The 210,792-nt window shown below is 39.9% G+C and overlaps 1 protein-coding gene across 1 annotated transcript; it reads right to left on the bottom strand.

The window, feature by feature from the left end:
• Nucleotides 1-1,487: 1,487 nt before the first annotated feature.
• ME1 (malic enzyme 1) lies at nt 1,488-203,292 on the bottom strand. Its single transcript, XM_068407936.1, has 14 exons — nt 203,065-203,292; nt 148,937-149,070; nt 135,784-135,933; nt 109,451-109,526; nt 108,109-108,270; nt 84,086-84,189; nt 43,049-43,158; nt 32,077-32,174; nt 30,141-30,254; nt 16,317-16,422; nt 14,286-14,428; nt 11,556-11,729; nt 4,339-4,437; nt 1,488-1,848 (listed from the first exon to the last, which is right to left on the bottom strand). The coding sequence occupies exons 1-14, from the start codon at nt 203,164-203,166 to the stop codon at nt 1,690-1,692; spliced, it is 1,731 nt and encodes a 576-aa protein (XP_068264037.1). The 5' UTR covers nt 203,167-203,292; the 3' UTR covers nt 1,488-1,689.
• Nucleotides 203,293-210,792: the final 7,500 nt, after the last annotated feature.

Here is a 210,792-nt window from a genome sequence, read left to right as displayed (position 1 = left end):
CGCAGATTCCACATGATCATGACTCAAAAGCAATAAAACAATTTGCATTCAGTCCTGTTGGGAAGTTGCCAAATGCTAAACTTCTTCCTTTAAAGTAGCAAAACAAACCACTTCAGAAATAGGCCTTATCCACGCGATTTCAACCAGAAGGAAATGGGAAAGGCAACACTGGCGTAGGTCAGAAAGTCTGTGCAGGAGGATGGTCAAACAACTCGGAGTTAGAGCTGTCTAAAGCTTTATTCTGAGCACAAGCTTTGTTTGTTTTTTTCTAAAGGAGGAAACTGCTGATAGTACAATCCAATCATGTATCCTGCTATGGAAAACCACAGACTCAGGACTTTTATTTCTGGAAATGCTAATTATGAATCCAGAATAATGCAGGTCATGAGCCGTGTCCCTGGATGCTTCCGGTGAGGTTTGCAGAGGGAATCACTTTTTTTTACAGCAGAATAAGGGTCACTCCCAGGTATCAACTGGTTAACAGATGAGAAAGGGTAAAAAAAAAACCAGTAAGAATATATCTTCTTTAGTTGAAAGTAGTGTGTAGATGAACATACTCAGCATGCTGAATTATCAATGAAGTTGTAAAAACTGTTTTAAAGACCATACTGAAGAAACTGAGCTAAACAGATCATTCAAATAGTAGTAAGTGAGATAAATACCCAATAAATATCAAAGAATTAATAAAATGTGTTTGCTCCCCCCATAATGATGGACTTTCTTCCCAATTATAATTATTCTTCTAGTAGACCTCAGCTGGGTGATTTGGGAGTTTGTTACAAAGAATAGTACTTTTATCACATATGATGGGTGTTAAAAATATATTGACCTCAAATAATACAGGAATTCATAGGTTTAATGCACAAAAAACCCTACTACTAGCCAGATGACTGACATTTGTAAGAAAATACTTAGTCAAAAAGAAGCCTATTCGTGACATTTTGATACTCTCTTTTTGTCAAGAACATGGAGCCCAAGCACTTCCACGAACTTTAGGCCAAACAATTGCAGCATTATCAGAACAGCAGTTATCTTGGTGGGGGAAAGAAATCTTCGATCCAGGACTTTAGGTTAGCTAAGTAGTGTTAAAATATTCTAATCACATGGGAACAAAAGGTTCTGCAGGTTCAGTTCTCGTTAGAAAATTTTCATTACTCCACACAGGAGTGACCAATAAAGCTTTTCATTGGAGGAAAATATTCTAAACTTACTGCTCTTTAAAGAGGATTTGGGGTTTTTTTTAATTATTTTTAAATAATAGCTTGACAATTTATGCAAATTACATTGTGACCTGTAAAAGATTAACAGTTGCTGTATGTATTTCTTAATTTTCCATGGTACTATTTCTCTGCTTAAGTTCTCACTGACCTTTGTGCCAGAACTCTGAACTCAAGGTACAACCACTTATTTTGATAACAAAAAGATCTGTCAAACTATAGTAGGATATCTCAAGTAAAATAAAAATAAAAAACCCCGAACAACACAAATGTATTTCTCAGATTGATTTTTATTTTCTTACGTATAATTAATATGATTTCTTGATCTGAGTTTCTAACCAAATATTACCATTTAGAAAAAAGTTTTCTGCATCTTAAAAAATTAGCTCTTCGTAGGATTCTTGGGCAGAAATGTTCGGAATATTTTAATGCTTTTTAACTGCCGCTAGTTTGTTCATTCTTCATTAAATATTTACAGTTTCACTTTCATGGCTTCTTCAGGCCAGCTATAGGAGTCAGCCACAAAGCTGTTATAATCGGTATGGTAAACCTGAGAGCGGATGAAAGCTTCTAGGTCCTTGGGCTGAGGATAGGTGGAGGCATTGTTATTCCTGTAGGCTTCTTCTGCAATCTGGAAAGATGCATTAAAATCCTAATTAGTGCTGATAAACTATTTGAGTACATTTAACAGGATTTAAAAGTAGGCGTTAATTCAAAATCAAGATAAGACTTCATCTTCCCAGGTGGCTGACAGTCACCTATATTCACATGGGATCCGGGCTAGTATACAGCAAGTAAGACTAGGAACAGGATGAGGTTTGCATTTAAGTGAGTCTGTCTCATGCTACTTTTGAACAGGATTACGTGTCTTTGCTGTTACAAATACAGTGCTCCTCCTCGCCCAGTAATATCTTAGCTTTTATTGTGCATCGGTGGATAAAATATTCCACAAACCCCAAGCACTGAGCTCTAATTTCTGCTTTTCCATTAGCAGGATACCCTGGTTTGCCATCTTCTCCAAAGCACTGTAAGAAAAGTGTGGTTTCATCAAAGCCTCCATGCTCCCTGCATATTAGAGAAGTTTATTATTTGCCATAGTTCGATAATATATTTCTTAAAGGTAAACTCACGAGAAAAAAATTAGTCCTACACAGTGCACAGGCTTATTTCTAGAGATGATTGGGGGAAGTATGAATATTTGCTTGCTTTTTCCTCACCCAGACCATACCAAAGTGAATCACAGAATCACAGAATCAACCAGGTTGGAAGAGACCTCTGGGATCATCGAGTCCAACCATTGCCCTGACACCACCATGTCAACTAGACCATGGGACTAAAAGTGCCATGTCCAGTCTTTTCTTAAACACATCCAGAGATAGTGACTCCACCACCTCCCTGGGCAGCCCGTTCCAATGTCTAATGACCCTTTCTGAGAAGAAATGCTTCCTAATGTCCAACCTGAACCTCCCCTGGCGAAGCCTGAGGCTATGTCCTCTTGTCCTATCGCTAGTTGCCTGGGAGAAGAGGCATCACAAGTACAGCTGCAACAAAAACGAAGTTCAGAAGGGGCTTGTGCCCACTCAACACATCAAAGTAGCCTCTCACGTTTGAAGAATACCTATGTGAGAAATGTGTATCTTTAGACTGGACATTCATCTATGAAACAAAAGAAGTTTGGCAGACTGGTTTTATGCAGCAGCACTCTTTAGAAAGATCTGCTTCAAACTGTTATTTTGCAAACAGACAAACGCTCCTACTTTGAATGAAAGGAAGAAGGTCTCCTTCCTGCTGTCCTTAGCTCTCTCTTTAAAACACAAATGTTTTAGCTTAGTGAGAAGCTGAGACCCCAAGTTACCGTATATAGATGTCCTTTCTAGGATTAAGTTGAAGCCCAACCTGATTTGAGTGAGAAGCACTTCGGGTGTTTATGTAAGAGTTCATCCTCAGGTCTCTGCACGTTATTATTATGGTTGAATGAGGTCTGAATTTATACCCCACATTTAGTATTCCAAGAAATTTTGAGAGTATTCCTCCCCTGGAAAAGGCAGAGGCCATCGCTAAACCTCTTAGGATGGATAAGCCAGAACAGGTATTTGCAGGAATAAAGTTTCAACAGAGATCAGGCAGAAAGAATTGTTTGGTAACATTTGCCTTTTTTTTTTTGTATTTTATGTAACACACACAAGTAGAGGAGGAATTTCTATCACTGTGTTTCTGCCAAACATGCAGGCAGTTTGATTTTGCCTGAGGAATCGAGGTAACATTTTGACATCTACAGAACAGAGTTATTACTTGCCTAAGAAGACATGAACTGTGAGGATTTTTTTTTTAAAATATACAGGATGAGTGAAGCTAGGGGAACTGTTTCATGCATGAGGGCTCCTTGCTATTCTTTCAAAAGATGCAATAAATGGAATTATTCACAGTAAGGTGACCAAGCCACAAAACAATAATTGGAGAAAAAAAAAGGTCACAGAAAACCAGCAAAATAACCTTCTAAAATGACGAAACCCCTACCTAAAAAACAGAACGAGGGAGGAACTGGGATAAATACATTATTTGAAAGCTTCCTCTTCTCTCCAGGGCAGCCAAATTTCTTGGGAATCTGTGGGTTTAAGTTAGTGACTGAAAATCCATCTGCATCAGCTCTGTATTTGCCAGTGAAAACCAACCAACCGAACAACCCCTGACCCAAACCTGAGCTATGAACTTTTTGTTCCCCTGCAGTTAGTTATTGTGACAGGCTAGAGTAAGGATGGGAACAAAAGTGCCTGGGAATAGGGTGACATTTACTCTCTTGACAGGCAACTGATAATCATGAAGGGCCAAAAGCCTTCATCTGTGCAGCTCACATGGCTGTAAGCCTGGGGACCTGCTTCTAACCGGTGGACAGTACAGTGTGGGTTCTACAGACATAAACACTTGCTATAGTTGCATATCTTTCCTTCTTGTATTTTGATTACATTTACATTTATTAATTAAATTTTGAAACTGCTACCTGTCCGAGATTGATTGATGTAAAGCAACCTCAACCTGTGTGAAGGTGTGTTAGATGATCAAATGCTCAATTATGTAGAGAGCATGGGAAGAAAAGAAGCCACAAAAGGCTGAAATGACTTACCCGCACAGCAATTTTCAGTGACACCTGCTGAATAGTGACTAATGGAGGGTACAGACGACCTTCCTGTAAGTGCTCCTCTGAAACTTGCTGAGCTATTACCTAGAAGTAAAGTAGACATGTTCAACTTGAAATGCAGGCACAGTTGTAGCTTTATTAGACAGTGATCTAGTCTTAAGCAAAGAAATGGTTCCACTTTGGCAAATCACGCAAATACTGATTAATCCACCTAGGCAGTGTTTTTTACAACCAACCTTATCATTAGAAGTAGCTACACAAGAGCTAGAAATTTAGGGAGTTAACCCTTTTTCTCACTCAGATAGTAAGACTTATTCAAGTCTTGAATAAGTCCGTGACACACATAAACTAGCAAATAGTTCACTGTGAGATATAAATTCCAGCCATCAGTTGTACTTGGGTCAAAGACTTCTAAAATTAAAGAAGCACCTGTTATTCTTCTGACAGTTTTCAAGTTGTCCTGCGCAGAGAACAGAGCTGAAACCCTTAAGTGTAAAATGCTTTGAATAAAATTACTAGTGGCTGGGCAGGCTTGTTGTGTGTCCAGCTCACACATCTAGCCTGTATGAGATCATAAAAGTAAGTATGGTCAACCACAGAACGAAGTAAAATAAAAGTAAGATTATCCAGGGTCCTTTAAAGCCCTGCCAGTCACTGCAGTCGCATTTAGAAATAGAAGGTCTAATGTTAAATTCTGGCTTGCTGGGACAGAAAAAAAAGTGCTGCTAGAAAAAGTCTGTCCACTCCACCTGAAGGCTGTATTGGATCTATCATCTCAACCATACCAAATAACTAAAGAAATTATTTTGCTCTTTGCTTGATTTTTCACCAGCCTGACCAGGGGAAACAAGGAACAATACAGAAGTTCTCATGCACATCTGAGAGGAGCGTCTCCTCTGTGTCCTGAATGTGCTTGCTTGGTCTTCCTAGCAAGACTGGAAATATTTTGCAGTCATCTCCAGCAACGAACAGATCAGGAAAGCATGGCAAGCTGGAGCAGTTGGTTTTTACTGTTTCCTCATTGCCCATATGAAAAACCTTCTATTACCATGAGGTGTGAGGTCATTCTCCACAGAGTGAAGAGAGACACTGCTTGCACTGTCTGCTTATAGGCTTCCTTCATCCACTTCCTCTGTTACTACAACAGATACCTTTTAGGAAGCAAAGGGTCCTGGGGTTGCCTGTGGGTCTAAGGATGTTCCTGCTATCATTAGCTAAAATGTGTTTGTCATTTGGGGATCTGAAATAGAAAACAGCATTTCAGGGTGATCTAGATTGGGATTTGCTGAGCCTGAGAATCAGCTGATGCCAGTTCACTACCCTGTCTTCTACTTCATAATCTCTTCTATGGACTTGAAGGTTTCATTTCTTTAACTGCCCACATTTGCACTGTCTAGGGAGCTGCTAGATAGAACCAAATCTAACTATCTTCCAAGCAAACCAAGCACAAAATTCACATATTAAAAATGGCCTGACTTTATGCAGTTTTTAATAGCTACCTCCACTAACATTCTCTACTACAATTCTCAAAACAAATTATTAAAAAAATTAAGAGAGGTCTGCATCAGCAGAATCCAAATTTCAAATTTCTCTATCTTGATTTGGGACAGAAAGGAAATTACTTGGGGGCGGGGGTGGGGGAGGGCGGATGTCACTTGCCCTTTGAACAGCTGGGAACATGTAAACGTCACAAGAAAAGGAGGTTCTTTATACAGTGCAAGCTCATACTTCTTAAATCTGTTACAGTTTATAAGCAGTTTCCACTGATATTTAGTACATAAAGCTTGCTCCTGGAGTGTATCCTTCCATTGTTTAGTTTCATCCAAAAGGAAACCTGTCCCCCTCTCCTCCCAAGACCATGCTGTACTGTGGACAGAGGTGAAGTATGGTAGGGACACCCGGGAGATGTGCTCAAGACGACCATTCTGATGCAAAATAGAAGAGTAAGGTAGAGGCACCCTTAGTGTTCCCATCAGGAGAAATGATACATTCTTGCGCAATTACAGCTTAGATAACAAAAGGTTAAAACCAAATCACTGACTGGTCCAGGAGTGCGGGGATAATACTGCATGATGTAACCTGCAGGGTCACTCTGTGGATGGAAGGAAAACTCTGCTCTGGATAGCGTCTGGTGGAGCCGTGTATGACCCATCAAGAGGTTCATGGAAACACCAGGGAAGTCCAGGAAACACTGTGAAATTAAACTGATAACATGGCCCAAAGAGAAAGCAAGAAGTGCATTCGAGGAACATACTAGGAAGTTACTTGAAACAGAGCAAAACTTGCTTCCTACAGTTCCTGTTGTATGTGGGAAACAGGACCTTATGTACGTTGCTTGCAAACAACTAGAACTCAGTCAGAAGAGATGCCTGGCTATCATTGATCCATCCTTTCCAGCAGAAGTAGGTAAAAAGTTTGTATTAAAGAGCAAACACAATAGTAACTCCAAGTTCAAAGAGAAACAATGTTCTCTTCTGCAATCTACCCAGCATGCTGGTAGGTGTAGTAAGTTTTTCCACTTGGAGTACAAATGCTAACAAGAGCAACAAGAGATTATACTCTTGTTGAGTATAACGAGTAAAGGAAAATTATTTGTTTACATTTTAATCTGATATTAAGAAATCTAGCCGAGAGAAAAACTCACTAGGGGGAGCTAGGACAACGTAAGATCTAGTTTTTGCTTTCCATAATAGCAACTAGGTTATTTAAAAATGTTATGCAGCCCTTTGATAAAACAAGATGTGCATTTGAATGTGTAAAGAGGAGTTTACATCACGAGAGTTTTGCTGTGAACAGTTCAATGGCGCTCTGCAGGAAAGATCAAATCTGAAGAAATCAACAGCAAGTTGCTGTTAGTGTAATGCATCACTGAAAAAAGGTTCAGGAGTAAAGTACTCTGTTTTGTGATGGGGTTGATACAAAGCAAGCCACAAAACATTTGGGGAGTGCTCAAAGTGGGAGAAGTAGCAAGCTTAACTGTACATTTGGCCATATAGATGCCATGCTATTCCTTCTGATATAATCCTGTAACAGCATTAAAAACTACGCAAAAACACAGAAACAGGCATTTCATGTGGTCTCTGAAAAACTCTCCTTGAGAACATCGGTTCAGTAGCAGGGGAAAAAATTATGAATCAACACTTGGAATTATTAAGAAAACAAGAGGCGACACAGAAAATGTAATGACGCCAACGTATAAATCCTCAGTGTAACACCGCTTTGAACGGTGCACATTTTTGCTCTACCCACTTCAAACAAGAATGGGGTATAATCATGAGGGGTATAAAGAATAACAAGGATGATCAAAAGGTTATTTTTTATATAAGGAGACAAAAAATAATAAAATAGACTTGTGAGAAAGAAAGAGAAGACTGAAAGAAAATACAAAAGGCAGCTGAAAGTGAACATTTCTCATGGCACTATAGGGAACCTAAATCATCAGACAGCAGGAAATCGTAAGAGGAGAGTTTCTTTTTCATAATTAAATTGTGACACTAATTGCCAAAAGATGTTCAAATGTATAAACATATTTAAAAAGCCACTAGGCTCATCTAGGAAAGAGAAATCCACGCAGGGATAAAACTTGCAGTGCAGGAAGGCCAGACAGTACAGGCTGCCAGAAGCTGAGAAGCCATTTCAGCAGAAGGATCATTCTGTATTTTCCCCTTATTTATCCTCTTTTCCTCAGCTTCTGCTACCGATTACCTTCACAGAAAGATACTGGGCTGTTTGGATCTTAGGTCCAACCCAGTATGGCTATTTTTGTATTTTAAATTTTAATTAATTCAAGTTTTTAATAGAGAAATTAGCTAAGCCTTATTGCAGCACCTAAATGACAGGCAGCCACGACAGGACAAATGGCATAAAGCAAGTGGGGGCATCTTAGTTTTTGGAGGACGTATTCTCTATAGCAAAAGGATTTAACGGGATTATTTCTGGAGTAACTTAACTGTAGGTCACACATGCCAAGAATATTTCATTAGTTTGTAATTCTCTGTCCCTTTTGTTGTGTTCACTGGGACTTAGAAGAATAGGTAATGTCCCTTGTCATCACAGAGCAATTGCCTGCAATTAAGAGGTATTACAGCTTGCAGTACCTTAGATTTATCATCCAAAATCAAAGTTACATTCTATTTTACTTGGCAGGAAGAAAAGAACACTGAAAGTAGAATTTGTTGTAGTTACAATAAGCTATTTGTAACTTTTATCAGATTTAATTGGAGAGGTGGCAAAGCAAGAAGACAGGAGGTGCAGGCACGCAGCCTGAGCTGCTTATTTTTCATACTTTCCTGTTTCAGGTGAGCTACCACTACAGTCTGAGAAGGTCCCTCTATCTAAAACGCACGGTTTTGGTGCTTTAAATTTTGCAGCATCTTGGACGCTTCCATTTCAAATGGAGAATACTAACCGCTATTCTAAAATGCATGTGAAACTATTTTGATTTCATCTTTTCATTAAAAAAGGCAAGAAACAAAGAAACAAAAAGCACTTTTGCTTTTGCTTTGTACTGTAATTTCAGCTAAGGGCCTTCGCAGCCCTCCCAGCCTTCACACCCCTGACACCTCTGAGATCCATCAGTTGTTGCCTTGCTCAGTAACCAGCCGTAGCTCACCCAAGCCCCCGTCACACACTGCCTCTCACACCAGTAAGAAGATCAGATGTGAACGCTCTCAACTCCAGCCGTATGGCGAGCCCTATCCATTGATCTTGTTGCCAATAGAGACTTTCTATGCAAGAAAAAAAATTTTACATGTCAAACTTTTCTAGGGATTTTACTAGAGGAAGGCAATTACGTAGCAAAACCTTTACCAAAAAAGAAGAGTCAGGAGAGAACCTCTACTTCAAGAGAGAATTTAAAAGCTTCCTCGCAATTTCTGATACAATTTTACTTCCCCGACTGTTACGTTTCTTTGTTCAGTTAAATTTCTTTGTTCAGAACAGATTTTTTTCTGACTTAGTAGACTGCCACTGTCCAATCCACATATGTGCCACCTTTCATCCATCAGCACTCTATATATAGGAACCATTTCACCCAAACCAAAATGAAGCAACTTCTAGAACAAAGTAAGACAACAGTTTAACACAGCAGTTTAGACCAGCAAGCGAGGATCACCATATCCAACTGAAATTACAGGGGAGGATTTAAAGGCAGGCTATAATTATCCAAAGACTTACGAGATGGATCATTGCCCTCCTAAGATGGTTAAAGCCAGTGGAGACAGTCTGGGCTTTTTACTAATTTTAAAAATGGAAATTGTGAATGTCTGTCTTATAGAGGGCAAGCTGCTGGCAAACATTTTTAAAGATGCCATAGTATGCACCTTAAAAAAAACCTTCCAAAATCCAGCAAGGGCAGCATGCAAGTGCCCGCCCTTTAAGAAAGCTTCATATGACATACTGCCATAGGATCACGTTGCCTATCAGTTGCCTCTGAGTGATAGTAAAGGACCATTTTCTTCCCTTTAAACCATGAAGAGGACACAAGGAGCAAGAATCTGGAATGCAATATCCTTTAGAGAAGCTGCAAGAGTTGAGTCAGGTATTCTCACTTCTGCTAATTAGTACAGCTTTTTTTTTTTCTCTTTTTTTTCTTGATTGTTCCATAATAGTTGCTAATTTCATTGCTTTGAGGCTTCCTCTGTGTGCTACCTACACTACCCATGTATTCCCAAGCGTGCTTACACAGCTTCTTTGAAGATTAGGACGCTGCACTTTCATGAAGTTCTAGGGATTGTAATTGGTACGAACTGGACTGGGTAGAAATTACAACTGAAGTGAATCTATGTCAGTTAGAGTTAATTTGGTAAACTGAGGCTAGCCTTCTTCCTTATTTCCATACCCTTTAAACAAAACCAAAAAGCATCAGGCTTTTAATTACTTTGCATGGACATGGTCAGACCATCGTGCACTGCTTAGGGCTTTCTAATCACTGAACCTGGGCTCTCTCTGAGCAGGATGAGCTTGGGAACATATTCTGGGGAGCTGAGTAGCCAGGAGCTTGAGCAGGGATAACCCCTGTCACTCTGGATAGAAGGAAGCTGTGTCCTGTGAGGGTCATTATGTTGATCTTGGTGCCAGCCAAGATCAGAACCAACAGAGGCAATGGAGAAGACAGGAACTCCAGGACAAAGCAGGAACAGAAGGAGAAGGAAAGGGTAAGAGGCAGGAGTGGCAGGGATGCAATGATGCTGTAGTAGATGAGGAGCAAAGATGCTGGACCCAGAAAAACAGAAAGTTACAATTTTCTTAAGTGAGAAACAGCTATAGGAAGATCGACTTACTGTTTTGGGGGATTTTTTGTAAAAAAAAAAAATTGTGTTGAGCATTTGATTTCATCCACTGCTGGTAATTTATTTTGTTTGAATACAGGATTCTAAAATAATAAAGGCCAGATTCTTCTCCCATATGTGTTGTAGATACAATCCTGTGCACTTATGGTATCATAATGTAAGATAGTGGATGTCAGATTTGTAACAATCACTGGAAGTAGGTGGTGAATGACTCCCAGAACCAAAAGTGTTTACTCTCTCTTCATCTCTTGCCCACTGAGTGGAGATAAAAGAGGAGAGATCACATGTTGGATAATGTCAAAACAAAGATCATATAAAATTGCCTGAAGAAAGAAAAGAACCAATGCAGAAAGGGATAGGAAAGAAAATGGGAAGAATAACATGGCAATTGTGTCAAACTGTGGTGCAAGGAACCACAAGGCAATGGAGCACTTCCACCAGCTGTTGACAAGGGAAGTCCACAAAAAACGATGTGAAGAGCTCTACTCAAAAACAGCAAAAAGCTGAAAGAAATTCAAACAATTTTTGCAAGCAAAACACACACCAAAGTCACCCCAAAGCTACCAACATCAAAATAGAATTCCTTCCAATCCAAAATCAAACCTATGCGCATGTGTATGCAAACTGTACGTATGTGCATTCACCTGTGATAATACAGTACTGAAGTCTTTCTATTTTTTCCTTGCCAACAGAAGGTGAAGTTTATGTCAGATGACCTTTGGACCGAGCATTAACTTTTTAGAAATAACTTCTTCAAATAGAATTTATGAAAACCAACATACTTTGCAAATAAAGACCTTACACAGAAAGCACTATTTTTCCAATTTTAAAGATGTTTAGCTATTTCTGTTTAATTGTTCATTATTATCAAGTTACTAAACTAAGGAATTTAAATAATTTTTAATATGGTACCTCAGCAGTTGTGAGGAACACATCCTCACCAATATGTTTCAGTCCACATGAAGTAACGCCAAGGGCAACTCCTGGGAACACGTAGGAATTGTTACCCTGTCCAGGATAGAGAGTTTGTCCACTTGGAAGAGTGACAGGATCAAAAGGACTTCCACTGGCAAAAACGCCACGTCCCTAAATGGTAACGAGAAAGCCAAAGAAAACACGTTATTTGAGAGGATGCTACTGAAATATTTCACACATCCTTTTAAATATCTACCACTGTGGAAGCTGGGTTGCATCTATTTAGTATCTCTCCCGGGAGGGTGTTAGAGCTATTTGACTGAATATGTTTCAAGAACATCAGGATGCTGATGCTAGAGATCACTGGTGATTCTCTGTGACTATCTGATGTCAGAGAGTAATGGCTGCCTTATGCAGGTATGAGCTATCTGTACAGCTTAGAAGAGGAGAAACTGAAAGCCACCACTTATTCACTTTGTGCATCCATGCCAGAAGAAGGATACATGGGAAGAAGGTATACACCTGGAGCTATAAAACTCAAAGTGGACAATACCGTCACGGTAACAATGGGTGATGCTACTGGACTTTTTCCCAACAGCAGATCATCCACAATAAAGACACTAAGGCCACTATATGTTGCACTTTTAGATGGGGCAATTTCTGAGGAGTTGTGGGCAGGCGGAGCTCTCTGTTCCTCTCAATCTCCCCACTTCAGGCCTCTGTGCCTACTCCATAGCTCAACAGAACAACAGAGGTGCAAGCTCTGTCCCAGGGACGTCATCCCATAGTGTCATCTACAGCACAAGTTGGTGATGGGACCTCCTCTGCCAGGACCTTGTGGTTCCCCTCTTTGTAACATACTGTGCAGGGTGAGGGCACCAACTCAGGCAGTACTGATAAACCACAAGGATGTTTCTCAGCAGATTTTTGGGCAGTGCCAAGTAGCACTGTGGCTGACAGGGCCCAGGCACCATGCCCAGACTGGTGCCAGTAGGCAGTACGGAAGAGCCAGCCTGTTTTGGGGAATTAGAGAATTTAGCTGTATGGACACAAGTTACACCATAACACTTGTCCTGAGGACAGGAGAACTGACTCTAACTCAGTTTATGTTGTAGTTCACGTGGGACTTCTATATCTCTTCCCAGGACCCAAACACAGGTGTAGCTCCACGCTGGCACACAGCACACACCAGGCAGCTGCAGGGAGGGACAGAAGCCTGCAGGGTGGCCCAGATGTGGTGACAGGGCTCATGTTGCTAGTGGCTTAACATTAGCTAAGAGGAATATTAGGCCTGGTGTCATTCAGGAACTTGCACGTTCAGTTGTGATACCATCGGAGTACCAAGAGATGCGCTGTCAGGGAGCTGCAAGTCTGATGGAATCTCACTGTTCCCCTGGGATGAGGAACACCCCGATGGGAGCAGAGGGCGGCACCATCAAGTGCTCTTCTAGAATGGCAGAAGAGGCACCTCAGAGGTGACTCCCCCACAGCACTACTATCCAGGTTCTCCCCAGATCATTCCTGATACACAGGGAGAGAGAAGTAATTTCTACAGCAGGCAATGCAGTTTTGGACTAATGAGGGGAGTGACATTGCACAGGCTCTACATCCGCAGCCCAAAGGCCCCTGGCCTTTGCCTTGCTGGGGAGGGAGCACCCTCGGATTTAAGCAGTAAGTTCAGGTGGGGGAGAAAAGCCAGCCTTTATTTATGCTAGCACTGCTGAAGTGATAAATGTCACTGTTAAATACTTCAGAGGCGCTTTGTATCAGAAATATCTATGCCTATTTTGGAGAACTGGAAACGTGCATTTTAAAATACGCCACTGTTGCTATTCAGCACTTCAGAAGAATATTCTGTTTGGTTTGGTGTCATGCAGTATGATCATGGCCGGCTTATTATACGCTTTGGTGACAGACCAAATACTTCAGGGCGTCTTTTGCTCTGCCTACCAGATGTCATTACCCACTATAACCAACCCTCCGTGCAGGCAGCTTCCCTGGCTGTTGCACTGCACTGTAGTTGTGTACTGTGCAGTGGGGAACGGGCATGCTAAATTTGACTTTTAAACACTCTCAAACTGTCATTCAAACTGCCCTGTATTTGACAAGACATTCAAACACAATCCACTATGAAACACATACAGTCAAGTACTCATTTCAAATTCTAGACTGAATTAGAGGATAATGTGTTTATTAGCACTTCTATAATACAATAAATAAGCAAGCACAGCTCTCTTAATTTTCACCTGTGTTTCCATAATAGAAATCTTTATAAAAGGAGTCAATCACCCCAGTTCTTAATAAAGAATTGTTTAAAAGATTCTATTTCCTGTATTGAAGTATTTTCTTACCCAGAAGAGTATTTATAAAATCTCAAATAAAAAGCATGCCACTGTGTGCATATATCACACAAAGTGGTACAGTTCAAAAACAGGCATAAGGCTTTAATGATTGATGGTTACTGATGCTTCAGTTATAATAAAGGCTATGAGTCTTGCCGGACACCAATAAAAGCTATTAAATGTTTTTATGAGGGTGCAAGCAAGTAGTGACTTCAGTGAAATTGTCTTGATAACATCTGAAAAACCTGTTACTTAGCTCATTTTACTTACACACAGAGACATGATTAGTACTTGCTACTCCACCCTCTGTCTTCCTCCCATTTTAAATTTAATTTCAGATTTACTTTTCACTACGTATACCGGAGAGATGTTCATCTTGGGTTACCTCTGTATATTTGTAGCACTGCTCAGCAGTGCATTCTGCTTTGCTGGTAGGATTGCTGAGAGCAAAAATAATAGGACGCTTGTTTAAAGCAGCCATATCCTGAAGAATTTGTTTAGTAAAAGCACCACCAATTGCAGCAACTCCTAAAGAAGAAAAACACACACATAACAAGCAGACAAATGCAATCAGTTCAAGGTAAGACATGCATATCACTTTTAGAAGAACAGAGCTCCTTTTACTGCATGCCAGCCTCTTTAAAATTGAGTTCAACATTTTGCCTAACATGTAGTTAAAATAAAGTTTTGTATAAAAGATTTCGCAACAGTGAAACTTCGGTATTACCCCTAACATAAGGCAGAACCTATTCACCCCTGTACAGTTTGCTGAACTTCTCACTTCACTTTTCTCAGGCCCTTTATATAAAACAGAAATGTATCACCTAACCTGCAGGTAAGTCCAATAAGGAGTAGAAAGGTACAACTCTGTCTCCTAAAGTCTCATGCAACAGACTGGATAGTTTCTCCCAAAGCCAGTGTGACAGATTTCAATTTTTTCTGACACGACGAGTAAAGTCTCTGCCTTCTACAGCTGATCATTCTGTCATCTCCAGCCTCAGCTGATGAATAATCCCAGTTTTGAGTCTAAGGCTTCCCTGACAGCAACAATTTTTTTTAATACCTCCCTTTCCATCCCACCAGAGATGCTTTTCTATTCTCCATACTGTACTCACAACCAAAATGGGGTGTGTGTGATGTTTTTGAGATGCCAATACACCTGTATTTCTGCCTAACCTACAAGAGCTGGGAATCCAAGGATCAGGTCCTTGCTCTCCTTGCCTTCAGTGAGAAACAGATAAACAGATCTTGGAGTAAACCTAAGGATCTTTATGTCCAGGGAGGCCCCTATCACTTGGCTTGTAGAGAAGGTAGCCTCCTTCTTGCTCAGAGCCCCCAGTGCCTGGCTCCCTGCTCAACTTTCCACAGAGCATCCGAGTTTCAACACCAGGAAAAAAGCTGTTGTTCCCTCTCTTGGGGCAGCAGGAACAGATTCAAACCCGGGCCACTGGAGAGTCTCTCTTGTGTCAGTACTCACTCATGCACAAATGAGCCTCCCAACATTGCCCACTCTAAAATGAATGAGCTTTGTGTCTGCCCAAGGAGAGCACAAGGTACTTGGAGGGAGGTGAAAGGGGTCCTCACCTTGCAGAGCTGGATAGAAGGTCACACACACTCCAGGGCTAACATTTCTTAAAGGTGTCTCAGAGTATTTTCTGACTGCTTCTACATGAAGCATGGTATCATCTTAGAGAGACATCTTCAAGCACAGCCTATGCCCTCAATAGAGAGAGGTGGGCACCCCACTGAAATTCTTGAATTGCTTTAAATTGAGCTTTCACAAGAGGTCTACTGAAAGCCCAAGCACCCTACGACAGGCTCTTTAGGTGCTGTTTAGGTTCTTAATGTGGGCCCAATAATGCCTAAGACCCATTTGGTTTTGCATCTGGCCAAATCTCCTTTGTTCTGATCCCTTAGTAACAAAAGAGGCAACTCCTCAACTGATGCAAATCAGCGACTTCTCTCAAAGTTTAAACATCTCTTGCTCAAACATTTCTGTTACATACTACTATTTTTTGCAAATCTGAGTTCTCTGAACTTCACCTTCTACAAATTTGCACAGCTTTACATGTGCCTAGCTCAGTTTTCTCAGTCTAAGTTCAAGGTTGGTTGTGTTACGCCACCCACATTAAATCAGAAGTAATTTAGGAAGGTGATAAGGTTCTCCGTCAGATGTTTAAACCAACTCGGATTATTCCCCCTGTAAAATGGATGGCTTGGAGTGAAAGCAGTGTTACATGCTTGGATCGTTACTATTTGTTCAGTTGCTTAATAGAGTCCCTTATGCACCTAGTGTTTTCTAAAAACACACAAAGGTAAACTCTGTTCAGGGGAACTTGATCTTGTCTTCAAAGCCACATCCTTATTTTTTTCCAACAAAGAATAAGATCATTGCTTTTAAAGTAAAAGAAATTACCTATTAGCACAGATGGTTTTATATCTCTAACAATATCTTCTAGATTTTTCATTTCACCATGTTCATGGGCAAAACGTTGTTTCTCAGATGTTAATGAGCCACGCCCCTGAGTAAGGAAAAACAGAAAAAGATATTTATTGTAAGTTTAATGGAACCTAATATCCTGGGACAATCAGTTTACAAAGTATCTGGTTTAACATGTCCTATTTTCATTTCTACCTTATTAGACAAAGTTACACTGTTTACAGCTTAGGATAATTTAGGACTAATCTATTTCTCTAAGCAGTAGGTAAATTAAATTCAATATTTTTCCTTTAAATTCATAACAGCTGTAGAACACTACTGTATTAACAATCATACGAAAGCATCATTAATCTCTTCTTTGAAGCATTCTTAAAGCTGTTTTACCTGTTAACATTTGGTCAAATGCTTAAAGTTACTAATGATAAAGCATAAATATATTTATATAGCAAACAGTATGCACGTGCCAGGGCAGTGGGGATTCGTAACTTAGCAAACCAAAAATAGTTTCTCCTAGCTTTTTCAGCTTTGCTCTTGTCTAAAAGTATAGAGACTATATGGGGGGAGTATACAGACTATAGGGGAGCCTGTATTTTGCTCCACATTTTTCATATTTCAAAGTTATTCATTCTTAAGGATGGAATAAAAATAATTCTAACCAGATGTCTGGTGCACCGTTTTTGCATTAACAAAATTGACTCAGCTGTGAAACAACTTTCGCCCTGATCTATATCGGCAATTTCCACCCATCGATGCCCAACAGGGTTTCCAAATGGAATATGATAGATGCAGGAAAAAGGGCTATAGAGTATGATTGACACTGACTGGGCTGCGAACAGGATTTGAGCTCAGTGTAAGTAACGTGGAGTGCAGGGCAAGAAGTAGCCAGAATTTGTGAAAATTATATTAGTTGTCTAAATATGTGGACTTCTCTCTGTACACAGGCATCTGAAAATTTCAGCAGAAGAGTTTAAAATGCATACACCTCCACCCCTCGTTTTATTCTCATGCCTGCAGAAAACATCACTGCAAAGGCACTTTTCAAACACAAATCTAGAAGACTGTGCCAGCCCCTCAAATATCTTACAATTTCAGACAGCAAGAAGCAGATTATGCAGATATATAGGGAAGAACATAAGGAAAATGGAATGCTAAATGTAATTTGACCAAATAGACAGAACAGATATATATCATATCCCCAGCCACATCTTTTCCAACTGATAAGATTAAAGTTTCCTTAATTTTAGCAAGTTAATTAAGACTATACTGAAGTATTGGAACAGAATTCATTCCACTATTCTACCAAAGTCTATGAATTTGACAATTTTGGCTCAATTTAGGGCTGTATACACTATTGGATTCAAATGGGATTATTTTTTTAATGGCATTTTTGCTTAATTTTAACAAAAACAAGAAATCTGATGCTACATTTCAGACCACGATTCTGTGATGTGGCAATACATGGCTGTGCCAGTCCCATCACCGAAGCTACTCTGCTGGTTCTCGGACGGCCACCGCAAGAGCTGGTAGACAGGAGGGAAGGCCATTTTTCATTTCCAGCTGCAAGAAAAGCGTTTCCATCCTGAGGGGACCACAGGAAGCTGCGAAAAGCTGTTATGTGGTCAGGGCTGACTGAGCTGGTCTGCCTCGTAGGATGCCAGCTTCTCTTGGCTCACGGCGGTTACAATGAATTTCCAGAGATTTCTCCTCTTCTACAGGCTCTTTTACATGACTAAAACACAGGGTTTTTAAATTAAGAGTCTGGATGTGCTTATACGGGTCTTAAGTGTTCTCCTAGAGTGATTAGCACAGAAGTACTGCGATAGGGGCACCTGGTTTCCTTTGCGGGTAAAATGTGAAATTCTCAGCCTCGAGAGAATGCCGCAATATTAACAATTGTTTGGCATATTCACGCTTGAATCGTTCCACTGTCAATACACATTTTGAAGTCTGCCACTTCCCAGCACCCCAGCAGATGTCCCCACAGCCTACACACACATTCAGATACATCTCGTTTTAAAGCGGGAATTTTCCTTAACATCTTCCAGGGAAAAACATAAAGTTTTCTTTTTAGTCACCAAAGAAAAAAATGCATTTATGACTTCCAGGCCAAAAGCTTGTTGCTAGGAATAACTCAAAATAATATAATAAAAGCCACTTTTCATTCTAATTGGCTGGTTGATTGAAATTGAAATGCCCATTGAAGCCCAACTTGGAGGCGGGTTTCCCAGGGAGCCAGGAGAGGGTGTCACGGGGGACCATCTGATCCCACGCTGCTTTGTCAGCTGGTTCCTTAATAGCTTATCAGGTTGCTACTGAGGAATCCAGTTTTCTATCTGTTCTTAAAATCCAGCCTCCAGGAGACTGCCCTGGGCTACCAAGAAAAAAGAAATCACCTCTAAGAGCCATGACCAGCTCATTCTTCAGGCTGTGGCAGGCTGGTAGCTCTGAGCGCCTCCAGGATCTGCAGATCTGGGCAGATCTCTCTGGAAAGGTGACCTCCGATTTCTTCCACACTGCGTAACAGCTAAGAGTCCAGGCTGGCATCTTAGTGGAGAAAAATGTTGATATTCTTTCATTTTCACTTTTAATCAAAACAAGTAACCAAAATCCTGCATGAAACAGGATTACTGTTACTTCTTTATACAGTTTTACACCTGATTGGCTTTCCAGGAGGGACTTCAACATTTTGCCCAGGGAGGTGGTAGAGTCACCATCTCTGGATGTGTTTAAGAAAAGACTGGACATGGCACTTAGTGCCATGGTCTAGTTGACAGGGTGGTGTCAGGGCAATGGTTGGACTCGATGATCCCAGAGGTCTCTTCCAACCTGGTTGATTCTGTGATTCTGTGATTTTAAAATTAAGATAATGGCAGAGCTGTTAAAACTCATATTGATACGACACCAAGGATTCAAAGCCCCATTTCCTACTGACACTGACGATCAACTCTCACTTAATTAGCTACAAAGGAGTACTCAAAACAGTAAGCTGGATGTGATCCACTGCAACCCTTTCCAGGCCACTGGCTAGTGGGAGTAGTGCTAGCCACATGGGTCAGCTTAGGTCAGATTCACTTCTGCCCTATCTTAATTTCTATCTGCCCTTAATTTCACACAGGGCATTCTACCATTGTAAAAAAAGAAAACAAAACAAAACCAAAAAAACCTCCCACAAACCAACCCCCAAACAATTTTAAATTTATTTCTTTATTCAGCTTTGGTCTGAATTAGCTTGATCCCATTAGTCAGAATGAATCATATCTGCAAGTAAATATTTTCCTAGTATATTAACTAAGAATGAAACATTAAATTCTGTGGCTTAGCAAAAATAACGACAGCTATGTACATGGAGATTTTTGCTTGGAAAATGCTTATAAAAGAAATTCTATGGTTAAGGGGTTTTTAATATATATTTTTAAATAGATTGTTAGAAATGTATTTTAATTGTTAGTTCAGTGATCCTAAAGGAGCTACATAACGCCTCTCTAAAAACTGTGTCTGAGATTTCAAGACCAGCCAGTTCATCTGGTTACAAAACTCCAATAATTTAGAGGACAGTGCCTTAGATGGTATTTTTTCTGCCAGAATTGTCAAATTCTTAAGTTCTGCTCTCCACAAAGAGAGGCGGCAGCAAGAGCACAGCTAGCTTTCCTAGCACAGAGGAAAGACTCTCATCCAACAACATCCCAACAGGGCAAGCAATGACTTGCAGGAAGGAAGAAACAATTCGGTTTTGTGCATGCTTAACCTCAGACTAAGGGGTTGCCAGTCCGTTTAGTACAAGCTTCCAGACATCCGCCCCCGAATGCCTACCACTGGAATAAGAAATCATGGAGTTTTTGTCAGTCAGCAGAGGGAAGAGGATGGAGCCAAAATGCAGAAGTCCCAATTTTGGATTTGTGTGGTTTGCTGTCTTGTCTCCCTCCTGACACTGGAGAGATGCAAAGCGGATGGACCTATCAGTGCAGAGCTGCTCTGACTAAAAGATCTTGCAGAAGCACAGAGCTTGTCTTCTGACGTTTCCATTTCCAGCCCTGGCTGAGCTAGCTTTTGTACTCTGGCTATCTGCTGCTAGGAAATGAGATGGAGAGGATCAACACAAGGCAGCATAAATCACAAACTGCTCTGGTCTGCTTGCATCTCCATAATCCTAAGATACTAACATGGCACACAGCTCACTGATATTTCCCTTCTTCTTATAATAGAAAAAAGAAAAAATTAAAATATTCCATACTAAGAAAGAATTTGAATGAGCTCTGGGGTTCTCTGTATGAAGTTCTGAGTTTTTTAAGTAGAAACATCATCTTCAGTCACATTCGTATTTGTCTTCTAAGTCCACTGTCTTGCTCTTTTAGCATTATTAAAAATACATTCATTCAATGAAAAGGGCTCAGAAAAATCAGCAATCTAAAGACGTGTCCCTTTCAGTACACCAAGCCTCAATACGGTCTCGCTGTTTCAGTGAAGGACTTCAATGCTTGCCATGCAGGGAAGGAATTTTTCCAGGGGTTCCTACCAAAGGATGTTACTGCACCATTGTTCAAATAGCAGTTTATACACTCACCTAGGCCAGACAGCAGCTGTCTTAAGTTGTAATATATTTTCTATGATGTATAACAAGCATCTTTCCTGCACCAAGTGACACCCCCTAAATCCAAAAAGAAAGTCTTTCACACTGAAATCCACAGATGAACTAACAGACTTGACGTGATACCCGTGCAGCTATTCAGAGGGGAAGACACAAACTCACAAACTCTTTCAATAGAAGGAGGAAGGTAAAGTTAGAAAAAGAGGCTATATATCCTTCTTGCTTTAACTTCCCAAATGTATTCAGCTTCCCAAGAAAGAAATAATAAAAAAACCACCACCAACATTTCATTATATAACTTTTTGCAATGCTATGTATTCTTATATTATTTCCTTATCTTTTGTAGATTAAGTAATTTGCTAGGGGCATTATAATAAGTTTGTTTGAATTAAAAAAAAAAACAAACTACATACTAAAGTACCAGGAAGACAATCATAGCATCTTTAATGCATACTCAGGCTGCCTGAATAAACTATACAGTACACCTTCACCAGAATGCTGAAGGTGAAGAATATTAAAAACACTCAAAAAGATTAATAAACCTTAAGTCCAAAGACTCAGTGAAAATGTCAGAAATTACTTCAGAGGGGAAAAGTATTGCCTCTATCACAGTGCCATTTTGTCCCAAGAAACCTATGGGATATTTTGGATTTGAACAAAAGAGAACAAAGCAACCTGAAAACAGATATGTTGCTATACTAGAAGTCACTGTGGTATCTCAGATGGAAAGTAATATGAGCTAAATTCTTTATTAGCAAATGAGTTACAATGTGGACTGTGTTAAGTCAGCAGATGAAGTACAGAGATAAAGAAACAATAGCAGCATTCTCTGATGGTGACATTATGTATGAAAGATCTTGGCAATCCTAAAATGTCTATAGTCCTTAATGGATGAGAGTCATTTGCATTATATATTATTATTACAAATATTAAAACATAGTCACTTGGACACCAGGACCTTTTAACTCAAGAAGCAAAAGGAAGTAACAGGACTCAGTAGTTAATATTTTAGGAAAAACTGCTTGTATTTTGGATTTGAATTGAAAGCAGTTTTTAGTTTTAGGGAGGGCTCTTAAGTTTTTAGTAGTGGCTGATCAACAGCACAAGAAGCAAAGGAGATACTGGGATCAGGCTTCAAGCAAATGTACATCGCAGTTTCCACAGAAAGTTACTCATATCGTCATATTATAGAACCAAATTGAGGCTCAGATAACAAACAAAAATGACCCATCAATAAAACCCTGTGAAAATTCATGGAAAACAGCTGTAAAAACAGGAGACCAGACTGCACAGCATACATCTATATGGGACATTACAAAACAGGAAGCAAATCTTACAAATACCACCAATGTGAAGTCTAATGCCACAGCCTGTTTGAGCTGGTCCTGCCAGGGCTGCCCCATGAACCGGGGCTGCCCCATGAACTAGGGCTGAAGAGCAGAGCAGCTTTATGTCAGGAGAGCGAGAGAGGCAGGGCTGGAAGCTCTCCAAGATTTGCTCTTTCCATCAGCTAGGAGGCAGCTGAGAATAAGCCAGAGCACCCTGATGACTGCACTGTCCCACATTAGAGGCGGTGCTGGCACACATCCTGTCTCACAACCAGGGAGGCACAAATCTATTTATATAAACACTTGCCTCCATTTGACTGTGTCAACTGCAGCTTATTTAAACAAGAGAACAGAGATCAGTACACAGATAAATTAATAAATTCATCCGAGGTTCTTAAACACTGAAGACATGGGAACCACAAAAGACATGAGAACTGTAGACCAAAAAGCAAAGCAATCCCTCAGTAAGTTGGGTATTTCCAACTTCAAAACGTTTTGGTTTACTTGCATATTTCCTGGGAGTTCTCTAGTGCAGAGTTAGGAGCAAAACAACAACAAAAAAGCAGTTCTTAAAGAATCAAGGAAGAAGGCGAAAAAAAAGGATGTGGTTAAGAGTCATGGGAGAAGGTGGTGAAACATCCCCCTGTTGGGAGATGACCCCTACATGGCTTCTTATCTCTTTCGCCACAAGTAAATCCATGGTCTAAAGGTTGTTGATGAACCATCTGGAGGGATCTAGGCAGGGACTGAGACAGCACTGGGAGCTGAGAGTCCTCTCTGGGGAGTCCCCCAGAAGCATGAAAGTGAAGGGACAGGAGAGGCACAGAGAGAGTGCTAGGAGGGGACCGGCCAGGCTGCCCTCCCTAGCCAGAACTCCAGGAGAGTATCGGTTATGAAGAGTCACAAAATGCCAAAAAAAAAGGTGGAGGTATGGGTATGGGCTCACTGGTCAGGGGTTACTGAAGTCCAAAGGCTTGCAGGTGACAGGCACTCCTGTGCTACCTCATTTAGGAACCAAAAAGCAAAGACATACAAGCCCTCCCAAATCCCCATACCGAGGCCCTAACTATAAAGTGACTGTACCTCCTGATGAGGCCCATCACCTAACACCCAAAGGTGAAGAGAGCAGATTAATACCAGGCGAGGCAACTTGCACACATAATTAATAAACAGTTTGTTGCCAACTGTGTGAAAAACCACAACATTTTGAGGAAATAATGTCACAATTGTTGGCAGTGAAACATATGATTTAGGTAAGAAATGTAATTCTGGTGTTGACTTTAAAACACATTGTTAGAAGATTAGGGCTGTTTACTTAAGTCCTGTAAAATTTATAAAATACCCTTTCCATGTAAATAAACACACATGGTTAACAGGCAGGTCAAAATTTATGAAGACAATTATTTCAAGAAGATAAGATCTGAGAAGCAGAGCAAGTCAGGAACCCACAGAACAACAGAAACATAATGGAGCAAAACAATCATTCATTTCTATAACAGCATGAGCAAAAGAAATCATAAACCATCCAAATTAGGTTGCCATCTCATCAGTATAACATAGAATCACAGAATCACAGAATGTTAGGGATTGGAAGTGACCTCGAAAGATCATCTAGTCCAATTTCCCTGCCGGAGCAGGATTGCCTAGACCATATCACACAGGAACGCGTCCAGGCGGGTTTTGAATGTCTCCAGAGAAGGAGACTCCACAACCTCTCTGGGCAGCCTGTTCCAGTGTTCGGTCACCCTCACCGTAAAGAAGCTTTTCCTCGTATTTATGTGGAACCTCCTGTGTTCCAGCTTGCACCCATTGCCCCTTGTCCTGTCAAGGGATGTCACTGGGAAGAGCCTGGCTCCATCCTCATGACACTTGCCCTTTACATAGTTATAAACATTAATGAGGTCACCCCTCAGTCTCCTCTTCTCTAAGCTAAAGAGACCCATCTCCCTCAGCCTCTCCTCATAAGGGAGATGTTCCACTCCCTTAATCATCTTTGTGGCTCTGCGCTGGACTCTCTCTAGCAGTTCCCTGTCCTTCTTGAACTGAGGGGCCCAGAACTGGACACAATATTCCAGATGCGGCCTCACCAGGGCAGAGTAGAGGGGGAGGAGAACCTCTCTTGACCTACTAACCACACCCCTTCTAATACACCCCAGGATGCCATTGGCCTTCTTGGCCACAAGGGCACACTGCTGGCTCATGGTCATCCTGTTGTCCACTAGGACCCCCAGGTCCCTTTCCCCTACGCTGCTCTCCAACAGGTCTGCCCCCAACTTGTACTGGTACATGGGGTTGTTCTTGCCCAGATGCAGGACTCTACACTTGCCCTTGTTATATTTCATTAAATTTCTCCCCGCCCAACTCTCCAGGTCTCTCTGAATGGCTGCGCAGCCTTCCGGTGTGTCAGCCACTCCTCCCAGTTTTGTGTCATCAGCGAACTTGCTGACAGTGCACTCTATTCCCTCATCCAAGTCATTAATGAATATATTGAATAGTACTGGTCCCAGTACCAACCCTTGAGGGACTCCGCTAGACACAGGCCTCCAACTGGACTCTGTCCCATTGACCACCACTCTCTGGCTTCTTTCCTTCAGCCAGTTCACAATCCACCTCACTACCCGATCATCCAGACCACACTTCCTCAGTTTAGCTGCGAGGATGCTGTGGGAGACCGTGTCAAACGCTTTACTGAAATCGAGATAGACCACATCCACAGCTTTACCATCATCTGTCCACCGGGTTACATCCTCATAAAAGGCTATCAAGTTGGTTAAGCATGACTTCCCCTTGGTGAAGCCATGCTGAGTGCCCCTAATGATCCCCCTATCCTTGATGTGCCTAGAGACAGCACCAAGGACAAGTTGTTCCATCACCTTTCCGGGGATGGAGGTGAGGCTGAGCGGTCTATAGTTACCCGGGTCCTCCTTCTTGCCCTTTTTGAAGACTGGAGTGACATTCGCTTTCCTCCAGTCCTCAGGCACCTCTCCCGTTGCCCACGACTTAGTAAAGATGATGGAGAGTGGCCTAGCAATGACTTCCGCCAGCTCCCCCAGCACCCGCGGGTGCATCCCATCAGGGCCCATGGATTTATGGACGTCCAGATTGCTTAATTGGTCCCTGACCCAGCCCTCATCTACCAAGACAGATTCCTCCTCTATCCTGACTTCTTCTGAGGCCTCAGGGGTCCGGGGCTCCTCAGGACAGCCTCCAGCAGTAGAGACCGAGGCAAAGAAGGCATTCAGTAACTCGGCCTTCTTTTTATCCTCTGTCTCCAGGACCCCCACCTCATTCATCAGTGGGCCTACATTGCCTCTAGTGTTGGCTTTACCTGCAATGTATTTGAAGAAGCCCTTTCTGTTGTCCTTGACCTCTCTTGCAAGGTTTAATTCCAAGGAGGCCTTAGCTTTCCTAGTTGCCTCCCTACATCCTCTGACAACAGACTTATATTCCTCCCAAGTGGCCAGCCCCTCCTTCCATGATCTGTACACCCTCTTCTTCCACTTGAGTTTGCCCAGCAGTTCCCTGTTTAACCATGCAGGTCTCCTGGTACCCTTCCTTGACTTCCTGCCTGCTGGGATGCTCTGATCTTGAGCTCGGAAGAAGCAGTCCTTGAATGCTAACCAACATAATATCCAATGTACATGCTGTCAAAGAGGAAACAGTTACATGCTAACAAATTTAACACCCAAATTGTTGGTGGTGTCTCTTTTAAAGAAAATAAGGTGGGTATTCCTTGAGCACACCCCACCAATCATCCTTTTGCCTTGTCCTCACTTGTTTTCATATATTACTGCTGAGTATGAGTAATGCCATGAGCGTTCAAAGACAAATTAATGTTTCCTTTCTGCAAAACTTATACCTCATATAGAAGAAGATCAATGCAAAATGAAACTGCACAGATAATTCCCCAGACATCAGAATAACTGGCAAAGCAAACAAAGATTGCTTTGTTGGGATACTACACAAGTAAAATAAGGCAGAAACTGCTTTAAGTGATTGTGGCACCTTGGAGATACCCCAGACATTGCAACTCTGCTAAGATGCAAAGCAGTTTTTTGGCTCAAAAAGTTTTTTGACTCTAACAGGAGCGACCACACCTATATGGCACTGAAATTCTGCTATCAGTCCCAAATGTCCCCCTTTCTCTTCCATCATTCTCTAAGCAAAGACTGAACTATGTATGTATTCAGCTTTGACCAACCATGAACTTTAACAGGGTCATATCCACTCGCTGCCAGTTAAATGGTTGTGAGGACCTTTTCCAATTAAGATTGCCAAGGATATTCAAATGGTGGAAGGAGGTGGGAAAATGAAAACATTTTAGAGGATTATCTACAGGATTACCTGGGTATCTCCATTCTAATGTGACAGAACGTGACAATGTGACAGAATTCAGAAATTCAGAACTAAAGATGAGTCCCAACCGCTTATGCATAATCTTCAACTACACAAGAGTGCAAAAGCAACTTTAAAAGTGTCTTTTAATTAAACATTAAAACTTCCATCTGAATGCACTGGGATACTTAAGACAGGCATTTCAAGAGGGGTGATATCTGTTTCAAAGAGTCAAGTCATATAGTTCAAGTGGCAAAATTCCAATGATATTATGATCTGTAAACCTTCCTCATCCATCTCTGGAGAAAAAATAGTTTTGAAAGGTGAAAGCACACTGAACAGATTGAAAAACACCTCAAGAACCCCAAGACAACATGAAGAACATTATAAGGTCTGTAGAATGAAGTACAGAACAAAACTATAGACAGTATAACAAACATAGCCTTCATCACCAGCTCTTTCACCACAACATAGCAGAAAAGTTGGTCATCAGACTTGGTTTAATGAAAAAAAGATGGTTCCCAGGGGAAAAGAATAAAATATTGACAAGGAAAATGAAAACACAGCTGCACTCAAACAATTAAAAAGCCACAAAGGAAAAATCAGCTACAAAAGTCTGATAAGTGACTTCGTGGCAGTTTTTGGGGGCAGGGATGGGGGGGCGTGGGGAGAGAAGAAAAAGGTGGAAACTGTTTGCAGTCAGGTCAACAAAAGTTCCAAGGTTATTTTTCTTTGGTTTGCACTGGTTGAAATACTACAGAAAGTAGATGAAAGAAGAAACAATGTTTAAATCTATAATCATGCATTGAAAAATTAATGATCAGAGGACAGCATAGAATAAAAATGATATAAAAATTAGTTTAGTTAGACAAAGTAATCGCTGAGTCTTCAGAGAGTCTGTTATTTCTCATACTGCTAAAGCAACAGATCAGATTATTTCTAGGTCTCCCTGCTTCAAGTAAAACTCTTTTGATCAGGTAGTTTTTGATGGGGCAAATATTAAGAGACTCGTTGAATAGGTTTTCATTGATACACCTCCTTAGTAGTAAGAAATAAAAGTCAGTTTAGTTTATGCAAAAGCTGGTTATCTGGTGATCTATGCTGTGGCTTGGCAAATCTTACCTTTGCAATAATAAAAGGTTTCTAACAATGGATTCCTTCCCATTATACAGTTTTCTCACAAATCTTCCTCATTTTACTTCTCTTATCTCATTTCTAAGAGTTTGGAAAGTCCTTCCAGTCTTGCAGCACTTTTTGTGCGATCAGCTAAAGCCAAAATAATTTCCTAAGCAGATGTAAAATACAGGATTCTCTCTCAGGCCAGAAAAAGGAACCAGGAATAGCTTAATTATTTACTTGCTGTATATATGACTTACCAGCAGTTAAATCACAACCTTCAAGAGCTTACATTGTATTTTCTTTCTTGGGGGGAGGGAGGGCTTTTTTTTTTTTTTTTTCTTTTTAGGGGGAACATTTAGCTGCAGATGAAAGCCAAGACATGACTTGCAGAGCCCTAGACCAAGGATGAGTTTCCTTATGCCCAGCTCAGGCCTCACGCTGAAGTATCTCCACCTTCTAGGTCCATCAGGCTCTGCACTCAAACATCACAGCAGTAAGCACCCACCCATTCCCAAGCTCCCCCAGCATGGCCAGACAGGGGGAACGGTGCTCCTAGGTCTTCCAGGAACACCAGCAATGACCCAAAATGTGCACCATCAGCTCCCGCTGCTTGCGTCAACATCTGGCCACAAATTCAGCCCTAATCTCTCTCAGACAGCTGTTATGTCTGGCTATCATGAGCAGTTCACAAATATACTCCAGGCAGGACATGAAATTCAGTGGACAGCTTTTTGGACAAAACCCAAATTAAAGCCCCACCAAGAAGAATAAGCAGAAAAAAGAAGTTAGAGGCTGCGTGAGACGCTGATTGGTTTTGGCCACGCTTGAGAACGCTGAACGCTGAAGCTAGAAGGTGGTGAGGAAAGAACATAGTCACCGAGTCACTAAAAATTTAGAAACTGTGAAAGGAATTAGTCGCTGCGTACCAAGAGCAACAACGCAGCTTCTCGGCTGACTAGCAAATTAGCAGTGAGAGGTGTAAAAGAAACAAGCACGAGAGAAGAAAGGCTGGTTAACCACCTTGGCTGGACAGACACGCAGCTGAGAGCTGTTTTACTGCTTTAGGGTTGTAAAGTTTCTATATTTCTGCCCCTGTCAGTTTGTTTCCTTAACACCACCAGGAGGTGATTTTAGTTCAGTTGTATTATTTGATTATTCCAGTCTCCATGGTGGAGGAAATTGTGCAACACACCATTCTTCTTAGGCAACCTCTAGGTTTCAACAGCCACAGAAGATACATAGGCCTTCAGTCATCTGTGTTTGGACACAAAAGCCCTTTAAGTTTATTAGATGAAAACCAAAATGATTAAAAACACTAATTAAAACAAACAAACAAACAAACAAAAGCCTGTATCTTAGATAGTAGCGAATACCAGCATTCATCTCTACCTGATCAGGTTACTTTATACTTTCTGGCAAGGTATGTCCAAGATGACCTTAGTAATATTTTCCCATCTCAGTGTCTATGATCCTACTGTTTTGCCTTTAACAGTATGAGTGAAGGGTGCTGTGATGCTGTTCAATAAACCAACACAGATACTGACTGCAGAATGCATGCTCCTGATGCAAAGGTATGTGAACTATAAAAGCTCCTAAATATTAGACAGATCAAGAACACTGCGCAAGAGTGCAGTACCAACGAAGATGACCATAAACACTGCTAACCAACAGGCAAAGTGAAAAAGCAAAGCCAACTGGCCTCTCATCCATTTCTTTTAAGTAGCTCACAAACTATTAAATACATAACCACCTTTTAAAACATACCAGTTTCTTTATTCTGGCACATGGAATTCATATGTTTCTTTATTTTGGCACACGGAAGGAATGAGGTAAGGGTGACTGATGAAGTCTCTCAGCAGCTTCAAATTCTGACCAGTGTTGATAGCACTGCAGACCACAACATCTGCAACATGAGCTATATCACTGTGCATAGAAGCTATTTGATGCAATATAGCTTAGCTCTTGCAAAAGGATGACATGCTTGCAACACCAGGAAAATATTCTCTTCAAAAATATTTTTGTTCCTTTTAAAAAATCCTTGAATGCTATACTAATAATGTATCTATACATCTTTGTGCAAGATTGTGCTAACAAATAATAGTCGCATTAACATGGGAAATATTAAACCCACAAGTTGAACATTTCTTTCCATACATGCTTTTTAATGAACTGCTGAAAAATTCATTAAAACTCTACTTCATTATGTGCTCATCCCTAATAGAAGTAGAGCAGGAACTCCATGCATAATCATGCCCCCACCAAAGTAACATGGGATCCTGTCATATATCTAATGACAGAAAAAAAAAAAAACAGCTTGCTGTGTCAGGAGAGAGAAACTGTTGCAGCTGCTTTCACAAAGAATACGTTCTTGCCTTTATCTACAGACTGCAAATAACTATCATGATATTTAAAGGAAAAAGAAAATTGTACTACCTTTACTATTAATCCCTTTGAGTCAACCATCCATATCCTTTTGATAGCTGCATCTTTAGATACCCCTTCTTTTTCCATAGCCATAACAATGAGGTTTGCTATCCCCAGTGCAGCCTGAAGGAAAGAGAAGAAAAGTAGTATATGAAACTAGAAATGAAAGAAATCCCCTGCTCACTCGTCTCCTCTACCTACTATTTTAGATCAGTTTCCTAATTTTATTTGACAATAAAACTGAACCTTTGTTGTTTTCATAAAGTAAACACTAATGAACTGTTGCTACCATTTGGTAATTAGAAACCATAATGTAGATAAACAGTATAGACAAATCTTAAATCATATTAGATAAATCATAGTACAGATAAATCTTAAGATGGCATTTACAGCGTGCATAATAAATGTTTAAACTCTAACAAAAAATGCCAAAACTAACATTTATTCCACATAATAGTCTCAGAATACATTAAATATTTTTTCTTTTTGAAAATTTTATTTTGTTCATTAAGACTTTTTTTGTAATTTCAACCAAAGGAAAACACACTCTGCATGCCAGAAAGTAAAATGCCGTTCTAAAAGATATTTTGCTCTTATCTTTTTTAAAAATGTCCATCAAGAAGGTAAGTCTCCTTTTACCTACTATCCATGTATTTTGTAACTCTAGACTTGGCTGTGCTCCCAGTGAAAGCAGGGGCGAGAAAAATTCACTTATCAATATTTTTCTGAAACATGTATCATTCTTACTGGATTTTATAGTATTTCATCCAACAGATCAAATATCATACAGGTACAGATTGAAAAACAGGCAACAAAACGAGCCAACAGACCACTCAGTATTTCTGATTACCAACTCATATACATATTTATGGGGTTGATTCTATTTCTTGTTCTTTATTATTCAGTTTCACTAAGAATCGTGAGATTCCCCTTTTTTGGTTAAGAAACAAGTAGTTTTATTAGGAATGAGCTCCTGCAGCAGGGACGATATCTGCAACAGGCACACTGACAATACCAACGAAAAAAATAAACATTACAGAATCACAGAATCACAGAATGTTAGGGATTGGAAGGGACCTCGAAAGATCATCTAGTCCAACATTAGAACATGGATTCATCTGTCTGTTGAACATGGAGCAAAACCAGGGGAAAGAACTTCAGAGAGATGGACAGTCTTGATGTACAAAGGCATTGACATGGCAGACATGGATGCAAGTAATTCTGAAAACTACAGACCTGATCTCAGTAGCACCAAATATTGAATCAAATTAAAGATATCTGATCTACACAAAGCTGGATTAGTATATGGCACCTATAGGGTGGCTTGGTGACCACGAATAATGTTTTTCAGAAGTCTGCATGGGGTTGTAGACTTCATACAAGAGAAGACAGCTAGCCACACTGTAGATAAGTACAACCTTCACTTGTGTGTCAGTGGCTCCGAAATTTATACTGAAAAATTAGCATCAAAAAATAACGTGCATAAAAATCTTCAGAAATGGATGATCTCAACATGCAGAATACTGAAAAACTATATTTAATGACAGGAAAAATCAAAGGGGCACTGCTTCTTACTAAATAACACTGACTCTGGTAAATGCATTTTATTTCACTTCTCTTTGGTGGCCTGATATATTTCCTCATCTTTCCAAACAGTTTTGTTTGTTTATATTGAGCGCAGTTCAATAATTTACAGCTGAAGAGCTAAAACCTGAAGTTTTAAAAGAGAACAGGTCTCCACAAAATGTCTTATGAAAAATAAGAGGCTTGATCAGATGATCAGAGATTTTTCTGTAAGTTTACATTCGAATTAAGAACAAACTTTCAGCAGGTGTTAGTGATCATTCTACTCATTTAATCTTCTTGTTAACTGGATACATATAACGATTAAATACTGAGAAAAATGTTCATAGTACAATTTTTCCTGATGTATAAAAATACATACCTCTCCAGCTCCCTGGAACAACACTGTGTGATCTGATAACCTGTTCTTGGTGATACGCAGAGCTGCAAGAAGACCTGCAACAGCCACAGATGCAGTTCCTGAAATTAAAAAAATGAATATATTTGGTTATTCTGGAAATAATTACAAAGCACTACATTTTAAATAGTTCCACAGCATCTTTCAGCTAAAAGATACAAGTACCTAGGGTAGTTACAAAAAGTTCAGTGGAATTGGAGTTTGCTCTGCTTTATTCTCATGAAAGTTAAATGTAAGTGGGAATATCTTCAGAGTAACATTAAACAAAATATGACTGATTGATTCTACTGGATGGGCATAATGGCTGAGGCATTCGAACTATTACAAAATATTCTGGTTATGACCTTTTTCTGAAGGAAAGGATGTGAGAGCCCAGCCAGAAGTATTTTGAAGGACTCCAGATACTGAAAATTAAGATACTGATCTCATTCTTCAAACAGATATACTTCAAATACAGTAAAATACAATACTAAAATAAAACTTTATTTCTCATGGGGAGGTTGTCAGAGTAGAAGGGCAAACTGTGAACATTTACAGAAAAGCTAAGCTGTCTGAAAGAGTAAGGCCAGCTTACTTAAGACACAGACTGTCCTACTGCGTCTGAAAGACCTCAGGACTCGTAGTCCACTGTGAAAGGGGTTCCAGATTACTAGCACCTAAAACATTGGCAGTACCTTTTAAATCTGTCTTTGAGTTATGCCACACAGGGAAAAAGGCTAACATTTAGTTTTATGATTTAGCCTGTGGAGGCCTTTCTTCTCCAAATCCTCATCACAAAGAATGAGATACCTGTCTGTCTTTGAATGGAGAGATTTTGGTCCTCATCATGAGAAACATCTATTAATAAAAAGTAGGGCAATAAAGCGATCTCAAGCAGGCATCTAACCCAAACCTATTCACAACGGCAGGATCAACCATACCTCTGATTTCTGACAGATCTTTGTCTAACTTGTTTCTAACATCTTCTTTCAAATACTCCTATGATCTCCTCAGCAGGCTATTCCAGTGCTTCAATATACTTTTTGTTGAAATTCTCAGATCTAAGTGTTTTTTCTTCTATTTTGGCCTCTTGTCTTATCTACCACTGGTAAACCTGTTCCTTTCTCTTTGCAACAAGATGTGTATTATATGTGAAGACTAATGGTGTCCCTGCTTTTCTTACGTGGGGCAATCCCAATTCTTCCACTTCCAAAGTTATGTTTTCTAAAATACTTAGCACTCATTTCTCTCCTCTGGACGGTATCCACTTGTTTCTTATCTTTCTTGAATTGCAGCACCCAAATTTATACACAACACTGCAGATGAATCGTTAGCACTGCTGAGTCTAGCTGTCAGCTTCTGTCATGCCGAAGAAAGTTGTGTTTAGTCACCAGGACCTGATATCTGGCTCTTCTGGTCTAAAGACCAGTTACTCCTTCTCCCCAACAAAGCCTACTGGAGGGGTAAGGCCTTCTTTCCTGGGTTACTGACTTCAGGTAACAAGCTTGTATTTTTCACAAATGATCATTGTCACTAAAGCCCAGGCACAAGGTGGACCAAAAAAAGACAGTCAGACTCCTTATTCCTGCAAAGAACTTGGATCCATTAAATACCGGGAAAAAAACTGAGAACGTGCATCAGTTTTCAACAAGTTCACAGAACCCACAAAGCCATTCTGTGGATGGGGATATGGTAGTGAGGTAGATCATGCCAGCAGAAAAGTTGTGCTCAATGTGTCTTTTTAGAGGAGATTCCGAAGAACTGATAGCAGACAGCATTGATTTCATCAGGACTGAAAAAGCTGTATCAGCCACTAACAATTAGGTATTGAAAGCAGAAAAATGGATTTCAACAGTCTTTGAAGATTTATGATGCCTATCTGATTCAGAGAGAGCTGAACCACAGGGACATGAACATGGGCCCTGAGATGTCCCCCTTGTTCAGTTCTGGGAATAAGAACCAAATTCTTCCTTCTCCAGGCAGCAGCTGCCATTGACTGATCCAAAGAAATCAAAGATGAGGCCATAAATGATTCTGAGAAGCCTGCAAGAACTTAGGAGGAGAACAAGGAGGAGATCTGCTGGTTCCTACAATTCTGTTCCTGATCACCACAGCCCTAATGGCAATTGTCTACAAGCCATCTGGTTGCTTTTGAGGAGAGAATTCACATTGTTACTGATTTTTCCTTCAGAAAAAGTGTGAAATAGGTATAACCAGCCCTCCAAAAGCACTTGGTGCAGAATCTGCACATTGGACATTTGTCCTCAATGAGCATCTCCCCTGAAGGATGTACTTTTGCTATTCACAAGTCTACTTTCTCATAAGCAAGGCGAAGTTTAAAGCTGAGACAGCAGTAATCTCTAAACTCAAGAGGATGCTCAAAACAGGTATTCATATTGCAGGCACACAGACCATTAAGTTTCAAATACACGTAGCTAAGGAACTAAAAGAACAGAAGTAGTAAGAAGCCTGGAACTGGGTAAACCTCTCCTTAAAAGACACCATTTGTGTGTTGAAGGCTGGGTTTGAATTTGTGGTTTATAGGTAGGATCATCTGAGTTTCATGAATGGTTACTTTTTCAAAAATAAAAGGTAACCCTTAGTAAAATTTAAGAACATATTTTAAAGTTAGAAAGTCCCTTAGAAAGTCACTTTTTGAAGTAAATCCACCTGAACAGTTCAAAAACGTGTCTTTAGAATTCAAAAGTTTGTTACGTGCTTTTGATTATGACTGTTCCCTTCAATCATCAGAAATACAGGACAGCTTGTTCTCAGCTCACTTAATGTTTAGACCATACAAATTTGTCATTTTTAGCTATTTAGTCATTTTTATGACTTGTTCTGAGAGCTGAGATAATTTACTCTCTTCTCCCTCATTTCTAAAAAAAAAAAAATCTAAAAAATTGTTCCTGTGAGGCATGGCTTTGTGAACAACTGTCGGGCTGAGACACTTCCACCCCACAGTATCCAAGAGCTAGCTTGTTTCTTTCCCAGATGAAATTAAGTCTTCCTCTGGAGAGTGCCAAATTGGCAAAGACCAAAAATGGCAAAAGAGAGAAGTCAGACTGCACTCTCAGTTTCCCTTGGTACTCTACCAAACAATCCTCATAATTGGCAATAAAAAAATCCCATCCTCTTGTTGGATGCCAAATTCTTTCTTCTATTTTATATTACACAGCCGTGCTTGCAGGGGAGGAGGAAGCCTACATAACATGGCTTATTCCTAAGACCATCGATCTGGTCTCCTGAAAAGGAAAGCTGAGCTGGAACACTGTAAGGTCCTGTTTCCAGGCCTCGAAGACAGAAGTTGTGGCCATCGCAGCACCTTGCCCTCATCAGAGGACTTCTCAGAGAGCCGAGAAAGTTGCTCTTCAAGCTGCTTTCTGGTGACAGAGACAAAATGAAACACTGTAAATTTATAACGAATGGGAATGCTGGGATCCTGCTTATCTTCACGGCTGATGTACTGTTGCTAAGTTTGTGAGCCAGAAAAATGGACTACGATGAAGTATTACCAGTTGGGATACTTTTACAAACTCTACTACAATACCACCTTCTGTTTTAAGGAAAAAGAAAAGAGGTATGAAACATGAATAAAATACTACATTGAACATCAATAACATTTTGCATTGATTATTTACACAGGATGTGAGTTATCATTACCCGTATGTTCATTAAGAGGGTGATTCAGAACAAAGGTTATAATAGCAATATATAAAGGCTTAAATATTGCATTTCTCACAAATCACGATTTGCACAGAAGAGCTGCTCTAAAAATGGTATTTTAAAAGTTCTCCACATCGCTTTTATTCAGTCATTTGACTCTAAAAAGCATAATAACTCCGTTTATTAGATTACTGAACACACTATCACTGCTGCTGGCAGCGGCTGTCATCACTCCTCGTCAGCAGCTTCCCTCACTCCTTCCTATTGAAAGGGGGGCACCGCCAGCGTGAATAGCAGATCTGTTTAACCGGAACTGCTCTGACTAACGGCATGACCTTAAATTTCACCCTGAATACTGACTCGAGTTTTTGAAAAGAATCAAACTGAAATTCACATCCATCTGCCAAAGCCTAACCACTTCTCGCGGACATTACGAAGCAGAAAGAGAATTTCTCTGCTTTTCCGACTGTCATCACTATAGAAAGGAGAGAAATGGCTTCGCCTCCCTCTCCCACAGAGCACAGGTTAAATATCTTGTGTGCAGAATAAGATAGACATTGTTCACAGATATTATTTTGAAAACCGATTCTATTTTCCCCAAATTTCTAGAAGAATAATCACAGCAAGTTTAACAAAGGATATTTTCCTACAGCAGTGTCAGCTGCTGTGACAGCGAAAGCTTCGTTATAGTTTTCTAGGAAGGTGAGTCATATGTTGTAAAAATATGGTAGATGTGAAATTTCGAAGTACACTATCCTTTATCAAGTCTTCGTTTTCTGTCCAAGATTCTTTTGCCTTTCTTGTTACTGTAAACTGAGCATGAAAATGTCAAAGGAAATCCTAGAGACCATGGCCTTTGGGGGATGGCACATTATAAATGCTTTGGAGCACGGAGATTTCTTTCAGCAGATGCAACAACTAAAGAAAAAAAGGGGGAAAAAAGCCCCAAAACATGAGGAACAAGAACTTCATTTTTATTGGATGTAGTTTAATTTAAATTAGCAAGAAATGGCTTATGGCACTGAAGTATTTGTCCATTATTTAAAGTTTCAGAAAACAGACCTTGTAATCAAGTATTACTAGGTCCTTTAAGTCATTTTCCCTACCTCGTCTTAAAAAGCTAGCAAGCAAGAAGAAGGGTGGAATTTCTGCAGCACATCCTAAAATCTGAGCTATTCGTTCTGGACTAAAAGATTAAGAAGTGGTAAAAGTAAAATTGATTATTTCTCAATACACAGCATAATAGAAATCACATGTTAACAGGGACAATCTTCCAAATAACATTGCATAGAGTGCCAGGGAAAAAATAAATCCATTCCCCTCTCGTACACTTACTGGAAAAAAAGGTGAGAGTAAAGATCCTACCTAAAAGGTGCAATCTTAGTTGCAAGTGAGGCAAATGCTACGGCTGTGGGTAGTTCAAAAGGACCCTCTTTTTAAGACATGGGAGCTCCTTCTCCTTGCCATGAACTGGCCTTTCAAAGCTTTGTACATGCACAAATACACGTACAAAGCACAAATACAGGCTAGGTGGAGAATGGACTGAGAGTCGCCCTGAGGAGAAGGACTTGGGGGTGGTGGTTGACAAGAAGCTCAACATGAGCCAGCAATGTGCACTTGCAGCCCAGAAAGCCGACCGCATCCTGGGCTACATCAAAAGCAGCGTGGCCAGCAGACCGAGGGAGGTGATTCTGCCCCTCTACTCTGCTCTCATGAGAACCCACCTGCAGTGCTGCATCCAGCCCTGGGGCCCCCAACATAAGAAGGATGTGGAGATGTTGGAGCGAGTCCAGAGGACGGCCATGAAGATGATCAGAGGGCTGGAGCACCTCTCCTATGAAGAGAGGCTGAGAGAGTTGGGACTGTTCAGCCTGGAGAAGAGAAGGCTCTGGGGAGACCACATAGCAGCCTTCCAGTAGCTGAAGAGGGCCTACAGGAAAGCTGGAGAGGGACTTTTTACAAGGGCAAGTAGTGACAGGACGAGGGGGAATGGTTTTAAACTGGAAAAGGGTAGATTTAGATTAGATATTAGGAAGAAATTCTTTCCTGTGAGGGTAGTGAGACGCTGGCACAGGTTGCCCAGAGAAGCTGTGGATGCCACTTCCCTGGCAGTGTTTAAGGCCAGACTGGACAAAGCTTTGAGCAACCTGGTCTAGTGGAAAGGTGTCCCTGCCTGTGGCAGGCGGGTTGGAACTAGATGATCTTTAAGGTCCCTTCCAACCGAAACCATTCTGTGATTCTATTATTATTCTCTGCACTGCCCTGCTCTGCAGCCAGCAGACAGTGCAAAGAGGGTGAAAGGCTCCAGTGAAGGAGGAATAGAGCCTTTTTAGAAGAGCAAGCATTTGGTACAGTTGAAAAGGTATACAGAGTCCCAGAAGCACAGGGTGGCTGAGGCTGGGAGGTTGTGTGGTGCAACCCCCCTGCTCAAGCAGGACCACCTGGAGCCACCTGGACACAGAAGTATACTTCTACATAGACGTACTTGTATATACACATACTTGCATTTGCACACGGAAAGTATACAAAAAGCTACAGTGAGGGATTTACTTGAGAGCATACTGATTTCAATGTAATCATTGAAACTACTCAGTTACCACTGAGTAACGGAGAGGTGATATCCTGCATATACTGGAAGAAAAATACACTTCACATAACCCTACAGTATATGTCTTAATAGGATTTTTTTTATTATTTTCTTTTAAAAATCCCAATGTCAGTTTCACCTGGAAGCAAATGTCACTTCATATTATGAAAGAGGTTTTCCACAGTTTGCACATAATATCAGAATTTGAGATATATGATACTGACATATGAGCTATTACATGTCATTCAACTTTGCATTTTTCAAATTCTTGGTCAGAGAATGAATTGGAAGCCCCATGCCTATCACAACCACAACAAGAAACCCCAAACCTTCTTTACAATTTGATTTCAAGAACTGGAATTTCCAGGTACCAGATGTATCATTTCTGATGTTAATGTTAAAAAGAATTAAATCTTAAAAAGGAGAACATTTGTGACAGAGAAATTCTAATTTCTGAGAACTGCCATGACTTAATGCTAAATTGGTCGTAACATAACTTCCAGGTACAGTTTTCCTATTTATTGAAATGGCAGTCTGCTGAACATTTAGCATATATTTTAAATCAAACCACACATGTAAGATGGAATAATAATCTTAAATTATATGTGCTCTACATTTTTATTTTAGGTCTGTTTCTTTTCATAAAATTTTGATGCAATTAAACAGCACAGCTGTTAAAGACTAATGACATCTAAGGTCATGATGGATACTGAATTCCACTCCAGTGCAATCTCTCCATGTAAATATTTATGTTGGCATAAAATACAGGCTCTGTGCCCATAATGGGGGAAAGAACTGCAACTGTGGGCACAATGAAATAGAGCTATAACACTAGAATAAAAACAGTATTATACTGCATAGAGAAACACTTACTTTACGTAGATTGGCTTATACTGCAGAAGTTTGTCATTGTCAATTGAGACAATTTTAAAGTACACTGATGGGGAAAAAATTAAAACAATTTAAATAATTGAAATAATTGGCCTGCATAGAGGCAGCAAGACTAGAGAAATTCATGTCACTATTTCAAATTTATCCACGTCAGCAACGACTACAACCAGCTACCACGTGATAAGCACTGAGGGACCCACATAAAAAAAAAGCACGGCTTCTAAGACGCAGAAACTTGCCTTAAGCCACTGACTGTGCTCGAGTAGCAAAAATTCTTTCAACAGATGCCAAAACCAAGAAGGTGTGGAAAGGGAGCACTATGAAACCCTGCTGTGCCACAGCTGGGTTTGACAAGGGGCAGGCAGGTATGGCCCAAGCTGATCCCACTCATGAGTGGGATTCCAGATACTGCAATCCGGGACTTGTACCTAGGATGACTTCTTTAACTGATCTTAAGAGATTCGTTCAACATCCCTGCATCAGGGAAGGTAAAAGGTTAGTTTCTCCAAGGGGATTTTCAACCTCCTAAACCGTGAATCCCAACCCTTCCTCCTTCCAGGGGTGATCAAGCAGAGAACATCTTCCACCCTGATAAACAGCTCTGTTTGGCACCACAAGCCCCAATTCTTCTTCTGGCATTGGTCCATTCCCAGGCAGGGGTTGGAGAAAGAAAAAAAAAAACCACATCTCATATCTTAAAGAAAATTCCACCCTGTCCTTATGACTCCTTCCTCAATATGTTGGAGATGAGCAAAGCTAGCAACATGATCTAATTCAGGTATTCCAAAATGTTGTGAAGCTTGACATTACAATATTAATTAATATTTCTCCTATACAGGAAATTATGATCAAAAACCCCCCAGTTTTCGAAAATGCTCTCTAAGAGTTAGAGAGAACCAGAAAAAATCATTTGTTTTGAACCCAAGGCTTTCACTGATTTTCATTTCCAAAAATCATATTCTATATGTTTCAGAGAGGAAAAAAAAAAAATAAGGAAGCTGATTTGTGGTCAGAATAAAACCAAACAAGAATCCAAGGAAAAAGGTGAATATTTTTGCCCTAAAGCAACATTATTGCTATTTTGTCTGTAAAAAAGTACTTTGAAAATATAAATGTGAAGAAATTATGATAATTGCAGAGGGAAAAATTCACTATCCACCCAAAAACCAAGATGCTTTCTAGAATGATAAAATAAGAGCAATTTTATTATTCCAACACAGATTTATAGAAGTTGGTCAGAATCCTGTTCGCCCTTGTTCCCAATTCCTTGAGTACAGAGAGGGGATGTAGAAAAAGTTACAAAGCTTTTTCCAAAGTAAAGGATGTTACCATGCTGTAGCAGGGGTGGAGACAGAACTATTTACAGAAATTCTTGTATATATCTATAGGTGACCTTTAATGGCCAATCTTTAGTGGTTTTATAAGATCAGTGTTTTGGCAGACACTTTCTTCCAAATGTTCTGCAATGGCGTCAGTTAGGGGCGTGCTGACACCCTGCAAATAGCTGCGAGCTAACAGAAGGCAACTGCATTTCTCCAAGTTACTACTTGCAAATGGGTATGCAGCTTGCCATATTTTCTTTATCTTTTATAGTGTCTGGCTGGAGTCAGGATTGTATATTAATTTTTTAAAATTTGAGATACTTAAAGGTCCTCATTGCATCACTAAGATATACAGGAGTCCTTTCTCTGGATATCCTATGGAAGTGAAAAAAGCCTCAAGCCCTTCCATGAAACATATTAAAAATTTCTTTATATCCTTGAAGTAGCTTTGGCTTGACAAATATTTGGACTAGGAGGAACTATGCTTAAAATATCATAAAAGCACTATCTTCAGAAGATGATGGCAAATCAGATGTAACATTGTGTTTGTTTGCTTTTATTGGCCTGATGCTACTTGTCAGCTTTACTACTCTAGAGGTAGAAAATACAACTTGCATACACAGAAGGCCACTCTTTCAAGCAGCCTGGTAAAAATCATGCCATTTAGAAACTGAAAATCTCTAAGGATTGCTAAAAAAGTTAGCACCATCTATCCTCACTAAAGTTGTCAGGTGAAAGATCCTTAGGGTTTATAAAGCTGGAACAGAAAGAGGGAGAAAAGATCTCTGGATCTATATTTGGGCTGTTATTCCACTTCCACGTTATAGGGGAAGATGACATCCTACAAAAGAAGATACTGAAGGTATTTATGGGGATATGATGACAAACAGCAGAGATCAGAGCAGGCCAAATGCATCTGCTTTCACCTCTTGGAAGCTATACAGGCATTAAGGATGGAGATGACCCAAAAGTCCCAGACATCGTTTATGAAAATATCAAAAGACTCACAAACACAAATTGAAGACTCTCTCAGCTCAATTTGCCCATTTTTGTTACACTTTTGCTGAAAAGCTTCCCTTCCATTTCTTTAAAATTACATTCTAGTTGAGTCTCTTTCTGATTTGGGATGAGGACCTTTGTCCTGCAAGGAGAGAGAATTCCCTGTGGGAGCTGGGTCTCTAAACAACTAGGGAAACTTCTAGATGCTGTTTCGTCTTCTGTATTGGACTGTTGTAGCCATGGCTACATTCAAACCCTGCAGGGTAAGAAGCACCATGCTCCTTACAAAGGGAAATGACATTTTATAATTAGTTTATTTCCCATCTGGGAGTTTGTCCTCCATAATCTGTTTCAGATGCAGGAATAAAACTCAGCCAGGCTTGTAACAGAAACATAGTTCATGTGGCTAGCCAAATCCCTAACATCACAAAGACAAAGGCTATTTGAATCCACCACCATGCAATTTAGTCCCTGAAATAAGACCTAGGTCCCAAGAATGACTCAATAATGACTTCTGGAGAACTCACGCTCCTAATGCTTGGCCTAAATTGTCACTGCAAACTGTTAGAAATGAAGACAAATTCCCATTTTTGATCCTGTCACTGCTGAGGACCTCCACTAACACAAAGAAACATGAGGCGGGTAAGAGGCAGCTGAGTGCCCTGGGCCCTTCTTGGGTACCTCTCTCCAGCAGTTCATCTGATTTCATTCTCCTTGCAAGGGTGGGAGCCAGTGCGCTTACTGCCCTAGAGAAAGTTATTTTCCAGTGCTCTTTTCCCAACAGGAAATAAGGCAATCCGAGGAGCAGCATCTGCCACTTCAGCCCTGCTTGTCTTTCTTCTCGGGAGGGAAGGGACAAGATGCTCATCTAGATTGAGCACTGGGGGAATCCCCCTTACTGACGTTTCCCATCCTAGATATTTTCCTTTTGCCAGCTGCTACGAATGATTCAGATGGGAAAGCAGAGTCAGGGGGATAATTTCCCTCTAAAATTGAAAGCAGCCCTGAGACTGCAAGTAAAATTAGAAGGATATTTAACTGAGTTGTCAGTTTAAGAACTGAAATACAGTTTGACATTTATCAAGCAAGCTCTGTCTCATGGAGGAACAGTGGAGCGGTTGTCACTGCAGTGACAAAAAAAATGAGGCAAGTATAGTCCAGGCTTGAGCTTTGACATTTGCCCAAAGATCTGAAGTTAATAATTTATATGGGAAAGCCATTCACACACTAAACTATTAAAAAAAACCCCTGAAGAGTGAACATCTAAATAAAGCATGAGGCATAAATGAGAGGGGAAAGGTTAAGAGCAAAGACAGCTCACCAGAAACATGCTGAGGAAACTCAAGGCAAAATGTGACCTGTACTGAAAATCTTCAAATGTCACAGGAAAGCTGAAACATTTTCTTCCCTCTGGTACATCAATTAAGACTAATTTTTCTGGCTTGTGAGCATCACAAGAGTGAAGAGAAGAGAAAGAGAAAGAGTCTGTTACCTTGAATGTCATCATTGAAAGTGCAATACTTGTTACGGTACTTATGCAGGAGGCGGAATGCATTAACATTAGCAAAATCCTCAAACTGAATGAGGCAGTTCATGCCATACCTAGAAAAACAAAAAATTGTGCGTTACATTAAAAATAATACATAATTGTGTATTAAAAAGCTATTCACATTATCAGTCAGATTTTGAATACAAGTATAATATGACTTCTACATCTACTAATATGTTTCGGTTATAGTATGTATCTTTACAATCATATAAATTATCTAGAAGGCACAGTTAGACTACTAATATGCTTTACTCAGTTCTAAGTTAGGAATAAAAGATCAGGGGGAAAGGCCTTCATCTCATTGCAGACATCTCAACAGAAGTCTTCACTGAGCAATCAGCTAGGGAGCAAAAAAAATTGGCCCCATAAGGAAGGCAGTAAAAAGGTAACACATTCAGAACATGGATATTATTTTATTGTCATTACGCAGGTCAACAGCATGACATCACTCACAACGCGATGCTTGACCGTTCTTATTATAAAAGAGGTATTGATCATAAACACGGTTAATCTAGACAACTGATAAACATGTGAGAACACTTTAAGGAAGAAAAGTGATAGCTGCAAATTTGAATCGAGTTACACTTGGCTAACATACGTTAAAACTTTGGGTATATGCAGAGATGAGGTGATCTACATTTCTTACATCTACTGTTTCACCAGATTGTCAAAACTGATTTTCTGGTATGAATACTAGATGTTTCTTAAACAGTATGCTAAGAACCAATGTTATCATCCATTTCAATGTTTTCTCATCCTTGTAGCTAATGAAACAATTCAAATTGACATTTCCTATAGTACTTTGAAATCTCTATATACTATATTTTGAAAATACAGTTTGCAGTTGCATCAGATGAACAATTTCTATCATTTAGCTGATATGACTATCTAAGTCAGTTCAACAGCAACAGCATGGGTAAGTAACTTTTGATTAACCTCATGGTAACAGTCTCAAAATTAATGCCAATCACTACATTTCTTGGAAACCATTTACTGTGTTGCCTTGCTGCCTTGGATCCACTATGTACCGAGGCTGCACTACCAACAGGGAGCAAACAGCAGCATATTTCTAGTATAGGTAGGTGCCTATGTTGACTTAAACAGGCATAAGGCATGTCAAATACATCTAAAAATTATCAAAGAGAGGAACACAGGAGGTTTGTTTTTTTTTCAATAAGGAAACTCCAGACTCCCAGCAGTAGACTCATATGCCAATACCTAACAAGTAACAAATTGCCCTGGTGTGCCAATAAGGTTAACTCCTAAAATGAAAGTTAATAATAAATTAATTTAATATTACCAATATGCATCCTCCAGTCCTTAGATGCATTTCGTAATAGTACTGTCTCTGGATTCCTTGCTTAACATTCCCATATGGCATTTTCAAATACTTTCTTAAAACAAAGCCCAAAAATCCCCACAAAACCCCAAAAAACACTGAAGACATTTCTAGACAAAAACTATGTAAAGACTGAATTCAAGCTCACAGCACATTGGCATTAGGAAAAAAAACCCACATAACTTGAATACTGTCAACCTCATATGGGAAAAAAAAGTAAAACATGAAAAGTTTAAAATATAGGGTTAGTACTAAAACTGTCTGTACAAGTTTGGATCTGGAAATATCACATAAACATTATCCCACCCACCCTGGAATAATATTACAAGAAAAGTTCTTAAAAAAAAAGTATTTTAAACTTAAATAAACCCAATGGCAATTTGCACAGAAAAAAACCCCATTTGATTAAAACTTAAAAAATATATTGCCTTAAGGTGTTGCTATGAAATTACTACCACTAGGGTCTAACAGGGCAAGATCTCAACAGCATGTCCTGTTCCAGCTAAAGGAGGTTTTTCCTTATCTGCTAACAGCACAAATCCACAAGAGACACTCAAGCAGTTCCTGCTTCATCCAGAAAAGCAATACATACATATACTGAGCAGTTCAGTATAAATAATCTACTCTAATGTTAATCGAGTTTTTCTTTAAACCATACATGTGTTTGGCAACCACGTTAAGCAAAGCCATCAATATAAAAAAAAGGACAAAAATTCCTGTGACTAAATTAATTTCCATGGAAATCACATATTTACAGCCATATTACAATTAGCCAAAACTACTGGGACTCCACTGGCAGGAATGGTAATCCCTGCTGAAAATAAATACATCTTCAGGTTTTATGGAAAAACCTGGACTTCTTCAGCAGCGTAATGACAGTCAACTTTTTAAAAGAGAAGCTGGCGAGTCAGTAATTCAGTACAGTAAATCACAATTGAGTTAAAATAAGAAACTGGGGCTACTTTTCAATAATTAATTTAAATTTCTAACCTGATTCAGTATCTGACATGGATTTCTGTGATTCCATAAGGGTCCAGGAGCTGACAGTTAGATAATAATATGAAACTAATGAGATTAACACTCTGGAATCCTGGATCTGGGTTAGAAGTGTTTCTTGGATGTCATTAAATCAATGTCTGTTTCTTTATTTTACCATATATAACATTCCATTTTCTCACCAGCATTTGATTTTTCTCCGTTTTCTTACCTCTGTAGACACAGATCAAAACTTCTTGTGAATTATATTAAATCAGTGTCCCTGTAGAAAACATCCTATACTGGGCACGCTATCCATACTAATTCTCTGAGCAAGATATTATGGTTGTTTAATTAAAATGGAAAAAATGCAGGCAGTCTAATTCTGGGCCTCTGAGATTTTGGTATTATACCAGAAAAATTTCTAAGCAGCATTCTTATTCATTGCAAGTGTTATACATGACACTCAGGTAAAAACCCGAATCTTCAGTGCTGCCCATGACCAGCAGTACCTCATAAGATTCAAGAAGTTTGAGGTCTATGTCCTCAAAAATGTCTAATCAAATCCAGTCACGGGGTACCCATGATAGACAGGAAATTGACACTGTTTCTCTGCTTGGAGTATTCCTGTTCTCAAAACCACTAACAGATGAGACATACAGATGAGGTAATACAAAATAGCTAATCTCTGGCATTCCAGAAAATCCCCTTGCTATAATGAATTGGCTACAAAGGTGTCACACGGTTCTGGAAGCTGTGACCATATCAAAGCAGCTATCAATTCTTCTATGACTTCCACATCTTACTATCCCAATCACTTACAGCAGAAAGTTGAGCCAAAACCTACAATGATGTTCACAGCCAACAGTTCAGTTCCACTTTCCTTCCTGTACCACTCCGCAATAACCTTCCACCCCTACTGCAGTCTGATGGATGGTTGTGGTTTCTCCACTATAAAGGGAAACTGAATCAACCCTCATGAAACAGAACGTGTCCTCTCTGTTTGCACCTCATACTCTATCGTCATCGTGAATTTTCGGTTTGGAACTGCACCTCTTCATAGGTGGGTATGGTAGACAAATGACTGCTGGATGAGAAGGGAACCAAGCACTTTATTGCTTGCCCATGTGCAGTCATCAAATCCTGTTGTGCCTTCTAAACCACTCGAATTCCAGCAACTGTGGGCCACTATACTGCTGTATTTCATATTATCTTTCAAACATTATGGAAAGAGAAAACAAAGCGTACAGCCATCCTAAAACATGACAATCTTAACATCATCATCAATACTTTATACAGATACGGCACAGATCGACTTCATTGAGTTTCCTCAGATGACACAGAGTGACTGATCACATATGTCCAGAAGCAAGTGACTGAGATTTGCTACAAACTAAATAATCAGATTTAAAACCACCATTGAATGGTTGTGGTTGACTTTTACAGGGGGCATGTTAAAAGCACAAGGCCTGCAGTTGAGTGCCAGCAGCTCCAGGTAGGACAAGAAGATTAGGAGGGAAAGTTACGAGTAACTGTCATGATAGAAAACACTATGAGAGATATTTATCCATATTTTAAAAGTAGTGGACTACATGACGTTATAGTGTGAAATAAGGGTGTTAACCTGGGTACTGCTTATCTAAGTAGCTAAACTTGATCATCATATAACTTAGAAGAATTTCACATTCCTATCTGAAATTTTAAAGCACACACATTTAAAGTGTAACCTAAAATCCTTTTAATTTGAACGTGTCACAAACAACAGAGTCACAGGAGCAAGCAGACACTGTATGCAGTTACAATGCTGCAAACATTAAGTCACATACAATATGTCACGCCTTATCGCTTGCCCAAAACAGAGATAACATTTCTCCAGATATCACTACTTTTGACCCACGGATACACAGGGGATAACTGGGGAAATGAAGAAACACATAATTAACATGCATGTTTGCATTGAAAAGTGGTACAAATAAACAAAGAGAGAACCTATCCAGTGGGCATCAACTTGAAGAAATGATGGATCTAGTCCTAGGCTACCAAAACTAAGAAAATAAATGAAAATCTGGGAGGTATTCCTCCTCAGTGTGCAACCATAACAAATGCCCTAGTGAATTCTTAACTATTTTCCTGCACTGGAAAACACTTCTCTGATAGCAATAGCTTGGCTTGAGTAGCCTGGCTAGGACTGCTGGATTCTTGCAGGCAAGTGTTTTGTAGCTGTGAATTCCTCTCTTCCGCCTGTTTGGGATTTGTCACTGTGGTAGCTGATTAAACATACATAAATTGTCCCTAGAAAGTGATAATCCAGATCACTGTTCCCTCTCGTAAATCCTGTTTTGTCATCCTCTTCTTTTTGTGTACTTGGATCTTAGTCTCCTGGTCCAAGTCATAGAAGCCGTCTGAATCGGGATCCAACTGGACAGAAGTTCAAAGCCATCTTTCGTTTTTCTGTTACGGACAGAAAATACGGACAAGAGTAGTGGCAAGCATGCAACATCAGATTTGTCATCAAGTATGGGAGGCAAATGCTGGACAATGGATTAAAAAGAACCTTCCCACTGAATAATGTGTGGTTGCCAGAAAACACTGTTTCCAATACTTCTCCCAATTTACAACACATTTTAATGTGACAGTCTTAGCTTAGTTTTCCCCATTTATAAATAAATTTATATTCAATTGTCTGTGACAATAATGTTAATCTTTCAAATCATTCTAATTATATCTTTATGTAACAGGCTGGAGAAAAATGTCCACAGCTCTTTAACCATCCCAAATATACAGTACTAGCATTTTGGCAACCTGACGCTCTTAAGAACCTCAAACAAGGAAAACCCTCAAGAATCCAATGGGAGCTATAAAAGTTTGGGCATCATTTTGAATTCAAACCATATGATCAGTAAAATCCATGCTTACTTCAACAGCTAAGAAATTTTTCTGGAAATATATTTGGATCATTTGTTCTTACTGCCAGCCATTGTTTTGGAAACCATCCTAAAGGAACGAGTGGTTGCTTTTTAGGTTTTTAGAGCTTCCAAAATCCTATTTGACTATTTTCTTTGTTCATATGGGCCTAGAACTGAAAAAGCCTTAGAAACCACCAGAAGTGGTTGCTGACACCCATTCCTAAGAAGGAGCAAAACCAAAATAATAGCAACATTGGCATTCTCTCCCTCGCCTCGTGCGTCACACAGCCACTCTGCCAGCCAGAACCATGCACCAGGACGATGTAGAAATCATCTCCTTCCTCCCCACTCCAAACACTGTAAGCTTGTTCATTTCCATATACCCCACTGCTCAAAACAGGTTTAAAGCATAATGGCTACTGCTATAAAATCCTCTTTGTGCCAGAGCTTTCACAAAAGGATGCCTTCCCACCTCCCCTCCTGACAGCTCTTGTGATCTGGATGCCTTACTTCCTGCTCTCCCCCAAGCTAACTTTAACTTCATTTCATAAAGCAACTATTGGGGGTTGGAACTAGATGATTTTTAAGGTCCTTTACAACCCAAACCATTCTATCATTCTACAAACTGCTGCAATGAGGTCATACATCCATCCCACCACCTCTTCCACTTCAGTTTTAACCTACTCATTAAATTCAACCAAATTTGACTGAGGTGGAATAGTTTTCCACAATAATGGCTACGTATATGTTCTGTGGAAAAAGGTGGCCAAGATGAGAAACCCTCCAGCAAACACTGCAGCCACTCTGCAGCAGACATCGCTGCTCATGCTGCCTAACAGCCTCATGTGCTACAGCTGCACAGGACAGAAATCTGTCCAAGGTGTACTCAGCTCTACTCAGTGCTACAGTGCAAATACCTTCCCAGAAGAGGTATCGTTAAATTACAGATAACTTTCTCTCTCTGTCCTGAATTGGACCAGCAAGTCAGAGACAGGACATTCTTCACAGGAAGAGATTTTCTAGAGAACTTAATTGAAACTGTCAGCATCTCTGCTTTCCACATGAATGGCCCTATTTAAATTTCTTTTTTTTTTCTCTGAAGGTACCTATTGTTTTTGTCTTATCTACAGAAAGCATTTACTTTCTTAGGAGTATTTTTCATAGCCATTTTCTGTTTCCAAACCAATCCTTGCCCCGATGAGCTGAGTACATATCCAAACTAGGCATGGGAGTAGGGGAGATGGCAGCATTTAGCACCCACCCTAGTACCAGCAGCAGGCCCTTGCTTCATTCACTTTCTCCTTAAGGAAATATAATTCCACAAAAGCTTTCCATGTTACTATTCCCTGGCACGACCACAGTGCTCCAGTGTCTGGAGTGCAGCTCTGCTTCATACCAGTGCTTCTAACACTCCTCTGCTTGCGTTTTCCCTCTCCAGAACAGGTTTGGTGTTCATTTCCATGGCCTTTCTGTCCCAGGAGTGGTGAAGAGAATGGGCTGGAGATGGCCCATAATTTCCCTTTGTTTTTCCCCCAGCCAACAGCACTGCTACATGTGTGGACTTTGGAGGCCTTGGGAATGGCAAGGCTTAGGAGCAGAGCAGTGCTGAAGTAGGAAGATCTTGTGGTTGGCAGTCCTAGAAGTTGTTGCTCATAAGCAGAGAAGCAAAACCAGATTCTCTGTCCATGGTCAGGCACTATTTACATAAAGGGCTTCTCTCATGCAAAAAGGTAATTAAAGTAAAAGCTTTTGTAGTATACTAACATAAACAATTCCTACAAGAAATGGACGGTCTGCTTTTTTGACTTGATTTTTCATCAGCTTGGTTGCATCATACTCGGTAGTGAGGACTACTTGCTCTTTAAATTGAAGTCTTAGAAATCCACCCTACTGAAACATTAAGTTGAAAACACTTCTAAACATACCCTGTCTAATTTTTTGTGCATTTTCAAAGTGCTGTTAAAGGATTAACATTGACTGTTACTAGAAAACCTGAACTAGATTTCTTCTACTTAAATAGCTCATTGAATTAACTATTAGATGTCTTAGGGATGTAAAATATAAAGGCCGTGAAATAATTAACCGTAAGTTACCATTGTTGTAAAGATTTATTCCTTCTTGTTGCAAAAATATTCATATTTTATTTTGGATTTAGATACTTGTTGTAAAGTACTTCACACGACCATGTTGCCAGGAACTGGGCTTGATCCTAACTTTGACTTTTTCAGTGCACATGTATAGAGTCTTGTAACAGAAATATGAAGGGTGGTATGAATGGAAATGCATGCACTACTGGAAGCAGTGGAAAAACAAAGGCAAAAACAGTGGCACACATGGATAACAAGGGACAAAACTGACTGCAGGAAAATTAAAAATGTCTCATTTACATCAAGACAAGCAGGCCTGAGCTCTGGTAAGGCCACAGCACAGCCAACTCTTAGACCAGGATCCTGCACCTTAGCAACAGCAGAAGAGCAACAACAGCAATTTGCTATCACAGCACATCACATGTGCCACTCCTTATCCTATGGGCACAGCAAGAAGACGTATTACAGTCCGAAGAAATTCAACATGAGGACACACAGACAAATGGAGAGCAGACTTACCTAAAATTTATGGAGCCTGAAGTAAGCAAAACCCTGAGGCAAGATAACCATGCCAGCACAGCTGTTGGATCCCAAAGGCATAAAAGACCCATATAAAAATCAAGTTTATCACCACTCATCACCAGAAGCCCAGAAAAAGCACTGACGACTTGACAGCCAGGCCCCTTTTGCCTTCAGTGTTGCACATGACCAATCCTGGCCAGACCATGCGAACACATACATCCTGATGCTTTGGGTACGCAGGTGAGAGACTGACTGAGGAAAATCAACTTGTTTAGGGATTTTGTAACATAAAACCACCTCTCTCTTCCATAACATCTTGCACTGAGTGCTGTCAAATTAATTTCCTATGGTGGACTGTGTTGCCTCCTCTCCACTGTGAAACAGTCCCCTCAGCAGGAAGGTGGCTGGATGACACAGTGCTGAGATACAGTATAATGCACGTTATACAAATAAATTACACTTTTGAAATTTCACAAAGTCAGACATGAGCCAAACTCTTACACTCAGTTCTTGACATACACAAACATCAGCCCCAGCAGACTAGATCACTGCCATGAAAAAAACATACCACACAAACTTCCACAAACGCAGAAGTATGCGGGCTTGGCTAATGCTCAGGTTAAATCTGAAGAGGAAGAAAACTATACTGTAAATTTTGGTAGTCTTCCTCCTTAAAAAAAAACAACTTTCCATGGGGATTTGAAGTAAACCGCAAATTGAATTACTGTGACGTTTTCTCATGAATTTGTATTGGTTCACTTGTTCTCCGATCCTGACCCCACCTAAGTCAAAAGTAAAACTCCAGGAGCCTGAAAATGTAATTCTACCTCTCCTAGCTATTCTACTGCTTTTTCCAGTGTTACCGCTTAGCTGCTTTAACTGTGACTTAGACCAAAGAACAATCTCAAATTACCTTTAGTTTTATATTCACTTAAAAGAGATGAGCCCAGATTCGAGATAGATAATCTGAGATTTTTTTTTTTTCAGCCTCTTCAGTTCTTCTTTAGAGACTTGGCACTGTGACACTTTTGGCTAAGGGAGGGAAGGGTACTGACCAGATGGATTGGTCAAGTGTCTGAGCAGGCTAAATCAGAAAAACAGAGAATCAAGAAAGAAATCCATCTCAGATGGAAATAGTGAGTAGCTTTATTCCTCATGGATCTTTAGCTGTAGCTAAAGGTGTGTGTCATGTCTTGCGCTCCCAAAATATAGAGTGGTCCTCAGCAAGCTCTTCAAGCTTACATTTTAATTAAATGGCTTTACACTAAACCAAAAAAGAACTGTCATTATCAAAAAAAGAGCATATAAAATACATTATACTGTATAATAAGACACTCTACAGAGCTTAAACCATTTTAATCTGGTTTCAAATGGGTGTTTCCTGGTCACTTCATGACTGCGATGTTTAAACATTTGTTAAAAAGTCAATGACTATTACTGTCTGGTTTAGATTGTCAGGAATTTTACTTTGCCAAGAAAAGCATCAGAAAGCCACAGTTCTGAGGTTTCCCCCATGTTGGCATGCACCTGCATATTTTACAAATAAGATTTTTAACATTCAAAATTTTGACAAGAGTTATCAAAAGAAATAAGTACATCAGCACTTGAACAGTGGTCAACAATAGCATAGGGCTGTCACAGGGAAGTCCTTTATAGATGAAAGATACTATGTTTTGTATATATATATCACTATTCATAATTACTGTGATTAGTGGAACCATCTATTCCAAGAAGCCTGGATTCCTAAATCTGGACATGAAATGGTTCTCTGGGCAAGTTCCCAGAGCTCTGTATTAAAATGAGAGCTGCACTTGGAAAAGGTAAAGGTTCCCATTTGGCTGCACGTATGAGGTTTGCATTGACTGTGTGTACTTTAAGGTGGCATTTTGCTTATACAAGCTGCATCTTATTTTCTTGAGAATGAACCTTCATATATCCACAGCCTAGACACTAATCTTCCCCACTTTCCAAAAAGGGGAGAGGGTTTGCATTACAGCAACCAAAATAAAGAGATCCTTGGCTGATAATTGTACACCAGGAAGTTTCATAATAATTTTTCAATTGTATTTATTTAACTGTGTCTAATAGCATGTAAAAATACTACTTCAATAAAGGCTAATTTATTAAGGTATTTATTTAAACATATGAGAATTCCAGCTTGGGTCAACAGGATTATTCCTTTGCTTTAACTTAAGTGCATGCTTTGATGCCTTACTGAATCAGGCCTGAGTGATTTACAGCAAATGCAATGCCTTTTTGGAGAAGATACTGTACCTTTTGTCAGATCCTAAAGATTGCTAAGTGGCTTTAGGAGGTTAAAACAAGACGCCTGCATTTGCTCACATATTTGATTATATTTGTATGAGTTTATAGATATTCTCCCTAAAATAAAAGATACAGTTCGATAGCCAAATTAGTACAAAGCCTGGGGCAGCACATCTGCTACTTCAGGTGTAATAAACAGATGGAAATCTTGCTTCCGCCACTGACAGCCTTCACCTTGACTGCTAACAGGCAAAGGAGTAATGACCTTTCAGAAATGTCAAAGGGAGGTTGGTAACAGAAATACTTAAAGTATTTCTGACAGATTAAACACACTGCATAATCTTTGTACTGTTTGATAATTTAAGAAACACACCTCTCCCTCCCCAAATTCTTGATGGTGTTTTTAAAGCATTAAAATACCTTATGCACCTGCAACACAAATTACACTTGAGAAAAGAAGCATATTGGAGGCTAGATCAAAGTAATGGATAACGTAGAAAGAATTTAAGGGAGAAGGAGCTTACTATTGTCAAAGCCTTATTTAGACAGCATGCTGTTTAACTAGAGGAACTGTGGATATTACAAGGGAATATCACAGAATCACAGAATGGTTGAGGCTGGCAGGCACCTCTGGAGATCATCTTGTCCACCCCCCTGCTCAAGCATGGTCAGCTAATGCAGGCTGTGCAGGACCACGTCCAGATGGCCTTTGGGTATATTCAGGGATGGAGACTCCACAACCTCTCTGGGAAACCTGTGCCAATGCTCGGTCACTCTAACAGTAAAAAGTTTTTTTCTTAAGCTTAAACTTCTCTTACCTTTAAGAACAATGTTTGTGTCTGTTTTCTCTTGTCCTGTCACTGGGCACCACTTCTAAACCACCTGGCTCTGTCCTCTTTACACCCTCCCTTCCAATATTCGTACACACTGATGAGATCCCTCTGAGCTGCTGCTTCTCTGGGCTAAACAGCCCCCAGCTCTCAGTCTCTCTTCACAGGAGAGACGCTCTGGTTCATCATCTTAGTGCCCCTTCACTAGTCGCTCTCCAGTATGTCTCTCCTGTACTGGGGAGGCCAGAACTGGATACAGCGCTCCAGTTGAATATGGATAGCACATAATACAAAGATCTATTTCTTCTCCAATTAGGCAAGACAGATTTTGCAGTGTGACAAATAATTTATATGTAAATAATGAGACTTAATGAAAAAGAGGATAAGATAGGGTAGTATTTGGCTAGTTTTTCAGTATCAAACCCACTTCCATTTACATTGATGTCTTTAGAACTAGATCTAGGTGATCCATATTATAATTATGAAGAAAGCCCTCTATTGTACAGAAAAGCAGTAACTCCATTATGCCTAGACTTGATGCTGGTCTTTACTCAACATCAGTAATTGAAGGGGGGGAAAAGGGGTTTCTTCTGTATACATATAAGTCAGAACAGTTACATTTCTAAAGCATTCTTCAGCATTCCCCCCTCTGGATTACAACAACTTCACTGGCTCTCTATGCCACACTAACTGTGAGGGGTTGAGTGCTTTTAAATCTCACTGTTGCCTCGAGTTGGAGGTACCCGACATGTCACAGCGCTGGATCTGAAGAACAGACTTCCTTCTTCCCCAATGGTTCCACAGCAAACATGGCATGCTATACTGCCTTTGCACTGTAATCTCAATTATGTATGAAACCTCAAACTGGAAACCCCTGTACTTCACAATGGAGCTATTATTTCACTATGTAGAAAAGATTTAGCTTCATTACATTTATTCTAGCATCAGCTTCAATGGAGAATTGCCAGGATCAGACAAAATCCTGGGATGTCAGGAAGGATATTTGAGAAGCCATTTGGGACTAGATACTCTCATGGTACTTGACAGTAAAGAAACTGGTTCTTTAAGTCTCTCCTCTTATCTCCCCAAGACTGGGAGAAAGTAGGTTGCAAGAGAATTTTTTGTAGGTTTTACAATTACTGATTTAGTTTCAAGTTTCTACAGTTAAAAACATGAAAAATTACAGTCTACCTTGGACACATTAGAGATTTTTTCCAAAATAGCTCACAGCATTAACGATCACCATTTACCTATGTGAAAATTATTCTACACCCCTAACTGGACAGCATGGTATATTCCTTAAGTCAATCCTTATTTTCTTTAAGCTTTTCTTGGAGGGAAGGGAAGCATAAATTGGAAATTTATCTGAAGCATCCAGGAAGGAGAGCTGAGAGTGCCACAGCAACCACTGAATTCTGTAATATGCCCCACCCCAGCCATAAAAACTGTTTTTAGTATTTCAAAGCTGGGGAAGTAAAAAAAGCTCAAAATTAATTTGGAATCCCTTCAGTCAAACCCAATACTGCTGACTCATTAAAAGAGGCTCAGGCATATGAAATAATTTTCCTAGATGGGTAAATGCATGGGGTGAGATCTAAGTGACATTTCAGTAGGAGAAGATGGACAAGGGTGGAAAGGAAGTGTCACATCTCATCTTAAGCACACTGGGACAGAATTGCATTTTATGCCTGGGGTGTATACCATAGTCTTAGGCACTGTGGAATAAATGCCCTTGCAAACATACACGGGGAGAGAAAATCAGCAGTATCTTCAGATGCTAGGTGTGGTTGTATGGATTTCTGTATTTTGGAGAGAAATATGACAGCCTGGTCTCTTGTGACACACTTTCCTTCCAAAGTCAGTCCAAAGGATGTCTCCTTAACAGAATACCCTCTCAGAGCCTTACAAAGACGAGCAACCTCAGCTTCTAGTCATCACACTTAGAGGAGATGCTGAAGTGCCAAATCTCAGGAAACTGGCAAATCTCCATGTCTGTGGTTTACCAGCTTCCCCAGAATGCCGGTCAGCAGTGTCAAAGACTAGAGCCAGGAACCAATGGGATTCAAGGCTTCATAAGAAAATCAGTAAGTTGTATGTCCTGGAGCACACTGAACTTTCTGATACAAAAGAGGAAGGGAAGATGGCCTATTCCAGGCAACTATTCAGCTCCACTCTGACTCAAAGGAGAAAGAAAGAAGCATGGAACATCTGCTACATTGGTATCAAGACAGTTTATGGATTTTATGCCCAGCACTGCATTAGAAAGTCTGCCCAAAATCTGAACGTATCCTGTGTGATTTTAAAATTCTTCATAATCATGCTGTGATCATTCAGTTTCTGCCACCATCCTGGTCAGAGATTTTTTACATATGAAGAAATAACCTTGACAGTTACAATTGCCTGAAGTCAATCTCACTGTCTTTAGGGATGGCATTACTCCAGAAAACACTAGATTAGTGTTCCACAACTCTTCTCTAGTCTAAATCTCGTGTCAGATACAGGCCAAAAGGGCATCCAACTTCCAATCTCTCTTTTGACTCTTTTCCAGGAACACCATCTACATGGGCTCTAGGATGTTTTTTTGCAACATATCTTAAGCATTTGATCTTTTTTCCATTCCACTCTATTTGCATTCTTAAGATCATTCAGACAATTAAACTATGCAACTAAATCTCTGCTCTCTGTTACATACAACCTAAATACCATGGCAAGACAGGTCCAGGGGCAACTAAATAAAAGGAGAAAGGGAGGAAGAAGGAGAAAGCAGCATTTATCCCGCTGGTGAACACTATAGGAATTAACGCTTAGGCACAATGTTATTCAATATTTATAACAACAAAAACATGGGGAAAAATAAAATCATTACTAATAAAGTTTACACATGACACAAAGATTGAGGTTGTCATAAATTGTGAAATAGGGTGTTCTCTTGTAAGCTGGGCAAAACCAGAAATATATTTATTTTAATGTGGCCAAATGTAAATTTATAAAGCAAGGACCAAAACTGAAGAACTCTATTCTGGAAAGATATATTTCAAAGAAAGCTACAGGTAATGGACATATACCATTGCTCACCAAATATCACAGCCAAACTGGTTAACCTACATAAGGGCTGTACAGATAAGGGATTATCAAATATGGATGGAGTAATCTTACCTTTATATTTAGTATAGTATAACCAGTGCTATAGTACTCTGCCCATTTATGGTGTCTATAATTAAAGAATTAAACATCAAAACCAATTGACTCTAACAAAATGCCCCATTTTATGCAGGTCAGACTAGTTTACAAAAATGTTTTAGCTTTATAAACTTGCAGTACACTGAACATGGCTAGAAGAGTGCTGAAATAATATACATTTGCTTCCAACCATTCAATTATGTTTACACGGTCAACACCCTATGGGATGTTTGAAAGGACTTACAAAAGGTAGGTTTTGAACAGCAATCCGAAGCAACAGAAAGAAGTTGTGTTGCAGACGTAAAGAGGGGAAGGCTTTCCACATTAAAGATTAAAAAAAATTCCTCTTAAGAAAAAAGTGGGAAAAAAAAGATGTGGTGGGTAGCAGACCCGTGTAACTAAAGCAGAGATTTGATAGAGGCAGAAACAAAGCTGTGTAGAGCCATGAAAGAACAAAAATTATTTTGGTGTAGTAAAGCAATGCACAGCCAACGAGGACATTATCTAAAGAGGAAGCGTGCACAAAGCACAGGAGAGGAAGAAGAGTTTGGCAGCAGCATTTGGACTGCCTGGAAGGAAACCAGGTGAGTATCAAGGCCAGAAATTACTGTAATCCACGAGGGAGATTACCCAAGACTGTAAATGTTTTGAAATCTGTTCTAATAAAAGACAAGCATAGACAAGAACTATGCCCAGGGAAAGACATCAGAGTCATCTTACACATCCTAGTGAGATGGAGAACACTGTTACTTCCTTCATAGAAGCTGGATGGATTCTGTTTGATTAGCGTTGCTAGTGCAATTTAATTTTCCAGCTCAATGCTATTCAGCAGAAATTAAACGGCAATAAAAACAGGTAATACTACCAGTGTACCTCATACAGAAGATACGCCAAACCAGAAAACATTATAAAATTGCATGTAAGTATGTGTTCAGCCAAACTCTTCAGCTCCTGGGAAAGGTGACCTGCCTTTTCTCAGACAGCATCCTTCCTTCTTTCTGCCCTTCCCTGGGCAGTTATACAAAACAGTAAGAATCTGGATTACAACTTCCACACTGTGCCTTATTGTAAGCAGATCAGAGATTCTGTAAAGATAAATGCACCAAGCACTTTTGGGTCATGCCAGAAGATTACCATTCTGTATTAATAAAAAGCTTTTCCAATCAGCTCTGCAAGTGAAACAGCAACTCAAGTTAATAAATAATATGCATTTAATCTGCAGCAGTTGGCACCAGCAAGCTAAAGTAAATCATTATCTTTCAGAAAAAAACAGAAATTAATAAAAGTTCAGAAGGGCTCCACAGACTCTACATAGTTGCATTTAAGAAAAATTCTTCTAGACTTGGGACATTTGGTCTAAAACTTGAGCACTTCCCACTCAAATATAGAGCATTTTGCATCTCCCTTAGCACATGTGGCATTCTGACCAATCACACTGACATTACAAAACCAGGTTGCAACTGCTTGGTTGCTCTCCAACTTCACATGTGATGAATGACTCTCTGGTTATTCTGGACCACGAAAGGGAGTTCACAGAAAAAAAACCCCACATTCTTAGATCAATGACCACAGATAATTAGGGCAGAGGCATATCACAAATTTTTAAACAGAACTTTGTACTGATGAGATTCAGTATTACATGTTTAAAGGTAAGAAAGAAAACATAACTGAGAGGATTCTTTTCTGAAGTAGTGAAGGAATGAACTGTTTTGAAACTATTAGCCAGAATTTAAGGGAAATGCACATTTTGTTACTACCAACTATATTAATTTTAACTTTACTACTATGGTTTATATACATCACAATATTCAAAACTCCACACGAACAATAAACCCTCAAAGACTAACAAAAACCCTTTTCATGGCTCTTTGATACTACAAAAGTTGCCACCACTATTAATATTTACATGAAGTCAAGACTTCACGTATTAACTTCAAAAACCTGTAATTGGTTTTATAGTTGGGAAAAATTGGAGGAATGTTTATAAATTTTGCCATAGAAGTGGAATAGTCAAGTTCAATAAAATGGTATATTTGTAAGAGTAATCTTTTTTCCAGAAGTCATCATAAAGAAATAATTGCCACTTTTGCCTTCATTGCAGAAACAGGAGCTTTCTGAAATCCTTAGAGAGAAAGGGAAAGTATGAACAATGTATTTTACATTGAAAAACTGGCAACGCTTTAGGCTGACCTGCACTGGACATACTATTGCAGCCTGTGCTAGTGGCTATGGTTGTGTTTTATCATCATGAATTTAGCTTTCTTTAAAATTGCCTTTGTAGCAAGTTCAAACTTTTCAGTCCAAACTGTCTCACTATATTCAAATATTTATTAACAATGACTGGAAAAAAGGTTAATTGGAGACTTAATTAAGGTCTCAGAAGAGTTCTAACTCTATTTTAACATTTTAAACAGGTGGTTAGAAGTTTTAGATGGCTCCCCCTCATAGTCTCTTCAAATATTCAGGATCTGAGGGATTATGTCAGTGATCTCAAAGGAGTAATGTATAAAATTATAGCTCTTATAATTGGGGACTAGGTGAGAAAAGGAAGTGGCTGCATACTCCTCCAGACTGCTTATAATCCTCTGCTAAGTCCAATGCTATCTATCCTTTTCACAGTGTTATTTAGGCCTTCCTCAGGAAACCTCAAATGTGTACCAAGTAGTGTCCCAATTTCTGGTCCAGACTGAAGTTAAGAAATTGATGCTTAACATGTTATTGTAGATTATAGAGGCGGCACACCAATGGGATGCAGTTTTTTTTCTCTGATTTTATTTCAGGCTGTTTAGAAACTAATGATACATCTACACTAGGATCCTTGGATATGACTGTGGCATATAGACTTTGCAGAATATACATATGCTTCAGATTAGCTGGCTTAGATACCACTCAGTATACTGAGAAAGTAGGATGTACCAAATAGTTAAAAAGAATATTTTTTATGTTCTTTCTAAATTCTATTTCTATCTATATTATTTACCTTTTTGCATATAACTCCACTTTACTTATTCCTTGGATTTCTGAATATTAATCCAACAAAAAAAATTATATGTAAATAATTTACCGACTTGGTAAATCGGTTTTTCAGAGATGAGCTGCTGGAACTCCTACTGGATTCAATCACTGTTGACGATGCACAGTATTTCTGAAACTAGACCCAGGCCCCACCTTTTTGGAAGGACTGAGGGGAATCATGCAGGAAATAAATTTATACTAATTCCAGATTCTCTTATTTTGGTGTTTGAAGAAAAAAATCTTCCTGTTACTTGTAATTTCTGGTAAATTCTGTGACTAATCATTCCAAGTTATTGATACACATGTATTCCGATAACTTCAGAGAATTGCATTGTTTTAATAGGCGTTTTCAGGATATGTGGCTTTAAAAAAATACTTCTCAGTTGCTTCAGTAAGTTCAAGTTCGCTGTTCATGATTTATTGATCAGAGATCCATGTGTCTTTTAAGATTAGTTAATATTCCTTTTCACTAGCCAACAATCTGACTTCTGTTCTTTGTTGTCCTGGTCATCATTAAAATGTTCACAACCATGGTTAGAATTACTTGGTCAACATACAATAATACTTTGGAGTACTCCAGAGTTACATACAGGACAGTGTAGTATCTACCGAGATTGGTCATATTGGAGCAGTTTAAGAATGTCAGTTAATATAACAGTTACTCACTCACAAAACTATAGAATTGGATTCTCCAGTCTCCTAAGGCTACCTTGCATCCCAAAAAGCAGCATCCTAAATCCCAGAAGAAATCAAAGAAAGAATTTTGCTTTCATAGCTGAACTGTCCTGTCACCTCAAGACAGTCAGAAAGTTAACTTCTGGAGTAAGGAAATCATATTTAATAGGTTTTGTAGAAAAAAATATGTGGATGTGGGAAAAATATGGCAAAGTATTCTATTCCTGTGCAGTGCCTGCACCATGTAATCAAGCCCATAATAAGGAAAATAAAAGTAAAACTACTTTTTTCTTCTTGTAGTGCCTTCTTGAGAATAAACAAGTTCAGCCTGAGCTTCCTTAGAATGGCAACAATTATTATTATGCAGCATAAAGCAGAACATCTGAACTGTCTGCGTACTTCTATGTCTGTGAGTTTTCTGAAAGAGGTCTGATAATGTATTCACAGTATTAGACTACATAGCCTAAAAAAGCAACCAAAGTTTAATTACGCTTGTTCTATAATAATAATTTTATCTGTTTCTTTCAACTACCTGTCTGAAAGCTATTTTCCCTGTCACTCACCCAATATACGTGATCTTTTTAAAGGCTATCAACCCCATTACATGTTGGAATGACAGCCAGACCAGAACACCCACAAAAGCACTGTGTGACCCAACAGCCTAATGAGTGCCTGTAACTGAGTAAAGCTGCTCACTCCATCTTCAGCAGTAGCACTGGATAACTCTCTAAACACTTATTTTTGCAAAAATGCAGGGAGGAAGGAGATGGAAGATGCTACAATCATTTTTGTTCCAGTCATGCAGAAGCAAATACACACATGCACATTACCATTCTGGGAAGAAATGTTTAAATGAGAAGTCTTATGAAGAAATGAGTTAACAGAATTAATAATGCTTCCAACTTGCACAGTATCAGGCAGATACTTGAACATTCACATTAAACATTCAGTGTGGCATCTGAGGTGGGCCCCACAATCCACCCCTCACTCTCGGGTTGCAGTTCAATGGACGCATATGATCTGCAACATACTAAATATAATTATGCTATCAAATGCTGTTCCTCTTATGTAAACTGTCACGTACTATCAAAGAAGCTCAACTGGACTCCCTTAACGAAAAATTACTTACTTATCATTTTTTTCTTACACAAGATAGCTTAGAGCTTGACATCTGTGTTTCTCCTTGGTCCCTAAGTCTCCAAATTCCATATCTCTGTGAGTTAAAGACAGAGCTAAAACTTGGTTTGATTAATATTTGTATTTGCCCGTAGGCTTTAGTAGCTAAAAATACAAAAAGGGTCAGAGTGATTACATCATGAGATTTGCACATACTGGCAAGATCATCTGCACATTACAATAAAAAAGTAAATAACAAATGTCTCTACTCACTGTCAATAAACAAAACTGCTTCAGAACCATTTATCATATTCAATCATGCTCAAGCAATGCAGGAGATAATGAAAAGACCATTGATTCTACTTCAAGAAGCTACGAAAGAAGAGACTGGCTAAAAAGAATGCCACAAGAGAGAAGTGTTATGCTTTGAAACTGCGTATTTGCTTACAATTGCAATGTTCCATTTAATAGATCAAAAGGAAAGCTCATATAGGAACAAATGGTCGTGAATCTCAGACTGTCCATGTACCCTACTATTAAAGTACCTTGTAGTTTCATAATTTATTTTTGTGAGCTGTAATAATCAGGCAAAGTTACGATTTATGTGATCTATATTAAGGAAAATGATAAATTGCAAAATGTATTTTTCACAAGCTTTGGGAAAGCTGCCATCTGACTCTAACCACTTAGTGAAAGGACAGCCACCGAACATGGAGACGGCTGTCAGTAGCAGATCACATCGCTATCAAACATCCTCGTTCAGGACTCCGGAGGAAACTCCTCCAGAATTCAGGAAAATTTCCTCTTACACAGAAACCCAGCCAATTTCTTTTTGTTTTAATTTGTCTCAGGGCTCTGACAGGCAATGATAAACTGAACTCAACTTAAAACTAGGATCAGATGGTGAACAGAGATTAGTTCTGTAAACTTCTCACAATTTGACAATGCTAGCACAAGAAAGTCTCCCCTCATTCTATATCTCTCCCCTATATGATTTAGGAAGCTAGATCATCTGGACCAAGCCATTAGCTACTGTAACCAGGGTTTCTTTTTTGTTGAATTTATTCAGTTTCTTATCCAAATGCTCAAAAGACATTGACACTGGGATGGATTTTTGGTCAGGAAACACATATCCATTACACAGCTTCCCTCCCCACACTTCCCTCAAGAAGGCCAGGAAAGATGTACAATAACTGTAGCTGTCTGCAAAGTCTCTTCCCTAGAGATGAGAATAATGAGCTCTTGGAAACGTTTAAAGTCTACTAAATAAGAAAAGCATCTAGCAATGATCTGGTAAAACAGTTTTAATGCCAGATTTAATTCAGTATCTCCAGTACTATTATTTTTAACTGAAAAACTAGGACTGCAGCCAATTTTATATTTCTGGAATTATTATTGTTTTATAAATTTATACATATATACACACGTGTATCTTTTACAATGTCTACATTTCCTGGCATTCAATGTAGACAGCTAGTGCTTCAAATCTTGACAAAATTCAGCTAAATAATCAAGTCCCCACCCATCTCCAAATATTTAAAGTTGTATTCAAAATATTTTCAGTTTCTTTCCCTTTGTTTGAGCTATTAAAAAAAAAAGGCATTAAGATTTTGCAAATTCATAAATATTATATCATTTCTGGGATAACAACTCAGAAGAGTGAGAAGAGACTGTTTCTAGGGACTCCTCCATGAAGTTCCTGGTTGGGAGCACGGATAGTGCTGTGAAAATAGTTACAGCTTTTAAACACAGTGAAGAGAACTCGGCTTATGCCCTCAAAGTCAGTATACAAGGGCTAGCAATTATGAGCTACTGCGTAGCATAAAGACTAACAATGCCCACACAGAGAAACCCTACAAATAACAGTTCTGGATGTCCATTTGTCAACTTCCAGATGTTGTTTCTTATCCTTCAAGCATCAACACAGGCCAGAAGCATCATGAAAGCTAGCACGCACTAGCCGAACATGCCGAGAGTTGGGCTCTTAAGCGTAGCACTCAGCAGCTAAACTTTTTCAACGCTTGGCTCAAGTCTCCAGGAAAAATTCCAGAAGACTTCTGAAGTCATGAGCAATAATGCCATGACCTGAGCTCCAAAGGAATCTCCTCTCAGTGAGGAAGAGTGACACTGGGGCTTTCGCTCTGTCCTACAAAAATCCCCTCATTAGCTCTCCCCTTTCATCTCTAGTCCAAGAAAATCTTTACTGCCCTTTTTGTAGTTTCAAAATACTTTAAAGACTTCTTAATAGATCAGAGCAGTTTTTAGATGCTGGAATCTCATATTTTTCCTGATATTCTTGCAGTGTTTGCTTGATACAAATTTGAACACCGATCCAGTAAGTGTTGCTGTAGGGGACAACCTTATCTTTATGCCAAGAGACAGACAAATTGTTCTCCTAGAAGTACAGCCTATGCCTTAACCAGGACTATCTGGACCATACCTGATGGCAGAAAAAACAACAATTTTTCAAACTGCAACACTACAAACAAACTATACAATCCAGATTTATGTTAACATTGACGACAACTCCTCACCATATGCTCTGCATGTCATTACTTGACCAGAGCAGATCTAACCGGGGGAGACCTAGCAAGCTGTGAGAAAGGGGGCTGCATCCTAGGCATTAACACCAGATGGTTGTGACACTGAAAACAGGTGAGATCTGTCACTGCAAAGGAGCAGCTACACATACAAAAAGAGGAAAAAAGGCATGTGGAGCAAACCTGACTTTCTCAAATACTTTCACTTCTATTTACAGCACAACTCACTGATAATGACCATATGCTTTTGACTATAATGTTATGCTGCAGCATCAATGTTCAAGTAATACTATATATCAACTGTAGAAACGCTCCCCAGGTTTTCACTTTTTACTTTTGTTTAGTAGTAGGGTATGTGACTACAAATATTTTAAAACTAAGTATGACAGATTTGGAATTGTACCAGCAAAATTAATAGTAGTGTAGGAACAGTCCTTGGGACAGTCCTTGGGACGTGGCGAAAGTCCTAAGTCAGTATTCACCACACAACCTTTTTTTGGATATTTTGCAGAGTTTAAATCATAAACAGATGTTTGTGGAAAGAAACTCTGTCTCCTCTTGCTTACATACAATGTATTAATCACTCTAAAACAAGACTATAAAGATAATATCTTGCTGAGTCCTTAGTACATAGCAAGGTTACTAAATACTTCATTAACATCCCATTTGGGACAAAGCTTAAGCAGCAAAATCTGAGATGCTTCAGTGATCTATAGAAACAGTTACAAAAACTATTTAAATATTTATAGTCTCAAGGCTGACAAAAGGAACTGATGCCCCACCATGCTGGATGGTGGCAGAAGACACAATCTCTGCCTTCAAGGGCTACAGGTCCAAACAAAAGAAACCATCCTGCGCCCTTCTTGAGACTGAACATACAAGCAAATTAGTTTGAGAAAGAATGAACACAACTTAGTGGCATTATGACATTCCTTTCTTATTTTTAGTGGGGATAGTGATAGCAAGGAAGTAGTAAATAAGCTGAAAAGCAGTAGTTGTTGCTTATGATCTGTTTATGCCTTATTAAGAGACTGGGAAGGGTGGGATGTGTGCTGTGCTGTGACAGAACTAGCCAAGAAACCAAGGCTGTGGGACATACCACAGCCAGCAAGAGCACGACTGAGACAGCAGAAGTTAGGAGATCATGAAATGAAGTAATTAAATAACAAAACCAGTACTTCTAGAAAACCTCAGACTCAGAATCATGAATCACAATCCAAAAGGATATGAAAGAGGGAACAGCTGACATAGAAGGATTAGAGATAATTATAGGTAAGAACAAAAATGGGTAAGAACACAGGTAGGATTAGGATTGAACAAACCTCTCCAGAGAGAAGTGGGCAACGAAGGAGGAAGCAGAGTTGGAACTTACAAGAGTCAATCAGAAAGAAAAAGCAACAGGATGAGATACCACTGGTAGAAGGCAGCTATAGGAGGTAAGCAAAACCAGAAATATAAACAGGCAAAACATGTGCAATGAGTGAGTCAAGGAAAAGTTGCAGACTGTTATTACACACAAGCAAGCATTTCAGAACCCTTAGGTCTGATTTCCACACCAACTTAAAGCTCAGGCACTGCTCAAACTGCAAAGCTGCACGGTATTTTGTGCTAACCAGCTGCAGTAGATGGTCTGCTGCAAAACAGCACAAGGGTTCATTTTCTCATTTACCGGTGAGGCAGGGTGCTGTCGTGTTAAGCAAAGAATGTCCAAGCCACATCACACCAGACAAGGTTATTGTCTTTAACAGCTTCTGCCCCTCCGGGGAAGGAAAAATTCAAGCAGACTACAAATAATTATGCCATGACATTCAAAATCTAACTAAGGTTTATACCATATTAGAGGAAAAAATATGCAATTGGTCATTCTGCCATCAGCTGCTGGATCAGGAATGCTTAAATCCACAAAATCTGGCAATTTTTTTGGGGGGGATGCCTTCACTATCCTTAATCCCCAGCGCTGCTGTGATAGAAGTTGCAGTCATTTAGTGGTGCTGTAGTTCACTTGCTCACAGTGGTCCCTACAGTCAGGAATCTCAGCTACCGTTTAATAGCACAAAAAGTATAACCCACCACTGCTCCTCTGACACAGCACATGGAAGAGCAAAGCATACAAAAAGAAAACATCAGATTTTGCCCAACGGATTATCATCTTTAGCCCTATCACATCCTCCTTTTGAGGATATAACAGTCATGTCTGCATTCGAGTCTCAAAGTGACACTTCTGAGCAGCACAACGCTGGACTTAATTACCTAGTAGCTAAATGAGAGAGAAAAAAACCCCAAACGTTAAGCTTCTTATAAATGAAGGAACACAGGTTCCTGTAAATGTGATATTTAAATAAAGTCTTCAACCACAGGCACAATCTGAATCCAAGCGTCAGGCACTGTAAATGAAGAGTGTCCCTTGCACGGATGGTAGTTAAGTTTATGACTTCTATAAACTGAATGACATTTCACAATGATAAAAGCAGGCTAAGCCAGGTCTATTTTAGTACCATCAGCACAGCTCAAAACTTCAAAATTAGTATGTAGCGCTGTCTTGCCTTATAGCTGACAAGTGGGTAGCACGATAGCACTTGTTTTCTGCCTCCTACTTCTCCCAAAAGTCAGACCCTTTTCATAACACTGTACTACAAAAAACGCCTAAAATTAAGAGCATTTTCTTTTTTTTTCATTAAAATAATTACAATAAAAATGGAATTGCTTTCCGTTCCAGCCGTTCTTATCCAAAGGAGATACTTACTAATGTTTGTACACACACTGGCAACTCAGCTTCTTTGGGCCTATATTAAACTATACATCCATATTTGACTTCTAAAATTGGATATGGGACTGGAATTTCATGCTTTCTCTAAAACATACTTTTTTCTTCAGGAAGAAGCAAAAGGTAGCCTTGGCCATTAGTCTTAGAAGGATTCAACAGCTCCAAAGTAATTTCTGTAACCCAATAGAAGAAACACAATGGAAAACACCTAAAGCTTGTGCAGTTTAATTATTTTTCATTTTTAAGTTTTATCTTACAGAACCGGACACATGTTTAAAAGTCTCTTCAAATTTTGACTATGTATTTACCACCTTCCTTACTTTCTATCAGCTCAGTTAGATTATATACCTGAAACCACATTAAAACACCTATATGCAAACAACAGTTTCAATGGTACAAATACTAAGGCACAGCACATTACTTAAAACCCCCACCCCCATGAGCTGTATTGTTATGTTTATCAGCCAAAAAAAGAAACGTAGGTGGATTTTCCTTTTTTTTTCCAATCACAGTAGGATTTCTAACAAAGAAAGAAGGTAAGGTGACAAAAAATGAGATAACATTCAGAAACTTTTATATAGTACAGTGTGGCAATACTTACTGAACCTGAAACTAGTTTAGTGGTTTTCTTTGGAGCATTGACTATGTTCTTTGTCAAGAATCTGTTTTGTCCCATGTTCTGTGAAGCAGATATTTGACATTGCCTCTGCTCCTTCAGCTAAACCTGCTGCCAACAAGCCTCAACTGAGAAAACACTATAGCCCCAGTAACCTTTTCAACTGCTTAAGTGCATATTAACTCCTTGTTCTCAACCATCTGACCTCCTGCCCCCAAACAGAGTAGAAAAACCTGTGTTAGCACCTAATTCTAAAACAAAAATATGTTGTGCAGATACTTGAGTCCTATGAAATGCAGCCATTTCCCTGTCTTCTACTCTCAAGTTTTCTCTGTAACATGCTTTTATACCAATAGCTGCAATTACAAACTCCTCTACTCTGGTATTTTGTAATACAACAAAAGCGCAGAGAAGCAGAGTGATGGCTACAACATGTCCTGTGGAAGAAGAGGTTTTCAAGCAATATTTAACATTTGCAGAGGACACCTTGAGTTCATTGATGGCATATGAGGATTGACTCTAAAGAAAGTATGACAAGATTTTTTTACGAAGTCACTGTAACAGGAATACTATTGAATATAATAAAAAGTAATAATAATAATAATAATAAAAGTATGGCAATTTTTCTCTTGTAGAAAAAAAAAGAAGTCTCTTGGAAGCTCCATAAAAGCCAAAATAGGGTTTTCTGGAGACCTGGGGAAACTCAAAATGATTCTAAGCAAACCTCTTTTATATATGCTGCAATGTTGCTATTCTTCATGTACAAAATATAGTATGTCTCCATAATATTTAATATATTTTTTAAAATAAAACAAGTAAGAAATGCTACAGCATATTTTGATATTGATCAAATCTACCTTTTAAAATTTCCCAATTTATCAAAGTTTGTGTTTAATACTAAGGAAAAAAATATGAAGTAATATTTAGCCCTACAAAAACCCTGTGATACTTATTAAACACAAAAATCGCATTCAGATCAAACAAACTTGGCCCCAAGTCTAAATCAAAGGCCTTAAGAACACACTGTTCACTGCAGCCCTGTGTTTGTTTTCTATTAACAGTCCAATCTAGATTTCTTAATGTGTTTGTCAGCACCTCTGCTGAAAAGGCAGGTCTGATTTAAAAAACATGTATCCCACACTCCCAGCGAATTAACAATAACAACAACAAGTAGTCTGCCTCGTCCCACCTCCATCTCAGTTTTCCTTCCTGTGCCAAAGACCAGCATCAAAGCATACCTGCCTATAGAGCTCAAAGGAGAAGGCATCTGGGACAAAAGCAAAGGGTGCCAGTTCTTATGTCCAGAGACCAACACAAAGGAGCCGCCTGCTGAGACGGTGGTGTCTGCTAATGCAATCGAACAGCACAGCTGCAAGTAACTGATTACTTCAGGTAGAAAGCCTGTTGAAAATGCACATGGATGCTATACACCACGATTCCCTCATTAGTTTTATTTTGGATTTTTTGCAAACAAGTCACTCAAATGTCTTTAGGGTAGGGGCCTGCAGCATCTGAAAATGGTGCTGTGATCAGGTGAGGATACTTTGCAACTGAATCTGACATCAAGATCATATCCAGTATTCCTCATGTGTATTATGTCCAAAATGGCCATCGTGCGACAACCAGTATACGCTGGCATTTGAGCTAAGAGCAACAGATGAGCAGCTGGTTCCCATTTTGAAATCTGATTTGGAAAATATACCAAACCAGCTGCACTCAGTTCTCTTATGCTGAAAATGCTGTTCTTTAAAAATACTTTCCATATATAATTTACAGCTTCTATACTTTTCTGGCAAAGAAGAGAAAAAAAACCCTAACACTGTGCAGTCTGGCTTCAGCTGAAAAATTACTTTTTTAATCCAAATTTAGAATCATTAACAAATTTAATAGAGCACTTTTTTTGTAACTGTTATGACATTCTTAAATCAGCTGGTATAAATGTGAAGGATCAATGATTTAACTAGCTTTTTTTCCAGTATAAATTCAGTAGAATCACTGCAGTCCCACAGCTGAAGAAATGCAGTATTCCAGAAGTCAGACACATGCTTAGATCATAATCAATTTTTCAGAAGAAAAGATTAATTAAAGCCTTTTTAATAAAAACTCGATACTGTAAAAAGATCTCTAAATGTCTGGACCATTATGCCCGACCACAGAAATGGATTCCATAGGTTTTCAGATGACTCCAGGGCTGACAAATGCAAAACCTCTAACAAGGCAGGCTTTCTATTCTGCATCTACTGAAAGAAGCTATAAAAGAAAAAATCAAAAAAATCCATTAATTTTAATGGTGCAAAACCAAAGTATATGTAAGCAAGTGCACTTCAATATTATTGCTAAATTTGAAGATTCTCATAGTTCATTAAAGCACGTTAGATATGAGATTACTGTGAGAATTGTAGTGTTTCAGAGACTTGCACCACAAGTGTTTTCTATCCTTAAGTATGGAACCACAAACCCAGATGACATCCAGGTTAAACATTTTCAAAGCTTGTACTGAACCTAAAATTAATACAAGTTTAATTACATATGGCAGCTAATTAGAAGAGCACTATTTTTTCTTGCATTTTTTCTCAATATGCTTTCAGATTTGCAGTCTTCTGATATTAATAATTACCATTATAACATTTCAGTTTATCTAACAGACACAAATAATATTGCTCCTATTCATATGTTTTGTAAAAGAAAAAATAACTCCTGTGCATGTTTTCTAGATCAGAGCTCTATCCCAAGCAAGAATAATGATTCCAAATATCTATTCCATTAAGGTCTTTAAAAAAAGGGAAATAAAGGGAGAGAATTTACTTTTAGCAGTAGGAATTAATCACAAAGCAATTATAATAAAATGAACTTTATAGTATCATTTAACTAAATATTTGCAGAAACAGTATCTTCTATGATTCTAAAAAGAAGGCTTAACTTTTTCTAGCAGTATTTAATTCCATTTTTATTAAAATCTGCGTAGTTCATTTTCAGCAAACCCTGCCAGCAATCTCTTTCCAGTAGCCATTTAGGCTTGCTACAGACAGCAAGAAGATGAATGATTAACTTTGATGGTAAAATCCACCAAATTCTGAAATAAAGTTAGCCAATTAAGTGATACTTCTCACGCTGTTTCCAAAGTATAATGGTTGAAACAGATAACTTTCTGGTTTTGTACTAAGCTAAATCCCATTTTTAGGAGAAATATCAAAGCAACATTGTGCCGGAGATAAAACAGTAAAGAATTTCCTTCTGCAAGAGCCAATGCAGGGACAGCAGCAGAAATTCTTCCCTCTAATTATCAGCAAGATCTAGAAGAGTAAGGGATTAGGTGAAAAGGATCTTTGAATCACTGAAACCCCAGTCTATTTTTCAAAATGTATTCCTTTTTTCTCTCATATACACCCCCAGTTATATAAAGACAACCTATTACATAATTATTATCTGTTTCTGGGGGCACAGTCAGCATCCTTTGGAACTCCAGAAATCCAGTTATCCAAATAAACTCACTTATAAAATCACAAAGCACTTTTATAATTTTGTAATTAAATAAACACATTAGCTAAACAGTTTACATGATTTATTCAGACGTTGTTAGCACTGGCACCACCGTGGGCGTCAATGAAGTGTCAGTTAACTGCGCTTACGTATGGTAGTGGGTCTGAAGTGTCATATTGCATTTTTCAGCCATTTCCAGGCTAATATTTTTTACAGTGGTGTATAAACACTAGTGATTGCTAATGCAGAAATAAGATGTGTATCTGGAATTTCCAAGAAGTGTCAAAAATTCTGCGGATACCAAATACTGTCTCCTTACCTCTAGATTAAATAAAAAGACAATGAATCAGTAAAATAAATCAATTGCACAATCTTGCAATTAAAAGCAGCAGTCTTTAGCTCCCTTCAATTAAGCAAACTCTCAGTATGCCTTATTGGCATGGAAGTGGTACAGAGAGACTGCAGGGTTAGGAGGAGAGAGGCAGTTCTAAGTATTCAAAAATAAGTCAAGTGCAAAATCTGCATGCAACCTCTAATTCCACCAAAACTATATCCATAAGAGAAGTTGGTCAGGGATAGCTGTACAAGTGGAAGACTACCCCAAAGGATATTTAGGGTTCTCCTCTATTTGCTATAGTCTTCCTTGTGCAACACTAGGAAGGTCACACAGAGCCAGTGTTTGAAAACCTTCAAGCACCTAGAGATACAGATAGACAATGGGGCTTGATATAGATGCTGAAACACAGGAACCTAGTGCCATTCAAGACACTCCAGGGTATCCACAGCACCCGCACAGAGCTGGCAGATATGATTGAGGAAGCGTGGGACAACTTAGGTACCTGAACCAGGTACCTCAACAGCTGGAGGCCAGACAGGATATAACACTGGACCCCTATGTTTAGGCAACTGGATTGTGCCCAAGAGGACATCTAAATCCAATTTTGTGATATAATGCTCTAGTTCCCACATATAAAAGAGGAAAAATTTTACTCTGCAACAGCTTTAAGGACTATAAAGAGGCCAGACTGATGGAGAATGCAGTAATAGGCACTGGATATGTTTATTATACTGAAAAGTCTATAAGTAGAATCTTCTTAACATAGAAGATACTTTATTTGAGGTACTCTACATTATTTTTATATGGATCATACTTACTGATACTCATAAGGTATACAGCTCCAGAATTCAGTTCTGACATGCTTTCGAACCTTCGTCCCAAATCTCTGGCAGACAGTTCATATCACAAGGTTTGCAAAGCTGAAAGACTAATATGGCCATGATCTCAGGATACAGTTAAATACTTGCATTTTACAAGTCAGCATTTAAATCCACAGTTAAGCACTGAAAAAAGAAGTATCCTGATTTTCAGAAGTGCCATACGTTCACACTTCAATAGGCTATATTGCTATGTAAGGACATATGGATTATACTGCAGATTCCAGGATGGACAGGGAAGGCACTGAAGTGTCCATTGCAATTTCCTGGGTAGACTGTACAAAAACTTGTTTGTGAGCCCTTGATCCTAGCAAGTGCTCTGTCTCACAACAATCTCAAGGAGCACAGATAATTAAATTCTGGGAATACTGTGGTTTGTCTAATCTGGGATCACAGTTGTTTGTCTAATGTCACTATCAATTTTTAATACAGTGATGACAATGCTTACAAGAAAAAACTTTTGATACTCAGGTATGAAAAGATCTAAAAGAATTTACTTCAGCTCTAGGATATTCACTGAAGATCCATGGCAATGTATCTATTCTCTCATGCTAGATTTTGTTAAAAGAGGGTACAACTACGGTGAAAAACAGTATAAAATTACAGTTATACAGCAAATTCGCAAGTATCTGACATACCAAACAGTGAGCCATAAACAGTAAGGTAACAAATGCAGCTTAGACTGAAATAAATATTTATTATGAGCGTATATGCACTATACATTTGTATATGTAATCAGAGACAAGTGATGATACACAACACCACAGTAGCATCTGAAATCTAAAAGCATACCATATGAAAAACATGACATGTCGATACTATCATCCGTTTTCATGAGCCTCGGGACAGAAACAGGTGAGGGAAAGGCATGTGCTGAGTTGGGGCTGCTCATGTCTTGGGGACAGAATAAGTTCTCCTCACTGTGTCACCTCCTGCTGCAGACACTACCATGGGATGAAGTTCCTCGGGGACATGTCCTTGACACCCAAGGACATTGCCCCCTGCCCCAAATCAGTATAGCTGGGATGCAAGATGTTAGTAAAAAAGGTCCTTGCCTCCAGTTACAGCTCCCTAATCCATGTCAAAAGGTTTAAAAAACAGTGGATAACATAGTGATATCAACACATTTACAGTGTTACAATACTTTATTTCCCCCTTTTGTATCATCTGAATCTTTTAGGGTCACTGATGTTGTCCACCATTAATATTGACAGCAGGTCATTATTATATTTATTTCATCAGCACAGATGCAGGTTTACTCAGTAAATCAGCAAAGGAACCGAGAAGGTATCACAGACTTTCTATTGGGAACAAACTAAGCAAGACAGTCTTTCTGGCAGAGCCTGTGCTGGCCTGTTACTTTTCCAGGTGCAAGTTATAAGGGATCATTTAAAAATACCTAAGAACAAGTCTATTTCTATTCTCTGTGTAAATTCTAAACAAAAAAATAGAAAGTAGGTAATAACCCAGATTATATAAAAATCATATTTTCAAGATTATGCCTGCTGATTTACAGTTTTTCAGTATTTCTGTTCAGAACTGGAGCCAAATGAACAGAGACTCTGAAGATGCAATTCCTTAAAGGATTTAATTTGCCATTCACCTCTAATAACTTCCCTCTACTACACTCACTTGTTCCAAATTCTCTGTCAGGTGTATGAATTATTACATTTTTAGCTTAGTCCAGTCAAATAATTTAACAGAGTGATGTGTTCACAGAATCACAGAATCAACCAGGTTGGAAGAGACCTCAGGGATCATCGAGTCCAACCGCTGCCCTGACACCACCATGTCAAATAGACCATGGCACTAAGTGCCATGTCCAGTCTTTTACTAAACACATCCAGAGATGGTGACTCCACCACCTCCCTGGGCAGCCCGTTCCAATGTCTAATGACCCTTTCTGAAAAGAAATTCCTCCTAATGTCCAACCTGAACATCCCCTGGCGAAGCTTGAGGTTATGTCCTCTTGTCCTATCGCTAGTTGTCTGGGAGAAGAGGCCGACTCCCACTTCACTACAACCTCCCTTCAGGTAGTTGTAGACTGCAATAAGGTCACCTCTGAGCCTCCTCTTCTCCAGGCTAAACAACCCCATCTCCCTCAGCCATTCCTCGTAGGTCAGACCCTCCAGACCCTTCACCAGCTTGGTCGCCCTCCTCTGGACTTGCTCCTACACCTCAACATCTTTCTTGAAGTGCGGGGCCCAGAACTGGACACAGTATTCAAGGTGCGGCCTCACCAGTGCCGAGTACAGAGGGACGATCACTAATCAGCCAGTGGCAAAACAAGTTGGTAACATCCAAATGATGAATAGGTTATGTCAGTGATATTTACTAACGGCTTATTATTTGGAGGCAACTGGGCACCAACAATGTTTATAATCCATAGCAGACACAAAACAAGGTAATTACTCTTATGATACATTACATGACTGCATTACTCCAGACAACAATTGACACTTGGGTGGTGGGGTTTTTTAGGTCCCACCAAACTCATGGGGAAGCTCTTAGACGTTCTAGATCTGGTCAAGTCCTGCGCCCTCCTGAGCAGTGGATCAGTTGTGCTTAACTAAAACGCAGTGGCCCCACCAGCCCCTGGGTCTGCAGCAATGACTCTGCTTAATACCTTCTTAAATATTTTGTGTTCTGTCATTTGCACATTATCTGATAAATGCCATTTCCTTTAAAAGGAGAACTGACCTAGACTCTGACATCAATGTTTCGCGTTACAGAAACTGTACTGCCTGAAACATTTTCTATCACAAAGCACAATGGAGAAAAATATTTGTAGTCTCAGGAGTCTGGGCAGGATCTCCTTCTTACCCCTGTGATACTCACTCTGTGACAGCAGCAAACAGATTTAAATCTAAAAGCTGTAATCAAGCAGATCAGGAAATTCAGACTACCAATTGTTTGATCTATGCCATCTACCCAGGGTGGTCAACAAGCCGTATGTTAAAAACTTCTTGTAACTGGCACATATGCCTCTGAGGGTGCAGGGAAAGGAGAGATCTAAGTCTTTCCTAGGTGGGAGATGACCATGGCCCTCAGTGGGTCCAGGCCCTCTCATGCAGGGCAGGACTGGTTCGGGCAGGGCAGGACATCTAGGTCAGTCCAGGAGGACACCATTGACTCTGGCCTCAGCCGTAACTGTTGCCTTCAGCCCTCCTGCAGCAGGGCTTTATTTTACCAGCAAATCTTGGGCTACCAAGGTCCCGCTGCTGTTGGCGTCCTGCAGCCCCAGCCTGCGAGATGCAGTAGCGGCACCCATGGGCATGGGCTGATCCGCTGCCGCTGATCAGGAATCTCAGGTGGGAGCAGGTGCAGTTCGGGTGGGATACTCTAAGTAAAGCACAGTAGTGTTGTTTTCTGGCAGGGGTAAAGGACCAGGGAAAGTTGAAGAGCTGAGGTACCCAATCCCACTAGCCAGACTGACAAGTGAATTAAAGTTTTCCTGAGAGTTGAAATCTAGATAGAAATAATTCCTGACTTGTAACAGGAGAGAGACAGAAAAGGGATAAGAGGGACAGATATCTTATTACATTCTGATGTGAAATGCGGCCAAAAATTCGGTATTTTACTTTACTAGAGTTTCCAAAGGAAAAAAATAAATTAAGAAACTGCTGTTTTTGACGTCCTGGAAAACCACTATACTTCTGTAACAACAATATAAACCTTGTTAAAATATTACACTCGCACAAATTATTCAAACAAATCAACATTCACACCATTTACAATACAGTTGCACCAGCTAACTTCTGTTGAGAATCCTGCCCGCCATTTGCTGGAGCTATAAAAGAGGAAGGAAAGTAACTGAGATTACCCAGGCCTTTTCCATTCAAAAAATCCCTTCTTAAAATAGTTTGGAGAAGAAAAGCCTGAGAACAGAGTGTTCTTCACTTGTTGGGTTTTTGAATGACTGCAGCAAGTCTGGGACACAGCTGAGCATTATTAGAACATGGATACATCCAATTCTGAGCTCCAAAATCAGTATTGGTACACGAGGCATATTAAAAATACTAAAAATATTCCCCCACTGTCTCTATCTTGTTCTACAAAAACAAAACTATAGTCTTCCCCCTTGGTACTGTGTTTGTGGATCTCATTACTTTTTGTGTTCTTTAAGGGATGAGTAAGGTTTTCTTTCTTCAAGGCTCCTCTGCTGATCTTTGCTAAGAATTCCTCTAAGGTCTCGCATTACAAACAATAATAGGACTCTACAAATAAACTTAATGTGATTAGGGTCTGACTGTCCTGCTATGATTTTGCTTCACTGACAGATTCACTTTTCCTTATGCCACTTACTGTGCCTGAAAAGTTTGTAAAGCATGTATTTGTAACATTTCCAGCAATCAGAGATAATTTAACTTGCCCTGCAGGACTGATTTTTCTTTTTCCTAGATATAACAAGTTTTCAAATGAATCACAAAATGAATACGCAGAAGTCTTCAAAGCCGTCAAATGCTACCAGTCACAAAATCCCCAAAAGATCATACACCAGAGGCACAGCTGCTAGTGTAATTCCAAGTCTACTCCTTCTGCTCTGCCTGTTCTGGAAACTGAGTCAAGCAAGGTTCTAGGCAAAGCCTAGCAAAAGATGATGCCATGAACGAACGCATAGCCCATAAGCAAATAAAACTGGTCTAAAATTTAGATTTTCTGTCTTTTCCATGCTAGATTTTGCAACTCTAATAGTATTCATTACCATAGTTTTATTTTACTTTCAGTTTATTAAAGGTAAAAAAACCCCTTCTCATGCTTGCAACTGCAAATCTCCCTGAGCTTCCACTGCCAAAGGCTTGAAGCTTGGGTATTAGGCAGCACTGTACAGACTTGTATCATCTGAGCAACTAACCAGATCATTTGGCAGCAGAAAATAGCATTATAAGAAATTCGGAAAGACCTTATAATTGCATTATAGAAGATTCAGATCACACATGAAATGAAAAACCCAGTGTGACTTGTCCTTCATTCCCATTTTGCCATAGGGTGAACCTTATGAAACTGAAATTTTCTGTTTCAGAAGGCCTTTTCTGCCTCGAAGTAGGACAGCACATCCTATTTCTGTGTCTTATCTGAAACATTCCCAGCAGTGTCCACTGCTGCTGCTGTTTTGACTGTCACCTAAACTCAGAGGATGGAATATTTATATTTATTAATTACTGCTCTGGCAAGCTGTCAGCATTTTTTGAGTGTATGCAAAAGAAAGGAAATGATGAATCAGAACAGCTTATATCGCTGTGAGAGCTGAGTGTGGTTTCAGATGACAAAGCGTAGGCCCTTCCCTTGCCAAGGACATTGATGGAAGAGGACTCAGAGCTTCTGCACCGAATATTCGCGTTTGGGAAATGACGAGTGCTTCTCCTGTGACAAGAGAGATGGTCCTATTTTTAGGAGACACATGTTGTTATTGGCTACTTATACAATAGAGGCAAACAAAAAATCTTAATCAAGCTGATCTCCGTTGTGTTAAGCTGTAAAAGTGACAGGCCCAGAGACGGAATAGAAACAAAAGCTATTGAGAAGGATGCATAGAAAGCACCCGGCTAGAAGTAAAATATACACATTTTCTTAAGTTAGCTGGGCCAACTTAATTAATCAAGCAACACCTGCCATCTGTTTTCACATTCCAGTTAATGAAAGCACAAATGAACTGCAAGGAAAAATGTGAAGGTAGATAAACTAGTGTCACAAGTTACACGTTTCTGCAGTTCTAAGTCCAGAGAGAAGAAGCAGCACAAAATTTCACAGTTGATTTTGGTGTTAGAGAAAGCAGGACACAAAACTCTGGAAATACAGATTATGGCAAAACAGAGGATGGGTTTAAACTGGGGTTTTAAAAGAAGGAAGCAGAATTCAGATTTCTTGCTGCAGGAGGTCAGAGTGGGCTGGTTTTGTCGAGTCGTGTCAGACAACAATCCAATCCAATTGCCCAGCAATCCAATCTTAAGAACCGTACCACCAAATGAACCAGCAGGAAAGGGAAGAAGAGGGGTACAAGGCACCAAATAACAAAAATAAAGATTGCTTGCCTACTTTCTTCTCTTTTGTCATGTATTGTTTATAAGGATGTTCATACTGGGGGTGAATTAATTAACCTGCTCCCCATTACCTAATGGAATATACAGAAGGCATCTGCATCCTACCTAGTCTTCTTTCCCCCACCTCAGAGTCCCCTGGATTTGGCAAATGAAGGAGCAGCAAATGTGCACACAAACATCTCATCTCAAAAAACATACTACAGCTAAGTTACTTCTCTTTTTCCCCTACACAGGCATACGAGGACAACTTCAAGCAGGGTACCCCACCAAGCACCACAGCCTGAGGAAGGGTTCAGGATTCCTTAACAAAGTTAGTAGAGGTGGCATCACCTGTTGAGAATTTAAATGTTGCAAGTGGTAATAGTTACAAGCCATCATCCTGGTTATTCACAAAAATTGAAGAGTTTCCTCAGACAAACCATCACAGCTGCTTGAAGTAGGTTAAAAAATAAACCTTGATTATCAAACTGTTTTAGTTTTCCTCTTTCACAACACCCACTACTATCCAAAGCATAGTCCCTGTTTCAAAACCACAATGTTTTTGAGTATGAGGGCCTTTTTTAATAGCCAAACAACTTAAGGATCCTCCTGAATAGTTTTACCTTGTCAGTATAAAAGCAAAGTCCACCTGGGAGTCTAGATGGGCAAGGAAGCCTGAGTCCTGGGACCAGCAAGCTTCAGGAAGAAAACAAATCCATCAATGACTGGGAATGAACCTCAGATGTAACCACAGGAAGAAACTGAGGGTGGGTTCAAAGAGCAATTGTTACTCTACTCAAGGCAATGTATGGGCTTCTGCCTAAGGACCCACCTTTCTCCTATCTTTCTGTCCACTGTGACCTTCACTAGGAAGGTAATGTTCACTGAACAGTGGAAGGAACAGGTGGTCATAGACTTGAAAATTTGGGTCAAAGGGCCTAAGTCCCACTGAGGGAAAAAATCTCTAAACAGAAAGATCTTCACCAAGTCTGCCATAGGAGGGAGTTGTTGCAGCAGTATTTCTTCCTGCACGCTTTCTGACAGCCACTTAAACTTGAACAATATGGGAATGTATAGGCATGATACAAGTCTTGCTCTTGCACCACCACAGTGCAGAAGAGGACAGAGGCATCAATGTTCTTGTACTCACAGTCTGTGCCCAAACATACTGTCAGAACCATCGTGTGGTCCAAGCACTTCATTACTGATGCACAACTACAATCACCTTTTATGTTGACTTCTTGCCAGTATATTCTCTTGCCAAAAGTAAGGGCTGTTTGAATTAATTAAGTTATTCACAAATTCCATTATATTCTAATGTAATCTATTAAATGAAAACATCTATTAAAATATGTGTGTATTTTTATTTTGTGGATATATTACTCTTACAGTTGTTCTCAAACTTAGATAAACCATACTTACCATAAAACACTGTTTTAAAGTAACATATGATGTGAAATGAAACCCTGCTACCATCTGTGAATAATGTAATCAGGCAAATGAGGAATAATGACTACACCATGGTAATTTAGGACAGAACATACTGAATTACAATTGTCAGCAGCTTGGTTTATAGTTCACAAACTTCAGAAAAACACAGCATATAAAAAGAGTGGGGAAGGATTTAATTAAAACATTATTACAGAAGAGAACATAAATGACACGATATTACTTTTCAAGGGTCCACCACTATTATTTGCATCTTGAAGTGAAACTGAAAACTCACCATCACACACACACAGAAAGATAATTTCAGTGATACAGGGTTGCTTTTATGCATCATAAACCCATGAATTTAGCTTATAACAGAATAATAATTCTGCTCAGCTCTTTGGGGTGCAAGGAAATAACCTACAGGAATTACACCAGATTCGTTCAATTTTCTAAAAATTTCCTATCTGTTCACAGACCAGAGGTTGAAGTCAGTATTGTCCCTCCTCAGTGCACAGTGGCTTCCATTGGGGATGATCCACAGCAGAAAGCAAGCAGGTAGGCTGCTGTTCTTCCCTACTCTGGCATTTTTTGGAGGGGTTCAAGGTGGAGTTATCTTTACCAGATTTATGAGAATGAACTCTCCTTCAAAACAAGGAAAACATTTCCAGACCCCTTAAATCTACTTTTTGCATCAAACAAGGAAATTCAAGTCGCTGTTGATTAAAAAGGTGCTTTTTTCCTCTCCCCTCATTTCTTGTTCCATCTCCATTCTACGTATTTCCCCTCAAGCGTTTCCATAATCCCTTCACTGTTGGACATGAACACCTCTTGTCCATCAATATATTTCTCTTTGCATCACTGCAGGCAAATAGGGAAGAAATAGGAACTGGAAAAAAAAGATAGTTATTTCCTCTGGTTACACACAAAGCCTTGGTGGATCTATCCCAGCTACCAAAGTCTTGTTTAGAAATCCCTCCTTTCAGAGTTTCCTCTGTAAACACAGATATTTAAGAACAACTTGTCATTTGGAAAAATTTACTTCTCTGTATAAGATGTTTTACGACCCATTTCTCCATAGGGCAGAACATAACAAACATTTCTGAATTCCCATTTCATTCATTCATATCTGTCCATTTTTTCACGTTATAAAACATTCCTTCCATTTAGAATATTCCTGTTCCCCTAAATTACCACACCGACACAAAAGCAAGAAACACCCGGTAATGTCCAGAGAAACTGTAGCACCTGCCCTCAGAGAGGGCAGCTGCTGGCACTGGTAATAAATAAATAAACAGATAAATGTATACATATGTAAATAAATAAAAGCTGTTCACTGGATTTATGTCAACAGAAATCCAGATACTTTCCATATGCTTCTGCCTTCCCACATCTGGGAAAAATCACATTGTACTAGTTTCATTCTGCCATGATAGCACACTGGATACTGTACCAGAATCTTTTAGTAATGGATGGTTTCACTTGTGCGTTTTTTTAAAATCCTAACTCTTTCATAAACAATTTTGTTTCATAAGAAGAACTTTTTGGGGTGAATAGCAGTGGAGGTTGAGAAGAGGAAAGTACTGTAGTTGATGAAACTATACCTATATGACACACTTTTTTATAAAGCATTTTCTTTATTATGCATCACGACATTTACTGTATAAAGGTGATGTTTCAACATGAAACACCATAAATGATGCTGCATCAGCTTACAAAAATCTAGATTTTCAAAAGTTAACAATCAATCAAAATGATATGCACGTCTGTGAAGTTTCCCTGGAAGCCAATGAAAAGCCCGTACAAAGTGCACTGCCCTGTACAGCTGCCTACTCCTGCTTGTTCCCAGGCAGAGCTGCTAAAACCTGGCTCTCACTTCTATTAGCATTTGGCTTCTCTGGAGAATTAAGAAAGTGAAAAGATCTAAAACAGGCATTTAACATAGTTTTCCAACTTGCTGTCTTTTCTCTTGAGAATATTTGTCATCACCTTAAAAGCTTGTCTTTGGATTTGGCTTATTAAAAATAACATGTTAGCCTTGTGCTTTGTGATGTTCATAGTTATGTATATCTTGAAGAGGAATACTCTGTGGTACTGAAAACATGACAACAGATTACCCCAGAACTTCTCCCATTCTCAGAATCGATAAGAAGACCGCTTTTGGAGTACCATGGCAATAACTAACAATAAATATGTCTAACCTAAAATGTTAACAGATCAAACACATCTAAAAGTAGCAAAGCAAATACTCCCTCTGTGAAACAGGCAGCAGAAGGCTAAGAAAAGTGAAAAGAGGAAAAACTTAGGAGAAACTTTCACAAGGAAAAGATAATTAGCATTTAACCAAAGTACACAATTACGTAGATCACCACAACAGCTCGCAAGAGAAAGTAATACACAATAAAGCAAATCATGACCTGCATCTTTAACAGTCAGACCCGCCACACCAGAATCAGCTGCAAGTGTCGAGTCTGCCAGTGGCACACTAAACACAAATTTGAATTTAGGAACATATGAAATTATTGAGCAAATGGAGTTGATTTTGACTTAACTACATTACTTTTCCCTTCACCTTAGCACATGAGTATCGTAATCAATATAGATGTCAAACCACAGCTAAAACAATTCGCAAGTAAGCCATGCGAAGTTTGAATTATAAGTGTTCCACTTTAAACATGAAATAAATTACACCATTGTAGATCACGACAGATTTAGCTGAGAACGAAGTGATCTTTCAGAAGGTCAAGCAAACATAAATTGCTCAAAATTGCTCTAAATTATAGACTTTTAAAGACGTTTAAGTAAAAAGAGCATGTTAACCAGACCTTCAAACATTATTGGCATAATCTTCTGCCTGACTCTGAAGATTTTGTTCAGTATGAAGAACTGTGGTTCATTTGAAAGAAAGGGTGAGTTAGGGAATGCATTAAGTTAGAGATTCTCAAAATGTGGTCCACAGAGCAATTTCTAATGCTCTGAACCTTCTATTAGGAAGGTGAAATAGCACACATTTTATCTGAAAGGGAATACTCAGAAGAGCAGCAAACACATTACAGGGTAGAGCCAAATCAGCAACTTCATAACAAGATTAAGAACAACAGAGTGTCAGTCAACTGGGGGTGATGGGGAAGAGTATAGTAATACATTAAGGAATATGTGTTTCAGGCATGGAAATTAATACAAGTTTCTTTTGCACAGGAACCAGGGCAGGAAGAACAGAGGTTGTGCACATCCAGGTAAGGTCCTAATATCAAAATGCAGATGGGGTACAAGCCACAGCTGAAGAGCTGGAAAGCACTTCCAGGTCCCACAGCTCAGCCCCAGCTTTGGGATGCAGACACAGAAAACACATTCTGCTAAGGATCCTGGCACTTGGGTTATTTTAGGTACACACATTGAATGCAGGGCTAGAACACCAAATATTTTAACAAACAAGGAAAATATGAGCAAACGTGTTATTTGACATATGAGAAGAACTATTTTATGCATCATGTTCTAATAATAAATTTAACTACTTTCTGTATAGTAAAAAAAGAAGCAAGAGAAAGAGCTGACTTGGTATAGGTCCATACCATGACATCTAAAATGGAAACACTGAAAGCTTAGTCCTGTCGTGGTTTTGGTGGGGGCAGTGACGGGGGTTGCCAAGTATGATAGCTTCTTTCAGGCTGCTGACATCTCGCATATGAAATCACAAAGACAGAGAAAATCACGGAGGCATAGCGCATTATTAGGCAAATACTTAACAATCCGAATCTTGAAAAAGAAGTTTGAAAAACTTGTTCACTCATCTCAAGATGAGTTTTACCACTCATGCAGTGAATTCATAAAACTGCAATATTAAAGGCAAGTAGTTCAGGAAGTTATAAAATACTATGCTCAAAATAAAAAAGATCAGGAGCCTAACAACTCTGTCTTCTTTTCATAAGGTACTGACCTTTATTTCTCCCAAGAGGAAGTTCACAGTGGAATTCACCAATGAATAGCACAGATATATCACATACCTTGAAGTCACAGCTTCCATGAATTCATCAAGAAGATCATCGTAGGCTTGACCTCTGATTCTCTTGTGTCTCAGCCCAATATACAAAGGATCTTTCAGCAATGCCTGTTAAAAAAAAATGTTTGAACTATTATATGAGCAAGTTACACTAGTACACTCTTCATAAGAAGGGGCACAACAATACAGTGTTTGAGGATTAACCGAAGCATATGAAGTACATATCCATTTATCCACCTCTATATAAAGACTGACGAAACCAACAAAGAGTTTAAAGAAACACCCTTCTGTATGAAGGACAAGGGATACCCTAGTCTCAAAGGAAGCGTATTGTTTCCAAGTCAAAAAGTAAAAGTTTATTCTAGGAAGTCAGGTTTCAAAAGTATCTTTCAAAGCTTTAGGTAGTGCTTTTCTCTTTTTCCTTTACATCCTGGCAGTGCTCTGACATTTTTAAAAGCTGTTTTCTTTACTTTTATCATCATGTTTCACAAACCTCTCCCAGAGTACATAATTTCAACTGTATTGATGAGCTGATATTCAGAAAACGTGCTGCTTTCTAAAACTGAATATGCCAAAACATAACCAAGCCTTTGACCTTATCCTTCCAAGCTTTTTAAATTAGCAGTTTAGATTCCAGCATTCTCCACTTCAGTTATCCATGTCCATCAGTAGGGTATGATTTCTGAATTTGTCTATGCTTAAAACTTGCACATTTTATTCCTTGAGATTTATGATCGAGACTTTCCATTAGGTCCACAAACACACCAAGTCTGTATTATTCCATGTCTTCCCTTTTGGAAGGTCTTATTTTGGTCTGATTTATTTCTAAATTTTAACTTACAAAATTTCTAAACATGTTCGAAGTGTTTTGCAGTCACTGTTGACAATTCACTCCAGCTACAGCAATTCCCCAGTCTCAATGCTTTCACTGGTTCTCCCAGGAACTCTCATATAAAGACACTCTTTGCTATTATTTTTCACAGGCCTCTGAAAATGTATAAGCTAATTTCTCAGCTGTATCTAGTATGCAATCCTCCCACACATGCCCAAACAGCTTGCAGAATCAGTCAGGAGCTTGACTAAACATTTTTCATCCAAAGCCAATTTGCAAAACCAACATGACTGCAGAAATTTGTAGACCAGCTTCAACTAGGAAACATCATAAAGAAAAATACAGACCACCTCTCCTTCCAAGAGAGAGCCTCCAACATGCAACATGAAGCAACAAGGCTGGAAAGCTTGCTCAGCCTGCTTCAGGCTGGGAAACAGAAATTTGATTTCTGTATTTTAGAGAAGTTCCCTTCACAGCTTTTCTATGTTGTAGAACTGAAAAATCCTTTGGGTCACAAGCCCCAGTCGAAGACTGATTTCAATCATCACGAAACTTAAAACCTTTGGTGGTATTCTGCCTCCCCTGGGAGTATCCTAATACAGACCTACAGACAAAGATGTTTGTCCCTCAATTTTCTCTCCACATCCATAAAAGCCTAAAGATATCAGATTGGAATGTTTAAAAAATAAATAGAAAAATTCAGCATGATTAAAAAGCTGATTTTTCTAAAATTGTTGCTAATTTCAAAACAATTTCTAATACATTACTCTTAGACTTTCAGAAGCTGTTAGTTCAACTGTTTGAATTGGAGAAAGAATAAAGCTCAAAATTAAAATTACTTTGTAAATGAAGGTGAAGTCATTACATTGTAAGAATTTTATTCATTCCCTTCAATAATTCTATGTAGTGTTCATGTTTAAGTAGCATATTCTTTGGCTGAAATAATTTTACCTGTGTAGTTACATTACTCTAGGTATTCTAGCAGCAAAATCAAAATCATAATTATGTACCTATTCCAGATACTGCAGGAAAAACTGGCAAGAGCTTGATGTCAGGTACCTTCCCTTTTGTATGCTCTTCTTTTTTTATATAATCACTTCCAAATTTGTAGTAAAGAATTATTTCTGGAATTATTTTTTCATTTCCATTTTGAGTTTGCCTGGTTATTTAAAATGACCTCAGGAAAATCTGACAAATCAAGGATAATTTTATTTGTCTGAGAGACAGATTCATAGGAATTGCAAATGAACTGTTGAGCAATGTGAAATCTTAAGACAAGTTTGGAAAGTCCGTGGGAGTTGCATCGTGCTTCCCACCAGACTGAGCACACAAGGTTGGAAAGCAGAACTGCCGAGTGGCAGGAGCATCGCGGTAGGACTCAGTAACAACAATCCCATTTCTAAAATCCCACTGCCACACCTTTCCATGCCCGTAGGCTTCTGCTACTCCATGTCCTGTACAAGCACACTGCATGCTCCACAGTCCAATTCAGTGTAACTTACCCCTTTCCAACTCCCATAACATTTATTCCCAAATTGATTTGCTCTTTTAACATACTTCCGCAAGATTTTTATTAAAAAAATAGTCTGTGTTCTCATTTTGTAAAACAATGCTCAAAGTGAAAAAGATAGATATATACATCTTTGGTCCCTTTATTTTTTTAAATTCTGAAGATCTATTTCCAAAACACTTTGCGGCCAGGCTGAGTCATACTGATTCCTTCAAGAAGCCAGCTTATGTTGGGCAGTGATTCTGTGGAAGTTCAAGAGAAATAGATGTTCACAGTTATGCTGTTTAAAAAGTGCTAAACAAGCTACAGGTCTGCCTTGAAACATAGGCTCTTACACTCCTTTTGCCACTTCTGCATCTTTTATGTCTGTGAGCATTTAAATCTGCAGCCAGCGCTAAAACTCAGAACTCTGAAACACCTCCACTTACAAGACCACTATATGAATTAATTCACGCATCTTTGATGCAGAAATTTAATGTGGAATATTTAAAACACAATTAACACAATGTTTCTGGTATATGTTTAAACTTCCAGCCTGGGAAGTCTCGCAAGCAAAGACAATTAATTCAGTGACACATCTCTGATGAAAAGCTTGGCCAGCTATATACCCAGAGTTCAAAATTCCTTTACAGCTCAGTGCATTCTGCTTCACAAACATTGCAGTTCGACAAGAAGTAGCTCTAAAAGTTCCTTTATAGTCCTGTTTGGAACAACCTACGAAGAAACCCGGGGCAGAGACAAAAGAATGAAACATTCAGCAAGTGAAAAGAACAGTGGTCACGTCTGAGCCCTGAGTGGCAAACCATTGTGGGACCGCTCCCTTTCCAAAGGGCACTGAAGAATGAATAAGCTGCTTAAGCACATTATCCCCTTATTCAGGTCAACACCATGCAAACCAGGGCCGCAGTGGTTGTTATTTTTAGATGGTTCACACATCTTGAGAGATTAACATTTGCTATCGACTATTTCATGGCTTTCAAAACAGATTACTGAAAAGAAAGTTCCATCCTACAATCGAATATGTCAAGCTGACATGATGATTAGGTACTTTTCCTCAATGACTTGGGTTTCTTTTGTTTCCCAGCTTGTTGTCAAAGATTAAACTTTGTTTTGTTCTTTTGGAAATCATATCTGCTTCAAAACATAACTCTTCTTTTTTCAGGTTAGTGGGTTTGTTATGCATATTAAATGATACTGAAAAAGCTGATGGTGGTTTACTTTTAGACACATTCTAAGGCTAAAAAAAAAGTTCTAAAACATTCAGGTTTAGCAATGTGGTACATTCAAGCTTTAACAGAAATAAGGTTTTACAAGAATAAAGGGCTTAATTGAGGTTCTGGTACTGGAAATATCATGTAGATCTACATAGAATTAGCTGTGTAAAATAACAGAGTTCTTTGAAGCACCACCTGAGTGTATTAAAACTGTAATGACCTTTGGGGTTTTAAGAAAAAGGCAAGCCCTTTATACCACCTTACTTATGTATGCTTATAGTAAAGAGATCAGCAAACCATCAAAGTTCAAGCAAGACTTGAGCTGTGCACCTGGCTCTAATTTAGCTACAAAAGCCAAACCAGGGAGAAACAGAAAATTGCACACTTATATATTTCATCAGTTGAGAGCAAACATGCTGAAATGTCATTTATTCTCAAACTTGGCACTGAGACGTTTCTTTGGAACAGATACATATTTTAGTGAACAGCTTCATGGAAAACTGGAGGTGAGGAACTGCAAGACACCGAGCCTCTCCACTCACAAAGATGGCAGCAAAGAGTGTCCAGAACCTCTCAGTGCCACCTAGAAAGTGTTCGGTGTACGGTACTGCTTCAGAGCAGCAACTCCCCCATGCCACTAAAATGTCAAAACTCTCCAGAAGTTCTACAATGGGAAATTATTTGCGTTAGAGCCACAGTTATAAATTTGTATGGTACATCAGAAGCTTTGGGACAAAGACATCCCACATGTCAGAAATCAAACACATTTCAGAGTATAATTGGTCTAACAGGGCACGCAGTTACCAAGAAAACCAGGGGAATGCTGCTGCTTTTTCAAGTGCTAATATTTTCTTACGTTAATACACTGTAAATTCTTCCTGTAAACAACTTCTTGTCTCAGTTTTCCCAGGTTGGGGAAGGGCTCGTGAGCACAGGGGAATTTCTGTTCTCCAGGAAAGTCGGATATTTCAAACCTTTTTTTTTGGTTCCACAAGATTTACATTTCACTCGATGTGAAACTTTTTCCAAGAAAAGAGTTAGCCAGTCAGAAACAACATCAACGTTTTGGACTTAACTTCAGCTTCTATCAATACTGATTACTCAGTAATCAATCTGCATTCATTTAAATCTTTGGTTTGCAAGCACTAACATGCTGAATCACAATTTTCTGTCCTGCAAGAACTGCTTACAGCTGCAAAGTGTTTTTTATGGCATTAGGAAGAACGTATAAGATTTCAATTTATATTAGACTAGGAAGTCTTTTTTCTTTGAATAAGCTTATTTTGAAGTCTGAAATACAGGATGATGCCTTTAAAACACGTAACAGATTCTGTTTCCAAATGCTAACTGAATTTTGGATGTGCTGAATGTGGCAAGTAACGCTGACACTAATCGGGTCTGAGGGTGCAGAATACTTTGCAAAAGGAAGTTTCATAATCAGAGCGCTAAAGATTTTTTTTTAAATTTGTTTTCTTCGAGCTACACTGGCCTCATGACATACTTACTAAGAAGAGATCATGGCCCTTCCTATCTAAAGACTAGATCTTTGTCAACATATTTGCAAACTGCAAGGGGCCTCTTGCACAGGAAAAAAGGGGGCCTTATGCTCTGTTTCTCCCCAAAAGAAGGAGATCTCATCTTTGGGAGTCTCAGCTTGCACTGTATCTGGACAACCCCAACAGACAGAGCATACAGAGCATCACCACTCTCTGCACCTCTGTTTCTTCCAGGGGATCCCCCATAGGAGAGAATGTCATAAAAGATCCTAAAATAGGAGGCCAAAAAATGGGTATCATGATGGGTCATTCTAGGTACAAATAAAGGAGGGAAAACCCCACATATTGGATATGAGTTTAAAAAGTTGAGCCTAACTTTGCTAGACTTGCCAAACACAAGCGTCTGTCAGTACTTGAGAGACAAAGATGTTGTGTGTGCAGACAGCAGTTGTATTCTAATTAACATTTTCCCATCTGTAACCCTAAAAACATCACCAAAAACTGTCCATTGTCTGTCCAGACAAAGTTCTAGACCTGCGATAGTAAAGAATCTAAAAGTTAATACATTCATAATGTTCCTTTGACATCAATCTTAAATACAGTGCTTGAAGGGAACAATTTCTGTGGAACAAAATAATAGCAAAGAATATTATGCATTTTTGAGACAGTTATTAGTAGTCTGATGAAGCAATATCCTAATGTAACAGAAAAGAAGCTACAGTATTTCAAATTCTGTTTAAAATAATTTGATTGTACTAAAAAATATAGAGAATATGTTCTCTTCCATACATGTGTAGTGATCCTACAGTTTTGCACAGCTACACCAGACATTTTCAGTTATTTCCCCTTAAACACAGGCTTGACTTATCCAATCCAACTTGTTCTTTCCTTTCATAAGGTTGTTTATCTGTCAGTTTGACCTTTACATCCTTTGCCTGCATTCTTCCCAGGAAGCTTACTAATTTCTTAACCTGAAGAGGAATTACTACTTGTAGCTTTGACTGCGCACTGAACCCCATTGCTTATATTCTAGTTATTTCCCACGCACGCAGACAGCTTTACCCAGCTGAAAAATTGTCAGCTCCAGCGAACTTTAATTTAACAACAAAATAAAAATCACTCTAATGGCTGGAAAGAATGCTTCATGAAGGAATCTTGTAACATGCTATGAAATTACCACAGCCTGTCCCCAAGCGAGAGACTGTACAAAGCCAGGCTGTGCCAAGGACATTCTGTGGGCTGCCTCGGGCACACGCATGTGTCACCGAATAAAGGCCCCAGCGTGTGAGGGCTGTGGGCAGACGGCGGGCTGCGTGCCAAGCGCGCACTGTATCTCCAGCCCTCTTCTGCGGCACACTCCGTCTGCATCCCTCCTTCCCTTGTCATGGGTACCAGAAGGGCTCTCCCAGGAAGTCAAACTCATTCCCTTGCACAAGCATGCAAAGCTAAAGAGCATTCAGCCCCCTCAAGGGAACATTTACAAACATACATAAGATATACAAAATAGCGCAAGCTAGGCGAGCTGTTGTTAGCGAGGGAGCACCAAGTGCAAAATCGAAACGGAAAAAGTTGGTGCAGCAAGAGGCAAGATGCACTTGATTTTTCAAGAGGCTCTTGTGCTGTCTGCTCTTCGAGTCAGGCAGAGATGCATTGATGTTTGTGTCCACGAGTCAGTCTGTGGAATCAAGTGACGGGTGAAAAGCTCAAGAGCTATTGATGATGCAGGGATGGGTAGCAGTGTTGCCTTCTGGTTTGAGTCTGTTAGGTACATCTGAGCCACTCTCCTAGCTTACCTCCAAAATACTGGAAATTATAAAATACTTTTTAGAAATCGAAAGTTTATCTCATGATTTTTAAGTGTAATTCAAGATTTCCGAGCACGTGAAACTCACAATAGCAGTTACAGCCAGCTGCCCACCGATGATGCATATGCCTAAGGAAGTTTCTTTCTAGACTGACTTTTCCATTCCCAACAACCTGGAATTCACAGGGACACCTGAACTTCTCTTCTGGATTGACTCTGAAAATTACAAGTGATACACAGCATAGCTACGCTAACTGTATATTCTGCCATACTTTATACCGAACACAATTACTTTTTTTAAAGTCAATAATACACCAGATATCAGATGAACTGTATCTTTTTCAGAGAAATTAGGCTTTTGTTTCACCTGCTCACCTTTCCAGTACACAGTATAAGTGATTCACTCAAAAATGATAAAGCTTTTCCAGCAAGTTTCCATGGCTATTAAAAAAATTTCTTGCAGTAAAATCAATTGGAGAATCTAGCAAAAACTGCTCTGCGCACCATGTTCTTTATGGCAGTTTCCGATTAGGAAAGACCTGGGAATATAGCTGAGCAGTGAAGCATACCCCAGACTACATCTTTGCTAGCCAACAGATAAAGCAAAAAATAATGGTCTTTCCCTGAAATGTAAATGCCATTGGAAGTTTTTCAGGTAAAACAGCTTACATTGGTGGTTTTCAACCAGCTTAACTACTAAAAACTATTAGAAGAAAATATCATAGAACTGCCATCACTGAATCTGCAGCACAGGCCATGCGCTGCTCATAAGGAGAAAAGCAGGCATTTTCCTCAGGACTGGATTAGATGTTGTTTATGAAAGTACTGTAACTGAAGAACAAAACCCTGCCTTCAAAGCTAGCAAGTTAGTTTGTCAATTTTTGATACTAGAAAATGAAAAATTAAAGAGTTTTTCAATTGTAAAAATACAATTATGCCAACATCTTCTGTTAACTGAAAGTTAGCTTCAGAACTAAAATCATAAAGTCCTTGTTAGGCTGATCTTTATAGCACTAGAGTTCTTTTCCTAGTGCCATGCTTGTGTACGACCATCACATGGATGCATCAGGTCCTTCTTTTAAATCTACATTTAACTTTTACACCAAGTAGTAGCTATGCCAAGGAGGTCATTACTAAGGAACTTGATTACCACGAGGAAGGGGAAACAATTTCTAATCTTGGAATTTCCTTAATTTATACAAAAGAAAAAGTACAGAAAGATCCGTTTTCTGTGTGACTTGTGCCAAACTGAAAATAATGACATGCTTTGTACGAACAGGGCACTGTCACCATGGGTAGAATACAGAGGCAGCGGTATTCCCAGAACGAGAACTAAGTGGAGACAAGCAACCTATCTACAGTAACACACTTCAATGATCATTTCATTTGCTCTTTACTGCAAAACTCTTAAAAAACGCTGAATTTACATCTCCCAGCAGATGCCTGAGAGTTTTGTAGGGACAGTCAGCACAAAACCTCCCTGAAATTTTAATTTTATCCTTATTTATTGTTTGAAGGACCCTAGGTAAACTTAAGTTCACCAGAGGTTTTCTAACTTTTCTTCCTCATCATCATCATCTGACTATAACCTGTCTTTTTCTCCATAGACAGAAATACGCGATTGCACATAAATAGTTACAGGTATTATTTCAATGCATATTTTCTGGTTGTGCTACTAAGCTAAAAAACTCTCCCAGTTCCTCAGCTTGACAATTATCTTTCGAAAAAGCTTTATACATGAAAGAAGAGCAAAATCCCCCCATCTCTCGTGTAACAGGATAAAGTCGAGAGTGGCTGAAGGACGCCCCGAGCTGAGAAAGCCCTTAGGACAAGTCACTAGCCCCCACCAGCCGTGAGAAAACTCCATTTCGGGCAATTCTGACAAGCCCTGAAAAGTGCAGTTTCCCACTAACAGAGCTCAGACAACAGCCTGCTCCTCTTCTTACGAATTTTTCTCTCTTCCTTAAACATAACACATCAGTCCCATTGAATACTGCTTTCTGCCTCTTCCTCAGGAGGTTACAAATGATTCTGCAACAGAAGAGCATCACCACAATGTCTAAGGTGTGGTACCTTAAACAGTGGGACCCTAGAAAATCATTTATAGAATAGAAGCTTCTGTAATTGCTGAAACAAAGCCAAATTACACAAACAGGGTCTTAGACAATGGATAGGGAGGAAAACTACAGTACGGTTAAGGAACCATACCAGCTTAAACAGGTTAAGAAGAAAAGTGAACTGACAAGTGAAGAAACCTAGCATGATACACTGAACGGCGCACGTGCATCACTAAAGTTCACCAAAAGCACACAGAAGCGACCACCACCAGAGGGGCCTGATGACCCCCAAAGACCACCAGGGCACAAGACTATGCATGCACCAGTGGGTGTTAGCTTATGTAAACAGTTCCAACAAATTATTTAAATATGTATGAGATTTCCAAGAAATCTGATGCATACGCATGATTATACGACAATATAAGGAGTGCTTGCTGGAACTGAGGTTGAGCACGATTGGTGGAAGCATCCCCCATGCTCCTGGCGCCACAATAAAGAATGCCTGCTTCCTAAAACTTAAAAATAAGTCTTAGAGAGTTTATTTTCTGACTATTTCAGTATCAGGTGGGACTGCTGCACTAATTCAGGCTAGCACGTATCATACGATCCACTGCCAGAACTGTATCTAGCCGAGTTAGTAAGGAGATCAGAGAGGCCTAATTCATTGTGTATTTTAAGAAAAACAAAATAAACAGCAAGATAAAAACTCTGCATTATGTTTAACAGTCTCAGAGAACTCTCCTGATGTTAACATCTGTCTGCAGGGATAGGGACGATGCCAATTCCACAAACGCCTGTAATTTGAGTCGGAACTTGGAAGACGCTCAGAACCATGGTTTCAGAGCAACATTTCATCAGACACAATTTTAGGATGCATAACTCTCTTATACAGTAAAACTGAAAACAAATGGTTGTCTGCATGCCAGTGGCATTTCTTGAAAAACTTAATCATTTGCCTATTGAGAAAACAATAGTCTTGAAGAATCTGACATTGTTTAGAACTTCAGAAGATTATGCTGCATATAATCATTAATATTTTAACATACAAATAATAATCAGAAAACAAAGAAATCCGAGAAGTCTCTTGTATTTTATTCATATAATTTTCAGACCATCTAACAAGAAATCTCCTACAACTCCTGACATCTACTTTCTATAAAAGCTTCTACTGAATACCAGAAAAGGCTCAGAGTAACCATTAAGCTCTCTACACAACTGACCTTCAACAGCCCCCATACAGTTAACAACTATCATTTCTTCTTCATGAACCCCAGCAGCTACAGGTCTAAAATATCAATCTGCACGTCCTGTCATACATCAAGAAACATTTAACAATACCCTTGATGCTACATTTTGAAATAAGCTGATGGATAATGGGAAGTGAAAGCTATAGAAATAGATTACAACCAAAGTTTCAAAGTTATTGCTCTCAAAAGACATGAGGGAGGACGTGCTGGACCCTACTTGAGGGTCCAGCAGTAAGTGCTTATAATAAATCACAGAAGGTGGACAAACAAAAATATTTAAGGGCCAAAACAGTACCCACGGTAGCCTACAAAGTACCCTAAAAACAAGTCTAGCCTCAGCGAAACTTTTTATAGAAGTTGAAGATATTTTTCTTTTCCTTTTTTCCTGCAAAGTTACCAGGAGTGTAGCTATCTTAATAAATTACCTTCTTCAGTTTAATCAAGAGAGTATGACAAGATATAGCTGCTTGAGGTGGTTCAAACATTTGAATACATCAAACTTCCCTACACTATTTTTGCGAAGCAACACACACACATCACTCCCTTTATTTTCATCCACTTACATTTCCAAATTTTGTTTAGGACAGACAGCTGATATGTCTGAATGCAAGTAGTCATCCAGCTTTTGAAACTAGACCAAAAAAATGAAAAAAATAAAATAAAAAATCAAACAACAAACCACCAACAGCAAAGTGAATCAGAGAAAAGACTTATTCTTTTGAAGACGAGATCAGTAAAGTTTTGCTATTAAGTAATAATATTCAGAAGAATGACATCTTAATAATTTTCCTTCATCTGGTAAATGACAAAGATAACATAAATTAAAAAAAAGTCTTAAAGATCTCATTTTCTTTCATCTTTAATATTCTATTAATAAAAAGGATTTTGCTAATATTGTACCAGCTCACACATTTTGACAGCACACAAAATTTGTCTTGAGTCCATCACAGTTAATTGAACAGAATTTTAACATATCAACAGATACACCATTTACAAAACTGAAAATCTTGTTCTATGTTATCACCACGTCTCATTTCTATATCAAGAGTCTTGATATTTTGTTTCGATTTTTTCTCTTTTTTCATTCACATGTAACTATAAATCTCCATCACTCGTTGCAGCCTCTTCTCTAGTTCTATTAAATGTATGTGTATTTATTTCATTTACTTCCATAAGCTACTCCCATATGGTCCTTCATCAAAATATCTTTGACCCTAACATGCCTGCCTCCCTTGCTGACACTCAGCCATTTTCTTCACTAGAGCCAAATGGGTTGGGCCTCTTCCTACATAAACAAGTCATATAAATAATGTCCCTTTGACTGACTGGCAATTATTAAACAAGTCTGGTGATATTATTTCGGTGCTGGCATCTCAGTTGTTGACTATATATCTGTCCTAGCACCAGAAGAAAAAAAGGGAAAAGTAGTTCTGTGCACAAAGTAGACCTGCTAGTGCAAGGCCAACATTTGTAAGAGCAACTTTACAGTCAACAGGTGACACATTTTGTCCCAGACACTAGGCTGACTTCCATGGAGGCACAAATGATGCATCTTATCCCACATTCTGTTATAACAGCTACAGTTATGGCTCATTCCCTCTCTTGTCTTCTCCATTGCCTGTCAAATTGCTGAGGAGGCAGATAGCTAGCAGTTACTATTTCAGAAATAATGGAAGCCAACCAAAACAAACACTGTTGCTGTCTTCTGAGTATGAAGAGTTGGACATGTCTAACATATCTTGAAATAAAGTCTGCCATCAGTTTGGTCTATGGATATTCACACATGCAATCCAAAATAAGCATTTCCAAATATTAATTTCTGCCCTCTTTTATAGATCCCCTTGTGCTGAAAAGTGAAGTAAGAAGAAATGAAATGGACTGACAGAACTGCTGGTAACATCAGTACACAGCTCATTCTTTCTAATGTCAGCTGAAACTGAGACTTAAAACCAGTGTCACCATTTATGTTCTTTCTGCTAAAGCCCTCCCCTCTTCAACTTCTCAGGTGTTAAAAATCATTGCCGATATTCCATTTGGTAAATGTGAAAATCTGAAGCACCATCTGGCTTCATCACATTTTCCATGGTTTAATGAAATAGAATATTTCACAAAAGAAATATGCATAAATAGCGTATTTCATAAAAATAAATGAACAGTCTCAGAAAAAGAATAGCATATATTCCTAGCCAAAATGGTAAAGTTTAAAGGATGACAATGGATCAAAAGTAACAGACAATTGTTGAGGTCTTCTCATGCGCTAAGCAGTAGAATGGCATTTCTCAAAGATACAGTTTGTTTAATAAGAGGTTGACATAAGTTCAAAAACAAGTTTAAGGCTCTGTAGAAGCCTCCTGAGCCACACAGCAACATGTCAGATGCAGAGAAAGGCAACTGAAGTTCTAACTGAGTATGAATTCTTGTTATCTAACTTAAGAACCTATACTGGATATTTCAATATCTAAGCTAGTCTAAGCCCTTTTTATAGTCAACAGGAAAAAAAAAAAGATAGTTTTACAATACAATTCATCTGACCAATTTGAGACAGCTACTCTACAAGAAGAAGCATCTGCTCCTCTTCATAAAATTAGCCTAGGATGATTAGCTCAGGTTCAGAGGACTCTCAAGCTCTGTGTGTCTGTCATTCTGAGCTTACCTAGTTTGGTGATGGGGCCCCAGGTTCTCAAGACAAGGTTCAAACCCAAGATTATAATTGTCCATTCCATTGAAACTTAAGTGTGGGAAAGATAAAAGAGAACAGGCAAAAATATTGCTGCCTGTGTGGGTATACTAGAAAAGTCTAGATTCAGGTTTAATACACAGGCGACATAGGAAGGCTGGATGGCTACAAGAAGATTGCGAACACTAATCTCCAGTATTTTATGAAACTATAAGAGGACTTTAAGCAGAGGCAACATAGGATGATGGTGGATGTAAATATGGCACTGAAATATATAATATTACTTTATACAGCATGCATATTAAATAGATAATATGAACTTGAAAGTCTCTTTTAATTTAATTGTACTAGAACAATTGGATGAGTTTTAAAAATTGCAGTAACCTTCTGTTGTACAATGACAACAATAAGCCCCTGGTGAAAAAAAAAATGAAGACTTTGCTCTATTGGTTTTTTATTTATTTAAAAAGGACTGTAAGTATTTTTGCTACTGACAGGAAATGTAGATCAAGATATTTTTCATTCCCATATTAGGGTAAAAGGAGATGAGCATTATAGCAGTAGTGAGGTAAACACAGAATGTCTTTCTACTATTATAGTAAAGAACAAAGCCCATTACAAGTGAATTCAGTATTAAACAAAATGCTGATAATGTACATATTATGAAACTGAGAACAATACTTAAAGAAAATAAATGTTTAAAAGCCAAGCCCATTTATATTTGAGTTTTATTGGTAAAACTGCTGGTACCCATAGCTGCTGAGTTATGCCTAAGAAAATATGAGAAAAGCATCCAAATGAAAACAAGGGAGGTGATGTAATACATTCCCCTGGGAACACCATGGTAAAGAATAGCAAATGATCTTCTACATTTGTAAATAAGTCAGAACAGTTAACAGCTCTAAATATGGTGGGAAATGCTGTTCCCCTTTGTACACAATTATGTCCTAAAAGGGGTAGGCAATGTTTTGTATTTCAGCTCTCTTAATACATGACTAGTAGAAGGCATCCCTTAGGAAGCACATTTATACAGAGTCTTCTGTATAAATTAAGGTTTAACACAACCAATGAAATATACAGTAAGGCAGAAGATACAGAAGAAATAGTAATAGGAAAAAAATTGCAGAAGACTATGGACAAAATAGAAGATAAACTCAAAGATTCTTCAAAAGGCAGTCTTTAAAAGACTGAGACACGCTGGAAACCTCAGTATCTTGGGTAAATGTAGACTCTCAAGATTCCCTCCCTGGAACCTCATCTCAACAACATGCTGCAGTCACTTCAGGCAAGGGTTTCAGGCCATAGAGGGTAAAAAACCTTCCTGACTAGAGTCATATGCAGTTTTGAGGATATACTTGAAAGTAAAAATTAGGAAATTTATTATTTTAGTATTCAGTAAAAAATTGACATTTCATTCTTAGATTATTGATTGCAGAAGTGATTTCTGAAATATAGCGGCATCCACTATCAAAACCAATGAAAATAATTGTGTAGAACACACCATCAGCAAATTACTTTCTTATTTCTTGCAAGAAAATCATGATGCAAGAGGTCTTTTTGAATGTTACTGAACGGTATTTTTATGGCTACCTAACAGATAACATAAACTGCCAACATCAGTTTCCTTGGGACTCGCTCAAAGCTGAGGTGGACCTCAGCAGGACTTTGAGCTCTTACTGGCTCAAGAAGAAAAGCCAACAGTGAAGAATGAGCCATTTTCCTTTCCTAAGACTAAAGACAGCAACTGTTTGGCCAGTAAGCTTTTAGGTCCTTTTCTTTTTTTTCTTTCTTGTGGTTATTATCTGTTACTCTCCACGAGCATTGCTTGATGCATCTTGTCAGTGAGCATGCCTGTACACAACATATTGGATATATTTTGGGAAAAAAGAGAGTCTGTGAAAACTGATTATAGCTCTCAGAATAAATCTGGACAGAAGGTGAAGAAACGTATGGAGAAAAGAAAGCACAGACAAAAGTCAGATGCAAGCTACCATGCAGACTGACACATTTAACAAGATTAAAACAGGAAATGTGGTTTCCAGATAAAACACAGTATTCCAAAATATGGAATATTCTGTGCAATAAAGGCCTCTCTATCCAGTAACAATTTACCATTTCTATTGATGAGAGGGTCCTGTGAAAATACAGAATTTTCTAACAGCCCAGATATATTAACTCTATGTATGATGTAATGGACATATCTGTGTGTGCACAAACACTTCCACATAAATGAATGCCAAGTCTGAATATGAACCTATGTATAGACTGAGATGGGAACAACTAGCATTTATTACGAATATTGAAATAAAAATAAATAAATGCAGCAGAATTCTGTATTACTTCATTCCTCCTCTCATCACGTTATAAACAGGAAGTTACTCAAGAAATACTACCTTTGTGCGATGCAATATAATGGGACCAAATATTATAAAGAGTTTGATTGAGGCCTGATTAGAGAGACCTTTGGAGAATCTTATTGTTCTGATTCATTATTCGTAATAATGACAATGTCTGTACTAGAATAAAATAATCATCTCATATATCAAAGTTCAAGTTTAGTTTTTTTCCACAAGATTCAGAAAAGCACATAAAAGATTACAGTTTCTTCCACATCTGTATTGTCGAAATAAAGTGAAAAAAACTTAGTACATGCAAGAAAACACAGAACAAGAATTCTAACATGCTACAGAAGATGACTTTGGGTAAGTATTCACTTAACAACAACTTTCACTACCATTGTGGTAAGAATTTCAATATTAACTAATCCCAACTTCAGCAATAGTCAGCAAAATGGCACACAGCCATTCACTGGAAATGAGGTAACATTTTGAAATTCTGATGAATATTTGCATGTTTGGTTTTTTTTCTTACTTCAGTGGACAACAAATCATGTATTTTGAAATATTAAACTTCCAAATAAAATCTGTGGGAAAACTGTAATTGTTGTTAAACATGCCCACGCCTCTGCTTGCTCACTATAGTAATCTGTGTGTAAGGCTCCATGCCAGTTCACACATCCCAGGTACCTCACAAGCTCAGCAACAAAGGCGGCACAAAGCTTCGTAGGAAACACAATCAGGCGGAAACTCCTGATCCACAGAGAAAAAATACTGAGGCATGAGACATCCAAACTGTGTGTTGGAATCAGCTTAGGCTATGAAAATATTAATGAGACAGAAACAGCAGTGATAACATATGGCTTACAAAGGCCATGAAGAAAATACAAAAATGATGATTTGTATAAAAGCCCAAAGAAGACCTGAGGGACGTTAGCATTCACTAGTGATATGCTTCTGATGTCCAACAGATAAAGCACTAATACCTAGCTAAAACTCCTCTGTAATAATAAAAATACCATTCAATTTGAATACTTAAATATAATACAAGTGTTTTCCTTCAGCTTTCATGAATTACCTTTCCAGTATGTATACTTCATGACTGCATGACTAACTATGTCCTTCACTGAATATGCCACTTAAAAACTATTACTCAGAATCTGGAGCGTTTTTGTCAGCAATTGAACTTTTATATTAAAAAGTAGATGCTCCATGATAAATATGAAATATTTTTTGTCACCATATTACATTAATTTTAAAATAACTGTACGTTCAGCAGCATGTATAAAAACCTGTGCAAACTCTCTTCTCATTCTGATAAAATTTAACAATTTTGATCAATATTTCCTTCTAAGAGTAGGCTAAACTTGCCAAGCTATTGCTTTGGATCTACAATACACCACAAGATCATATACATAAACCTTTACTTTTCAATTTATTTCAAGTTTCCCTTGAAGTAAGCTTATTTAATATAATTTCTTATCTGTTGCCTAAAGCCCGTGATTTCATTTACTCTTCCTCATCTGTTTTACTACTTTCTGTGTGCTCTACTGACAATCCAACCTGGTGAGTTTACAAGACTCAATACCTGAGAAATAGAAAGCTAGGAATTTGCAGAACAGACTAATGAAAAATAATATTTTTGGCCAGAAAAAGCAAGCTACAACTTAGTCAAAAGACTGAGTTCAACACGTGTCAATAACAAATCAATCAGCAGCACATGGCAGAAACATATTCAAATGGTAAATCTAGATTTATTATTACACTTACAAATTCTCAACACACCTGAGTTAAAATACTGAGTCAAAATAACTTTTGAAACTTTCAAGTTGCAAATGTATTACCAGACATATTGTAACTATTCACTAAGAGAACATTAAAGAGCGAGAAAAGCTCTACAAAAAACTACTGAAAAACATCAGCTGTCGGATACTTGTGATTCACTCAAGTACATCACCCAACGGCCCCCGCACTGAGGGGAACTGGTGGCTCTCATAAGTACCATCCCTTCCCCAGCTCATTCTTTAGGTTTGCAAGTGTAATATGGACGTTGGCACAGTTTCATGTGTCCCTCTTGTTTAAATAAAGCATGTTTAGGAGTGATGGGCAATGCCATATTTATTTTAGAAGTGAATTCTTCTGAAACACACTGGAAAAATTACTCTAAACCCTGTCAATTTTAGAAGATGCACCCATAAAAACAGATTGTACTTGTCCATTCCCTCCTTTAACGCATGTTCAGTCCACTCCAAATAACTGAACAGATTTGAAAGGAGACTACCAATTCCCACAAATTAAAAAAATGTGATTTTTTTTCCTTCTACACAATGGGCTAGACAGAATTGTAATTCAGAAATTACTTTACTTTTCAGTACTTCTGAACACTGAAAAGAGAAAAGAAAAAATGACTCATGAGATTGACTCTAAGAAAAGTAATATCCTACCACAATATTTTCTTGGCAACTGGAAGCTGGGAAAGGGGAGGAAAAGGGAATATTCATGTATTTTCTCCTTTGTTCAAGTGCTGGCAGTGTACTACCAGGGAAGGATCTAGCAGCAAGATCCAAGGGGGAAAAAAAAATTCCACTTGTAAAATAGAACTTAATTTGTTAAGAAGAGTGCAGTTATCTACTACCAGAATGGCACAGATAGGGAGTAGCCAAATGATAAAAAAAAAACACAGAAGATTTACTCCATCAATACTATTACAAATTTTCCTGTCTGGAATTCAGCACCATAGGGCCACAGCACTACCTTTGAGCACCTTCCCTGTCCTGTTTTGTGGAACATTGAAAAAAGCCTCTCTTGGTCAACCAGGTTAATTGGTCAGTGACATTTTAACATAGCAAAATAAAAAGCTGCGTATCTAGAAACCTCCTGTTTTTATCACACAGTGTCATTTATATTTCAGAAATACTCAAAACTACTAGGGAATGCACTCGAGAATATAACCTAGAAACAAGAGTCCCATATATGCACCAGATAAAGAAACAGATCTTTTTTATATAGACAGGAGCAATTTCTATTCATAGCGTTCAGGAAATGCTACTACTATTTTACAGTAAAACTATCACTGAAATGCTGTCCCTAGTTTTAACAACCATCATTCAAGAGGAAGGCAAAAGGACCTTTTTAAATTCAGAGAGCATAACCATTCCATAATACATTTACTACACAAACAACTGCGTAGAAGTGCTGCTTATATACATATGAATGCCAATATTGACTGTCTTTTATTCAGAAATCCCTACAGCTGCACACAATTTACATGATTTGTTCAATACGTTTACATCTTTAGATTGGTAAGATATGAAATTGCAGGTTTCCTCTATACTCAGCTTTCTTCTGTCCAGGCTTCTATTCTGGTTGGAATACGAATAATAAAAGCAGGTTTGTTTCTGTTTTCTCAAGAGTTTCCATTTGCACATTCATAGGTAGATATTTTTCAAGAACATGAAACTTGGAAAGCTGGTACCAGTTCTTATGACAATTGGAAGTAATTTGGGGAAATGCAGAAAGCTAACTAGCACAAGTTGAAGAACTGAGCTTGAATTTGCTCCTGTTTTTCTGGATTCAGCCCTCCACCACGGATGCCTGTCATTCCTCCAGAACAGTCAGAACTGTCATGCTCGTTGACCTATTTAGGGCAACTGTGAGAACTGAAACATTCCTGCATTTAAATATTTGTAGTAAGCTAAGGGAAAAAATATTCCAAAGCAAGCACGCAGGAAATAACTTGAAATAGCAGCCCACAAGTCCCTGAAGTGTGGCAGATGAAGGAGGAGTAGCTGCCCTAGCAGCTGTCCTGCATGTATCTCTCTCGTGCACTGTTCAGTACTTAAATGTCTCTATTTGACAGTTATACAAATAAAGAATAGGCATTTGCAAAAAGTGAACTGACCGTCACGATTCACCTGTACATTAACGGAGTATATGTATGACCAGCCAGCTATTTAACTATGTCTACCCAGTGCAAGACAGGGTTTGCACATCCAGCTTCTTTGAAACCATCACGGCTGCAGCTGGAGTGACTTCTGACATGTGAGCAAGCCTGATGGGTGGCATGTGGCCACTGTCCCAGCTCTCAGAGAACTGCCTCTAGGACACCAAGATGCCTTCTGCTAAAAACTGCCTATGTAAAAAGTTCTTCCAATACCAGGTGTCTTGGCTTTTCTGCATTGTATGAAAGCACTGTTTAAAAGAGTTGAATGCTTTCTACCTAAGCTGAAATTTATGGTTAATGTTTTACGTTTAAATGCTAACACACAATTAATCTTCCCAAAGCTCCCATAACTGGCCATTGCCAGTACTGAATTTACACATGCAATCAATCCAGGATTGCTCTGGCAGCCCTGAACTTGTCAGAGCTTCTCTTGTAAGGTACCAAATAAACACAGTTCTCATTCCTGTTAAGCATCCATTATTAGATTAAGATTTTTATGGTCAGAGGAAACCCTTTCACCACTGGTTTGACTTCTATATAACACAAGCCATCAGTCTTCCTAGATTTGATTCCTGCTCTGGCTGGATAATAGTACTTTAACTAAACCATGTCTCATCTATGACCCTTGGACACTAAAAATAGTGCTTCCAAGTCATTGATAAAGATATTAAACATTGCAGAGCTAAAAAAAAAACCTGAAATACCATAAAACCACAAATATTTTATTATTCCTCACAGAAATATATGTTTTAAATTGCATTTTCTCTAGTAACACAGGAGGCCTGCTTTGGTTTTTGTTGGTCCGGTTTCTTAAAAGGAACAGAATGAATTCAAATGTGTTACTGAAGGTAAAAAATAAGAGTTAACCAAAAATCTGTAAATTTACTTTATCATTAGATTAAATTTGTTTTTAATAAGCCCATGCTAATCAGCAATAGTTATTTTATCCTCAATTCTTGATTAGTCAAACTTTTTGATACTACTCAATTCCTTATCTAAGGTTACAGCAATCAGGACCATTGTATTTTAAATAAGAGCCTTAACTTTAATTCAATCTTCCTGAACTTCTCAATTCATCCCAGATATAATGCCCCCTCCCTGGAATTCTTCAAGGCCAGGCTGGTTGGGGCTTTGAGCAACCTGGTCTAGAGGAAAGGTGTCCCTGCCCATGGCAGGGGGTGTGGAACTAGATGATCTTTAAGGTCCCTTCCAACCCAAACCATTCTATGACTCTAGGTTTCTAGGATTCTATAGCAATTTAAAAAACCCACTACTTCCCCCGCCCCAGCTCAGCATGGTCCAGAAAGCTTTTACCAGAGGTTTTTTCTAAAAGAACTGGCCAAAGCATTATTTGAACATTATGATTTAAGGATCTTGACAAATTTTTAAAGCTTTTGTTTAACATATTCATTTGCTGTTAATAAAACAGAAAATAAGACTTCTCACCAAGATAGATAAAACTGACATTTTAAAAATATCTGCCATATTTATACTGACAATCTAATACTTCCACAAGTACCACCATTAAGGTAAAGCATCAGGAACAACAGAGAATCTCTTTCTTACTGTTTGTAATTAATACGGACTAAGTTTCTTTTCTTTGGTGTCTTTTGCTTTTTAAATGCCTATAAACCTAGTTTTTGAACTTGTTTCTATTATTGGGTTTTGCTGTTTGTATTTTTTTTAAATTGCCAGTTTTCACATCCCTGTAAGCCAGGCTGATTTTTAACCAGCAGGCTTGCCTCAACATTGTTTATTTTGTGAGCGTTTAATAACATGTTTTAAGTAGCAAACAATCATCATTCACATTTTAATGTTTAAATGTTTTCCCTTGATTCAGCTTGATTATTTCTATCATCCTTAAACCACCCCACTTGCAGTGCTGAGTACATGCATTTCAGGTAGGTCTCCGTTAATTTGTAGTTGCTTGTACCTTGACAACCATTCATTTTTCTTCTGCAATGTTTCTTTAACCCTTTCAAAGTGATTAACATATACCTCTATAACATTAGATGAATGCCTAGAATCCAGAGATCACATCACCTCAGGTTTTCGAATAACACTTTCACATCAGTACTGAGACTGGTACCTGAGTATTACTTGGATTGAAATCCCACCTGAGAAGCACTATCCTCACACTTGAAAAACATATGGCTACTGAGTTAAGGCACAACTTTTAGTGAGATTGTCATGGTCTGTAGTAAATAAATAACTAACACTCCGAATATTATTTTAAATGCTTTGGATAAAAATGCCTTGTCAGCAACTACTTGCCTCCAATTTGTCAATGACTTATGAAACAGGCATATTATTTTTGGCAGCGGTCAACACCACTTCTTTTGGACGCTCAGTCCCACACTGATTACATGGAGTAATTTACTAGCTTGGTCACGCAAGTCTTTCTACTAGGTCAAGTTTTACTCATAAGTAAGCAGTTTCCATTTCTCTTGCTTATTATCTAGGCAATTGTATAAAATACTTTATTTGCCTCTCTTCTCTTTCCTTGGTTTTATGAGTAGCAGGATAATACCCCAGCTAAAAATACCTCTGCTAAAACTAACAGCAATTAGGCTTTTAATAATCATCAGAAATTGAGTGAGTTGCTCCTCAGGGTTACTGTTTTGGGTCCTGTACACAACAAACAATACAGGATGAGAATTTCTGAAGTTTTTCTTGCAATCTGCTTTAGAGTAAGATTTAATCTTTTTGGAGAATTTGCAGGTTGTGCACAACCGCATAATAGTTGCCAAAAATACATATTTTAAAACTTCCTTTAAAGCACTGAGGCCCTCACAGAAAGGGAAAAGGAACTAATCTAAATGGAAAACATCTGCACATTTCAAAAAACATGTTCAGCATAATTATTATTTATATGCGCTCAAGTTATGAGAGTGATTTCTATTGTGTCTTATTATGGAAAATCCTGGCTAGAGTAAGAAAATATAGCATAAAAATACAGTTATTTATCCAAGAGGTCTAGATTTTAAGATAGGGAATTGCAGTGCAATTCCACAGCAGCTTGACCTAATATAACCAGCTTAGCCAGCAAAACATGATCGCTTTTTGGCCCTTTCAGTTCTCTACCGTGGCTCACCACCTGGTTACACAACCACCAGTGCTAGAAACAGGAATGTGCTGCAAGCGGCGAGGGAGGGTATTAGAGGGAAGAAATTAAGGGAGCTGGTGCCCCAGGATTCCTGACTTTGACTAAAGTAGCCAGGGAACTGCACCCAAGCTCCAATCAACGAACCCCAACAGAAGCAGTCCTGTCCTACACTGCTAACCACCATGCTGGCTGGGGACTGAAACATGCTCGGCCTCTAATTGCACTGTATGTCTAAAACTGAAGCAGTTCATAATATGGTCCTAAAATAAGAAGCCATATTTCAAAGTGAAACAACAAAAGGCATCCTCCTGATCAGAAAGTTAATATTTCAGAGCATCAATAAACCCCAGCTCGCACAATTTTTATGCATCTTGTAATACTTTAGGTTTGACACTCTTTCATACACATTGAACTCATTGTTTAGTCACAAGAACAGTGACATGAAAGTTGAGCTACTGGTATGAGTATGCTTGTTTTGCTATTTATGTGTATATATATATATATATGTTTGGTATCTTTCAAGAAAGTAATACACTATGAAAAATTTAAAATTACAAAGCAACTCAAGCATAAAAGCAAAATGTAAAGCCTACTGCAGAATCAGAAGTAGCTGATGCAGTTAACGGCCTAGAAACATTCAATAATAGATTAGATAATTGGCCAAGTTGCTCAAACCAGGAATAAAAACATTTTATAGCTAATGAGACTTGTATGTGATTTGATATGGCTATGTGCTACAGTGTTCAGATACATCTCACGAGTAAGTCTGTCCACTTTCAGAAGGGTGTTCTTGGGGGACAGAGAGAGGGGGTAGCAGGCTATTTCTCAGTTCAGTAATGCTTTCATGATGTATTCTCTAAATTATCCCAGTGGGGCAGGCGTGGAGGTGTGTGTAAAGCTGAAGACGCACACACCCAACACAACAATCTAGAAGTCCTAGCTAAATTTACTGGTACAGGAATGCTTTATGTAGTTATAGTACACACAAATCTCTGATACATTTATCATGCATAAAGTTTAACACTTGCATTGTTTATAGTATAACATTTGTTTAATTCTGCTGAAGCATAATGATATTTGACATCATCATTCAGAGTCACTAATTCAAATATTCTTTCAGAAAAAAAAAGAAGGAAGAACAGGGGCCAAGTAATTAACTACTAATCCCTGTAGGCCTGGAAATAACAAAGCAAATTTTCAACAACTTTAAATCTCTGCACTTCATGCAAATGGAAAGTCAAGTTTAAGAGAGTAAGGTCCACTTACTTGAAGCACTAAGACCTCATTTTGGGAAATGTCATCGTATTACAGTGCTTTCTATAGCTAAAGTCAATGTACAACTGAAGTATGTAGACATGCATTCCCAGCACAGATCAGGCTATAGCTTCAAGCTGTTCACCAAAACGAGGGGCACAGTCAGAATTTACATCTGAAATCACTGCAGAGGAATTCTCCAGCAGAAGTGGAGAAAGAATGCTGCCTTAAATTGTGTTTTTAACTCTGTCAACCCCCTCTTCTTGAGATCTAATTTCCCATACCACTTTTTAACACGTACAATGTATGCAGCCCATTTTTACAGACAACAGTGTCCTTAATTACTTGAGCCTTACAAAACAGTCTACACTGTGCTTTAGGATGAGTATATCTACACTGTGTATTAGGATGAGACTTTTTCCCGAGAACTTTTTAGTTTGCACATAATCAAAGTCAGTATCATAACAAAGAAAAACAACTTTTCACAATTCAACTTTTATATAGTTCCCTTCAAACAGCTAATACTCACTACACATTAGAAAAGGATTTACCTCATTATCTGTTCCCACATCCAACATCACTGGTAGACACTCGTGAGGTTTTACTCCTCCGCAAGCCGTATAAAGTGCCAGTTTACCAACTGGGATGCCCATTCCATAACAGCCAAGGTCTCCAAGACCAAGAATACGTTCTCCATCTGTCACCACAATAGCCTAGAGGAAGAAATAAAAGCTTCTTTGCTTGTATGTACTAAGTATTCCATTATCTTCCCATTATTTTTTAATTTTCATGTAAAAATTGTAACAGGTACAAACAAATCAATAGTACAACAAAGGCCCATAATTGTTTTATTGTATTTCACTGGTTTTGTTACACTATTTTAAGACTCTTGCTTCACTATAAATGGGACTTTCATATAAAACTTTTAAGAATACACAAGAGAGGTATTTAGTATTACATTACAAGGTAACTGGCATTGTTCCCTCTTAAGCCTTTCTGTCAACAGTATGAAAACAGAACAGGAAGGGAAAGGAAGTTATCCACAAAAAAAAGAAGAACCCCAGACTCCTGGCTTTTGTCATGGCTGTTTTCAGCAGAACCAGAGCCAACCACTCCTGCTGGCCTTTGACAGGGCTGTCTACAGCCACCTGGTTCTTAGCCTTCAAAGATGTATTTTGTCTTCCCTTGAGCAAATAACACACTCCATCATACTTATACACATGAAGAAGTATATGTGTTTTCATTGAAATACAGGAACTCAGTAAACCCCACAAAACTGTCTGTGCTAAAAAGGAAGATTTTTCATAGTAAAGGACAGAAGTGCTCAGTACAGCAAGCAGCTGACAACACTTGTCATACTCTGTGACAAGCCATTTTCCATTAGTTGGAAATTTAATATTTTTTGTGAGAGAGCTCATCAGGTATCATACGAGGAGAACTATTAACCCAAACACTAGAATGGGTTGCCAAGAGATCTTGTTGAGTTTCCACCCTTAGAGATACTCAAAACCCAACTGGACATGGCCCTGAGTAACCTGCCTTGGCTGACATTGCTTGAGCAGGAGGATGGACTAGATGATCTCCAGAGGTGCCTTCCTACCTCAACCATTCTGTGAACCTCAACCACTCCCTGAAATGCAGAAAAAGTATTCAGGGGTTCTTTCAATACATAATATTCCATTTAATTGACCAATTAATCAATAAAGGATGCCTATAGCTAAACAAGGGTTTAGAGACCTCAAAATTTGGCTGTAACAGCATTGTTTCTATTTTAAAAATGAGCTAAGAAACCACTGAAATCGAATTGATAAAAAACTTATAAAACTATCTTAACCAAGTCACCTTGGGTGCAAACCAGTGTCAGCTTTGTCATGCAACTAAAACTGAATTTACCTTGACGATATTTTCTGGCCAGGATTTAAGCATTGTAGCAATGTGTCCCCGGTCATGGATAGTAATGAAAAGACCTCTGCAAATAAAAAAATACTTTTCATTATAAACAGGCAATTAAATACTTCAGTATAAATAAAATAAATAACGAATTAACTCTATGCAAATGTGTTTCCAGCATACATAGATTCAGTTCAATAATAAGTGCTCAATTTTGTATGAATGAGGAAATTACATGTCTGCATTTAGTAGAAGTCAGAGAACACGTAACTCAGTAAAGCTTCACTGAGCAGTGACAATCTGTAAAAGGCATTTCTGAAAATGGCTGTTTGATTTCAAAGCTCACTGAGCACTTGATCCGTTCAAATGTGTTTAATTGTCCCAGACCACAAAAACTGTTCATTGTATGACAGTGATCATTAGTGCCCCAGCAGTCCTAACATTTACATACAAGAATAGGCCAAAGTTTTAATTTATGAACAAAACCTGAAATAAGCCATATATTATCATTACATAAAATAATTCAACTGTTTAGAAAACAGTCTGCCTATTTAATTAGATTGCCCCTTTGACACCTACAAAAGTGGGAAATTATCTTCTCTATGTGAAAATCTCTTTGTTTTGAAAGCATGTAGCACATCCTACAGTGATAAGCATATCAAACTTTTACTTTGAAGAGTATTTGTAAATTGACCTTTAGTTCCACCAGTACAGAAAAGTATAAAATAAAATGACAGAAAAGTGTAGAAGCAAAATCAATATAGTATCTTCTCCTTCTACGACAAGGTGACCAACTTACTGGATGAGGGAAAGGCTGTGGATGCTGTCTGCCTAGACTTCAGTAAAGCCTTTGACAGAGTATCCCACAGCATGCTCCTGGAGAAACTGGCTGCTCATGGCTTGGATGGGCGTACGCTTCACTGGGTAACAAACTGGCTGGATGGCCGAGCCCAAAAAGTTGTGGTGAATGGAGTTAAATCCAGTTGGCGGCCAGTCACAAGTGGTGTTCCCCAGGGCTCAGTACTGGGGCCAGTTCTGTTTGATACCTTAGTCAATGATCTGGATGAGGGGATCGAGTGCACCCTCAGTAAGTTTGCAGATGACACAAAGTTGGGCAGGAGTGTTGATCTGCTGGAGGGTAGGAAGGCTCTGCAGAGGGATCTTGACAAGCTGGATCGATGAGCTGAGGCCAATTATATAAGGTTCAACAAGGCCAAGTGTTGAGTCCTGCACTTGGGTCAAAACAACCCCGTGCACTGCTACAGGCTTGGGGAAGAGTGGCTGGAAAGCTGCCTGGTGGAAAAGGACCTGGGGGTCTTGATTGACGGCTGGCTGAATATGAGCCACCAGTGTGCCCAGGTGGCCAAGAAGGTCAACAGCATCCTGGCTTGTATCAGAAATACTGTGGCCAACAGGACTAGGGAAGCGATCATCCCTCTGTACTCAGCACTGGTGAGGCCACACTTTGAATCCTGTGTTCAGTTTTGGGCCCCTCACTGCAAGAAAGACATCGAGGTGCTGGAGCAAGTCCAGAGAAGGGCAACAAAGCTGGTGAAGGGTCTGCAGAACAAGTCTTATGAGGAGCAGCTGAGGAAACTGGGGTTGTTTAGCCTGGAGAAAAGGAAGCTCAGGGGAGACCTTATCACTCTTTACAACTGTCTGAAAGGAGGTTGTAGCGAGGTGGGTGCTGGTCTCTTCTCCCAAGTAACAAGTGATAGGACAAGAGGAAACGGCCTCAAGTTGTGCCAGGGGAGGTTTAGATTGGATATCAGGAAAAATTTCTTCACTGAAAGGGTTGTCAAACATCGGAACAGGCTGCCCAGGGAAGTGGTTGAGTCGCCATCCCTGGAGGTATTTGAAAGACCTGTAGATGGGGTGCTTAGGGATATGGTTTAGTGGTGGACTTGGCAGTGCTAGGTTAACAGTTGGACTCAATAATCTTAAAGGTTTTTTCCAACCAAAACAATTCTATGATTCTATGATTTTATTCTTCATTTATTTTACTTGATATGCAACTATAAATCCACATCCACTCAGACTTAATTTAATTCCCTTTCTTATGTACTTTTCTCTTGCAAGAGAGTGGAAAAAAATTCTCCCACTAAAGTCAATCTCTCAAAAACCATGAAGAAAACATCAATGAAGAAGTACATCCCAAAGATGCCTTCTTGTAATTAAATTTTACACTAGTAAGTATAAGGAGTTGTTTTCTGGAATTATTCTAAAGCATTTAACTCATCTATTATAAAAATTATAAACTAAAAATTAGAGAAGACTATTGAAAAATAATTTAAATGTAAGTCTACTACAATATCTCCATATTCATAGACGTGGGTACATGGCCATGTGGGTCTAAATAAAACTCATTAGTCAGGGAAATGCTTCTCAGATATGACTGCAAGTATTCCAAGTCAAGCAAAAAAATCTCCTGCAGTGTTAAAAAGTATATTAGTCAAGACACCCAAATGAGTCCAAAAATTATATTTCATTTAATATGTTTTATATTTAATACATATTAGATTATATATATTAAAATATCATGTGATATATATTTTTATATTTCATTTCATATTTAAATGTCATCTCCTTTGATGTCAAAAATATACAATTGCAATTGTTTATTATTTTGGACAAAAGGCAGTGTAAGACACATTGCAATTAACCAAGGCATTTCTTTTCATGTATTTTCTTTTTTAATGATTCAGAAACTGCAACCTCAAGTAGCTAATTAACTAAAAACTGTCATGTTCTAAAAGAAAAAATATATGCACTGTATAAAGGAAAAAAACAATCAGTCATTTCTGGTTAGATATATTTAACTGTTTAAATTTCATGTTATGCATTTCCCCCTAGAACTGGGAATTCTCTGATCCTGGCAGTCTCAATTAATTCCCCTTCTGCTTCCATTTCCCATGGTCAGAACAAAACGCACCAGGCTGGACGATTACATCTGTTGGTGGTTTCTTAATAAGTAACACCTGTCAGCAGATAAATTCTTCTACCCCAGTGGAAGCGACAGTCCTCGGGGGTGGGAGGGTTAATATTTACATCACTTTTCAGAAGTTGTGGTATTTACAGTATACAAGAATTTCTATTTGTGAGCCAGCTACCTGAAAAAAGATGGCCCTACCAGTGAAATGCCGTAAAGCAGCAAAGCAAAATAAACGTGGATGCTTCCTTTCTGATGTGAGCCATTTTATAAAACACTGTGGAAACTGTTAAATCATAAAATACAGCTTATCAAAATTGCTAGCCTAAGAGACAGTCAATCGTGAGAGAGGAGAAAATGAGGAGTGCAGGAGGAAAGCTGTCTAGAGGCATCACCCCTCTCCTTCTCCCCACCCTCCAATTTACACCAACCTAATAGATTCGTGTTAAATGAAGCAAGATCTTGTACTGATTTTCTAAAGAGCCAGAGCCCAGCCCAGTGTGGTTAAATGACCTCTTCCTTGCAAGCTAGGGAGAGAGGTCTCCATGGAATAAATTCCGCCGCAGAGGAAAATAAAGGCAGGGTGGCTGCTCCAGAAGGAATTTTGTTAGAACATTTGTAAGGACCTTTGAATAAGTATTGAGAGCATATTTCAGAAATCTGTTTAAGCAGGATCACATTCAAACAACAATGGAAAATAGAGGCTGAAGTGTAAACAGAGTCATGTTGAAAGCATTTCGCTGCCCTCCTCTCCCCTTCCCTCCATTCTTTCTGTAGATTAGTAAAAGGTTTCTGGACGCATTGTCCTGACTGAGAAGATACCCCTGGATTTAAGGGCACAGAATAAGAGATAAGAATCTTTTATTCTTTTACCTGGATCTGTTTTCCTCATCTTTCATTTCTTTAGTTAAAGCACTTTTCTCCTTTAAAGTGTCCTCTGCAAGTAGTCACACCCAGTTGCAAGAGGAATCCCAGCTTGCAATGGTGTCAGCCACAAGAATATTCAACCTGAGAATATTCACTGAGCTTGCTGGCAATTCTACCTGCAGGCAACCACCAAAATGTAGTACTACACATTTTTTATTTTCCATGGGGTCATGCTATGCCAAGGAAAAGCACCAACTGCACAAGGTTATTACAAGTGGGATAGGGTGACACAAGCTGACAAGATAGCCAACTATTTGGCTACCTAGCAGACATTATAGTTCTTTTTTGGCTGTCACAGCAGAGCCATGAGAAGAATCAAGAAAGGGGCAAGCTACACTACTTAAATTGGATTAAATTATATATGTATTTCAGTACAGAAATAAGACAGAATTATCTATTTGAGTATAATGTTAATAATAAGTACTGTCATGTCAGTGATGCACACCCTGCTCTGCCGGATGCAGAGCAAGAGACAGTCCGTGTGATGTGCATCTGTCTGACACAGCGCTCCAGCAGATGGACACGTAACACATTTCAGCACATAAAGAAGCAAGGTACAGGAAAAAGAAAACAAAACAAAATGCTTAAAGATAAGGTTTTGTAAAAAAAAAGGTGAGGAAAAATATGCTGCTTGTTTTTTAGCGTGCACATATCCACATCTCATGGGGAAGCAGGCTTAAATTCTCCTGTACACACCTTCAGAGCAGCCCAGGTTGGCAAGCTCACTGTAAAAGCAAGCGTAGGTTTTCTGTAGGTCCTTTCTTTTTGAACTGACATCTCGGTTACACATGTTATCTTTTCTTCAAGGCAACAAATTGAGACCTGCTGAGGCTTAAAAGGCCAATCAGCAAAACTGTGACTTAAAACTGACTGGAAGCTTGCAGCAGCAGACTAGTCTTCAAATTAACATGTTCATTTTGAACCTGGCACAATGCAGATCTACATGGAACTTTTCTGAGCACGTATGCAGAAGGGCTCATCTTCCGTCACCCTGGCCCAAATTAGCCTTCAGTTCAACACCACTTTATACCAGCCTAGCCAAAGGGAGCACTTCTACTTATGCCCACTTCAGATATATGAAACTTACAGCAGAGGAATAATTACGCAAATAAGTAACTATGCCTCCTTTCTTCTTGTCACACCACCAGTAAGAGCAGAGCCCTGACGAGTGAGAGGAGAACCCACGCTAGGACATTGGGATCCACCCAACAAAGGATGGATCTATTTTGGCTCACTGAGCTCATTACACTGTAGCGTATTTTACCAGTTATGTGGAGGTCATTCTACATCACATAATCTGTTTTATTAGAATTCTGATCTATGAGAACAAAGTAAACAGAATTAAATGGAATATTTGTTTATTATGCTTCAAGGAAATAATGTTCCACCAGCAATGTATTTGTCTATTTTCTATTAAAGAGCAGTTTAGAAAAATGTGTCATAGTAACAGAATAATCCTTTCTTTCCTCGTTTTATAATAACAGGAGGCAATCTAACATGTCTCAGAAAATGCCAAACATTTTTTAATGAAAAAAAGTTCAAACTTTTCTCACAACCCTACATGTTCAAAACTGAATTATGAACTGTACATAGAACTATAGTAGAGGTGACTTCACTTCCCTAGGCAGCCTAAATCAACAAGCTTGATAATAATAACAATAATGAAAAATCTTCAGGGACCAGCCTCAGTTTATTTCTGAGCCTAGACTTTCCCAAACTCCTGCACTTTGCAAGAAAGAGGTAAACTACTTCCCTAGTCTGTGTTGAAATTCCCTCCTATTTTTGTTAAGATTATAAAAAGCGGTACAATACAAACATTGTACTAGAAACTAAGAGGACCTATATGGCCCCAAAGAACAGTCTTCTCTTTTTTGCACCAAGAAATAATAACATTTTCCATTGTAACTGTTCAATATGGTCTCCCGTCATCATATAAAATGTACACACACTTTTAATTACATCTTACCTTACCAGGTTCCTTTGCATAGTAACATTCGTTCCAAGACCTCTGAGGTCTAATAAATACAACTCATGGGCTGATTTAAGGAATGCAGCTGTTCACAGATTTATTTTTTTACCTTTCCCTCCATACAGGAGTGAACTTCATTACTTTACAATGCACAGGTATTTCTTTCAATAAATAAAATAGTTGATGCTGAAACTGCAGCTGCTAGTGCCCTTCATCCTGAATTCATCAGTATTAAAGAAACCTTGGCTTTACATTTTCTAGACGTTGCATACTCAAAACTTATTTAAACAGAAAAGTTTGTAAGAAGCAAAACAAAGATTAAATCAAAAACCAACATCAAAAATAGGACAGGAGCATTGAGAACAGTACGCACTCTTAACACCTCTGAAAGGCTGGAGCTGTACATGCTAAGATATAGTTCATAAAACAGATAAGTACTAGCAGCATATGAAAGACAGTGGAGAATATTAACCCAGAAAAGACATAGAAGTTTATAAATATTATGTGTTATTTCATGCTTGGCATATGGTTTCTTAAGTGGTTGATTAGAAATAGTTATTTTTTAGAAGAAAGTGACTTCAAGTGTTCTGGAAGACAGATGCTAACAGATGCTAACACCTGCCAACTCCATTTAGCTATACTTAAAAGAATAATAGAATCACAGAATCACAGAATGTTAGGGATTGGAAGGGACCTCGAAAGATCATCTAGTCCAATCCCCCTGCCGGAGCAGGATTGCCTAGACCATATCACACAGGAACGCGTCCAGGCGGGTTTTGAATGTCTCCAGAGAAGGACACTCCACAACCTCTCTGGGCAGCCTGTTCCAGTGTTCAGTCACCCTCACCGTAAAGAAGTTTTTCCTCATATTTATGTGGAACCTCCTGTGTTCCAGCTTGCACCCATTGCCCCTTGTCCTGTCAAGGGATGTCACTGAGAAGAGCCTGGCTCCATCCTCATGACACTTGCCCTTTACATACTTATAAACATTAATGAGGTCACCCCTCAGTCTCCTCTTCTCTAAGCTAAAGAGACCCAGCTCCCTCAGCCTCTCCTCATAAGGGAGATGTTCCACCCCCTTAATCATCTTCGTGGCTCTGCGCTGGACTCTCTCTAGCAGTTCCCTGTCCTTCTTGAACTGAGGGGCCCAGAACTGGACACAATACTCCAGATGCGGCCTCACCAGGGCAGAGTAGAGGGGGAGGAGAACCTCTCTCGACCTGCTAACCACATCCCTTCTAATACACCTCAGGATGCCATTGGCCTTCTTGGCCACAAGGGCACACTGCTGGCTCATGGTCATCCTGTTGTCCACTAGGACCCCCAGGTCCCTTTCCCCTACGCTGGTCTCCAACAGGTCTGCCCCCAACTTGTACTGGTACATGGGGTTGTTCTTGCCCAGATGCAGGACTCTACACTTGCCCTTGTTATATTTCATTAAATTTCTCCCCGCCCAACTCTCCAGCCTGTCCAGGTCTCTCTGAATGGCTGCGCAGCCTTCCGGCGCATCAGCCACTCCTCCCAGTTTGGTGTCATCAGCGAACTTGCTGACAGCGCACTCTAATCCCTCATCCAAGTCATTAATGAATATATTGAATAGAACTGGTCCCAGAACCGACCCTTGAGGGACTCCGCTAGACACAGACCTCCAACTGGACTCTGTCCCACTGACCACTACTCTCTGGCTTCTTTCCTTCAGCCAGTTCACAATCTACCTCACTACCCGATCATCCAGACCACACTTCCCCAGTTTAGCTGCGAGGATGCTGTGGGAGACCGTGTCAAACGCTTTACTGAAATCGAGATAGACCACATCCACAGCTTTACCATCATCTATCCACCGGGTAACATCCTCATAAAAGGCTATCAAGTTGGTTGAGCAAGACTTCCCCTTGGTGAAGCCATGTTGACTACCCCTAATGATCCCCCTATCCTTGATGTGCCTAGAGACAGCACCAAGAACAAGTTGCTCCATCACCTTTCCAGGGATGGAGGTGAGGCTGACCGGTCTATAGTTACCCGGGTCCTCCTTCTTGCCCTTTTTGAAGACTGCAGTGACATTCGCTTTCCTCCAGTCCTCAGGCACCTCTCCCATTGCCCACGACTTAGCAAAGATGATGGAGAGTGGCCTAGCAATGACTTCCGCCAGCTCCCTCAGCACCTGCGGGTGCATCCCATCAGGGCCCATGGATTTATGGACGTCCAGGTTGCTTAATTGGTCCCTGACCCAGCCCTCATCAACCAAGACAGATTCCTCCTCTATCCTGACTTCTTCTGAGGCCTCAGGGGTCCGGGGCTCCTCAGGACAGCCTCCAACAGTATAGACAGAGGCAAAGAAGGCATTCAGTAACTCCGCCTTCTTTTTATCCTCTGTCTCCAGGACCCCCACCTCATTCATCAGTGGGCCTACATTGCCTCTAGTGTTGGCTTTACCTGCAATGTATTTGAAGAAGCCCTTTCTGTTGTCCTTGACCTCTCTTGCAAGGTTTAATTCCAAGGAGGCCTTAGCTTTCCTAGTTGCCTCCCTACATCCTCTGACAACAGACTTATATTCCTCCCAAGTGGCCAGCCCCTCCTTCCACGATCTGTACACCCTCTTCTTCCACTTGAGTTTGCCCAGCAGTTCCCTCTTTAACCATGCAGGTCTCCTGGTACCCTTCCTTGACTTCCTACCTGTTGGGATGCTCTGATCTTGAGCTCGGAAGAAGCAGTCCTTGAATGCTAACCAACTATCTTGGGCCCCTTACCTTCTAGTACCCTGTCCCATGGAATTTCCCCTAGCAATTGCTTGAAAAGGCCAAAGTTGGCCCTCCTGAAGTTCAGGGTTGTGATTCTGCTAGCTATTCTGTTCCTGCCACATGAGATCCTGAACTCTACCATCTCATGGTCACTACAACCAAGGCTGTCCTCAACCTTCACCTCTTCAACCAGACCCTCCTTGTTAGTGAGGATAAGATCCAGCAGCGCTCCTCTCCTAGTTGGCTCATCCACCATTTGCATCAGAAAGTTATCATCAACGCACTGGAGGAACCTCCTGGACTGGGGATGGCTGGCTGAGTAGGCCTCCCAGCAAATATCAGGGTAGTTGAAATCCCCCATGACAACCAGGCCCTGTAATTGCGAGACTGCTCTCAGCTGCCTGTAGAAGGCCTCATCACCCTCCTCATCCTGATCTGGTGGCCTGTAATAGACACCCACAACAGTATCACCCCTGCCAGCCTCATTATAAATTTTTACAGTGACTCAAAAGCCCAATTTGGCATAGGAGTGTAGGGAAATAATTAAAATAGAGAAAAACACAGTGTTTATAATCACTGTAAATGGAAAATGCTGATGTCGAGGGGTCTGAACAGTCAATCTTCAGCTATTGGAGCAAATCAGCATTTAGTCGTATTTCAAGACTCTCTTTTGAAAATGCTGCTTCATGGCACTATTTATCCAGTGTTGGCAGACTGTGTAGCACTCTTTCACGAGCCCAAGTCCACCAAAGCTGCTTATCAATCCCTGTTAGTAAGTGCAGTGCTTTAGCAGTTACTACAGTAAAAATAACCTCTACATAGCAGAGACAAGTAAGTCCAGGGCACTTACACAACAGTACAGTCTACAACATGAATTAGCCTTAAGAGCAGAAAAGTGATGAAACTAACCTGAAGGACAGCAGCTGTAAGCCTGGCATTTGAAAATATGACCTCAGAGGAATGAGGTTTCAGAAAGGAAAGGATACGGTTCAGAGGAGTAAAAGGCACATAACTCTAGTGACACAAAGATTCAGATGCTGTGGGATCTTTTAGTATAGATGTTAAAACATTATTTAAAAATAAATAATCACGATGATGCTAGTAATTAAAAGAAAAAAAAAAGACAACTGGGGTTGGTAGCTACTTAAGATTATAATTTTTCTGGTGCAAGCCTCAGCAAGCGGCCATGCTCCAGATCCTGCACATCCAAGAACGAAGTAAATACAGTATCCGCACTACGCTCAGGTCTGCCCAAGAGCTTCAACTAGAGTCCACGGCTCTGCCTTGTCTCTTTGATGACGGACACTGTGTTCTTCGAAGAGCCTCATCCAGGTAGCACTATAGACAGAAGAGCTGGTTCAAACGACCCCATGGGTTGCAGGAAATTCCAGATGGACTCCCTTTGCCTACACCTTGTGTTTTACTTCCAGCAATTTTAGTTGGCAAAATGTCACAACCCAGTTGGACTGGGTGCATTTTCAAATACAGCCAGGGCTGCCTAGAGACTCAACTTCAGGTCTCAGCACATCTCCTCTTCCATCCCATGTGGGATTAGGGAAGTGAGGAACCAGGGCTGCTGTTCAGTAACTTGCAACACAGCAAGCTGTAACACTCCTGATCCATCTCTGGGCAGGGGACAGATCACACAGACATTGCCCTGTCTGCTCTTCTGCATCTGAAACTGGCTCCAGAGCTTGCATACAGCATGCATTTTATAAATGGTAACACAAGAGAGCAGGTGAGAGTTAAAAAAAGGGAAAAGTTGCCTAAAGCAGTAGAGACTGAAGGCAAATGAAAAAGGAAAAGAAAAACACCAGCACATGGGCTGCTGTTCTATTACTTTCCTCCAACAAGTCTGGACTCTCACAGCCCTCTGAGAGCCTGGTTCTTGCTGCCAAAGTGTGTAATCTCTACATTGCTACTTTGAGTGTATAAAGACTTTTGCAAAAGGAACCTTTTTTGCTTGAAACATCTGGCTTTCACTTCGTCAGAATTCCAATTGGGTAAACTCAGGCTCCAGAATTGGGCAAAGAGTCAGACCTTTGTACAATAAAAAGTAACCCAATGAAGTAATTCCTCAATTGCTCTCATTCAACACAAAAAAAACATTACGTTGTTAAAATAATCTGAGTAAAATATTACAAGCTTTACACAGCAAAACTTTAAAACCAATTTTATGTGGTGCGTAAAGCAATTATAGCTTGTCGCTTCACTGATAATCCAAAAGTCTCTATTTCATTTTGGAAACCATAACGTGCACCTCAAACTACTTCAGATGAAAGTTAAGAATACTTCATAGTAAAAACAGCACCTCACGGACTTTGTCATTGCAGACTTTTTGCATCAATTATATAAAATACTCATTATTGTATATCTAGATAACAGGTTTTTAATTAGTGCTTCACCTCCTTTACTTACAAAAGCAAACAACACAGCACTTCGTGATCTAAATATTCAGACTGTAATGATGCATCCTTTTCATACAGCAACACAGTAGATCAAATTATATCTTCTTTATATTCACTTCTTAAAACATGAGTTTGTTGATTTCACTATATTCCTAAAGTATCATTCATCTAGAAAATCAGCTTTTATGTATTGTTGCTTAAGCACATAACAACAATTAAATGGGATGTGTTTGTTTGAAAAGGAAAAGGCAGACTTTGAGAAATACTGTGTTTTAAGAGCCAGAGCTGTTTTGCTCCAGAAGCTACTTAAACTCTTCTGACAGTTGCTCAATAAATAATTTAATTACTTACATTCTAATAGACACAAATAGAACTATTTGAAGATTGTGAATGAAAGAATGGTTTACCAGAGGCAAACCCATTCATTTTTAAGACAAAAAGTAACCCACTGTTCTTCTTCAATAGCTATCATGTTTGTATGATTTTATGCTAATATTAACTGCGTAAAGAACCACCAACAAACAACATCAACCATGTATCTACTAGGAATCTTGCAATGCTAATGATGTTTTTTTTAAAAACCTTTTAAATATTATTTAAACTGTGAAGAACTCAAACAAGTGAGATCACTATCCTTCTATTTAATTCAACAACTTGTCCTGCCCTGCCTCATTGGAACATGGAAAATTTCCAGTAGTTAGACAATAGTGTCCTTTAAGCCAGTTTGCATTGACCTTTAAATCACCATCATTTGCTCTCAATAACCGTTAACAAGGACAAAAGTGAAGACATTAAAAAGGCTCCTTCTTACAGCATATCCTACTCAACTTCCACTTTAATGAAGAAGTCACTTCTGAAAAGAGACACTATCTTCCATTTGTAAGGCTGACCTTATCTGGTGCAAAGGAGCCAAGGAAACCACTCAGTTTATGTCACAGTGATAGAAGAGCTGCAGTGCTAAGAGGTAACAAGTCAGAAGGCAGGCAGGCTGATGTGAAAGTGTCTGGGTTAAACCTGTCATACAAGATTGCCAGCGAGCATCCGGGCACAGAGCAGAGCTGTTTCACCCAGGCTTGAGCTGTCTGCATATGGTATTCAGTGACAGCTCCGAGACTCGCATCCTCAGGGCGCAGAGATCACAGCATCATCAAGGCTGGCTAGGACCACTGGAGATTGCCTGGTCCAAGCCCCCTTCCCAAGCAGGGTCAGCTAGAGCAGTCATTTTGCCTTGGCTTCCCTTGAGGTAAAAATTTGGTATGGACTATTAATGTTCCATAGTTTTTAGTAAGGAGTGTTACCAGTAAAAAGAAAATAGCTGTTCTAGTGGCATTTGCTGTTCCTAAGATCAAATGCTTTTTGGATGGTGCTCCATGCCAAACATATACAGAAACCTATTCCTGCTTTCAGTGGAAATCGTATCAGCAGATAGAGATTGAAAATGTCTCCTGTATTTTAGCACATAAAGGTGGGCGTAACACTCTGAGAATGTAAAGATCTCTATTTACCAACTGCACTTTTTAAGATAAACCCGAACTATTTAATTTTAGGACAAAAACAAACAAGCTTTTGCATCACAAGCATTACTCTGAGCAAGAGAAGTAACAAGAGACAGGAAAGAAGTTATTGGAGCCATTTTTAAATCCTTACAAAATGGACATTTTCTTCCTCAGAAACTTTTACTTTGAATAGAATTGAATATAGGCATAGCACGAGTACTGTGCCTTACAATTACTAAAATAGTAAAGAGATTAAAAAGAATACAATTTGAGTTGAAAAGCAAGCAAACATTCAGCCTCAGTTATTTCATGGACTATTCTCCTATCATTCACAGAAATTACATTCAAATCATTTTCTACTTAAACTTTAATATTTGACTCAGTTACAGACTTAATATTCAAACAGAAAAAAATGTTGGGCTTGAGTTTATTGCCTGCTAGAGCATATAGCGTCTTCCTCGGGTTCTCACAGTGAATTGGTGATCTCCCAGAGCATCATCTGAGGGAGAAGCATGAAGTCTTGCTAATGCAAAATAATCCATTCTGGATTCTCACTCACCCACACTGGTTTTAATATTCCTGCAAGTTATTTGTTGCAGTGATTAATATGGCTGGCTTACGTGTGCCTCAACTCACCATTATACAGGGTAAGGGCAAGCACAGAGCAGAGACCTGCAGGAAAGGTAACTCCCAAGAGAGCAGCAGGAGGCACAAAGGGTACCCGCACTGGTGTTCAACAACCGCTGGGATCTGAAATCAAGTGTCCAGGAGAAAAGTTAAAACAAACAAAAAAAATACCCCCTAATATAAGAAAGCTGCCATAATATGGTGAAATTCTGCAAATGGAAATGTGCTGCTGTGTCTCTGTAAGCTGCATTAGAGCTACATCTCAGCAACAGTAAGGTGTTCCCTTAGATGGAAACTCCTCCACCAAAAAGTCCAAAACAGTAGTTAATTTCCATATGTTAGAGTAGATGAAAATAAAGTTGTGAGGTCTCCTGAATTTCCTTTTTCCTTAAGACTAAATAGAAATTCAAGTTAAATGTAATTGCTTTGGGAATAAAGAGGCAAAAATGAGAACCGGCTTTTGACCATCTTTGGGCCAAAAGCATAGGTTCTCATTCAGCACAAACTGAAGCTTGCCTTCCCTTTTTTTTAAATTTCTCAGTACACGGTTCCCTGGAATCCATCCCTTATTTCTGCTGATTGATTTATGCCTTCCGCATCAATGTCTACCTCTGGTTAGAAGTCCCTGCTTTTCTTACAAGAATTACTTGCTTTGTTTGGTTTATATGTATTTGATCTATACTCCCAGAACCTCTCATACACCTATAGCTGTTTTCTGAAAAATACTGGCTTTCTTGCATGTGGTTTAATCACTTAATACTCATTAGCAGAAGAAGATCCTTATACAAAGCAGAACTGACTCTCAATGCCACCACTGAACTAAGAGAGCAGTGGTCAGGATGACAGATGCCTCACTAACCTTTCTCCACCCAACTGCAGATTACACTACATTAATGCTACTCTATGACAGATTTGATAAAGTTATCATGACCTGGTCTTTTTATATTTGTTTTAAGTTTATTATAATTCACATTGCCGACACTTTTTAATGAACAGCGCACGTAAGAAAACAGTTGTATAAAGCTATAAAACTTTGCTAAAAAGGACGGACGTGCCATGCAAGAAATAAAAGGGTTCATTTGTATCCCAAAACTTTTGTCTCTTGCCTTATCCAGAAGACGTTTATCAGCAGGGGCATATGGCTGTCTCAAAAGCAGTGTGTAAAAATCTCCCAGACTAAAAGCATCTATCTGTAAATATAGGGAAACACAAGATATATTAAAACACACAATCATCCCATTGTTATGCTCTTAAAAGTTGGAAATCTTTATGCCTTCTCTTCACTTTCAGTTTTCCATTTTAAGGCCTGACTATTTACCCTATCTATTCAGAAAGCTTCTAGACAGAGACAGAAAACGATGTTAGAATATCCAAGCTACTGCAAAGTCAGAGTGATTTTGCTGGGGTTCTTCCTTCCTCTTTTGGACTTCACCAAATACAGTTACAGGAATAACTGATTTTTTTTAAAAAAAAACCTACTATATCTTGTACGTGAAATGCAACAATGAGACAATGTTGGACTGCTGAGTAATGACAGTATTTTGAACAGAGAAGATGCTGAATGTGTAAGCAGGGGATTTGCGTGGTGCTGAAGGACGTGCAACAAATGTACAGAAAACGAGAGCTGGAGCTATTCCAGTGTAAGCACGCCCCTAAAGGAAAACATCCTCTGGACATGGGCTGAGATATATACAGAATGAGCTAATAAAGCATTGTAATGTTTCTAAGTCACTGATGTCTCATCTGAAATACTACTGGTACCTCGTTTTGCAAAATCAGGAGATAGCAATGGGAATTACTGGGGACTTGGAAAAAACTCTCTGCATAGAGGCAGAGCACAGGATTCCTCTAACCCTAAGAAGCCTCAATATAATAAAAAAGCCCACACTAAATGCTTATCAATCACCTGTAATAGTTCACTGCAACTTGCTCATGGTGCCTACGCATACATCCCTACTGATGGTGATACCTATTGCAGTAATACCATTTCTTTTTTAAGCCCTTTCCCTTCCACAGCATAACCCTAGGAAAGGAGAAAAAGGCGTACACTTTTTTCTTAGTACTTCTCAAGCAATGAATTGCAAGTTTAAATAGCACACAGAAGGGTGAGAGGATAGCCTGTGAGTGTACACACTTCACACCTCCAAGAACAGCTAACAGCCACAGAAAAGTAGCTTCTTCCTTTAAGTGCTTCTCCATATGTAAATGCAGCCTACTAAGCAATTCCTGCAGTGCTGGCCCTGGGGGAACGTTACCTCCTCTAGGAAGGTTTCAGAATAGCCACTTTCACAAAAACTGAGGGACTGCCATCCAAAATGCAAAAACAACTCTAACTCCTCAGCAACAGCAAGTTCAACATAAATGTTAAATAGCCATCAGTACTGGTGCCTAGGATAGGAGCACTCAGCAAAGTCGTCACAGCTGCTGCTTAAGTTGAGAACCATCAGCTGACTCCAGTTGTGCAATGAACATTTATTGACAGAAAGCGATGCCATTTTAACTACTCTATAACATCTGTGCAATTGTTGTCCCCCTTCTTTGATAAAAGAGGGTCCCTTGGATGTCTCAGCACACCACAAGATAACATACAAGTCTTCTAAAAGGACCTTTTTTTCTGTCAGTCTAAAAGGCTAAGCATGCCTGACACTGAAGGACTGCACAACAGGCTCAATAAATAAGCCATGGCTTCTCCTCCCTTCCTAACCTCTTTTCACCAAAAACCAGACCATTTATTCTTCACAGATAAAGTAGTTTCTAACTTTATAGTTTCTGGCTGTATTTGTCTGCACTGAAAGATTTACCTCATCTCCTGCCGCAAATCAGCTGCATTGCTCCAGAAAGAAGCCTAGGAGTAAACTAGCATATATGTCATAGACAGAGATGTGGTGGCCAGAGTCCTGGAGCAAAATATGGGGCAACTGAGACTGATGGCAGAAACATATTTATTATTACTAAGTATGTTCCTAAAGATTAAAATTATCTGTTCCTTCCCTGAAAGCCATTTCAAATGATGAGAGTTTGAGACACTTTGGTGAGAAGCTGACATCGATATATTGAAGTTCATTAACAGCAAAAAAGCTCAAGTCTCCAAGACAAGGGATTCAGATCTTAAAACCAAAATTATCACCTGCTTTATGCTGGAGCCACCAGTATCAGTGCTGTGTCTCGCTTTACTTTAAGCACTGTCTTAGAGGATCTGATATTACTAGGATCATCCACAAAGAGATTCACACTCTCTGGATAAGAGAAACTGAAAATTCAAGTTGCTGTTCCAAAGGCTGATGAGACACCTGAAAAAATGTTGTACCATCCTGTTTGTTCATGTGGCACAAGTTGCGAGTTGTCTGTGTTGTCCTAAATGGGTGCTAGGACGGTGCAGAATTCCAGTCCACTGATATGCAAACTACTGTCAACTGCAGGCCACAACTTCAGGGCTGTCCAAAGCCCCTCAGTCCAGAAGGGAGGCAACTGTATCTGTCATTTTGCACAAGAGGTAAAGCTGAAGTAACATTCATTTGCAGACATTGCATGGGATTTGACAGTCTGTCCTTGAAAAAGTGTTGAACTAAGGAAAGTTATGGCTCTCTTATTGAAGCAAGTGACTCTTAAAAGGTTTGCTTCATGGGCCAAATGATGTTGACAATAAGGGCGCTGTATATATCTGGCAGGTTGACAGAGGCTGTTTCATGAGGGGAAAATTTTGGTGGATAAATATTGCTTGAATAGAGTAGGACAAAGCCAATGAGTAGACCTCTCCTGTACCATATTACCTGATACTTTAGTGTTGCTCACAAGTCTTTGGCCAAGTCGAGGTGTGAAAACAAAGTAAGATCTCTGCCCTCAAAGTATGTTTCATCAAGAAACGTACTACTTTGGGAAACCTGGAAGCTTGTAACCAGAAGGCAGTATTGTGGGCTGGCATAGAGTCAAAATCTCTCTAAAAATTCAGGAAGAAAGGAAGACATTGAAGAGCAACGTGGTTATATATCAGTACAAGACTTAATTATTGATATGAAAATATAACTTGCCAAAAGAATATCGTTATTTTAAAAAGGCAATGATAGAGTTTATTTGTTGTTGAAAAGGATATAGTCTACCTTTTATGTGGTATTGGCACTACAGAGAAAAGATTAGTCAGAGTAAAGACATTTAACTTGGGATCGTGTACTTTCTGTCCAGTCTTCTGCACGTAGATCCACAAGATGACTGCTTTAACAAACCAAGCAAGAAGGGTCTAATAAGCACTGCATTAATAACAGTCACACAAACTGTCCTTCTCACGTGGTGAAAATCATCAGTAAGAAACATCTTTGTTTCAGAGGACTCTCTCAGTAGGATGCATAGTGAGGAAGATAATCATCATATGCCAAAACCCATAGAAGTGTAAGTTCCCATTGGCTCAGAGTGCAGATGCCCTTGAAAAGATAAATTTGAGTCCTCCAAACCTGTGCAAGATGGAGAACTTTCTGTTCTAATCTCACAGAAGAGACGGTGGAAAAGTGTAAAAAATAACGGTACAAATGAAATGAGGACAGGGATCCCCTGCAAATATCCAGGATGGTGTGAAGGAACTGGAGAAGGAAACAGACAGACAGGTATGGCCTGTACAATAATTTTGGCACTCTTGCACAGAAACCACCAAGGATGGTGTTATAGAAGTGCCCTGAGGCTTGCTAGCAGTCTTCCACAGAAGACTCTGCTAAGAGGGGAAAGAAAATGACCAAACACTGACTGCTGCCAAACATTTTGAGAGAGTCATGTTTTGAGTAGGGATGGCCTCATTTCCTCCCGCCCACAGCCCAGATGTACTCCCTCCAGAAAAAACAGAGCAATGCACCATCAAGAGGTAAGAACTTAGGACTGAAAGACAGAAATTCCATGCTTGTGATGCATTTTAGGACAAAGCTTCTTTTATGACCATGATGAAAAGTCCTGAGAAGATTACCTGCATAAGAAATCATTTATGCAGCTCGTGAGAGTAGGAAGAGGCTAACAATAGGTAAACTGACACAAGACTAAATGAAAGAATAGCTCAAAGCGTGTCTCCTGTAAATACCATCCTTCCACTATTGCTGTAGGTAGCACCTACATGCAAGCACCAAGTACATACAAAAAATTACACCACATGGAGGCCATTGTATCTCATAATGCTAGGTCAGGACTATATATTCTCAGTTTAGCATAGGCTAATCATTCATGATTTTATTCTAAGGTGCAAGTTTAATAAAAAGAGAAAAATTCACACTAGTGAAACTTTTTGCCAAAATATTACCAAAAGCCACGAATTTAACACAGTTCAAGAGACACCAGATGAGTACATACGTATAACCTAAAGAATATCCTAGTGTTCTCAAAATCAAGACATAACTTTTTTTCATTCAAATATTTCTTAGAATAACAAACCGGCTTAACATTTACAAAGCACTCTAAGACCAAAATGAAGCCAACTGACATCTTCTATGCAGGATTCTCACACCTTCCCCTGCAGCAGCATTACTGGCTGCTGACAGACCAAGTTGAACACATCTTGGGCACAATCCAGCGTAGTGTGTTTCTAGAAGACAGTCTAGGAGACGAGAGGAATTCAGCACTCTCACGCTGTGCCAATTCTCCTTTTCCAACTTTTCAGAGCAGGGCAAGTGTTAAGCGAGGAGATTCTATTAGCCTTACTTTCGAGCCGCGGAAGAAACAGCATGATAAGCTAAGTGTTACCTTGATGAAGGTAACAGAGCAGATCAGAATCATGCCAAAGAGTAGAAATACTGGGTGTCATGAGATGTCCTGGTGCTTGAATTCAATGGAAAGGCTATACAAAAACAAGACGAAAAGTTGCCTGGAAAGTGTCAACCATTGCCATCTTCGCAAGAGACAAAAGTGAAAATGACAAACCAACATATATTTCAAAAGTGTTGGGTGAGGGGCTGCACCTGCCATCATCACCAGGCTTTTGAAGTCAATAAGAGAAAGATTGCCTAAAATTAGAAGAAATGCTACAGCTAGGCTAATTCTCTGTCATAATGTTACAGAATAACTTGCCACCTGAGCCATGTTGTTAATACACACAACCCACACCAGTGCCTGTTGGAGAACAGAACTCCAACAGGATACCTATAAAGAAGCATTTTGCTGTATTTTCAGTCTTTATTGCAACACATTTTGATTTCAGACACTGCCCTAACAATCAAGCCCTTACAAGAGATCACTTAAAAAAAACCCTACACTTTCTTTTTTTCACTTCCAGATGAAAATTCTGCATAGTTTTCAGAGAAAAAATACTAGGAAAAGTAACTCTGAAACTTTTGCTTTGTTATATTTTTTAATACAATTTTATGTTACACAATAATCAGTTTTAACTAAATGAAGATACTAAGATAATTAGCCATAGTAATAATCAGACTAACAAAGTCTCTAAAGATATATATCTCTCTCTGTTTTGCCTGGGAAAAAACATCTCTAGATGTGCAGAAAAAATCTAAGGGGGCAGTTATACCGGTGAAGAAGTTAGGTCAAATGAATCCAGACCTTCTGGTCTCAATCAAGAAAATACCACGTATCTAAGGGTGAGACAGGCAGTCACAAAGAAGCAACAGCAACTGAACTTTCTTGGCTCATGTGATCCAGGAGTATTTGACAAGTTTTTGGCCTCCTGTAAGCCAAATCTGGTTCCTGAGAAGACTTAGATGTCAAAGGCATCCAATGGAATTAAGAAAAAGAAAAATCCAGACTCCAATGAAAACCTCATTAAAAACCACAAAAAAATTATGAAATGTACCACAGGATGAACCTTGTGCTGGCAAACAGACTGCAACTTCTGCCGCCAAGGTCTAACATTTTGTAAGTTCTGCCACAGGAAATAAATATTTCCCTATTCCCTAATTCATTTTCTTTATAAAAAAGTGATGCTATCTTGCAGCTGACCATCTCAATATGTAAACGTTACTATGTCAACACAAAAAGAAATCACACTTGCAGCACTCGCATTCAGTACAGTGTATCTGAACAATTGTAAATGTAAATATATACAATAAATGTAAATAAATACATTCCCTTTGAGGAATATGAGGAAAGGAGCCAATCTCAAATTTGTATGTGCTGAGTCAGTCACGCACTTCAATGAGGAGGTAATCTGGTATAATGTCAGCACTTGCAAATTGAGTATTTAGCATGATAAATTGCCTTCTGAAAAGTTAGTACTAAAGACTGTTAATAACATTCCAAGTGCTCTCTAAAAATATTAAAAGAGCTAAACCAAACTCATTTTTAAAATACTTATTAAAAGACAATTCAAAATGTAATCTTGCTTAGACTTGGGGTGAATAAGAGACCTTTAGATATGCTATGTCTAGTCATTTGTGAGGAAAGAAAACAAGAAAAACAGACAGAGTTGAAAGAATTATTACAGCAGAAAACTTCTGTGAGAACACTTTGGTGAACAAGACCTGCTTCTATATGGAAAAAAAAAAAAAAAAAAAGAAAAATCACTTCACAGCTAAGGCTGACATACTTTGCTTTTTAAGAGACTGCATCTGTATCTTCAATATGCAGCATCAGTTTCAATACAGATGCTTTAAAAACGGTTCCTAGTCAGCTTGACAGTGTGTGACTGCATCGGGAAGTTATTTCAGAGGAACTTTTCCATGCCTGTGTGGCTGCAATAGTTACCAGTGCTTGCTTTGTTCATATTCTGTTTGAAATGGCTTTTCCTTCTAGGAATGGAAATACATAAACAGTCACCTAACATTTTAACAACATCCAAAGTCTTCAGCATAGCAATACTTGGCAATTTTTCCTCCCCCCTCTGAATGCTGAGTTTACACAAGAACCTTAAACTCCTGGGTGTTCTCTACATGATGTAAAAAGTTGATTTTGGATTCTTAAAGGAAATTTCCATTGAACTTTCCCATATTTATTCTTTTTGGATGAATAAAACAACTGAAAGAACTGTTATATTTTAGAAATCCATTTATAGAAATAGATTGTTTCTTGGGAAGTCAGCAAAAGTTGTCATATGTATGTACACGCTTTCTGCAACTGAAGAATTTTTCACTATAGGAACTTATTTTTAAATGATGGATAGAAACTCTGCGCCAAAAAGTGACCTAGCAGAGATTCTGAAATAATGCTCTTAACGATAGCGTGATCACTGCAAAAAAACACAACTCCATTACATTCCCAGCGTAAGCCTTTAAAGCTTTTATCTGTACAGGTCCAAATTCCTTCTCTGACTACCGCCTGGAGGAGCGTCTTTCTTCCCTCCTCCTCCTCAATGGTTGTGAGGAAGATCAGAGAGCCTGGTCTTCTAAATTATTTTTCTGTAACTATGTGGTGTAGGCAGGTGCATGGTACAGATCTGCTATCAGATCTGTACTGTCTGTTTCCAGAATAACAATCTTATTCATTAAACTGGTGGATTTTAAGCTGAATATTCACAGCAAGTAATGCAATTTTGAGTTTTAATTTCACAAACAAATGTCAATTATCCAGACGAGCTTCAAACCAGTGAGTCAAGTTACTTTGCAGCTGGTTCTCTTGAGAAATGTTGCTTATTCAGACGGTCAGCTGGTCAGTCATGAGTGTTTATTCTATAATTGCAAAATACTGCTTGAGGATGAAAAACATCTCGCCTGAGCCACAGCGTCCTTCTATAATTGTAAGCACATCATGTGAGCCCATATAGTCTTCTAAAAACACGTAAGCGAGTCACAGAAGATGGTCCCATGAGACACCTATCTTTTCGTTATTCCTTGCTCGAAGACATAACTTGTGAGACAGGGGCTTCAAACTCACTTTACAATGTAAAGAAATCTAACTGAATATTTAAAAAAACCTTACAGATTTAAACTGAATAATAAGACATTGCCTTGCAACTTCCAGTGTGATAAATATGATCTGCAGTAATTGCATAATTTTGAATCTATTTACCTATACAAAAAAGTCTAATAGGATTTTTGTTTGACTATGAAATATCAAACATTTTCTGAGCTGTGGGAAGAGACAGTACTAAAAATATTCTGAAAGAAAAACATTCATTTATCAGTAAAGACAGCATTTAGATAGGAGTCAGCATAAAACAGATACACTCATTTCTTACAGATAAGACCTTTTTTTTTTTTAAGGTGATAAGACCATACCTTTTTCCTGAACTGTAACAACTGAAAAAAATCAACCAACAAAAACATGAGAATGTACAGACTGGGCTAAATTTCATATCTTTTACTCCTTTTCTCCTTCTGTATGTTAAATTAAATGCTTATTTTTTCTCCCCTATGAGTTCAACTCATGGAAGGTGCTGATTATGAGGGATACTGGTATATATCGCTCAGTGGTAAGTAACTCACGGTCTAGAATACAATTTCAAACCAAATGAAATCGATTGCTTTGCACTGTTGGTTTCGGAATAACTTAGAAAAGGTTTTTCTTACAAAAAAAATCTCCATAACAGAGCGCAGTGGAAGATCACAAAGTATAGGTATTTCTTAAGCAGCAAAGAGTCTGTCAAAGGGGAAACTTTATAGTCCTTTTCTCTGAGATCTCTAATGAACACCGGAATCAGCTGGGTGGTGTGGGAAGATGAGAGCAGGTAGTAAGATAACATGAATGTAACATTTGGGCTTTTTACGGGGAAGAGTAAACATCCCACTTGGCAGATGGTATTTTGTTCTTAAGAAAAAAAATATTTATGCGAACCTTATTAGGCAGAAGATTGTACGGTTTTCATCCATCTTTATTTAAATGAGTCATTAAAATACTTCTTAAAAAGTAGTGAGGCAATTCAGCAGGACTAGAAACAAAACAGACTTTTATAAATGTCTTCTATGTCTCCCCCAGACAGTCAGTCACATATATAAAGCACACACGTAGTTGGGGAAGCAGCAGACAGATGAATATAGCCAATGCTGACTTCAGTAGCTCAAGAATACAACAACCAAATACCAAAAGACAGATCAGTTAAAACATGATTTTATATTGTCTAAAACATTATTCATTCATTAGTAGCTCAACTGCAGTGAAAAGCACAGTGTGAAATACCAAATTATGGAATGTCCTATAAAGCTATATATTTTTTAAGTTAAATGATAAGGGAAAGAAATTATCTAAGTAGTACCACCTGCCTTGAATTTGCTCATTTTCAATAAGGAAATGAACACTTTTTTTGAAGAAAAAAAATCAGACTTCATTGCAATATTAGTAAATAAAATCATACTTTTAAGAACATACACATATGAGGACGCTCAATGAGCACTTGGATCATCACTGTCACTGTTCAGAATAGCTAAACAAATCATCAGAATGGAAGTTCACTATCCATGCGCCAGAACAACAAGGTTTTTAAAGTAGAACAGAGGAAAATCCATGGGGAACACAGTTAGTACAATGTTATTTATATGCACTAGTAATTTTATACTGCAGTTATTTGCTAAGTTGAGAAAGTTCAGCTTAATTTGCTGAGTTGAGAAAGTTCAGCTTGCTATCCCAAAGCCTGCACAATGTATGTATTACTGCTATTATGCCTTGCTTTTGGAAGCTTTTTATATCATATTTGAAACTAAAAGGAAAATAAAATGTAAGTTTTTGATGACATACATTAATGATTCAAATAAATCCATAAAGTTTTAAAGGCTACTCAATTCTCATTACAGGAGAGGCTGAAGAGTGACTTAGTTGCAGAGTGGAGAACTTGTAAGTTCCTGTTTCCTGGTATATCTGTGCTAACTGTATCTCTATAGTGTAATTTGTTTCAAGTTAACTATACAGATCCACAAATTTATTAGTGACAGAACGACATGAACTAGGATTTTAGTCTTGATATCTAGAGGAGAAAGATTTACGGCATCTTTCTAAGCCCTCTGCAGATAACAATTGCAGCAAACAGAAAAAAAAAAAAAAGGCACAAGTTGAAATCTTTCCTCTCCCTGTCCCTAACTCCCAAATCAGTTTTTTCCCCATGTCTTGAGGGTGCTTAGGATCAGATTGAAGACTGGAGTCCGGGAGTCTGAAAATCTCTAAAGGGGGCTGGTGGGGTGTTTCAACTGCTGTTGCGAGCTGTCTCTCACCAGTTGCAGACTGACACTTAGCTGAACTGTTGTCTAATTTAACAGGGCTTTTTCTCCACAGATGCTCCATAGGTCTCAGGAGAAAATGAAAAGTACATGTATGGGCAGAGGTGTTCCTTTTGCAATGTCCTATACAGCAATGGATATCAAAACAAGGGGAAATGAGACCAGCTTAGGCAAAGACTTAATTTCCAGACACATTTAGCACTTCCTGGAAGGCCAATGAAATCACCATGGTGGTAAATACTGAGGGGAAAAAAGGAGATGACTTCTCTTGCTAGGAGAGGCACCTAAAAGCCGCAGATCATTAAACAGGTTTAAGTAAGCATTCTTGAGGTCTTTTTCAACTTTTTAATGTGTATAGAAGTGGGAATTCTTGTTTTCTGCAGCTGGCCAGAGAGTCCTGACTCATTCTGTCAGTCACAAGGCCAAAATGATTTTTACATTAACAACAACAAAACCTTGAAGCCATAACTCTTCTCCCTCAAATACCTCCTGCTGAAGAATTTGTGAGCAGTCATTTGTTCCCTTTAATCTTCCAAGCGTCTTATTTTCAATCAATGCCTTGACTGTAAAAGCTATTTCTGTTAACAGAGCTATGCACACACAGCTCATTTATCTCTTCCTTCGCCAGAAAATTGTACAGAAGGCTCCAAAGTGGTGTTCCAGTCTGCACTTGGAGGGACTGGTACACATAAGGTTCTCAAACAGCAACCACCATAAATCTCAAACTCTATGGGCTGACATTCAAGGGGCAGAGTGAAACAGAAGCATCTATCCTTCTTTCATACCACTTCCTCATCACTCTATAAGTACAGAGACTGTATGCAGAATAAAAGCACTAGAGTAACCAACCTATGAAACAACAAATTATTAAGCAGTGAGACAGGCGCTTTGATGATTATTGACTATTTTTAGGATATCTGTAGGTACATATATAATTCATCCTTAGTTTGTATACCTATTATTTTTATATATGTATGTATAAAATACCTATAATATAAACATTCATATAAGTAAAAGTCTATACTCTTCAGGTTGCTAAGACAAATCTAAGACCAAGGATCCATTCTTCTGAGTGCAACCTCAGTAAGTTTGCAGACGACACCAAGTTGGGCAGGAGTGTTGTTCTCCTGGAGGGTAGGAAGGCTCTGCAGACGGATCTTGACAGGCTGGATCGATGGGCCGAGGCCAACTGTATGAGGTTCAACAAGGCCAAGTGTCAGGTCCTGCACTTGAGGCACAACAACCCCGTGCACCGCTACAGGCCTGGGGAAGAGTGGCTGGAAAGATGCTTGGTGCAAAAAGGACCTGGGGGTCTTGATCGATGGCCGGCTGAATATGAGCCAGCAGGGGAAGAGAAGTGGTCGTCCCCCTGTACTCAGCACTGGTGAGGCCACACCTCAAATACTGTGTTCAGTTTTGGGCCCCTCACTGCAAGAAAGACATTGAGGTGCTGGAGAGAGTCCAAAGAAGGGCAACGAAGCTGGTGAAGGGTCTGCAGAACAATTCTTATGAGGAGCAGCTGAGGAAACCGGAGTTGTTTAGTCTGGAGAAAAGGAGGCTCAGGGGAGACCTTATCAGTCTCTAGAATTGTCTGAAAGGAGGTTGTAGCGAGGCGGGTGACGGTCCCTTCTCCCAAGTAACAAGTGATAGAACAAGAGGAAATGGCCTCATATTGTGCCAGGGGAGGTTTAGATTGGATATCAGGAAAAATTTCTTCACGGAAAGGGTTATCAAGCAGTGGAACAGGCTGCCCAGGGAAGTGGTGGACACACTGTGGTGGAGGTATTTAAAAGACGAGTAGATGTGGTGCTTAGGGATATTGTTTAGTGGTGGACTTGGTAGTGTTAGGTTAATGGTTGGACTCGATGATCTTAAAGGTCCTTTCCAACCAAAACGATTCTGTGATTCTGTGATTCTCTGGTCTTGTAACATGTAACTAGGACTCCAAAAGAGTCGGTTAATGAGATTAAAAATTTACCCACGTTTTAATACAATTACAACAACCATTTGCCCTCTTAATGCAATACAAATTATTGTTTAATGTAGACTAAAAGTGTAGTTTGAATTATCTCAATTATTGCAGTTTTGGCTTACATTCAGCTATATTAGAAAACCCCTGCAGAAATCTGCCAAGAGGAAAATAAGATACAATTACTTTTATTTGAAGTATAAACTTACATACCTTGGCCTCCGAAATGCTAAACCGTATTGTTGGCAAGCCAGTCCCACAGTGGGAGTATAAACAATGGGCATGAACCTTTCAATGTCAGAAGACAGCACTTTATAGAAAAGCTTTTCATTTCGATCCTGAAGACTCATTAGTAGAATATATCTGTGGACAATTAAATATAATTAGACAGACATCAAGTGAACATACAAAGAAAATTTAGAAATAAAAAGGTGTTTAGATAATTAATTCAAGCTATGTTTGTTCCACAAAAGCCTCTTTCTTGTCTAGAGTATTTAAATTCCTCTTTGTCTTAATAGCACCAATGTTTCAGACACAAAGGATAACAAACTGGTTAAGACACAGAGAAGCTACATCATCACAAGGCTGACATACTCTCCCTACTCAGGAAGCTAATCCCTCTCAGAGACAAAACACTATGTGCTGCAATTGCACAGTCAGTCTCTCAGAACCTAATCCTTACATATCTGTTGTTCCATTTGAAATTAGACCATCATCATGTAAAACTTAAATAAACTCACTCTCTTGCCTAAAAAATTCAATCTAAAAATGTTAGCTTTTTCTACTCTTGCCTTGATATAAATTTCTTCTAAATCCAGGCTAATGTTTCAAGTAAATACTTCACCTGAATACTTTAAGATAAAGCTTTCAAAAACAAAGAACACACATATGCCTTTCGACCCTGAAGTAATGAAATCTGCAATGTTTTATCTCCTAATGGAAATCAATTTTTCATTTCATTTGAAGAAGTTTTAGATTTATTTAAAAAGAAAACCAATGGAAAAAAAAGTCAGAGAAATGAGAGTGAAAAAAGTTCATGCTTAGCTTGACCTACTTTTGACTATCATCACCCTAATATTGAATAAATACACTACTGCTCCAAGATAGCAACGAGGAAGCCAAATTTCAATGCTGACTACAACAGATTATATGAGTCTATGAGTGACTTCAGGTTATACTAGTTCACACAGATATGACTCTGGTCAGTTTGTGAACACTTAATATTTAGGAATTTGATGATCCTAGACTTCACCTCTCTATTAGCTAGTTTTAGTAAGGTTAAGTATTACTTTAAAAATTAAGTAGTCTTCTATACCAGTAGGCTTACGTAAAAACTTTAACCTAATTTGTGTATACAATTTATGTAGTTTTTTTTTTTAATTTACAATGGATTGCTAACTACTTAGACTCAGAAAGTTTAATATGACCATCATTTTATTTCAAAAATGTCAAGGAAATGTATACAACACATTCATTCCAAAAGCATGGAGGTTTGTGTGCTTAAATATTATTCGCATGAACTTTGCTTCAGCATACTCATGCATCACATGCACCAATAAAATCTATTTCATACGTCAGGAAGACACAAATATAGTCAGGTAACTATCTAACAAAGAACAGTTTAGTAAATCTGCATTTGACACTGTCCTGCATGACATCCTTGTCTCTAAATTGGAGAGACATGGACTTGACGGATGGACCACTCAGTGGATAAAGAATGGGCTGGATGGTCGCACTCAAAGAGTTGCGGCCAATGGCTCAATGTTCAAGTGGAGACCAGTGATGAGTGGCGTTCCTCAGGGGTCAGTATTGAGATTAGCACTGCTTAGCATCTTTGTTGGCGACAGGGACAGTGGGATTGAGTGCGCCCCAGCAAGTTTGCTGACGACACCAAGCTGTGTGGTGCACTCGACACGCTGGAGGGAAGGGATACCATCCAGAGGGACCTTGACAGGCCTGAGAGCTGGGCCTGTGCGAACCGCATGAAGTACAACAAGGCCAAGTGCAAGGTCCTGCACGTGGGCTGGGGCAATCCCAAGCACAAATACAGGCTGGGCGGAGAATGGACTGAGAGCAGCCCTGAGGAAAGGACTTCAGGGTGTTGGTTGATGAGAAGCTCCACACGAGCCGGAAATGTGCACTTGCAGCCCAGAAGGTCAATCAGATCCTGAGCTGCATTAAAAGAAGCGTGGCCAGCAGGTCAAGGGAGGTGATTCTGCCCCTCTACTCCACTCTCGTGAGACCCCACCTGGAGTACTGCATCCAGCTCTGGGGTCCCCAACATAAGAAGGACATGGAGCTGTTGGAGCGAGTGCAGAGGAGGGCCACGAAGACGATCAGAGGGCTGCAACACCTCTCCTATGAAGAGAGGCTGAGAGAGTTGGGGCTGTTCAGCCTGGAGAAGAGAAGGCTCCGGGGAGACCTTATAGCAGCCTTCCAGTATCTGAAGGGGGTCTACAGGAAAGCTCAAGAGGGGCTTTTGACAAGGGCATGAAGTGACAGGAGGAGAGGGAATGGTTTTAAACTGAAAGAGGGTAGATTTAGATTAGATATTAGGAAGAAATTATTGACTGTGAGGGTGATGAGACACTGGAACAGGTTGCCCAGAGAAGCTGTGGATGCCCCCTCCCTGGCAGTGTTCAAGGGCAGGTTGGATAGGGCTTTGAGCAATGTGGTCTAGTGGAAGGTGTCCCTGCCCATGGCAAGGAGGTTGGAACTAGATGATCTTTAAGGTCCCTTCCAACCCAAACCATTCTATGATTCTAAGATTTGTTTCGTTCAAGCTTAGCTTTGTATATCCCTGTATATCAGGGAAGCTTTTCTTTCCCGATTCGCTATATAAACCTTTAACAAGCACTATAAGCAAGGCTAGTGCAGCCAGTTCAGCAGCCGTTGACTGTAATGAGGTGACAGAAGTGAGGCAAAGCAGTGTCCCTCCCCTTGTGTCACTAAGGGTACTTTAGACCCTAAACAGATAAAGAGCTAGTAACCAAAGAGTTGAAGGTGTACTCTAAATACCATCACCATAAGGCATCCTGAACCACCTTCCATCATACACATTAGTTTTGAATGTTCTCCAAGGTTAAATTATATCCTGCGCTTGTAGTTCTCTGCTACAAATATACATACATACTAATTTTCTTTCATATTACTACATTTCCCTACCAACTTTTCATTTTCCCATTATTTGATTATGGTATAGCATATCTTTCAGTGCCTTGAATTCTTGGAGTATTTTCTTTATTAAAACCTTTCGACTGTGGACGATTATCCCAACATTTACCTTGAAATACAAGATCATTCGCATATGGTTGTGAATACATTTGAAGACATTTACTTTGTTTACAGAGGATCTTGAAAGTGATGTTAGAGAATATCATGCATACTCTGGCTGCTCTATACCAGAGACTGCAAGCATTCATGCAAGACCCACCATTATGTTTCAAAGCAGTTGCCAGTATTTTTTTTTCTTTTTATTACTTTCATTTAAAATGAGATGTGGCTATTTAAGACTTTAAAATACCTTTTCATCATTCTTTCTTATTACTCAGAGCAAGCCTGCATTTTAAATAGGGTAAAGAAATCTTTTACAGAAGAAATTAAAAGTTTAGCAAAAATCTTCCTCAACTACTCCAAATCAAAAAACTCTTTGCTAAAACTCTCCATTTTGTTTTTACTGTCCTATGGCAATAAACTGGGGTTTTATTTTCTTATTTGCATTTATCATGCCACTTTTATACTCAGGATATGCTAAAGCTGACAGCGGCGGCAGCAGTGACAGCGACTTGAGGTTAGTGCGGGGGCGAGGGCGGCATCGGGCTGTAACCGGGCGGTTTTCGTACTCTTGACCCCCCTGGAGCAGCAGCCCCGAGCTGCTTCCCCCCCACCCCGGACCCGGAGGTTCCTGGCAACGAATCAGGAGAGAAGGGGGCATAGCCGGAAGCACCGCGGGCGATTTAAACGCACCTCCCCCTGTTGATTGGGGGTGGTGATTGACTGGGTGATAAAAAGCCTCCTGGAGGGCAGGGACTAGTCCCTGGCCAGAGGGGAGAGGGAGGCTCAGCAGTGACTGGGTGTGTCCCAGGGCAGGAGAGGCTGCAGCAGTTTGCAGCTCGTTGGGGAGGGTGCTGACTCCCTCCCAGTGCACAAGGCAAGGAAGGTGCCAAGGAGCTGTGAACCAGGGGTGGCACCAACAGGTATTTCCCAGCTCAGTGAAAGAACAATAGTATCTACCCGGCGGAAGAAGACCAAAATGGATGTGGGAACCCAGACAGAGCTCCCACAGAAGGAGGCGATGGTGCAGGTTGCCGGCTGCAGGGAATGCTACAGCATCTCTGTGGTGTCAGGGGGCTGTGTGCGCTGTGAGCAGGTAGATGATCTGCTCGGCCGAGCGGCACAGCTGCAAAGCCAGGTTGAAAGGCTTCAAGCTGAAGTAGAAAGGCTTAGGAGCATTCGGGAGGCTGAAATGGAGATAGACTGGCGGAGCCAGGCTCTGCCCTCCCTGCAACAAAAATGGGAGCACCTGCCGGAGAGCTCCCAGGATCGAGGGACAACTGTACTCTGCCCCTCTCAGGTGGAAAACAATAACCTAGAGGAGAGGAGTGAGTGGAGGCAAGTCTATGGCCATGGCAAAAGGCGAGTGCCCTCCTTGGCTACCTTGCCTCCACAGGTGCCTCTGAGCAATAGATATGAAGCCCTAGTGGAATACAGCTGGTCCAATGGGGATGTGGTGGAGAGGCAACCTATATCAGAGGTCCCACCACAGTCAGAAAAACCTGACAGGTGTATAGCTACCTCCTCCACAAGGAAGAAGAGAAGAGTTTTAGTGGTTGGAGACTCCTTCCTAAAGGGATCTGAGGGCCCAATATGCAGAGCTGACCTCCATCACAGGGAGGTCTGCAGCCTGCCTGGAGCCCAAATCGGGGATATCACCAGGCAACTCCCCAACCTGGTGAAGGCCACAGACTACTACCCCCTGCTGATCTTCCAGACAGGTGGGGAAGAAGCTGAATCCCACAGTCTGAGCGGGATGAAGAAAGACTACAAGGCCCTAGGACGGTTGGTAAAAGAGTCTGGGGCATAAGTTGTTTTCTCCTCCCTCCTTCCATTTTCAGGGGATGACGTGGGATGGAATAGTAGGATTCTCTCTATTAATGCCTGGCTACGAGACTGGTGCTACAGGCAGGGCTTTGGCTTCTTTGATAATGGCTGGTTTTATAAGACACCAGGCGTGACCGTAATACATGGGAAGGGTTTATGTCGTAGGGGCAAAAGGGTTCTGGGACAGGAATTAGCAGGGCTCATTCGGAGAGCTTTAAACTAGATTCGAAGGGGGATGGGGTAGTAGCTGGGCTTGCACCACTGGGGCAACGCTCTAGTGTTGAGGTAGACCAGGAGGCCTCCCATCCCCCTGGGGTGAAATCGGTGTGCTCAGCTCGCTCCCTGAAATGCCTGTACACCAATGCACGCAGCATGGGGAATGAACAGGAGGAGTTAGAAATCCGTGTTCGGTCGGGGGGTTATGATTTAGTGGCAATTACAGAGACTTGGTGGGACGCCTCGCATGACTGGAATGTGGTCATGGATGGCTATGTCCTGTTCAGGAAAGACAGGCCACTAAGGAGAGGTGGTGGAGCTGCTCTTCACATGAGTGAGCAACTAGAATGTATTGAGTTCTGTCCAGGGGCGGATCAGGAGCGAGTTGAGAGTTTGTGGGTGCGAATTAAGGGGCAGGCTGGCAGGGGTGATACTGTTGTGGGTGTCTATTACAGGCCACCGGATCAGGATGAGGAGGGTGATGAGGCCTTCTACAGGCAGCTGAGAGCAGTCTCACAATTACAGGGCCTGGTTGTCCTGGGGGATTTCAACTACCCTGATATTTGCTGGGAGGCCTACTCAGCCAGCCATCCTCAGTCCAGGAGGTTCCTCCAGTGCATTGATGATAACTTGCTGATGCAAATGGTGGATGAGCCAACTAGGAGAGGAGTGCTGCTGGATCTTATCCTCACTAACAAGGAGGGTCTGGTTGAAGCGGTGAAGGTTGAGGGCAGCCTTGGCTGTAGCGACCATGAGATGATAGAGTTCAGGATCTCATGTGGCAGGAACAGAATAGCTAGCAGAATCACAACCCTGGACTTCAGGAGGGCCAACTTTGGCCTTTTCAAGCAATTGCTAGGGGAAATCCCATGGGACAGGGTACTAGAAGGTAAGGGGGCCCAAGATAGTTGGTTAGCATTCAAGGACTGCTTCTTCCGAGCTCAAGATCAGAGCATCCCAACAGGTAGGAAGTCAAGGAAGGGTACCAGGAGACCTGCATGGTTAAACAGGGAACTGCTGGGCAAACTCAAGTGGAAGAAGAGGGTGTACAGATCATGGAAGGAGGGGCTGGCCACTTGGGAGGAATATAAGTCTGTTGTCAGAGGATGTAGGGAGGCAACTAGGAAAGCTAAGGCCTCCTTGGAATTAAACCTTGCAAGAGAGGTCAAGGACAACAGAAAGGGCTTCTTCAAATACATTGCAGGTAAAGCCAACACTAGAGGCAACGTAGGCCCACTGATGAATGAGGTGGGGGCCCTGGAGACAGAGGATAAAAAGAAGGCCGAGTTACTGAATGTCTTCTTTGCCTCTGTCTATACTGCTGGAGGCTGTCCTGAGGAGCCCCGGAGCCCTGAGGCCTCAGAAGAAGTCAGGATAGAGGAGGAATCTGTCTTGGTTGATGAGGGCTGGGTCAGGGACCAATTAAGCAACCTGGACGTCCATAAATCCATGGGCCCTGATTGGATGCACCCGCGGGTGCTGAGGGAGCTGGCGGAAGTCATTGCTAGGCCACTCTCCATCATCTTTGCTAAGTCGTGGGCAATGGGAGAGGTGCCTGAGGACTGGAGGAAAGCAAATGTCACTCCAGTCTTCAAAAAGGGCAAGAAGGAGGACTCGGGTAACTATAGACCGGTCAGCCTCACCTCCATCCCCGGAAAGGTGATGGAACAACTTGTCCTTGGTGCTGTCTCTAGGCACATCAAGGATAGGGGGATCATTAGGGGCACTCAGCATGGCTTCACCAAGGGGAAGTCATGCTTAACCAACTTGATAGCCTTTTATGAGGACACAGCCTGGTGGATAGATGATGGTAAAGCTGTGGATGTGGTCTATCTCGATTTCAGTAAAGCGTTTGACACGGTCTCCCACAGCATCCTCGCAGCTAAACTGAGGAAGTGTGGTCTGGATGATCGGGTAGTGAGGTGGATTGTGAACTGGCTGAAGGAAAGAAGCCAGAGAGTGGTGGTCAATGGGACAGAGTCCAGTTGGAGGCCTGTGTCTAGCGGAGTCCCTCAAGGGTCGGTACTGGGACCAGTACTAGTCAATATATTCATTAATGACTTGGATGAGGGATTAGAGTGCACTGTCAGCAAGTTCGCTGATGACACAAAACTGGGAGGAGTGGCTGACACAACGGAAGGCTGCGCAGCCTTTCAGAGAGACTCAGACAGGCTGGAGAGTTGGGCGGGGAGAAATTTAATGAAATATAACAAGGGCAAGTGTAGAGTCCTGCATCTGGGCAAGAACAACCCCATGTATGAGTACAAGTTGGGGGCAGACCTGTTGGAGACCAGCGTAGGGGAAAGGGACCTGGGGGTCCTAGTGGACAGCAGGATGACCATGAGCCAGCAAGGTGCCCTTGTGGCCAAGAAGGCCAATGGCATCCTGGGGTGTATTAGAAGGGGTGTGGTCAGCAGGTCAAGAGAGGTTCTCCTCCCCCTCTACTCTGCCCTGGTGAGGCCGCATCTGGAATATTGTGTCCAGTTCTGGGCCCCTCAGTTCAAGAAGGACAGGGAACTGCTAGAGAGAGTCCAGCGCAGAGCCACGAAGATGATTAAGGGAGTGGAACATCTCCCTTATGAGGAGAGGCTGAGGGAGCTGGGTCTCTTTAGCTTAGAGAAGAGGAGACTGAGGGGTGACCTCATCAATGTTTATAAATATGTAAAGGGCAAGTGTCATGAGGATGGAGCCAGGCTCTTCTCAGTGACATCCCTTGACAGGACAAGGGGCAATGGATGCAAGCTGGAACACAGGAGGTTCCACATAAACATGAGGAAAAACTTCTTTACGGTGAGGGTGACCGAACACTGGAACAGGCTGCCCAGAGACGTTGTGGAGTGTCCTTCTCTGGAGACATTCAAAACCCGCCTGAATGCGTTCCTGTGTGATATGGTCTAGGCAATCCTGCCCCGGCAGGGGGATTGGACTAGATGATCTTTCGAGGTTCCTTCCAATCCCTAACATTCTGTGATTCTGTAAAGAAATTGCAAAGATAATAACTGCATACTACTTATATTTTCAAATATTACATACTTGGCCATATCTAAATCAGTGTAAGAAATATTGTTATAAAGTGAAAAATATTTCTAGAGAAGCGCAATTTTGGTCAGAAGGCTACTTTTCAGTGGCAGATACAAAATATCTCTTTTTTCTCAGCATAGTAACTTGCTTAGGGGTATCAACTTTCTCAAAAATTCTTTCTTAAGGGGAAAACCAAAAATGCTTCATCCTCAATGTGGTCTTGGTTATAATGCATTAGACAACAAGTCTGCATCTTTTAGCAACATCCAGGTAATCTACACAACTAAAAGCATGAAGTAGTTTTCAGCATTGTGTTTTAAAAAAAGATATATTTAAAATGCAGTATTTCATGGAATCTTTTACTGAAGCCCACGTTTAATTGAAAACATAGTGAAAACAAGCAATAAAACACTGAGAACAATCATTTGTGCTATAAAAAGGGAGAAAAATATTTTCTGTCCTCAGAAAAGCAGTCTTGAATGAAGATTTCAGGGAAGAGTTTCAGAGGAGGAAAACCAAGGTCTGGCAAGTAAGACCAAGGGGATTGCCAAGCATTCAAATTTCAGTATGTCACTTTTCCCCCCTTGCCTTTACTTCACCTAAGAACTTTTTCATGCTACTCTGCTATTACAAAGGGAATTAAATACAGTAGCAGCAAAAGGATATAAAAGAAATGTCATCCAAAATCCAAAAGAAAACTGGTATAACTACCAGAAAATTACTGATAATTTCTTAGGATAACTGGGCCTACTATCACTCTCATGAATTTTACAAGGTAAAATGGAATGTTAAAAAAAAAACAGCCCAAAGTCTGTTTTCTCTTTATCTTGCAAAACATGAGAGCAAACAAAGGAAAGTGGGAGGAAAGACTATTATTTTTAACCTGTGTAAGATACTTAGCTCCATTACTTTGCATCATAAGTATCTATATAGAAATGCTATAAAAGATAGCGAACTTTAAGAAAAAACAAAATAACACAGCATTCTCAGGAAAAGTGATCTGATTGCACCTCTCCTAACGTCCACACATCCAGTATAACCTTTTACCAGTGTGACTCTTTGAAGAAAGAAAGGCCCAAACGGAAGATGTGGCTGTGACAGAGGCAACAATTTCAGTGTCAACAGAGAGCAAGAAGAAAGAGAATTAGGAACATACAGGGAAAAAAAAGATTAAATTACTTGCAGAATCCATTGCAGCTTTTCCAAATTAAGCTAGAGGAATAGAATTATTTCCTGTTATTGGCCTCCTTTTTGCCAAGCATACCAGGCAATATATTTGCTGCTGTTTCACATTCATTTTCCATATGAACTCTTGGTATGTCAGAGCACAGCAATTCCACACTGCAAGTCAGCAAAGGAGTTTCAGCCGTGCCAAAACATGTCATGCCACGGTATTCTCAGCTTAGCTTTATGAATTTGCACACACCCTCTTTCCAATCAAAACCAGGGCAAGCTACAATCCTGCCAGTGTAAGAGGCTGTCACACACAGCATTAATGTTTCATCAGACAATACCCTTCTGTCTAAGGTACTTAACACCTCCTACTTCTGCAATGTTCAAATGCTTGTACTTCATCTTTTGTACACGGACATAAAACACACAGGTATACACCCACCACTAAATCCTAGCTCTAGGAGGAAAACAATAGCTTCCCTTTATCTCTTTCCAATCACTGCTCCTGTGAGCGCGAAGACTATGACAGATGCATACTGGAATAAATGTTTTATTTCTAGAATTAGTACATCTCCAGTCAGTAGAAGGCAACAGCTGCATGCTCTTTTGCAAGGTTGTCCTTGAGCACCTGCCTGTACAGTGAGCACTGCGATTTTTTTTTCCCCATGTTCCAACTGAAACAGTCAATGTCCTCTGGCATTCTCCACCAGGGAAGGTATTCAAGGCGTATCTGCAGCAGGATCACAGTCACTCTTCGCTTTAAAATGTTTCGATAAGAGTGTGAGTCTAGGAGACCAGAGTTCACATATTGCCTTGAAGGACAGGGGTCTTTTTATTCAAAAATACTTCTGAGCTCCCACACATGTAATGCACATGTTCTAAGAGCAGGAACTCTACTGACATACTCCAATAAAATTTTCAGACACTTGACTTATAAACACAGCTGCAAATCACATTTTCCACGTGCAAGTTTTTGCACACTCAATTCACACAAGCGTTTTATCTCTGCAAAGGAGTCCAAGATGTCACCATTGATAGACTTCAAAGAGAAGTTATCATCTTCTGCATGCAAATGTTACCAACTCTTTCAATCAGTGGTCTTAAATGTAAACCTACATATGTAACGTGCAAATTACTTTATTTTGCTAAAAACTGGAGAAAACACCACAGCGATATAATGCCCCACCAATACAAGAGGAAAATATCTTTTTATTAAAGCACAGCATGACATGAATAGTCAATTTAGGTCTGCTGGGTGTTCACACATAATACAAATATGATGTCTTAAAGAAACAATTTCATTTGGGGGGGAACTTGTGGATTTATATAATTTTAAGTGCTTAAGGGCCAACCTGATTTAATTTACACACATTTGCATTGATCCAAGATTACCCCTGAAAGCTTGTTTCTCAACTGCTATGGACCTGCGTTACAAAATCGTAGACTAGCTGAGGCTGGAAGGGACCTCTGGAGATTGCCTCATCCAATCCTCTGCTCAAAGCAGAGTCAACTAGACCTGGCTGCCCAGGACCACGTTCAGTCAGGTTTTGAATATCTCTGAGGATGTAGACTCCAGTCCAGCTTATCCAGCATTATAAATGGAAACACACTGTTTATTCTGAGTATAAGGGGAAGGAGAAGATAAAAATACTCAGACCAAAAGATATGGTTGAGAAAATATCACTGTCACATGCCACAGAATAAGACTGGGAAATAAACACAACTTTTAATTTTTTTTCTTATGTTAATTACTAAATGCTTACAATATTTTAACTAGTGATCACGTTAGTGAGAAAAAAGCCTAACTTTTAATAGTTTCAAGTTATTTCTATGAACCAAAGACTTACTAGTTTTCTCAGCTGAAGCACATCACTAAAACCCTATTTAACAACAACAAATTTGTACTGCAAAGCTGCACAGTACAATATAACCTTTATACTAAAAAAGGCATTATAAAAAACACTGGCTTTATGGTATAAAATGGCAAGCTACAGTCTAATGCTCAAGACACATGGATGTAATATTGTAATGTTTGAGCTTCTGTTTTAAGAATGTGTGGTCACAGGAGCAGGAAACAAATTTCTTCCTTACCCAACAATTTATTTGGAAAAGAGAAAATGCAAAAGAAGACTCATAGGTGGGAAATAATGATATTGAGGTTTTGTTTAATTAATTATATACAGACATTAAGCTTCACAGGGACAGATTTGGAAAAAAAAATTATCTGAAGCAAATGGCATCTGGAAAATATATTATTCACATTTATTTGTAAATATATCTATATTTATTTATACTTGTGTATTATTTGTGTCTATCATATGTGAATTAAGTGTACTTTAGGGGAAAAAAGTTCCTTTCCTCCCCCACTTCCCAGACAGAGATTTTTCTTTTCTTTCCTTTCTTTTAACACAATAAAGAAAGATTTCTGCAAAGTATTCCCACAATACTCAGACAGTTATTTTTGTTTGATGATTCCCACTGCGATCAAAACTTCAGTATATTGTGCTTTATTGTGGTTCAAATGCCACACCATTCAAACTTTCAATACTCTGTCATTTAAACCTGATAGATTATTTCTTTTTTCCTTTCCTGCAGAAATTTTTCATTTTGGCAAAGAGCCATTTAAATATCCACATTTTTTTGCTAATAAACAAAGAATTAAGATTTGGAAATACTGCTACTCTCCTCTTGAATTTCACATAGCTAGACCTGAAACTTAAAATCTGTGATGTTCTGAGAAACACAAGTGCTTTTCTCCTATGACCTGAAGTCGGAGCAAAATTTCTTTGCTAGTTGTGACACACATACAACAATGGGGTAAAAGGCCTATTTTCTTCCTGCTTTTAAGTTACAAGTGAATAGAAATTCCAGCAATTCAAGTAGAAACAAACAATTGAAACAGCCTTGAAGTCTCAAATGTCCTGAAACATATGAAACAACAAGCTGTATCATGAAGGGACTACTTCAAGGCAGAGGGGACAAGAGGAGATGGGTAGAGAAGGACAGAGAAATTTTGCTCCTATGGTAACGTCAGTGGTTGAAGCAGAGGTCTCCATGAAATTTTACGCTTTGCTACACATAGGGACTCAGACTAAAACATTCAAGCCTGGGAAGCTACTACTCTGTGACAACTGATAATGCCCTCCCTGACAGCACTGCAGGATAGTTAACCTAGAACAGATACCACAATCATGAGCTCCTCACTTACAAGGAAGGCTGTGCTCATCCTATCTGCCTCCATAAAAAACAAAGGTTGTGGCAACTTTAAATTATAAAAAAGCCTTGCCACCAACAGACAGGTATTACATGCAGATAACAAGACAACCCACAACAGAGAAAAGCAAGGCACGAGGGATAAAGGAATAGTGTTTTGTTCCAGGGCCTATAAAACACTTAGGGAAAAAAAAAACAAACATTTGAGTATTCATAAATGTTTAAAGCCCTCCCCAGCTTTTTTCTTTAAAAAAAACAAACACAACAACACTATATTACATACTAATTTTATAATATTTTATAAATGTATATATTTGATTTAATGCATATGTATCTATATGCATGTAAAGACATTACTGACTTTTACTTTCACACGAGTTCGCTTGCTTCTGATGACCTTTGTATCATTTGGCTATTGAAATAATGAGTTCATATGAACAGCACTGGAATATCAAAATTTAAAATTAGGAGTTGATTTTTTTGAAGAAAGCATTCTAGCAAAAGTATATATTTAGCTTAATGATTCCCAATCATCAACCACCACAGCTTGAAAAAAAATATACAAAATTTCATCTACTGTGATAAAAAAAATAAAGGACTCATGGTTTGATAAATAGGATGAAGTTTCATAGTCATACTTTACCTGTCTAGGTCAGATGTCAGCCTTTCAAAATTCTTAAGAATACTATAAACCTGGGCATCTTGACCAACAAAGCAAGGTGGCAATAATCCATGAATATTCAACTGTTGCCTCTCCTCCAAGGTAAAAGCCATGCCCTGAAAAAAGAAAAATAAAAAACATGTATACATATACATGAGAGATATTCCTTTTATGAAAATTCTGAAGCAAAATATAGCACAGGTAAAGTCAGCATCAGAAAAACTATTCAATATTAAACAGAATTAACAACTATGCAATGATTTTGGGAAAAGTTTTTATTGAGTCATAAGAGAACAGGCCTGTACAGTACAATAACTCCATCCCAGCACAGAATTAGTTAAGGTCTTCTGACACTACAAGACTATTACCTGCAAAATTATAATTTACAGATGAAGAAGAGAGCAGCAGTATATTCTCACTCACTCATTTGTTTGGCTACCCTCTAAACATAAAGCATGGATAATGTTCATTTTCAGTGTAAACATTATTCTTTTAATATCTGGAAATTTTTCAAGATCTTGGTTATCTATCTCAGATGTTCATGTGAATTTTTAGCAGAACTCTGTGGTACAATAAAGTCATCACTATCATTTTACAGTCAAAGAGCCTGGTCCAGCACCTAGTGAAGTCAGACAATAGAAACATGGCCACAGCGAGTTCAATGCAAACTTATTTTGTTTTTCAAATTCACATTCAGTTACAGTACGAAAAATCTGTTCAGACTTACTGGATTTCCTTATTGCATCCAGAAAAGACATTTAAAAGTATTTAGTGTGTTACATGGACAGTCACAGAATGCTTAACACTTAAATCCAGCTTGTGGATCGGCAGACTGCCAAGTAGTTGTTCTTTAATGAGGTCTGTCTGTCTAAAACATCTTCAGAAATTACCCAAGCTATTGTAAGAAAAAGGATGCCTTTACAGCAGAAACATGACCGTGGGTTTAGAATACTAGTAACAAGCCCTCTGACTCCTGAAGTTTTACTTTGCTGTGGTAACTACAGCCAGGCAGGACTGACGGACAGGATCAGACCTTTGATAGTTTTAGAGGATAAAAAGGAATGTCAGAGGAGTTTCTGCCATATATGACCTATGAAATCTATGCGTTTGTTTCACACTATAGCCACTGGCTCGTGGCTCCACAGACGTGTTAGAGCTCTCCTTTAGCATCATGCCTGCACTGCTTCCACTCCAGAATCAGTACTGGCAGATCTGCAAGTGTCTTTGAGGTGTCTCTTGCATTAACGCCAAAAATGTCTATAATCTTCACAAAATGCTTATGTAGCTTAAACATATTCAAAAGTTAATGTACTAGAGGTTAGATAGCATTTATTACTCTACCAAAAATACATATGTGTGTGTGTGCATACACATATACAAACAAGCCATTAGACCGTTGCCTAATATTCTGCATCTATCGTACAACTAGATACAAAACACTTTTTTTCTTATGAAAAAAATATTTGAGAAAATGCCTTGGGAGATATGAAAGAGGAAAAAATGGCAATTTAGTGTTTCTGCATTTACTCTCCTATGGAAAATAAATGGTACTAAGATACTACCTCTATAAATATACTTCTAAAATTTCTTTCTTGATGCTACCACTAGAATTAGCTAGGTCAACAAATGATGGGGAAAACCAGGTAAAGCAAGAGCACAAATACAAAAGGCATCATTTAGCGTACATTTGCATTACTCCTGCCTTTTCAAGAGAAAAAAATCACGGTCCTTTACACAATGCCATTACTGCCTTTCGCACAACACCTAGTGAGTGATACAACTTAATAAATTCATACCAGTTAGCTTGGACAGGCTTCATTTTTTTTTCAGAAATATTCACCTCACCAGACTTATTCTTCAGAACAAAAAATATACTATAAAATCTTCCTGTCTCTTACTATTCTACACTTCTTACACCATTTTTAATCTAAATCATTTTCATGTGGTTATGTCATTGTTGCTTGGAAAAAAGTGGAAAAAAAAAAACCCCAAAGCAGCCCCACAACACTACCCGCACTGAAATGCCATTAATCAAATTGTTACCCTTAAGGGAAAGGATGACTCAAAAAAAAGGAAAAGAAAAATTTCATAATGAACACTTTACAGAACATCAAACATTTCCAGAACATGCTTCTCCCACACATAAAAATGGAGGGAAACCAAGTTTAATAAAGGTCAGTACTGTTTTGCTATAGTTTTCCATGCACGCAAGACATACACAAACCCTGTTTTTTCTTGTCCCTACATGGATTTTCTGTGGCCAAAGATATCATGAGGGTCTTCAGACGCTATCACATTTTGAATGACCATGGAAGAAGGGAGAGTCAGTGCTCCTCACGAGTTTATTCAAAGTTGATCCCTCTTATCTCCAGTAGACTTTTTTTGGCTTAAAAAACCACATAAATGCTGTGCATGTGTGCTCACACACACACATACTTCAGCATCAATTCCAAATGGTTGGACTTTAGTGAGTTGCATAGTTTTATTGGATCTTTCAGTGCTGGCAATAAAGTGGCAATCTAATTATTCTCTGTCTCTCTCCTTTCCCCTGTTTCTATTAGTCAAATTTTCTGAAAGAAAAAAATTCAAAAAGTCTATGTTTGCCTTCATGTTAGGAATAAGATATGGAATATGATAGGGTTTCCCCTCTACCTGGAAAATACATATTTTTTAAAAACAGAGACATGAAAAGTTGATACATCTTGCCAAGTGCCTTTTTTAAAAAGTACTTTGTCTGGAATAGCACATTTTCCACATATTGCTAGAGCTCCTACAGTAAGTGTTAATTTCTTTTGGGCATTCCTACAAAAATACAGCACTCATCTACACCTCCTATGCTACATAGTTTTAAAATTCTTTACTTGCATACTCTTCTTTGGCACAGATATTATGAATTTTTCTAATTTTTAAGATGGAATGTTGGTTCCTTTTTTCTCCCTCAGATATCGTGTATGCTCAAAAGAAAAGAATGCTCATTAAAACATATTTCCTGATGGTTTAATACAAGAAGGCCATTTTATGCAATAAATGTATGCTATTTCATCTGCTTATAATAAGAAGAGCTCAAGTACATAAGTTTTGTGGTTTATGTCTAGATTTCTTGCACTAGCTTCTCAGATTTTCTTTTCTACATCAGAATTCTTATTTTTTCCTGTTTGAAGTGCTGTTTCCCAGCCATCCAGCAGAGAGGGCTCTAGGTCCAGCTTGGTTTACATACTCTTTTCCTGAGAGCCACATTTTGTGCACACCTGGATGGGACAGACTTCCATCATCTAAAGTGCACCCCAACTATAATAAAAGATATGGACATTTTTATTTTGCCCTCTGTATTACAAATAAATTGTCCAAGAAGAACGACAGTGTGACAATCTAAAAGCAACACAAGGGCCAGAGACTGCAACCGTATTAACCTTTGCCTAATTTGTTTTGATTTATTCACTGCTTTATGCCTTCAAAAGTTAACATATACATCACGGAGGTGAAAAGTATAGTTATTATTAAGCCTCCCAGGTAGGAGTTTGCAGCTCTTCAAGGGTTATGTTTAATATGCTTCTTTATATGCTCTGGTTTTGGTAAAGCTAAGTTGTTCTTCTGCCACCTCATTATCTTCCTGTCTCACAAACCTTTTGGCAGAACTGTTGGGTTGGATTTTTTTATTGCTGCTTTGACACAAAAGCCCTCTTGTATTCTCAGTTGTACAGAAAGCTCTCTGAGTTTGTTTTTTTCATTTTCAAGAAGTTCAATTCATTGCAAATACATTTAATTCTGAATTAATCTCTCCATTTGTAATGTTGTGAAGTTTTGTAATTGTAGCAGTGATTTCTGTTACTGCACATTGCTCAGTATTCTTTCATTATTTAACTCTGCCCTCTATCATTTCCCCCAAAACCCCTCAACTACAAGGTTGTTTTAGTGCAATCACATGTACATCAATTCTCTTGTTCGGCTGCAGTACTGAAAAGCCATAAAACAGAATAAAAAGCACAACGTGACCTTGTATCAGATAGCTTTTTGCACTGGCTTTTGACTGAATTCTCAAGCAGTGCTTGAGAAGACAGAGAGCACATTGAAAATATTTCAAGAGCTGTCTCGGCCTCTGTTCACAGTCAGCAGAGACAAGTCTTATCTCTTAATACAAATTAGATTGCATTGACATAGTTTTTGTTCAGATAGCATATCTGAAGCTCATCTAATTGCTAAGTTTATGTAAACTTCCCAAGAAAAAGAGAGCGCGCTAAAGCAATGTGCGCATCCTGTCTATGCAGTAATGAGATCCAGCTTCACTAAAGGGTAGCCAGAACTATTTCCAAACAGTATTCATTGCAGGGATCCTCCTCCAATTTCTTTCAAGACCTAGCCCTCTTTTGTTCTAGTAGGTCAAAATTTCCATTTTTAGAACCTCCTACTCATTTAGAAAAAAGCTTATTTCCTTCTGTCAGCCTCACTGCAGGTATGCCACAAATCTGTTAGCTTGACATCATGCAGAAGGAGGCTGGCTTAGAAGAGCAAACCATGTCCGCATCCAAGGTTCTCTGACCCAGTGACTCTCTCCTCAGCCTCTGGTAGGAGAAGATCAAGGCCTGTAAGACTTCAGGTCATCCCTGGGACTCAGGAGACAACCATCAACAACAACATCCAAACTCAAGTACCTGCATGTATTTTTGACCTGACTGGATCTGTGGAAGGAGGAAGGAAGAAATTAAGAGGAAGGTAAAAAGGTGTCGCAGGAAGTATATCTAGAAGTACCATATATTCTACAAGAAAGAAATCTCTGGATTGCTGATCTAAGATACTACCAGAGAAAAATCACAATCTCTAAAGTATTTTGGGGCAAACAGACAAATATGTTCATCATTGAGTCCATCAAAAAGTAAAAAAACTCTCCATTAAAAAACTCATTATGTATATCGAAATCATAAAAGTGCAGTGAAACAATTTCAACGATATCATGAAAGAACCACCCAAATCTGAGGGACTCAGATATGCACAATGTCTGCTGCCACAGCTGGAAGGAGGACAGCTGGCTCTACGCCTGAAATACAAGTCTGCTCAAGATCTGAATCAATTCTTTGAACAAACAGATTTACAGAACCCTGCAATTCCATATTCTTAAAAAAAAAAAAAAAAAAAAAAAAAAAAAAAGGAAATGCAAACAAGACAAATGCTTTTGGCTGAAAGACCAAAAAATTTCTCCAGTTACTGGAGAAGAGTCTTTTCCCCATGATGTCCCAAATGAAAAATCAGTGGCATCACTACTAGTTGCCAGTCACACATCATCCCATACTGCTCACATCACTTTACGCACAAGATTGTCTCCAGGAGAAATTCAACTACAGAACTAGAAGCAGTCCATAGGAAACAGTGATCTTTGGTATGCGTAACCATTTGCAAGCAATTCTTTCGCTGGTCAAGCTTTTGCCTTCAGTAATTTTGGCTTCTCATAGTACTCTAGTACTGTTAATGAGGAATTCAAGTCAAAATTAATAAAACAATTTCTTTTGCTTTATTTTAAGGAAAACTTCTTACACTGAGAAAGCAACAAAACGTATGTATAGTCCTGATAGGTATGAGCTACATGAAAACAGTTTCAGGCACCTAAAATACCATAAGTCCCTTTAAGATCAGAATATTTAAAAAAAAAAAAAAACAACAAACACCCACAACCCTGCAAAATTTTACACGTTGAAAGAAATTTTTATAAAATTTCTATAAAAATATGGCACACATGAATGTTCAAGTGTTTTAAGCTACATTTAAGAGTTTAAAGATCTGCAAATCCCTTTGAGATATTTTGTATAATTTGTATTTTTTAGATATCACCTTATGAACAGGAAAAAATAAAGTTTTACAATCATTTCCCCTCCATTTTGTGTTCTTATTATCCGAACATAACTTCAGAGAAACCAGAAAAATACTTTAAATACTCCATTTCCAACACTCATTTCAAGGCACAATACCCAGGAAATAGTTAGAATAACTAACCTGAGCACATGCTGCATAATAAACTCATTTTGCTGAAAACAAATGTGGTTCATGGCAAGGCACTGGGGTTGGAGCACTACATGTGGCTAAAGATGTTAGTGCTAGTTTCTCTAACCATTCTTGTCACAACTGCCAAAAAATATTACAAGCACAGGCAACTAATGCAGCTATCTGGATGAACATCTTTTCTGCAACCAGCACTTTAGGACAGACTGATCACACAAAGAATCCCTGTAGGTAAGGAGAGGGAGTAATTCTTTTAATGATGCAAATTCACACACAGTTTTCTGTCATCAAGGGTCGTCTTTTGGACATGAGGAAAAAAATAGCCCTGCAAACTGTCAATTTACATTAACTTCGAGCTCCACTTTCTTCTTAGGGTGATTTGTTGTAAAAACTATACGCAAAAGAAGGGCTTGAACACCAGAATCCAATATTGATTAAAAAAAAAAAAATCAGGATTATTAACATTTTAGAGGAAAAAAACAATCCTTTTAAATGGTACTCATGAAGACAAGGGAGAAAGATGACAAATACAATTACAAGTTGATAAGAGGAGAGGATATGATCACCAGCAGAAAGTTACCACAGTTTGAAGATGTGTAGCATGAGTTAAGAAATGAAAGCTGAACATGAAAATACAAACTTTCTGTTGCAACCCTCTGGCAACCCACACGGGAAAAAGCTCAATGAATTTTCAGAAGCAAAGAAGATCAGTAACCATTTGTAACGCAAACATTATCTAAGGTATTATTAGACTGCAAGTAGAAAAGTCATCAGTGAGACAGAACTGTCATCTTTCAAAGAAGTACAGTTATTTTCCCCAAAAACTATGCTCAGATCCCCATTTGAGGCACATTGGGTAGCTCTGGATTAAGGTTTAAAAATCAGTACACAAACTGGTGATTAACAAACCATTAGCCTCTTTGGCAGAGGAACTGTGGTTTTGTTGTCCTTACACAGTACCTGGCACACAGGTACCTTGGCCTACAGCTAACATCCCCAAAATAGCAGTGAATCCTGCTACTAAGTGCGTGCACTGGAGTTGGAAAAGCCAGGCACGTACAGGTAACTACCCTGGCTGGGATGAGGAAGAAGAAAGCCAGAAAAGGAGGACTGCTGAAGTGTAAACAGCAGAACCCAGTTTAGATAAAGCACTTGCGCTCCTTTTGATAAGCCCTTGTGCGCAGGCATGCATCAAGACTTGTGAGGCTGCGAGGCGTGCTGAAGGTAAATGAAAAAAAATATACTGTAGTTGATGGGCACAGCACTGATCATACAAGAAAAGAAGGAACTGTCTTAGTTTCAGCTATAAAATGCCAAAAGGCACAGGTTTTGTTTTATGCACATTTTTTAAACACAGCTTTTTAACAAGCATTTAAGTTGAAGAACTATATCCTGACATTTGGTATTTATAATTTCAAAGTTGTTTTTCTAGAGTCATGATAGACCTGCTGCAGCGTGTTGAATGCACAGGTTTTTTTATACTTTTCAGGAATGCTGAGAGACCTGAAGTATATTCACAGCCCAATTCTAAGTCTATAGGATTTTTAAAAGCAAACTTAAAAAGTCAAGTCAACAGGGGAAACTGAAACTAAAGTCAAAATCAGCTTCCAACAAATAAAGCATGAGCAAATACAGTAGCTAATAAACACACCCAGGGACTTATGACTCAAAACAAATGCAGATGGCCAGAAGGAGATCAGACTTCTCTTGGCAAATTCATCATGGGAACGTGTGGGCAGCTTGGCAGCCTTGCAGTGAGCTGATACGGTGATTGCATACAAGCGTGATTCAGAGCAGCACATTAGAAATGACACATCACAGCATTCTTATTTTAGCAATCTTCCTTTAACCTACTGTAAACAATTATCTGAAAGTAAGCAAGCAAAACCTATTTTAAGAAACTTTTTGTTTATATTTGTTTTATTATACATATAGACAGTAAAATTTTTTGCATCGCATAATCTCTCCTCCCCCTAAGTTTGTGAAGGCTATATTACACAAACATCAGACACCAAGACGCTGAACAGTAAAACAAGTCACCAAGATAATAATACACAAAAATATATTCCGTGCTGTGGTATAATGTAGGATGGGACTGAATCTAGTTAGACACTAAATTTACGTGTTCATATGCAATCTAGGTACCTATCCTGCCACAATAATTATAGGATATACAGTATTAATTAAAATAAAAAGCCTAAAGAAAGATCCAGCTCATCCTAGGCTAGATACCTTGCAGTCAGTAATCCAAATTGCTCCAATGACTATACTGCCTACAGAATAAATTCAGATTTATACACATAAGCACCTACTGTCAACTGAGAAGTTCAAAGGTATTGGAGAAATCAACATGGCATTGCTCATTATAGCAATGATAACAACTATAAATCAACTGCACAGGAGACTTGCACAGCAACAGATGAAAGCCAGGCACAATACTCCTCTGTATCTCACGAGGCACTAGTTGCCTATATGTAGGCTGCTACATTAAGCCCCGATCATCCTTTTGACTCAGTCCCATTAAAAATCATCTTACCCTGAACCCTTCATATTATTACAGGAATCTTTAATCTCAAAGCAACCAAAAAATTGCTAGAGCTGCATTCGTATGCTTTCAATAAGAGCTAGTTGCCTTAAAAGCAGATTTTGTGTAATTTTAAAGCCATAAAATCACTTACAAAGTGCAACACGTAAGGGGACAGAAATGCCCAGCACCCCACCTCCCAAACTCACAGACCTGTACATCTTGCAGCACCTGCAGCTGAAATGACTAAGATGCTCAGGGAGAGTCATGTTAGAGTAAGATCTGCAGAGATGCCTAGCCTCTCACTTTTCATGTGAGAATAGCAACTCTGCAGTTTAGCAGGCATGAGCTGGCATGAATGTGCTCCATAGGTCCTCATGTCCATGGATGGAGAAATAGTTTCCAGAACACAGGAGGCCACACTATGCCTGCCGAGAGGCAGTGTGTGAAGTCTCCCAAAATCTGCAGAGCTCCAAAGACTGGTCGTGCCGCTGACTCCATAAGAACTGATAAACTCATCACACTCAGAGTCATTAGCTCTGCACAAGACCCCCAGCGCACGCTATCCTCAAGCTGCACAAGTCAGACCACATCCAGAAAGGTGGTGGCTGCTGCACGTAGACAAGGACTGCAGAGAGATACCTGATGAAACAAGGGGCCCTGAAGGACTTTCTGAACACCCAGCTCAAAGGTGTATCAGTACAAGCCTCTGTTTCCCAGCAAAGAGGGAGGCTGCCCCCCACTGCTGCTGCTCCCACCTGGGAGCCACAACATGTGCGTGAGCAAACTGTGAGTTGGCTCAATGGGCACAGTTACCTGCTATTAACAGTAACAGCTTGATTCTGTTAGTAGTAACAGCTAAATTAATACAAGACTTACTAACAAATACTGGTTGTGATCTGTGCCTCCCCTGACTCGATCCCAGTGTAGAGAGACCTGTCTCAGCTCTCTTGGTTGCTGCCAGCAGACAAGACCAAAGAGCAGCATAAAACACAGCTTAAACTGTAGAGTCAAAGTTGAACAAATATTCGGGGGGGGGGGTGGGGTTGTCCCTGGCTATTTCTGAGCCATTTTTATTAGTTTAAAACTCCCTTGGGATGTATTGACCCTCAAAGATGCCTACTTAGGAAAGCTCTGGCTATGAGAACCATTCTGGAAAGAGACAACAGCAGTTTAAAACATCGCTTTCAAACTTGTTGAGCATGGTCTTATGACAAGTTTCAATTTGCAACAGAGCTCACCTATATTATAGGTTAAAAACACTGGTTGTAGGCCACTTTAGAGCTCTAGTCCCCTGGATGAGTCATCATAACAAAATTAATCTTGTTAATTACTGACTTTGTCAATATTGTCTGTCTTCTACAGATGTATCAATGTGCAGGTGTATGTTTGGACATATAATTTATAGCCACAGGAATTAGAAATTTAATGTATGATTGTGATTTTTTAAAAATAAAGATGTCACTAATTTTCACTAGACCACATCTGAAATTCTACTTAAGAAATTAATACACTGTATAGTAGATGCTGTGAGTTGGTACTGGTATAACTCTATACCAAGCATGCCTGCGATGCTCTCAGTGGAATAACTAACATAGAATCTCTGTTTATGAAGGGAATTTAGATGAGCATAATATCAGGTGATGTGAAATATATTGCTAACCAGAACGATTCCAAATAAAATGCCAAATAAAAGCTCTCTAGCTGTAATAATTTTACAAATAAAGTACAGTCTCCAAGTATGCAGTCTCCAATATGCAATATTTACGTTTGCAGGATCAGATATTATTTGAAAATCAGTCATGATTTCCATGTAGGCAGAAGAGGAATTTCAGTGACTGCCAAAAATTCCATCTGTCTAAAATAAGTACTTAACCAAATACAGGTTAGTAAGCTCTGAAATCCTGAGGGGATCTGATAAACCTGATATGCTTAACAGATTTTTATTGTTGCCTTTCGGAGACTAAACAGATCACCAACTACTGCATTCTGGGCTTCTGATAAGACTAAGCAACAAATTTCTCTTCACTAGCATGATAAATAATCAACACAAATAAATATTTTAAATACTATAACACAGAGTTGCTCAGAGGAAGGCAGAGTATCTCAGTACTATGGTCTGGGCTTCTAGAACTATAATGGTATAAATGAAATCTAAATCACAGAATCACAGAATGTTAGGGATTGGAAGGGACCTCAAAAGATCATCTAGTCCAATCCCCCTGCCGGAGCAGGATTACCTAGATCATGTCACACAGGAACGCGTCCAGGCGGGTTTTGAATGTCTCCAGAGAAGGACACTCCACAACCTCTCTGGGCAGCCTGTTCCAGTGTTCGGTCACCCTCACCGTAAAGAAGTTTTTCCTCATATTTATGTGGAACCTCCTGTGTTCCAGCTTGCACCCATTGCCCCTTGTCCTGTCAAGGGAGGTCACTGAGAAGAGCCTGGCTCCATCCTCATGACACTTGCCCTTTACATAGTTATAAACATTAATGAGGTCCCCCCTCAGTCTCCTCTTCTCTAAGCTAAAGAGACCCAGCTCCCTCAGCCTCTCCTCATAAGGGAGCTGTTCCACCCCCTTAATCATCTTCGTGGCTCTGTTTCACTTGCTTAGCTGGCTTCTCATTCCCCATCTGCTTGGGTCTTCTGCTTAACTTTTCCATTTTCATTGCTTTCAGTCACATCATTTCAGTTCTGCACTCTTTCTTTGCTTTCTGTTGTGCTCTTTCAGAAGCAGCCCTTGAATGCTAACCAACTCTCTTGGGCCCCCTTACCTTCTAGCACCCTGTCCCATGGGATTTCCCCTAGCAATTGCTTGAAAAGGCCAAAGTTGGCCCTCCTGAAGTCCAGGGTTGTGATTCTGCTAGCTATTCTGTTCCTGCCACATGAGATCCTGACCACCACCATCTCATGGTCACTACAACCAAGAACCAGCCTAAGACAATGCAACACAAAATGCTGCAAGCAGAAAGAAAAGGTAGAAGGCATGTTTCTGCAGAACCACTGCAAAGAAGGTGCAGACTTGAAGTTTGTTTAGTGGGCAATTAAAAAAAACCTTTCCACACAGATTAGCATATTTTAAATTGTATTTTTAAGTACATTCCTAATTATGGCAACTCAAAAAGAAGTTAATCTTTCCTCTGATGAGCTACTAAGTGCCCACTCAGCTTGCAGTTGCTGACACACAGATGCCTGACATCCAAGTTTTCCTTCCCTCCCATTTTCATCCTGGGTAGATGCTTTTCCTTGACCCACAACTTCTCCTACCCGTGTGGTCCTCAAGCTAAAAGATGACCACACTAGAACAGCTCCTTCCACACCTACAATTGTACCAGCATCGTCAGCTTGGGAGGATTCTCCCTATTGCATCGATGCGGTGACAGGGAGAGTGGCCAGCCTGATGAACTACAAAGATTTGACCTGAGAGCCGAGGGCACTGAAATGTGCTGACACCAGCCACATAGATTATCAGATTACTCATGGGTAGCATACTGTTTCACTGTGTCTGAAAGTTCTGTGTCTACTCAAAATTAGTCTCTGGGCACCCTCCACAGACTACGGAGAAAGACTGGGTAGGATTCTAAGAGGTACCCCTTTCTCTTTTTTGGACTATAAAGTAATGTAAACAACTATTTCAGACTAAATACATGAGATTAATACTTTCCACTGTCATAGGTAACCCAGGATTTATATTACCACAGTCTATTACCTGTAAATCTTTTGGACACACGCAGTCATGGCATATATTGCATACCTATCGATCATGTCCCATTCTATAGATACTGCAACTTACTTTTCCTTTTATCATCTCATTCTGGGAGCTGGCAATAGATGCATACATGAAAATAGCAAAGCCTATCCAAACCCTTTGTTTCAGGAGCTTGCTTCATCCAACCTTAGCATTTGTTCTCAGAATTTGGCAGTACGTTAAAACCAAACTAAAGCAACATGCAAAATTTACACTCTGAATGCACCTGATCTACAAGCACAGCCTTAATTGCTATCCAGCAGGTAGATATTTGTTCCATTTTTGCCATAACACAAAGTATTGTACTTGCAACATTCTTTTGTAAGTAAAAGTCTTTTCCTTCTTGCTGAAAAGTCACTGAAAATTCATATTATCATGAACAAAGTGACAAAGAAAAATTGCCAACTTATGACTTCGAGTAAGCTGACCAGTGGATAGCAACAGATTCCCTTCTTTAATCACAAAGTAAGCATTTAAAGTTGTGCATAGGAATGGCTTACTACTACTCTGTTTACATCCCTTTAAAAAAAAAATAATTGAGCATGCTTTAGGACAGAGGCCCATCTATTATCAGGTGTTCATACAGCATTTGCTTCAGAAGATGTTAACCAGGGGTTTCAGCTATAGTTCTGTTCTGTACAAGTGTCACAGTAAGAATTAACAGAAATACTTAATTTTCTTTGGTGAAATATGAAAAAAAGTTTTCACGTTTTAAAATTCTAGTTTTGGTAGGATTTGTTTTCAGTATGTCAGCCTTTAACCCAAGTTAGTATCTTTATTTAATGTACCATGAAGTTTTGCAAGAGCATGGTGGCATATGGTCCATCGCAATATCCCACCAACATCTGCTCTGTGTTTCTTGGTCAAACCTGAATTTAGATTTGCACGTTGAAACAGAACTACTCAGAAGTAGCCGCTACATGCCTTTCACAGAAAGGTATCTTTAATGAGACAATCCTGCCCATACATTTATTTTCCTTACTTGATTTTTCAATGCCTTGATTAGCAACAAAATAATGCAATTCAGTGAGCTGGGCTCAAGAAAACTATTGTACCACAGAAACACAGCACAGTTGAACTCTTTATTTTCTCTTGTGACTAGTTTTAAGGTGCAATTCTTTTCTTCAGCATTACCTTAAAAAAAGAATACTTTTGGCAGGGAATAGATGGGAATTGTTGCATGCTCTCCTGACCTTCCCACTCCCCAGTGTCTGAGCAGAGAGGCTAGGCAAGCAGCACCCCTCCCCTTCCAGCTCCACAAATGGGACTGGGATGAACTGGGAAGCGCAGAGGGGGCGTAGAAGAAGGCTGAGTCAGGCAGGACCACACAAATGGCAAAAAGCATAAAACACTACCAAATTAAGAACTAACACAACCCTTTTGTGGCATATTGCCCATTTTGACTGTTTTTTTACCTGCTTCCTAATGAGCTAAATTGAAAAGAAACTAACTGATCTTTCTCTTCTCAGATAGAAAATGAGAGATGATTACTCATTTTGCTCTTCAATACAAGAGCATTACACATAAAGTTTAACTCCTTGCGTTTATCAACTCTTGAGTTTAGGCTGTCTTACGATTACACTATACACTAGTAAGCAAAGAGATGTCACTTTTTAATGGGTCATTTAAGCTAAGCAACCATCTTCTTCCTCCTTCTTCTTCCACATGTAGTTTGTTTTAGGAGGTAGTTCCATCCCAACGTTATCAGAAAAACATGACTCTGATCATAGTAAGATGTAACTGTTCAAATTTACATTTTGTTGTGGGAGTCATTTTGAGTTTTGTATCTAAATTCAGGGGTCTACACTGATACATCTACACTTCCCTTACACTTAACTGTGCTGTTGACTGTACTGATTAGATCTGTTCTCAGAAATTCAACTAACCAGCAATTAGGGGTTTGTCATTAATCCCTTTGACCATACGGGAGTTTAGACACCTAGAATAAATGCAGACATGTCTATTTAAATATCTTAATTTCAGATAATTCTCACTTTTTTAAGCTATAAGGCTCTTGCCCATCACATCATGCAGTAGAGTTGTAAAATCTTAGATATCAAATCAAAATATGCCTTTATATCTGTTAAAAGTTTATTGCGCATTCCAGGGAATCTATGCCTTATTTTTAACACTTAAAGCAAGAAATCAAACACAGCAAGAAGAAACAAATACAAGACACCTACCTTTTCTCTAAGTTTATCCAGCATGGTTTTTGTAAGGACTAATATACATTCTTACCTGTACATAAAAGCAAGTCCTTCCTATTCAGGTGAATGCAATTGTGCACGTGAATGCATATGCTTAAAAGTTGGAAGAACAAAATCCATTCAAATAGAAGACAAAACAGAAGACAACAGATGGCAACAGAAGACCTGTATGTTCTGGTGATGTCTGGTATACAAATAACCCTACTACTTTCTGTCCAGTGTTCTTCAGCCTCCAGGGATGCTAACTGCTTCCTTTGCCATCACCTCAAAATGGAGCTTTTACAGACAATTCCCTGAATTTCTGTGTTCCCTTGAGCTTTCAGATACACGGTTTACGTTTAGCTGTAATAAAAAACACTAGTCAAGCAGGTACAATCTAGATAACTCAACTATCCTGTCATGGTTATAGACAGAAGTTTTCAGATGTTACAAGTACGAGCCAACATTTCTAACAGTTTTGTTCCACATAACTGATGTTACCAATGTTAAGGGTAAGATTCAGCTCCCAGATTCAGACACCTAAACTGAGGTGTCTACAGAAGATCTAAGGCATCTAAGCTCCCATCCATTATAGTCAAAGGAAACTGAGGCAATAAAAATCAATTGAGCCTAACTACTCGGATTTAGCTCACTTCGAAGTATAGGCATCTAGGGGACAGTGCCTCAATACACTTGAGATGCCACAAGGGTATCCTGTCTGGCCTCCAGCCACCACTTCAGAAACACAGGTCCTGTGTCATGTGTGTCAGCTCCATGAAGATTTCTCAGATACCTTAAAGTACCTAAAATGGCTTCATAATCTACAGTGTGACTAAGTATCTAACTTCCTATTCACAGACCAAAGTTTCAACGACTTGATCCATACCCTGAATCCTAGCCTACATTATTACTAGTCAACAACAGATCCAAGACTCAACTAAGAACCTTCCCAAGGTATCCAACCCCAAATGACAACTTACAGCAAAGTTGTCCGCTTTTCTGTAAACTGATTTATTCTTGCAATAAAAATATTGTGCAGTGCCAATGCACGTTTTACTTTTATTATCCAAATACATATTTTGTAACCAAGATTTCTACAAAAGTCTCATCAAACTGGTACCCAGCCTCTTAAAGTAAGATTTGTTTTCTGTATAACCCAGAAGACTTGTTTTAGTAATACCAGTACCGAATTGTACTGAACTGGGTGCAACACCAACGTCTTCTTGCTGGAACTTCTCTCATGTGAAACATGTCTCATGGACATATCCAGGCTATGCAACTCACTAGCAGAAATGAGTGGCTCCAGTGACATGCATGTGGAAAGCTAACATCAAACACCAAAAACTAAAAAAAAGTAGGTACAACTGGTTTCTGGTATAAGCATCAGCACAACATCACTTACCCTAAAAATGCAAATAAATTGTAAGCAAGCAGTGCAGCCTTGCAGACTAGGCACGAGAGGGAATAGCTCTTAAGTAACCAAAGTAACCTAACCTCTAAAAGAACCATCCAGAGACAGATGTACTTCCCTTTCTGACAATGTATATTTATCAGTACTGGGAAATGTCCAGGGCTATCAAGAACACTGCAGCTTCTACCCCAAAAAAATATAAAAGTGCATAAGCAGAGTTGCAGACCTTTCCTTGAAATTGTAATCACCCATCTTTTGCTTCCCCATTCAGTGTCCCTAGAATTTATTGATGCTGCCACTCTGAAAAGCAACTTTTTCCTGTCTCCTTCTCAAGCCTCCCCAGCTGAAAATAGCTTTGTATTGTAACTGTGAAGAGAGAAACAAAGCTTGTTGTAAATAAGACATACAGAAATGAGAGACAAGCGTATGATGATACACTGAACAATCTTGGAAAGAATGCAAGAGATTAATTATATAGTATACAGCTGTAGTAGTGAACAACTCTACTAACACAGTTGACTTACACTACCCTGACATCCTAAGTCCAAGCAACCAGCCAGGCCTTGCAACCTGCAGAACAAACTCTGGGCTTACAATCTAACCAGCTATTTTTGGATCAGCATTGTGCAGCCATTAATTTCTCTCTTCTTAAAGGTAGTATCACATAACCAATAACTGCAAAAAATAAATTGCACTGCTTTCTTCATTAAGTAGATATGTTAGACAACTTAATTGGCTTAATATAGAATTAATAAAAAAGATGGTGAAAGACTATATTACTAGGTCATTATACTTTACTATCTGATAAACCATGCTAGACAGACTTATATTACCTAAATTGTCATTTAATTTCCATGGCCTCAACCCTTATTTTCCAGACTACATCAGATGGCTATTCAAGAATGTAAAAAAGAAATCTAAGTGGATATTAATTGTGAATGTTTTTATCATGTTTAATGCAAAAAAAAACCCAACAAAAAACCCCACCCAAAACTTCACTGTAAACCTGTGCCAAATACTGAATCCTTGAGAGCTTTATGAAATTTTCGGAGCTATCCTACAATTCTTTTTCCTTTACAAAGTGGAATATACCGTAAGTATAAAAGCAGATGGTGTTTGTAGTCAAGAACTCAAATACTAAGAAAAAAAAAATCTCTGCCACTCCTTCCTCTTCAGGGGGAGGACTCCTCACACTCTTTCCCTGCTCCATGAACTTCTCCAACGTGAGTCCTTCCCACAGGTTGCAGTTCTTCACGAACTGCTCCAGCGTGGGTCCCTTCCACAGAGTCACAAGTCCTGCCAGCAAACCTGCTCCAGCGTGGGCTCCTCTCTCCATGGGGCCACAGGTCCTGCCAGGAGCCTGCTCCAGCATGGGCTTCCCATGGGGTCACAGCCTCCTTTGGGCATCCACCTGCTCTGGCATGGGGTCCTCCACAGGCTGCAGGTGGATATCTGCTCCACCGTGGACCTCCATGGGCTGCAGGGGCACAGCCTGCCTCACCATGGTCTGTCTTCACCATGGGCTGCAAGGGAATCTCTGCTACAGCGCCTGGAGTACCTCCTCCCCCTCCTTCTTCACTGATCTTGGTGTCTGCAGAGTTGTTGCTCTCACATATTCTCACTCCTCTCTCTGGCTGCAGTTGCTGTTGCACAGGGTTTTTTTCCCCCCTTCATAAATATGTTATCACAGAGGCGCTACCACCGTCGCTGATGGGCTCGGCCTTGCCCAGCGGCGGGTCCATCTTGTAGCTGGCTGGCATTTACTCTGTCAGAGACGGGGGAAGCTTCTATCAGCTTCTCACAGAGCCACCCCTGTCACCCCCCCGCTACCAAAACCTTGCCACACAAACCCAGTACATAGTGAAAGAATGTATATACTCATTAATGACTTAGATGAGGGAATAGAGTGCACTGTCAGCAAGTTCGCTGATGACACAAAACTGGGAGGAGTGGCTGACACACCAGAAGGCTGTGCTGCCATTCAGAGAGACCCAGACAGGCTGGAGAGTTGGGCGGGGAGAAATACCCAGACAGGCTGGAGAGTTGGGCGGGGAGAAATTTAATGAAATATAACAAGGGCAAGTATAGAGTCCTGCATCTGGGCAAGAACAACCCCATGTATGAGTACAAGTCGGGGACAGACCTGTTGGAGAGCAGCCAGGGGAAAGGGACCTGGGGGTCCTAGTGGACAGCAGGATGACCATGAGCCAGCAAGGTGCCCTTGTGGCCAAGAAGGCCAATGGCATCCTGGGGTGTATTAGAAGGGGTGCGGTTAGTAGGTCAAAAGAGGTTCTCCTCCCCCTCTACTCTGCCCTGGTGAGGCCGCATCTGGAATATTGTGTCCAGTTCTGGGCCCCTCAGTTCAAGAAGGACAGGGAACTGCTAGAGAGAGTCCAGCGCAGAGCCACGAAGCTGATTAAGGGAGTGGAACATCTCCCTTATGAGGAGAGGCTGAGGGAGCTGGGTCTCTTTAGCTTAGAGAAGAGGAGACTGAGGGGTGACCTCATCAATGTTTATAAATATGTAAAGGGCAAGTGTCATGAGGATGGAGCCAGGCTCTTCTCAGTGACATCCCTTGACAGGACAAGGGGCAATGGGTGCAAGCTGGAACACAGGAGGTTCCACATAAATATGAGGAAAAACTTCTTTACGGTGAGGGTGACCGAACACTGGAACAGGCTGCCCAGAGAGGTTGTGGAGTCTCCTTCTCTGGAGACATTCAAAACCCGCCTGGACGCGTTCCTGTGTGATATGGTCTAGGTAATCCTGCTCCGGCAGGGGGATTGGACTAGATGATCTTTTGAGGTCCCTTCCAATCCCTAACATTCTGTGATTCTGTGATTCTGTGATATAATGTATAGTTTTATTTTCTTTACATACAGCGCCTGTTAGTTTTGCCCAGTATGTAGCAATGAAGCACCTGTTTCATGACAGGGCAAAGATTATCACAGCACCTGAAATAGCAGCTAAGGGACAGAAGAGTGCACGTAACTTTGTTATACAGTTCTACATCTTCCTGAAAATTATAAGCTTATCTGAACTTTGCTACAATTTTGTTTGGTTCTATCCCTTTAGTTTAAGGCAGGAGGAAAAAAAATCAAGGACCAGATTGACTAAGAAGGCAAACTCTTGAAACATAAACTCAACAGGGAAAAAAAAGATACAGTGAGCCCCGAATCTTAGTGCTAGCTCTGATTTTGTTACCTAAAACTGTATTTCAACCAGTTATAGAGAGAAAGCAAAGTCATGCAGCAGTCTTCCAGAGCATGGAAAAAGTTGGTTGATTGAAGGAAGATTTCTACTAATGGCAGAACAATTCCATTTAAAACTGCTGTAGCAGATGGATTCATACAACTCTGCTTTTGCCAAGATATAACTTGTATATCAATTGTATCTGCTTAGAATCTGCATAAAAAAGATCAGACTGAAATAAATCATGGAAAAAGATGTGATAAAATGGTGTATATCACTTTTCTTATCTGACTGCTCTCCAAAAGAGCTAGACTCATCAAAGCAAATACTAGATTAAAGAAAAGTGAATATAAGGAAATCTGAATGGTAGTTAAGGAAACCAGCCAATATAAAACGATCTGAATTTGCTATCAGGCACACAAAAGTTCTACCTGGAGAAAAATTTGTGAAGGTGAAAAAATGCCAAGAATCCCCTCACAGTAGACCCGGTTCATTTCAAGTTGCTACCGTTTTCAAAGCAAACCAAGGATTTACTCGCCCTTTTATCCATCTGTGCTGCTCACAGAAAGTCAGGTCTAAAACATAAAAACAAAACAGAAAAAAAAACAAAACAAAAAAATTTATCTTGAGAAAACACTTTCCTATGCTGACACTGAAAAACATTAAACACAAGCATATTTGATTGAACCCGAAGGAAATGTTGCCCCTCCATTCCTACTTTTCACATTTTCTAGCATCTAATGATGCAGCCCCATTAGAAGCTTTTTCTAGCTACATAACGGCCGCTTTTCCCAAAGGAAACTATGGTGCCAGATCCATCACTTGTACAAAATGAGAAAAAATATCTTGTTTAAACCCGATTAATCTGGAGCAGGCATTAACCACTGCCGTTGATGTAAGCTTGTTCTGGACACACTGAGCGACCAAGCTGGTGAAGGGTCTGGAGGGTATGACCTATGAGGAACGGCTGAGGGAGCTGGGGTTGTTTAGCCTGGAGAAGAGGAGGCTCCGAGGTGACCTTATTGCAGTCTACAACTACCTGAAGGGAAGTTGTAGTGAAGTGGGAGTCAGCCTCTTCTCCCAGGCAACTAGTGATAGGACAAGAGGACATAGCCTCAAGCTTCGCCAGGGGAGGTTCAGGTTGGACATTAGGAAGAATTTCTTTACAGAAAGGGTTATTAGACATTGGAATGGGCTGCCCAGGGAGGTGGTGGAGTCACCATCTCTGGATGTGTTTGAGAAAAGACTGGACACGGCACTTAGTGCCATGGTCTAGTTGACATGGTGGTGTCAGGGCAATGGTTGGACTCGATGATCCCAGAGGCCTCTTCCAATCTGCTTGATTCTGTGATTCTGAGCTAGCAGACCTATAAACACAGCATCTACACAATATAGTATGGAGCAATCAGTAATACAGAAGAGGAAGTAGTTTTGAGATAAACTGGGAAAACACAACATTTTCAGGCTAACAGCTAAGGCATTTTCAAAAAAAAAAACAACTCCATCATTTATGCAATGAAGGCAAAGTGTAAGACTGTGACAGATCTAAGGAAATACTCCTAAAAGGGATTTTTAAGTCTTACATGGGGTTCTTAAGCTTAAGATACCTATTTGCAACATATTTTAGGCAACAGTGAAAGATCTGCTCAGGCTGAGAAAGCGAAGGATCATCAATTTTCATCGGTTTCATAACCAGTTAACTACAAAAAAAGTCTGCCTCCTTCTTAAAACATTTCAACAATCCACAGTAACGTAAACCAGACCAACAACACCAAAATTAAGCCCTTTTCAAGCAAAATTGAACAAAAAAAATACAGTAACGAAACCAACCCAGAAAGACACTTGTGTTCTATTTATTAACCTCCACATTACAAATTAGCACACTAAACTTATTTAGTTCCAAAAGTTCAAACAGCAGTCTCATTATCCATTACAGAAGATTGAAAAATGCAAAAAGGCCCACAAAAAAAACAAGGGCTATATAAAAAAGCAATCCTCTCCACCAAAGTCCTAGCTGAAATCCATGACACAGAGGATCCACAGGACTTGAGCAAGCATCACTTCTAGTCTTAATCTCCCTGACCACCCAAGGAAAAGCTTCCTTTGGGGCACATTACCTTTCTGGACATTGTTATGCAAAACTCTTTGGGGTTTGGTTGTTTGACATGAAAAATGCAGCCCCTTCTTTGCTGTTCTTACCAAATGAAGTTTAATGTTCACAAGGTACCTGATAGTTAGAAGATGAGCTGATGGAAAAAAGGAAAGCATAGTACAGAAGTACACTGTAGTGCACACAGCGTAGCTGAAGCCAGTACTGGAGATTTATTAGTTTTACTATTTCTACACATATTTGAGAGTATATCTTGTTTCCAGTCTGGCAGCAGGTAATCTTCAAATGTATATGTCGCACACTATTACGGGAACTCCCACGTGAGTATGTTAAGGATCTGCACTGTCTTCAAGGGCAAGAAATAGAGGGATAACAAAAGAACCAGAAACAAAAAAAAACCCACAACATAAGAGACACATTTTGACATCAAGGCAAAGTTTTCCTTTTTTGAGTGTCAGTCTTTTACTCTAAAAAAATGAAAGGATCACAATAAAAAGGCTCAAAAAAATTAAACAATAAAATACACATACTTATTTCTCAACTAAGAAAAGCAAACCAAATTGAACCAAAAGTGTTTCAATGAGCACAAAAACCTGCTCTTTAGCTTCAGTCACCCAAACTGCCTTTTTGGGGTTTTAGACAGCTTATGGTAGAAACTTTAAACGGAAAAGTGAACCACGCTCATGGTTGTTGTCTGTACCTTGACTACCTACACTTGAAGTAATACTGCCAGACACTATTCAGACCATTTCACATGAAGGTATAGGAGCCTTCAGATGTTCACAATCACTCCTAATGACTAGGTACCCAGAGCTTGATGGCAATCTAAAAACCTTTTGTTATTTCACCATGGGTCCTGACTGTTTTGACAAACATTCCACTGCTTGCTGGGTGAAGTGGGAGAGGCAATCTTCCAAACCAGCATGGTTGGTTTCGAGAGGGACTAGTCTGGCTCTCCTTCTCCAAAAGGGTTGTCTCAAAAGTAGTATCTGGTGGTGTACAGAAGCATCAGTTTTAAGTCTCTCAGCATAGCAAAGCAATCCTTGAAAGGAACACATTTCTTTCATCAGTACTGGCACTCAAAATAAGACCATATGTCTAAGCTATAATATGCAAAATTTTCCAAAGACGGCTTATTTGTCTAGTAGGAAATGTGATTTACACACATTGAACTTTAGGATCCGTTTACAAGATTCATGAGAAAAACTGGTTTCCTTATAGTAAAAAACCCACTTCTCACTGCTCACAGGAAGCAACTTTAATACTGCAAAGTCACTAGCCTTCCTGGGGACACAGACCCGATTTAGTTATGCCGATCTGCCTCTCACAGTGGCCAAAAGAAGTAGCTGATTTTTCTAGAAAAAAGTAAAAACAGGAAAGGCACAATAAGGAGTTGCTGGGAGCTGCTGAAAGAGCAGAACAGAAAGCAAAGAGAAAGTGCAGAACTGAAATGATGTGACTGAAAGCAATGAAAATGGAAAAGTTAAGCAGAAGGCCCAAGCAGATGGGGAATGAGAAGCCAGCTAAGCAAGTGAAACAGTAACAGGATTCATTTTCTATGGCTAACTGAAAGGGAGCTCAAAGGTAGGAGTCATGGACAATATAGAGCAAGTCCAACCTGTGCATGGAAACGCTAAGACCAGGGAACAGGCATGAATACAAATGTGAAGGCTGAAGAAATAGAGCTCTGAAGAATACAAGAATGAAAAAATAAGTGCTGCAAGTAACTGTGCCAGAAGATCTTTGGGCTGCTGCAACCTGCTTCACACACAACACACACACAAAGCACCTTACTTCCCTGTTTGCTCCTAATTATGCCTGGATGGAAAGCTTAAACCACACTGCAAAAGGTAACATTTCCCAGGCAGGGGTGGGCAGCCTCAACAGCAGAGGGGATGGGCACTGCATTGGAGAGTGAGGGAGGGCTCTCCAGCAGTGCTGGAAAACTATAACCTGGTGAATGAGCACTTATAGTGATTATGGACATTCCCTAGTACAGAATCACAGAATCACAGAATCACAGAATGTTAGGGATTGGAAGGGACCTCGAAAGATCATCTAGTCCAATCCCCCTGCCGGGGCAGGATTGCCTAGACCATATCACACAGGAACGCGTCCAGGCGGGTTTTGAATGTCTCCAGAGAAGGAGACTCCACAACCTCTCTGGGCAGCCTGTTCCAGTGTTCAGTCACCCTCACTGTAAAGAAGTTTTTCCTCAAATTTAAGTGGAACCTCCTGTGCTCCAGCTTGCACCCATTGCCCCTTGTCCTGTCAAGGGATGTCACTGAGAAGAGCCTGGCTCCATCCTCTTGACACTTGCCCTTTACATATTTATAAACATTAATGAGGTCACCCCTCAGTCTCCTCTTCTCTAAGCTAAAGAGACCCAGCTCCCTCAGCCTCTCCTCATAAGGAGAATTAGTATTGTTAGTATTGTTAGAATTATTATTGTTATTATTATTATTATTATTATTATTGTTAGTATTAGTATTATTAGTACTGGAATTAATGGCCTTGACCAAATTACTTGTTCTCACCTAGTAATCACAATCTAAGCTCTAAGTTCACCAGTATCACCATCTCCAAACTTTTGTCATGTATCTTGACAGAACAAATATTTGTGTACAACTTTCATTTTACACCTACGTGCACCCTTCCAGGCTGACTCTCCGCCACAAGGAAATGAAACAACAATTTAATGACACCCCTGTCCCCTTCCACTGGGCAGCACGAAGTACATCTACTGACTCCAGGCCCAAGAGTAGTATCCCTGGTTTATCAACATGGGAAAAGTAACTACTTTCTGAAAAGGCACCACAAAAACAATTCTCATGTGTTGCACTGCCTCACTGGAAGTTCACAAGGATGAATCCTGAATCCCAGTTGGCTTTCAGAGGGAATTACAAATCACACCTAGAGGGGAATACAAGGGTCCCTCAAACAATGCAGCTACCCAAAACACATCATCCACTGGGAAAGCATCTCCCAGCTTTTGGCAAGTTTTTAAAGCTGGAATCTTTAAATTACTGTGTTGAACCAGAACTATTTACTAGTCCTTTGCAAAATGAATGCTTTTGCTTAAGGGCTTAAACAAGTCTATTATCAGTAGTACTATAGAAAACAATAAAAAAAACCCCTACTGGATACTCTAATTTCTCCCACATGTGGGAGAATGAGCTGAGCAGCATTTAGAGATTTCTAACCTTTTAGATTCTGAAGTAGGGACACAAGCTGTGAAAGGTACATATGCAACTCCAATAAACACAGATAATTAGAAAATTCTGAATTTGTGTGCACAGAATCCACAACATTTATCCTGTTACACATACAGACATATTCTTGATGAACTAAGTAACTTCCTCCATAGACTACACAATGTGCCAAAGAAGAAACATCTTCTAATACAAACAACAAAAGGAAAATGCAATTTTAAAGTAAAAGTAAGTAAGTCCCAAAGCATTTGTTTAGGTTATTACCTATGATACTATGGTATCTAATGTCTGTCATTTGTGAAGTGTCAGTGACAGCCAAGTTCACGATCTGTTACCTAAAAGTAGGTCAGGAGAACCTGTTGGCTAGCCTTGTGTAGCTCTGTCCCTCTTCCCGTTTTCTTTCCCAGTGGATCTTGTACTCACAACTGTGTCAAGTTTGAATGCCTTTTCATTCTTTGCTATCAGTTACACTGTTAATGAAATCTGCATATTCAAAACCAAAAACCAGTCAACTTACTTCCTTATAAGAGGAATTCTACATTAGAGGAAACTCAGAGTCTTTCAGAAATAAAAGATTTTTGTTTGTTTCAGATGGACATTGCATGAAAATACACAGCATTGGCAGAAGTCCACCAACAAAATCCCAAATATTTCAGCATACTTTCTAACCTATTAAAGTAAAACCTTTATCTAGACAATTAGGTATCTTTTCACACACTCTCTTCAGACAAATATACAACAGTACTATAAAAGTCACTGTTGTTTATTCACTTTAAGAAATAACACATTTCTTTCTGCTCTTTGCTGTCCATAAGCTTCCCAAGCATTTGTACTGATTTTAGACATATGGTCTGACTTTAGGGTTGTTTTTTTTTTTTAAATAAAGAAATGGATTGGTAAATGCCATAAGTAATACTTCAGGCAGCTTTGATAAAACAGAATCCAAGTAACAGAAATCACATGATTATAAAAGCCCCCTTCTCCCCCACCATCACCCCGCAAACGCAACCACATGCTGGGCTTTGAAATGGCAGACCAGAAATTGATAATATCTGCTTAGGTTAGCACTATTTGATAGATAATTATCACTGGAGAAGGAGCAGGTCTAGACTGGTTTCTATTGTTTGGTTTTTCTTCTTCTTTTTTTCCTTCTAAAGAGAGGAAACCACTAAAATACATCCCGAGCTTTCTTCAAAATTTAATGCCAAAAAGCCCACATGCCAACATTAGACAGTTTTACGCGGCCACAGTTCACATGTCCTACATATGCTTGCTATTACAGGCATATATATTAACTGGAAAAACACCCTTGTTTCCCCCTTTGACAAGAGCGCCCAAAAAAAGTTTCAGTTACAACTTTTCAGTTCTAATGAACTATTACATCACTAAGTATTTTCCTGGCAGCTTAAGTGCACAGTAATCATAAGCTTCACTTGCCGAATCAGGGCTATCACCAGGAAACTCCCCAACCTGGTGAAGGCCACAGGCTACTACCCCCTGCTGATCTTCCAGACAGGTGGGGAGGAAGCTGCACCCTGTAGTCTGAGGGGGAAGAAGAAAGACTTCAAGGCCTTAGGACGGTTGGTGAAAGAGTCTGGGGCATAAGTTGTTTTCTCCCTCCTTCCATTTTCAGGTGATGACGTGGGATGGAATAGTAGGATTCTCTCTATAAATGCCTGGCTACAGGACTGGTGCTACAGGCAGGGCTTTGGCTTCTTTGATAATGGCTGGTTTTATAAAACACCAGGCGTGACAGTGATACATGGGAAAGGTTTATGTCGTAGGGGCAAAAGGGTTCTGGGACAGGAATTAGCAGGGCTCATTCGGAGAGCTTTAAACTAGATTCGAAGGGGGATGGGGTAGTAGCTGGGCTTGCACCACTGGGGCAACGCTCTAGTGTTGAGGTAGACCAGGAGGCCTCCCATCCCCCTGGGGTGAAATCGGTGTGCTCAGCTCGCTCCCTGAAATGCCTGTACACCAATGCACGCAGCATGGGGAATAAGCAGGAGGAGTTAGAAATCCGTGTTCGGTCGGGGGGTTATGATCTAGTGGCAATTACAGAGACTTGGTGGGATGCCTCGCATGACTGGAATGTGGTCATGGATGGCTATGTCTTGTTCAGGAAAGACAGGCCACTAAGGAGAGGTGGTGGAGCTGCTCTTCACATGAGTGAGCAACTAGAATGTATTGAGTTCTGTCCAGGGGCGGATCAGGAGCGAGTTGAGAGTTTGTGGGTGCGAATTAAGGGGCAGGCTGGCAGGGGTGATACTGTTGTGGGTGTCTATTACAGGCCACCGGATCAGGATGAGGAGGGTGATGAGGCCTTCTACAGGCAGCTGAGAGCAGTCTCGCAATTACAGGGCCTGGTTGTCATGGGGGATTTCAACTACCCTGATATTTGCTGGGAGGCCTACTCAGCCAGCCATCCTCAGTCCAGGAGGTTCCTCCAGTGCATTGATGATAACTTTCTGATGCAAATGGTGGATGAGCCAACTAGGAGAGGAGTGCTGCTGGATCTTATCCTCACTAACAAGGAGGGTCTGGTTGAAGCGGTGAAGGTTGAGGGAAGCCTTGGTTGTAGTGACCATGAGATGGTGGAGTTCAGGACCTCATGTGGCAGGAACAGAATAGCTAGCAGAATCACAACCCTGGACTTCAGGAGGGCCAACTTTGGCCTTTTCAAGCAGTTGCCAGGGGAAATCCCATGGGAGAGGGTACTAGAAGGTAAGGGGGCCCAAGATAGTTGGTTAGCATTCAAGGACTGCTTCTTCCGAGCACAAGATCAGAGCATCCCAACAGGTAGGAAGTCAAGGAAGGGTACCAGGAGACCTGCATGGTTAAACAGGGAATTGCTGGGCAAGCTCAAGTGGAAGAAGAGGGTGTACAGATCATGGAAGGATCACATGTGGAAGGCCACATGGGAGGAATATAAGTCTGTTGTCAGAGGATGTAGGGAGGCAACTAGGAAAGCTAAGGCCTCCTTGGAATTAAACCTTGCAAGAGAGGTCAAGGACAACAGAAAGGGCTTCTTCAAATATATTGCAGGTAAAACCAACACTAGAGGCAACGTAGGCCCACTGATGAATGAGGTGGGGGCCCTGGAGACAGAGGATAAAAAGAAGGCGGAGTTACTGAATGCCTTCTTTGCCTCTGTCTATACTGTTGGAGGCTGTCCTGAGGAGCCCCGGACCCCTGTGGCCCCAGAAGAAGTCAGGATAGAGGAGGAGTCTGTCTTGGTTGATGAGGGCTGGGTCAGGGACCAATTAAGCAATCTGGACATCTATAAATCCATGGGCCCTGATGAGATGCACCTGTGGGTGCTGAGGGAGCTGGCGGAAGTCATTGCTAGGCCACTCTCCATCATCTTTGCTAAGCCGTGGGGAACGGGAGAGGTGCCTGAGGACTGGAGGAAAGCGAATGTCACTGCAGTCTTCAAAAAGGGCAAGAAGGAGGACCCAGGTAACTATAGACCGGTCAGCCTCACCTCCATCCCTGGAAAGGTAATGGAACAACTTGTCCTTGGTGCTGTCTCTAGGCACATCAAGGATAGGGGGATCATTATGGGCACTCAGCATGGTTCACCAACGGGAAGTCATGCTTAACCAACCTGATAGCCTTTTATGAGGACACAGCCTGGTGGATAGATGATGGTAAAGCTGTGGATGTGGTCTATCTCTATTTCAGTAAAGCGTTTGACACGGTCTCCCACAGCATCCTCGCAGCTAAACTGAGGAAGTGTGGTCTGGATGATCAGGTAGTGAGGTGGATTGTGAACTGGCTGAAGGAAAGAAGCCAGAGAGTGGTGGTCAATGGGACAGAGTCCAGTTGGAGGCCTGTATCTAGTGGAGTCCCTCAAGGGTCGGTACTGGGACCAGTACTAGTCAATATATTCATTAATGACTTGGATGAGGGAATAGAGTGCACTGTCAGCAAGTTCGCTGATGACACAAAACTGGGAGGAGTGGCTGACACAACGGAAGGCTGCACAGCCATTCAGAGAGACCCAGACAGGCTGGAGAGTTGGGCGGGGAGAAATTTAATGAAATATAACAAGGGCAAGTATAGAGTCCTGCATCTGGGCAAGAACAACCCCATGTATGAGTACAAGTTGGGGACATAACTGTTGGAGAGCAGCGCAGGGGAAAGGGACCTGGGGGTCCTAGTGGACAGCAGGATGACCATGAGCCAGCAAGGTGCCCTTGTGGCCAAGAAGGCCAATGGCATCCTGGGGTGTATTAGAAGGGGTGTGGTTAGCAGGTCGAGAGAGGTTCTCCTCCCCCTCTACTCTGCCCTGGTGAGGCCGCATCTGGAATATTGTGTCCAGTTCTGGGCCCCTCAGTTCAAGAAGGACAGGGAACTGCTAGAGAAGTCCAGTGCAGAGTCATGAAGCTGATTAAGGGAGTGGAACATCTCCCTTATGAGGAGAGGCTGAGGGAGCTGGGTCTCTTTAGCTTAGAGAAGAGGAGACTGAGGGGTGACCTCATTAATGTTTATAAATATGTAAAGGGCAAGTGTCATGAGGATGGAGCCAGGCTCTTCTCAGTGACATCCCTTGACAGGACAAGGGGCAATGGGTGCAAGCTGGAACACAGGAGGTTCCACATAAACATGAGGAAAAACTTCTTTACAGTGAGGGTAACTGAACACTGGAACAGGCTGTCCAGAGAGGTTGGGGAGTCTCCTTCTCTGGAGACATTCAAAACTCGCCTGGACGCGTTCCTGTGTGATATGATCTAGGTAATCTTGCTCCGGCAGGGGGATTGGACTAGATGATCTTTCGAGGTCCCTTCCAATCCCTAACATTCTGTGATTCTAACGTGTTTGATTTAGAAGAACTTTTAATCCTTGTCTACGTTTATCCTGCACCCACGGCTAAACAATAAACATTTTTTCTATCACCCAATGTCCCTTCCCCAAACAAGGAAGGGAACTGGGGAAAATGAGGGAGACTTGTGGGTTGAAGTTAAACAGATTTCATGAAATAACAAAATCAATATAAATGACAACACAAAAGAGAGAAAATTATACTTATCTATAGAGCACTGGGAAGTTGCTTCATGGATTGCAATTGTTGGAAACGAGAGGAGGATGAAGAGCCTCACCTCTTCCCAGCAAGCCCTCTCTTTCATAGTGCGCTTGATGTCAATGATATAGAATACACCTGTGGGCCAGCCAGGGTCAGCTGCCCCAGATTTAACTGCTAAGGGCCTTGATCACCATGGCTGGCCACAAACTGAAACCAAATCCCAATGAAACCAGGACAATCCTCAAGTTGATAAAATGTCCATGAGAGACATAAAACCATGGGTGACAAAACTTTAAACTAGTCGTTCGATAACACTTGTAAAGTCAGACAGAAATAAACTACTGGGTCAGAAGATGAAAGGCAGGGCAACTGATTGGAAGAAATGGGATTTCTGGGGTCAATTTCCTCTTGTAGCATCTAACTCTGCACATACATGGCACTTCGGTTGTATCAAAGTGAAAAGAGAGAGGTTGTTTTTAACCAGATAATTTGCAGTCCTGTGTTCTCCCTCATAAAACCAGCAAGTGCATACCTAACCATCTGAACCATCCTCACCCATTTAAATCAGTTTTCATAGCTCCCTAGAAGTCAGATGTCACTACTATGAAGCAATTTGAGCAATTTTTTTAAAAAAATACAGAAGAACGGTTAACTGGACATTATTTTAAGAGAACAAATTTTTATCATCTAGTTAGCCTTGAAATCCAAACCGTTATTATATGCATGTAGTTCATGATAACCACAAACAAAAGAGAATCATGCAGGTTGGACAGGACTTTGGGAGGTACCCTGGCCCAGCCCCTACTCAGAGCAGGTCCAGCTGGGCCAGGTTGCACAGGGTCATCTCCAGATGAGTACTGAGTCTCTCTGAGGATGGAGATGCCACTTCTCTCCAGGCAGCCTCCCACTTCACTTGACCATCCTCAAGGTAAAATTTGTTTTCCTCATAGGTATTTTGATTTTCCCATATTCCAGCTTGTCTTCCTTGCCTCTGACCCCGTCACCATGAGCCTGCATTTTCTCCACACACTAGGTACTTGTACATAGCAGTAATGTCCCCCCAGGCCTTCTCTAGTCTGAACAAACCCAGTTCCCTCAGCCCCTCCTCATACATCCCATGCTCCAGTCCTCTAACCATGTTGGTAGCCCTCCACTGGACCAGCTCCAGCATGTCCACATCTTCTAGTGCGGAGTCCCAAGCTGGATGCAGTACTCCAGATGTGGTCTCACAAGTGCTGTATGGAGGGGAAGAAGCACTTGCCTTGACGTGCTGGCTATACTCTTGCTAACCAGCCCAGTTTGCAGTTGGCCACCTTTGCTGCAAGGGCACACTGGTAACTCATCTTCAACTTGTTCACCAGGCCACCCAGGCCTTTTCCTACAGAGTTGCTTTCTCTCCATGAGTTCCCAGACTGTACTGTTGCACAGGGCTTATTCCATCCTAATCGCAGGGCTGCTCATCTGCCTTTGTCAAACATCATGGAGTTCCTGTCACCCATTTTTCCAGTGTTTATAGGTCACTCCAAAAAGCAGCCTGCCTTCTAAAATGTATAGTCCTCAGGCTTGCAGATAGTGCAGTCTGTCTCATCATACAGCTTATTAATACAGATGCTAAATTGTTCAGCCCATTAAGTTTTAACCGCACTATTTCATTAATTGAAATAATAATTTTGTTCTACTTCCCAGTGGAAAAGAAAACTCGAATTTAAGTAGAGCATAGAAGCAGTGGTCTGAACTAAGTACCTCTTGACATTGTTCCTAAGTCTCCTCTCATACAAGTAAAAGTCAGAACAAGCCATGTGTAAATGACTCCACTGCGACACCTGGGTAAGAGTCTCACTCAGGATCATCAGCAAATACAACATTTTTTTCAGCCAGGATCCCTATGAAACTGCTGTAGTTTATATTTTCTTGTACTAGGAAATAAGTATTACCAGTTCTCCATCCAACAGCAAAGTAATTTTGTACTATTAGTAATTTAGTCTTTAGAAAACCAAACTACTACACATCTTAAAATGCTGCCTCAAAACTGTCCTCTTTTTTACTTTGGATTTCAAGTGTTCTTTTAGTTTCTCAAAATCCATGTGGTCTCCCAAACTAGCTGTTTACTCTTTATTTTATCTAACAATTAATGAGAAAAGGATAATTTTCACCTTCTCTTTGTAGGCTTTTCTCATTTTGTCAAGACCTGTTTTCTCTCCTTATCTTCCATTGACTTGGCCTGTCCTTCCTTCAACATCAACTCCCCTGTGGTCCTTGACAGGATTTTCTGGTTCATGGTGTTTTTTTGGGTTTGGGTTTGTATTTTTTCTAATTACAGGTTTTTAGAAATTGAAAGGATCAGTTTGCAATAATTCTTCAAAAAGGCAAACAAACAAAAAAGTTGCAGAAATATTTCTCCAAAGACAACTGTAAGTATTTACTTTCATTTTAGAAAATGAGTAAGACGTTCTAATGAAAGCTTTCTCTTCTAACTTCATCTTTTTCTGGACAGAATCTAGCAGCTAATTTGTTTCTCCGTTCAAGGGGTGAATACTCTTTGCAACAAAAGAAAGCAAAATAAATAACTGCTAATGTACTAGCAGCTTTTTTGTGTTTACTTGAACCAAACTTTCATTTTAAGACAAATTTTTTAGTAGAATCTACTGGTTTTCCATAGGAAACTTTTAGTTGAGATTATGAAAGGTGGGAAGATTAATCTAACCTCATTTTCTCTAATCAAAAACCTCATTTTATCCATGGTTTAATGTGAATTACTAATGGCTGAAAGAGAGTCATCTCTTTGTCTTTGGACTGTCCTAAACACAGTTAATATTGCGCCTAACTTAGATCATAGAAATATTTATAGCACCAATGTGATTTTTTTGTTTCAGGATAGCACAGATAATTAGAGACAGATATTTTTTCTTATTATTTCTACTGTGTTTACTCATCTTACACTATTTGGCAATTTAGAAAGAAAATCTAAAGTCCAACTTTGTCAAGAAAGACATTGCTTGCGGGATTTTTTATGCCAATTCTCACTCTCAAGCAGTTCTTACTAAAAAAAAAAGAAACAAAGAAAAAGCCAATGGACATTGCAGCAACATTAGAGTACACTGACTCTACGAGGACCATCAAAACCACAAATATTCAGTTGTTAAACAGCTGGATTTTCCACAGTTCAACAATAATTTCCTACAGTATCTGTTAATTGATTAATATATTTCTAAGGTACACTAAAGAGATGAATTCCAGAAGGGATCATTTTCATCCGCATACAGAAAAGTAATTCAGAATTAAAAAAAAATTTTTTTTTAAAAAACACTATAGATGGTAAGAAGTTTCAGCAATGGCGGGAGAGAGAGAACCCTCTCTCACACATTGCTTCTGCTTGAGCTCTGCAGATACCAAGACCTGGAGGACCTCTATACATGCTCTTGATCAACACAGGACCAATCCACATTAAACCAACAGAGACGGTTGTGTCAGGCTGAATCATGTGGAGGAAGTCACAAACTCTCTAGCCAAGTAGTTATGTGAGCAACAGCCCTGACGTACGTGCCAGCAGAAGAATGCTTTTGGAAGATCAGTTCACGTTGCCTAAGACAGTAGCAAAGCTACGCTGACAAGAAACCTCCTCCTTCATGCATACATCCCATCTCCATGAGAGGGCTCTACCGACACAGCTGCTTCAGCAGAGGCTCTGCTGCAGCCCTCCACAGAATCACCGTGCATCCCTCCTCAAGAGAGCCTTCAAAAGCAACTCTTCACATCATTGCCATAAAAAAAGTATGCCTGGTTAAATAATTTTGGCCTGCGTAGCTTGTTTCTGCTGAACAGTGTGTCCAAGCAGCCCTTTAAACACATACACACACCAAAAACTGCTTCAATCTGGTCACTCATTTGTAACAAGATTTGTACCAAATGAAATGGAAACTAATATATAACCCTGGTTAATGCAGTACCACGACTGAAATTAAAAGCATCGTTATTCTCCTTGCTGAGGGAGAGCAGATAGCAAGGTCACACAGGTCATTTCTGAAGCAGGGAAGGGGAAACGGATCATCAGTCAGGACTTTCCAAGTAGAACACATTTACAAAGCCTGAAGCGTTCCAGCTCCTTGAATGAGGTGATTCTTGCATGCACTTCATCAACTTTCTCTTGTAGAAATACAAGAGAAAGCATAACTACTCTTGCAATAAGAAAACTTTCTGGAACCCTTTCAGGCTGTGACACATTAGGAATGCTGAAGCAGATGATTTGTATTCTGCCTTGGTTTTGAAATCTCTCTCAAAACCCCTATCCAGACCTGCTCTATATCCTACAAATGAACCTTTTTAATTTTGTCAGGGGTTAGTGTCTAGCCATCAGAAAGATTTACAGAGCCATTCAAAAACAATTTTTCCAGGTGACACTCCTATATAGGATTTTTTAACTCTGGAAGGAATTTTCTCCTAGGTATACACACATCAGTGAACCAAAATAAAAATCACAGAATCACAGAATCATCTTGGTTGGAAAGGACCTTTAAGATCATCAAATCCAACCATTAACCTAACACTACCAAGTCAACCACTAAACAATTTCCCTAAACCATGTCCCTAAGCATCTACTCATCTTTTAAATACCTCCAGGGATGGTGACTCCACCACTTCCCTGGGCAGCCTATCAGGGGATATATCACCAATATTAATGAAAACAAATACTATCGTATGTTCTTTCCAATTCTTTCTAGGAAAATTCATGGAAAAGCTGGCCTGCGGATGGTCTCACCATCAGAAGATGCTTTCCCTAAAAAAATGGTTCTTTGTTTTTCATTTCCACATTGTGTAAAACAAGCTCTCATGATCCCTTTATTAATTTGTTTTACGGCTTTTGTCCTTGAATGAATACACAGAAAAAATGTATCAATGGGAGGGGCTGCAAACTTTTTTCAAAGCCAGCAGAGTTTGGGGATTTAGATGCTGTATGTGCCTGGCAGCATGAGGAGCTGCAGACTAGCATCCTGGTAGCAGGCCAGCAACAGGCAAGTGAGGCTAGAAGAATCTCCCCCATTTGAACTCTAGTTCAGATGCAACTGTTTGCATCTTAATCAGCACTAAGTAATAGTGAGAGAGACCTTATAACAAGATACTACTAGGTTAACAGCATAAAGGCAGTCAGCTATATTATTCTTTTTAATATCTCATATAAGATAGTACTTTATTAAGACTTTACACAGGAAGATAGCACTAATAACAGCCACAGGAATTTCAGCATCAGGCTTCGTTATGATATGTTACTATATGTACTTCTGCTTTGTTTTTTTCCTTCCAAGTATGGTTGGAGTAAACACACAAAAACACACTGACCCAAAGACTATCCATCTAAGGCAATTAGATAAAGGCCAAGGAAAGGAAGCTGAAAATATGCTTGCTAAGGGTTTAATACACGTAGCATACAAAAACTTTTGTCAGGAAGGAAAGAGAATAGCCAGCTCTGCTCTTATTGAAGCTGAGAAGAAATACAGGAGGGATTGCTGGCACCATCGATCTCTAAACCTGTTCTGCATCCTCAGGATTCAATGTAGCTATGCATTGGACCCCACTTAATTTTTAGAACATCAGGTAAAGCAAGTGCAGCCGAAATATTTTCATCAGTCTGACTCAGAGTGCAAAACTTTTTGATGGCTATTAAGAACTAGACCCTATCTTCATATCCACACACAGAGAGTAAGCACTGCTCCCAACCGAGAAGGTTTTCCCTAAGCTATTTCTATGTGTAAGTGGAAAGACACAAAAGCATATTGTACATAGGCAGGACTACACATCAATTTTTTTACTCTTTCACTATTACATTCTATAAATAACGTTTTTCTCTCAACTACAGCAAACCATCTGTAGGTAGCTAGCCAGTAGCATTTCAAGTTGCCTGTGCTAGCTATAACAATTCACTCCACTGGAGCAGATGACAGCTTGAAAGGGAAATGACAGGACACTCCCAGGAAAGTGCTGCCTACATTTTGGTACATGTCTAATCTCACTGATCTTATTTATTTATAGGTGAAATTCTCTCAGTTCTTTGTTATGAGAAGGATGGTTGCTCAAGCAGAAAAAAAAACAGTAAATCAACACTAACTTTGAGCCACAGCAACTTCACACATTTGGTCTGATAAGTAAAATTCTCAGAAAGGCTATTGTCCTCTCTTAAATGGATTTAAACCATAGCATACATCTATATACATTTAGAACACCCTATGAAACGTTTTTACTGCACTAAAAGCTGTTGGGACCTATAGAAGTGCTTAAGCCCTGACAATTAAAGGTTTTGAATCCCTTATTTCTTAATGATATTAGGTGCACACACATTAGGGTTTTTGTTTGAAAGGGATGCAGGCTTTTGAATCAAGCTTCCTGGCTGCCACAACCCACTGTATTTGGCTTATATTGTGGAACAGTCTCAAAGCACTTGAAATGCATTCTTTTTGGATAAAAAGTAATTACAAGATATGTTCCAGGAGTTCACCTAATATGCCTGAACTGTAAGCAGGCATTCAGTCCACAGGATCAGACTACGGTTAGCCCGAAAGTAAAATAAAAAAAAAAAGACAGAAATACCCCAATCTCCTGCTCCCTACCAAAGAAATAAAACAAAGTGAAAACCAAAAAAAAAAAAAAAAAAAAAAAGAAAGTCCAGATTACAAAAAAAAAGGTAAAAAAAAAATCCACCTCCCAAAAAAAAACTTAAAATAAATTTTTAAATAGCTCCAAGCTTCAGACTCTCCTAAAAAAACCTTTGACACTGTATACTGTGGGCATCTGGTCTACAGATCAATGCTAATTGCTATTGAAAACACAGGTCATAAAGGGCAGAGTGTTTACTACTTGCATACAGTTTGCAAATCTATATATATAAGAGCATTGCTTTAATTAAGATGTAAGAGACTGGTGTGGAAACTATTCTAACATGAGCAAGGGGTACTGCAAGTGCTCTGTTTTTCTCTTCAACGGAATATAGAAGAGAAAAACGTCACATTCTTTTTTATGGTGTACTTGTTATATTTCCACTGACACATTAATATAAGCAAGAATAATATGATTAAATTATTCTGAATTGTGCAGTCATAAAGAATTACACATGACTCAGACCAACTGCAAATTGAAAAAAACAGCCTGTAATTCCAAGAGGAGAAACAGCAGCGGATTTCAGCTTTCTCCCTAAAAAGAGGTTCCTGGTCAGTGGAGATTCTGTCTCACCAAGATGTTTTGTGCTATTTCTACTCCATTATCGTTGATTAGGTCAAGTGCAGCCCCAATATGTCTTCTTTATTGTTAGCCAAACTTAATGGTTTATTCTTACCTCTTGTAAGCTCCACAGCCAGTGTAGCTCTAGAAGATGAGTTTCCTCTCCAGTCACCAAGACTACTGAGCCTGTAGAGCTCCAGCCTGTTTGAGCAGGCTAAGACCACAACAAGGAAGGTGGTCAGTTAGCTAGTCAGTGCCATGGAGGTTGCTTTAAACCTTCTTTGAAGTAGACAGCACATTCAGCAAGGTTTCAGTGCAATGGGGCAAGCTTTTCTCAGAAACCCAAAGGTAAAAGCACATAGGCATCCCCATTTCCTATAAGCTATAGGTCCACCAGACTCCCTTTGATCTAGTTTCATTTCATTCACACATGTTGCAGTATTTTGAAGTTGTCCCTGCTTTGAGCAAAAAGCTGGACCAGATAATCTGCAGGGGTCCCTTCTAACTTAAATTGTTCTATGACTCTGGGTCTCAATTTCTAGGCTACTATTAGGGCATTCAGAAAACACTGAGAATCCAAACAAATTTTAAAGCTGTAAAACAACTTTAAGAAAGTTAACCGGCATGGGAACAGCCGACAGCTGAAAATAGATAGGAAAAAAAAAGGAGAACAAAAGATTCCAAAAATCAGAGACAAGTCTAGCAAGATGAATATGAATTTCTCCCTTTTCCAGATGAGCAAAATCAGTTATGACAGCAAGACAGACCATCCTTTGTACATGGCTTGAACTCTCAACTACAGCAACACATTTGTAGGTGGCTAGCCAGTACAGTTTCAAGTTGTCTTTGCCAGCTTTCATATTAGTTTATTCAGTAACACAAGTAGGACCCACTTTAACAATTAACTCAACTGGAGCAGGTGACAGCTTGAAACAGTCGGTGTAGAGGCTTTTCAAACCTTTCATTTATATGTCTCCTCTGCAGCACACTTGGACTGTGGCTTGCAGTTTAATTTCCATGCACCAAAACCTCTGAGAGATCTAAATGAGGTGAGGAAAGTGAAAAGAACTGGTGTATGGGGGAAAAACAAAAAAATCACAGCTGATTTGTTCTGTAGACCCAGCTGGAAGGTTTTCAACCTGAGAATCAAATTTATTTAGTGATGATGGGATTGTCCACTTAGTAGTTATCAGGAGAATTCCTTGAAATTAATATTAACAATTTTGCTTTAGAAACAGCCCCAGATGGCCTTCTCTCAGGCCAGACAGCAGGATGGGGCTGAGAACTACAGGGTTCTGCTAGACCTTTCCCCTGCAACAGCTACTTACGCAAACAGAATGGGAAGTAGGTGGGAAGAGCGAAATGATCATACCGCTCTACTTGGCACTCATTAGACTGCATTCATGATAGAGTCCAACGTTGGGTCCCCAGTACAAGAAAGATGTCAATAAACCAGAGCAAGTTCAGTAAAGGGCCACCAAGATGATCAGGGGCTGAAGCACACCCCCTGTTGGGGAACTGGGCTTGTTCAGTCTGGAGAAGAGAAGGTTTTGGGGGGACCTAACAGCAGCCCTCCAGCACCTACGCTGAGGCTATCTAGATGACAGAGCCAGGCTCTCCACAGCAGTATACAGCAGAAGGACAAGAGACAACAGGCATAAGATAAAATGAGAGAGGCTCAGACTGGACATAAGGAATAAAAATTCCTCCCGTGAGCACAAACACATACATAGGTTGCCCAGAGAAGCTGTACAGTCTCCTTCCTTAGAGGTTTTCAAGACCTGACAGGATACAGTCCTGAGCAACCTGTTCTCTCTCCATGTCTGACCCTGCTTTGAGTACGATGTTGGACAAGAGACCTCCTGAGATCCCTTCCAACAGGAATTACCCTATGGTTTTATAATAATATTCTACTCACATTCCCTGTGATGATATTATAAGCCCCTTCCACTAAGTAGCATTCAGACAGTGATCTTCATAGGAAAAAAGGATCATTTCAAGATGCATCACAGTTTTTCGCACCAGACACTGGAAATAACTAACTTCATGTTGAGGAATGCCAGGTACTTTCATTTCAATTGGTTTGTATTATTATTGTTGCTCATGTCACTCTTTGAGTCAGGCAGGGGAAAAAAATGAACACACACTCACGTTGGTTTCACACATCTGTGTAAGGCAGCTGAATCTGGGCCAAAGCATTGGAAAGTCTTATTGAGATAGGTCAATTGCAGTGCAATAAACATACCCCAAAAAAAAACCTGTCCCCCAAAATTAAACTAACATGCTTTGACAAAACGTACTAGACAAAAAAATGGCAGAGCACAGACTAAATTGGGTAGGTTAAGTCATGGAAAAGGCTTATAAAGATACTCTCTTTGCAAGTTCCTTAGCATGGAAAACTACAGAAGGGGGAGTCATTTTGTTTAGAAGGTATTCTTTTAAAACCCAGGACATGCTGTTGTGATTACTTTGAATACTTCAGTCCCATATGCCGCATCTGACAAAACCACTCAATCGTTAACTTGCATTTTCCTTTAACTACTCATTTCAAGGCAGAGTGGAATAGCAGCACACATGATCCAGAGAGGTTGAGGCTCTCTTCATGCGATGACTCAAAAGAAGAGTTTCCAGCCAGAGCAGGTTCTGCTCCTGAAAACATGTATTTGGTGTTGCAAACAGAGATTCATTTGCCTATAACAATATATATTGTCAACTGAAGAAAGGACAGGACAGGTAGGGAAAATGCCTGTTCAAGTCATACCACCTTCAACCCAAGGTGGTTTTCTCACAGTGCTAGTACTTGGATCCTAACACCCACAGCACAAAAATGAGATTAATGAGGTGGTTGTTGTTGTTGTTATTATTATTAATGATATTTGCTGAGGATAACGGAGTCACAGAATGCAGTGTGATTCACCATAACAGATCCAGCTTGTTTTCCACAGCTGTATGTCTAACTACTGCATTATTGCTCTGCTCTCCACATACCAGCTTCGCCTGTGTAAAGTAATGAAGTGTAAGAGGCCAGTACAAAATAAATGGGGCTTTTATGCATGTGCCACATTTCCTCATAGTATCTGAAAGATTATTTCTATGTATTTAAGTAAATAGATGCATGTAAGTATTTTCAGAGCCAAAAAATGCTTATCATAGTATACTTTGAGAGTTGCACTGCTGGCAATCTGGAGCACAGCTAGACAAGCATTACCTTTCCATAGCTACTTTTATAATTATTTTCAGGATTAGGTTCACAGATATTAGTTCATCATGTAGGCTTTCTGGTCACTGCTGAAATCCCGTAATAGAAAACAGGACTCTATTTTGAAATAACAAATTCTTACAAAATATGGGATGATTAAGATATAATTCAATATTTTGACATGAAAATAGATTCATTTTGCTAATGGTTAAACCTTCATCGAGTTATCTTTCAAAGAAAATCTTATTTTGCTGAGTATTTATGCTACAGAAGTGTAATTTCTAAGAATGTCATAACAATTCATATGTAAAGAAAATGCATGCAGCCCCTTCTGTTTACAGGACATACATGTGCATTTTTTAGCATATTTTAGAAAAGAAAAGAAAAATTTTAAAAAGCTATCTTTGAGGGCAATAGTCAGCTCCACTACACAAGGTATGTCAGGAGTTTTATTCAGCCTTTAGACATTTTCTGTGCAGGACATTTTCTCTAGGGAATCAACATCAGAATCCTAAGTGTGGGAAAAGAGTTTATTTCAAATTTGTATCACCTCTGCTTATCCAATAGCTGGCAAAGTCTTCAGATAGCTAAATATACCCTTAGAAAGTCAGCCTTCATTCACATCATCTCATGAATTTAAGTCCTGGAGACATGAATTCTAACTTCTTGAAGAAATGAAGTTTCACTGAGTTAAAAACTATCGAGTAGTGGTTAGCTGAAGGTTGAAATACTTTTTCTTGCAGGAAGTATTGACTTGAGCTTCCTCAGGCATTTAGCTGATAAATACTGAACACTTTCTCACCTCTTCTCCCCACTCCACTGGAACGGATGCAGCTCTTACCAGTGCTGTCCAGAACCAGGAGGCTTAGAGGAGGCAGCCAAGGGCCAGCTACCACTTCATCTAATTGGAACTCATCTGCATGTGGCACAGCATGGCCTGAAGCCAGGAGCAGGTTTAACTACACAGACCGATGATTTCCTCCTGCCCATTCAGATCTTCCTTTCCACCCCAGCATTCAGCACTGGCCACAATTGGCAGTCCTGTCTAATAGATTTTCATGGATATAGGAAACTGTACATGCACATCCACTAATACCCTCTCTACTTGTAATTGCAATATGGCAGAAGGTAGAAGGACATGGACAAAATATGTCAGGGCTATACAGATTAGACATGGGTCTACTTATATGTGACTTTAAAAGAAATAGCAGCCTGCTGACTGACTACTGCAAAAACTAAAAGATGATTCCCCCCACCAAGGAAAGAAAATTGTAAATAGAAACTAGATTATAGCAGTACAAAGACAACATAGCAAAACATTACCTAAAAAGACTAATTATACGAGACAAAGTACTTTATACTATTTTTCATCCTCAAAATTTCTCAAATGCTGCTTGCCTTTTCATATGAGAAAACTAAATGACTAAGATTTAATAATCACAAGTGTATGACCTAGTTTCCAGTCCAATGCCCAATCTACTACAATATTTTGTCTCTCTTGATGAAGTAGAGCTCGCTAATTAAAGAGGGAAAAAAGGTGTGTACTCATACTCATTACATAGTTCTGAAGTACGACAAAGAAAGCTTCAATCGTATGTTTAAAGACTTGTGAAGTATACCTCAAAGTAAACCAAAAAGGGTGTCTCTTAGTCACAGACCCTGTTTAAATTGCTAGTGGAACATTATGACAACTAAACTGTACATTCCTATACGCGTCTATTCGTCTCATCTGTGTTCTATCCCATACATCCTTATTGCAGAATAAAGTTAGAGGACTCAGTAACTATAGAACCAGAAGAAAGTTTTTCTTGCCATAAACTACACACAAGTAAGAAGTTTAGGAAATAACATTAGTTTGAAGGGTGTGTTTCTTTATCCTATAGATTTTTTTAATCTTATTTTCTTTTGCCTAAGAATTACATCTCAGAAGGAAGCACTTGCTTTTTATTTTCTACTTTGAGTTCATCCATATACTCCAAGGAGCACAAGAGCTCAGCACCTCAAACAGCCTGGCAGGAGAGCAGAGGCTCCAGTTTCACACAGACTCCTGACCTGGAACACTTCTGCTCTTCTGGCAAATGCAAGGCCAGTGGCTACAAGACAGAGCTGGACCGGTTATGTTTCCCCAGGTAAGATGCAAAGTGAGATGTTCTACTTTTCCTCAGCTTAGATAAAGTGTTTCTTTCAAGCTGCTGAGGGTGTGTGGTGAAAGCCACCTTCGATGCAGGAAAAAAGCAGTAGAGTAAGACACCTTTTCTGATACCTGTTTACACAGACTCACCTACATTTACTTATTTATTCTCAGCTACAATCAATGTATTTAGTTAAACCACTGCAGTGTTCTAAATGTAAGAATTTGTATGCTCTAGACAAAGTAAAAAAAAAAAATAAGATTTATCAAGCTATTTTAAGGGTCATACCTTATTTCTTTACCTGATCCTTGAGTGACCTAATAAAGAGACAGCCATGCCAAATCCCCTATCACATGAGCAAGAGGAAGGCTTTATCCAGCCTTCCCTCAGAGAAAGCAATGCCATTGGTAAGCCATATCCTTAGAGAATTTGGCATGAAATCTTAACAAAAAGCAACAACACAAAAACCACACTGGTTTTGTGCTCTCCTAAGTCTATAAAAATTGTATGCCTTAAAAGACAAACAGCAGATGTCTTCATGTCTAGAACCCTATTAAAAATTATATTACCTCAAGCCTGCTGTTATATATAAACTATGCATAGAAATAATACACCAAAGTTAACAGGCTTCCTGAATAGATGTAGTCTCTTCAGATCTTAAGCAAAGACAGAGTGGAGAAGTGTGTGTTTAAGAAGCAAGGATGCAGAAGCATCATCAATACCTTCAAAAAGGCATCTACCGACCCACTAACACAAACAGGCTTCCTCTGCTTCAGGTGCACTGCTCCTATCCAACCCCTCCAAAAAACATCATACAGGACTTGAAGAGATTCAAGCCAAATCAAACCAACATTAAGCACTTCACAGACTCAGGTATTCATTTCACTTTAGCAATACAGCGTTCTTCTATTCTGACTTCTATCCATAACTGTTGAGCTCTTTCGTACTATTTAGGTAAAGAGGCTTTACTGTCTCTTTCGTAAATACACCTCCGCACATAAATCTGCTTTCTAAAGTCAGGTATCTGGAGGAAGAAATCCAGTAAGTCAGCTAGACATTAGTACTGAAAATGTTATAACATGCTTCATAATAATCACTATGCACTCATCTCCAGGACAGATTTAGGGCAAAGATTTTTTGTTTAAGTCATTAGTAAAAGCCAAAAATATTTTTGCCTTGGTGGAAAAGGGAATGATGTATTTCATAACAATTCTCGTTCTTCTATTGCAAAGCAGTGATTCTGTACTATCCAATCTCCATGCCAAACGCAAACTTAAAAGTGTATCACTCACGGGGGACAAGAGGAAGAAAACTGAACTGTGATATCCCATCTGAACTGGATGCCAAAATCACTTAATACCTCATAGCACCTCCTCTGTTCCAAAGATACACACAATTCATTAGTAAGACAGATGAATCTAAAATACTAACTCAAGACTGAAGACTAAGTTTATTTAAGCAAAGTTACATTGAATCAAAGGTGTTTGTAATTTTTTAAACAGCTCATAGGGATATTTATTTTATGAATACACAAAAAGAAGAGACAGAAGAGTGACTTTACGTTTAATAGTAAACTTGTTATTAGAGAAAAAAAATAGTTTTTCTAAGCCAGAAACAGATAACAGTTGCTACTTGAACAATAAAGTAAGTAAAAACCTAAGCATAGACATGTAATGATAAAATGCATTGCTGCTCTATGTGTCATTTATATTTTAAGAGCAAAACAGTGATTAATTTGCTTTCTGAACTCTTATATCAGACAGGTACATCCTGACGTATTTCTACATCTTTGGCTGAAAGCAACAAGTATTCAAAGTATAAGAGAATTATGATGCTTTTTTTCCAGTTCTACATTAGGTATTCTTTATGTATATAAAAAGTGTTTACTCCACACTTCCTCCGCTTCCTCTACACTGTAAACAACCTCAAGTCCTGCACAGAGTATTGTGTTTCACACAGGAACAGGCACAAACAGTATCCAAGCAAACTACAGACACTGATTTCAACACAAAGTACACAGTGCCTGCAAGAACTGCCTCCAGGGTGCCCTGTGACCTCCTTCTTCTAAGTCAGGATTTTTGCTTCCTGAATTATGCAACAAATCATATTAGCAAAGCTTAAGCTTTGATAAGACCAAAACTTATTTTCTTATGCACAAAATTCAGGGTTTTTTTAATTAACTCCTTAAAAAAAAACCTATACTGAGGAATATACATAAAGTAATTCTCATACAAAATTAATTCAGAGATCTGTTTTTAACAAAAACACATTTAGCTTTCTCCACGGCATTTTTTTTTCCTCTGAAATCACTCAAAGATTTGGACTATTTAAAGTCATCTTAATTAATCAAAAAAGGAAATACTATAATATCCATCATTTTAGATAAAATTAAAGTAGTCTCAGAAAGGTCAGACTAGCTAAAACCATTTATCTTGCACACTGAATGAATATTTCAAAGTTTCCTTCTAAATGGGCTGCTGGGAATCAAGTTTTATAAGTCTGTGGAGGTTAAAGGCGCTCAAACTCTCCAAGTGACAAAAGGTTGGGTTTTTTTTCTGAAGTATTAATGCACCAGTGCTAATTTCATGCCAGTTTTTCAGCTTCTTCCCCTCTTGCATCCATCTACCATTAATTTACTCTCAGCTTACACTACTAAAACCAGTATCAGAATCAGGTCCTTAGTCCTTTCTCTAATATCAACCTACACAAATGTATCATCCTCACAAAAGTCATGAGCTTATTTGTGATTATGGTCCAACCTAGATTACCCATGGCTGTGTATCATGGCAGTCCTGGCTCCTGGAGGTGTCTGTACTGTGCATTATACTGACAATCCTTTGAGGCAATCTTAAAGTTCTTACTATCTTGCTACATGTCATGAAATCATGAAAATTAGTCAAAATGATAACCCAACATGTTATAACTACACAGCAATTTTCTTACTTCTCTGAAAGTGCATCATTATTCTACAATTGGCTCTAGAAAAAAACTGAAATATTTCTAAAATGTAAATTCATGGAGTTTCAATATGCTTGACAGCAATCATTTACTTCGCAATTAAAGGTATAATGCTACTTATAAAATTGCTGTTGAGAAGGAGGAAGGGGAAGGTGAAGAAAAGAGTGACTGACATAAAAGTTCAATCTATACGGGCTACATAGGGTGAATATTAACAAAAACAATTCAACTATATTTCGACACTTTCTTAAAGTAACTCTTAGATGATTTTCCCTACCTTGCTTGACTTCACCCATGACTTCGATTTTTTTTTGAAGATGAACAGACATACAGCATGTTCCACAGAGAGGTTGCACAGTTGCAATTTCAGAACCACAGCTCAATTCAGTTATTGAGAATACAACACCCACAATGAATATCACATCTTAATATATCGATTGGGTAAGGTAGATTTCTCATGTCTGCAAGCCCTGCTAGGAAGCAGTGCTGCTGACTGTGCACGATACCCTTCTCCATGAATGATAAGGCAGAATATTCTAGTGTCAAGCCAAATTCATCCTCCACCTCTGACTAGAAACCGTCAGCATCTTTAAATAAAGATTTCAATTCCTATGTCAGGAGAAACACTGGAAGCACCAAAGCCTTTGCCGGCTCTCTGACAAGTTAATACGTAGTCTTGCTACTTCTACCTGCCCATTAGGAAGTTTATTCCAAGTCCCACCTATTCCAGTTTTGCAAACACACAGCGACTGTTTCAAGTTTGACACTTTGCTGTACAAAACTTTGGCTACTATATGTCACAAATTGGTAACCTTACAACATTTTATTGCCTTTTTCCTATACCAGATTTAGCTCCTTGATGTTGTGTTAAACCAGACAATGGAGATAATTACTGTAAGACTATTCTCAGTCATGGGCCTGGCCTGCACTGCCCTGGCACAAAATAGAGAGACAGTCCCTCCATGAAAGAGAGGGACGTTCAAACAAAGCTTAACAAATAGCCTATTGCTGTCAAACTGTATTACTGTTTTTAATCATGGCAAAGGAGAGAGTCAGAAAAATTCAAAGAAGATGAAGAGAAGCAGCATCGGCCCGAGCCCCAGCAGTGCGGCACCTCACCAGCCAGTGCACCCACACAGCGCCAGGTGTTACAACATCTGGTTTGTGCTAGTAGAGACGTAGCCTCTGCGCCCACTTCTACATAAGCTGGCTCTGTGGGTGGTCACAGGGTGTGTTCCCAAAACTGGCACCTTTCCTAGTCATACGACAGCTTTGGATCTCACAAAACATCCCGCTGAAGACAGACAATCCTCAGAAGCTGTAAGACTGTTATGCTCAGACGCTGTAAGACTGAGCCTTACAATGGCCTCGGTAACTTCCCTGGAAAAGTCTTCCTAAAAGTAAGTTCACAAATCACCATCTTTTTAACAGAAGATCATGTGTGTATACCAGCATGATCAAATACAGCACTGTTCATTAAATCCAAGGGATCCTTAATTTATACCCATTTATGATCTAATTAATCGATGATTGAAACATCTCAGTGCTAATGTGATATCACAGCAATCACACAAAGAAAAATACACACAATTCTTCAAATTCAGTTCCACACACTAAAGCCTTGTTGATAGGCATATACGCCCAGCTCTGGGTCAGAAGTCCACAGGTACTTGTCTCAGTGGCACAGGCTTAATTCAGTGCTGGATGAAGACGATGAATGTATGAAGATGAATGGACATCCATTACTTTCCAGCTGGCACTTAACAGGTAGCAGGTCCTTCCTGACACTGCACCTATGCACAGCGAATGGAACTGGTCTGCTCTTTTTTTTTAAAGCATCCCACCCTGTCCAACATTATCATTAAGGGGAAAAAAAAGAAAACAAACAAAAAAAAACACCACCAAAACACACTAGAGGTTTCAGCACATGTTAAATGTCCTACTCCTTATTAATATTCACAGAAGATAATTTCTTCTTTCTTTGTTTCAGGTACATGGGAGTGAACAGATTACCCTGTTCACAAACTCTACCATACAAATCCAACAATGTTCTTACTTCTGTTCTTCTTCCCCCTTTCTATGCTACTCTTTCAGCCACAATGGACCACAGAGCTCGCAGGCAACCACCGTACATTTGCTTCAGCCATGAGCGCAAAGGATACCTTACAAGAGCTCTTCAGATTTGCAGGGAGCACATACCACTTGCTGCTGCAGCTGAAATCTCAGAAACACATCCTCAAGCAAATGATGCTTTTGACACTTCTTCAAAACAGCTGTGCCACTGTAAAATTCTCTAATATAAACTGGAAAAACCTAACTGAAAGGTATTAATACTCTATTTCAGACCTCCATCAGTAACGTGTTTAGCACAACGGCAGTGGGCCACTTAGCCATCAGAGCCTGGAGCAATGAGACCTTTGGCATGAAACCCCGCATCAGACCCCATGGGCCTGGGCTACAGCGGCCACGAGCGAGTCATGCACCGAATACACAGCTCACCTGAGCAGGCGAGGAAGGAAAGGGAAAGGCATGACAAAGCAAAGATGGCACATTTTAACTTGGGGTCATGGGTTAATAGGAAACGTTGCTGTCACACACATTTCACTTCCTCCTCCCCTCAGAGAGGGAAGGAGAGCTGGGGGAGAAAAGCTTATGCCTGCTACAGCCACAACTTCTTTCTTTTTCAGAGACAGCTCAATACAAGAGGCTGATTCAGCAGAACTGGATATATAAAGCGAAGAATGCAAAATAAGAACTTTTGTACTCCGAGATATGCTTTCTGCTGAAAGCACAAATATGCTCTGCAGTTTATCTTACCTGGACATAAGTACAATTTCTCAGCGAGCTCTTATCCTACTTATTCTCAGCATCCATCAATAAGATTAAAAAAACCTACACCCAAGTTCTGTGGCCAGCATCTCTATAAAATCTAGTGTAGAAAAGCACATTTAACCCGTTCTGAACACACAAATCCTGTTTGCAAGGTGCTCTGTGTCATGATTAATGTTTCTATTCAAGTAGGATGTATAAATCCTACAGTAGGTGTAGGATTCCTCAGTCTAAACAAAAAAGGTCAACTTTGTGTTCAGTTACTGAAGTTTGCAAGAAACTTACACACTGAAAAGTGTTTTTACTGCCTGAAACAGCTTCACAGCAAAACAATTCTAGCTTTCAGCTTCTTGTGACAACTCATACCACCATTCAGTTGCTACTACTGCTATATAGCTTACTACATAACTTCTCCTTCATTTTATTTGCTTTTAATTCAAGTCACAGAACTTTGCTCCCAACTTGCTGTCTCAGCACTCTTTTTCATAACTGCAAGTAAAGAACTGGAGGCCAACAGGAAGAAAAGAATATAACACCAACCACAGCAACTTACCTACTAGGTCAGGAGCAAAGTAGTAGGAGGCAATGAACGCTGCAAGCTGTATACGTAAAATAGAAGATGGCGCTAAAATAATCTGATTAAAATACTTTGTGCTTTTCCCAACACTCTTTCCTTATTAATAGTATGCAGGACAAACCCGTGTTAAAGTACGAAAGGTGGAAAAAAGCACATAATTAATTTTTAAAGCCCCTTCACATATACTGTAAATAAAAGCACTCGTACAAAAAACATCCTGCATCACAACTCCTCCCTCACATCTCAAGAAGGAGATTTCAAGAAGGAAGAATACACTGGCAATGTGAGAAACTCCTCACCCAGCCCTATGGTACCCACCGGTGAGCCACCGCTGAGCTCACGCCCTTGCCCAAAACCCAAGTGTGCACAGTAGCTGCAGTTCTGCCAGAATGCAGCTTAAGGTCCTGATTGTTAAAGAACAAACAGCTCTGGCATGAACTAACCTCACACTTGAAGAACCTCCTATTTCAGGTTGCCGTTCCACAGAACATCAACTCCAGTGTCGGAGACCCCAGTAATAGATCAAAAATGCAATGCTCGCCAAACACACAGGCAAAATCAATACAAGTTCACTCTAAAAGGTTTCAGACAAAGACCAGATTGATTTGCTTTTTGTGCTGGCACAACCACTATACCATTTACTCTCATCAAAGACCAGAAAAATAACATGTGCTTATCCCTGTCAAGATCAGAACTGCTCTGCTAGGTGATCTGATGGGGATAAGAACTGGGAAATATTACTGTTAAAAACTACAAAGTGGTAAAGGGCAAAAAGTTTATAGGAAAAAAAAGAGGTAGAAGACAGTGAGAGTGACCAGCAACTATACCCCAAAACAATTTCCTCAAATTATACCTTTACTTTCACACAGAGCTGACCATCCTCCAATGTAAAAGACGCTATCATACCTACTACCACTGAATATGAAATAATCCCTTGCAATATCAAGTAACCTCCAGAAAACCTATTTTACAAATTAATATAGATACTTCTAATATGCCTTTTGAAGGAGTGTTTTCCTCCTCCATTCCCAGCTTCATCAGTTTTCTTCCCAGAATATCTATCTACAGCTAAGGCAAAAGTAACACTCAGTGAGCACTGGCCACTCCAGAGGACCCAGCCAAAGTACTCACAAGTTTAAGGTGTGAAAATATGAACATTATCAATGGAAGGAAAAAAGACTTCTACTACTTGGTATTTGATAGGGAATGGATTTATTTAGACGAGCTTCTTAAATGTTTCTTCTCTTTTACCCATCAGATAGAGAAAATCTCACTGCAATGCTGCTGATTTTTTACTGAGGTCTGGGTTTTCTCACACCTATTACAGGGTCACCAACAAATGTCAAAGTTGTAAGACCTTTTTTATATGTCACCCACACCAATCACGGGATTACATTTTCTTAAAATCAAATTTGATTTTAGTAAAGCAACTAGCTGTACACAGAATAAAATATATCTGTATTTCACAAGCATTCTGCTCCCACTGTCTGAAACATAGGGGCAAAATGGGAAGCCCATGTTTCTCTCTAGCTCAGGTAACTATTTCACTTGAATTAAAAAAAAAGTTTACAATTGCTTTTTAGTAAATTAGTACACATATCATGTGTAATTTGATAGGAAAGACAAGCATTCATATCTTAATAACCCCCTAATAAACTGCTCGTTCCCTCAGCCTGGAATTGAATATTCTAAGAAAGTTATCACTAAAGGCGTCCTTCGCTCTTTTACTCCTCCTGAGGGATCCACTTTGGCCACTGTCAGAAATAAGACATTGAGATAAATGGACCTTTGGTCTGTTCCAGTATGGTTCTTGTATAGTAAATCCCATAGTGAGTCAATGGACTGACAGGCAACGCCAGCCAACAACTCATGTCACTGCTTAGTGAGAACCTACTAAGATCTAGGAGCATCACATACAGGAAGTGGTAAGGATAAAACACCAATGCCATTGCAGGTGGGATTGAGATTGGGAGCTCTCAGATATTCAGCAGCCCCATCAGACAGTCTGTTCTGAAATTCTACAGTGCTTTAGTGAAATTTGAATAAAGGGAAAGAAAAAAGTAGGACCAACTGTTAACAGGCACGCTACACTCAGCAATGATGATAGCAGTCTGTCAGGGGAGAGGGGTTAAAATTAAGCAGCTGGGGAGGGGAGAGAGCCCTCCAGCACCTAGATTGAATAGAATCACTTATTCCCTACTCACTGAATCACTCTGCAAGAATACGAAAGCAGCCTGGAAGCAAAGCACTGCTCCAATGGCAAAGTTTCTTAATCAGGGAAGTGTTTAGACTTGGCAACTAATACAGGCTATTGGCAAAGTTTGGCATTGAAATACATGTTTGCATACCTTCACATTGAGATTCTGAAAATAAGCAGCTTATGGGAAACTAAGATTTGTTTAAACAATAACAAAAGTTAAAAAAAATCAATATGAGATGAAAGTTTAGTGTTAAATGATTTGTGTGCTTTAAAATCATAAACTCCTACATTGAATAAAGCATAAATGAGATTTATAGTTAGAGCAGAGCAAATTACTTTCACACTTCTGTAACTCATCAGCTTAAAGAGCATGCAACTCCCAGCCAAAGGTTTCTAATGCAATCTATTTCAGTGAAAAGAAGTGAAACTGTTTGTTTTCCTTGTAATTGCTGTTTACAACGTGTTTAGTTGCTTGAGGGGAAAAAAAAAGGGCAATTACCCAAAAGGTTCTAAATACACTTTTATACACTATGGACCTAAAATCTCAATTGATAAACTAAATCGTGATTGTTGTTCATAGACTTGGACATGCGTCCTCAAGTAATTAAACTCAGTGTGGTACGATCCACTGTTCCTCATGATTTTTGATATATCACTGCTGCTGAGATGGGGCAAACCACTCAGTGACCTTATAAAAGCAGCAATGGTTTCATATGTAGGCAAAATGCCCCAGCGTGGAAAAAAAAAAAACACAAAACCACCAAACATTTTTATTAAGCTTTTCTTCAGTGAAGTTTGTACATGTTTATCAATTACTTATAAAGTAAAACATGAAAGATTTAAGAATGATGTTGCCTAGGGATTCAACATACCTCAGTGCTTACTATGTTCTGGAAATTTTGCCATGTGGGTAGAAAATAGAGGGCAAGTGGAAAAAAAGAAATTTGTGTGTTTACCTGGGCATTTCCACAGCCCTTCCTCTACCCTCTTGCCTGCCATCAAGGTTAAGTATAAAAAGTGATGTATGCACTGAGTGTGCAGAAATCAAGCTTTATTGTTGGATGAGTGGGCCACTAAATGGAGATAGGTATTTGGAAAAAAAAAAATCTAGCTCCTTATTTCTTCTGACATCTATTTTTGAAGATGTCCAAGTATAAATGGTTCCCTGTAAAATTTTCCTTTCAACTTGTCTGAGAAAAGGTATGCATTATTTGGGGACGCAAGCCCCAAGCTTCCACATATTACAGCATACTTCAGCTTTTCCTCCTTGACAGGCCAGCTGCCTTGGCTTAAGAGACCCTGAAAAAAATCATTTGTCTTATTTTTCTACAAGTCACTGCTAGATACCACTACTCAGTACTTACAGTCTACTTTTGCCAAGTGTATCCAAATAGGACTATTAAAACTGGCATCATATCCAAAAGAAAGTGCTGATACTGAGGAATTGCAGCCCTTAGACAGGGCCCAAGAGATAGCAGAAAGTTCTGGCACTTCTGCTCAACAATCCCTGTACTTTAGAATCACTAAAGGAGATATTTTATCTACTTCAAATCGAATTCTCTGAAATCTGGTGCTTGTTTAACAGCCTTGGCAATAGAAAGTGAACGGGAGTACCAGCTCCCGTGCACAGAGGCAAGCCACAAGCTATCGAACTGGCAACCATGTTGGCAGTCCTCAACGTATTTGATTTCATTGCCCATATATATATATATATTTTAGGGGATGTGCATGTGTATATGTGTGTGTGCATATATATATACAGTAGGGTGTAATACATCCACCCCCACCAAAAATCACCTGTCTCAGTCAGAAAACTGGCTTTCCCATTCTTCACCAGACCAGGACCAGACACTTCACATAGGCATAAAGTCCAGATTTTTCAGCTGACCTTTTCTAACACCAAACTCTCCGTTAGCTGAGTAGATGTGGCTGGTAATGAACTACTACTCTTTCCTGCTTCTCTGCTGTACAGTACATATGTGCTATACTACAGCTGAGGGGGAAGAGTAAACCCCAAGCCAGGAAATCAAGCAGGACCCTTCCTCTTTAGCACCTCACCTCCTGTTCAGGGGCAAGATGATGTCTGAGGGAAAAACGTAGCAATGAGCTTGCTTTGCCTCTGACTGCTCTTTATGCAAAACATTTTGGAATAAGTCCTATTTTTTGTTTGGTTGGCTTTCCTGGTTATTCTGAATCATGCTTTTTCCATGAATACTGCAACTGCTTAAAAGCAACCCCAAGTGAAACAGCCTCTCCTTGGTTTCTTCTTGGAGTTTTACATTTTGGTTAGTTTTCCTTTCATCTGACCTCAGGAGACCTTCTCAGGCCTACACACACACACACACACAGACACACACACACAGAGACATAAAAAAGCTTCTGAGGACACTTTGTAGTCGAGCACCAAGACTAATAAAAGCACTATTCATCTAACTAATACATGGAGTTTTTACTGATGAGTCAACCTATCCAGTAAAACTCGAGACACAGTTTTAGTCAATTTATACAACTCAGCAATAACTAAAATGACTGCATACATGTTCTAATACAGAGGTACAAGTCAGAACGTCAGAGCTAACCATTAAAAGTAACATGCAAGAACAAAGTTGGGGCTAAGGACTTGACAAAGGCTTCACATACTAGGTGTGGTTTATCACCTACCTTTGCCTTTACCTGTTTTTCATTTTGGCAGCAAATCCAGGGCCTGTCACACCAATAAAGTATTTTGCTATCTGAACTTTGCATCTTTATCAGAGCTGTGCAAACACTTACTCAGCTGCTTTTTTTTTTGCCAGATTAATTTAACATTTTTATAAAGTTTTATCATGCCGAGTTACCATTCTTAAGTGAGCTGGAGATGTGATAGAAAGGTTTCGCTGTGCTATGGCATCTCTTGGATGCAGACTGCATTCGCTGATGCGGGGCAGGGGGGAAACTTGAGTTGCATTTTACAGCTGCAAGTGGAATAATGGTGATAAAATGCTTTTTCCACCTGCCAGGAGATAAAACATAAAACAGCACGAACAGCGAGGCTTGCTCGCAGGAAACAAAGGTGGGGCACCCGTGGGAACCGGCGGTACCGGGAAAACACAGACATGGTAGCAGCAACTCGCATCAGAACGGCATAACTTTGAGCAGCATCCTCCCCAGGCTGCCGCTGCTCCTCTTCCCTGCAAGACACGGAGAGGATGGCACCGCTGCCCGCGGCGGGCTCCGCGCCCCGGGGCCCAGGCTGGCCCGGCGCAGGGCTGGGGCCGACACGCCGCTCGCCGCGGGCCCCCCGCCGCCCCGAAGGAAGAGGAAGCGCCGCCCGGCCCGCAGGAAGTACCGCTGCCCCGCGCCCCCCGCCCCACCGGCGTCCACGGCCCGGCGGCCGCTGCGGGGGGCGGGCCGGACGCTCCCCAGGCGCAGCGCCGCGACAGGTGGCGGCTGCAGAGAGAGGCCGTCCGGCGCCCCCGCCGCCTCGGGCCCGGCTCCGGCTCCCCAAACAGTGCCCGGCCACGGCAGGTTTCTCCGTCCCTCGCGGGGGGGCCGGGGCGACGGAGGGGGCTCCGGCCCTCAGCGCCCAGCGACCCGGGCCGCCGCGGCGCACCTGCCCCGCCCGCCCCTACCTTGTTGAGGTGGGGGTCGCGGAGCACCTCGTAGCCCCTCTTCATGGTGACCTGCAGGGGCCGGCCGGCGCCCCGGCTCTCGGCTGCCTTCCCTGCTTGCATGGCGCGGCGAGGCGAGGCGAAACTCACTGCCGTCGGGTCGCGGCGGGAGCGGAGGCAAAGCGGCGGCTCCTCCTGCTGAGGTGACCGCCCGGCGGGGTGGGATGATCCTGCCGGGAGGGAGGGAGGGGGCAGAGCCGCGGCAAGGCGCCGCCGGCGGGAGGGGGGGTCACCGGGGCGCCACTGCCGCTGACTCAGCGGCAGCTCCGCGCACCCCGGCGGGCCCCCAGGTGCGGAGGGGGGGAGCGCGGAGGGCGAGCGGGGGTGCGGGCCTGCAGCCCTCCCCGGGAGTCCCCGGCGGTGCGGCTCGGCTCGGCCCGGCCGCTGCAGCCTCGCCCCGGGCCCGGCGTTTGCAAGGGGTTTAGACCGCGATCCCTTTCACCGCTTCGGAGAGCGCCTGCAGGTCGCTCTGGGCCCGTTACAAACAGGCGGGCTGCTGAGGGGAGATCGCACCGGCGGTTCTCCCTCGTCACACTGGGTTTTGCACAGAACCTGGCATTACCTGGTGCAGGGAGCACAACCGCTTAACGCTGACAAGCAGCACGTTGTGGTACAGCTGATGGACCTGCGAGCCTGGGCACAGGCGCACGGATGGGACCCCGCACCCAAGCTGAATGCCCTGGACTCGGCCACACGCAGAACCTGGGCCTGTGCGCTTTAGTAACAGTCAAGTTTCACTTTCCTTCTACTATAAATGACTATGAAATCCAACCTTTCCCGAAGGGGATGGGCTGCATAGCTGTGTACTGTCAGGAGCACGTGTTTGATGTAATTAGCTGTGGGTTGAGCAGTGTGCTGGCTTCAGCTGTGCTGGTTGGGGTTATGCGTGGTCAGGATGGAGAGTGTGAGGGCAGAGCAGGTGTTCAGCTTGTTTGTACCGCTATCCCTAAAGTTTGTTTGCAGTATGTTCTGAAATTGTTTGCATACAATCCCTTGTGTACTGTATGACTGCGCCTTTATTCCTCTAAATCACAGAATCACAGAATGGCTGGGCTTGGAAGGGACCTCTGGGGATCATCTAGTCCAACCCCCTGCCAAAGCAGGTTCACCTACAGCACGTTGCACAGGGTCATGTCCAGGCAGGTTTTGAATATCTCCAGAGAAGGAGACTCCACAACGTTCCTGGGCACCCTGTTCCAGTGCTCTTGTCACCCTCAAAGAAGTTTTTTCTCCTATTCAGATGGAATTTCCCGTGTTTCAGTTTGTGCCTGTTGCCCCTTGTCCTGTCACTATGCACCACTGAGAAGAGTCTGGCCCCATCCTCTTGACACCCGCCCCTGAGGTATTTGTAAGCATACATACATTTCTGTATGTAAGCAGAAAAAGTTTCCATACAGATACCATAGTCCTGCTAGAGAAATTACACAGCTTGAAATGTGTGGCTAGAAAATTACTTAAGGTTAGAAAAGGTTTTCTTGTCTGTTGTCAAGCAGCAACAAACAGAATAAAATCTTGCCACTCTTTTAAACTTATCTCCTCACATTTAATCTGTAGGCCTTGTATCAATTCTACTACCTCATATTTTATTAAAAAAAGGCTCCCACAGCATCTCATGTTTCCTGAATTTCCTGTTAAGTAGCTCCAAAAAGTTTGCTTGGGGTTAATTAACAAAGGAAAGTTGGAAGGGTTCCAAGTATCTATTTCTGGAAACTTGATTAGCAAATCAACAGAAAATTCAGTAAATAAACCTCTCCCTTGCTTCGCCACCTCAGTAAGCATTATGGAAAGCAGTATTAATAAAAAGTTTTGAACAAACTTTAAACCTGGAGTCTTTGAGATTAATTATCCAGCCTTCCTTGGATTTGTCTGGGTAGCTGAATATCTACCTACCCAAGTCCTGAATATTACCTTCAATAGGTATCAGGGTAGCATTTCAGGCCTTTCTTAGTTGTGATAAAAATAAAAAGCAACATAGAAACATCCTTTTTCCTTTCTTTGTGGATACAATGAAACCATTCTGATAGAATGCTAACTTAAATGCAATATTTTTGTCCAAGGGAGAGCAATGTGTACTGATGTAGTTTTTATCTTCATGGTGCAACACTGTCTATAAAAAAAACTCTTTGATTTATTCCAAAAGTTTCTGCAACCAGTATGAGTACTTGTTCAGAGGTCTGACCCCTGCTAGGGACTTGTCCTGACTCACCTCGCCCCGGTTATAAAAAATATGTGATGAAACAGCTAATTCAGATAAAGTTAGTTTGGATATATATTTTTTCTGTGTGTGTAATCAGACTTCAGAAACCTTTTACTACTGTGTTTTAAGTACAAATTTACTCCTCCCTGTCTTCCTAAAAATATAATTTATTTCTGTTTGTTATGTTCAAACACTGATAAAAACAAAATCATAACTATCTGTTAGAATAACTGTGTCCCTGAGATGTAAGAATGGCAACAGACCTTTTCAGCTCAAAAAGAAGACCAAAGAAACAAGAAAAAGTGGTGTCTCCTCTCACCTGTAGAAGTCTTCCGCTTGAGGCCTGGAACATTTTAGCGTTTAATGGGATTCATAGGGATTTATTTGTCTGAGTCTGCTGCTAGTGATTGCTTTCCTTGCTAGTGTTTATAACCTCGTGCAAATTTTGTTGTGCATTTGTATTGCCTTTTCAGAGTATCTTTGAACAAGATGAATTTTAGAGTAACTCTTCCAGGACCTCACAGTGTTTGAACCACAAAAACAGTTCAACATGGGCCAAAGGAGTAATGTTCAGCAGTTACATCTGCAGTCAGAAGTGGTTATTCCAAAAGAGGACTGCATTGCACAACAAAGCTCTATTACAAGAATATAAGTAAAGCCTTTGTAAGTGGCCAAATTATTTTCTTATGGCTGTGTATGCGATACAGGTATTTTTGCAAGTGTTAGCCCACATTCAGATAAATGATTAGTGAGCATCGTATGTTATCAGGGTGTTTCTGACAGAAAATACGGTGGCTTTGCCCTTGTGGCAGGCACCCAATTCTGTTTCTCGAATGGTTTCTATATGGTACACTGTTACTACTCATGATTTTTCATAAGTACCTGTACTTAACAGTTTCTTCCCACCCCCTATATTCTACAGTTTAATGAATTAATTTGAAACTTACTGGTAACTTCTTGTCTCTCTTGAATCTCCCCAGATGTACTATGGATATATGAAAAGCTCTACTTGAAATAGTCCTAGAAAAAAAAGGCTAGAAGGAACATTAGTCACCTAGTGTACCTTCGTATCTCAACCTAGTGTTGAAAAGCTCCAATAAATGAGACTTCACAACCTGCTTTGGCAAGCCAACAGTAAGGAGAGATAAGTATAGGGAAGAAAATATTTCCTTGTTGCTGAAGTAGTTAATTAAGATGACTGACTCAGTTTAAATATTTAAGAATGGAACTTGGGAAATGTCCCTGTGTGAGGCTATGACTGATCAGAGCATTTGTACCCCCTCGAACCATTGCTTTAACCACTGTTGAGTCTGGGATCTCCATATCCTGCTGTGGGTCTGGGGAGGGGTTAGCTTCCAGGGTTTGGAAGAAGATAAAGGGAACTCCTACGTCCTGATGAAAACATCCAATTAACTGCTTTTTTAGGGTGTTTCTTGTATTTAATGTCTGACTTACCCATCAAGATGTGTAGTCGATCTATTACCAACTGGTGGTAACTGTTGAGTGCTCACTCTATGGGTCATACTACTCCAGCCAAGACCTCGCCAGCCCTGTATCGACTGAGAGCTTTACTTCACATGTTTTACCGATGGCAATTCCCTTTATACTTCTCAGCACAATGTTTGCTTTTTTTGCAACAGTGCAACACCATTAACTCATGCTGGGTTTGTGATCCGATATAACCCCATGTCCTTTCCTGCAGGGATGCAGGCTGAATGATTTGGCAATATCAAGTCGAATTTGGCAGAGACACAAGGTTCGCTTTAAAAAAGGTGATTTGTTTAATGATTTAAAAATAGAAATGAAGTATTTTTAAAGTCTCTATTATGTAAACATTTTACAGTAGCGTTAGCAATCCTGACTTGTGCTTGGTAATTTGAAAATGAAGTTCATTTTTTGATCATTGGGAAGCATGTTTTTAGTTAGTTAAGCTGAAGGAGAAGCAAAAATTAACCAGCATAAGCAGTACAAGGTTATTGTTTAATTTTGATAATTTTTTATTATCTAGAAGTAGTGTTTGTAATACAAAGGTGGATTTTTTTTTTAATTTTACTTTAAATGAGACAATGCACTCCTGAAGTTAAGAGAGGAATCTAATGGTAGTTTTGAAATGCCCAAAGTGCCAGCAGTCTGAGGGTACCACCAGCCCTGCCTGTCCCTGCCCACCCTCCCAGGTATCCCCCAACCCTGCCCATGGCCCAGGACCCCATTTCAGCCCCCCAGGGCCATACATCACTTCCCCAGCAACGCCACAGCAATGCCGGTCCCTGGCTCCACCACAGCCCTACCTGTGCCTGCCCACAGGCCCCGCCGGCCCGGACCCTGACCACCCACGGCTGACTTCCCAGCCTGGCCTCAGCCGGCCTCATCACTATGGACTCACTCAGCGATCGTGGGGCTGTATCTGACCTTGGTTTCCCTCACCGGGCCTGACCCTGCTTCAGCTTCTCAGCTCAACCTCAGACCAGCCTCAGCGCCGCAGCAGACCTGGACGGGGGGCTGCCCCCGGCTGCCCCCAGCCTGCCCTCCTCCTTCACTGGGGCTGGTGGGGCGAGCCGTGGCTGGTGAGACCCTGCCATGCTCACCGCATGGGGAACCCCCAGACCCCGGCCCCCCCTGCGTCCTGGCATGGCAGACAGTTACTGAGAAGGCAGAGCCAGGCTCTCGTCACAGATGAGGAGTGCAATGCCAAGAAGCAGCAGTAGCAAGGTGCACCTGGAGAACGTCCAGTCGGGCTTCAGCACGACATTTTCCACCAGAAGGGTGGTGAGCACCGGAGCAGGCTGCCTAGAGAAGTCAAGGAGTTTCATGCCTGGAGATTTTCAAAACTTGACAAGACAAGGCCCTGAGCAACCCAGTCTGGCTTTGAAGTTCAGCTTGTTTTGAACAGGAGGTTTGGCTGGTTGAACTTCAGATGTCCTTTCCAACCTGGAGTGTTACGTGATTCTGTGGGTAGTACACTGCTGAGAATGACAAATTCTCTGAACATGCAGGCATTTCTACAGGAATTTCATCACAGCCACAAAAAGCTGTTCCTTCTCATGAATTCACCAACTTTCTGTGATCTTGCTCCTCTATTTCTGTCTCTTTTTCTACTTAAGCGTATATCTGTTTGGCCAGTGGGATTTTTACCCAGAACTGGTTTTGTACACTTTACCCCTTTCTTGCAAGGGTTTTATCCTACATGCCTTAAATCTAATTAAACTGTTTAACTTCAACAACTGGTGGTAAATATCTTAAGACTCCACAATTTTGGAATCCGACGCCAGATTCATAGAAATACTAGAATTATTTTGGTATAACATGTACATAAAAATATATAAATATAACAAAACAGTAAAAATGTCTGTTGCAGTTTTTATTAGTTGACATTGCATAGTCTAGGCGTTGCAGGAAAAAACACATACCTGGCCAGCACATGTTGTTGGATGTGTTGAGGCACTGTACGAGAATATCCACACATACATGGTACCGTTAGCAATTTCCAACAGCTCTCAAGACAGCTATAAATTAGGAAGAGACACATCGAAGCAGTTGCATGCCTATATAGCCATTCGTTTGCGTTGCACAGTACGCCTGGGGTTAGAATGACAATTTAATTCTCCCGCATCCCTCTGTTACTGTTTTGACTTGTAGCCCCTGTCCTTCTTGTTGTAGTAAATCCAGCACAAGGCAAATAAAATATATATGCTACAGTGCAGCGTGTTCTCAGAAGATATTCTGGCCCAATTTATGATTCAAGGAGATTAAATAATGCTCAAAGTAAGTAAGCATCCAAACTTTTTTCAGTATTTGTGAAATTAGTGCAGAGTTTCCTAAGAATTTTCCCATTTCTACCAAAAAAAAAAATTAAAACTGTAGAGGCCTAGCTATTCACTGCTTTAGTTGTCACTTAATCACATAAGAACAGATCTAATGTGAATGGTAATAGATTTGCAAAGGTGATCTAAAATGCTTCTATTTTGAATATACAGACACTCTGGAGTGACTTAAATGACCTACATAAAGGCGTGGAGAATCACATTCCTTCTCTTCAAACTATACAAAACGCTTGAAGCAAATCTTCCTTGAAATATCCTTTTTAAATTAATTTCCTGAATTGGCTGGTGATGAGGAATGTAAAATATTTCTAGATTCCCAAGCCTACTTATCTGAAAGATATGAAATCTTAATGGTGCTATCTTTTCATCACTAATGCAAATGCCTTCATTTAACACTACACACAGTTTTAGAAATTTAGATGTGCACATATATTTCCATTTCAGAGATTTTAGAGATAGTATGTGGAAGAATGTTTCAGATTACTAGAATTAAAATTTTTAGACTATTTGGTTAAGTGTCTCAGAACAGATTTTTCTTGGCTTCGTTTTAGATGCGCTGGCAATGAATTTGGAGCTGAAGATTATTCAATGCCCAAATGAAATTACTATGACTCTATGGTATGATTTGTATCTTAATACTGGGAGTTCACTGTCTTGCTAAGAATAATAGGATTTAGAAAAAGGCCCTAAACAGCTTTTTTACTTAAATTACTGTGTCAGATGTATGTTCCAGCAATAAGAGTGGTAACTTTGTAAGACTCTTTCCATTGTTTATAAAAAAGGGGTGAATTCTTTCAGCTCTGCCAATTACAGACATAATTCCAAACAACTTCAGCACCTTTGGGATAATTTTGGAATAGTATTAGCAAGTGCACTTCCATTGTTTACTTCCATGGCTGTGTCTGGCACAGTAATCTTACTGGTTTAGCAACTGACAAAACCTGCTCAGAAATTCTCCTCTTTACTTTCTCTCCTATACAAGGGCAAATGATTTGGGGAGCCTGTGAAGGGCTTTTTCTGTTCCACGTGCTAATTACCATAAATATTTTGGAGGTTGTCCCACAAACTCCATTTTGTTTCCGTGTTAAAAACAAACCGTCTGACAAAAATGCTGGCAGAAGCTCAAGCACAATTCCTAGTTCATCAGAAACCCTTGCTTATGCAAAGGAAGCTGTGTGGGGTCTGTTACATGCAGTTCACTTGCCAAAGCACAGGAGGTTTAGCGCATGAGATTCCAGCCATGCTTAGGTTTTTTTATGTACAAATCATTTAGACAAGACCAATTAAAAGTTAAAATCAGCTAAATCAGCAGGGAAAAAGAATGAGGCAAAAGTTTTTGAGATAATGAATTGCTACCACTCTGCTTTAACAGGAGTCTGTAGACTATGTACTAGGAATCAGGGGCATCGATGGCTATGATGCCTGGTTTGTAAATATCTGTAAAAAGCCTAGACAGCTTCAGCATGAGTACAAAACATAAGGGAAAAATAATATTGTTTATCATTTTACCAAGCTTAGCACCTAAAAGAGAACACTTGAGTAAGGGCTCGTGAGTAGACCCCAGAGATTATCTTTTTCAGTTCACACTTCCCTAGAAGATAAAGAATAGCATTTCTCTCCAACCACTTTTGAGGTCATTCTCAACCTCGTTATTACTCAGGTGGTAGTAGT

The sequence above is a fragment of the Nyctibius grandis genome, chromosome 1 (genome assembly GCF_013368605.1).
Source record: "Nyctibius grandis isolate bNycGra1 chromosome 1, bNycGra1.pri, whole genome shotgun sequence".
NCBI lineage: Eukaryota > Metazoa > Chordata > Aves > Nyctibiiformes > Nyctibiidae > Nyctibius > Nyctibius grandis.
Note: the sequence above shows the minus strand (reverse complement) of the source record. Positions and strands in the feature narration are given on the sequence as shown.

Excerpts from the sequence above, each read along its gene's own strand:
- ME1 (XM_068407936.1), bottom strand. The coding sequence starts at position 203,166 with ATGCAAGCAGGGAAGGCAGCCGAGAGCCGGGGCGCCGGCCGGCCCCTG. Across the intron at positions 135,934-148,936 it reads CTGACATCTGACCTAGACAG|ATATATTCTACTAATGAGTC; the intron begins GTAAAGTATGAC and ends AATTGTCCACAG. Across the intron at positions 4,438-11,555 it reads TGTTCCTCACAACTGCTGAG|GTAATAGCTCAGCAAGTTTC; the intron begins GTACCATATTAA and ends CTTTACTTCTAG.